Genomic DNA, 288,358 nt, shown 5'->3' with positions numbered 1-288,358 from the left:
TGGAAAGCCCAAGCCCCGTTATCATGTCACGTGTGACATCACTTTGACATGTCAGACTCGTCACTGAGGACAACCTTAGTTAACTGTTAACAAAGATATACAAGCACACAATTGCACTGTTTAAATCGAACACACACCATATGCCAAGGCGAACGGTTAGTACCAGGCGACTCTCCGGCAAGCTATTCTTCTCAACGTGCACTGCGTGGCGAGAAAAGCCGTAAAACCACGCGTCGAGTCGGAGCGCAAAATCTTTGGGCCGCACACACTCCAGTAATACCATGCGCCGTGAGCATGCGCACCAGGTAAGGGCCAATCTCCAGATTGCTGTAACCGGAACCGACAGATCACACAGTGAACCCTGCTGCCTCGACGCTGCAGACTTAAATAGCCGAATCCGCGGTGACCGACCGACTCGCGGCCGGCCAAAGCAAAATCGATGGCAAAGATGACGCTACAAGAAAAGGGATACTGGCGCCAACCGCGAGACCTATCAGTACCCAGCGGCAGATATAGACTCAGATCACAATTTGGTAATGATGAAGAGCAGCATTAGTTTAAGAGACTAGTCACGAAGAATCAATGCGCAAGAAAGTGGGAGACAGAAATACTAAGGAATGAAGATACCATTGAAGCTTGTGACGCTATAGATACTGCGATAATGAATAGTTCATGCGGAATGGATATCTCTAAATGTCACAGAAGTTGGAGAGAAAACGTAGGTACAAAGAAGGGAACTGCGAAGAAACCATGGGTAACAGAAGAAATACTTCAGTTGATGGACGGAAGAACGAATTGGTTTGGTTCAAATGGCTCAGAGCACTATGGGACTTAACATCTGTGGTCATCAGTCCGCTAGAACTTAGAACTACTTAAACCTAACTAACCTAAGGACATCACACACATCCATGCCCGAGGCAGGATTCGAACCTGCAATCGTAGTGGTCTCGCGGTTCGAGACTGAAGCGCCTAGAACCACACGGCGACATCAGCCGGCAAGAACGAATTCCAAAAATATTCAGGGAAATTCAGGAATACAGAAACACAAGTCACTTAGGAATGAAGTACTTTTTGGCTCAAAAGCGGGCTGTTCGAGCTATATGTGGTGTAAGTTCGAGAACCTCTTGTCGACCCCTATTCAATAGCCTGGGAATTCTGACGTTGTCCTCACAGTATATATTTTCTTTAATGTCGTTTGTTGTTAGCAATATTAGCTTATTCCCAAGAGTTAGCAGCTTTCACTCAGTTAATACTAGACAGAAATCAAATCTGCATGTGAAATGCACTTCCTTGACTCTTGTGCAGAAAGGAGTGCACTATTCTGCTGCATCCATTTTCAATAAGCTACCACAAGAACTCAAAAATCTTAGTAATAGCCCAAACGCTTTTAAGTCAAAACTGAAGAGTTTCCTCATGGCTCACTCCTTCTATTCTGTCGAGGAGCTTCTGGAAGAGCTGAAAAATTAAGCAAATTCCAGTGTTACATTGTTGATTTTCTTTATTTAAACTTACCAATTGTCGCCTGAATACGTTTCTTCTATTTCATTTTATGTGTTTTTACTATCGTGTTATAATTTCATGTATTGACTCGTTCCATGACCATGGAGACTTCTCCTTAATTTGGTCCCACGGAACAATAAATAAATTTTTAAAAATAAATAAGTAAAAGGAAGGGCAGGGAAGCTAAGGCGAAATGGCTGCATGAAAAATGACAAGAAACCGGAAAAGAAGTTATTGTAGGAAGGACTCGGCATAGAGAAAAGTCAAAACAAGCGTTGTTGAAATTAAAAGCAGTTGTGGTAACATTAAGAGTGCAATAGCAGTTGCAATGTTAAATCTAGAGGAGAGAACTGGCAGGCGGAAAAAAACACTGAAACGACGGAAGACTTGTTGGAAGACGTGATAGAAGAAGAAGAAGCAGCAGTCGATATAGAAGATATAGGGGATCCAGTATTAGAATGACGATTTAAATCTGCTTTGGAAGACTTAACATCAAATAAGACAGAAGGATAGATAACATTCCATCAGAATTTCTAAACCCATTGCGGGAAGTGGTAGCAAACCGACTATTCACGTTGGTTTGTAGAATGCGTGAGTATGGCGATATACTATCTCACTTCTTAAAAACATTATCCACACAATTCCGAAGATTGCAAGAGCTTCAAATGGTTCAAATGGCTCTGAGCGGTATGGGACTCAACTTCTGAGATCATTAGTCCCCTAGAACTTAGAACTAGTTAAACCTAACTAACCTAAGGACATCACACACATCCATGCCCGAGGCAGGATTCGAACCTGCGACAGTAGCGGTCTCGCGGTTCCAGACTGCAGAGCCTAGAACCGCAAGGCCACTTCGGCCGACGATTGCAAGAGCTGACACATGCGAAAATTGTCACACAGTCAGCTTAACAACTGATGCCCCGTAATTGCTCATAAGAATACTACTCAGAAAAATGTGAAAAAATTGAGGATCAGCTTGGCTTCAGGAAGGGTAAAGGAACCGTAGAGGCAGTTCTGACGTTGCAATTGATAATGGAAGCAAGACTTAAGAAAAATCAAGACATCTTCATAGGATTTGTCGACCTGGAAAAAGCCTTTGATAATGTGAAATGATGCAAGATGTTTGGAATACTGAGGAAAATATAGGTAAGTTACAGGGAAAGACGGGAATATACAATTTGTACAGGAACGAAGAGGCAACGATAGCATTGGAAGTCAACGGACGAAGTGCTCGAATTAAAAAGGATGTAAGACACAGGTGTAGCCTTTCGCCCCTACTGTTAAATTTATACACCAAAGAAGCAATGATGGAAATAAAAGAAAGGATCAAGACTGGGATTAAAATTCAAGGTCAAAGGATATCAATGTTAAGATTCACTGATGACAATGCTATCCTGAGTGAAAATGAAGAAGAACTGCAGTACGTGCTGAACAGAATGAGCAATCTAACAAGTACAGAATATGGATTGAGAGTAAATCGAAGAACGACGAAAGTAATGAGAAGTAGCAGAAATGAGAACAGGGAGAAACTTAATATCAGGATTGATGATCGCAAGTAGATGAAGTGAAGGAATTCTGCTACCTAGGAAGCAAAATAACACATGAAGTACGGAGCAATGAGAGCATCAAAAGCAGACTAGAACCGGCAAAAAGAGCAATCCGGAAAAACAGCAATCCTGACAAAGAAAAATCTACTAGTATCAAACAGGTCTTAGTTTGAGACAGAAATTTGTGAGAATGTACGTTTGGAACACAGCATTGCAGCCGGCCGCAGTGGCCGAGCGGTTCTAGGCACTTCAGTGCGTGACCGCGCGACTGCTACGGTCGCAGGTTCGAATCCTGCCTCGGGCATGGATGTGTGTGATGTCCTTAGGTTAATTAGGTTTAAGTAGTTCTAAGTTCTATGGGACTGATGACCTCAGAGCCATTTGAACCATTTTTTGAACAGCATTTTATGATAGTGAAACATGGACTGTGGGGAAATCTGAACAGAAGACAGTCGAACCATTTGAGATGCTGTGCTACGGAAGAATATTGAAAATTAGATGAACTGATGAGGTAAGGAATGAGGAGGTTCTCTCCAGAATCGGCGATGAAAGGAATATATGGAAAACACTGGCAAAAAGAAGGGACAGGATGGTTATCAATTACAATTAGCGGAGCTCTGAGAACGTATCATTTTCACAATTTATTGCTATTGTAAAATTAAAACGTGTAGTTTTGGGATTTTGGCCGTTTTGCAAGAGTCTGAAATCGTACCACCATATGATACAATGCACCATTTTTTGTCATTACTGTCCGCGTCGTGGTCGTCAGCCTACAGGTGTGCAAATTCACATACTTTCTCGTTGAATAGAACGTTATCAGCTATGTCAAATAACAGAAATAAATAAGCACTGGACATGTTATGTTAAATTAAGAAAAGCAGTTTTACTATTTCGCTAACAGTATATAAAATTTCTCTTATGGTTGAACGAGAGAAGTGGATCATTATAACAATAAAGTTATTTATTGTCTTTTAAGTGTAGCTATTTTTGTATGAGATCTATGTATAAGATAAAGTTCACAACCTTAAATGTCATAACCTTCATATTGCCTAATACTCGACTCTATCCGCTACGACTTTAACTGGGATAGTGACCGTCCACCGTTTCCCGGCCATAATCTGAGAAACCCAAAACCGATGGGTGATTATATAAAAAATTCTTCTACGACACAAAGAAAGTGTGTCATTTATTCCTATTCCTCTCTGCCAAGCACAGGCGAAATTTCAATTAATGCTTTTTTCATGAACATATTATTAATAGTGTTTGATCTGATGGGGATGTTTGATCTGATGGGGACCGATGGGTGAGGTACATATTTGCATTTTACAGATACGCGGATATTCCACACTGAAATTTTGTTACTAAATACGTCCTCCTTGGACGAGGTAACTAACCTATGCTATCTTCATTGTTGTCTAAATGATAGGGTTACACTTTGAGAATGATAACGAAAGGATAGCGTATCCTTCTTCATGGTAACGCAACATGTATTTTTGTAGCTACGTTGTTCATAAATCGCAGAAAAGATCACAAAAACAGCCATTACCCAGCAAAACACGAAAACTGAATATGTTGTTATCATAATTGTGCCTCATTTAACTATCGCTTTCAAGCTATTGGTTCTGCAATCTGCTTGTGTCATCTGCAAGAAATGTACAACAGCATTTTAGAGATTAGGACGAGAATTATCTGGTACTGTGAGGAAATGTAACTGGGTAAGTCATTTTGATTGCATGACGACAGGGTGTTACTTATCAGTTCTGCTGCAGTTGAGGGCCTTTTGACAGATTGAGTAATAGTGAGCTAATTTAATAGCTTAGGATGACGATCGATTTTTATGTAACTGGTAATGTCGCCCTCTGAAAGAAGTCCACTAACATCAAACGTAGGCCATAATTCGAGGAAGAAATTTCTTGGTGTGTGCTTCAGGTGCACAGCATTGGATTGTGATAAATCCACAAAAGTAGAGAATTGAAGCGTTTGGTATGTGATGTTACAGAAGGGTACTAAAAATTAAGTGGACAGACAAGAAATGAGGAGGTTCTCCTCGGAGTAAGTGATGAAAGCAATAAGTCCAACAGTGGGACAGGAAGAAGGGACAGGATAATGGGTCACGTATTAAGACATCAACAAATAACTTTCATGATTCAGGATGGAGCTACAGAGGGTCCATACTGTAGAGGAAGAAGGAGATTATCCAATAAATAATCGAATACGTTGGATTTGAATGCTACTCTGACGACGGGGGTACGTCCCTCGCCGTCACCGATTTCGTCCATATTTGTTGTATATGCAGAGTTCGCCTACAAATGAAAGTGTCAGAAGTGGGAGTTCGATATGACCAATCGCTTAGAAAAAAAAAAAAAAAGCATTTTTGGCGCGGTTCGTGCGAGACATGAGCCATTTATGTTAGTGTTGTGTACAGGCAGCAGTTGGTGCAGCACCCAGACAGAGGGTCGTGTGGTCGAGTCCCAGTGTGGAAGCTTTTTCTATTTAAAGTTTCCAAGTTACTTACTCTGCAAATAAACTGAAATAGTGCTCAATAATCGTAAGCATTTTCGTAAAAGGCATGAAAAGGAAAGACAAAGGAAAATCTGGAACTACAAATAAATTTCGTAAAAACGATTGTACTTACAGCGTCCACTAGAACCCTGAAAATAATTTTCCAAGAAGGGATTGTAATTAAAGATTTCAGAACTTCGTATTCCGTTAGTTTCGTTTTGGTCTTCGAGCAGCCCTCGGCATGTAATGCGATTATCCGATGTGATTCTTGAGTTTCTCCCGGCGTATTTGATAATCAAAATATCCACGGGTATGCTGCCGGTCTATAGTGTCCAACGGGCACAATATTTCGGCGATCATACATGTCGCCATCATCAGGTGAACTGACGGACTGAGTCTGCTAAATGACGATTCCTACCAGAAGATCAGCGTTGACCCTACAAAGAAGGTGGAGAACAAGACGAGGGCGCTTCTCAAGGACGCAGATTTACCGGAGGGTGACGCTAAGAAATTGTTACCGCAAGGTCCGGTACCGCCTAGACTATATGGACTCCCGAAGGTTCACAAAGAAGGGGTACCATTACGCCCCATTGTCAGCAACATCATGGCACCTACATATTTGTTGGCCAAATACCTGACGGGAATATTAAGTCCTTATGTGGGTAAATGCCCTCATCACATCCGTAATTCCGTGGATTTTGTTAAACGCCTTGATAGCTTCAGTTTGGATGAGTCAGATATCATGGTGAGTTTTGACGTCGTTTCCTTGTTTACGAGGGTACCCCTGCGAGAGTCACTAGAATTGATTAGTCAGAAGTTTGACGAGAAGACCACTGAACTTTTTAGGCATGTCTTGACTTCCACGTATTTTCTTTTTAATGGAGAATACTACGAACAAACGGAGGGAGTCGCCATGGGTAGCCCACTCTCACCGGTGGTAGCGAATTTGTACATGGAGAACTTCGAAGAGGAATCCCTGTCGTCATCCGTATGGAAACCTACTTGCTTTTTCCGTTACGTGGACGACACGTTCGTCATCTGGCCACATGGTACGGATAAACTCCTTGACTTCCTTACACATCTAAACTCCATACACCCTAACATCAAATTCACTATGGAGACTGAAACGGAGGGTAAATTACCTTTCCTTGACGTCTTGGTCAAGAGAAGGGCTGACGGCACCCTAGGTCACGGGGTGTATCGAAAGACTACGCACACTGATCTGTATTTGCACGCAGACAGCTGCCACCACCCTTCACAGAGGAATGGGGTACTTAAAACTCTAGTACATTGGGCGCGCACTATCTCTGACGCAGAGAGTCTACCCCAGGAATTGGAACATCTGAGAACTGTATTTCGAAAAAAATGGGTAATCAGAGTGGCAGATTCAACGTGCTCTCCGCCCAACCACTGCAGCACAACCTGTTGAGATGGATGAAGTCACGAGGGAGGATGTAGGCACTGCATTTATTCCATACACAGGCGCACTCTCGGGGAAAATCGCCCGCATTCTGAAGAAACACCGGGTCGGAACTGTGTTTTGTCCTCCAAGTCCTCCAAATAAAACTCGTGCACTGGTAGGGAGCGCCAAAGATGACCTGGGTTTGAGGAAGGCCGGCGTGTACCAGATTCCGTGTCAATGTGGCAAGTCGTATATTGGTCAGACGATGCGTACCGTCGAGGATCGATGCCGTGAACACAAGAGGCACACTCGATTGATGTATCCGAGCAAGTCGGCGGTCGCTGAACATTGTTTGTCGGAAAATCACGCCATGGTGTATGACCGCACGAGGATTCTGGTACAGACGTCGAGATACTGGGACAGCGTTGTTAGAGAGGCCATCGAAATTCGCACCAATGACGACCTCATAAACCGTGACTGTGGCTATAATCTTAGCAAGGCTTGGGAACCAGCGATCGGATTAATCAAGAGTAAATCGAGCAAACGTATAGTTGTGACGACCACGGCGGACAGAGCCATCACACCGACGTCACCTCAAACGCCGTCGCAATCTGTTCCACCACGCGACCGTGGCGCGGGGCGCGGACGGCGGAGGGAGCGCGCCGCGGGCGGAGGGTATTTAAATCGGTCGCCGCCGCGACCGAACCCAGTTCCCTCTGAGCAGCCATAGCGTACGGATCTCCGTGCCGGTACGTTCACAGGAGCTCAGTCCGTCAGTTCACCTGATGATGGCGACATGTATGATCGCCGAAATATTGTGCCCGTTGGACACTATAGACCGGCAGCATACCCGTGGATATTTTGATTATCGATTCTCCGATGTCTATTTCTATCCCCAGGTAAAGAAATTGATCAAAAAGCTTCAAAACTGCTCCTATCTCTTGGACAAACAAAAAGAAATCACCTTATCTAAAGACTGCCTCAAAATATATTCCATTGTGCATCACCAGCTACCCTCGCCAGCTGTGCTATGAGAGAGAATATTTTATGGATGTAAACCAAGTTTATTTTTCTGTACAAACTTACAACCAAGCATGTAATTGTAAAAATGTGACGTTTATAACGTATGCGAGATGCCGAGAAAATTATTGCTTCCCCTATTTTTATAATGAATAGCACTCCGGCACGTGTAAATCATCGACTGTGAAATAATAAAGTATCTGATTTGACATACAGAGTTCTCGTGTCTGCCTTACAATCGCAGCTAGGAAATTTATTTGCAATCCGAAATATTGTGTATCGTTCCTTCTCACGCCTTTCATTAAAAATATTAGTAAATACAATATATTGGACAATATTTCTACATCTACAACAACAGGACCTCTCTGCATATTCACACTTAAATGCCTGACAGACGGCTCTTCGAGCCATCTTCAGACCACAATCTACCGTCCCACACTCTAACAGCGCGTGGGAAAAATAAACACTTAAAATCTTTCTATATGAGCTCAAGTTTCTCACGTATTTTGTTGTGATGATTATTTCTCCCTTAGTAGGTTGACGATAGTGAAATATTTTCACACTCAGAGGGGAAAGCTGGTGACTGAAATTTCGTGAAAAGACCTCATCCCAACGAAAAAGGCCTTTCTCTCCGTGGTTGGTATCCCAACTAGCTTGTCATATCCGTGACACTCTCTCGCGATAATGCAAAACAAGCTTCCCTTCGATGTCCTCCATCAGTCCGAACTGCGCAGCAATATTCCCGAAGCAGTCACTGTAGTAGACCTACTGCATGTTATAGGGGTTCTTCCAATAAAACGTAGTCTTTGGTGTTACCTTCCCCACCGCATTACCTATGTGATCGTTCCAATTTAAGTTGTCCGTCATTGTAATTCTTAGGTATTAAGTCGAATTTACATCCTTTAAATTCGAGTGATTTATCTTGTAATCGAAATTTAACGGATGACTTCACACTTTTCCTGAATGAGAGACAACTGCCACTTTCCGCACCATACAGATGTCTTGCCTTTATCATTTTGTAATTGGTTTTCATCTTCTGATGACTTTGCTACATGATAAATGGCAGCATCATCCGCAAAAGTCTGATCAAATTGCCTTCTAAGTTTCGGTTTATTTGCTGTGTAAGTAACGTAAAAATCGAAAATAAAAAAGTTTCCACTTAGGGATTTGTCCCCCGACGTTCGGATTACCGTACTGTACTATAATTCTGCTGCGCCAGCCACTGCCTGCAAAATGTTACAACCTAAATGGCTCATGCCTCGCCCTGACCGACGGGCGCCAAAAATGACTTCTTATTTTCCTTTTTTCCTAAACGCTTGGCCATCTGGAGCTCCTAATTCTGACTCTTTCATTTCTGGCCATGCCCTGCATAAACCATAAATCTGGACGAAACCAGTGATAACGAGCACGCACTGTCCCTTTTGTGAGACGAAGAGGCAGTCATGAGGCGCCGCAGAAAACTAGTCAAAGGACTGATAAAACAAAAAATTAAAGTTTGAAAATTTTGCAGTCGTATTTACTTTATGATAAAAACTTTCTTTTCACTTTTAGCTTCCTTCTCACTTGAACAGGGTGGACTGTTTCAAATCAAATGGTTCAAATGGCTCTGAGCACTATGGGACTTAACTTCTGAGGTCATCAGTCCCCTAGAACTTAGAACTACTTAAACCTAACTAACCTAAGGACATCATGCACATCCATGCCCGAGGCAGGATTCGAACCTGCGACCGTAGCGGTCGCGCGGTTCCAGACTGTAGCGCCTAGAACGGCTCGACCACCGCGGCCGGCTGGACTGTTTCATATCCGGTTCGCTGTAGAGCTCAGATATTTTCAGTCATATCCCAGGTAGCTAGATATCTGGGGTGTAGCGCAAGCGGATCAAGAGCGGGAATAATTAATTGGAAGGGGATTTCCAGTTGTGGTATTTTCCTCGTAAGTAAGGAACACATTCGGAGAACATCAGTGGAGACTGGGGGATTGTAACTATTTTAAAATTATTCCTAAGATAATACTGTTACACTCAGAAATATTTAAGGCAGTAAACAGACGAGGGTGGTTTTATGAATCTTGTAAAAAGCAAGAAAAAACGTTTTGCTCGTAAAAATCTCGCCTTACTTCTCGGCATAGTTTCCTTTGAAGGATATACACTTGGACGAGCGATCCTCTACCTTCTTCATTCCGTAGGAAAAATAGGATCTGTTAAACTCTGCAAAATACTTGTTGACTGCAACTATCGCTTCCTCATTTGATGAAGAATTCTTCCCAGCAAGCCAGTTTCAATTTAGGGACCAGCAAGAAATCACTTGGGGCTAAATCTAATAAACAAGGTGGAACCAATACAAAGCCAAATTCATGCACTTTCCCCACTTCGGAATAGTGCATCACCCTGATTAAAGAGCACTAAAAATCTTGCCCAATGCAAGTCTCAAACGATCCAGAAATGAAGTATAGTAGGATCCAGTTATGGTTCTGCTTTTTTCCAAGTAATCTATGAGGATTACTCTTTGGAAAACCCAAAAAAGTAGTGGTCATCACCTTACCAGCTGGTAAAATGGCCTTTACTTCCTTCAGTACGCTTTTGCAGGCCTTTGTTGTTTTGACTGCTATTTTCAGTCTGGTGTGTAACAATGAATCCAGATTTCATCAACATCCACAAACTGGCACAATAAGTCTGGCGGGTTGTGATTAAACGTCCCCCGACATTGTGATTAAATGTTGTACCAAATGCGCTTTTGGTCGACTGTGAGCAATCGCAACACCCACCTCGTACACAGTTTTTTCATAGTTCAAAGGGTTCAAATGGCTCTGAGCACTATCGGACTTAACTTCTGAAGTCATCAGCCCCCTAGAACTTCGAACTACGTAAACCTAACTAACCAAAGGACATCACACGCATCCATGCCCGAGGCAGGATTCGAACCTGCGATTGTAGCGGTCGCGCTGTTCCGGACTGTAGCGCCTAGAACCGCTTTGCCACCACGGCCGGCGCTTCTTCATAGTCAGTTATTCGTGCAGGATATTAAGCACGTGCTTCAGGTGCACAGCATTGGATTGTGATAAATCCACAAAAGTAGAGAATTGAAGCGTTTGGTATGTGATGTTACAGAAGGGTACTAAAAATTAAGTGGACAGACAAGAAATGAGGAGGTTCTCCTCGGAGTAAGTGATGAAAGCAATAAGTCCAACAGTGGGACAGGAAGAAGGGACAGGATAATGGGTCACGTATTAAGACATCAACAAATAACTTTCATGATTCAGGATGGAGCTACAGAGGGTCCATACTGTAGAGGAAGAAGGAGATTATCCAATAAATAATCGAATACGTTGGATTTGAATGCTACTCTGACGACGGGGGTACGTCCCTCGCCGTCACCGATTTCGTCCATATTTGTTGTATATGCAGAGTTCGCCTACAAATGAAAGTGTCAGAAGTGGGAGTTCGATATGACCAATCGCTTAGAAAAAAAAAAAAAAAGCATTTTTGGCGCGGTTCGTGCGAGACATGAGCCATTTATGTTAGTGTTGTGTACAGGCAGCAGTTGGTGCAGCACCCAGACAGAGGGTCGTGTGGTCGAGTCCCAGTGTGGAAGCTTTTTCTATTTAAAGTTTCCAAGTTACTTACTCTGCAAATAAACTGAAATAGTGCTCAATAATCGTAAGCATTTTCGTAAAAGGCATGAAAAGGAAAGACAAAGGAAAATCTGGAACTACAAATAAATTTCGTAAAAACGATTGTACTTACAGCGTCCACTAGAACCCTGAAAATAATTTTCCAAGAAGGGATTGTAATTAAAGATTTCAGAACTTCGTATTCCGTTAGTTTCGTTTTGGTCTTCGAGCAGCCCTCGGCATGTAATGCGATTATCCGATGTGATTCTTGAGTTTCTCCCGGCGTATTTGATAATCAAAATATCCACGGGTATGCTGCCGGTCTATAGTGTCCAACGGGCACAATATTTCGGCGATCATACATGTCGCCATCATCAGGTGAACTGACGGACTGAGTCTGCTAAATGACGATTCCTACCAGAAGATCAGCGTTGACCCTACAAAGAAGGTGGAGAACAAGACGAGGGCGCTTCTCAAGGACGCAGATTTACCGGAGGGTGACGCTAAGAAATTGTTACCGCAAGGTCCGGTACCGCCTAGACTATATGGACTCCCGAAGGTTCACAAAGAAGGGGTACCATTACGCCCCATTGTCAGCAACATCATGGCACCTACATATTTGTTGGCCAAATACCTGACGGGAATATTAAGTCCTTATGTGGGTAAATGCCCTCATCACATCCGTAATTCCGTGGATTTTGTTAAACGCCTTGATAGCTTCAGTTTGGATGAGTCAGATATCATGGTGAGTTTTGACGTCGTTTCCTTGTTTACGAGGGTACCCCTGCGAGAGTCACTAGAATTGATTAGTCAGAAGTTTGACGAGAAGACCACTGAACTTTTTAGGCATGTCTTGACTTCCACGTATTTTCTTTTTAATGGAGAATACTACGAACAAACGGAGGGAGTCGCCATGGGTAGCCCACTCTCACCGGTGGTAGCGAATTTGTACATGGAGAACTTCGAAGAGGAATCCCTGTCGTCATCCGTATGGAAACCTACTTGCTTTTTCCGTTACGTGGACGACACGTTCGTCATCTGGCCACATGGTACGGATAAACTCCTTGACTTCCTTACACATCTAAACTCCATACACCCTAACATCAAATTCACTATGGAGACTGAAACGGAGGGTAAATTACCTTTCCTTGACGTCTTGGTCAAGAGAAGGGCTGACGGCACCCTAGGTCACGGGGTGTATCGAAAGACTACGCACACTGATCTGTATTTGCACGCAGACAGCTGCCACCACCCTTCACAGAGGAATGGGGTACTTAAAACTCTAGTACATTGGGCGCGCACTATCTCTGACGCAGAGAGTCTACCCCAGGAATTGGAACATCTGAGAACTGTATTTCGAAAAAAATGGGTAATCAGAGTGGCAGATTCAACGTGCTCTCCGCCCAACCACTGCAGCACAACCTGTTGAGATGGATGAAGTCACGAGGGAGGATGTAGGCACTGCATTTATTCCATACACAGGCGCACTCTCGGGGAAAATCGCCCGCATTCTGAAGAAACACCGGGTCGGAACTGTGTTTTGTCCTCCAAGTCCTCCAAATAAAACTCGTGCACTGGTAGGGAGCGCCAAAGATGACCTGGGTTTGAGGAAGGCCGGCGTGTACCAGATTCCGTGTCAATGTGGCAAGTCGTATATTGGTCAGACGATGCGTACCGTCGAGGATCGATGCCGTGAACACAAGAGGCACACTCGATTGATGTATCCGAGCAAGTCGGCGGTCGCTGAACATTGTTTGTCGGAAAATCACGCCATGGTGTATGACCGCACGAGGATTCTGGTACAGACGTCGAGATACTGGGACAGCGTTGTTAGAGAGGCCATCGAAATTCGCACCAATGACGACCTCATAAACCGTGACTGTGGCTATAATCTTAGCAAGGCTTGGGAACCAGCGATCGGATTAATCAAGAGTAAATCGAGCAAACGTATAGTTGTGACGACCACGGCGGACAGAGCCATCACACCGACGTCACCTCAAACGCCGTCGCAATCTGTTCCACCACGCGACCGTGGCGCGGGGCGCGGACGGCGGAGGGAGCGCGCCGCGGGCGGAGGGTATTTAAATCGGTCGCCGCCGCGACCGAACCCAGTTCCCTCTGAGCAGCCATAGCGTACGGATCTCCGTGCCGGTACGTTCACAGGAGCTCAGTCCGTCAGTTCACCTGATGATGGCGACATGTATGATCGCCGAAATATTGTGCCCGTTGGACACTATAGACCGGCAGCATACCCGTGGATATTTTGATTATCGATTCTCCGATGTCTATTTCTATCCCCAGGTAAAGAAATTGATCAAAAAGCTTCAAAACTGCTCCTATCTCTTGGACAAACAAAAAGAAATCACCTTATCTAAAGACTGCCTCAAAATATATTCCATTGTGCATCACCAGCTACCCTCGCCAGCTGTGCTATGAGAGAGAATATTTTATGGATGTAAACCAAGTTTATTTTTCTGTACAAACTTACAACCAAGCATGTAATTGTAAAAATGTGACGTTTATAACGTATGCGAGATGCCGAGAAAATTATTGCTTCCCCTATTTTTATAATGAATAGCACTCCGGCACGTGTAAATCATCGACTGTGAAATAATAAAGTATCTGATTTGACATACAGAGTTCTCGTGTCTGCCTTACAATCGCAGCTAGGAAATTTATTTGCAATCCGAAATATTGTGTATCGTTCCTTCTCACGCCTTTCATTAAAAATATTAGTAAATACAATATATTGGACAATATTTCTACATCTACAACAACAGGACCTCTCTGCATATTCACACTTAAATGCCTGACAGACGGCTCTTCGAGCCATCTTCAGACCACAATCTACCGTCCCACACTCTAACAGCGCGTGGGAAAAATAAACACTTAAAATCTTTCTATATGAGCTCAAGTTTCTCACGTATTTTGTTGTGATGATTATTTCTCCCTTAGTAGGTTGACGATAGTGAAATATTTTCACACTCAGAGGGGAAAGCTGGTGACTGAAATTTCGTGAAAAGACCTCATCCCAACGAAAAAGGCCTTTCTCTCCGTGGTTGGTATCCCAACTAGCTTGTCATATCCGTGACACTCTCTCGCGATAATGCAAAACAAGCTTCCCTTCGATGTCCTCCATCAGTCCGAACTGCGCAGCAATATTCCCGAAGCAGTCACTGTAGTAGACCTACTGCATGTTATAGGGGTTCTTCCAATAAAACGTAGTCTTTGGTGTTACCTTCCCCACCGCATTACCTATGTGATCGTTCCAATTTAAGTTGTCCGTCATTGTAATTCTTAGGTATTAAGTCGAATTTACATCCTTTAAATTCGAGTGATTTATCTTGTAATCGAAATTTAACGGATGACTTCACACTTTTCCTGAATGAGAGACAACTGCCACTTTCCGCACCATACAGATGTCTTGCCTTTATCATTTTGTAATTGGTTTTCATCTTCTGATGACTTTGCTACATGATAAATGGCAGCATCATCCGCAAAAGTCTGATCAAATTGCCTTCTAAGTTTCGGTTTATTTGCTGTGTAAGTAACGTAAAAATCGAAAATAAAAAAGTTTCCACTTAGGGATTTGTCCCCCGACGTTCGGATTACCGTACTGTACTATAATTCTGCTGCGCCAGCCACTGCCTGCAAAATGTTACAACCTAAATGGCTCATGCCTCGCCCTGACCGACGGGCGCCAAAAATGACTTCTTATTTTCCTTTTTTCCTAAACGCTTGGCCATCTGGAGCTCCTAATTCTGACTCTTTCATTTCTGGCCATGCCCTGCATAAACCATAAATCTGGACGAAACCAGTGATAACGAGCACGCACTGTCCCTTTTGTGAGACGAAGAGGCAGTCATGAGGCGCCGCAGAAAACTAGTCAAAGGACTGATAAAACAAAAAATTAAAGTTTGAAAATTTTGCAGTCGTATTTACTTTATGATAAAAACTTTCTTTTCACTTTTAGCTTCCTTCTCACTTGAACAGGGTGGACTGTTTCAAATCAAATGGTTCAAATGGCTCTGAGCACTATGGGACTTAACTTCTGAGGTCATCAGTCCCCTAGAACTTAGAACTACTTAAACCTAACTAACCTAAGGACATCATGCACATCCATGCCCGAGGCAGGATTCGAACCTGCGACCGTAGCGGTCGCGCGGTTCCAGACTGTAGCGCCTAGAACGGCTCGACCACCGCGGCCGGCTGGACTGTTTCATATCCGGTTCGCTGTAGAGCTCAGATATTTTCAGTCATATCCCAGGTAGCTAGATATCTGGGGTGTAGCGCAAGCGGATCAAGAGCGGGAATAATTAATTGGAAGGGGATTTCCAGTTGTGGTATTTTCCTCGTAAGTAAGGAACACATTCGGAGAACATCAGTGGAGACTGGGGGATTGTAACTATTTTAAAATTATTCCTAAGATAATACTGTTACACTCAGAAATATTTAAGGCAGTAAACAGACGAGGGTGGTTTTATGAATCTTGTAAAAAGCAAGAAAAAACGTTTTGCTCGTAAAAATCTCGCCTTACTTCTCGGCATAGTTTCCTTTGAAGGATATACACTTGGACGAGCGATCCTCTACCTTCTTCATTCCGTAGGAAAAATAGGATCTGTTAAACTCTGCAAAATACTTGTTGACTGCAACTATCGCTTCCTCATTTGATGAAGAATTCTTCCCAGCAAGCCAGTTTCAATTTAGGGACCAGCAAGAAATCACTTGGGGCTAAATCTAATAAACAAGGTGGAACCAATACAAAGCCAAATTCATGCACTTTCCCCACTTCGGAATAGTGCATCACCCTGATTAAAGAGCACTAAAAATCTTGCCCAATGCAAGTCTCAAACGATCCAGAAATGAAGTATAGTAGGATCCAGTTATGGTTCTGCTTTTTTCCAAGTAATCTATGAGGATTACTCTTTGGAAAACCCAAAAAAGTAGTGGTCATCACCTTACCAGCTGGTAAAATGGCCTTTACTTCCTTCAGTACGCTTTTGCAGGCCTTTGTTGTTTTGACTGCTATTTTCAGTCTGGTGTGTAACAATGAATCCAGATTTCATCAACATCCACAAACTGGCACAATAAGTCTGGCGGGTTGTGATTAAACGTCCCCCGACATTGTGATTAAATGTTGTACCAAATGCGCTTTTGGTCGACTGTGAGCAATCGCAACACCCACCTCGTACACAGTTTTTTCATAGTTCAAAGGGTTCAAATGGCTCTGAGCACTATCGGACTTAACTTCTGAAGTCATCAGCCCCCTAGAACTTCGAACTACGTAAACCTAACTAACCAAAGGACATCACACGCATCCATGCCCGAGGCAGGATTCGAACCTGCGATTGTAGCGGTCGCGCTGTTCCGGACTGTAGCGCCTAGAACCGCTTTGCCACCACGGCCGGCGCTTCTTCATAGTCAGTTATTCGTGCAGGATATTAAGCACTTGCTCAACTGAGATGTCTGAAATCTCAGCAATCTCACGAATTGTTATTCAGCGGTCTTGCATTACCATATCTTGAATTTTGTCAATCGTCTCTGTGCTTCTCCGACCACGTTTTATTCGTTAATCCGAAAATAAATGGTCTTCAATGATGTTGCGTGAACTTCATCCAATTCTATTTTGATTTGTGCAGCAGTCCAACCCTTCAAATGAAAGTGTTTGATAACAGCACGAAACTGGATTTTCTACGTTTTAAGTTGTACATTGTTGAATTTCTTTATACGATCCTTGGAATAATCAAGCTTATTACCAACCATGGACGCGCAACAAAAATGTTCCATTCTTCCATGGAAATGTACCAGACTTACCAAACCACACTCGAATATTATGTGACTGTTAGCGTTTGTCGAACTATAATGTCGATTACTTGCTCAATACGTAATACCTCCATTTTTAACACTAACTGTCGAACCAGTAACTCGCATTCACCTCAAGCTGGAAAACTGTTTTTCATTGTGTGTATTACTATTGTTACCTGAGCTTTTTTTCGCTTTTTAATACAGCTTTAATGCTGTGTTACTGACAGCTAACGGCGAAGAATAAATCAGTCATCTCCTCCCCTCGCCTTGTAGCTATGAAGCGATGCTAGCCATATTGTTGGCAGAATTAGCTCGATGACACGCGAATATCTCTCTGAAATGGCTAGCTTCTAGCCGAAATCTAGATCTGCACAATAAAATTTAAAAAGGACGACTGATCGCTGGAATCTATAATTTACAAGACACTTGAAATTAGTTGTGGAAGTCGTTCTCATGTCTTTTAGGGAGTGCAAGTATGCAAAATATGCTTACTAGTGTTTAACAATAACGGTATCTAGATAGCGTTTGTATTCTCTTTTATTGCAATGTTCGGTTGCTACTACATCACATCAAAACTTAGAACTCGAAGAACGAAGTTCAGTGTCACTTACAATGAAACGTGTGCCTAAGCCTTTTAGGAATAGTATCGTCTAGATCGCCTAATTTATTTTCGTTTATAACGGCATTTCAGCTGCTGCCATCACCAGATCAAAATCTCATGAAAGACTGTTGCGACTAACAATGAACTTTGTTTCATGACTTGTAAAGTTTGATCTGTCGATGGCCGTAGCCGAAACTCTGTAACAGGCGAAAATTCATTGAGCTGGCGACACAGTGTTACTCGTAAAACTGCATAATGGCTGCAGACCCATTCAAAGAATTTATTGTGTTCATGAATAAAAGCTATGCTTGATTTTTATCTGAAGACCAAAGCAGACTTGCAGCTACACCTGATCTGCACAAGTCACCGAACAATGTGCAGCGGAGGAAGAGTAAAGAAGCTTTGATCAGGTTATCAATGTGATTAACGTCATTTTGACTTGTCGTTCATCTGGATATTAAGGATTTTGGTGCTGTACGTTAAGCCAGTCATAAAATAAGAAACAGCTTTTTAATATTTAATAACAAACGTGAAACATGGTCCTTAGTAGCGCCTAGGGTACAGACTATACGTAAAAACAGCAACTAACAAGTAATTAAAAAATAAGGATATCAATAAATTTTACATTTTACTCTATATAGTTCGCGATTAGAAATAGCTGTTTATGGGTGCAATAAATTACTGTCATCAGTCTGAAATTGCGTAAGATGTGATCTCGTATGATCTGAGTTACTGTGTTTGCTGCGAACTACTTTTAAGCTCGTGCAGCTGTTTTTTTATGGGTATGACTAAGCTCTCTGTCTTTGCCCGATTATTTTGTAAACATCAGCTCTTTCGTACACACGCCACTGATTACGACGCAGGGACATCGTATCGTTGTACACAAATGGCGAGCGGGCTATGCGCATGCGCAGCTGCAACGCAGACAGCCCACGCTTGCCGGCTGCAGGCGCACAGAAGCACAGCTCCCCACTTTGATACCTCCTGCAGGTTTCTGCTAGCCTGTGCTGCCGCCCGCCACTAGTGGCTCGGGTCGGAACTGCTCTCGCCTCCGACTCATTCCGCCAGCCATGGCAGTCGACCTCTTCGGTGGTTCTGTTTCCCTGTTCACAAGCCGGCCGTTCTGACGATGAGTGACGGCCATCGAGTTCCGAAGAAGGACGCTCTGGCTAGCTCTTGACCAGTTGTCGTCACGTCGCCGCATGAGAACGGGAGCGGAGGCATCTTTGCTTACAAATCTTACAGCGGCTGACGAAGAGGCAGGTGAAAGAGACCGCTTAGCTATCTGGCACACCCTCCCAATAAGCGTAGGGGCCGCACCCAAGGATACGATCATCAAACCCCGCCCCACAACCCCCTAGTATCGAACGGTACTGTGCTCTTTTACGGTTGGTGCCGCCTGGACGCATTGGCGCGGCGCAGTTTGCAGCTAGCACACCATCTAGCGGCGGACTCTAAAACTACTGTGGAAACAGGGCCATCTGTGAGGTAACGCGCCAACGACTTGCATATTCGGGCTTCCTCAGCGTATATACCTCCTCGCCTGCGATACTTCCCTGTTACCTGTGACAGCACAGCGCCTTTGGTTAGCAATAAACAAAAGACACAGAACAAACCGATAGATGCTGTATAGCTTCAATGAAGCGCAGAATCGATACATCGAAATCTCTACCAGTCTCACCGGTACAAAATTAGCACTGCAGTAATTTGTTTGAAGTGGCGCTAAACGAGAACTACGCTCGTAAATAACATGCCTTGCCTGTCCTGTGGTGTGAAAATTCAGTAATGTACAAAATAACGTAGCACGTAAAATAAAATGATTGCTCTCATTCTGCAGCTATTCGTCTTTGGAGACGCTTGGCGGTCTGAGCAAAGAAACTCCTTGCTAGATCTCAGATGTTTGGCTAAATAAATATTTTTATGCAAATACATATTTTAAACATTTATTTATAGTTACATAAATTAGTACAGAAATTTCACATTTCTTATGAATATGCTGGAACTTTCAGTTTATTTTAGTTCTGTTACATGTTTCTTAAGCGGCTAAGAACTTGTGAGCTGTTTCATCTTAATAGAAACACACGTTGTTCAAAGTGCAGTGTGTGTATGTTATTCTATATCTTATCAGCTACCAGTTGCGCGTTTATCACTTTATCTGTCGCACTCACCATAGAAGCTGGGGTTTTCCCATCCACATACCAGGGTTCTCACCTTCTTCCCAACTCACTCACATATAGTTCATTTCCGATGGTATGCAGTAAGTACTACAGTGCCTAAAGTATAAGCAAACCAATATATCGTCTGCAGCAGTATGTTGTAGAATTTAAAGATAATTTTAGTTCTGAAAGACACGCACTGTTCTGTTAACCGTACGGGAAAGCAGCAATAGCTGAACAGGGATCTCAAGTTACACTGCACCGAGAGGGCAAGAATTATCGCTCCAGCTCGGCGCCAAATGAAAAAAAACAATCGCTAACTAGTAACGAAGTTCCAGGTTCTTCTGCAGGACCTGTTACATTTACAGTTTATTGTGAAGATTTATGTAGATCTTTTATGTAGGCTGGCGTATACAGGTATCTCCCTAAAGGTGTGTATGTGCACTAATGTCTCTTGACTCCAAAGGAAGCAAGTTTTATTTTTCTTTCTTTAAGTTTAAAGAGAGTTGCGGACGAAGAAAAAAGTCGTGTAGAATACTTCTTCTGAAGATTATTGGAATAAAAATTTGAGATGTGTTGCCATGACGTCACGTATTAGATAAAATGTCTCCGACCATATTTCTTCAAAGAATAAGATACCGTCAGATTAGAAGTAGGAAAACTGAGATGAATAAGCCAAAAATTTATGAAAAGCGTACATATATGAAAACTGTGAACGAATATTCATGATATGGCGACTTAAATGCGCAACTGAGGAGCCTTCGTACTAGTGGATTCTCACGTTATGAAGTTCCTAAATTTTTCAAGTCTGAGGATGTTAATATACAAATCAGGTTTCATGATTAAAAACATATGACGCATTGAAAGTAAATTAACCTTCACTTAACGACTAAGACCATCCATTACCTACTTCCCAGTTTCAGGAACAATCTGTTTTATTTTTATTTATTTATTCGTGTTCCGTTGATCCACGTAAGAGAATTGCATGGTTATGGAATGAGTCGTAATTATACTAAAGAACAATACTCATAGATGTTAATAGATACAATAATAAATGCTCATGCCCCAACAAATGAAAAAAATTGTCTAACAAAAACACAGGAAGAGGTAGATAAATTTTGGGACCTTCTAGTACAAACTGTGAACAGAGTAAATAAAAAGAATGTAAAAACCTTATTGGGAGATTTCAATGCTCAGTTGGGAAAAGGAAGGAAACATAAAGATATAATTGGAAAATGGAGTCCACATAAATTTACGAACAAAAACGGTCAAAGACTTGTAGAACTCTGCAGAGAATACAACCTAATATCTAAATCAACATACTTTAAGAGGAAGCCAAGTAAACTTAAAACATGGAAACATCCAGACTGGAGGAAGGGGGAGTGGCAGCTAGTCCATGTCTGTATGGACAAAATTTTCATAAGGAGATCCACAATGCTAAAGTACTGAGAAGAGTAGACACAGGCTCAGACCATTATATAGTTAAAATTAAAATCAAATTCACTCTGTTAAAGAAGAGGACCGGAAAAGCTAATAAAATAAAAAGGAGGTTTGACCCACATCAGCTAATTAAAAATTATAAATACCAACAAATAACACAAACCATCAAATTAACAGATGGTCTAGAACAACTAGTACCTAATCTTAAAAAAGAAGCAGAGAATCTAGCTCCCTTGAACCCCCGAAGGAAACATGCCTGGTGGACATCAGAATGTGACAAATTCCATGAAGATAGACACCAAGCATGGTTAAAGTTTCAAACACATGAAACTGAAGATCATGCCATCAACCTAAAAAATGAAAGAAAAAAATTCACACAAAATATTAGAAGAATCAAGAGAGGATTCCATAAAGATGTTATAAACTCTATAGAAGGTAATTATCATAAAAACAACTCCAGGAACTACTATAAAATCTTTGGGAAACAACTACAACAATATGAGGCCCCTACACTAATACTGAAAAATGAAGATGGAAGAATGACACAGTAGCAAGGAAAATGCAGAAATTATGGCAAAAGCATTTAACAAACTTCTGAATTGCGAGGAACCCAAAGAACTCTTACAAATCAACATAAATACCCCAACTTTCCAAGAAGTAGAAAAAATTCTTAAAGAACAAAAAATTATAAGGCATGTGGAGAAGATCAGGTTTTTGTTGAATTGTGGAAATATGCAAGTGACACAGTCAAGACCTCCTTACACATGGCTCTAACAAAAATTTGGGTAACAGAACGATTCCCCGAACATTGGACCACAGCTATCATCCACCCACTACACAAAAAGGGAGATAAGAGCAACCCAGACAACTACAGAGGAATCTCTCTCCTAGACTGCACATACAAAATTCTATCCAAGATCCTATATGAAAGAATCAAGGAGCAATTAGAACAGTAGTTAGGGGAATATCAGGGTGGTTTCAGACCATGGAGAAGCTGTGCAGACCAGATAATTAGTTTAAAATTGATTATGGCATACTACAAGAAACGGAACAAACCTCTGGCAATAACATTTGAAGATTTTAAGAAGGCACATGACTGTCTCTACAGACCTTCAGTACTAAAAATTTTAAGAAATCTAGGACTCCTTCCAAAACTAATTAAAATAATACAACTCACTCTAACCAACACCAAATCAAAAGTGAAGTTTAGAGGAGAAATTTCGGAACCATTCCTCATAAAAACAGGCTTAAGACAAGGTGACTGCCTATCACCATTATTGTTCAACTGTGCACTGGAATACATAATGAGAGAATGGTACAAGGACAATGCAAAGATGATAAGAATTGGAAGTGCAAAAGATGATATTACCTTAAACTGCTTGGGATTCGCTGATGATCTTGCTCTCCTAGCCAACACCGCTCAAGAAGCCAGGCAACATGTGAAATCACTACAAGAAATAGCAGAGAAAGTAGGCCTTAGAATATCATTCGAAAAAACGGAGATTATGCTGATCCACCACTTGCAAACAAAATTGCAATAGGAGAACAGGAAATCAAAATTGTCGATAAATTTAAATATTTAGCCGAAATAATAACATACAATCTAAATGAGAAGCCATCATGGCAGAATAGAATAAAAAAACTGAACTACGCAAATTACATTACCAAAACTACATACAACAAAAAAGCCTATCTATAGATGCAAAATTAAAGCACTATAAAACAGTTACACATCCAGAAATAACGTATGCAGCTGAAACTATCTTCAAAACAACTAATACAGCAGAAATTGACAGAATACTAAAAATAGAAAGAAGAATAATTAGGACATGTATAAATAAACAGTATAACATAAATGGACATTGGAGAATAGCATCAAATGAAACAGTGTATAAGAAAATAAAACCAGTCATGAGCACAATCAGGAAGAAACGCATCTCATTCTTTGGACATCTGATGAGAACTCCAGAAAACAGAATTAGTAAAAAAATAATACAAAAATTGTGGAATAGCAAGAGCGACATTAAATGGATCACAGAAATTAAGGGAGATATAAAAGAACTACAAATTGCAGTAGATGACCCAAAAAACAGAGAAAACCAGAATAGTGTAAGACCCGCAAACCAGACAACAAATGAAAATCAATAAAAGGAGTACAGGAAGAGTGGTCTCAAATGAAGAAAGAAAGAAAATATCTGAAATAATGAAGAAATATTGGGCAGACAGAAGAGCAAAACACCTTTCGTACAAGAATAAACGCTAACAATTATAGTATTTTAAACATAGCTGCACAACAGCAACAGTTCCACGTAATAAAATTATAAACAGCCGACCAGTTGCAAAGGATAAAGAATTCTTAACCTAGGTGACAAACCCTATTTTCAGGGCTATATTTTAATTTTGACAAATGGATCTATGCAGACATTTGTACAAATGGCGATGATACATCAGTCCATACTAATGTAAAATTGCCACCTTCTGAAGAAGACAATTTAAATTTGTTGCAACCTAGGTAAAGAATTCTTTATCCTTTGCAACTGGTCAGCTGTTTATAATTTTATTGCTAATAATTATGTTACTTAAATATCATATTAAGTTATTGTTGACCCAAATTGTATCCCTGTGTAACAACTTGTTTATAACTTTGTATTTTTGACTAGAGTGGTCCAATGAAGGCCATAAAATAAATAATGACAATAAAAAAGATACACATTGTAGTACTGTATAGGAACAACATATGCTGATAATTACAAATTTAGGCCTTTCCTACGGTAAAAAGAGGTGTAAAACAAATAATAAATTACAATTACAAGCTACAAATCTGATGAATTGAGATACCCTTTTTAAAAATGAGGAATAAATAATTCAAACGAGTATATAGTTACTAGCTAACAAAATTTTATTGCCAGCCTTATTGCTGTAGTTTCCCAAGCAGAAAATCTAAAAATCTCGATGTGACCTCTTTCTGAAATTTGCAGAGAAAACTGTTGCATCACTTTGTATTTCTCATACCTCTGTTATTTATACACTTCTCTACTGGCAGTCGCTTTTGCGTTTTCTTCTTCAATCGTCTTTTCATCACAATATACTTAACACAAGCTTCAAAGCAAAGAAGGGCATTCAAAGCAGACTGCTAGTGCAATGGGGCAACATGTGGACAAGAGAACGCCCATGCGTCATGCGTTCCTTCTACAAACCTTTGTGCATGCCCATTTATTCCTGCGCGTCTGCGATTACGCACAACGAAGGAGACATCGTGTGGACATACCTAAAGGTAAATAATCCACTGTTAAGGAAGTTTCCCTCCAGACATTCAAATGTTGACACTCCTGAACAGACAACGTTGAGAAGATAGTATTACCAACAAACACTACAACAAATTCGTTCCACGTGTGGATATGAGGAAATCGTCGTTACGTCGGACGAATCTTCACACTCTGTTGGCAGGAAAGTTGGGAATGTAATTGTTGGGCATTAAAAATCGATGAATTAATTTCGAAGAAGTGCTTTCTGCTAACAAGCCAAGAAATGACTACGCTGAATCCTGTGACGGTTGCAAGATTACTTAACTAAGCAATGCAAACCTGGTGGCCAGGTGGAGTGAAGTTTGACAAAATTTCATTGTTGATATCAGACGCTACAGCATATGATATGAAAAAGACAGCGGCTGGTCTTATTTGTTACCGAAAAATGATCCATGTTACATGCAAAGCACATCGTTTCCACAGAGCAGTATATTCTAATGTGGCTAAATTTCAAATGAGAAAAGTGTGATCTGTAAGTCGTGGAGAAGACAATACGTACTCAAGACAAGAAATACCAACATAGGAGCGCCGCCCACCCTACTAATATTGTTCGTAATTTAATGTAAAGTCGCTTATGAGGAACGATGTCAAAAGCCTTGGGGAAATCTAAAAATACAGAATGAAAATGACATTTCCTGCGGTAGCACTCATTACTTCGCGAGGATAAAGTGATAGTTGTATTTCACAAGAAAGACACTTCTTGAATCCGAATGCTGTACATGTTGCAAAATCCTACAGGCAAATCGACGTTAGTGATGTTGTTATTGTTGTGGTCTTCAGTCCAAAGACTGGTATGAAGCAGTTCTCCCTGCCACTCTGCCTTCTCATCTCCGAGTAACTGCTGCAACCTACATCTTTCTGAATCTGCTTGCTTTATTCATCTCTTGACCTCTCTCTACGATATTCCCCCCTCCATTTCCTCCCCATACTTCCCTTCAGTGCTAAATTGGTGATCCCTTGATGTTCCAGAATATGTTTTGCCAACTGATCTCTGCTTCTACTCGGGTTGAGCCACAAATCTCTTTGCTCCCCTGTTCTATTCAGTACTTCCTCGTTAGTTACGTGATCTAGCCATCTAATTTTCAGCATTATTCTTTAGCACCACATTTGAAAAGCTTCGATTCTCTCCTTCTCTAAATTGTTTATCCTTCATGTTTCGCTTCCATACGTGGATACACTCCATAGCAATGGTCTCAGAAATGACTTCCTGACACTTAAATCGAAACTTTATGTTAACAAATTTCTCTTCTTCAGGAAATCTTTTCTTCCCATTGCCAGTCTACATTTTATATCTTCTCTACTTGGCTATCATCAGTTATTTTACTGCCCAAATAGCAAAACTCATCTACTACTTTTAAGGGTCTGGTTCCTAACCTAATTCCCTCGGCATCATCTGATTTAATTCGACTACATTCTATTATCCTTGTTTTGATTTTGTTGATGTTCATCTTATATCCTCCATTTAAGATCCTGTCCATTCCGTTCACCTGTTCTTCCATTTCCACTGCTAAGAGAATTACAGTGTCATTGGCTAACCTTTGCTTCCTTTACTACTTACTCAATATCCGCATTGCATAACATCGGGGATAAGCTACAAACCTGTCTCACTCTCTTCTCAACCAAGTTTCTATACATCCATCTTTTTAGAGATGGTTGCGTGACTCGTCTCTTTGATACAGGAAGTCAAATGAAACACCTTTCAGCCATCTAGTTTCCAACTTTATTTTATTTGACAACCAGTTTCAGTTGATGGTGATTGAAGTTGTAAGTAGGCACAATGGAACAAAATCAGAGACAAACACAGCAAAAGCTTCAAAAGTTAGACACAATGAAACAAAATCTTCGGAAGTTAGACACCACACTTGAACAAAAACGTGAAGATTTAACTACTGAGTTACATAAAATCGAAGCGAAATGTAAAAAAAAAAACTGTAATGACGTAAAAACACAAATTTGTGAGCATTTCCGACCTATTTTTTCGCGTCATGAAAATGCATTACAGAATCACGAAGCAGCCATAAAGGAACTGCAAACTATTGTTCATGAAAATCACGGCACCTTGCAAGCTAAAATTGACTCAGTTACATCTACCGATTCGGTTACGCAACTTGCAAAAACTCAAGAAAACTTAAAGGACACAGTAGATACTCTGAAAATTGGTTCAGAAAGACACATGGAGGAAATCAGTTCATTATCAGAGAAAGTAGTAGAACTTTCGGATCAGCTAAATAATTTATCTACGAAGGTAGATGATAATCTGAATGACACAAAACCGGTAGTCTTTAATGACACAGAAGAGTGCGAACAAATAGGAAGTTCAAACAAAATCAGAATCAAATTAATACGCAACACCAAAGAGAAATCCGGGAAGTACAAGATCAGTTGACACAGGTAATACAAGAATTACATATTTTACAGGGCACTCGCGCTCCAATACGGGAAGAGGGACATAGAAATACGGAACAGCCACTAAATAATAATACAGCGCACTTCGGAAATTATGAAAAAAATTGGCAAGGTGCACCGAATTTTGAAATGGAACCGCCGAAACGACGTAACAATGACCGACATGCGACTCGCCGACACGATGATTTTGACTATAAGCTGTTCATTACTACACGCAAATTCAAAACATTTAAGAATTCTGGCAACAACATTCATCCACAAGCGTGGCTTCATCAATTCTCTCATTGTTTCGCCCCCCAACTGGTCATTAGAGCACAGATTAAAATTTATGTGTGGCTATTTAGAGAATGAACCAGCTGTAAGAATGCGATCGGTCATTCACGACTGCCACAGTGAAGGAGAATTTTATCATGCCTTCCTCTGAGCATATTGGTCTCAAGCTCCACAAGACTGAGTAAAACATAGCCTCATAATGATGAAACATTTCGAACAATCTGAATTTTACAGTCTTGTGAAATATTTTGAAGACATGTTGCACAAGAATCACTACCTGTCAAACCCATACAGCCCCTCAGAAGTCATCCGCATTTGCTTAATCAAATTACCTGAACATTTACGACATATTATTTTGGCATGACGTTGCAAAGACGACATTGAAGCTTTTCAGGGACTCTTACAAGAATTAGAAATTGACACTGACAATCGCGGAACGCGAAAACAGGAACACAACAATTACAGGTCACATCCATCGCAATTACTGGACACGACAAGGCTATTCTCACAACACAAATCAAAGAGACAGGCAATGACTCGCACCGCAGGCAGCCACGTGCGCCGGCTGGCTCAGCGAAAAATAACATAGACGCTAACCTTGACAAAAATTTTAGCATTCCTTACCAATGTATACAACATGACAATTGCTTTGAAGTTTAAACTCTGTCCACTAGGACGAGTAAAGGATTGCACCACATTTCACATGTAAAACCATTTATTGAGAGATAATCTGCCTTTTAACTTAGTCTTTCCTATAAAATTTTCACTTCATGTTACTAGTACTCTTTGTCACACTTAGAAACTGTTAACATGTAACTATGTTTTAAAGTTAACTATCCAGTCTAGAACCTAGGGAACATATTTAAACAGAAATTACGAATGCATTGTTATAGTGAACAGACGACAGAGGGTTGTTATTTGTACAGTCTTGCTTGTTAGCTGCACGATTACGTAACGAATATAATGCTCACATACTTAGAATATTTACTGATACTGCTAGTGAGATTTTAATGCAACATTTTGGTTTACTTAAAAAGACATTCTATATTTGAAGTACTTTCTGTAAGGTTAAAGATGACTTAGTATTTGGTTTCTTTGACAGCTACACGATTATATCACGATGCTACTAATGTGTGATACAATTTACATTGTTGCTTTTGCGGTGTATCTGTTTTATATCTGCACAGTTTATCTGTATTATTCTGGAAAGTAAAACATGTTTCAGTAGTAACTTTTGTGGTATAGCTACAATGAGACAGTCTTTTTCGTAGCACAACAATACGTTACATTATAGTACTTTCTTGATCATGGTAAGGTATGTAATAACTACGATATCTATACGCAAAGCTTTTCACTTTCGTTTATGATGAGGTAAGTACATTGACTTTAGCAGAACTTTGCTTACAGAGGACGAAAACTACGAGAGTTCCACAGAATTATCTTACAGCAAGACGCACATTTAGTGCTACAGGACACGCATTTGAGGGATTAATTTTGTACTTAAACCATTTATTTTTCAAGATTTTTGAATTACAAAGAAAGTTTTCCGTGATACATTTCATTCCATTGCTGTAATCTGTAACACCTGATAGCATAATTACATTAATCCTCAGGGGGCACACGCCCACATTGTGTACTATGTGTCTGGCAAGCACAAGGAGCCCTAGCTAATATGGTATTTGCTTATACAACATTACACATCGGTACCATATTTCTCTAACGCAGCTATCTGGTCATTTAACTGAGAGAGACAAACATTTTTTTTTACGTCAGTGACAGATGTTTACGCAATTACACAGTTGGATAACTTCACACTTATGAAATTGTATTTTGTCTGTACTTTGTGAACTCTTCATATTTTTTTGGAACCATTGTGATACTATGAGAGCTTTGAATGATATATTTGGTATGGGATCATGATTTTTAAACTACGTTTGAGGTAGATGACACTATTGAAGTGGCAGAGATTTTTTTTAGGTTTTGAAATTATTGCAGAAAGCTACGACGTTTTTGAGATTTGGCTGAGGTGTTATGGTGTTATTATTACGACGACGATGTGTATTATGCTTTTGAGGTATGTTTATGATCAATAAGCTGATGCTATATGAGGAATTTGATTATGCTATGTATTTATTATGACGAAATATTGAAGTGCCGCCGCAAGATTGACGTGTCCACGAATGTGTAATAAGGTTTTTTTGGACACTGTTATATTTACAGGATTGTGTTTCTACACATTTGTAACGCAAATTTTCGACCTGTGAAATTTTTATATGAGACTGTCACTGTAGCGGAAATTGCTGTCGTAAATATTTCGGTAAGAAAGGTAAGTGACTGTGACGTAATGCGTTGTGAGCGGCCAGGTGTGCCAGCCGCCTTGAGAAAAAGCCATTAGATGGAGAAGAAAGAGGCCATTATCCTCGCTATTGACATTTCTTTGTAGAAAGCATCACAAATATGACACACTCAAACTTGAAAACATGATTACACTGTAGAGTTCTTAATTTATGATATTTACTGAAATGAAATGATGAGAAACATTTTACATCTATTGTATTTCTAGTTGAAAGATTTTTTTTGCCTTTGGGGATGCCATTTGCCTAGTGAATGACGTTTCATATGTTGCTTTCTATATATATTTGCTCATTTCGTTTAATATCTAGTTTCTAGCTGCAATGCAGCATTGGTTAAAATAAAATTTAATAGATGTACTAATATAGATATTCTATGCCTGCAGATCCAGTAAATAATCATTTTATGATCTACTTAAAAAAAAAACGAGGGAGCACAAAAAGACATTTCCCTTCACAGGTATCGCATACATAATTTTTGTCAATGACTGGGTAACTTGTTTCGTAGATAAATCAAGGTGATGCATCACTCTAGTGTTAAGATGTGACATAGTTGCTAAACGTGGCCATTTTTACTGTAATATTTTTTCTGCTTGAGCTTTGTCATATTTAGGTATAAGTTATTGCATTTGCTGCTGCTGCTTGCCATTGACTTTGTATTACTCTGTTAAGCCAGTTTCACTAATGATTTATTTTTATTGTTTGCTGCACATTGCCTTATATTAGTTGTAATATTGCAATTGCTTTGCTAATTTCTATAATGCTGCTTGCTTTGCAAATCTGCATTTTTTGTCATTGCTGTTTGTGTTAATTGTTTTGTGCTGCTGCATTACCTCATCCCTTAGTTTAGCATCTGAGCTCAGTAGATTTAAGTTAGCTTAAGATGGCGCAGGATAAGAGAACGAGTTGTGATGAATGGAAAGAAATGCATTGAGAAGCTATAAGAAAATGGTTTGGCCAAAAAAGTATTTTGAAAGAGGATATGAACAAAAAAGTAGGGTTTAGGGACAACGGGTTTAGGTAGGATTTTCTTGGAAATAAATGATGAGGTAAGATAATGGAAAGTAAATAATGAGGTAAGAAATATGTGAACATATAAATACAGAAAGCATGCTTGGATAGGATTTTTTTGGTGGAAACAAATGTTGAAATAAGACGAAAGATCTATGGAATGACGTTTTGGGTTGGACTGCAGTAGCAAATGTTACACTGAAAACAAACCCTGTCCTGTATTTTTGTGTTATTACACTATGTGAATTTGTGTTTTTCCTGTCTGTATGTGTTTAGCTAATAAGATTTATGCTGTAGAGTTTTTCTAATGATATGTTATTTACTTGGTCAAGATGTTTAGACATTATTTATTCTGTTTTGTTTTAATGCTCATGTGTGAAGTGATGTTTCGAAAGTTATTCTGATCTTTTATGTGTGTACTTATGTCATAATTCCTGTAACACTGATGTATATGTTATTTCGATTCTTTTGTAAAGCCTGTACTACTACAAATGGTATCTGTATTATTATGTTTTTAATGATGTTTTCTGTACCTTTGTAATTGTATTCTTATGTTGTAAATTTACAATTGTATAGACACCAGTTCTTCAAATTAAGTTACGTTTCACTGCACGCGTTTCTGTTGGTCATAGTATATGCATAACATGTGAAAAAAAAGAGGACTGTTAGTGCTCCCATGTATGTTGATAATTCAGCAAGGGACTGGTTAACAGCATTGCTGGTTCTAAGGACAATTCCAGAAACTTTGTGAGTGCACAAGTGGTGGTTTATGGACTTGCTATATTCTCTGCAAGACTCTTCGATGGTGATTGTGCACCTGCACAGTCACAACAGATGGCTGCTGGCCATCTCTACGAGGACTACGGTGGGTCTGCATCTTTGATGGCCCACCAATACCATTATTCTCTACAAGGACTACAGTGGGTCTGCACCTTTGGTGGCCCACCAATACCATAATCTCTACCAGGACTACAGTGGGTCTGCTCTGTGATGATCTACCTACCAATATTCTTCAAAACTTCGACTGACTCTGCAGTGGGTTTGCTCTGTTGTGGCCCATTACCTGTCTGCATGTCAAGAGTCAGCACTGTCTTTCCCTTTGAAGGACAACACTACTTCTTCCAGACAGCATGGAAATCCACTACTTCCGTGTGCATTTTCTTTTACTGCTCAGACTTTAAGAAAAAAATCTGCAATTGTACTATGATGGATGATCAGGACTGTCTTTATGGACTGTGAGAAAATTTTAGCTTTTGACCAACATTGTATCAATAAGTGTGTGCATTTGATTTCTTTGTTATTGTAACTGTGAAAAAATTTTAACAAATATGTATTGGCCAGTGCCCAAAACAATTTGTAAAATCTTTTGTGGGGAGCATGGCGGCTATGTGAGTAAGTTGTTCAGGTTTTTATGTTGGTAACGCCATGTAGCGCTCTATATGAAAATCACTGACTGTGCTGTGTGAAGGCTGTGGTTGGTTTGCATTGTTGGAGTAATATTCGCCATCGTAGTGTTGGGCTGTTGGCTGTTAACAGCGCATAGCGTTGCGCAGTTGGAGGTGAGCCGCCAGCGGTGGTGGATGTGGGGAAGTGAGATGGCGCATTTTTGAGAGCGGATGATCTGGACGTGCGGCCATCAGAAACAGTACATTTGTAAGAATGGATGTCATGAACTACTATATATATATTATCATTTTTGAACACTATTAAGGTAAATACATTGTTTTTTCTCTATCAAAACCTTTCATTTGCTAACTATGCCTATCAGTAGTTAGTGCCTTCAGTAGTTTGAATCTTTTATTTAGCTGGCAGTAGTGGCTCTCGCTGTATTGCGGTAGTTCGAGTAACGAAGATTTTTGTCAGGTAAGTGATTTGTGAAACTTCTAGGTTAATGTTAGTCAGGGCCATTCTTTTGTAGGGATTACTGAAAGTCAGATTGCATTGCGCCAAAAATATTGTGTGTCAGTTTAAGCACAGTCATTTATAATTTTTCTAAGGGGACGTTTCAAAGTGATCGCTATAGCAAAAATCTACTAATACCAGTATTGCTGCCCTCTGGTTTGATCACAACCGAGGTAGAATCTTCCTAGACGTCGGGCAGGGGACTGAAGATGCCGTAGCAAAACGCTGAAACTTGTTGACAAATAAAATAAGGTTGCAAACTAGACGGGTGAAAGGTGTTTCATTTGACATCCTCTTCTCAACCACTTCTTACCTTTCAGTCCCCGCAACTCATATAACTAGGCCTACCGTCTGGTTTCTATACAAGCTGTACACAGTCTTTCGCTCCATGTATCTTACCCCTGCTACCGTCAGAATTTCAAAGAGAGTATTCCACTCAACATCGTCAAAAACTTTTTCTAAGTCTACGCATGCTATATATGTAGTTTTGTCTTTTTATCTTCTATGAGCTCTTGATATTCATGCAAGTAGTTCTCGTTTCTCCAAAGGTCTCTTTAATTTTCCTGTAGGCAGTATCTATCTTACCCCTAGTGAGAAAAGTCTCTACATCCTTACATTTGTCCCCTAGCCATCCCTGTTTAGCCATTCTGCACTTCCTGTCGATCTCATTTTTGAGACGTTTGTATTCCTTTTTGCCTGCTTCACTTATTGCATTTTTGTATTTTCTCCTTTCATCAATTAAATTCGGTATCTCTTTTGTTACCCAAGGATTTCTACTGTCCCTCGTGTTTTTACCTACTTGATCCTCTGCTGCCTTCACTATTTCATTCCTCAAAGGTACCCAATCTTCTTCTACTGTGTTTCTTTCCCCAATTCCTGTCAATTGTTCCCTTATGCTCTCCCTGAAACTCTGTACAACCTCCGGTTCTTTGAGTTTATCCAGGTCCCATCTCCTTAAATTCCCACCTTTTTGCAGTTTATTCAGTTTTAATCTACAGTGACATTGTTATTCTGTTAGAGACAGCAAAGGACTTGGAAGAGCAGTTGAACGGAATGGACAGTGCCTTGAAAGGAGGGTATAAGATGGACATCAACAAAAGCAAAACGAGGATAATGGAATGTAGTCGAATTAAATTGGGTGATGCTGAGGGAATTAGATTAGGAAATGAGACACTTAAAGTAGTAAAGGAGTTTTACTATTTGGGGAGCAAAATAACTGATTATGGTCGAAGAAGAGAGGATATGAAATGTAGACTGGATATGGCAAGGAAAGCGTTTCTGAAGAAGAGAAATTTGTTAACATCGAGTATTGATTTAAGTGTCAGGAAGTCGTTTCTGAAAGTATTAGTATGGAGTGTAACCATGTGTGGAAGTGAAACATGGACGATTAATAGTTTAGACAAGAAGAGAATAGAAGCTTTTGAAATGTGGTGCTACAGAAGAATGCTGAAGATTAGATAGGCAGATCACATAACTAATGAGGAGGTATTGAATAGAATTGGGGAGAAGAGGAATTTGTGGCACAACTTGACTAGAAGAAGGGATCGGTTGGTATGACATGTTCTGAAGCATGAAGGGATCACCAATTTAGTACTGGAGGGCAGCGTGGAGGGTAAAAATCGTAGAGGGAGACCAAGAGATGAGTACACTAAGCAGATTCAGAAGGATGTAGGCTGCAGTAGGTACTGGGAGATGAAGAAGCTTGCACAGGATAGAGTAGCATGGAGAGCTGCATCAAATCAGTCTCAGGACTGAAGACCACAACAACAACAACATCTTCTATGAAAAGTCGTAGAGTCAGTAAGGCCTTTCGTGTTCCTACATTTCTCCGGATTGCAAACTAATCTTCCCTGTGGTCGGCTTCTACCAATTTTTCCATTCTTCTTGAAAAGATTTCGTGTTAGTATTTTCCAACCATGAATTATTAAACTAATATTTCGGTAAATTCACACCTGTCAGCACCTGATTTCTTCGGGATCGGAATTACTATATTGTTCTTGAAATTTATTGTATTGTTCTTGGAATTTCGGCTATTTCATACATCTTACTCACGAGATAGAGTTTTGTCATGGCTGTGTCTCCCGAGGTTATCAGTAGTTCAACCGGTATGTCGTCGGCTCCCTGGGTCTTGTTTCGAATTAGGTCTTTCAGCAGTTCGTCAAATTCTTCTCGCAGTATCATATTTCCCATCTCATCTTCATCTACGTCTTCTTCCATTTCTATAATACTGCCCTCAAGTACATCTCCTTTGCACAGACCTTCTATGTACTTCATCCATCTTTCAGCTTTCCCTTCTTTGTTTAGGACTGATTTTCATTTTCCTGTGGGCTGTGAATGTCTTTCACCGAGTGAATTGTGCTTCTTAAGCCTTACATCAATTGTCCTCTAGCCATTCCTGCTTAGCCATTTAGCACTTCCTGTCAAACTCATTTTTTAGACATTTGTGTTGCCTTTCGAGTGCTTCATTTACTGCATTTTTATATTTTCTCCTTTCATCGATTAAATTTAATATCTGTTGTATTACCCAAGGATTTCTACTAGGCCTCGTCTTTTTACCTATTTGATCCTCTGCTACCTTTATATTTCATCTCTCAGAACAACTGATTCTTCTTTTGCTGTATTCCTTTCCCCTATTCTTGTCAATCGTTCCCTAGTGCTCCCTCTGAAACTCCCAACAACCTCTGATTCTTTCAATTTATACAGGTCCATCTCCGTAATTTCCTACCTTTTTGGAGTTTCTTCAGTTTTAATCGACAGTTCATAACCAGTTAATTGCGGTCAGAGTCGACATCTGCCCCTAGAAATGTCTTACAATTTAAAATCTGGTTCCGAAATCTCTGTCTTACCATTATATAATCAGTCTGAAACCTTCCGGTGTCTTCACGTCTGTTCCAGCTGTACAACCGTCTTTCATGGTTCTTAAACCACTAATTAGCGATAGTTAAATTATGCTTTGTGGAAAATTCTACCAGGCGGTTTCCTCTTTCATTCCTTTCCCTCAGTACGTATTCACCTACTATTTTTCCTTATCTTCCATTTCCTACTATCGAAATCCAGTTCCCCATCACTATTCAGTTTTCATGTCCCTTAATTATATGAATAAGTTTTTGTTAGTGATATAGGTCTATAATTCAGCGGATTACTCCTATTTCCTTCCTTGTGCTTTGATGTGACCTGTGCAACTTTCCAGTCATTAGGACGGATGTTTCGAAGAGCGAGCGGTTGTATATGATTGCTGTCTGTGAAAGGAACTTGAGTGGTATACAATCTTGGACCGCCTTGCCTTTCGGAAGTGTTTTAAATTGCTGCGCTATGCCGAGGTTATCTACTAGTCATATTGACAGTTGTTCTTGTCTTGAATTCTAGAACATTTACTTCCGTCTTCTTTTGCGTAGGAATTTCGGAAAACATTGTTTAACAACTCTGCTTTAGTGGCACTGTCAACAATAACATCGACATTGTTATCGCGCAGCGAAGCTATTGACTGCGTCTTGCCACTGGTGTACTTTATATACAACCAGAATCTCTTTGGGTATTCTGCCAGATTTAGAGACAGAGTTTCATTGTGGTATTAAAAGCATCTCGCATAGAGGTACGCGATAAATTTCGGGCTTCGCCGATGTTGAGGATTTTACATTCTTTAAAATCTGGCATGCTTATTTCGCTGCTTCTGCAATAGTGTTCCGACCTGTCTTGTGTGCCATGGGGATCAGTATTATATCTTATTAATTTATATATATTGCCGTCGATAATATTTCTTTGATTTTAAAGCACATCTGGTCAACGCTACGCTTATGTAATCGGATAGGAAGGAAGGTGCAAGCGAATTTTTATCTGCTTTTTTTAAGTAGACGTATTTTGCGTTTATTTTTGACCGGTTTGGATGTCACGGTATACATTCTAGTTATAACAAACTTGTGATCACTAATTCCTGTATCTGTCATGATGCTTCCTATTTGGTCAGGATTATTTGTTGCTAAGAGGTCAAGTACGTTTTCACAACTATTTGCACTACGAGTGGGATCCTAAAAGAATTGTTCAAAATACATTTCTGTGAAGGCATTCAGTACGACTTCGGATGACGTTTTATGCGTTTCACCCACTTTAAACAAGTATTTTCACCAACATATCGAAGGTAGATTGAAGTTACCACCAGCTATAATTGTATTAGTAGGGTACCTATTTCAAATGTCAGTCAAGTATTCCTTGAACTGTTCAGCATCTGTACCATCTGGCGGGGGGATTGGTAATAAAAGGAGCCAGTTATTAATATATTGTGGTTGTCAAATATAACCTCTACCTATAGTAACTCACAGGGACTTTCTTTTTCAATTTCACTACAAAGTAAACTACTCCTAACGGCAATAAACACTTCAAAGTCAGTTGCTTCTAATCTGTCTTTTCTGAACACAGTTAGGTCCTTTGTAAAATATTTCTGTACTTGACGTGTGCTATGGAGCTTGTACTACAGAAGAAATGGTGCTATGTGAGCTTCTTTAAGTTTGAATATGAGTTAACAGAGTCTTTTAGCCTTTTACCACGTCTCCACCAACTGGAGACAATGCGTTAGATGTAAAAATAAGACTTAGACTATGGTCTAATGCACTTGTAACAAGGATCATCAAGGACGTAAATACCAGAGGTGAAAGTCCACTTTGTTTAATTATAAGCTGCTCAGTAATTGTTTCCGCCAGTACCATGATTTGCGTAATATTATATCCTACAACTGTGACACCGATTCGGATGAGATGTCAGGGACGCTATTATTCTCAAACACTTAGAGATGCTCTCACGCGGAACACTCTTAACGAATTCAGAAGGCGGGTCCGCAGCTCGTGGTCGTGCGGTAGCGTTCTCGCTTCCCGAGCCCGGGTTCCCCGGTTCGATTCCCGGCGGGGTCAGGGATTTTCTCTGCCTCGTGATGACTGGGTGTTGTGTGATGTCCTTAGGTTAGGTTGAAGTAGTTCTAAGTTCTAGGGGACTGATGACCATCGATGTTAAGTCCCATAGTGCTCAGAGCCATTTGAACCTTTTTTCAAAAGGCGGGGCTTGTGATGCGCTGGAAACAATAAGCCTTTTCTGCGACACTCACTTGCCCCTCCTTGGATTCTCGAATTCGCTTGCGACTATTTGAATCCTATTTTGGGTAAAATATGGTTCTGGATTCACTTTGTGAATGTTTCACTAGTAACTAGCACCGCCCTTTTTCTCTGAAACACATTGTGCAGCTCCCCTATCACTTCAGTGTTGCTGAACATTCACTGCTCCGCCGTATCGAGTTGTACAGTAAATGTATATCCTCCAACATCCGATATAGAACATCATTATAGAAACAGCAGGGAGCGGGATGGAGAAAACAATTATTCTACATTCGCTATGTTGCAGCACTCGATGATAAAAACTATGATATGATTAGGAAAAACATACAAGAATACATCAAGAGTACATCTGCAAATGTTGGTTGATTAATTCAATCATTACTTCCCGGAATATGACAAAACTGCAGCTAAAGTCGCACCGAACTGAATGGCAACCCTTTCAACACTAATACTGAAGTTGCAGAAGAAACCTATGAACGGCTTATAGAATTCGAAAATAATTGTAACTTTAAGGAAACATTTAAATCTGATTCTCTTGAACAGTTTTGGTAAAAGAAGCAATTTCATACCTACAAAAAACAAAATCGAGAACCCGCCTCGTACTATCTTATGCCTTTCTCCACAACTTATTTATGCGAAGAATGGTTTTCTGCGATAGTAATTGAAAACAAGTCCAGGAAACGATCGAAAGTAAGTGATGATCTGCGTTTAGCTTTTCAACAATAATATTGGACCTAGGCTTACCGAGCTTGCACAGAAGATGCAATATCAAAAATCACATACAAACCGAATTTAATTTGCCACTAAAAGTTTTATGTTTTCTGTTACGATAGTACTATTAATGCACGTTACTTTTGAGTTTAAGGAATATCTAAATGTTTTCATTAAAATTTAGTTTCATATTGTCACAGTTTATTTTTCTTGAAGCTTGTGGTCGCCGCTAAAAACACAGAAATCAAAATGGTCGTTGGTCAAAAACAGGTGGGAACGACAGCTCTACACTAAACCACGATATATTCAATGTGATATTTAAATTTTCTTCAATAATATTTTTGATAGCTTTTGTGTAACGCAGAAGACTTTCAGGTCAGCCACAGCGTGGATATACCATTTTGACGATAAAACCGCTTCAGCTGTAAGTCATGTTCTCATCAAAAAAAGAATGGGTTGACCCACTGATTTTATTGCAGCTTAAAACGCTGCGAAACCGGTCGTACTTATGAATAATGTACTTAGAGCTGAAGCAGCTTTATCTTCAAAATAATATTCTGTGAAGGTTTGTACTAAGCAAGCCTACACTACACTACGTCGGAAGTTGAATGTGCGACACATTCTGTTATTAATTGTGGCCGGTAAGAACCGTAATGAAATATTCTTGTTCTGAATTATACCACCTCGTAAAATACGAGGGTGGTGTGCCACAAGGCAGAAAATTCCACTGGTACACTTGAATTTGAAATAAAGTAATACAGTTAACTCCACCAAAAAAAGAACACAGCCTGAATTTACGTCAGTGGCCAGGATAGGTACCAAGAACACTAATGGCCACAAGGCAGAAAATTCCGCTGCTGCACTCGAATTGTAGTCAACCAATATAGTTAATTCCACCGCACAGCGGCTCGATTTCACCACTGCAACCACTCGGTGTTGCTCACGGGAAAAGCTTCTCAATAGCGAACCACCAAAACGAACGACACAACATGAACGGATGTGGCTTAGGTACTTAAGACACCTCTCAACTTTGACGTCCTTTATCGGTGAGCCACAAAGCTCGTAGCGGTCGGACAGCACTACACACGCTCCACCACTGTGCAGGGATTGCCAGCAGACCCAGCTGAAAGTGCCACATGGAGATATCCTTCCTGGTCCGCACCAACCGACCGACTCAAAAATGGTTCAAATGGCTCTGAGCACTATGCGACTTAACTTCTGAGGTCATTAGTCGCCTAGAACTTAGAACTAATTAAACCTAACTAACCTAAGGACACTACCCACATCCATGCCCGAGGCAGGATTCGAACCTGCGACCGGAGCGGTCGCTCGGCTCCAGACTGTAGCGCCTAGAGTCGCACGGCCACTCCGGCCGGCGACCGACTCACCTCCGAATGCCGACGACATCTAGAATAGTCGTCAATGGAAATAACGCCAACTACACACACAATATGACCAATACTTGCATGAAGACCTAAACGATACATAACAGTAACTAAGAATGCACAAAGGCAAATCGGGAGTCGATGCACACACACACACACACACACAGCCGACTCATGAACGATCGGCGAGCCAAAACGCGTCGTCCGGTAGGACGACCGACCGATGATCCACCAACACCGTGGCCTGGTTTAAGTGATGCATAGCGGCAGTGGTCGGATGAGCCATGTCGACGCAGACCTCACTGCTCCAACCTGACTGCACTAGTGCCGCATTGCAACTCCGCAACTCCCCGACTGGCAGGTCCGGACTGCATTCCAGACGCGTTCCAATTGACTGGCAGCCGGAACTCGCGACCCGAACTGGCTTATGACAGACAACGACTGGGAAGTAATAACAGTCAAGCAAAGATACTACGAGAGGGGATATATTGATACTCGCTGCTAGCGCCACTCACAGTCAGGCGGAGCAGCAACTCAGTGACACCAACGTAGAGAGGTGGAAGTACATTAAAACCAGGATGTAAAATATGTGATGACGGGAACATGAGCCACGCATCGCTCAGTATGTTTTGTATCAGAGTAATAAATGAACTATGTGAAATCGATCCGTAAATATATAACTCGAAAATAAATAAAGTACGCTCCTTCCTCTCTCCAGCAACCCAGCACAGGCTGAGTCATTTTCCCGCCATTTGCCGCTTGCTGCGTGTAGTGGACTCCTGACCTATCCAGCGGAACCCGAAACCCCACCACCCTATGGCGCAAGTCGAGGAATCTGCAGCCCACACGGTCGCAGAACCGTCTCAGCCTCTGATTCAGATCCTCCACTCGGCTCTGCACCAAAGGTCCGCAGTCAGTCCTGTCGACGATGCTGCAGATGGTGAGCTCTGCTTTCATCCCGCTAGCGAGACTGGCAGTCTTCACCAAATCAGATAGCCGCTGGAAGCCAGAGAGGATTTCCTCCGATCCATAGCGACACACATCATTGGTGCCGACATGAGCGACCACCTGCAGATGGGTGCACCCTGTACCCCTAATGGCATCCGGAAGGACCCTTTCCACATCTGGAATGACTCCCCCCGGTATGCACACGGAGTGCACATTGGTTTTCTTCCCCTCTCTTGCTGCCATTTTCCTAAGGGGCCCCATTACGCGCCTGACGTTGGAGCTCCCAACTACCAGTAAGCCCACCCTCTGTGACTGCCCGGATCTTGCAGACTGAGGGGCAACCTCTGGAACAGGACAAGCAGCCATGTCAGGCCGAAGATCAGTATCAGCCTGAGACAGAGCCTGAAACCGGTTCGTCAGACAAACTGGAGAGGCCTTCCGTTCAGCCCTCCGGAATGTCTTTCGCCCCCTGCCACACCTTGAGACGATCTCCCACTCTACCACAAGTGAGGGATCAGCCTCAATGCGGGCAGTATCCCAGGCAACCACAGCTGTAGTCCAATCGGGGGATGCGTGGGACGAGCTGGCCGTCCCCGACAAACCCCCATCCGGACCCCCACAGTGATGCCCATTGTCAACAGCCTCAAGCTGTGTGACCGAAGCCAACACTGCCTGAAGCTGGGCGCGAAGGGATGCCAACTCAGCCTGCATCCGAACACAGCAGTTGCAGTCCCTATCCATGCGAAAAACTGTTGTGCAAAGAACGTCTGAACTAATCTACAGAGAGCGCAAACAAATCGACACAAAATTTAAACGGTTATTAAAATACAAGATTGCCTAGTAAATCCAGTAATGCTGCTACTTGCGCGCTGCTGACACACTGCTCGGCGGCGGAAGGAGGCTACGCGATTTTACACTATTCAGGTACTAAAACGCGATGCTACAACTCTCAAATACTATAATACGCCCGAAATTTATGAATTAAACAATGCAAGTACCAAAAACACGCAAAGAAATTAAGAATTAAACTATGTAACAAATGAGCGAGCTAGGAGTATACGACTTGCTGCTGCAGCTGCTTATCCAACGGCGGCAGGGAGCACACTGACTGTGACCAACCGACACTGGCCGTTCAAAACAAAAACAGAAGACAGACAACTACGCGAATTTACACTATTCAGGTACTAAAACGCGATGCTACAACTCTCAAATACTATAATACGCCCGAAATTTATGAATTAAACAATGCAAGTACCAAAAACACGCAAATAAATTAAGAATTAAACTATGTAACAAATGAGTGAGCTAGGAGTATACGACTTGCTGCTGCAGCTGCTTATCCAACGGCGGCAGGGAGCACTACGTCAGTTGGACTCCATACCCCATGGTGAACATACTGGATGGAGGTACTGCCTCACATTGTTTAACTAAATACATATGTCCAGCACAGGCTGAGTCCTTTTTCCTCCATTTTCTCCCACCCCAGACCGCCATCTTGGATTACATTATGGGAGGGGCGATGGCGCCCTTTGCTGGCAGTACTGTGTACTGGGTCAGTTGGACTCTGGAATCCATGGTGAACACACTTGATGGTGGTACTGCCTCTAATTGTTTAAATATAGACTGCATGCAAAAACGACCATCCTATCCAGCACAGGCCGAGTCCTTTCCCCCCCAGTTGCTAGGAAGAGATGGCGGTCGGATGACTTAGGTTAGTGGTGGTAGCCCATGTGACCTATTTTCCCACCATTTTCTTAGGTTAGTGGAGGTAGCCATGGTGTGTTGCATTGTCCTGATGGAGGTTGAAGCCGGCCGCGGTGGTCTCGCGGTTCTAGGCGCGCAGTCCGGAACCGTGCGACTGCTACGTTCGCAGGTTCGAATCCTGCCTCAGGCATGGATGTGTGTGATGTCCTTAGGTTAGTTAGGTTTAAGTAGTTCTAAGTTCTAGGGGACTGATGACCACAGCAGTTGAGTCCCATAGAGCTCAGAGCCACTCAGAGCCGAGCCATGGAGGTTGAACTTCCCACCAAGGGGGCGTGGCAGCAGGCGTGGCATTTTCACGCCATCTTGGATAATGGTACCCACGTCATCAGCTGCCACCGCCGCCGTCTTGGATGACGTGATACGTTGCTGCCAAGTCTACAGGCCGCCATCTTGGACGACGTCATCGCTGCTGTCTTGGATAACGGTACTTTGGAGTGACCCTAACTTTGCCCTACTACTCAGAAATAGATTTCATGATCTCAAAAGGTTGACTGCCAATGTTATACATCAAAAAGATTGAATGTTAGAATATCAGCAATATATATTCCTTCTGTTCGGCTGGTGAAATGGTTCACTATGTGTATACGCCCAGGGTGGTCAGTCTGTACACTCTCTAAGCGTCAACATGACATAGTTGGCAGACGAGGAAGTGAAGTTCTTGGTATGTGGAGAAATGTAGGTATTGATCTGTACACTTGAGAACACATTTGAAGTCTCTGCCCATGATGAGATGATCATGTCTGTCGAGAAATAAAGGCGGCATTTCTTCTGTGTAGAACTGTGATTCCTCCATTTTTCTGTGCCCGATGAGGCGAAGGGATTTTGATTCTGGTTCCTTCACCCATCAGGACCACACACACCTCGTGTTGCTTGAAGGTATGTGAAATTGGAAACTGCAATCCCTTCTCGGTGGACGATGGCTGCACCTGTGTGTTTCATATCTGTTGAAGCAGCATGTATCTCATTAAAAGGCGGGGGAATTTTGCCTCCTTACACGAGCAATTAACGTAATTAAGTTGGTCGATTAGATTAACATTTTTACATCATTCGAGATTAATCTACTGGTTGATACTAGACAACTTCACACTAATACTGCATGCTTTACAAAAGTAAATATCGTGCTGACTAGAATAACGAGGAAGGCTGAGGAAACGATGGCCTTCAGGCAGGTCAAGGGTGAGCTGGGAGTCTTTTTCTCAGTGGCTGAAGGGAAGAATTTTTACAGCCCGTCGCAAAGCTGCCTTTAGGAGCAGCCCAGAGAGTCAAGGGTGTGGGCAAAAATTGAAAGAAGACAGTAAAGAGCTATTTAACAAGAATCGCTTGCAGTTTACATTCAGCCCTTCAGAATGCATCTTCTATCGCCACACAGGCATCTGAAGTCAACGGCTAAAAATTCCCGCCGCTGTTTCCAGGAGGCGTTGTGATTGGCTAAGTCCTTCTGACAGATGTTACTTTAAATATTCGAGAAGGTTATATAACGTTTTTGTATGAACTGCTTAAAGATTGGCCATCGGTTTCACGTCTAGAAAGTGTAGGAGGAAATCAAGTTGTAGTGAAGGCAGTGATTGGCTGAGTGGAGAGTCCACATTAGTAAATTCAGGTTTGCTGATATCAAGGTAGCAGATGTCGATGACTCTCTACTGGGTGACCAGTGATTGAGAAATTATTAGCAAAGCGTCCACTGATCGCTCTGAAACCTAATTCTGAGAAAGAGCCAAGTGCTACTAAGGACCGCGGACTTGAGTCAAGTGTCTGTTCCTGACAAGTGTAGAAGATGATGGTCTTGACTCTTGAACGGACTCTGTGCTTGAGCAATTTCAAACATAGGTGTTTGCGGAGGCAACCACACGTCCTCTTTGTAGTTAAATTCACATCTGCGCATGACACTTCGTCTCCACGACGACTGTATCCTTCCTCAGGTCGACGTGATGGGCATGCTGTCCACTCGATTATTTGTAGTGATATAGACCACGGTTTGAGAAATAGGGAACCGTATTCATAAATGTTTTCAGTTCCACCAAACTGTCCTCAGAGCTCTCTGTTGTCAGCTCCAGTGAGGGCGAGGGTTTTTACTAACAAAGAGTCTAGACAGTATCAACCACTTAAGTGTTCCTGTCGTGAAACTGGAGTGCGCGATTTTTACATCGAAGGTAGGTGGTGTGCCAATTTTAAACTTACAAGGGGAGGCCGCCAATTGTGAAATTCAGATTCGATTCATACTGCGCATAATAAAAGCTCATGGCCAGAGTTGTAATGTGGAAAAGCACCAAGATGCACATCTAAGCCGTGTTTTTTTTTTCCAAGAAAATCGACAGTTAAAAGAAACCGTTGCGGTGAAATACTCTCTACGATTACTAGTTTTCTATAGCGTCGTGGCGCAGCGGTAAGCGCTCGGGTTAGAAATCCGAAGGTCGCCGGATTGAATCTCGCGCCACGCAATTTTTTTTTATTATTAGTTTTTTGTAATTCATATATATATATATATATATATATATATATATATATATATATATACAAAAGTTGTACAAGAGATACTGCCTCCGCTAGGCTTATATATATATATATATATATATATATATATATATATATATATACTCTATTAGTGAATTGCTTATGCATGTTGGTGAAGGCGGATCGCTCTCCAATTGTACCGCCTCCATTTTTCCGTTTTTTTAACAGGGTGTACCAAAGCTCTCCCGTCCGCACTGATTTTCGACGATGTTATAAGTTGCGCTAGGGACCGCATCTACCTTCTTTCGAAGTTAGCAGGCAACTACGCTGTTATGCGGCGGCTCGTTGCGGCCCATTCAACATCTGTCCTTCAAGTGTAACGAGCGAGTAACGGAGTTTATATTTCATACCTGCCGCAGCAAATTTGTGTTCGTGGGGTCTCTCTTCTAATTCGAACGTTTGTCTTACGCTATACGTATTCGTTTCGGGATACCGTTTCTACGTCTTCCGTTAACTATACGTGGTTAACATTATGAAGACAATTAATAACATTTGTGAAATACAACTTTGTTTGCGGAAAACATAATGATGTTCGAAGTCGCCAGTTTTTCCACGACAAACGACTTTCAACAACTTATTATATGCATAATTGTTGCAACTGATTGCTGGGAATTATATATATATATGAATTACAAAAAACAAATACTAAAAAAAAATTGGGTGCATGGCGCGATATTCGATCCGGCGACCTTCGCATTACGAACCCGAGCGCTTACCGCTGCGCCACGTCGCTGTGGATAACTGTCGATTTTCTCGACAACGGCTGAGAAGTGCATCTTGGTGCTTTGCCACATTACACCTCTGGCCACGAGCTTTTATTATGCGCAGTATGAATCGAATCTGAATTTCACAATTGGCGGCCTCCCCTTGTTAGTCTTATCCGTAACGTCTGAGGTAGATCAACCATAACGGGGTTAGTCAGTTCACAACATCACCTTGCCGGCTGGTGTGGCCGTGCGGTTCTAGGCGCTTCAGTCTGGAACCGCGTGACTGCTACGGTCGCAGGTTCGAATCCTGCCTCAGGCATGGATGTATGTGCTGTCCTTAGGTTAGTTAGGTTTAATTAGTTCTAAGTTCTAGGCGACTGATTACCTCAGAAGTTAAGTCGCATAGTGCTCAGAGCCATTTGAACCATTTTTGAATATCACCTTAACAAAATCAAGACCCAACCTGCCAGGATATTGTAAAGAGAAGAATCTCTTGATCGAGTTTAGGTCCTAATACTATCAAGCCAATTTTGTAGATTATTTTCACATATGTATGTGTGAACAATAGACTACAGTGTTCACGTTAACTCGTAGTAAAGATAGTGATCAGCGTAGCACAGTACACAGAATAGAATAGGAAAATATAGTGGAAGATATAGACAGTGAATGGCATGATCCTGACAACACAGATAGTGATCAGATAATTGACTGTCCATCAGATAGTGAGGAAAAAACGCGAAAGAATGTAGGAGTAGTTACTGTGAGGAACTATCCACAAAGTGAGTGCGATGGTCCGAAAGTGCAGAGAAGGTGTTCAGTAGGCCTTTATCATGTGAGTCCTTAGTCCGATGGACATATACCGACGGCAAACTTTTAACAGAGAAAGATCGTGTTCGCGAGAAGGAAGACACTCACCAGTCACTTTGGGTGCAGGGAGAGACACACGAGGGACAAAGCAAGGTAAGCAGATGTCAAGCACATTCGATTATTTAGAAAAAGTAGGTAAAGCGGGAGGAAAAATGCCCGAGTATATTAAGAAGTAGAAGAGGAGACAGGAAGATAAACAGAGCAGCTCGAAAACCAGATGTTGGTTTTCCGATCAGAATAGAAACAAAATGTTTCAGATATACAAAAGCAAGCAAAGGAAGCGACAATCATAGCAAGAGGCCAAGAAAGTCGACAAAAAACAAGGACGAGCAAAGGCGAGCAAAACTGTTCTCAGTAAGATCCACAGCAGGATAAATAAACGTGAACAAGAAAAAGCGCAGTCTTCAGACCCGATAACGGCTGAAGATCATGAAGCAAAATACCGAGACTTGTGAAGGGGTTAGAGCAGAGGATACTCCAATTTCTAGAAAAGACAGAATCGTCTATCGGTTCAGGTACGCATAAGCAGGACTCGGACACATGCAGGTGCGATGTTACGGATACCGAGACAACGAGCGTCACATGGCGACAGAGCGATGGTGCGAAAAACACTGAAAATAATGTACCGGCGGTGCCTGAAAACCGGACCGTGAGGCCGTCAGCGGCATAGCCGTGGCCAGAGACAAATATTCAAAGTGGAGTTCCAATTGGAATCTGTAGACAAGAAACGGAACCAACGCGTGAATACACCAACAGTCAGGAATCACAACAAGTATCAAATTAAAATTTGACACTCTTGTCTCTAATGTGAACACGTCACAACAACCAGTAGAAACGGCATGAAAGGAAAACACACGTTCGTGTGAGAGAAATATAGTACTAGAGTGAAACAGGAGAGAATCTGAAGTGGCATTCGACCATGAAAAATATTTCTCGATACGTAAGTTTCGGCGTTATAAAGACGATGGCAACACGCTGCATCCCCGTACCTTTTTTGACAATTTGCCGAAGCAATACCGCCATATTAGCTGGAGCAAAAGAAAATTGATTTCGTATGAGCTCATATCGAAGACGTGGTCGCAGAGACGATGAGAAAGACAACATAGTCTAGCAGGAGTTAAGAAGAGTTCAGAAACGTGTTTCTTAGTCGTTACTGGTCATAAACGATGCAAGAGAGAACCAAACACGAACTGATGATGCATCGAGACTTGGAGTCACCTGGTTTCGAAATTGCTGTAAAATTCTTGAACCAAATGACTAAGAAAAACCAGTTTCAGGACACTCCGTACAGTGACAGTGAAATTATACGGCAATGTTTTATGAAACTGTCGCTTTAATACCAACAAGGGCTGACAGGAAAGTGCGGTGATAACATAAAAACATTCCCAGGAATTTTAGGAGAGGTCGAGTTCGTTTAGAACGAAGAACAAGCAAAAATAAGCGACAACAGCACGAGGCTACATCCGAAAGCCACACAACAATAATAATAATAATCATAACCACAACGAAGGAAACTTCAAGAAACAAAATAATTGGAAGGGAAACGGAAGCAGGTCACAGTACAACGGTCAGAAATTCCGCAACCAGAATAATCAAAGTAGAAACTGGAATGGCGACACAACGGAACCCATTTACAGCGAAATGGGAACATACAAGGCAACGAGATCCAATGTAGGAGTTCGTCTACTGAACCCGGGACGAAGAAGGGAAGAAGAAAACCCACAAAACTGACTAGGTTCCACAGCGGGAAAGACTGTACATAAACTCGCACGTAAAATCTGAAACAGTCGCTCGAAATTGCTCGTTTATGACGATTTAGGGGACCTGTTGATAGAAGAATTGGACACAAAACAGAAATATAACTTGTATCCTATAGTAGAAATTGTAATAGGCAAAGTAAAGATAGGTTCTACCTTAGATAGTGGAAGCCAGATATCGGTCATTCAGCCGTTTCTGAACAGTTATACAAAATAAGAATGAAGTGCGTAAATGCACCAATGTTCAAGATACAAAAAACAAAGATACGGGATGGAGTCTTGCTCAAAAGTACCGAAATAAATAAACAAATCAGGCTGTAATTTGTGTGTCAAGGACACAAACTTGCTGTAAATCTGTTCGTGTTGCCTAACTTAGCAATTGGGATCATTCTTGGACGGATTTCCTAAGCAAAAAGAGGCCATAATGGAAGTGGGATATGGCTTAAAAAAGCTGGGTGAAAACAGGGAAATTGATATCAGGTTTGATGAGGAAGCTATTAAGGGGCAGATATCTTCTAGCTGCCTAAGGCTACAGGTGGAAAATGTGGGTGATGGTTCCATAGAGCAGCACCCATGGTGGAATGGAGAGAACAACAGTAATGTGAGGGACACAGCGGCAATGGCCAAAATCCACAAGGCTATTGACGTGAAATTAGCGGCATGAACAGAAATTGATGATGTAGATAAAGCAGAACTGGAAGGGTACTGAGGCGCAATGCTGAAGTGCTCCTGCCGAAACATTGATCAGTAAAAGGATTTCCAAATCAAACCACACAAGCCATAACATGTTCCATCCTACACCATCCCTCTTTCTTATAGAAAGAAAGTCAATCTTGAACTGCAAAGGATAATGGAAGGTGGGGTGATTGAATTAGTATCCACCACTTACAACAGTCCATTGTGAACTGTAGACAAGTCAGACAGGAGTATCCACCTAGTACTTAACACTTGGCAGATCAACACCATCATTGTAGAAGAGACAGACCATCCTGAGAAATTTGAAGATCTATTACAGAAATTCCATGGAGTTTCTCTGTTTATATTCATAGATGTCCGGTAGAGTTTCTGGCAAATTGAACTGGTGCCTGAGTGGGTTACCTTTCAACGTCAGGGTGTCCTCTGTGGCATTCAATCCCAGTTTAAGAAACATTATCGATGAGAACCTGAGGGGCAGAATTATGCACTACATTGATGACATATTGATAGGAGAAAGTAAATGGGGACAGCACAGCGACAGGATGAATGCACATGGAATAACTGTTGATATTAACGAGTCCTGTGTTGGGACCAGACAAGTCCATTTTCTAGGGCACATAATTACAGGAGAATGAATAGTGCCAGACTCAGAGAAACTGGAGTCAATAGCCAGATTTGACATACCTTAAAGAAGAAAACAGCTTCGAGGGTTTCTAGGGGAGGTAAATTTTTATAAAAGATTTGTGTATCATAAGGGATTATCCACTCCTAGGCTGTGCGCCATGACAGGGAAAAGACGCCATTCATGTGAGACAAGACTGCAGACAGGGTTACGTAGTTTGAAGGCTGCTCTGCTTGTGATACAATCCTATCATATCTAGACTTGAGGAAGGACTTTTGCATGGCCAGAGATAGTTCTAAAACAGGACTTGGCGTGGTAATCTTCCAGGAGTATGAATAAAATAGGGAGATGACAAACGGTTCCTTTCAGAAGCTGTGTGCTCATAAAATGCTAGTGCAACTATCCGATTACTAAACTGAAGGCTGTAGCAATCGTCTGGGGATTTCAGAAACTCTGATATTTTCTCTATGAAAAAAAAACCAGTCTTTATACTTTCACAAGGCATTAGAATTCCTAATGACTGCAAAACTCACGACTGGGAGACTGGAGCATTGGATTTCAATACTCCAGGAGTATGATTTTATGGCAATTTACATCCCAGGCCCGACAAATGTTATTGCAGATGCTCTGTCTTGGTCACCTAAAGGAGCCGCAAATCAAAGGGGGAAAGTTATTCAAGATGAGCCTCTCTCGATTTATTACATCAAAAACGCGCCATTCGAAAAATTCATCACAAGATCGATGAAGAACATACACCCTGAACAGGATAAAGAACTGCATCTCCTCAGTATAAAGACAAAGTATAAAGATGAGACTTAGACCCAAATCAGGCAGCATTATTTGTTACATAGAGGCATACAATTCTTCAGGCACAGGGTCGACATCACCCTCTGAGAAGTGCATGTGCCACATCTGGTACATTGTTGTTGTTGTTGTTGTGGTCTTCAGTCCTGAGACTGGTTTGATGCAGCTCTCCATGCTACCCTATCCTGTGCAAGCTTCTTCATCTCCCAGTACTTACTGCAACCCACATCCTTCTGAATCTGCTAAGTGCATTCATCTCTTGGTCTCCCTCTACGATTTTTACCCTCCACGCTGCCCTCCATTGCTAAATTTGTGATCCCTTGATGCCTCAGAACATGTCCTACTAACCGGTCCCTTCTTTTTGTCAAGTTGTGCCACATACTTCTCTTCTCCCCAATTCTATTCAATACTTCATCATTAGTTATGTGATCTACCCATCTAATCTTCAGCATTCTTCTGTAGCACCACATTTCGAAAGCTTCTATTCTCTTCTTGTCCAAACTATTTATCGTCCATGTTTCACTTCCATACATGGCTACACTCCATACAAATACTTTCAGAAACGACTTCCTGACACTTAAATCTATACTCGATGTTAACAAATTTCTCTTCTTCAGAAACGCTTTCCTTGCCATTGCCAGTCTACATTTTATATCTTCTCTACTTCGACCATCATCAGTTATTTTGCTCCCCAAATAGCAAAAGTCCTTTACTACTTTAAGTGTCTCATTTCCTAATCTAATTCCCTCAGCATCACCCGACTTTATTCGACTACATTCCATTATCCTCGTTTTGCTTTTGTTGATGTTCATCTTATATCCTCCTTTCAAGACACTGTCCATTCCGTTCAACTGCTCTTCCAAGTCCTTTGCTGTCTCTGATAGAATTATAATGTCATCGGCGAACCTCAAAGTTTTTATTTCTTCTCTATGGATTTTAATACCTACTCCGAATTTTTCTTTTGTTTCCTTTACTGCTTGCACAATATACAGATTGAATAACATCGGGGAGAGGCTACAACCCTGTCTCACTCCCTTCCCAACCACTGCTTCCCTTTCATGCCCCTCGACTCTTATAACTGCCATCTGGTTTCTGTACAAATTGTAAATAGTCTTTCGTTCCCTTTATTTTACCCCTGCCACCTTTAGAATTTGAAAGAGAGTATTCCAGTCAACATTGTCAAAATTGGTACATACATTTCAGTAATGCACACTTTGGAGCCAAGAAGTGTCTCCTTAAACTAAAACATCTGTGTCATTTTAATAATATGGAGAGGCTAATACGGAAGGAGCTGGCAACAGACAAATGTCAGAAGGCTAAAACAATAACAGCCCACAAGCAGGCACCAGTGCATTTCATTGTGCCCCACAGATTAAGGAAAACAGCAGCATCCGATCTCATGGGCCTCCTACCCTGCATGTCATGTGGGTTTACTTAAATTATGATGTTAATCACATTACAGTTAAAAAGAAGCTGACGCTCACGCCATTCACAAAGGCAACTGGTTCTGCCATAAGCGAGGCCTTATTCAAGGAGTTCCTTAGGCAAGTGGAACGTATATATTGTATCCTGTCAGACAATGGTCCACAACATCGATCATAACAGTGGCAGGGCACTTTGAGGAAACATAACATAAAGCCTGTATACATTAGTAGACACCACCCAAGCTCCAACCCTTGCGAACGCATTACGAAGAACTTAGAAAACCTTTGCAGGATGTACTGAACCAAGAAGCACGTGACTTGGGACGTGTACTTGCGAAGTTTTCAGGGCGCCATAAATGAGCTGCTCCACAGAACCATACTTTTCCCACCATTGACAGTATCAAAGAGTAAACATCCACCTGAACTAATACGAGAGTTTGTAGACTTGCCTCTGAGATTAGGAGTACGACGTGCTGAAATCGTAAAAGAGGCGCTCCACAACAAACATAATGAGATCAGGGGGGTAGGGGGAGGGACAATTTAACATAGGCTAAGAGGTCCTGGAAAAATCGCACCATTTGTCGAACAGACAGAAGAGAGATGCCACAAAATCTTTTCTGCTTACTATGTTCCAGTGCAGGTGCGAAACATAGCCCATACTAACTCATTGGAGTTAGAAAGTATCAAATCAAGAAAGTCCTTAGGGATACACCATGTAAGCCACTTAAAGGCTTTCATAGAATATTGTACGTAGGGGTAAAAAACTGTAAACGTAGTATAGAATTTGTAAATATTAGAGTAGAATGTAAGAAAAAAGTAATTTGTAGCAACATCACAAAGAAACAAGAAAAGGAAAGGTTATTATCAACGTAATTGCTCAACCAATATTTTTGAAGATAGCGTTGGAATGAGCAAAATGTTCGTTTGTAGGAAAACATGTCTGACAATGAAACCGAAATGTCATGTACAAGAACAGCAAGTAGAACCCAAGAATTATCAAGTAGTAATGTTTCAAATGTTATGATGATCAAGATCGTAACTTACACTGTCAACAAAACGTTTTGTGGATTAAGTGGAGGAAAGTGTGAACAATTAGAAATTCGCTAGGATGGTGTGTAACAGCACCACGTGTTGAAGAGAAAGATCTGTAATAAACTTTCAATGTGATGAAGTCTTCAAAGAGAGGCGTCAGGACAAATTGTGTGCCTGAAAATTTTGTGTTTGCAACAGAGGAAAACGTTTGTCCAAATTAATGGCTATCAAATTACGCGTTTGGTGCTCCTTGGCCAAGTCACTGCAACTTGTTTATTTTTCTGGTTCCTACCAATTATCAGACCGACACAGAAGACCAATTTATGTAGAAGGAGGAGGGCTCAACGCAGGTGCGACAGCGATATTTTGAGTTGTTTGTAGAGGGGCTCGACGATTTGTTCATGAATAGAGGTTATTCAAGGAACGGAGGACAATCGACTAATGGGGTTGGAGAATATTTATCGAAGTTGCAAACTGAAAAGGTGTACTGTGCGCAGAAGTTCATGCCGGGCTTTGTGCCAATTGTATTATAATAAAAAAGGGTGTTCTACCACTAATGAACTTTTTTTTTCAACAGGCAAATACCATCAAATATGCGAAAGTAGAATAGATGATGGAAAACAGTTGGTAGCGACAGCTGATTGGGGACATCGAGCGCAGCAACATCCTTGAAGTGGCCGGCGGACGTCAATAAAATGGAGTTAGATAACGCATTTTAGTAATCTCAACTAAATGTAGTGGTGTGGATAGTAGAATTCATATAGAACTAAACTAGTAAAACATGTACTAACCGTACAATAGCATGCTTATTAACTGAGTAATATAAACCCTAAACCACACTAATCTAATCTGTTTGAAAGTCATGACGCAAAAAAATATTTAGTCTAAGATTTTTAATGATTGTGATTGAAACATTTTTAGAATATTAAAGTATTTCTTTTTTAGTGCTGCAAATTATTTTAATTCAAATTGGTAAAACAGAAACATGTATTCTTCTCTTCTTCTTCTGTAGTGGTCAATCCAAGGATTGGTTTGCAACAGCTACAATGGCAGCTTGTCTCCATTCTGTGCGTCTTTCAGCTATTCTCTTCAGTTCTTTATAGGTGTTACATCCCACATCTTTTACCATTTGATCCATGTACCTCAGCCGTGGTCTTCCTCTTGGTCTTTTTCCCTCGACATATCGCTCTATGATTGTGTTCAGGAGTCCTTTATGTCTTAATAAATGGCGTGTAAGTTGCACTCTTCTTTTAACAATGAAACTCCAGAAGCTTCTCTTTTCACCTGCTCTTTCCAGAACCACTTCGTTTGTGACATTGTCGATACATTTTATTTTGAGCATGTGTCTATAGCACCACATTTCAAAAGAATTTAGCTTCTGGTCTTCCTCTGTCCCGAGAGTCCATGTTTCATACCCACAGCATGCCACACTCCACACATATGATTTCAAAAATCTTTTCCTGATTTCAAGGCTGATACTCTAAGATGTTAAGATGTTTTTCTTCTTGTTAAAAGCAGCCTTTGCCTGAGCAATTCTACTTCTCACTTCTGCCTCGCTCCTTCCATCCCTGATAATATTACTACCCAGATAAGTAAATTTATCAATTTGTTCAAGCAGTTCATTGCCTACATGAACTTGCACTTTCACTTGATCTTTTTTGTCGCATGCCATTACTTTTGTTTTTGCTTTATTAATTCTCATATTTTATTCTTCCCCATAGCTTTATCCATTCTATTCAGTAGGACTACAAGATCTTCTTCACTTTCAGTTGGGACAGCTACATCATCGGCATATCTTATCATATCTATTCGTTGGCCATGAATTACTACACTTATCTGTGAGTCTTCCCTTACTTTTTTCAGCGCCTCTTCAATGTATAGGTTAAAGATAACAGGGGATAGTGCGCAACCTTGTCGAACACCTTTCCGTATCTGCACCTCTTCTTGTTTAGTCCGTCCACAGATAACTGCTGTCTCGTTTTTGTACAGGTTCCTTATCATTTTTCTATCTTTATAGTCTATTCCCAAAAAAGTAGGAATAGACTATAAAGATAGAAAAATGATATGGAACCTGTACAAAAACGAGACAGCAGTTATCCGTGGACGGACAAAACAAGAAGAGGTGCATGTGTAATGTATTATTTTAAAGAATTTTTAAATTCAAATTGATAAACCACATACAATATTAACGTCAAAATTTACGCCGTTTCTCTTCATTGTAACGAATATTACCTTAAATTCAAAATTAGAATTTATTTTTTCAATTGCAAATGTCATTCACGTAAATGTAGAGAACATGTAAGATTAGTCATAAACTGTAGATTAAGAATCGATGTACAATTGTGCAAATATCTGTCGTGCAGACAGCGTTGATAGGTCACAGCAGAGCAGAGAAGGGTTCACCACACAGAGGACTCTGGAAGAGGCAATGACGTGGGCTGATGGCATACTGTCGCTCAGAGGAACTCAAACTAAAGTGGAGAAGGGGGAGGCGGCTGAGGAGCACCATGGGACCGGCTGAAAGCAGTGGCGGTGTGGCACATGCCACGGGACAGAGGTGAAGAAGCAGGTGCCTAAGGGAAGTCGTCAAATCGGCCGAGGGAGACGCCTCGCCTACGTAGACGACCGACCCTGGGGACTGTAGAGGGAGACACGTGCTGTTCTGAGTGCCACACGAAGCGTGGTACAACAGATGCGAGAGTCTTCCTTCTCCTCCCTTCTGCCCTGGGCAGCAACCCACTAGTCGTCTGTATCGGCCACAAGTGCTAACAGCAGCCTCGAGTGTCCAGTGTACTTGCACCGCACAGTGCACCATCTCCACACGAGGTTGAGCAACTGCCACACCCGCACCAGTCACAACCACAATCAGTAGCATCGTGTGTCCAGTGTACATGTGCCACTCAGTGCACCAGCTGCACAAGTAGTTAAGCAACCGCTACTCCTGCAGCAGCCAGTAGTGTCCAGCATCTGTGCAGTAGACCAGCTCCACCTGCGGTTGATCAACCGACACCCCTGCACTACCGCTAAGCAGCTTGTCCTCTCCGGTAGTGTAGAAGCTCCTCATAGAGTCGAGCCAATGCACGGACTTCTACTGCAGAGTCAGCTGTACAATGCGTCCCCTGTTTGAAATACAGTACGTGCCCCGTTCAAAATACAGTGTCTCCCACTTTCAAAATACAGTGTTTCCACAGTTCAAATACGGCGCTCTCCCTGTGAAATATGGTTTTCCTCTGTAAAAAAGTAATGTCAGATCTTTTAAAACAATCATGGTTTAAACTTTCCTGACAGATTAAAACTGTGTGCCGGACCGAGACTCGAACTCCGGACCTTTGCCTTTCGCGAGAAAGTGAGTCGTGCTTGGGTAGCTCAGATGGTAGAGCACTTGCCCGCGAAATGCAAAGGTCCCCAGTTCGAGTCTCGGTCCGGCACACAGTTTTAATCTGCCAGGAAAGTTTCATAACAGCGCACACTCCACTGCAGAGTGAAAATCTCAATTATGGTTTACATGAACAAAAAATTAATTTCTGTACAACTTTTAATAATGTTTTGCATTCTCAATACGTTTTATGTTCGCAGGTTCGAATCCTACCTCGGGCATGGATGTGTGTGTCGTCCTTAGGTTAGTTGGGTTTAAGTAGTTCTAAGTTCTAGGGGACTGATGACCTCAGATGTTAAATCCCATAGTGCTCAGAGCCATTTGAACCATTTGAACGTTTTATGTTCACGTATTTGTCTTCTTGTAATTTTCTAACTACTGCATAACTTTCAGCAACTTTTGCATTTTAATGTGTTTTATGTTCATGCTTTCATATTCATGTAGTATTTATTGTTTTTATCATCATGTGATGTCTGTGTTCGTCAAAGCCACTGGACACAATTTCTTTGTACGTCCTGTAGTATTTCGATGTTAAGGTAATTTACGTTTACTGTTAATTTACTATACACATATCTTTCTTATATTCAATTCGTGATCTTGGTTGACTTGCAATTTTAAGCATTCAGTTAATGTAAAGAGAAACGCAGATCACTGTTAGGTTCTACATTAACATTTATTCACAGTAGTTCAAAATGGTTCAAATGGCTCTGAGCACTATGGGACTTAACATCTGTGGTCATCAGTCCCCTAGAACTTAGAACTACTTAAACCTAACTAACCTATGGACATCACACACATCCATGCCCGAGGCAGGATTCGAACCTGCGACCGTGGCAATCGCGCGGTTCCGGACTGAGCGCCTAGAACCGCTAGATCACCGCGGCCGGCTATTCACAGTAGTGATCCTGCTTTATTCTTGTTTTTCTTTTTTAAGTTCAAGGTAAAGTAAAATAAAATAAATGTGGACCACAGTCATTCTAGGTGTATTACCAGATTCAGGAGGCGATAGTGCCAGCTTTTGCAGCTAAGAACAGATTTTTCTGATAATTGTTTTATATGTCAGCTGCACATTGATAATCAAAAGACTTATGAGGGTGGCTGAGCAGAGACACTAGGTTTTTCATATTTTTTTTCATTTTGGTTTATAGTATGTTTGAGGACAGATACAATTTGGATGCATCGGCACGCTGAAAGGTAAATTGGAGACTGCCTTTGTCTAGCAGTCAGTCTAAGGAATTGTCCTCATCGAGGCTGATCTGCTTTTGAGCCTTGGTCATTTTGCAACTCGAAATGTAACCACTGAGTCACAGAACCAAGAGATCTCCATCAAATGGTGCCGGTGAGGGAGTAAATAATCATCACAGTGTAAATTCAGTAATGCATGGAGACTCCCAACGAATCTGTGTGTGTGTGTGTGTGTGTGTGTGTGTGTGTGTGTGTGTGTGTGTGTGTGTGCAGGCTGGCACAACAGAGGCTAGGTTTGGACTGATGAAAATATATGTTCCTTAGAGTAAATTGTTTTCGTAATGAGGGTACATCTCAGCTGTTCCCTGATGATAACAGGAAACTGATCGCTAAGGGTTGTGTTATGTAAGGTGGTGATATTGTGCCTCGTTTCATTATCAGTTAACATCATTTGATTGATAGATTAACATGTTTATATGATTTGCGATCGAATGTTAGGTGGAGTTATCAGTTTATTAATTGCACTGGTTAATACTGGACAGCTTCACACTAACAACTGTACTACAGAATGTTTCACAAAAGTAATTTTTGTCCTAGCTAGGATAACGAGAGAGGCTGCAGATGCGATAGCCTTTGGGCAGATAGGGGCGATCTGGGAGCTTTTTGCTCAGTGGCTGAAGGGCAGAATTTTTACAGCCAGTGCAAAGTCTTCCTGTGGAGCAGCGCAGTGAGTGCTGCCTCCCATCGTCAGGGATGCAGGCAGAAGTTGAAAGGAAGCAATAAAGAATCATCTAACAAGAATCACCTGAACTTTTCATCCCCTTTGGAATGCATCTTCTGTCACCATACAGGTGGCCGGAAGTCAACAGCTAAGAAGTCTTCCCATGTGGAATGCTGTTTCCAGGAGACCCAGTGATTGGCTAAGTGGAGACGGCCTTCAGTCAGTGGAAAAGCAGATAGTAGCAGAATGTTACAGGAGTCAAGTGGAGACTGGGACTTATTTGAGTCAAGAAGATTCTGGGCGCCTACGCGAATTCTGGAAGGAGGCAGACCTGTCTGTGTTAATGAGTGTCTTCCATTAAGGATGTGTTTGATTCTGGGTGGTGAACAGCCCACAACCATACTTTAACTACTGAAAGGCCTTTATATTTCGGGACGTGTGAATGTGATCCAGTGTTGGACTCCAGATTTCTCTGGTTGTATTAAAGAACTGAGAATGGAGAGAATATGAATTACTAATTTGTAAAACATCGTGTTTAAGTCTGAACTGTTTTGAGCTGGTGAATATTTAGTGTACTGTAATCACGAAATGGACTGAGTTTTCACGTATCTTTGATTACAGTTTCGTTTGGGGATTTTGCTACCATTCTCATCCCGCTATCAACATAACTTCACTGCTTTTCAATGTCAATAAACTTCACCAACAGCCGTATACTTTAAGATATTTTATTTTATTGTGAAAGCAACCAGTTTCGGCAGTTCATTTTGTCATCTTCAGGCACCATACGCTTTTATCTAGATAAACGAACTTATCATATAGCGCCATCAAACACTGGATATCGTGAATTCCAATCGTTATATAAATGCTTCATACGAAGACGTGACAGCAGCTTTACTGCGTTTGATAAGGGTATTTTGTGTCTGTATTTTAATAGAATATCACAGGCCCACTTCCCTTTTATTTGTGATGTCCTTTCTTGAATAAATATTATTCAACATAATTCCCTGTAGTCTACCTCAGTTACAGACGTGAGAATAGAACTCTTGGCATTAAAATATTCATTTAACTTTCTTTTGTATTTCTGCGTATTTTATTAACTTGCATATATAGCCACTTCATAGAGTATTTGACTGCAGGATCATAGGTACAGGTTATTATTTGCAGCATATTAGCTGCGGGACATGAAAGCAGACGTGCACGGCTCCACCCTATGCCTACATCGAGCTATTCGTTTTAAACAGAGCCTTGCACAGCCTATGTATCTAAAGTATGAGAAGTATGAGCAGCCACAGGTAAAGACGCAACTGATTTGCTTGTATGACATGCTGTTTAGAAGAGCAACTCACCAGCAGAAAACCATTAGGTACCACTGAAACGAGCTGTTTTTGGACGTTGATAACCACTACGCACTCAGCGCAACTCACGCAGAAGCGTCATTCAACAGTTGGACAGTTTGAATAAGCGCTGGGTTGATGATCTCGTCGATGGTATCCCATGACGGATTCAGGCCTGCATCCCCGCAAGGGGACGTTCCAGGACGTACTGACTTTGCTCCAGATTGCTGTGAAACACCCCACATCACAGGAAACAGACGATTTCATCGTTACACAAAAGTTTCTTTTCTTTTTTTTCGAGTTAGTGATTTGGACACACTGTAGATAGATATATATGAATGCCAACAGTCAGTTTTTGTTTTCTGTGCAATGAAATTCGAAATAGATGGGCGATGCAAAAGTTTTGTTGATCTGTGTACTTTCATTCTGCAAAACACTGTGAAATGCACGAAAGAGTGCACTTCCTATTGCAGAACATACATAGGTATTTCAGAAAGTAACATGTCGTCCTATGCTAAGACCAATGCGCAACGAGGTGCCGCATTGTCAGAATAGACTACAACTCCTGAAGATGAACAGAACATGTTCGAAACGTGTTGTACTATGTTAGATTAAACATAAAACAAAAAATAAAAAAGTGACTGCTAGCAGAAATTACAAATAAATAATTATCCCACACAGCCACGGTTCACAGACGTAGCCATTATGGCCGGAGAGAACTACATTTCTGGGTTCCCTGCAGACACAGTTTGTAACGCCGGAAATGCATGTCCTCCTATTTCCATCTACTGTACTATAAATTTTTTCCTTATTTTGTTACCTGAAGATATGACATTTCTGTGTCTTTATATATTGTCATTGTTTTACAATTTGTGTGTATATATATATATATATGCATTTATGTCGATGTATAATTAGTTTGTTTTGTAAATATTATTTGTATTTTTACGCTGGGTCTTGCCTAGGGAAAACTATGCTATCTAACGATTACATCGATAGGTCGTGTGGAGAACCAAAGTGTTTAGGATCTTTGGTAGTGTTAACCCTGCCGCGTGGAGCGCGGGCAGAACAGAGTCTGGCTGGAGTAGGGCGGTGGAGCAGGTGTGTTGAGTGACGCTCCCGCGAGTTGCCGCACTTTCGGGGTTTGGCACCATATAGTTGCGCTCGACTTGGTGGCACGGTGTCGCGGACGGGAAACATTAGCTGGCACACATCAAGAGCCCGTTTCTCTTGGTGACCGTGTCGAGAAGAAGGCGCGCCAACATCCAGCTTCTGCAACAGCGACGGCCGACAATAAGTGATTGTCACCACCTCCTCGATCGACGACTTCAAACCCTCAATCAACCAACAAGGAAGACTGAAAGCACGTTAAGTTTTAGAACTATATGGCAGACCTCAGCTTTTCAAACTGTTCCATTTGCATCACTAAAATACAGCAACTTAGCATGAACCTTTGTTGCTCATTGTCCCAATTGCATTACCAAGCAGGGTCCCTTCCTTTTCCGAAATGAACCCGTGTGTCGTTGATATTCAAACGCCAGCATTACAGTAATATCATACCATTTCACTGCTTTAATTTCAAAGTTCAGTTAAAGTATTCATAGCTGGCTAGAATATTTAGATTACACAAGCACAAATTAAGAGTGCGAGTTTTCTTACCATATTTTAGCTTACCTGTGACTGCATCTCAGATTGGTATGTACTAAATTTTACTATTGTTAATTGTTCAAAATCATTTAAGTCAAGTTCAAAGTTAAATCTCTTATTTCCAAATTACGTAGATTCAAGTTGCTTTTGAGATGATTGTTGAGGTAGCCCTAGACTAACCTTATTTTATTGAATTCCGTAGTGCTTCAGAAACAAAGATCACTATTAATTTCAATCACTAAATTAACTTTCAATTTTCCGGTTTTATTAATTCTTTTGCTAAATTAATTCAGAGTGTAGCGAAATTTATTACTTCTGACAAACATTCAGTTTTCACACCACACGTGTCAACCTTCAGTTGCCACGCTTTTAGTGCTAATTATATGTGGATTAACCTTTGCTTTTCAGTTATTATAGTAGTTGTCCATAGGACTGGCGACCGTAATTTTCCCCAAATCCCAGATATCTGATTAACGCCAGTTAACTGTTAACGTAACGACTGCACATTTACTTTCTTTATTAACTTTATCATTTTTCAAAATTAATTTCCACCAATTTCATTTGCATCTTTCCTTTCATTTAGATGTAACCCTTTCCTCCCTCTTTACCGACAGATTAACTTCGGTGACGATTGCTTTTCCCAAATTTCCATTAAGTACACGCGGTTTAATTTTTCACTGTCATTAAGGTCGATAAGTGAGGGGGAGGTTACAAGTTCCGCTGCAGTATGAACAACACGTGCATCACAGAGTGGCAGTGAAATGGCGCGGCGGCTAGTAACGTACTCCAAAGTTGAAGTACGAGGGACAGTACGATGCTTGTGGACAAAACGTCTAAATTTAACACAGATTCAGTGTGAAATTCTGCCGGTACGTGGACCGCATGCAATGTCGCGTCCAATGTTAGTGAAATGCTGCCAACAATCTGATCACGACCGCTGACTCGGAAGGAAGGCCAACGACATCGATCACAGGCGAAAAAGTCCACACAGTCGAGGAAGAAAAGAGAGTTTCCTACTTTGAGGACGTTATCCAGCAGTTCTCGAATGGCTCTGTGACCATGGGGAGGATTTCTGTCGTCGGGGTATTGAAGGATGGGTAAAATGTTTACAGACGTGACTATGTTGAAGATTAGTGTCACGTATTTGAATCACTCTGAAGTGTAGTGCACCATTCAATTAAAGATAGGTGGCCTGCAATACAAACGTGTAACTTACTTTCTGAATTTAGGGTGCCTTCCCCTTTAATTCGCGTATTAATCCGAAGAATATTTACTTAAATGCAGCTGACAACGCTGTAATTAGTCTGATCGTGTCTGCGTGCTCCCATAGGGAGCCGATAGTATGGGATTGTAGCAAAATTCTATATACCTCACATGATACTGGTTCTCGAAACGTTGTAAGCAGTCTTTCCGAGACAGTTGGCGCCTGTCTCAAGCCTCTGCAGATTTTTCTTTCAACATCTCTGTGACGCTCTCCCAGCTGTCAAACAAATACATGGCCATTCGTCTTGCCCTTCTTCAATGTATTTGCACTGTAGAAGTGCAAAGGAATGTTCCTAGAAGGTTACGTGCCCATAAGATGCATAGCAAACACTGTGTCATAATGTGATATGGTTGTCAACAATTCGGAGCCTGCAATCAAATCACAGTGTTGCTGATTATTGGCGTACGGCCGCGGTATGATAATGGAGGGCCACAGCCAGTCCGACGAAGGAAATAAAAAATATTTTCGTTTTGAGTGTCTGCCGCATCCTGTATACAGGGTGTCTCACAATTCATGTTATACACTTCTAGAGGTTGTAGAGGGGACTTTGTAGATCAAGTTTTATGTAGCAGCCCATGCCTGGAAACGTTATCCAATGACGCTACAGAGCGTCAAAGTTATAGGCACTGGCACCTGTAGATCTATGTATATATAGGGTGATTCCTCGTTGATTTTACAAACTTTCAATGAAGATAGAGAAGGATAAATGTATCAGTTTAAGATACGGGCATCTGTACTGGAAACGAACGAGTCGAAAGCTACAACAGGAAATCACTCTGATACCTCTGACAGTGGAACACATATGCCGGTACTGCTGTAGCTAAGAGTGTAGGGTATGCAACTTTCAGACGCGGTAATATGGACCGAAAGAAATAAAATTGTATAGTAACAATGGGATCTAAAATGCATACCTCAGGAGCTATCAGCACTTGTTCTTCTTCGCTAGAGTGAAATACATTTCCTCTATTGAACAAGTGCTCATAGCTCGTAAAGTATCCTTTTTAGAACCCATGTTTACTAGATTACTTTTTTCTTTTGGTCCTCTGAAAGTTGCGTACCCTGCATTCTTAGCAACAACAGTACCGGTACATACATTACACTATCAGAGGTAACAGAATGATTTTCGATTGTAACTTTCGACTCGTTCGTTTCCGAACCACGGACGCTTAACTCACATTGATAAACTTATCCTTCTCCATCATCCACCACGGAATCAATCCGTATACACATACACTTACAGGCGCCGACGCCTGTAACTTTGACAATCTGTAGCGTCGTTGTATGACGTCTCCGGACTTGGGTTTATAGGTAAGGCTTGATCTACTAAGTCTCGTCTACAACCTCTAGAAGTGTGTGACATGACTTGCGAAACACTCTGTATTTGTCTCAAACAGTTGCATCTTCATCTACATTCACACCTACATCCTTTCTCTACGAGTCACTATCAACTGCATGGCAGAAGTCACTTTGTATTGTACGAATGCTTGCGTTTCCTCTCGTTCTATAACGGGTGGAAAGTAGAAACAATGGCTTCTTGTCTGAGCTGTTACGTACCAAGTTTCACCTGCTGTACGATCTGTCGACGTCAGCGGGATAGATCATAGGCGTCCGCAAGGGGGCGGGGGTCAAGAGAGTCACTTGCCCTTCCTGGAACCTGTGGTAGACTTTTATTAATTTCAAAATTCTTACGGTATTTTTAGAATTGGTTGTCTCTGATTCTACTCAACCGCATGCAAGGGGAATAGTGGCTTTAGCTGAAACTGCCAACATCAGTAACTTCGAAGTAAATATCCTCGGTGTGGCAATGCAGCGTAAATCACTTAATAAAGGCGAGGTCTCCGGTTCAGATTGAATGTCAGTCAGGCTTCTTTCAGAATATGCTGATACAATAGATCCATACTAAACAATCATATAAAGCTGCTCGCTCTTCGGAAGATCCGTATCTAAAGACTAGAAAGTTACACAAGTCACACCAATACCCAAGAAGGGCAATAGGAGTAATCCGCTGAATTACAAATCCATATGCTATCGTCGATTTGCTGTAGGACTGGAGAACATATACTGTGTTCGAACATATCTAACTCTTTATTCTCACGAACTAATGATTGCTATCTACAGGGGATGTCAAATTGATTCCATGTTTTAAGATTTCCAGAACTCTTTTGACACCGTTCCTCACAAGCGACTTCAAATCAAATTGAGTGCCTATGGTGTATTGCTTCAGTTGTGTGACCGGATTTGTGATTTCCTGTAAGAAATGTCGCAGTTCGTAGCAATTGTCTGAGCAGCTGTCTTAGAGTGTTTGCAGATGACGCAGTCATTTATCGTCTTGTAAAGTCATCAGATGATGATAACCAATTGTAAAATGATTTAAACAAAATATCTGTATGGTGCGAAAGTGGCAGTTCACTCCAAATAATGAAAAGTGTGGAGTCATCCACACGAGTACTACAGAAATCTGCTAAATTTCGCTTACACGATAAATCACACAAATATAAAATCTGTAAATTCAACTAAATACTTTGGGACTATAATTACTGTCTTGAGGCATTGCTATCTTAGGGCATGCGACTCTTTACAGAACATTGCCGAAGTGCAATACTCAATCTTTTCTCCGTCACGTCGTTGCACAGACCCTAATGTGCTGCAGAAAGACGCATTTCAGACACCTAATACGGTACAAAAGTGGCTACATATAATTGCATGACAGTCGTCACCAATTCTCTCGAAAACAGCTCCTTCGATTGTGCACGTCTTAATCTGAACAGTAAGTTTGTATTTGACTCATCAAGGCTTACGGAAACTTCACACGGTAGGATGATTATAGTAGAGTGTGTAGAACAGGGTCATGCTGTAGTGTAGATGGATTTACCTATACTTCAGGTGCCGACCCAAACATAGAAAAAATACAAATTTCCGCGCTCATCGACGAGAAAATGCTGAAATATCAAGGTTGAAAAGGTGTTTTGTCCATTTTAAACTATATGGGGTGCAACCCTACGGAAGGCCCGCCCCTTTAGCCGAGCGGTCTAACGCACGGCTTTCCGGGCGGGAAGGAGCGCCTGGTCCCCGGCACGAATCCTCCCGGCGGACTTGTGTCGAGGTCCGGTGAGCCAGCCAGTCTGTGGATGGTTTTTAGGCGGTTTTCCATCTGCTTGGCGAATGCGGGCTGGTTCCCCTTATTCCGCCTCAGCTACACTATGTAGGCGATTGCTGCGCAAACAAGTTCTCCACATACGCGTACACCACCATTACTCTACCACGCAAACATCGGGATTACACTCGTCTGGTGTGAGACGTTCCCTGGGGTGGGGGGGGGTGGGGGGGGGGGGGAGGTCATCCGGGGGGCCGAACCGCACAATGACCCTGGGTTCGGTTTGGGCGGCAGAGGCGTGAAGTGGACTGCAGTAGTTGTCGTGGGGTTATGGACTACTGCGACTGAGGCGGGGATGGAGCCTCTCCGTCGTTTCTAGGTCCCCGGTTAGCATACAATACAATAAAATACAACCCTACGGAACAGCCAGCCATAGAGTTATGAATTCTGTATTCCACCTTCAATATCTACACGACTTTTTGAATTATTTTGTTTGAGTCCTAGGCTGCTAAGAGTTGGTTCTCTCGACCAATTTGTTGCCTTTTTTCCAAGGTTTCCTGTATCCATATTCGTATTAATAACATAGAAAGATGTACTTCAGATATGCTAAAGAAATATGCTTGCCTTTGAAGTACAGCAGTAATCTACTTTTAAAAAAGTGTTGACTAGATAACTAACTATCAAACGTAAGGATACAATAAGCTTTGTGTTCTTCCTGCCAAATTTGTTTCTTGGGATGCGGCACGTTCTCAAACTCAAATAGAAACACCGAGAGGCAAGAAGTTTCGGAGCCATGATAAACTGAAAAAAACGGGGCTGTTTTCTTCTTCACTTGAAAGTTAGCCATTTCACTAACTGCCACTTGCATTGTTCTAACGGTTCCAAAGCGATAACACGTTTGCCGGCCGAAGTGGGCGTGCGGTTAAAGGCGCTGCAGTCTGGAACCGCAAGACCGGTACGGTCGCAGGTTCGAATCCTGCCTCGGGCATGGATGTTTGTGATGTCCTTAGGTTAGTTAGGTTTAACTAGTTCTAAGTTCTAGGGGACTAATGACCTCAGCAGTTGAGTCCCATAGTGCTCAGAGCCATTTGAACCATTTTTTGATAACACGTTTTCAATCCACTTTAGCGTATTGCATGAATCTGACAAATAAAATTGATGTTGTACTTATTGTTCCTCGTAACTATGAATTTTGTGTTACTCGGTGGTAAACAAAATTACCTAAGCTGCTAGGAGGTCCGACAAGATCTTAATAAATCTTGGGGAATATTTTGTCTGCGGGAATGCAGCTACCCGGTACCACTACGGGAAAAAGGAAAAAGTCGTTACTTCAACGGCACACATGACTGATAAGTGTGGCGCTCTAGAACTTTTTCAACTCAAGTAATCATTGTCGATGTTGTGTCCACGTCGATACGAGTAAAACTGGTGTATTGTCTCAACTAAGTGCATTTCCATAACCGTGGCGTGGTGACGAGCTGTTGGCGGATAGAAACTGGTTCGTAACAGCAGGAGGCAGAATAAGGAAGTGGTCTACCACAAACGGCATTTTCACAACTGCTTGCAGAGTTTCAACCAACTAACTACTGGACGATCAAGTCTAGGTCGCTTGCGAATTAATGAAGGCGGAAGATAGTTACCCTTGCAGACAGACATCTGAGGAGGAGGTTCACAATCACCGATGAACCAAAACATTACAGTCAGTGCCCACCGCGAGACTGGATACCCACCTGGTGGCGTTGCGGGCACGTGAAGTGGTAAAAAATGTATGTAAACGGAGCAAAGAGGATCGGGAAAACATTCTGACGACGATACGGGCTGCAAATGCGTAAATACACTGACATAAGCGACTTTGAGAAAGGGCTAGTTATTACACTACTGGTCATTAAAATTGCTACACCACGAAGATGACGTGCTACAGACGCGAAATTTAGCCGACAGGAAGAAGATGTTGTGACATGCAAATGATTAGCAAACAGCAGTTGACCGGCGTTGCATTGTGAAACGTTGTTGTTGTGATGCCTCCTGTAAGGAGGAGAAATGCGTACCATCACGTTTCCGACTTCGATAAAGGTCGGGTTGTAGCCTATCGCGATTGCGGTTTATTGTATCGTGACATTGCTGCTCGCGTTGGTCGAGATCCAATGACTGTTAGCAGAATATGGAATTGGTGGGTTTAGGAGGGTAATACAGAACGCCGTGCAGGATCCCAACGGCCTCGTATCACCAGCAGTCGAGATGACAGGCATCTTATCCGCATGGCTGCAACAGATCGTGCAGCCACGTCTCGATCCCTGAGTCAACAGATGGGGACGTTTGCAAGACAACAACCATCTGCACGAACAGTCCGACGACGTTTGCAGCAGCATGGACTATCAACTCGGAGACCATGACTGCAGTTACCCTTGACGCTACATCCCAGACAGAAGAGCCAGCGATGGTGTACTCAACGACGAACCTGGGTGCACGAATGGCAAAACCTCATTTTATCGGATGAATCCAGGGTCTATTTACAGCATCATGATGGTCGCATCCGTGTTTGGCGACATCGCGGTGAACGCACATTGCAAGCGTGTATTCGCCATCGCCATACTGGCGTATCATCCGGCGTGATGGTATGGGGTGCCATTGGTTACACGTCTCGGTCACCTCTGGTTCTCATTGACCGCACTTTGAACAGTGGACGTTACATTTCAGATGTGTTACGACCCGTGACTCTACCGTTCATTCGATCCCTGCGAAACCCTACATTTCAGCAGGATAATGCACGACCGCATGTTGCAGGTCTTGTACGGGCCTTTCTGGATACAGAAAATGTTCGACTGCTGCCCTGGCCACACATTCTCCAGATCTCTCACTAATTGAAAACGTCTGGTCAATGGTGGCCGAGCAACTGGCTCGTCACAATACGCTAATCACTACTCTTGATGAACTGTGGTATCGTGTTGAAGCTACATGGGTAGCTGTACCTGTACACGCCATCCAAGCTCTGTTTGACTCAATGCCCAGGCGTATCAAGGCCGTTATTACGGTCAGAGGTGGTTGTTCTGGGTAGTGATTTCTCAGGATCTATGCACCCAAATTGCGTGAAAATGTAATCACATGTCAGTTCTAGTATAATATATTTGTCTAATGAATATCCGTTTATCATGTGCATTTCTTCTTGGTGTAGCAATTTTAATGGCCAGTAGTTTATTTCTCGGAGCCTGTGAACGAGTATCTCGGAAACGGCGTATCAGGTTTTAACCTTCCCGTATAAATAAAAAATATATATAAAATAATGATGTGTAACCTCTCCGAGCAGAAAACAAAAATAATTAGATTTGGATAATTCTGACGTACGAAAACTGATAAATCTTAACTCACGAAAAACTGTTAATTTTGACGTAAGCAGCGCTACGCCGTGACCCTGTGAAATCAATCTGAATCTGTCCGTGAGAAATAAACTGAAAAATTATTACCCCGTGATGGTGTCGCCGGATAACGCTAATACTGGACAACATTTGTCTGAGATCTGAATTACTAGAAAAACTGACTTTACTTAGTGACACAGCCGCACAGCTGGTCGTCTGATTACTAAAGAGCACGTAACTATGATCTGACAAAAATTCTGAAATATTTTAATTTAGATAAATGACTGGATATGGACTGGCAATGACTTAATGGGAAATTATAGTTTTATAGTTGACTGGTAAAAACTATTATATTCTGAAAATTTTTTTACGTTATTGATAAAGATCTACAATCCGTTACACGGGACAATTGAATATATTACAAATCTGGGTCAGCTGGTGCTAACGAATCACAAAAGAAAAGAGTGAAACAAATTCACATTAACATTTCAGACAAGTGACTTAACTACGAGTATGCCAATAAAAATAATCAAATTTACCTTACAATAGATGGTTGACTTAATTACACTGTTGGTTTTTCATTATATCAACAATTGTTCATTTGTTCATCATCACATTCCACGGTATCATTTAGCTCTGCGGCTGATCACAATTATTATTCAGTTCCATATGATAAAATTTTACAATTTGTTCTGCCCTGTGACTTTAACAACTACTAACTATAAACCGCGCTGTCCCAGCGAAAGAGTACAACTACACTGTAGCAGAGAGCGACTGCAACTGCCGCAGAGACTGCTCTGGCCTGCGACTGTATTGCAGGTCTCTTTTAACAGGGACAAAGATATTTTATGTCTCAGGTAGCGCCTGTGAATTGTCGTTCTAGCAAGTGAGCAATACATCGAGATTACATTTGCTCCAGCAGGGTGGTGAACCCCTTACAAGGTTGAATGTTCACTGTCGTGAGCATCTACGAAAAGTGGTGGAAGAGCAGTGAAACAACCACTAGGCCCTAAATGATTGGACTCCACGACTCTTCACAGAACATGAGGTTTCGAAGCTTGTCTGCAAAGCTTTCTAGCAAAAATACTCTCCAGCCTTCTGGACTGATTTATTGACTTTGATACCATGATCGCTAATCCCTGTCTCCATAATGACACCGTCGATAAGGTCAGTCCTGTTTATAGCTACAAGGTCTAAAATATTTCCATTGCGTTTGAGCTCTCGTACTAGCTGCCAAGACAGTTTTCGGAAAACTTATTCAAAAATACTTCACAAGACGTCCTTCCGTACCCGTGCAATGAATCCATAGACATCCTAGTCTACAGTCGATAGGTTAAAGTCGCCTCCAATAAACATTGTGTGATGTGGATTCTTGCGCGCTGCCGGTGGTTCTCTATCCTTCAGTAACTCTAGAACTGTCACCGTGGATTCGGGTGGCCGGTAGAATCATCCAAAAATCAACTTCGTTTCACCTTGACTAGTTATACGCGACCACACAGACCATCACACGTCCACGTTTACATACAACACAACTTGCGAAAGACGAAACCATATTTCGGAAGTAGATTTTCGCTTTCTTGTTCACATGTTAGATGAGGAGCTAGATTACGAGCGCAGTCAAAAATCAACAGCTACGTCTATACTCCACAGGCAACCTTACGGTGTGTGGCGGAGAGCACTTTGTATACCACAATCACTTCCCCCATTCCGGCGTATATTTGATGGGAGAAATGATTGATCGTAAGCACCCCTGAGAGCTCGAATCTCTCTAATTTTATCTTCATGGTCCTATATCGAGATATACGTAGGGGAAGGAATAAATTAGATACCTCTTTCAGAATTATCCTGGAATTTTAACAGTAAATCACACTGTGGCACTAAACGCTCCTCTTGCAGCCTCTGCCGCTGGAGTTGGCTGAGCATCTCCGAACCTGTAACGAAACGCGCTGCTCTTCTTTGGATCTTTTCTATTTCCTCTATCATCTCCTATTTAGTATGGATCCCAGACTGCCGAACAAAATTGGTCGAATAAGGGTATTGTAAGCTACCTCCGTTGAGGGTCGAAAACATTTACTGAGAATTCTTTCATTGAATGTGTTTGGCATTTGCCTTATCTGCGATTAGTTTCATACGGTAATTCCACCTTACACTGCTCCGTATGCATGTTGCAGCTATTTTATGGATATGACGGCATCCAATGATTGTTCTGCAAATCGTGTAATCATACAACAGTGAGGTTTTCTGCCTCTTTATGCGCAATACGTTACATGTTCCTAACAAGAGAACTAGTAGCTGAGGAAATAAAACATAATTAAAGAGACAAAACCACCACAGAAGAAAACGTAAACACAATTAAGAAAAACCTACAGAAGACTACAGAAAAAATTAATGCAAGAAAATTTCATTAGGACAAGTGCAATTCAGTTGTACTCATAATAGGGAAGGAATACTTTCACGAAACATTAGAATTCACCACAGCAGCAATATCACAGAACTAATAAGTGAGCCAACAAACTGATACCAAAGAAACTTACAAGAAGCTCTGAAAAATATGGAAACGGTTTTCACAGGTACACAATTTAAAAAAAATGATACAGGAAAATCCCAAGGCCCCCACTCTGAAATCATTGCCTGCAACTGACAAATCAAATACCCCTGTAAGACAATTGATAAACTTAACCAATGAACCTATCTACTACTTAGCTAAACAGACACTCACATTAAAACAGATAATATACAATCACTTGGGAAACACAAGCTTAAGAAACTCAAGTGACCTAATAGAAAAATAAAAGAAATGGAAACATACCAAATATAGCGACATTAATTTCATTATCACATATACGCAAATTCCAACAGAAAAAAATACCAACATCAGAGAGAGAAATCAGCAACAACAAAGAAACATACCTGTAACAAACGCGCAAGAAATATCAGCCATACTCAGGCTCATCACAGAACAAAACTACTTTTTTCTTAAATTTTAGTTTATTTGCCTTCAGTTTGTGCCCATTCAGCCATCTCAGCAATGGAAAGACGATACAACAGTGTATTGGAGACGATTTTCGTGTCAGTATCGATACGAACGTAAGAACAACACAACACACTGTCCCCAGGCAGAGAAAATATACGACCCGGCCGGGAATTGAACCCGGGCACAATCAGTTAACCAAATTGCCGTGCTAACCCCGCAGTTACTGAGGTGTACGAAACTGCTTTACATTCAACAAGTTTTACTAGCAACAAGAAAAATTATCTATAGGATTCCCTAGCTGACATTTTCATGAATCACATAAAAATTCAAATCTTCGACAAAACTATAAAATAAAAGCAATTAAAAATAAAATATTGCTACCAATGAGTAGTCTATATAATTTGCCTAACAGATGAGGTACACACTCGTATAAAAGAACTTCATAATGACATAAATGCCATCTATGCACAAATACAATTCGCCGTTGAAACACACAGATGAAAGACAATTTCTTAGACCTCACAGTACGCAAGAGAAACAACAAAAATGAATTCACAATTTATAGGAAATCTACAAATACCAGCACAACCATTCACAACCAATTCAATCACCCCATAACTTAAAAACATGTCTGTTTTAGATATTTTTTACACAGACTGAATAGAACTCCTGTGAACAAATACGACTACACAGAAGACCTAAACGCAGTTAAACAAACTGCACAGGAGAAATGGTACGATGCAAAGACAGTAGATAAAATAAATAATAATATACAGAAACAGGCAACACGGAGCTAGGAAATATATGCACACACATAAACAACACAATCCACAACAAACCAGTAGACAGTAAGCAGCAAATAGGACATAACGACTTACAACAACGAACTTACACGTCACGTAGACAACATTCTATAGAGAGAAGGACTCAACGTAAATCAATGACACAATTCGTAACAATTTTAAAGAGATACTACCAACATCTACAAATATGGTCAATCTGATTTACACCTATCAATTTGCAACTACTGAATATCTGCGGATGTGAGTCAAACATGCAAGAATTCTAGAACTCGATACGCAGAACATCTGAGCATTGAAAAGTAATAGCTTCCACTGAACATTTGCTGATCATCTAATACCACAGAAGCACCAACTAACGAACATAGAATCTGATTTAAAAATTAAAAAAAAAAAACTAGTAACAGCCTCTACCAAAGAATAACAAGAGAGGAAAGTTGTCACATCCAAGATCAGTAAGTCAAGGAAAGTAAATACTAAATTAATACACATCAGTGTGCAATAAATGATCCCTCTTTGCCACAATAGGTGAACTATAACAGAGTCAAAATTAACAAAACCGACAAACTGCAGGAACGGATTTCTGACTGTAAATGGAGGAAATAAGGTCCTATGAACGTGTGTCCTTTTGAATGGGGCAGAGTAGCCATTGAACCCGCAAATCGGGAAATACCAGGGACGTTTTAGAAAGGGTAGGTGATGCTCGGAACAAATAGTACACCTCGAAAATCAAGGGCAAAGACATATGTAATCTCTTTTATTGATTTAAAACACACATATGATTCGATTGATAGGGAATCTCTATTAATAGTCCTGGAAGAAATGAGTTTGGATAAGAAAACAACTAATATCTTAAAAGCGACACTTACAAATGCATTTTCTAAATTTAAGTTCATGAGTGAACTATCAGAAAAATAAAAACGGTGGTACGACAGGGGGATGGGCTCTCACCGTTGCTGTTCAATTGTGTGCTTCAGAAAGTAACCACAGAATGGAACACAAATATAAAGCGTTGTATAAGATTGGGTTGCAGGGTAGTCCCACATCCACAATTGCTGTGTACACAGTCACAGGCGATGCGGTGTGGCACAGAGAAGACGCCTACCAGAATCTCTGCTGTGGAGGGCCATAGGAAGAATGGGAGCAGGACAGTCGCAAGGTGAATCGTTCTGTTGTTTCTCGGATGAAGCGACATTTTATAGAGACCGAAAGTGTATCCCGTAGATCAGGACAGGGCCGACCACGAGAGACATCAGAAAGAGAGGACCGTTATTTGGCTATAAGGGTACGATGGTAACGCCTTAGCACTGCGCATCAACTGGTATCTGACCTCGCAGCATCCACTGGACGCGTTGTATCGAGGCAAACGGTGTACAGAAAGCTTCAGCAGAGTGGTCTTTATGGTTGTAGAGCTGCTCTCTGTTTACCTCTGGCGTATCTTCACAAAACGGAACGTCTAGAGTGGAGCGATCAAAATGCCACATGGACGATCGAACGGTAGGCCAATGTTCTTTTCACAGATGAGTCCTGATTCGGTCTGGAGAGTGATTCTCGACAGATTCGCATCCGGAGGGCATGTGGAACACGATTTCGAAACCCAAACATTGTGGAAAGAGACCGATATCGAGGAGGAGTCCTAATGGTGTGGGCAGGGACTATGTTGACCCCTCGAACAGCTCATCATGAAATTGTACAGGTGAATCAGCAAGGTTTAACTGCTGTCAGGTGCCATGAGGACATCTTGGGATCTCATGTACGGTTGTTGCGAGGCCCATTATATTGATCGACGATAATTCTCGACCTCATAGAGCACGGGTGGTTGATGTTCTTTTGGAAAGGGAAGATACTACACACACGGCGTGGCCGGCCCGCTATCCCTATTTGAATCCAATAGAGCATATCTGGGATGCACTAGGGAGACGGGTTGCATCACGTCAGCATCCACCAACCATTCTTCAAGACTTGTGAGCAGCTCTGCAGGAATAATGGGCGTTATTCCCTCAACATGAGATTGATGAAATCATTCACAGCATGTCCCGTCGTTGTCAGACCAGTATTGGTGCCAGAGGTAGTCACACCCCATACTGAGCTCACTAACCAGTTGTCAGAATGTGTATGCTATTCCGTTAAGTTGGGAAAAAACGAAAAACATTTTTGTCTACCGTTATGCATGTTGCAGTTGACTACGTTCTGCATTCTTTACATTGTTTCTTCTTTAACATCACGTGTTTATACTATTGAAAGGAGTATACTGGGGCACATTTGTACGTGGCACCAGAATAAGATAAGAATATTAATAAATTAAAATGAATCTAGTATACTATAAACGATGAATGTCTCTGATAGGCTCGATAATGTAGATCCTTGCCAGTGCGCAACCGAAGAGCCAAAGATAATGTACTGCTTTGTTGGAGTAAGAGAGCGCTTGGCGCACAGTTGTAGGTAGCTGTCTGTGAGGGAAAGGGGACGGAATAGGCAGTCTTTGGGGTGTGCCGTGTGAAGCCACCAAGAGTTACATTTAGGTATGTCAGTATTGTTGAAAATGAAAACAAGGTAAAAATATTAAATGATGATTTCTGTTTTTGCCAGTACGTTAGTATAGATGAGTTGTAAGAGTTAACAATTTGTAATTGTTGAGTAACCCCAGAATGTACATAAACGGTTTTGATAAAAAGGCTAGTTAGATATTTCAATTTTGTAATGCTTTTAAGATTTGTTAACAGAGCTATGTGTAATTTGATGATTTCTATTTATGTTGGATTAATGAAGTTAGATAATACTTGCTGTTTAAATCTTATTGTTTGTGAATCAGTCATGAGTAATGTAACTTGAATTGTCAGATGTTTTTTGAAAAGCCAAACTTAACTTGCAGCATAATTTTGCTAAGAAAAATCAGTGTTAGTAATTCACTATAATCAGTACCACCTCCCAGTCCAGCAGTCCAGCCAAATAAATTTCAAGCATTGTGGCCAGCATTGCACACTGCTGAGGCCGTAGTTAGCATATGTATATTTCTTTGTAAGAGACCAGATTATATCGCGTTCCACAGTTGCTGCTTCAGAGGTAAGACAATTTAATTTATTTGATATGTGCACAGAAACCAGAGTTATCTGTTCCGAACAGGGCCAGATGATTCAGTGCATAAGGGGCTGACTGTATTTTGCAGTGACTGTATTCCTTTATTGGTATTGGGAGTTGCATTGTCCAATCAATTCGTGTAAAGTTTAGCTAACAATAACACAGGGTAAGCACACCAACTGCACTTGCAACACGCAACACGACAATTCGAGATCTGTATCCATTCCACGGTTCGGACATTCATTCAACGTAATTTGAAGTTTATTATTTTATTTTTTTAAAGAACTTTACACTATTTTGTGGCAAAATAAACGCAACCTTGCAAAATTTCCGTTTGTTGCTTTAATTTTAGTCACCAGTGCAGCAAAAGAATTTAAACATCTTGGAGAATGGATTATTTCGAATGCTGGAGAAAGAAAAGCAATGGAATGCAGAAAAAATAAACTTGAACTAGCCTTTCAACTAACAAAAGATACATACAGTAAAAAATTTCTTTTATGGGATTAGAAGACAGTGTTTAAGCCCGAAGCTCGGCATGCAGCAGAAACACTAAATATTAATTTCAAAACCCAAAATGAGAAACCTGACATAACGGAAAGAAAAATTTTAAGGAAAATTATAGGATCAAAATTCCAAGATAATAAGATAGTATACATCAAAACTGAAACTCTCTAGAAAAAAATCGAAAAACTTTCGGATACACTGCGAAAAAGAAGGATAAATTTTTATGGGCATCTTCTCAGAATGAACTACAACAGATTAACCAAACAAATGTTTGACTTTTTTCGTAACCGCAAAACAAAACCCAACTGATTTAAAGAAACTGAGAAAGACCTAGTAGAACTAAAAATCTCAGAAGATATCGATCAGCTAAATAAGTTACTAAAGATCAAAATATAAGGTTCCAAGACAAATCTACTCAAAGACCCAACATGTCATCTCGCGAGAAGAGAGGAAAAGAAGACCACAAAGAATGAAGAAATACTGGGTACTGCGAGAAGAACATTACACACAAAAAATGATTGAGCCAACGACCCAAAAGAGGATGAAACTAAATAAGAAGAAGAAGAAACAAAAATCCTACTTAAGACAGCACATAAAGTGCTGAAACATGTCTGGGTAAAAACAAAATTATAAAACGGTGTCTTGCATAAGGCGGAATTCTTCTCCTGTGTTTCTTAGCAAGCACGGAAATAAGAAGAGCTACAACACCAAAAAGATGATTATGTTACATTTATGTTGAGGGTCAACTGACAATCACTGCACCAAACGTCGATCCTCTGCAGGTCATTTTTGCCTTTCAGTACAATTTCCCAACGTTATGACTTATCTGTACACAAAATATCACCCACGAAAATCCGCACAGAACTTCTGAATTATCCAGCCTTTTTAAAGTACTAGGTAGGTTCTAAAATGGTTCAAATGGCTCTGACCACTATGGGACTTAACTTCTGAGGTCATCAGTCCCCTAGAACTTAGAACTACTTAAACCTAACTAACCTAAGGACATCACACACAGCCATGCCCGAGGCAGGATTCGAACCTGCGACCGGAGCGGTCGCGCGGTCCCAGACTGTAGAGCCTAGAACCTCTCGGCCACCTCGGCCGGCAGTAAGTTCTAATAACCTCACTTCATCGTCCTGGTGAAACAGGAAAAGCTGATTTAAAGGAGTCGGTCGAGTAAAACAACTGGTAGTGGGAACACATACGTAAAGCAGAAGTAGCCCTTAATAAAACTGCAAGCCTAATTACTGGATACCTGAAACCAAGGAAATGCCAAAAATGAGTTACTCCCACTGCACGGACATACTCCACCAAGATGTAGGTTGAAGTCTAGGAAGAGCTTCCTACAGGCAATATCTGCACTAAGAACATCAACCAAAAACTCCAGGGAAAAACGGTGGGCAGCCAAAATAATTTTTATCCACGCAGGGGCAAAGCCAGCGGAATGTTTATCATCCGGACATAACCTGGACCAGACCACATGGAGATCACTGCTCAGGTTACGAACGGGTGTAGGCAAATCTAAGGACAACCTAATGAAATGGGCCAACACTGTTTGAATGTTGAGAAGTACAGACAACGAAACATCTGTGTAAGTGTTTATGTTGCCCTTATTCTTGCGGCGAGGAGATTTGTTCAAGGCACAAGAAAATGCTGTAGCAGTGGATTTCAATTTTGTATGTTTGTATAAGTATAAATTCCTTCTATTTCCTTACCTGAAACTGTAAATTTATAGAACTCCATGCGTATGCTCCTGACACGAGTAAATAAATAACTATATAAATGAGCAATGGATAATGTCAGAAGTTTTGTGCAGCTTTTCGTCGATGATGTTTTTGTAAGCTTGTCTTATAGATGTCACTGAAATTTTATGGAGGAAGAGCAGGAGACTCTCAAGAAAGATGTTTAAAAAATCTAGAACAGAAAATGTTTGAAAATCATCTCCACACCACTTTGTGCGAGTGAAACTATTTTATTACACCCACCTAGATCACGCGAATTGTGAAAAAAGTGGGAAGCAATAACTACTGGAACCTGATTCTATTACACTCGAAAGTTTTGGAGACTTGGAATGGCTGGAAATTAGGGCTTCTTATGAACACGACTCGAGCTGTTCGAATAATTTACGATCTTTAGATTGGTCTGCGATCTAGTAACTTTTGTTGGTACTGTCACAACGACCTCTCTTACAACGGAAACTCCCTATCGCTCCCCCTCACATTCAGTGGTCATTTGGCCCACTGGATAGCCCGTCAAAATTGAACACAGATCAAACATGAAAACAGGAAGAAGGTGTAATGAACTGTGAAAGAAAAAGGAAAATAGAAACAGTGGACGGTTGAAGCAAACGGAGAATAGAGCAGTTAGAAACAACGACAAAACCTGGTAATCAAGGGAAGGCAGGATTCGGTTACGATTGCGGACGGGGCCTTTTACAGTTACACACAATTTGTTTTAAACTAGTAATTCCAGACTCAACAATAAACAAAAATGAAGGAATAAACAACAATGTAAATAATAGAGTTTTCAGTGAGCTACAATTTAGCAGGTCACCATTAAATACAGATACAACAGATAATGTTTTAAAAACAAGCCACTGTGATCTGGGCAGAAAAACTCGCTGCAACTTACAAATTACAGGTATTAAAATATTGAAGGCAAGTCGCCACAAACAGCAGAAGGCATCAGACGCCAGGAATGGCAGTAAATAAGATTTTAAAGGCTTACTGCTTAAATACAAATATCAAATTATAATTTTAAGGCAAGAGACCACAATCATGGCTGGAGTCCTTACACGCCAGGAACGGCAATAATATAAAAAATTTAGAAACCTGCTGTAAAACAGCAAATACAATAGCAAAGGTTAATTAAAAAAACAAGCAACTGATCACCAAATGGGGGAAATAAGATGACGGTAAACTTTGTAACACAAGGGGCCACAGACGGTGCTGCAGGAATCGACCTCTGAGAAGGCCCGGCAACAAATACTTTCGCGAGCGATGAGATAGGCAGCCAAGAGTTGCATTCACTTCACAATATAGTAACTCAGATTAGTGGCAGTCTAACAAACGACTAATGATAATCTTGGTGAAGCTACCTGATGTCTGATAAACCAAATGCAACGATGGAACAATACGCCAAAACCGGAACCGGCCGTCTGCACTACGTCCCCAGAATACCGTGTTTAGAGCGCCCGGAACAAGAAAGCTACCACTACCATCAGAGTAGGAAGCACTCCACTCGTTGTTCTTCACCTTGGTGACACTACGAGCAGCAACACGAACACAAGTCACTGGAGACGCGCGAGATATCACAATGGTGGAGGTTTCTCTACTTGGATTGAAATGCACTCATCTTAAGGTTTGCTGGATCAGGTTTACAACGAGATCGTGCACCCTCTTAACCACAGCCCTTCCATCCGGCAGTTCATGGGTGCCGCCAGCGGTCCCAGCGTGTTCTCGCACGCTTGCGAAACCGAGTGGCGCCAGTCAACACAAGAAGAAGGTTAACAACAGCAATCATACCGTCTGGCCTCCAACAGAGGGCGGAAACCTACAAACAGCATCAATGCGAGCCGCAGCACAGCTTAACGACGGCGTCGTGGATAAGTGATCACTGTGTTGAACTGCCGTGCGGATGAGCTGTGTACAAACCTCCCTCGTAAAAATTTCATTTTTTTTCCCCGCTGTTCGCTGTATTCAAATTTGTGTCTGTGTCGTGGCGTAACGTCCATGTGCAACAGCGGGGTGTCAGGAAGGCACTTACAATGACAGTTGATTCTGCACGACTACTCCATTAGCAGCCGAAAGGAAGTGGCTTTCTAATGTGAAACGTTTGATGACAACGAGACAAGACAACCGCATCCTCCACCGAAAAACACGGAAAAGACGTCTGGTGCGCCATATACCGCATTAGTGACAGTACGTGCATCATATGATAAGAATCTCTTGCCGAAGCACCTAATTTGTACGCCTGGTAAGTGTGTGAGATATAGTTTGTCACATTTCAGTGACCGGACGAACAGTTCATAGTGTCGTGGAAAAAAAAAAAAGAGCACGAGACAGATTTGAATATAGCTCGCCTGCAGGGTAGTTCAACCTCGTCACCACTAAGCGACGACACCGCTGTTGTCTGAGGCTACTCTACAGGGTGATTCAAAAAGAATACCGCAACTTTAAAAATGTGTATTTAATGAAAGAAAAATAATATAACCTTCTGTTATACATCATTACAAAGAGTATTTAAAAAGGTTTTTTTTCACTCAAAAACAAGTTCAGAGATGTTCAATATGGCCCCCTCCAGACACTCGAGCGATATCAACCCGATACTCCAACTCGTTCCACACTCTCTGTAGCATATCAGGCGTAACAGTTTGGATAGCTGCTGTTATTTCTCGTTTCAAATCATCAATGGTGGCTGGGAGAGGTGGCTGAAACACCATATCCTTAACATACCCCCATAAGAAAAAATCGCAGGGGGTAAGATCAGGGCTTCTTGGAGGCCAGTGATGAAGTGCTCTGTCACGGGCTGCCTGGCGGCCGATCCATCGCCTCGGGTAGTTGACGATAAGGTTTCATAACTAACCTTTTTCGTAGGACTCTCCATACAGTTGATTGTGGAATTTGCAGCTCTCTGCTAGCTCTGCGAGTCGATTTTCCTGGGCTGCGAACAAATGTTTGCTGGATGCGTGCTACATTTTCATCACTCGTTCTCGGCCGTCCAGAACTTTTCCCTTTGCACAAACACCCATTCTCTGTAAACTGTTTATACCAACGTTTAATACACCACCTATCAGGAGGTTTAACACCATACTTCGTTCGAAATGCACGCTGAACAACTGTCGTCGATTCACTTCTGCCCTACTCAATAACACAAAAAGCTTTTTGTTGAGCTGTCGCCATCTTAGCATCAACTGACGCTGACGCCTAGTCAACAGCGCCTCAAGCGAACAAATGTACAACTAAATGAAACTTTATAGCTCCCTTAATTCGCCGACAGATAGTGCTTAGCTCTGCCTTTTGTCGTTGCAGAGTTTTAAATTCCTAAAGTTGTGGTATTCTTTTTGAATCACCCTGTATATTGCACTTCTTGTCCTTCGGCCTTTGACTGTTTCTATTTTTTTTCACAGTTCGGTTCACCTTCTTCCTGTTTTCATGTCTGTTATGTGTTCAGTCTGTGACGGGCTATCCACTGAGCCACCTTACCACTAAATCTGAGGGGGATGTGATTGGGAGTTTCTCTTGTTAGCTTTTCAATGCACTGTGGATTTTGACAGTCGAAATTACAACGGTAACTAATAAATAAGTAAAAAAAGATTACAATCATTACTGTGTATATTTCTCGAGGTTTCGCTCGTCCCGCGATCTAGTGAGGTCTGATTGTACTATTTCCAAGACATGTCATTCCGTTGCAATTTATTCTCGCGATAAACATTACAGTCACTTTATTACGATACATTTCGTTTGCTCCGCATTTAAGGCTTGATTAGTCGTCTTGAGTGGTTCATTTGAATGTTGCCGTCTTGCTTTCAAACTGATTCAAATTTGGTAAAATTTTCATCTGTTATTCTAATATATGAACAGGGATTGAATTGCTCATTTCCAACTTACTTGGTTAATAATTACCGCCTCTCATAATGAAATAAAATATTATGCTGAGTTCACTCAAGCATTTTTTTTCTTTGGAGGACAACATTTTCGACTTTTAAATGTTTATATGTGCATACATGCTGTATGAGACATCGTATTGTAATGGCCAATTAAAAGTTTTACAACACTGACGTCAGACATCGATAGTCTGTAATAAATAGAAGCACCTATCCCCATGCAAAACCAGTCGGGCCGTGAGGATGGCCGTTGCAATTCGGCCGAAACGTCGGTTATAGTTTATTATTGTTGTTAGTTTTTAGCAAAGACGCGGCATAATACCCAGGAGAATTTTAATCACCATGACACCGGCCGCGGAAGCCTACGTTCTTATATTGTAAATTTGTTTAAACACATAGGAGTTTGTGCAGCGGAAATCATGTGTCCTACTGAAAATGGTACAATTACCAAAGTAAAAGGGCATTAAATTTTGTATCAAATGACATATTTAAATATCAAAATCGGTGCAGCCGTTCGGCCGCAATCAGTTATCACAGTTTGGGTCACTTTTATCATCTTGGCCAAAAAGTCTGCCCCAATGCCTGCAACTCAAAAGCAGCTACTCCAAATGAAAAATGTCAGGTTATCAGAGTTGTAGAGCATGACATTTATTGTTACAAAATCATCATCAACGTCAAATCTTCGGTCATCCAAGAAGGTGTTTCAGTTTAATAAACACTGTTTTTACTGTTTCGAGGAAATTGATGCTAATTGGGAGAAACATAGCAGACATCCTCCGCAAAGCGAAATATTGTTCATAAAGTGATGAAACTTGCGTAAAGAGACACTGTTATTCGGGTAACTGAAAGGCAAGGTCATGGATGGACGCACGAAGTATTGGAACGCACACCCGCCAGGGTAGCCGAGAGCACTAACGTGCTTCTTCCTGCACTCGGGTTGGCGCGCTATCCCCGCATCGAATTCGCCTGGTGGACTAACGATGAGGGCCAGTGTGCCGGCCAGCCTGGATGTGGTTTTTAGGCAGTTTTCCACATCCTGCTATGTGAATACCAGGCTGGTCCCCACGTTCCACCTCAGTTACATGACTCGCAGACATTTGTAACACGTTTGCACTCTTCCATGGATTACACTAGATGCAGACGGTTGGGGTACACACATTCCGTCCTGGGGGGGGGGGGGGGGGGGTACGGGGTGCGACAGGAAGGGCATCTGGCCACCCCTTGCAATTGACATGACAAATCCGGTTAACCATTGCAGTAGACCCCGCCAGTCAGGATAAATGCTTGGAAAGAGAGAGACGAAGTATTGGAACGCATCTGTGATGAGGACCTTTGTGCTAAAGATACTCAGTGTGAAAGTTTTTGTCAGAGGTATTTTTACCGGCCAATCAGAGATGGAGGAAAACAATCAAGTCCTGGATGCACACAGACAAGTGAAGCAATGGGAATGATTTCTTCCCACATCGAACAGACAGAGGAGAGCCAATTTACTTTGCAGGAGTTCAAGGACTAAATCACGAATGAGTGTGAGGCAGATGTAAGGACCATAAATACCCGACTCTTCCGGAAGTATGTTGAAGAAATAGTGCTAGTTGAGAGACATAAAGAAAGCACAGGAGTGTGTTTCAAAAGTAAAGGCTGTAAGATACTGTCAGATAGTTTCTACCTCAGCAAGCTATCAGGTCCACGAGAGAGCGTTTTGAGAATTGTACTCGCTGCTCAGATATACTTCATGTGGACATCAGTACACACGTCTATTGATACATTGCAATTACGTCCCCTCCCCCCCTCTCAAACACACACACACACACACCTGATGATGTTTTATCAGACGTCCATTCAGTGATCAATCATTGCTTCATTTCTTTGAGTCGTTGATTTTGAAAACCAAACGAGGAACTCTAAATATATGAAAAAATGTGTTGTTTTGTCACACGCAGTGATTTCTGCAGTAAGGCCACGTTCATTTCTATCTTCACTATTGACTGAGCTCATTACATTCATGTACAAAACATTCGACTTATTGGCGACACTCTTAATGCAATTGGATTCACAGCTCCATATATTGAAGCTTACCTATTTGAGAGATCCTCGATTGGACGACCTGAGCCTCTTAACATAATCACTGAAGGTTTCATCCAGTTCATCTTTGATAAAGCCGATTTTAACATCTGCACGTCTGACGCGTTGAATGCTTCCCATTGCATGGGAGGAATTACGGCAGTTACTCCCTACACAGGTATGGAGTATAACAAAAACATAGATCGAGAAAGAAAATGTTTAGTTTCTGAATTTTTGTCTTCAGTTGGGGTACCTCAGCTGATCACCTATCAAAAAGCAAATGATGTTGGCTTAAACAGCATTATTATAAGGGATCTCAGTTTCGCCTGCCCTGAGTGGTCAAAGGTATCGCTCTCCGGATATGAGATTCTGTGGCTTTATGGAAAGTGGAAGAAATTCATTGCCGTGCCAAAGTGGAATGGATTCATGGAAGCAGCCGCTAAACACCTACAGTTGTTTCATTCGAAAATAATGTGCCTCTCATTCTTAAATTATCGTCCAACTTTGTACGACACAGAAAATACATCTCTTCTAGCAGCATTGAAAAAATGCATAAAACGTGGTCAAAGGTGGTGTTTTGTCACTTTCGATCAGCCACTTTATCTGATGGCGATGGGTATTATAAGAAGCGATGCAGTGACTTAGAACGTGTCATTGTATGTGTAGGTGGGTTTCACGTTCTAATGTCCTTTTTGGGGTGTATTGGTATAATGATGGCAGGAAGTGCCTTGAGAGACTTACTGTCCACAGTATTTGCTGTAAACAGTTTGAGGGGGCATGTGTACACTCGAGTCCTAAGAGCTCGTACACTGAATCACGTGGTATTATCATATTATATCTTTCTGATACTTAAATGGTGTTTTTTTAAAATATTGCCATGCTCTTTTATTTGTTCATTTCTACAAACATTTACATTACTTTTCCGTAAAGACATATTGGCCATTACTATTTACTTGATTTTCATTTTAGAAACCCACTCTTATCATTTAAGGAAAGGATAAAAATGAATAGAAATAATGAATAAAAATACACGTGAATGATGAAAATTAAAAAGATATACAGAGAAAATACGTTATGTGCTAACTAGAGAGTCGTCTTCCAACTGGAAATTTCATTTCACTGAATAACAGTGACTTAAAAAGAAGGATTTACTTTGGCTTTCAGGTGTAGTAACGCATAATAGTGCCTAAAACTACAAAACTTCATGCTCTTGTAACATGAAATTTCATGGTCTACAATTTTGATAACTTGACATTTTTCATTTCTAGTAGCCGCTTTTGAGTTACAGGCGTTGGAGCCAACTTATTGGCCAAGTTGATAAAAATGAACGAACTCTGAGAACTGACTGCGGACAAACTGCTGCACAGATTTTGACATTTCAGTAGGTCATTCGACGCAAAATTCTCTTTCTTTTTGGTACTACTAAATTTTCAGTATGATGCATAATTTCCGAATAACAGACGAAACCCTGAAAAAACTGCAAAAATTTCTTGGTTATTTTGGCCACAAAAAGTTGTCCCGATGGTCTTGGAGGTAGAAAGCTTGGATTCAACATATTCTCAACTATATGCACAAGATAAAGAAATATAATCTTCTCCCTCGTTTTTTGTAAGCAAAAAGTACTCTGTTACTTGACTAATATGGGACCAGAAAACAACACAACGTCGTACTGCATCAAGACATGGATGAATAAACAATGCAGCAGAGGAAGATGGAACTGTATTTTGTTCTCTGACAATAAACTATTTAACGTCGTTCTGAAACGACGACGCTTTTGTATTTGGATAGAGCGTGCAAGAACACACCTGCAGTAACCTGCTTTCCCTCTTTACCGCATTCATCAACTTCGAATTAATTACTCATAGCGTAAGGACAAAGTTCAAGGCGAAAAACAGTGGCGCACTAATACGGCGCGATAAACAGTTCATCAATTGCACAATTAGTCTCGTTTCTTTTGTTTTGAGGAAATATACTCAATGACAACAACTTAATTTCTGTATTACATAATGAGATATATTGTAAAGTCTCTAGTAAAAGAACAACAATATTTTATAACCACCAATTTGCTGTAAAATTTCTGCATGGAAAAATGATCACAAATGTTATGGTTTTTTATAGTCTTTGAAATGCGTTATTTGTAACGCAGCTCATATTTAATGAACATTCGTCAAAACTAACAGAAATAAATGGTGGAGACCAGTTCTATAGATGTATGAAGAAGTACATGTGTGGCTTGAAACCAGTAACAGCTCCACTTCGAAAATCGAACGATGTAGCACAATGGTAATACAATGGACGCCAGTTTGGAAGGACATCGGTTCAAATCCCCGTGCAGTCATACAGATTTAGTTTTTCCGTGTCTTCCCTAATCACTTTAAGGCAAACACGGGTATGGTTCTACTGTAGAGGACACACCCCATTTCCTGCCCAAAGACGAACTTGAGCTCCATTTATACACTCCTGGAAATTGAAATAAGAACACCGTGAATTCATTGTCCCAGGAAGGGGAAACTTTATTGACACATTCCTGGGGTCAGATACATCACATGATCACACTGACAGAACCACAGGCACATAGACACAGGCAACAGAGCATGCACAATGTCGGCACTAGTACAGTGTATATCCACCTTTCGCAGCAATGCAGGCTGCAATTCTCCCATGGAGACGATCGTAGAGATGCTGGATGTAGTCCTGTGGAACGGCTTGCCATGCCATTTCCACGTGGCGCCTCAGTTGGACCAGCGTTCGTGCTGGACGTGCAGACCGCGTGGGACGACGCTTCATCCAGTCCCAAACATGCTCAATGGGGGACAGATCCGGAGATCTTGCTGGCCAGGGTAGTTGACTTACACCTTCTAGAGCACGTTGGGTGGCACGGGATACATGCGGACGTGCATTGCCCTGCTGGAACAGCAAGTTCCCTTGCCGGTCTAGGAATGGTAGAACGATGGGTTCGATGACGGTTTGGATGTACCGTGCACTATTCAGTGTCCCCTCGACGATCACCAGTAGTGTACGGCCAGTGTAGGAGATCGCTCCCCACACCATGATGCCGGGTGTTGGCCCTGTGTGCCTCGGTCCTATGCAGTCCTGATTGTGGCGCTCACCTGCACGCACCAAACACGCATACGACCATCATTGGCACAAAGGCAGAAGCGACTCTCATCGCTGAAGACGACACGTCTCCATTCGTCCCTCCATTCACGCCTGTCGCGACACCACTGGAGGCGGGCTGCACGATGTTGGGGCGTGAGCGGAAGACAGCCTAACGGTGTGCGGGACCGTAGCCCAGCTTCATGGAGACGGTTGCGAATGGTCCTCGCCGATACCCCAGGAGCAACAGTGTCCCTAATTTGCTGGGAAGTGGCGGTGCGGTCCCCTAAGGCACTGCGTAGGATCCTACGGTCTTGGCGTGCATCCGTGCGTCGCTGCGCTCCGGTCCCAGGTCGACGGGCACGTGCACCTTCCGCCGACCACTGGCGACAACATCGATGTACTGTGGAGACCTCACGCCCCAGGTGTTGAGCAATTCGGCGGTACGTCCACCCGGCCTCCCGCATGCCCACTATACGCCCTCGCTCAAAGTCCGTCAACTGCACATACGGTTCACGTCCACGCTGTCGCGGCATGCTACCAGTGTTAAAGACTGCGATGGCGCTCCGTATGCCACGGCAAATTGGCTGACACTGACGGCGGCGGTGCACAAATGCTGCGCAGCTAGCGCCATTCGACGACCAACACCGCGGTTCCTGGTGTGTCCGCTGTGCCGTGCGTGTGATCATTGCTTGTACAGCCCTCTCGCAGTGTCCGGAGCAAGTATGGTGGGTCTGACACACCGGTGTCAATGTGTTCTTTTTTCCATTTCCAGGAGTGTAATAAACGTTCCGTCGACGGGACCCTAATCTTCTTTTTCTTTTCGAATAAAGACGTAAACCTAAAGTAAGGTAGCCGGTTTGTGTTTCAATTTGAGGAAAGAATAACCGGTCTTCCCACAAGGGCTTGTTCTTGTTACGTTTGTTTCCGAGATGACAACGTCTGGTGAATTTATTATCTAGTGAACCATTGCACAGGGCAGTCAACAAACTCATCATTGTGAATATGACTTCGAACGAAGTGGTCAGCGGAAGAACGTGCTAAACCACGAAGGCGTAGTTTTGAGTCTTACGAGTCGGGGCTCGAAATGTCAGACGTTTGAACGTGGTAGTGAAGCTACAAAATCTGAAATGGTAAAAGCTAAGACCCACTCTAGATACAGTGGCGATCAGAGAAGTGAAACGAAAAGAAGACAGGAATTTCTGATCAGAGGAGTATAGTGCAATATCAGCAGCAGCAGAAAAAGACACTGCTAGAGTAGGATTCGTTATGAATATGAAAGTAGGGCAGAGAGTGAGTTACTGTGAAAAATTCAGTGATAGGGCCATTTTCATCAGATTCGAGAGCGAACCAACACAGACAACGATAGGTCAGGTATACATGCCGACGTCGCATGCGGAATATGAAGACATAGAGAGAGTATGTGAGATATTGAGCGGATAATTAAATGTGGAAGACGAAAATTTAATAGTCACGGGGAATGGAATGCAGTTTTAGGTGAAGGAGTAGAATCAAGGGTTCTGGGACAATATGGGCTTGGTACCATGAATGAGAGAGTAGAATGACTAACTGCGTTCTGCAATGAATTTCAGCTAGTTAATAAGTCACAGATGCAAAATACTAACGCGAATTCATTACAGACGAATGGAAAAACTAGTAGAAGCCGACCTCGGGGAAGATCAGTTTGCATTCCGTAGAAATGTTGGAACACGTGAGGCAATACTGACCCTACGACTTATCTTAGAAGCTAGATTAAGGAAGGGCAAACCTACGTTTCTAGCATTTTTAGACTTAGAGAAAGCTTTTGACAATGTTGACTAGAATACTCTCTTCCAAATTCTGAAGGTGGCAGGGGTAAAATACAGGGAGAGAAAGGCTATTTACAATTTGTACAGAAACCAGATGGCAGTTATAAGAGTCGAGGGGTATGAAAGGGAAGCAGTGGTTGGGAAGGAAGTGAGACAGAGTTGTAGCCCTTCCCCTATGTTATTCAATCTGTATATTGAGCAAGCAATAAAGGAAACAAAAGAAAAATTCGGAGTAGGTATTAAAATCCATGGAGAAGAAATAAAAACTTTGAGGTTCGCCGATGACATCGTAATTCTGTCAGAGACAGCAAAGGACTTGGAAGAGCAGTTGAAAGGAATGGACAGTGTCTTGAAAGGAGGATATAAGATGAACATCAAGAAAAGCAAAACGAGGATAATGGAATGTAGTCGAATTAAGTCAGGTGATGCTGAGGGAATTAGATTAGGAAATGGGACACTTCAAGTAGTAAAGGAGTTTTGCTATTTGGGGAGCAAAATAACTGATGATGGTCGAAGTAGAGAGGATATAAAATGTAGATTGGCAATGGGAAGGAAAGCGTTTCTGAAGAAGAGAAATTTGTTAACATGGAGTATAGATTTAAGTGTCAGGAAGTCATTTCTGAAAGTATTTGTATGGAGTGTAGCCATGTATGGAAGTGAAACATGGACGATAAATAGTTTGGACAAGAAGAGAATAGAAGCTTTCGAAATGTGGTGCTACAGAAGAATGCTGAAGATTAGATGGGTAGATCACATAACTAATGAGGAAGTATTGAATAGGATTGGGGAGAAGAGAAGTTTGTGGCACAACTTGACCAGAAGAAGAGATCGGTTGGTAGGACACGTTCTGAGGCATCAAGGGATCACCAATTTAGTATTGGAGGGCAGCGTGGACGGTCAAAATCGTAGAGGGAGGGCAAGAGATGAGTACACTAAGCAGATTCAGAAGGATGTAGGTTGGAGTAGGTACTGGGAGATGAAGAAGCTTGCACAGGATAGAGTAGCATGGAGAGCTGCATCAAACCAGTCTCAGGACTGAAGACCACAACAACAACAACAATAGCGAGTAATATGTTCAAGAGTCGCAAGAGCAGGAGGTATACTTGGAAATGGCTAGGAGATTCTGGAAGATTTCAGTTACATTATATCATGGTCAGGCAGAGATTCCAAAATCAGATATTGGATCGTGGGGCGTACGCAGGAGCAAATATAGACTCAGATCACAATCTAATTGAGATGAAGAGTAGGCTGAAGTTTAAGAGACTAGTCAGGAAGAATCAACGTACATAGATGTGGGATATGGAATATTAAGGAATAAAGAGATACGCTGGAAGTTCTCTAAGGCTATAGACACTGCGGTAATAATAACTCAACAGACATTTCAGTTGAAGAGGAATGGACATCACTAAAAAGGGCAATCACATGAGTTGGAAAGAAAAACATAGCTACTAGGAAGGTAACTCCCAAGAAACCATGAGTAACAAAAGAAATACTTCAGTTGACTGATGAAAGAAGGAAGTACAAAAATGTTCAGGGAACTTCAGTAATATAGAAATACTAATCACCTAGGAACGAAATAAATAGGAAGTGTAGGGAAGCTAAGGCGAAATGGTTACGTGAAAAATATGAAGAAACAGAAAAAGATATGATTGTCAGAAGAGCCGACTCAGCATATAGCAAAGCCAAAACAAGTTGCTGTGAATTTAAAAGCAATGATGGTAACATTAAGAGTGCAATGAAAATTCCTCTGTTAAATGGATAGGTGGAAAGAGTACATTGAAGGCCTCTACGAGGGGAAAGACTTGTCTGAAGACGTGATAGAAGAAGAAACAGGAGGAGATATAGAAGAGATAGGAGATGCAGTATTAGAATCAGAATTTAAAAGAGCTTTGGAAGACTTAAGATCAAATAAGCCGGAAGTGACAGTTAACATACCATCAGGATTTCAAAAATCATTGCTGGAAGTGACAACAAAACGACTATTCACGTTGGTGTGTAGAGTGATGAGCCTGGCGATATACAATCTGACTTTCGGAAAAGCATCATCCACGCAGTTCCGAAGATTGCAAGAGCCGACATGTGTGAGAATTATCGCACAGTCAGCTTAACAGCTCTTGCATCCAATTTTCTGACAAGAATAATATACAAAAGAACGGAGAAGAAAACTGAGGATGTATTAGATGAAAATCAGGTTGGCTTTAGGAAAGGTGAGGGCACCAGAAAGGCTAGTCAGGCGATAATGGAAGCAAGACTAAAGACGGATCAAGACACGTTCATAGGATTTGTCGACCTGAAAAAAGCGTTCGACAGCGTCAAATGGTGCAAGGTGTTCGAAATTCTGAGAAAAATAGGGACAAGCTTTAAGGAAAGACGGGTAATATACAGTATGTATAAGAACCAAGAGGGAAGATCGAAAACGAAATGCTCGGGTAAAAAAAAAAAAAGGTTGTAAGACAGGAATGTAGTCTCTCGCCCCTACTGTATAATCTATACATCGAAGAAGCAAGACGAAAATAAAAGTAAGATTCAAGGGTGGAATTAAAATACAAGGTGAAAGGATATCAATGATAAGGTTCACTGATGTCACAGCTGTCCTTAGTGATGAAGAATTATAGGATCTGTTGTATGGAGTGAACAGTCTAATGAGTACTGAATATGGACTCAGAATAAATCGAAGAAAGACAAAAGTATTGAGAAGTAGCAGAAATGATAACAGTGATAAATTTAACGTCGGAAATGGGGCTCACGAAGTATACGAAGAAGTTCTGCAACTAAACAGCAAGATAACGCATAACGGGCGGAACAAAGAGAACATAAAAAGCAGACTAGTACCGGCAAAAAGTGCATTCCTGGCCAAGAAAAGTCTACTAGTATCAAATATTGGCCGTAATTCGAGGAAGAAGGTCCTGAGAATGTATGTTTGGAGCTAAGCACTGTTTGGCCGTGAAACATGGACCGTGGGAAATTCGGAAAGAAGAGAATCGAAGCGTTTGAGATGTGGTGCTACAGAAGACTGTTGAAAATTGAGTGGACTGATAAGATAAGGAATGAGGAGGTTCTCCGGAGAATCTGCGAAGAAAGGGAGAAGGGCAGGATAGTAGGACATCTGTTAAGACGTCACGGAATAACATCAATGGTACTAGAGGGAGCTGTAGAGGGTAAAAACTGTAGAGGAAAATAGAAATCGGAATACATGCAGCAAATAATTGAGGACGAGGACTACGCGTGCTACTCTGTGAGATGAAGAGGTTGGCACGGGAGAGGAATTCAAGGCGGGCCGCAACAAACCAATCAGAAGACTAATGACTTTAAAAAATTAGAAAAAGTGAAAATTAAAAATTTTTGGTTAAGTCTGTAAATAGTAAATCACAGTGGACTTACTTGTAATTTTCTCTAAGAATTGTTACGTCACTTTTTTAGGTATGTACTCTCCCACATAAGTAAAGAAATTGTTATTAAGTCACATAAAATTGTTTTATTGCAACGTTGTTCCTAATATTGTAGGTTAACACTGTCTTCATTAAAAAGTACCCGCAAAAGTTTTGAGGGTAAATATCTGGCTCATTACTATCTTACATAAGAAATGAATATACCAGACCCGCTAAACATAAGGAAAAGCGCTACTAAAGTAACATTCCAGAAGTAACAGTGCCAGTTGTTTTGTAGTGACTGAATTAATACACCAAGTGTTTCCGAACTTACGTGTTTGTTTTCTTTTACATTGAAAACAGAATACTAGGGAATGAAGACTTCACACATACAGTTCTGTATGTTTAAAACACTGAAGAAGAAGCTACATGAGTTTGTGTTAAAGTTGTCAAACATTAATAAAGCAATTTTGGATCCTACTTATTCACTTGATGGCATTCACAATAGTGATGATTTGTAGGAGGTACGTAGCGCGTAAATATTTTGTTGTTGTTGTTGACAAGATGTAGCCCATCTCATTTTCTTGCTGAGATGGTAGGATTTGCCTCTCTACCTTTTTATCGTAATGAAACATTTAAAAAGTATGCATTCACATCATGTTTGACCTTCACTGTCACTGTGATCTGCCTCCCGCTTCTCTTTCAGTGGAAGTTGATTCAGTTCCTTTCTAAATATAAATACACACCATAATTTTTTAGGGAAAAACGGTAAAAATGATGCTAACCCAGAATTTTTAACGTTAGATGCTATGCCTCAAACACTTTTATTACGGGTTTTTCTACTGTTGCAAGGTAAAACTAGCCAGTGACTGTAATAACATTGCAGGCGTTCATTAATATATAACACATTCAATATATACTCCTAACATTAAAGAATTCCCCACAATTTTAACAACTATCATGTCTAAGCTTTTTGAGATTAGACTTGTGAGAATATAATGCTAAACTACGCTTACGGTATTTTCAACATCTGATGAATTTCCTGGTGCAATATTGGGATCAGCTAGGTTGTTATAAAAAAATGATTCTCTATTGTAATTAAGATCCTCGTTAAACATCCATCTCTTTACTCGTTTATAAGACGTGGGCGTCAATGACGTGTTGACACTGTGGCATAGCACTGTTTTCATCCAAAGGCGAGAACATAAATATGATGGGGCAAAACATGTACACAGCCGACAAATACTTTCTAGCATTTCAAATGGAACTACTTGTTGCCAGCATGTAGTACATTTGAAACCATGACAGATAACGTAATCAGACTAATTATCACTAAACTGAGGGTTAGCGCTTTCTTCCCCCGGCTCCTTCAAATATTCTCAGGTCGTGTTGTGCCTGGAATACGAACTGCAGGTGGAGTCTCCTCTCTGCTGGACACCTGCAAAGTTGTCGAAGGCTCGAGACAATTTAGCGCCCCTGTAGAAGAAGAAAGTTGCTGTGAGGTGGAGGGGGGGGGGGGCGTATTCCCGCAGGTAGACCACCCTAGGCCTCTGACGTCACTGTGTCGTGTTCGCCCGCCTGGGACCCGGAAAGTCCGCAGTCTTCTATGGTGAGCTTTGGGCGGAAGTTGGAAATGGCAAGAGCGAGGAGCGGTGCATTGGTGACCCCGCTTGCGTCGCATCTGTCGGTACTGCTGCTGTTGATGACGATGACGATGACGATGGCGTGGACTGCTGCACGTCACCCCGCCCCGTGGTGAGTCCTGCGACTCTAGAGCGACCTCTGTACTCTTTATTACATGATCTTCTATCATTGTCATTTTCGCTGGAGAGTTGGTCCACGCAACTTATGCAACATTTTCTTCATCGTGGACATGTGTGTTTTGGGTAATTTATCGCAAGAGTAATCCTTCTGCAGCCACAAAGAGTGGGAGCGATAAGTTTTTTTTTTACGATGCGTCATCTATTTTCAATTGAGTCCTTTATTTCAAGAAAGCACTCTGCGAGAAACCGGCAATACTGTTCACTAATGAAAGGATCAAATAAGGCAGAAGTGACAGATAAAGTTCCATTAGGCTTTCTAAAATCATGGCGGGAAATGACAATAAAACGACTATTCACGTTGGTATGTAAAATGTATGAGCCTGGCGATATACCACCCGACTTTCTGAAAAACATCATCCACACAATACCGGATATTGCAAGAGCCAGGAAGTGCGAGTATTATGGCACAGTCAGCTTAACAGGTCATGCAACCAAGTCGCTGACGACAACAATATACAACAAAATTGAGGGTGTATTGTGTGGAAATCCCAGATTCATCATTTTAACTTTGTAAATAGGCCTTTTTGGGATAGTGCACCTCTGTCTTCAAGTGTCTGTTTGTTCAGTTTCTTCATAATCTCTGTGACACTCTTACGTGGGTCAAACAAACCTGTGACCAATCGCGCTGCCTTTCTCTATATACGTTCAATATCTCCTGTTAGTTCTATTTGGTATGGGTCCAAACACTTGAGCGAAGAGCATGGGTGAATTGTAAGTCGTCTCCTTTCTAGACTGACTCCATTTCTTAGTATTCCACCAATAAATCTGCTTCCTGCTTTAACTACGACTGAGCTTTTGTGATCGTCCCGTTTCACATCCCTTCAAAGTGTTTTATGAGCAGACCGCCCCAACAGTGCTACGTTGATACTGTATTCATAGGGCACTACGCTTTTGTCGTTTTGTGAAGTTCACAGTTTTATGTTTCTGAACATTTAAAGCAAGTCGATAATCTTTACACCACTTTGAAAACTTATCAAGATCCTATTGAACATTTGAGTAGCTATTTTCAGACAGTACTTCATTACAGATAACTGCATTATCTGCGAACAATCTGACGTTACTATTAATGCGTCGTTAGTATACAACATGAACGGCAAGGGTTCCAACACACATTCCTGGGGTCCCGCACGAAGTTAAATTTTTCAAATGGCTCTGAGCACTATGGGACTTAACATCTGAGGTCATCAGTCCCCTAGAACTTAGAACTACTTAAACCTATCTAATCTAAGGACATTACAGACAGTCATGCCCGAGGCAGGATTCGAACCTGCGATCGTAGCAGTCGCGCGGTTCCAGACTTCGCGCCTAGAACCGCTTAGCCACCGCGGCCGGCCGCACGAAGTTACTTTTGTATCTTCTCTCCACTCAAGATAATACGCTGCGTCCTTCCTATCAAAAAAATCCTCAGCCCAGTCACAAATTTCGCTTGATCCCGAATATGATTGTACTTTAGATAATAAGCGTAGATGTGTTTCTGAGTCAAATGCTTTTCGGAAATCAAAAGAATGTTGCATTTACCTGACTACCTTGATCCAAAGCTTTCAGTATGTCATGTGAGGAAAGTGTGAGCTGAGTTTCACTTGATCGATGTTATGGGAATCCACGCATGGAGGAGGTCATTCTATTCCAGATACTTAATTACGTTTGAAATCTCAGAATGTGTTTCCAGATCCTATAACAAATGGATGTCCAAAATATTGGGGGTACTTTTGCGGATCGCTTCTGCTGTTGGGGTGATTGTGGTTTCTTCGAACTACAGGGACCAGTTCTTTGTCCGAGGGATGATGGTTAAATGACGGGCTAACTCAGCGGCAAATTCGGTATAGAATCTGATAGGGATTCCAATGAGGTGTAGAGTTTTCTTCAGTTACAGTGATTTCAGTTGTTTCTCAACACCACTGACAAATTTGTGTCACTCGTATTTGCAGTGGTGGAAGAATTAAATTGGGACAATATTCTGGAGCTTCACTTTGTGAAGGAACGTTTGAAAACGGTGTTCATCTTTTCTGCTTTTGTTTTGCCACAAGTGTCTGGCCACCAAAAGCGTCACAGGTTTTGGGATCCTAAGGCCGCAATATCGGATGTAACATTGACTATACATGGTCAGAGTGATGAGTTACGATGCAGTCAGTGTGCCAACGACATCCTTACATTGAAATCAAAGTACCACTTAATAAAGAAAAATTTCGTAACATTGTCTTCCTTAGCATTACGAGTGTGTCGTGTAAGCAAACACTCTATAGAGTGGATGAAAGTCAAGACTTTATTGTTAACTAGACGTAATGCTATAGAAACCACAATTACAGAATTAAATATCGTACGAGTTTACTTAGCGCTACTTTCCATTCAGTATGTGTGCCGTTATCGCAATGATTGTATTACGTTTGATCATCACTATCCACTCTCGCCAGATGACCTGTAGTTTATGTCGCGTTTTGATAACAGTATCCTGTGATGCCGTTCAGTTTGCTATACAGCGTGAAACAAATTGCACACAAAATTACTGAAGACATATCATGAATCAGAATCAAGAAACGTGGAGTGAAAACTTATTACTGTGGTTCCTAGTGACTGCCGATATATCAGAGCTATATCACAGATAGGTTCATCCTTTCCTTGAGTGATTGGTTTACTTAAACCGATCAATGTTCTATGTTGATGCGCACAGGTTATTCGTCGTATTCATACATGTAAAATATATTTCACAAACAAGAAAAAATATCGAAAAATGACTTAGCTTCCACAAGTAACAATAGGCGAAGTAGCGAATAATTTGCCATACTGTTAATGCTCAAAATAAGATTTAAAAGCACTCGAAGAATGCAATACAGTGATGTGATACTTTATATAGTACGCAGTGCACTGCTCATACAAAATGTGGTAAATCTGAAAATAGAGGCCAACGACAAGTGCAGTTTTTCATCTCATTTTTCGATTTAGTACAGGAGAAACTGCACTTCCATGGAAGTATTGCTTTGTAGAGGAAGACCAAGACTTCAATACAGAAAGCAGATTCGAATTGTTTATGTTTGCGGTAGCTGTGCAGAGATGAAGAAGCTTACACAGGATATCTTCGCATGGGGATCTGCGTCAGACCAGTTTTTTTACTGAAAACCACAACAACGACATTACTTTTAACGTTTACCGTATTCCATAGTACATTTTGCGAAATATTTCACTGAATACTGTATTCCGTATAATATACACCTTCGTTAATAGTGTATACGGTGGTCAGAATCAGACTGGAAAACTTGTAAAGGTGCTACATTGTAGGTCGTGCTAAGAAATAATCGTTAAGAAAAAATTCCATACGTTGCGACGTTTTGGAGTCATTTAGTATTGAACTTAGCCTATAACGTCACCGCGCGCGCCCAATTCAAGCAGCAATCCACAGGCCAAACGTTCTTCGTTTGGTTTACTTGAACCGATCAAACGTAGCTTCTAGTTACCTACCTTGACTTTCGAAAAATGCACATTTTAACTGGTAATGAGCATTTGAGTAAGTGATAACTTAAGATCCACAGATGTCTGTGCGTTACCTCATTTTAGCTCGTGCAAGTGGAATTCGTGGCGATCCGCATCAAAGCAGTCGGAAGACTGCTGACTCAAAAAAAAAAGTTCTTGGATTTGCGCTAGGGCGACTTGATTGGCTAACTTCAATGCTAAATGACTCGGAAACGGCGCAACATACCGAAATTTTTATTTAACAATTATTTCACAGCATAGCCTCCCCTGCAATAACCTTACAAGCTTTTCAGACTACATTTTCTGAGCACCCCGTTTAAGCGATCATTGTGTGTATTTGCTTCGTCTGCTATTCATGTTTAAGAACGCTTCATGCAGCATCGTTTCTTGCGTAACGCCATGTTATTGTAGTGTATGTTGTCCAACTCAACTCGGGCCTGCAGCACTGTTCTGGTTGAAGTGTTTTCCTTGTGTTCACTTTTTAGAGATAAATAGTTTTTGCTTTTAGTCACAAAATGCATTTTTACTCAAACATATTAGGTTTCAAATCCTGCCGGTGTTTCCCGTAAAGTCTCGATCTGCATTGTGCACCAATAACAAAAAGGCAATTTAGTGAGATAGCGGTTTATAATTATCAATTTACTCCCGGAGATAGTCATTGTCATGTCTATTAAGGAAAGATGAAGAGTGCATTTCTGTCGTACGTTGATCGAAGTGCGTACCAGAAAGCTGTATGCACAGTGCTCGAGATTTATATGTGCATGAAAACTTCATTTCATTTGTGAACACTATTGCCAGTTTCTCGCAGAGTGCATTCTTGAAGTAGAGGACTCAATTGCAAGCAGATCACGCGCCGCAAAAAGAAAATACCACACGACGTTCATACCCGATTTTATTTTTTCGCATGGTCTGGGGTGGAGGATCACGGTTGAGTTCCCCGGCCGCCTCTCCTACTTTAGGTTTATCGCGACTTTTGCTAAATAGCTTGAAGTAAATGGTGCGACGTTTCGTTGAGCAAGGCCATGTGGCGTTTACCTTCTCTCGTCTTCAATGACGCAAATGTCACTGGAAGGCACGACGCTAACCCTCCATCCTTTTTCGTTACTAAATCGCGGGAAGACAGAATCTTTTATCTGTTGCGTCTTTTTAACTGAATCACTTTCTTTTTCTCATGTTAAAGAATTTTCTCCACTTCTTTTTTTCACCGATCAACTTCTCTGACCCCTTAAATGGGCAGTGTTCACGCAAATTCGCAAGTTTCTCATCAGTTTCCTCCAAGAACGAAGTATATACATTGAACTTTCAACTGTTTCAAACTGAACTCTATAAAATACTTTGCATTTAAATGTCTAGAGACATAATAAAGCACATTTGAATCGAGGCTAACCGATTATAGGACGCAATGTTATATCAAAAAATTCGTCTCGGTGTAGCACTTCCGTCTCCTAAAGTTCTTCGAAAACGTTTCTCTCTCTCTCTCTCTCTCTCTCTCTCTCTCTCTCTCTCTCTCTCTCTCAGCGGTGGCAATTACAGGCAGAACCATCCAGATCATTGACAGTTCTGAATCTTATTCGATGCTGTTTCGAAGCTGAGGGAGATACGGTGCAAGAAGTACCGAGCAGTGTGGCGCAGTATTTGGCGGACTGTACAAGAATTTGACGGCTATTCATTGCACAAATATATTATACTAGAACTGACATGTGATTACATTTTCACGCAATTTGGGTGCATAGATCCTGAGAAATCAGTACCCACAACAACCACCTCTGGCCGTAATTATGGCCTTGATACGCCTGGGCATTGAGTCAAACAGAGCTTGGATGGCGTGTACAGGTACAGCTGCCCATGCAGCTTCAACACGATACCACAGTTCATCAAGAGTAGTGACTGGCGTATTGTGACGAGCCAGTTGCTCGGCCACCATTGACCAGACGGTTTCAATTGTTGAGAGTTCTGGAGAATGTGCTGGCCAGGGCTGCAGACGAACATTTCCTGTATCCAGAAAGGCCCGTACAGGACCTGCAACATGCGGTCGTGCATTATCCTGCTGAAATGTAGAGTTTCGCAGGGATCGAATCAAGGGTAGAGGCACAGGTTGTAACACATCTGAAATGTAACGTCCACTGTTCAAACTGCCGTCAATGCGATCAAGAGGCGACAGAGACGTGTAACCAATGGCACCCCATACCATCACGCCGGGTGATACGCCAGTATGGCGATGACGAATACACGCTTCCAATGTGCGTTCACCGCGATGTAGCCAAACACTGATGCGGCCATCGTGATGCTGTAAACAGAACCTGGATTCAACACAAAAAATGACGTTTTGCCGTTCGTGCAACCAGGTTCGTTGTTGAGTACACCATTGCAGGCGCTCCTGTCTCTGATGCAGCGTCAAGGCTAATTGCAGCCACAGTCTCCGAGCTGATAGTCCATGCTGCTGCAAACGTCGTCGAACTGTTCGTGCAGACGGTTGCTGTCTTGCAAACGTCCCCATCTGTTGACTCAGGGATCGAGAAGTGGCTGCACGATCCGTTACAGCCATGCGGATAAGACGCCTGTCATCTCGACTGCTAGTGATACGAGGCTGTTGGGATCCAGCACGGCGTTCCGTATTACCCTCCTGAACCCACTGATTCCACATCCCGCTAACAGTCACTGGATCTCGACCAACGCGAGCAGCAATGTCGCGATACGATAAACTGCAATCGCGATAGGCTACAATCCGACCTTTAGCAAAGTCGGAAACGTGATGGTACGCATTTCTCCTCCTTACACGAGGCATCACAACAACGTTTAACCAGGCAACGCCGGTCAACTGCTGTTTGTGTATGAGAAATGGGTTGGAAACTTTCCTCTTGTCAGCACGTTGTAGGTGTCGCCAGCGGCGCCAACCTTGTGTGAATGGTCTGAAAAGCTAATCATTTGCGTATCATAGTATCTTCTTCTTGTCGGATAAATTTCGCGTTGTAGCACGTCATCTTCGCGGTGTAGCAATTCTAATGGCCAATAGTGTAGTTATTGTGGGTAGGAAGCTAAAAAGAATCGGAGACAATGGTCGAGCAGCTCCTTACAAGCCCCACGTTTCTGGTGGTGGTGGTGGTTAGTGTTTAACGTCCCGTCGACAACGAGGTCATTAGAGACGGAGCGCAAGCTCGGGTTAGGGAATGAAATCGGCCGTGCCCTTTCAAAGGAACCATCCCGTCATTTGCCTGAAACGATTTAGGGAAATCACGGAAAACCTAAATCAAGATGGCCAGAGACGGGATTGAACCGTCGGCCTCCCGAATGCGAGTCCAGTGTGCTACCAATGCGCCACCGCGCTCGGTGCACGTTTCTGTTCTCAATGCTAAGCGACAGTTGAGGTGGTGTAAAGACTGGTGCCACTGGAATGTTGATGACTTGAAAGGACTGATTTGGAGTGATGAATCACGCTATACCCTGTGGCAATTCGATGGAAGGTTTTTGGTTTGACGAATGTCTGATGTATGTACCTGTCTTTGTGTATAGTGGCAAAGGTTAAGTACGGAGATGGTGTTACGACATGGTGGTATTTTTCGTGTTGAGAGTGAGATCCCCTTCTTGCGCTTAAGAAAATGCTAAATGTGGAAGGATATGAAACCAGTCCACATCATTGTGTGCTGCGTACAGTAGAGGAACAGTTAGGAGATGGTACATCTATCAGCCTGGCAATGGACCCTGTCATAAAGAAGGATCTGTGGGGGCAATGATTAGTGGACAATAACATTCCTGAAAAGAAATCGCCTGTCCAGAATCCCAACATGTATTCCACGGAACACCTGTGGGATGAGTTAGAACGTCGACTTCGTTCCAAATTCCAGTATCCAACATTACCTTCTCTGGTTCCAGCACTTGAGGAAGAATGTGGTGGCACTGTCCGACTTGATGTAATACATTTTACGTAACCAACCATTAGGTGACATCGCATTTTGACCAAATGACAGTGTTTTATATGCATCATCTCTCGGAGAACTATTGTTGCTTTGCATTTTCGCATTGCTAATTCTTACCCTTCAGTCTATTGTTGTTTCATTACGCAAATACGTTTTGCATGTACATATTTTTCTCTTTCGCGCTTTCTTGATGATGATTAGTGTTTTAGGGCGCACAACAACAAGGTTATCAGCGCCCGCCGCTTTCTTGAAATAACACACTTGTTTATTTTGGTTGCTCTTCGGTATACTGGCACATCATTGACAAAAGCAAATATTTACAAATCTTTTTTGATGTTTGATGTTGTTGCGTTTCTTTAAACGTTTCTTTGTTCCTTCCGGCAACAAGTATTTGAAGTACTATATTTTTAATGTGTATTTTCTTTCTGACCTTGGTGACTTTCATTTACATGCTCTTCAGACAACTGAGTGGAATGGAGATTAAATGTAGACGTACATATTTGTAAAAAAACTGAGATCATGTTGGGATTTTTTTTTCTTTCTTGGAAAAGAAATAATTACAAAGACTTCTTTTTACAAAACTTATGAAACTACTGTATTATTTTAGCTTCCTGTCCTTTACGTGTTGCTACACATCGGTGGTTGCAAGCCGCTTCCTCTCGGGTACCGGTTGGCGATTGTTACCTTCTTGCCAGTTTACGGGCTCCAAACAAGTTTCTTTGGAGCATTCCTGTAACCTGGAAAGTTGGCTCGCGCTACTTGTTTGTAGCTGTTTACTTTGGATTTTCCTGGCAAAGCATTCCTTCTTCAATAACACTTGATTACTTGGCTTATGAAACAAGCTTGTATGTGACCATTATTATGCATAACCTTCCACATTTCCTCTTATTTGCACTGTGTGTGTACCCGGATGTAAAATATAACTTTTTCATTTCATCGCTTATAAGGCACACTGATTTTACAGTGTGTTATCCGTTTTATTCCTCGCTGCTTGCATTTATTTTCATATCATCCTTTGCGAATTATTTGCAGTATTCATGTCAGAGATGAGTCCCTATGTTTTTACCGTGAATGAGCTGCATCCTTACCTTCTTCTAGAATCTAGACGAAAGGGATGGCAAAGTGCCTAAAATGATGGAAAGAAGCTAAGTTCACGTCCCAGTGCGTCCTACCTCGGTTTCTTTTACCCAAGAAAAATCACCAAACCGCCGTGTGTTTTCAGAAGTTATTTTATTTACCATAGGCGACCGGTTTCGGCATCTCATTAATGCCATCTTCAGGCCTCTATTCACTTCATTTATAGATGCAAAGATGACATTAACGAGGCGCGAAAGTGATATCTAAATAAAATTACATCTGAAAGCATACGACAGTTTGACGATTTTTCTTTGGTAAATATTTGACCGCTCGCTATCCCGTATTCACGATGGATCAGCAGAGGTTGGGTTTCTTATTGTGGACCGAGTAAATTCAAAGGATTATCTGAACGATATTTTGAAAAAGATATAAACGATGCTTTCCTTTGTTCATAAAAAGGGTAAACTTGTCCGCAAACCGAAGATTGGTTTGATCACCATAGTGCTTTATCCTGCTGGAGGTAATGTGTCCTTGCCGTTCTCCGACGTGTGAAATCACTTTTCCAGCAAGCAACTGTTCTACATGTACTCCGAATCATACCCAACCTTCTAGTTTGCACATACAGCAATCACTGGCAGAGATGACAGAATTGGTAACTGACAAAAAAAAATGTCCTAGGACTGACTGGGAATCGACACCGACCTATTTTTTTTTTGTTGCCAAAATTACCTCTTTCATTGATTACATGGAAGAGTCAAAACACTACTTTGTAGAAACGGAACACATCACAATATTCACTAGAAGAAAGACAAATCATACAAAAATTTAGGACTGTCTCTATTTTCATAATCAGTTCACCTTCGATCTATTCAAATCTTTTATTTTGTCCTTATTTATTTTTTACCAAAGGTAAAAATTTTGCTTTTGCGCTCCTGTACTACATCACAGTGAACTGATACGGTAACCCTACTATCGGGCGAAGTTTTTTTGTATTTATTAATCTACCTTTATTCATCGAAGGATCATCTCACAACAGTGTAGGATTTTTCAAGGCAATATATTGGAAATCAATAAGCCAAAATATACAGCAGATAGCATACGTAACACGCTTTGTGAAGATACGACAGGTAGCCTGTAGGAATATGACGGTCAAAAAGATTTATCCTTCTCGAATACCTTACAAAGAATAAGACAGTAAATGGGGAATATTTTTAAAGTCACCTGGACCAACCGGATGAAAAAATACGTGCTTCTTTGACAACAGAAAATTGATGGATTTGAAATACAAGAAACAGATATAACATATTATCAATACCGCAATTTCCAAATATGAAGAAAAACTGTGTGTGATAAGCGTTTTCAGTCGATTGAAGAAAGCGAGCGAAGTTGTGCAGTGAATTGCACAGATCCTCGCTTTCGAGAAGACAGCGGTTCATGATGCTATTCAGCCATCTTGAGTTAAGTTATTTGTATTATCCGTAAATCACTAAAGGCAAATGCTTGGATGGGTCCATTGAACATGACACGGCCAATTTTCGTCCCCTTCATTTCGTAATACGGGACTGTTCTTCGCCGCTACTGATCTCAACGTCATCGGTACTTTATCACCTCACTTTTTTCTTCCAATGGCGAATTTACGGCAATTATGGGTGACTGTCTTGCAGACCTTCCAGTCACGTACCTGTAGTGTAGAATTAAGTCACTGGATAAACTTTAGGCAATGTTGGAAAATAATTATAATTTTCTACAGCCAAAGCGAGAAAATTTCACTCTGTGTTCGAAATTTGTTTTTACCTAGTTGCTTGTATTTACGTTGCGAAAGCTTTTTATTTTGTGCCCTAGGGTTAGTTTTTCGTCTGCTCCGTGTCGTGTTTTCCTTTGTTAAAAGTGCTGCAAATAACTCGGTTTGAATTTAGTTTCGCCGTTTACGAGATGCTGGTCCTCACTACGAAGGCCATCCCAGAGTCTGTTATTGGCCGCCGAGAAGAGTCGGGACCCACTCCCGTTATTCCTGCGACCGCCCGTAACAGATGTGTTGTTTCTCAACAGTTTGCAGTCCCTAGGCCTCCTCTTGTCCCGTGTCCTTTTGTTGCTGCTGGATCCCAGGTGTTGTTATCTAAACAAGGTCCCCGGCGCAGAATACAAAGCTCTCAGTTGATGCCTGTCGAGGCGGGAGTCAGAAGACTCGAGCGCTATCTGCTCAGTCGCCGCTGGGTGGCTTCCGAAACCTGCCAGGTAGGGCTAAGCGTTCTTCTAAATGGTTGTCCCTGTTGCTAAATGCAGGGAATTCCGTTCTAGCACTTGAGACAAGCTTAAACCTGCTGCTCGGCTCTAAGGTTTGCTGCGGCGATCCTTCCAAATCTTCATGCGTAATTCCACTTATCCTGATATCGAAGGACTGCTCATCTGCAGATATAAGTTCCTCTCTTACTGGGTCCATCCAATTGCCAGCAATCATCGCCGAAATATTTCTTCTCAAGGCAGTGACGTTTGTTCCTTATTTAATCAAGAACAAGAAAACCTTATTTGAAACAATACAGCAACCAACAACTTTTTATACAGCTTAATCAATGCGAAGACGCCTTTCTCGTTTCCACCTATATTCACGTGGTGTAATAGATCTGTATCTTCGCTAGTATCACCTTTACGTTGACCGCATTTTGAACCCTGCAGCTGACTTTTTTCTATTACTTGTGGCTCCTTGTTTCACATTTATATGCATAACTTACTGTAATGGGCTCTATCGGTATATCAGTAACTCTAAAATACACACACACACACACACACTCACACACACACATTGTTGTGGTCTTCAGTCAAGAGACTGGTTTGATGCCAGTCTTAAGGCACATGAAATACACAAAAAAAAGACGCACCTCGAAGAAAATATTCTATTGGGACGGAAATCGGCAGGTGTGACCTACATGTACAGAAAAACAAGTCTTCTTGAGGGATATAGTGCCAAACTCTGTAGGGTTTGGCAAGCACCAAGACAAGCCGTAGAAACTCTTGCGTTTTGCGGCCGGGCGTTATCTTGCTGAAACGTAGCCCAGAATGGCTTGCGATGAAGGGAAAGAAAACGGGGCGTAAAATATCGTCCACGTACTGCTGTGCTGTAAGGCTGCCACGGATGGCAACTAAAGGGGTCCCTACTATGAAAAGAAACCGGAACGCCAGACGATTACTTCTGCTTGTCAGGCTGTATGGCAGGCGACTGTCAGGTTGGTTTCTCACCGCTGTGCGGGGCTACTCCAGACACGTCTTCGTTGGTCACCGGGGCTCAGTTCGAAGGCGGACTCACCACTGAAGACAATTCTACTCCAGTCAATGAGATTTCAGACCGAATGTGCCCGTCACCATTGCAAACTGGCTTGTTGGTGTACAGAGTTCAAGGGTAGTGGGCCCAAGGAGCGCCGTCAGCTCAGCCCTCTTTCTGTTAGCCGCCTTCTAATGGTCCTTATGGTCACTGAAGCACCAGTTGCACATCGGATCGATGATAATGATGAATCCGGGGCTCTGAGTGACTCTGTGACGACTGCACGCTCCTCACGATCTATCGTCTCTCTAGGTTGACCGCTGTGTCCGGCCATGGTTCACCCATTCCTGTCAACATTATCGAATAGCAGCATCGCTCCTATGTCGAGCGATTCGCCGATTACTCCAGTCGGCTTCTTGAACCCAACTACACGTCCTCTCTCAAATGCTGACATCTGCATATATTGTTCACGAGCCTGTCTACAAGGCGTAGCTACTGTCCAGCCGAGTACAAGGAATGACTGGTATCGACATGTCCCCTCTTTACTAGTGAAATTGAGCTGCAGCGTCACGGATTCATCCATCGACCGCCAAGATTGACAGTTTTGGGTTTTACGTCAATTTGCATCCAGTTTGCATAACTCCTTTGTGGTGAGCCGTTTTTGTGTGTGTGTGTCTCAGAGCGTATTTTCTGAGCCAGTTTTATTTGCCCGCCACATACATTATTGCAGCTTAGCTGAGTGGTAACGTACTTGCCTTCCACGTTGCAGGCCCGGGTTCGATTCCCTACCGTGTTGGAGATTTTCTCCGCTCGTGGACTGGGTGCTATGTTGTTCTCATCTCATTCTCATCACCTGCACACAAGTCGCCCGATGTGGTGTCGACTGAAATAAGACGTGCACTCGGCGACCGAACTTCTCCGGATGGCGCCTCCTGGCCAACAATGCTATAAGCTCATTTCATTTTTTTTTTCAAAGCAGAAAGCTCTCTCTAAATCTACTGCATGCTGGTAAAGTGGTTCTTCAGCTCATTGTTCTATTATATAATTTCATTCGTCGTTTGAGAATGGTTTGTTCTGCTGTATCCGCATGAAAGCTAGCTTGTTCTTTTGACCTGTTGATGATAATTTTAGAGTAAGTCTTGCACATTAATGAAAGGAGGCTGATAGGTCCGCAGTTTTGGGTCTTGTCTGACTCCTTCGTTGTGAAGTAGAGCACGTTGTTCTTATTTGCAATGTTATTGGCAGAGGGCATCGGTGAACACATTACTTTTAACTACAAAACTTATTTTAATAAAATGCTTACGTAAACTGCTTAATGCCTAAACTGATTTCGGCCGACTACGCATTATCAATAGTTCATAAATGCTTCTTGTCCGATTGCTGCGTCAGAGCATGCTAGGAATCAGCATATCAATGAAGTTCCGTCTGGAAGACTGAAGTAGATGTGATACGAGGGGGAAGCAAAGAACCCGTCAACGTGAACAATAGGGGAAGTGGTCCAGAAAACTGCCGTTCATTCTCACTGACGTCCATCTGTTGTAGAATGCTGGGAGATATTTTGGCCTCAAACATAATGAGGTACCACGAATGGAATTACCTCATCCATGCCAAACAACGTGGATTCCGAAAATAACGATTATCCGAAATTCAACTTGCGTTTTCCTCACTTGCCATCCTGAAAGTCAAGGATCAAAGTAATTGGATGGAAGCAGTACTACTGTTCCAGAAAGCATTTAACTCGGTATCACAGCAACATTAAGTAACATCATATGGGGTATCAAAGAAGATAGGTGACTCGACTCAGGATTTCTTGGTAGGTGATGATGATGATGATGATGATGATGATGTGTGGTTTGCGGGGAGCTCAACTGCGCGGTCATCAGCGCCTGTACAAAGTCCCATTTTTCCACAGTCGAATTTTTTTCACAGCCCAATCTAGCCACTGTTACGAATGATGATGAAATGATATGCACAATACAAACACCCAGTCCCCGCGCAGTGAAAATCACCAACCCGACCAGGAATCGAAGCCGGGACCTCGTGATCCATAGGTAGCAGTGCTAGCCACTAGACCACGTGCTGTGGACTTTCTTGGTAGGGAAGACGTAGAATGTTATCTTGCACGGAGAGTCATCGACAGAAATAGAACTAACTTCATGCATGCTCCAGGGAAATGTATTACAACCCGTGCTGTTTATGTTGTATATTAATGATTTGGAAGATAATATTAATAATAGCTTCAAACTGTTAGCAGATGATGCAATTACCTATAGCGAAATACCACAGTACTAAATGAATAAAAGTTGCACAAACATCAAGTGACATGTTTGTTTCACTCCCGCCGGAGGTTCAAGTCCTCCCTGGCGCATGGGTTATGTGCTGTTCTTAGCATAAGTTAGTTTAAGTAGTGTGTAAGTCTAGGGACCGATGACCTCAGCAGTTTGGTCCCTTAGAACTTCACACACACATTTTGACATGTTTATTTTCTTATTTCACGTACTCAGTTACAATGTAACATTACATTTTACTCAGAGATATCACATGTTGCAGAGACAGCCAACTTGCTTTAAATGTTCAGAAACGTGAAATACTGCGCTTCATAAAACGCAATAAATTGTATGCTTGACTACAACATCAGTGCGTCACCAGGAGACTCAGTCAGCTCGTACAGACACCCGGGTGTAACAGTTTGTGGGGACATTAAATGGGATAACCAAATAGGCTGAGTCGTAGGCAGAGCAGGTGGAAGAGGTCGCCTTATAGTCAAGATACTGCAAAAATGCAGCCAGTTTGCAAAGGAGGCTGCAAACAGACCAATTGTACGCCTCAAGTTTGTGGAACCCTTACCAAATAGGACTAACACGGTATCTTGTAACTAAATACAGAAGGATGACACGAATGGTCACACGTTGTTTGGCAGACGCTTGAGGATGCATCTACATCTATGTGGCTACTCCGCAATTTACGCTTAAGTGCTTGGCGGTGAGTTCATCGAATCGCTTTCAGACTACTCCTCTGTCATTCCACTCTCTAACAGCAAGTGGAAAAAACGAAACTTAAATCTTTCTGTGAGGGCTCTGATTTCTATTATTTTATTAGGATGTCATTTGTCTCTATGTAGGTGGGAGTCAACATTGTTGAATATTTCCGCTTTCGGTGGAGAAAGTCGGTGATCCAAATTTCGTAAAAAGATCTCGCCACAACCATAAACGCCTTTGTTTTAATGATTGCCACCCCGACTCGCGTTTCATATCTGTCGCACTCTCTCACCTTCTTCACGATAATACAGAACGGTTTGCTCCTTTTTGGTCTTTTTCGGTAATCTCTGTGAATGCTATCTGGTAAGGAACTCATACAGCACAGAAGTAGTGAAGAAGGGGACGGACATGTGTAGAGTAAGCAGTTTCTCTAGTAGATTTGTTGCATCTTTTAAGTGTTCCATCAATTAAAGGCAGCCTTTGGTTCGCCTTCCGCAGAATATTTTCCAAGCAACTATCCCAATTCAAGTAATTGTAATCCATAGATGTTTAGTAGGATTTACAGCCTTTAAATGTGCGTGATTTATCGTATGATCAAAATCTGCCGGCCGTTTATCCCGTGAAAGCCTAGTTATAAAGTTCCAAGAATCAGTATTAAGTGGAGAATCTAGAGGTGTTATTCTGTTCTGTACCTATAGTTCATATAAGGACCGGGAAGGTAAAATTAGACTAACCACAGTATTTGCAGCGACATTTAAATAGTCATCAGTCCCGCGTTCCGAACGCGAAGGGAAAGAAACAGTAACGTGTGGTACCATGCTAACAAGCGTCTGACATGCACTCCACAGTGGTTTGCGGAGTGTGTACCCAGATGTAGATATAGATGGGTTGTTGTTGTGGTCTTCAGTCCAGAGACTGGTTTAATGCAGCTCTCCATGCTACTCTGTCCTGTGGAAGCTTCTTCGTTTCCCAGTACCTACTGCAACCTACATCCTTCTGAATCTTCTTAGTGTATTCATCTCTTGGTCTCCCCCTATGATTTTTACCTTCCACGCTGCCCTCCAATACTAAATTGGTGATCCCTTGATGCCTCAGAACATGTCCTACCAACCGATCCCTTCTTCTAGTCAAGTTGGGCCAAAAACTCCTCTCCAATTCTATTCAATACCTCCTCATTAGTTATGTGGTCCACCCATCTATGTTCAGCATTCTTCTGTAGCACCACATTTCGAAAGCTTCTATTCGCTTCTTGTCTACACTGTTTATCGTCCATGTTTCACTTCTGTACAGATACCTTCATAAACGACTTCCTGTCGCTTAAATCTGTACTCGATGTTAACAAATTTCTCTTCTTCAGGAATGCTTTCCTTGCCATTGCCAGTCTACATTTTATATCCTCTCTACTTCGACAAACAACAGTTATTTTGCTCCCCAAAATAGCAAAACTCATCTATACTTTAAGTATCTCATTTCCTAATCTAATTCCCTCAGCATCACCTGAGTTAATTCGACTACATTTCATTATCCTCGTTTTGCTTTTGTTGATGTTCATCTTATATCCTCCTTTCAAGACGCTGTCCATTCTGTTCAACTGCTCTTCCAGGTCGTTTCCTGTCTCTGCTTGCTCAATATACAGATTGAATAACATCGGAGATAGGTTACAACCCTGTCTCACTCCCCTTCCCAAGCACCGCTTCCCTTTCATGCCCCTCGACTCTTATAACTGCCATCTGGTTTCTGTACAAATTGTAAATAGCCTTTCGCTCCCTGTACTTAACCCCTGCCATCTTCAGAATTTTAAAGAGAGTATTCCAGTGAACATTGTTAAAAGCTTTCTCTAAGACTACAAATGCTAGAAACGTAGGTTTGCCTTTCCTTAATCTAAGATAAGTCGTAGGGTCAGTATTGCCTCACGTGTTCCAACATTCCTATGGAATCCAAACTGATATTTCCCGAGGTAGCATTCTACCAGTTTTTCCATTCGTCTGTAAAGAATCCGTATTAGTATTTTTAGCTGTGACTTATTAAACTGATAGTTCGGTAATTTTCAGATCTGTCAACACCTGCTTTCTTTGGGATTGGAATTATTATATTCTCCTCGAGGTCTGAGGGTATTTCGCCCATCTTATACATCTTGTTCACCAGATGGTAGAGTCTTGTCAGGGCTGGCTCTCCCAAGGCCATCAGTAGTTCTAATGGAATGTTGTCTACTCCCGGGTATTCCACTGAAATTAAATTACTTAGGAGTAAAGATCTGTACACACATGTGTTGTAGCAAACGTCAGATTTAAAACGTGCACGTGGCAGACATGCGTAGTAGGGCCAGGCTGTAAACAGGCAGAGGATGTTAGGTATCGCTGCTCGAGTGCGCGGCCTGAAGAGTCCACTGGGGAGCTTGTCGGCCTGGTCATCAAAGGCGGGGGTGCGTGGCGTGCCGGTGAGACCGCCAGGGCCTTCACGTTTATGGCGGGCAATGGGACGGCGCCGCAACTGCCCCGGCTCCCTGCTCTTCCCGGAAGTCGCGGTTTACAGCTCTCCTGCAGGAAGGGCGCTCGGGACGGGCGCTGCGGGCAGTCCGGACAAAGGTAGACTCCACAGGGGTAAAGAGTGACGCAAGTCTTCACGCCTGTTGCGACAAATGACAAAAACCAGCAGAAAGTACTTGTTGTGGTGTTCAGATCGAAGACTAGATTTGATGCTGCTCTTCACGCTACTCTATCCCGAGCAAGTATCTTCATCTCTGCATAACTACTGCACCTCACGTACATTTCAACTTGCTCACCGTATTTAAGCCAAGCCATGACCCCCCTCCACACTTTATACACCCCCACCCCCCTGCACACACACACACACACACACACACACACACACACACACACACACACTTCCTTCCTTCCATTACCTCAGCATTTGTTGTGAACCGACCCGTTGTCTTAATCAATTTGTGCCATAAATTTCGTTCTTCTCCAGTTTGATTCAGTACCTTCTCATCTGTTATTCGATCCACCTTCGTAATCTCCTGCATTCTTCTACAGCACCACATTTCAAAAGCTTCTATTTACCCATTGTCTGAACTGCTTTTCGTCCACGATTCACTTCCACACAAGCCGGTCTCTAGGGCCGAGCGGTTCTAGGCGCTTCAATCCGGAACCGCGCTGCTGCTACGGTCGCAGGTTCGAATCCTGCCTCGGGCATGGATGTGTATGATGTCCTTAGGTGAATTAGGTTTAAGTATTTCTACGTTCTAGGGGACTGATGACATCAGAGCCATTTGAACCATTTTTGATAACCAAACTTGGTTTTTTCAATTTTATCCACATTTTACAGGTTAAAACTTGACTGCATTAAAAACATTGGAAGTATGAATTAAACAACGCCCTCAGTCACAACTTTTTCGTGTTTTATTAACTACACGATGCATTTCGGACTCTGTGGGTCCATCGTCAGGTGCAATTTGTTTTAAAACATGTTTTATTTCTTGTCCTGAATGAGGTGAAATGCATATTCCTGTCACGAAAATGTTTAATGTTAGGTTATGAATTTCGTAAGTCGAACGCGGAAAATATGAGGAAAATAGTGGAAAATGAAAAGTGTAAACTTACCACATCTTCCAAGGAAAGCATTTTTAACGTTTTAGTACCAGCAAACATTCTTTCCTCCGTCGTTTTAGTATATATCACTTCATTCAAGATGTACATTTGCACATTATGGGGAAATAGGAGAGAGAGTGCCACGGATGTGATAAGCGAATAGGGGTAGCAATCATTAAAACAAAGGTGTTTTTCGTTGCAACAGGATCTTCTCGTGAAATTTCAACCATCAATTTTCTGCTCAGAGTGCGAAGATATTTTGTTGGCGGCCACCTACATACAGAGGAATGATCGTTATAAAACGTAAGAGAAATCAGAGTTGGCATGGAAAGATTAAAAGTGTTCGTTTTTTCCTCGCGCTATTCGAGAGTGAAATGGTAGAGAAACAGCTTGAAGGTCATTCGATGAACTTTCTGCCAGGCACTTAATGGTGAAATGCAGACTAATCACGTATATGTATACATAATATAATCATGCAGTTAACATCTGCATCAATACCAACTTCGCCGATTTTGAAAAGACCAGCCACATATTGTTTTGATTCTCTGTCGCTGTGAAGTTGTATGCACATATTTGTTGTTAAACTAAATTTTTTATCACGCTGCCATAAGGTTGACTTCTTTAAACATGCATTTACTTTAACTGCCGGTGTGTCATTATTTATTATGGGTAGAGTCTGTCTAAAACCGTCGGCCAATAATTGCACAACCAAAAAATATTTGTAGCGAAAAGAATCACAAAGAAAACACGTCAAAAAATGCTTCAAATGACTCGAAGCACTATGGGACTTAACATCTGAGGTCATCAGTCCCTTAGACTTAGAACTACTTAAACCTAACTAACTTAAGGACTTCACACACATGCATGTCCGAGGCAGGATTCGAACCTGCGACCGTAGCAGCAGCGAGGTTCCGGACTGAAGCGCCTAGAACCGCTCTGCTACAGCGGCCGGCTTATAAACACTTCACAGATGTTTTTGTACATGGTGTTGTCAAAGATGAATTTATTCGTAGTGCTAAACGTATATCTATTAAACAATTGACATATTCAAGAAATAACTTTAGAATAGGTCTTTAAAATTACTAAAATAACTATGGCTTGCGAAATCTGTTTGTTCGCTTAACATAGATTCTGGTTCTTTTGATTTTGTGGAGGTATCCATAACCTAATATTAAACCTTTTCGTGAGAGGAGAAGAAATAAAACATGTGTTAAGACAAATTACATCTGACGATGGACCCACAGGATCCGAAATGCATAGTGTAGTTAATAAAACACGAAAAGTTGTGACTGAAGGCGTTGTTTAATTCATACCTGCAACAATCATAATACTTTGCCTCTCGATTTTACATCATGTGTGCAACTGTTTGCTCAAGAATCTATACCCGAAGTGCACGTCTAACTGTAGGTTTGCCTGTAACTGGCTGGTTACCTCAGTTCACAGGTCGAAGAAAGCCAGGAGGAAAAAAACTCGAAATGGACGACGCTAAGTGAAGCACGATAGTTCTCACACAAACCTTCGAGTTGAGGACGGCTTTACTTTTTTCATTTTTGGTGTCTTACTAATAATGGTGTCTCTATATCGTTTGAGATCATTCTATTAATCGTTGTTAATTGTCGGCGAAGAGATGTTCAAACGTCTTTTGTGCTTCAGTTTCTTTGTTCTGATGGATCTTGGACAATTTTTCATTTCTACATCTACATCTACATCTATACTCCGCGAGCCACCTTACGGTGTGTGGCGGAGGGTACTTATTGTACCACTATCTGATCCCCCCTTCCCTGTTCCATTCACGAATTGCGCGTGGGAAGAACGACTGCTTGTAAGTCTCCATATTTGCTCTAATTTCTCGGATCTTTTCGTTGTGATCATTACGCGAGATATATGTGGGCGGTAGTAATATGTTGCCCATCTCTTCCCGGAATGTGCTCTCTCGTAATTTCGATAATAAACCTCTCCGTATTGCGTAACGCCTTTCTTGAAGTGTCCGCCACTGGAGCTTGTTCAGCATCTCCGTAACGCTCTCGCGCTGACTAAATGTCCCCATGACGAATCGCGCTGCTTTTCGCTGGATCATGTCTATCTCTTCTATTAATCCAACCTGGTAAGGGTCCCATACTTATGAGCAATACTCAAGAATCGGACGAACAAGCGTTTTGTAAGCTACTTCTTTCGTCGATGAGTCACATTTTCTTAGAATTCTTCCTATGACTCTCAACCTGGCGCCTGCTTTTCCCACTATTTGTTTTATGTGATCATTCCACTTCAGATCGCTCCGGATAGTAACTCCTAAGTATTTTACGGTCGTTACCGCTTCCAATGATTTACCACCTATGGCATAATCGTACTGAAATGGATTTCTGCCCCTATGTATGCGCATTATATTACATTTATCTACGTTTAGGGAAAGCTGCCAGCTGTCGCACCATGCATTAATCCTCTGCAGGTCCTCCTGGAGTACGTACGAGTCTTCTGATGTTGCTACTTTCTTGTAGACAACCGTGTCATCTGCAAATAGCCTCACGGAGCTACCGATGTTGTCAACTAAGTCATTTATGTATATTGTAAACAATAAAGGTCCTATCACGCTTCCCTGCGGTACTCCCGAAATTACCTCTACATCTGCAGATTTTGAACCGTTAAGAATGACATGTTGTGTTCTTTCTTCTAGGAAATCCTGAATCCAATCACAAACCTGGTCCGATATTCCGTAAGCTCGTATTTTTTTCACTAAACGTAAGTGCGGAACCGTATCAAATGCCTTCCTGAAGTCCAGGAATACGGCATCAATCTGCTCGCCAGTGTCTACGGCACTGTGAATTTCTTGGGCAAATAGGGCGAGCTGAGTTTCACATGATCTCTGTTTGCGGAATCCATGTTGGTTATGATGAAGGAGATTTGTATTATCTAAGAACGTCATAATACGAGAACACAAAACATGTTCCATTATTCTACAACAGATTGACGTAAGCGAAATAGGCCTATAATTATTCGCATCTGATTTATGACCCTTCTTGAAAATGGGAACGACCTGCGCTTTCTTCCAGTCGCTAGGTACTTTACGTTCTTCCAGCGATCTACGAAAAATTGCTGATAGAAAGGGGGCAAGTTCTTTAGCATAATCACTGTAGAATCTTAAGGGTATCTCGTCTGGTCCGGTAATTTTTCGGTGAACGCGATAGGCCATTAAGATTTGACAGAAGATGCTACAATGACGTTTTTAAAGCTTCCCTAGATCGTGTTCTACTTGAATCTCGGATATTTCTTTTCGGTGTAATTACTTCCAGCGTTTTCAGTCAAAATATTGTAAATTCCGCTTTTTGTGACCTTCCTCATTAGGTCCATCGTTAATAGGAGAACCCTTGTTAAAATGCCTGATATGCCTGATACCCCTGTTTATCAGCGATGTAATAGATCCTGGGGCTTATGCCAGATATTAGATTTTTTTGTTGTTGTTGTTGGCCTTAGCGTTCTAAAATCTTTTCTTATGCGGTTTCGGAGCAGTATTCAAGATTCCATATTGTTGAGGTACAGTTAGCTATTTGCCAGCTGTTCAGAAATGTGCAAGACCACCCATATTACATACCACACTTGCGACTGACATCTCTATTGTAATTAGTTTGAACACTAATTTCAGTTTTCTGTACGCAGCGATTTTCAAAGAGGCCCTTAGTTGTTTTGGTATTTCTTTCCATTTGCAAGTTATTATCTAATCTAGAAAGGCGTTAAGGTATACACAGAGTAATTCTTACTCCAATCCATGATGTAGACTTTATCAATATCTTCTCTACTGAGTGAGATGTCGAAACGGATCTCACGACTCGCATTCACACCATTATTCCGCTCTTGTGTCTCTCCTACATTCCAAACTTTTCCTGCTCACCTTGGTGGACTACACATCTTTATTCCTGTGTCGCTTTTGAGCTATTATTTATCCTGGAAGTAACAGCATCCATGCTTGATTCGGCAAGAAGTCGTCTTGTAAACATCCATCGAACGCCGTGAATGGTATGCTTTCGGACGAGGTAATGTCTACATGTGAGGCGTGGAGTATGTTCATGTGGATGTAAAAGCTTCATATCTACCCATATGGAACTTTGGCAATGCTGAACTATAGAGAATGAGATCCTCGACACTTATGCTCGGCTTTACACCAATGAAGCTCAAGATCATTTCACTCTACGCAAAGATATATTTCACCCGTACTGGGCTCATCTGCCGGACGAATGTATTTAACGCGAACAATTTAGCGCATTGAATAATCAGTTCCTGAATGAAACAGAACATTTTTTAAATACTCATGGGAGGCGCCCGCTACTCTCAATCCTTGACTCTTCCCCACCTGCGGGCAGATTTGCAGCAATAATAACATTAAATTTGTATGAAGTTTGGAAACAGTCTAAGTAAAAGAAATCATTTCGCTTGTATGCTGAATTATTTATCAGCTTTATCAGCTCCTTAATGACATTACTCATGCTATGCCTGGCTGATATGTCCGCTTAATGCACATCTAGGCCAAATTTTTTGTGTAGGAGACTGTTTCCTTGTTTTTCTTGCAAGCAGTCGTTTCTTTTTGACGATTATTCTTTGATTTTCAAAATCTTTATATGAGGTGACTTATACAGTGTCCTTAATATTATCAACACGATATTTCCTTCTACTTGTCACATAATTTTTTTCATTTATCTGTCCTACAAGTTCATTAGTCGGCACCGGAATTGCCCTTTCGGACAACTAATATTTATTTCCCATATTCACTTGTAGTTCAGGAAAAACTTATATCACCAATTCTTCTTCAATGTGAACGACGTTAGAGAATTCACGTAACTTGTGCCATTACTCAGTAACTTAAGCTGCTCCGTTGTAGCGAAGCAGCTTAAATCACTTAATAATGGCAGGGCCTACGGTCCAGATTGCGTAGCAGTCAGGTTCTTTTCAGAGTATGCTGGCACAATAGCTCCATACTTAGCAATCAATACAACCGCTCGTTGTAATAAGATGCGTGCCCGAAGACGGGAAAGTTGCACAAGTCGCATCAATACCCTTAGAAAGGAAATAGGAGTAATCCGCTGAATTACAGACGCATATCGCTAAAGTCGATTTGCAGTAGGATTTTGGAACGTATACTGTGTTCGAACATTGTGAGTTACATCGAAGAAAACGGTTTATTGACAAACAACCAACACGGATTGTAAAAGTATCGTTCTTGTGAAACACAAATAATTCTTTACTCTCACGACGTTGTGAGTGCTGTCGTTAGGGGATGTTGGACTGATCCCATATTTTTAGATTTCCAGAAGGGTTCTAACATCGTTCCTCACAATCGACTTCTAATCAAACTGCATGCGTCTCAGTTGTGCGACTGGACTCGTGATTTCCGGTCAGAAAGGTCACAGTACGTAGTAATCGACGGTAAATCATCGAGTAAACCAGAAGCGATATGCGGCGTTCTCCAAGGCGGTGTTACAGCCCCTCTGCTGTTCTTGATCTACATAAATGATTAGGAGACAATCTGAGCAGCCCTCTTAGGTTGTCTGCAGATGATGCCGTCTTTTTCCGCCTTGTAAAGTCATCAGATGATCAAAAACAATATCAAAATCATTTAGACAAAATGGTGCGAAAAGTGGCAGTTGACTTTAAATAGTGAAAAGTGTGAAGTCATCCACATGAGTACTAAAAGGAATCCTCTAAATTTCGGTTACACGATAAATCACACGAATAACTTAAATTGGAAAGATCACGAAGATAATGTTGTGAGTAGAGCAAACTAAAGACTGCGATTTATTGGCGGAAAAACAGTGCGTCAGGTCTACTAGAGAGGCTGCTTGCACCAAGCTTGTCCGTCCTGTTCTGGAGTATGCCGGCCAGAGTGGCCGAGCGGTTAAAGGCGCTACAGTCTGGAACCGCACGGCCGCTACGGTCGCAGGTTCGAATCCTGCCTCGGGCATGGATGTGTGTGATGTCCTTAGGTTAGTTAGGTTTAAGTAGTTCTACGTTCTAGGGGACTTATGACCACAGCAGTTGAGTCCCATAGTGCTCAGAGCCATTTGAACCATTTGTTCTGGAGTATTGCTGTGCAGTGTAGAATCCGCATCAGACAGGATTGACGTAGGACGTCGGAAAAGTTCAAGGAAGGGCAGCTCGTTTGGTATTATGGGGAAATAGGAGAGAGAGTGCCACGGGTGTGATACGCGAATAGGGGTAGCAATCATTAAAACAAAGGTGTTTTTCGTTGCAACAGGATCTTCTCGTGAAATTTCAACCATCAATTTTCTGCTCAGAGTGCGAAGATATTTTGTTGGCGGCCACCTACATACAGAGGAATGATCGTTATAAAACGTAAGAGAAATCAGAGCACGCATGGAAAGATTAAAAGTGTTCGTTTTTTCCTCGCGCTATTCGAGAGTGGAATGGTAGAGAAACAGCTTGAAGGTCATTCGATGAACCTTCTGCCAGGCACTTAATGGTGAAATGCAGACTAATCACGTATATGTATACATAATATAATCATGCAGTTAACATCTGTATCAATACCAACTTCGCCGATTTTGAAAAGACCAGCCACATATTGTTTTGATTCTCTGTCGCTGTGGAGTTGTATGCACATATTTGTTGTTAAACTAAATTTTTCAACACGCTGTCATAAGGTTGACTTCTTTAAACATGCATTTACTTTAACTGCCGGTGTGTCATTATTTATTATGGGTGGAGTCTGTCTTAAACCGTCGGCCAATAATTGCACAACCAAAAAATATTTGTAGCGAAAAGAATCAAAAAGAAAACACAACAAACTGCTAAATAACTGCTTAGTTTGTGACTATATTATCAAAAATCAATTAAATAGGAGGCAGAAAATTACAAAATATCTACTATCTACTACAAAAAGGATGTCTGTTTGAAGAAATTAATTTGGACACTAAAATAAAATGTAGACTTTCTGAAAAATCAAAGTAACAAGTTTCAGATAGCATTTTTATATTTCTTGGCGTGTTTTGAATTCCATGTATTCTAATAAATGATTGAATTAGCCACAGAGATATCTTTTACTTTATTTCTGAAAATTTTTGAATTTACAGTTTCCTGTGAGAAGTCCACCAGCGACCTTTTACAGACTTTGCCACCAGAATATAACACCCTTTTTCGGACTGTCTCTGATCACCTTGTACATGAAAAGTTTTTCTTTCAGTAATATGGCAGTGAACTGTACAGTTTGCCTTGAATTCACTCTTGTTGTGAATCACATATTCTATTAGGAAGTAAATGTATTACCAGACAAGTATGAGAATCCCTACATCCCCGAAGACATTGCTGCAAGATATTCCTTTTCAGCTTAAAGTACACTATCAAAAAAGACTATGTCGCAGTACAATATTATTCAGGTTAAAATGACAGATTTCTAAGCACAAAGAGGCAGAACTAATGATTTTGGTTTAAGCCGGCAACTACTTTTTTTACATATTTTATAAATATGGGCAGCTACAGCCGTTGAAATTCATGGTAAATTGAACTTGAATAAAACCGCGAACAGCTGTTAACTGATGATTTATTCAGGACCAGTTTCACTGCGTGAAAGCAGCATCTTCAGGTGGTTCTACACTGAAAGGAAAGCGTCCTTGTAATCTATGTATTTAAAAAATTATCTATAACAGCCAATAAAGTATACCTAAATAAAAATACTTAGAGTAGTGTAATATAGCTTAGTAGCTGCAGAAGCCAGCAACGGTCGTTAGCCACAAAATCCAACCCCATGAAGAGAGAAAGTAATCAATAAATAATAATCGGCAGAGCATTGGAGCGAATAGTGCAGGGGATGAGGCAGTATGGCAAAAATAACCGCAGCTACTGTAATAAATATAATTCGTATGTAATACGAGAAGCATAAGAAGATAGCATTAGTGGTGCGTCTGTATGAGAAACGTAACCCATTAACCAGCCCCATTACTACAAAGATAACCCCCACCCCATCCCGAGAAGGAAAAACCTATATAAGACTAAGAATCGGGAAGAGAGAAGTCAGTTAAGCTGACGGGCCTATATGTGTATCCATGTGCAAATTGAATGCAGATGAAGGACTGAAGGTATTAAATACCTTACAAAGTTTAAAACCTAGTTTTTCCAATAACGAAGTTGTCCGAACCATCAGGTAATCGGGGACCGCATTCGTAATGGCAGACCTAGGAACCAGAAGAACAGGTTAATGAACCGTCTAACATAACAAGAATGTTCAAACAGACAAGCATACAAAATTTACATACCCTGAATTTTTTTTAGAATTATAGTTTCCCTGTTTGTTCTAAGTTCAACTGCTCCTGTTTTCTCCATAAGAGAACTATAAGCAGCTGTCTTCGTATCTCTATTGCTGTAATCTACATCTACACCTGCATCTACATGGATACTCTGCAAATCACATGTAAGTGCCTGGCAGAGGGTCTTAAGTTTCTATAAGCAAGTGTGACTCCTATATGTATCAATAAATTCAGTAATGAACTCCCACAAGCACTGCCCGGTATGAAACATTTTAGAATTTAAGGAGTACACAAAAATGAGAAACATTATAGTGAACAAACAGCCGACTCAGACACATTTCACTCGCCAGCTTTCTGGCGATCTCGCGTCCACACGCAATGTTTTGTCTGCCACAGACATGATTTGCGCCCCCAAATTTGAGCAGTTTTGCTCAAACCTCCAACTGCCAGGTTTGCGCAGTCCCATATCTGCTCATATCTTCTGTCCACACACTACTATCTATGTGCGTAGATATGATGTGCATAGGCAGATTGTTGTGTGTGGGCTTCTCTTTTGGGGGAAAGACGTACTGGTCTTTTGATTTTTTTGGTGTCACGTGCACTCAAAACTAGTGACTAAGAGGCTAAACTATTTTCTGTCCTGGCACAGGTCGCCTGTGATGAACCGCTTCCGCAGCGCTTTCGAGCACGCACACCCACACTCGCGAAGTGCCGACACATCATCTCGGGAGGTAAGTACTGTCACCACCGCAGCAACAGGCTCTCTGCCAGCCTGTTTAATTTGTTTCTAACCAGCAGCAACACTCACATTATTAAGACACATTTAAGTTTTTATAAAGTGCAGTAATCTGAAAGAATGACCCAAATAACCGTAAACCTATACAGCAGTAAGTTGCGCGGTGCCGGGGCTAGCAGTGCCTAAACGCCCCCCCCCCCCCCCGCCCCCCCTTTTCTAACTCCTACTTTTGTGTTGCACATGGATTAAGAAGAAACGCGAACTGACTGTAATCGACCCTGCAAGTGGAGTGGAAAAGAGTTTGGCACCTGCAATAATTTAATTGGATAGAAATTAAGGAAAGTTTCATTAACGTAGTGAGAAATGAAAGGGTTGCTCTACCGATTAACAGAATGAAAGTTCCGTCCAAAATAACAATTTGATTTATTATGACTAAACTCAAAATAATAAACAAAACACAGGAAACATTTACAGTACATCAAATTAGATACTCAAATAAAAGCTGTGAAGGTGAAGTTGTCCATAAACTGGATTGTGACATTTATGATCAAGTGGTATGTGGAGCCAATTCCTTGCAACTCAAATCTTACGTGAAACACCCAGCCAACCTAACATTAATTGTTGCTACAGTAGTGATAACTCAGACAATGAACACCCAAGACAGAACAAAGTTAGAAAAGACGAACAGGCGCGCTCTGCTGAGCTCTGATTATCACTTAGCAAAATTGCCTGCTTTGCCGGTGCTGCGGAGACACATTACCAAGCTGTCTTCTTAACTGCAAGGACACGATCTGGCGTACCGGAGGCAATGGCTGGTTGCTTCGTCGTCCCATCATGGTGATGATAATGTCGTGAGTGTAGCCCGAAACAAATTCTCCTGGTCTGGTTGTTCCAGACTAAAGACTTCCTAGCAACAGAAATACGCCACTGAGGGAGACGAAGAAGGCCCGCTATACAATCACTGACGGTACAGTGATTGATTTTAACAAGCGAAGTCACACAGTAACTCCGATACAGTCAACTTTAGCCAAAACTGCCCAAGACAGACAACATAGGCCGCTTGTACGCAGAACGCTCAATTGCCAACTGTACTCGGAAAGTTACACTGAAGCCGAAACTTCAGCAATTTCGTCAAACAGTTACAATCAAATAAAATTATATTAGACAGCCAACGGAAGGCAGGCTGTCCAGAGCAGCGAGAGCTCATTCTTGTAACCTACTCCCACCGAAAGACGAGAGCCAACTCTCCTCAAGAGTACCCGTACACCCGTACAAGCCGAACCCAGAATATTCCCGCCTCCACGACAGTGGTCGTGGTTAAACGTTGCAATCAGCAACTGGAAAACCGGCGGAAAATTCCCCTCTATTGCCGACGCAGTACTATTCCACCAATGGAGATACTTGGCGCCAATTTCTGCGCCGATTTTGCTACGTCACGGAGCTATTCCCTGAGCAAGCCAATCACAGTTCTGATTTTGCAGAAAACGCGGGAATTTGCCCGCCAAGACTGCCTGGGAACACAAGTCTTTCCCACGCCTCGCTGGTAGCCCGCCAGAAACGGTTTTCACTAAGTTTCTGCGAAGTAACGGAATCTCTAGCCCAGCCGCTCCTTCTGGCCCCTCTGGGCGTGTCGCCGCCGCTCTTATGACAATGTAGGCGTCTGGAAAGCATCCACTCGACTCCCTCACGCCCGTCGGCTTAACCCTTTCAAGAAACAGCAGAACCCGCCTGTTACCGGACCATCCAGGTGACGAGACGCTCCGTGGGAAGTCCGCGTGTGAAGGAATAGCGACTTTTCACCGCATGCAATTAGAGAGGAAAATCGAATTACTCAGAGTAAGATAGAAATATGAGAGGGGCTCATGCCACCTCTCAAAGTGATATAGATAACAGAAGACGCTGGACGCGCCGACTTGTGGGTTTTGTGGCTACAACATGGGGCATTCACCACCTTATCGGCATACTCGTGTCAGAATTACAGTTGCTACGAAATTGGGATACTGCAGCAGTTGTACACCAGACTGCGTTGGCAGCTCAAGGCTGCTTGAGCAAGGATGGAATAGTGGCCTACATGTAATTCCCACACATTGAACTCAATATGGGACCTTCCAGAGCTCAAGATACTGACCACAGGGAGGGAGAATGGGGCGTGACGTCCTATTACTGATCTGCATACTTGTTTTCAAAACTTGAGGGTGAAAGTAACTTTCGAATGATATGTCGCCGCCAACTAAACCCGACGAAACTTGAAATATACGTAGAAAGAACTGCTTCAGTATAGTACATAAGGTAACTAAAAGAAATACGCAATGGGACGAACAGAAATGACACTTTTATTCAAAGATAATAATTATGCTGAACTAACTGCGATTTATGGTGGTCCCCTGGGCATTAAAAGAGGCGAGTAATCGTTCTTAATGGGATGTGTGAACACCACGGGTAGCAGTGCATGCTCTGTAACGTGCTCCCATGCTGAGCACAAGGTTGATAAGAAGTTCTTGTGGCAGGGCGTTCCATTCCTTCACCTGCGCTGTTGACAACTGCCGGAAGGTCGTTGGAGCATGTGGACGTGCTGCAATACTTTTGCCCAACATATTCCACATGTGCTCGATTGGATTTAAGTCGAGGGAATGGACAGGCCAGTCCGTTCGACGAATATCCTCTCGATCCAAGAGTTAGTTACTCCACCTGTGCTGTTCGAAGCGGACGCACATTCCCAACCATAAAGTAGGACTCGCGCACCGAGGGTTCTGTACAAATTAAATTATGTATGCACGGTGAATATTAATAACACCGACAAACTGTAGGCACGGATTCTTGACTAGAAATGAAGGAAAAAAGTTCCCACGAAAATGTGTCTGGAAATGCATCGTTGCCACAGTAGATGGCGCTGACGAATGAAAGATCCTCTGACCACGTGCCACGTGTTTCTTGTGTCTTCCAGGATGTGTGATTGACGCAGCCTATTGTAAGCAGCAGAATGATCCGGTATTCATGTTGGGAACAAGCTGAGACGGTGTTTGTGTACGATCAAGCAGACAGAAACGGTCGAGATGCAGCACGGCTATACCCAAAATAAGTACCCTCACAGACACCAATCACCTCACACGACATTTCAAGCTCTTTTTGGGCATTTGTGTCAACATGGGTCCTTTCAGACAGACGAACGTGCTAGGAGTCGGTGGACTGTGCGTTCACCAGATATGGACGATCGGGTTCTGTGGGATATTGAAAAATGGCTCTGAGCACTATGGGACTTAACATCTTAGGTCATCAGTCCCCTAGAACTTAGAACTACTTAAACCTAACTAACCTAAGGACATCACACACATCCATGCCCGAGGCAGGATTCGAACCTGCGACCGTAGCAGTCCCGCGGTTCCGGACTGCAGCGCCCAGAACCGCACGGCCACCGCGGCCGGCCTGGGATATTGAGACGAACCTTAGTACAAGCTCTAGGCAAGTAACCCGCCAACAAGCTATAAGTCAAAGTACTGTTACGTGTATTACGTACAACAACCGCTACTATCGCTATCGCCAACATCCTATGGACGCCACCTTGGACATATGTTGTGACGTTGATGCGATGCAGCTCTGTACTGTGTTCCGGGACGATCTGTTGTCGTTGCACACACATCGTCCATTTCGGACACATGTTCAGAGGACCTTTTTTTCTCCATTTTCAGTCATGTATCGAACCATGTGGTGTTATTAATGTTCACCGTGTGTAGATACTTCATCCATCCCGGTAATCAAGAAACTCGACGATTTTTGCCTATCATCGATACCTATATTTTCAGGATATCGAGCCGCGCGGGGTATCCGCAAGCTCTTGGGCGCCTTGTCACTGTCCGTGCGGCTCCCCCCGTCGGAGGTTCGAGTCCTCCCTCGGGCATGGGAGTGTGTCTTGTCCATAGCGTAAGTTGATTTCAGTTAGATTAAGTAGTGTGTAGACTTGGGGACCGATGACCTCAGCAGTTTGTCCCATAAGACCTTACCACAAATTTCTATAATTTTCCAGGATATCGGACCGGGGAACTCCAAGACTTTCAAGAATGACAAAAAGTTTTTCGTTTGATATGATTACAAAATAACACTTTTCGGATTTTTTTCCCTTTACTTTTGCTGTGAAACATAGTTTCTTGCCAAATTTCATGATTCTAGGCCAACGGGAAGTACCCTATGAGTTTTGATGTGTGTGTTTGCGAGGATAAAAACGTGTGAGATAACTGGCTGTATCTTTTGATTGCATTGACATAGAAGTTTACGTTTATATACCGCCAAGAAAACATAGTTCCTAGATATGATATAAATTTCAACATGATACGTCCATCCGGTCCCGAGAAAAATTGGTCTTACCAGACGCTCGGACAGACAGACAGTCGGATAACAAATGACGAAAGAAATTTTTTTCGTATGATTTAATTTCAGATCTACAGAAGAATGCTGAAGATTACATGGGTGTATCACATAACTAATGAGGAGGTATTGAATAGAATTGAGGAGAAGAGGATTTTGTGGGAGGTATTGAATAGAATTGAGGAGAAGAGGATTTTGTGGCACAACTTGACTAGAAGAAGGGATCGGTTGGTAGGACATGTTCTGAGGCATCAAGGGATTACCAATTTAGAACTGGAGGGCAGCGTGGAGGGTAAAAATCGTAGAGGGAGACCAAGAGATGAATACACTAAGCAGATTCAGAAGGATGTAAGCTGCAGTAGGTACGGGGAGATGATGAATCTTGCACAGGGTAGAGTGGCATGGAGAGCTGCATCAAACCAGTCTCAGGACTGAAGACCACAACAACAACAACATAATTTCAGATTGACCATTTACGGATTTTTTCCTTTAGTTCTACTATAAAACCTTGCTTCTTGCCGAATTTAGTGATTATAGGTCAACTAGAAGTACTCTATAGGTTTTGATGAGTGTGTTTGTGAATATTAAAATATGTGACCTAAATGGCGGTGGCTTTTGACTGCGTTGGCATAGAAGTTTCAATATTTTACAGCGCCAAAGGACCGTAGGCCTTACTAATACAACTTGATACCTCAACCGCATATTACAGTTGTGAGCATTAAAATATGTGACCTAAATGGCCGTACTTTTTGACCGCGTTGGCTTAGAAGTTTCAATATTCTACAGCGCCAAAGGACCGTAGACCTTAGTGATATAAAACTTGATACCTCAACCGGCTCTTGAGGAAAAAGATTTTTAACAGTCTGACAGACAGACAGACGGACGACGAAGTATTTATAAGTTTTTATCGATTGAGGTACGGAATCCTAAAAATGCCGTCAGGGCCGAATGGAACCTGGAAAGACGCACATGGGAAAGAAGTACAGTGCCACAGTGCCACAATAACATTGGCGGCGGGTGTGCCGCGTTCAAAGATTTGAAGGGCAGTACGCCCATGAAACATTATGCCTCCCCACACCATAACACATGGACAACCAAAACGATCATGTTCGACAATGGTGGACTTACCTTCATATGGCGAGAGGTGGAAACACGTAATGTACCCAGGAAGATTGTCGAACATGGCTGTTTTGGTGGTCCAGGAGTAGACATAATGTTGCATGGGCTCACTGGTCTCCAACTCTTCGAGCACAAATGCAAAGGAAAAGATATATGGTCGATAGAAATTTGACGAAGCACTCAAAGATCCTACTGGGAACCTGAGAAAGACGATAAGTTCATTGGATGCTTGCATCAGACGCGAAATGAGTGAATTAGAACAAATAAATCCACTAAGTTTCCTAAGTGTTATCTTTCTAGCTGCAGAGACGCGAAACAATCGCTAACGTAAATCTGTCCTGTAACCAGCGTATAGCCCACCTTCAGCTTATGTTGGTCGCAGGTAATTAGGGTTCTGCTTTTAAATTCCCTCCTCAGTTGCAATGAGAAGCCAGCAAAAGCGTCAGCCGACATATGTGCAAAATTTTGGACTTATGCAAAGGAAAGTTGGAGCTGCAGTTCAATGTTTAGTGTACTAACTCCACACATTTGACGTTTACGTACAAATTGAGACACCAAAATTCTTCCTTTCTTATGCCATTACTTGGTCAAAAATAGTGAGCTCGTCTTGCATAATAATCCTCTCCGAAAATCAGAGTTTTTCATCGTGTCTCTGTGTAGTTGTATCCTGTGTGCCATTTATTAGCTGTGAAAAAAACAACTATAGGCCATGTTCCTTTTCTCGTATTCTCACCCGATACGTCTAGTGTCAAAGCTTGTTTGTTGCAAAGATTAAAATGTGCAACTGTCAAACCACTTTATAAGATAGGTGACAAGAAACACTTAAATAATTATCATTGAATTTCCTTACTGACATCTCTTCCCAATATGTTCGAAAATGGAATGTAGTTTCACATTTTAGTAGAAACAATTTACTTAGCATATCACAGTTTGATTTCTAGAAGGGTTGCTTGACTGAGAGTGCTATTTATACACTCCTGGAAATTGAAATAAGAACACCGTGAATTCATTGTCCCAGGAAGGGGAAACTTTATTGACACATTCCTGGGGTCAGATACATCACATGATCACACTGACAGAACCACAGGCACATAGACACAGGCAACAGAGCATGCACAATGTCGGCACTAGTACAGTGTATATCCACCTTTCGCAGCAATGCAGGCTGCTATTCTCCCATGGAGACGATCGTAGAGATGCTGGATGTAGTCCTGTGGAACGGCTTGCCATGCCATTTCCACCTGGCGCCTCAGTTGGACCAGCGTTCGTGCTGGACGTGCAGACCGCGTGAGACGACGCTTCATCCAGTCCCAAACATGCTCAATGGGGGACAGATCCGGAGATCTTGCTGGCCAGGGTAGTTGACTTACACCTTCTAGAGCACGTTGGGTGGCACGGGATACATGCGGACGTGCATTGTCCTGTTGGAACAGCAAGTTCCCTTGCCGGTCTAGGAATGGTAGAACGATGGGTTCGATGACGGTTTGGATGTACCGTGCACTATTCAGTGTCCCCTCGACGATCTCCAGTGGTGTACGGCCAGTGTAGGAGATCGCTCCCCACACCATGATGCCGGGTGTTGGCCCTGTGTGCCTCGGTCGTATGCAGTCCTAATCGTGGCGCCCATCTGCACGGCGCCAAACACGCATACGACCATCATTGGCACCAAGGCAGAAGCGACTCTCATCGCTGAAGACGACACGTCTCCATTCGTCCCTCCATTCACGCCTGTCGCGACACCACTGGAGGCGGGCTGCACGATGTTGGGGCGTGAGCGGAAGACGGCCTAACGGTGTGCGGGACCGTAGCCCAGATTCATGGAGACGGTTGCTAATGGTCCTCGCCGATACCCCAGGAGCAACAGTGTCCCTAATTTGCTGGGAAGTGGCGGTGCGGTCCCCTACGGCACTGCGTAGGATCCTACGGTCTTGACGTGCATCCGTGCGTCGCTGCGGTCCGGTCCCAGGTCGACGGGCACGTGCACCTTCCGCCGACCACTGGCGACAACATCGATGTACTGTGGAGACCTCACGCCCCACGTGTTGAGCAATTCGGCGGTACGTCCACCCGGCCTCCCGCATGCCCACTATACGCCCTCGCTCAAAGTCCGTCAACTGCACGTACGGTTCACGTCCACGCTGTCGCGGCATGCTACCAGTGTTAAAGACTGCGATGGAGCTCCGTATGCCACGGCAAACTGGCTGACACTGACGGCAGCGGTGCACAAATGCTGCGCAGCTAGCGCCATTCGACGGCCAACACCGCGGTTCCTGGTGTGTCCGCTGTGCCGTGCGTGTGATCATTGCTTGTACAGCCCTCTCGCAGTGTCCGGAGCAAGTATGGTGGGTCTGACACACCGGTGTCAATGTGTTCTTTTTTCCATTTCCAGGAGTGTACATTCATTTACCAGGTATTTCTAGCCTTAAATAATAAAATATAGCCAGCTGGTATTTCTTGTGACCTTTCCCGAAGTCTTTTGATTGCGTAGATCATATTATGCTCTTGGGAAACCTAAGTTTTATGAAATTGATGGCTTTAGACAAAGCTTGTTTGAATCACACCTATGAAACAAAATGCAAAGCATCGTGGTGAATAAGTCAAACAATATTGGAAAGGTAGAGGAGAAATCACATAAGGAGGTCCCAAAGGTTTCGATCTTGGGTCCACTCCTATTCCTTATATACGTGAAAGACCTTCCACTTCACATTCAATAAGCGGAATTGGTAATTTTTCCAGTCGATGCTAGTGTTATAATAAATCCCATTGGGGAGAAAGCAACAGAAGAGATTGTTAATGATCTTTTTGAAAGAATTATTAAGTGGGCTGTGGAAAATGGATTCTATCTCAATTCTGAGAAAACAGACTATACTCAGTTCTGTAAAACAAATAGTCATACCAAGAATTGATGTAGCACGTTAACAGAAGTCAGTAAATAGGTTACAATGCCCAAAATTGTTAAAATAATGAAAACTTAAATAGGAGGAACAATATTACTGAGCTTCTCAAACAATTAAATTCATCTACTTTTGTTAGTTGTGTAATCGCTAGTCTTGGGAACAAACGAATCAACCTCTTGACATATTTTGTTATACACTCCTGGAAATTGAAATAAGAACACCGTGAATTCATTGTCCCAGGAAGGGGAAACTTTATTGACACATTCCTGGGGTCAGATACATCACATGATCACACTGACAGAACCACAGGCACATAGACACAGGCAACAGAGCATGCACAATGTCGGCACTAGTACAGTGTATATCCACCTTTCGCAGCAATGCAGGCTGCTATTCTCCCATGGAGACGATCGTAGAGATGCTGGATGTAGTCCTGTGGAACGGCTTGCCATGCCATTTCCACCTGGCGCCTCAGTTGGACCAGCGTTCGTGCTGGACGTGCAGACCGCGTGAGACGACGCTTCATCCAGTCCCAAACATGCTCAATGGGGGACAGATCCGGAGATCTTGCTGGCCAGGGTAGTTGACTTACACCTTCTAGAGCACGTTGGGTGGCACGAGATACATGCGGACGTGCATTGTCCTGTTGGAACAGCAAGTTCCCTTGCCGGTCTAGGAATGGTAGAACGATGGGTTCGATGACGGTTTGGATGTACCGTGCACTATTCAGTGTCCCCTCGTCGATCACCAGTGGTGTACGGCCAGTGTAGGACATCGCTCCCCACACCATGATGCCGGGTGTTGGCCCTGTGTGCCTCGGTCGTATGCAGTCCTGATTGCGGCGCTCACCTGCACGGCGCCAAACACGCATACGACCATCATTGGCACCAAGGCAGAAGCGACTCTCATCGCTGAAGACGACACGTCTCCATTCGTCCCTCCATTCACGCCTGTCGCGACACGACTGGAGGCGGGCTGCACGATGTTGGGGCGTGAGCGGAAGACGGCCTAACGGTGTGCGGGACCGTAGCCCAGCTTCATGGAGACGGTTGCGAATGGTCCTCGCCGATACCCCAGGAGCAACAGTGTCCCTAATTTGCTGGGAAGTGGCGGTGCGGTCCCCTACGGCACTGCGTAGGATCCTACGGTCTTGGCGTGCATCCGTGCGTCGCTGCGGTCCGGTCCCAGGTCGACGGGCACGTGCACCTTCCGCCGACCACTGGCGACAACATCGATGTACTGTGGAGACCTCACGCCCCACGTGTTGAGCAATTCGGCGGTACGTCCACACGGCCTCCCGCATGCCCACTATACGCCCTCGCTCAAAGTCCGTCAACTGCACATACGGTTCACGTCCACGCTGTCGCGGCATGCTACCAGTGTTAAAGACTGCGATGGAGCTCCGTATGCCACGGCAAACTGGCTGACACTGACGGCGGCGGTGCACAAATGCTGCGCAGCTAGGGCCATTCGACGGCCAACACCGCGGTTCCTGGTGTGTCCGCTGTGCCGTGCGTGTGATCATTGCTTGTACAGCCCTCTCGCAGTGTCCGGAGCAAGTATGGTGGGTCTGACACACCGGTGTCAATGTGTTCTTTTTTCCATTTCCAGCAGTGTATTTACACTCAATAATGTCTTATGGAATAATCTTCTGGGATAACTCACAACGTAGAAAGCAAATATTTATTGCACAAATCCAAGCAGCAAGAATAATATATGGTGTTTACCCATTGTCGTGTTGTTGGTACCTCTTCAAGAAGTTAACTATTTTAGCTGCACAGTCAGAAGAGATACACTGTCTGGAAAAAACTGCAACACGAAGAAGGAGTTGTGCGACATAAAGGAGAATTGGTAGGCGTGTTTCCACATCTTAAAGATGATATGTATTCAAATTTCACGTCAGTCACATAAGTCTGGCCCTGATAGTGTCACTATGACGATTTAAATCAGGTTTGCTTTAAATACACGCTGTAACGGTCAGGAGTGTTAGTTACCTTTGAGATTGGGCGCGGTGAGCTGTAGTTAGTCAAGAATGCCTTTAAGATGACAAAGACACCTTTATCAACACTTCACTGAGTTAAAACGAGGTCGTGTAATAAGACTTAGAGAAGGAGGATGATCCTTCTGCGATTCTGAAGAAAGACTTGGCAGGAATATAGCCACTGTACATGACTGCTGGCAGCGGTGATCACGAGAATGTACGGTCACATGAAGACCAGGCCTCGGACGGGCACGTGGAACTACCGAGAGGGAAGACCATCGTTATCGGCATGTGGATCTGGAGCATCGTACTGCATCTGCAGCAACAATCCGAGCAGTAGCAGTTGACACCGAAGCTGAAATCGTTATAGGTACAGAAAGCTGGCTTAAGCCAAAGATAAATTCTGCCGAAATTTTTACAAAGGTACAGACGGTGTTTAGAAAGGATAGATTGCATGCAACCGGTGGTGGACTGTTCGTCGCTGTTAGTAGTAGTTTATCCTGTAGTGAAGTAGAAGTGGATAGTTCCTGTGAATTATTATGGGTGGAGGTTACACTAAACAACCGAACTAGGTTAATAATTGGCTCCTTTTACCGACCTCCCGACTCAGCAGCATTAGTGGCAGAACAACTGAGAGAAAATTTGGAATACATTTCACATAAATTTTCTCAGCATGTTATAGTCTTAGGTGGAGATTTCAATTTACCAGATATAGACTGGGACACTCAGATGTTTAGGACGGGTGGTAGGGACAGAGCATCGAGTGACATTATACTGAGTGCACTATCCGAAAATTACCTCGAGCAATTAAACAGAGAACCGACTCGTGGAGATAACATCTTGGACCTACTGATAACAAACAGACCCGAACTTTTCGACTCTGTATGTACAGAACAGGGAATCAGTGATCATAAGGCCGTTGCAGCATCCCTGAATATGGAAGTTAATAGGAATATAAAAAAAGGGAGGAAGGTTTATCTGTTTAGCAAGAGTAATAGAAGGCAGATTTCAGACTACCTAACAGATCAAAACGAAAATTTCTGTTCCGAAACTGAGAATGTTGAGTGTTTATGGAAAAAGTTCAAGGCAATCGTAAAATGCGTTTTAGACAGGTACGTGCCGAGTAAAACTGTGAGGGACGGGAAAAATCCACCGTGGTACAACAACAAAGTTAGGAAACTACTGCGAAAGCAAAGAGAGCTCCACTCCAAGTTTAAACGCAGCCAAAGCCTCTCAGACAAACAGAAGCTAAACGATGTCAAAGTTAGCGTAAGGAGGGCTATGCGTGAAGCGTTCATTGAATTCGAAAGTCAAATTCTATGTACCGACTTGACAGAAAATCCTAGGAAGTTCTGGTCTTACGTTAAATCAGTAAGTGGCTCGAAACAGCATATCCAGACACTACGGGATGATGATGGCATTGAAACAGAGGATGACACGCGTAAAGCTGAAATACTAAACACCTTTTTCCAAAGCTGTTTCACAGAGGAAGACCGCACTGCAGTTCCTTCTCTAAATCCTCGCACAAACGAAAAAATGGCTGACATCGAAATAAGTGTCCAAGGAATAGAAAAGCAACTGGAATCACTCAATAGAGGAAAGTCCACTGGACCTGACGGGATACCAATTCGATTCTACACAGAGTACGCGAAAGAACTTGCCCCCCTTCTAACAGCCGTGTACCGCAAGTCTCTAGAGGAACGGAGGGTTCCAAATGATTGGAAAAGAGCACAGATAGTCCCAGTCTTCAAGAAGGGTCGTCGAGCAGATGCGCAAAACTATAGACCTATATCTCTTACGTCGATCTCTTGTAGAATTTTAGAACATGTTTTTTGCTCGCGTATCATGTCATTTCTGGAAACCCAGAATCTACTATGTAGGAATCAACATGGATTCCGGAAACAGCGATCGTCTGAGACCCAACTGGCCTTATTTGTTCATGAGACCCAGAAAATATTAGATACAGGCTCCCAAGTAGATGCTATTTTTCTTGACTTCCGGAAGGCGTTCGATACAGTTCCGCACTGTCGCCTGATAAACAAAGTAAGAGCCTACGGAATATCAGACCAGCTGTGTGGCTGGATTGAAGAGTTTTTAGCAAACAGAACACAGCATGTTGTTATCAATGGAGAGACGTCTACAGACGTTAAAGTAACCTCTGGCGTGCCACAGGGGAGTGTTATGGGACCATTGCTTTTCACAATATATATAAATGACCTAGTAGATAGTGTCGGAAGTTCCATGCGGCTTTTCCCGGATGATGCTGTAGTATACAGAGAAGTTGCTGCATTAGAAAATTGTAGCGAAATGCAGGAAGATCTGCAGCGGATAGGCACTTGGTGCAGGGAGTGGCAACTGACCCTTAACATAGGCAAATGTAATGTATTGCGAATACATAGAAAGAAGGATCCTTTATTGTATGATTATATGATAGCGGGACAAACACTGGTAGCAGTTACTTCTGTAAAATATCTGGGAGTGTGCGTACGGAACGATTTGAAGTGGAATGATCATATAAAATTAATTGTTGGTAAGGCGGGTACCAGGTTGAGATTCATTGGGAGAGTGCTTAGAAAATGTAGTCCATCAACAAAGGAGGTGGCTTACAAAACACTCGTTCGACCTATACTTGAGTATTGCTCATCAGTGTGGGATCCGTACCAGGTCGGGTTGACGGAGGAGATAGAGAAGATCCAAAGAAGAGCGGCGCGTTTTGTCACCGGGTTATTTGGTAACCGTGATAGCGTTACGGAGATGTTTAATAAACTCAAGTGGCAGACTCTGCAAGAGAGGCGCTCTGCATCGCGGTGTAGCTTGCTCGCCAGGTTTCGAGAGGGTGCGTTTCTGGATGAGGTATCGAATATATTGCTTCCCCCTACTTATACCTCCCGAGGAGATCACGAATGTAAAATTAGAGAGATTAGAGCGCGCACGGAGGCTTTCAGACAGTCGTTCTTCCCGCGAACCATACGCGACTGGAACAGGAAAGGGAGGTAATGACAGTGGCACGTAAAGTGCCCTCCGCCACACACCGTTGGGTGGCTTGCGGAGTATCAGTGTAGATGTAGATGTAGATGTAGATGTAGACACCACAGTAACACAACGAAAGTGACACAACGAACTGTTACCAACCGGTTACTTCAAGGACAGCTCCTAGCCAGTCGCCCTGTAGCGCGCATGACGCCGACCCGAAACCACCGGCATTTGTGAATTCAGTGATGTCAGGCGAGGGTTCATTTGAGGACGAGGTGGAGGTCTGTTGCGTTTTCTCATGAAAGCCGGTTCTGTCTCGGTGCCAGTGATGGCTGTGTGTTGGTTAGAAGGAGGCAGGCCGGCCGGAGTGGCCGTGCGGTTCTAGGCGCTTCAGTCTGGGACCGCGCGACCGCTCCGGTCGCAGGTTCGAATCCTGCCTCGGGCGTGGATGTGTGTGATGTCCATGGGTTAGTTAGGTTTAAGTAGTTCTAAGTTCTAGGGGACTGATGACCTCAGATGTTAAGTCCCATAGTGCTCAGAGCCATTTGAACCATTTGATTTAGAAGGAGCAAATTTAGGGCCTGCAACCAACCTGTATTCATGCTAGACGCATTGGACCAACCCCTGGAGTTATGGTCTGGGGTGTGATGTCATATGACAGCAGGAGCACTCTCGTGGTTATCCCAGACACCCTGACTACAAATTTTAACGTCAGTCTGGTGACTCGACCTGTTGTGCTGCCATTCATGAACTGCCATTCATTCCAGGCAAACGCGTATGTTTTTCATTTATTATGAACATTTCCACAAAGACTGATAAACCATTTTATTCGACAATGAACTCAAGTGTTCACCAAGCAGAGATATAATGTCTTTACTTAGTAGTGCTGTATTTTGGCAAACCGCTAAGAAGTAATCACGCTCCAATCTCCCTTCACCCTCTAAGGTAATTTTACACACTTCTACTTTCAGTCTGAATTTGAGCTGAGGAAGTGATAAGGAGTGGACGAGCGCCAATTTTTTGGGATGCCATGATTATTACTGAAAGGGCTTTTGGAATAAATAGATCTCTTTTCAACAGAAAAACTAGAACAAGTTTTGCTGGCTAAAATGCAAAGCATGTGGAATTACTCAACACTACACTTTCCCAAATTTCCTCTTTTAAGTATGCATCTGTCACTTCTTGCATTGTAAGAAAGATCGTTTTCTGTATTGAAGAATGTCATGGCACCGAAATGCATATGCTTAAATGACGAGAATTTGGGTTGTTAATAATTTACCAAATGGTTTTTAGTGCCCGTAGTTTCCAGAGAGATGTTCGTCTCGTCTTCGATGCAGCTCTTTTCATTTAAGCAGAGGCGCTGCATCTTTAAGGGAAATGGAATCTGTCAGGAAAGTAAGGTATTCAGGATGAATGGGCTGTTGCTTATAGTAAGGGGCCAACCACGGCATTTGCCTAACTGAAAATAGGAAACTACAGAAAACCATTTTCAAGATTGCCGGCGAATGGATTAAATCTTCCACGCCTGCCGAATCCAGGGATTGCGAGTTCAGCGTCTTTATATGCAGAGCTACCCGAAGTCGATGGAGAATTAGGGAAACCTGGTTGTTGTACGTTGTTTTAAAGAAAAAAAACTGCATTACAACAGAAGATTGAATTCTGACATTTCATGTTTTTCCTTTAATTGTGCACGTTTAGTCATTTGATAGGGCATCGATGCATGCATATTTTAAGACTTACTTGTGCATGGAATTTCTGGCTTCAGTTATTATAGTATTACAAGAGCGTAAATAGATATTGGACGAAGGTGGGAGAGAAAGACGCAGAGCGCAGTTGGCTCGGACGAATTCAGGCAGCCCGTCGAAAAAATCTTTTAGACACGAACGAACTGTAGAATGTGCTTCCACTGCAGACCCCTTCCGTTATCCGCAATCCCTTCTGCACCATTCCATTTCGGAACTGATTTCATAACTGTCTACCGACCGGGTGACCAGATGGGGCAATATTTTGTCATTTGTGCTACTAACGGTAGAACATCGACCAATTTTTTTTTAATGCAACAATCGCCGTTTGGGCGATATTTTTGATCATTAACGCGATTTTTGGGCTACACAGATAAATCCAAGCGCATTTTTATGCACTAAGTTTAGTTTAATGTTATATGTAATGATATTTACCGCTTCGCTGCCTTGTGAAATACTGAAATATTGCATCCCCAAATCATGACTTACGTAACTAACGAGAAGGTACTGAACGGAATTGGGGAGAAGAGGTGTTTGTGGCACAACTTGGCTAGAAGAAGGGCTGGATTGGTAAGACATATTCTTAGGCATTAAGGAATCACCAATTTAGTATTGGAGGGCAGCGTGGAGAGTAAAAATCATAGAGGGAGACCAAGATATGAATACACTAAGCAGATTCAGAAGGATATAGGTTGCAGTAAGTACTTCGAGATGCGGTTCTAGGCGCTACAGTCTGGAACCGCGCTACTGCTACGGTCGCAGATTTGAATCCTGCCTCGGGCATGCATGTGAGTGATGTTCTTAGGTTAGTTAGGTTTAAGCAGTTCTAAGTTCTAGGGAACTGGTGACCTCAGAAGTTAAGTCCCATAGTGCTCAAAGCCATTTGAACCATTTGAATTTCGAGATGAAGAAGCTTGCACAGGATAGGATAGCATGGAGAGCTGCATCAAACCAGTCTCTGGACTGAAGACCACAACAACAGCAAAAACAACAACAACAGATAGTTAATTAGGCTGTTATAGTAGAATGTACATGTTTTTAACTTACCATGACGCTAGCTGAAGAATCAAAGTCAGTCTTTCTCTTATTCTTGGCACAAAGTTATCGAAAATTAAAATCTATCACAACAGTAAACAGCGCACAGCGCAAACACAATAAACGGTAGCACTCAAATTAATTTCAACAGCAAGTGAGAACTGATCTGATTAAGAAAAGAATAGCAGAACTCAAGCAAGGTCAACAATTGATCTTGGTTAAAACGCGGATGGGCGATAGCCAACAGTGCTGTGGATGTACAGATAGTAAGATCTATCGTTGGCCTTGCTTACTATCGATAGTGCGCAGCACTTTCTCGTTGTATGATTGAAAATCAAAATATCTTTCAATTTGACAACACTTCAATTAGGTCGCCCGTAATTTCATTTCGGTGATCAGATGGTTCGGACGCCCTGGATTTCCCCTCTCCCTCCCCTCCCCCCCGCCTACATTATTGTTCCAAGAAGTGTTTTCCAACAGGATAACGCTCGCTCACATACCGCTGTTGTAACCCAAACATGATCTGCAGAGTGTCGACATGTTGCTTTGGTGGCCTGCTCGATCACCAGATCTGTCTTCAATCGACGTCATCGGACGACAAGTCTCAACGTCATCCACAAACAGCCATGTATGTGGAAAACGGCATCCCATTTGAGTCAATTGATGTTTCAAAGTACTATACTGAAAAGGTGTTTGAATGTTGTGCAGGTGTGGTTAAATTTAACGGAGCTAAACTTCTAACTGTTGTTATTTATAGATCCCCAGACTCCGATTTCACAACATTTTTGTTAAAGCTAGAGGAGGTTCTTGGTTCACTTTATAGGAAATACAAAAAGTTAGTTATATGTGGTGACTTCAATATTAATTGTATAAGTGATTGTGCAAGGAAGAGGATGCTGGTTGACCTCTTTAATTCATATAATCTTATGCAAACCGTATTCTTTCCAACGAGAGTGCAGGGGAACAGTAGAACAACCATAGACAACATTTTTGTTCATTCCTCATTACTAGTTGGGCATTCTGTTAGCAAAAAAAGTGAATGGCCTTTCAGATCAAACTTTAACTTTAAAAGACTTTTGTGCTGCAACACGTGTTAAATATAATCATCAGCTGTTCAGGAAAGCTGATCCAGTTGCTGTAGAGACCTTTGTAAACCTCATAAAGGAACAAGAGTGGCAAGATGTTTATAGCGCTGATACAGTAGACGATAAATATAATGCTTTTCTCAAGACTTTTCTCATGCTCTTTGAAAGTTGCTTTCCGTTAGAACGTTTAAAACAGGGTACTAGCACAAACAGGCAGCCTGGGTGGCTGACTAGAGGGATAAGAATATCTTGTAGGATAAAGTGGCAATTATATCAAAACGTTAGAAACAGTCAAAATCTAAATGCAGCAGCCCATTACAAACAGTATTGTAAGGTGCTTAAAAATGTTATTAGGAATGCAAAAAGTATGTGGTATGCAGATAGAATAGCTAAGTCTCAGGATAAAATTAAAACCATATGGTCAGTCGTAAAGGAAGTTGCTGGTCTGCAGAGACAGGTCGAGGATATAGAATCAGTGCGTAGTGGGAATGTCCGTGTTACTGATAAGTCGCATATATGTACAGTATTTAATAACCACTTTCTGAATATAGCAGGTGAACTAAATAGAAACCTAGTCCCAACAGGGAATCATATAGCGCTCTTAGAAAAAAGTGTTCCGAGACTGTTACCTGAAATGCTCCTCCATGATACTGACAAGAGGGAGATTGAGTTAATAATTAAATCACTAAAGACCAAGAACTCTCATGGATATGACGGGGTATCTAGCAGAATACTGAAGTATTGTTCTATGTATGTTAGCCCAGTTCTCAGCCATATCTGTAACTTTTCCTTTAGGAGTGGTCGGTTTCCTGACCGATTAAAGTACTTGGTAGTGAAGCCACTTTATAAAAAGGGAGACATTGATAATGTTGACAATTTTAGACCTATTTCTACGCCATCGGTGTTTGCTAAAGTTATCGAGAAGGTTGTATATACAAGGTTACTGGAGCATTTAAATTCACATAATTTGCTGTCAAATGTTCGGTTTCGTTTTAGAAATGGCTTAACAACTGAAAATGCTATATTCTCTTTTCTCTGTGAGGTTTCGGACGGATTAAATAAAAGGTTGCGAGCGCTAGGTGTTTTCTTTGATTTAACGAAGGCTTTTGACTGTGTTGACCACAAAATATTACTGCAGAAGTTGGACCATTATGGAGTAAGGGGAGTAGCTTACAATTGGTTCGCCTCTTATTTTAAGAACAGAAAGCAGAGGGTAATTCTCCGCAATATTGAGAGTGGTAGTGGTGTTCAGTCCCAATGGGGCACTGTTAAGTGGGGCGTTCCCCAAGGGTCGGTGCTGGGGCCACTGCTGTTTCTTATTTATATAAATGATATGCCTTCTAGTATTACAGGTGATTCAAAAATATTTCTGTTTGGTGATGGCACCAGCTTGATAGTGAAGGATTTTGTGTGTAATATTGAAACAGTAACAAATAATGTAGTTCATGAAATAAGTTCGTGGCTTGTGGAAAATAATTTGATGCTAAATCACAGTAGGACTCAGTTTTTACAGTTTCTAACTCACAATTCAACAAGAACCGATATTCTGATCAGACAGAATAGGCATGTTATAAGCGAGACGGAACAGTTCAAGTTCCTAGGCGTTCGGATAGATAGTAAGCTGTTGGGGAAAGCCCATGTCCAGGATCTTGTTCAGAAGCTAAATGCTGCTTTATTTACCATTAGAACAGTATCTGAAATAAGTGACACTTCAACACGAAAAGTAGTCTACTTCGCATATTTTCATACGCTTATGTCGTATGGTATTATTTTTTGGGGTAATTCTTCTGATTCAAAAAGGGTATTTTTGGCTCAAAAACGGGCTGTTCGAGCTATATGTGGTGTAAGTTCAAGAACGTCTTGTCGACCCCTATTCAAAAATCTGGGAATTCTGACATTGCCCTCACAGTATATATTTTCTTTAATGTCGTTTGTTGTTAACAGTATTAGCCTATTCCCAAGAGTTAGCAGCTTTCACTCAGTTAATACTAGGCAGAAATCAAATCTGCATGTAGAATGCACTTCCTTGACTCTTGTGCAGAAAGGGGTGCAGTATTCTGCTGCATCCATTTGCAATAAGCTATCACAAGAACTCAAAAATCTTAGCAGTAGCCCAAACTCTTTTAAGTCTAAACTGCAGAGTTTCCTCATGGCTCACTCCTTCTATTCTGTCGAGGAGCTCCTGTAAGAGCTAAAAAATTAAACAAATTCCAGTGTTACATTGTTGATTTTCTTCATTTAAACTTACGACTTGTCACCTGAATATGTTTTTTTATATTTCATTTTATCTGTTTCTAATATCGTGTTATAATTTCATGTATTGACTCGTTCCATGACCATGGAGACTTCTCCTTAATTTGGTCCCACGGAACAATAAATAAATGAATGAATGAATGTATTGACCGACAAAGTGCAACAGGCGTTGAACTCCATCCCACAAACCGACCCCCGGCACCTATACAACAAAGTGCATGCTCATTTACATGCTTGCATTCAACATTCTGGCGGTTACACCAGTTATTAATGCACTAGCACTTCGCGTTTGCAATGGCTTACCTCGCGTTTACTTTAATCTGTGATCTTGCAGTGCTAATCATATAAATATGTTACGTAAACAGAAGTATACCCACGATTTCATTACTCTATTTAATTATTTTTTGATGATTCTGCATTTTTACAAATACACAGACAAATTCTGTGTATTTGTAAAAGTGCAGTATTTTCACGGTCGAAATTCTTTGACATGTTTTGAATTGTGTTCGAAAATATGCTACGTCAAACTCTTCCTGAAAATGTGTTTTTTGATAGAAAGTGTGTATTTGTACATAAACATTCTCCAGAATCTCACACTCAGTACTAGAAACAGTAAGTTACTTTTCGATTTATCGTAGTTTTATATACTTATGTTTCATGACATGGCATTTTGTAATATAACAATGTGATTTTGCCAGGCCCAGAATTTAACGAAATGTAAAGTTGATGTAGACCGTGAAAACACCTGAAGATGAGCCCGCAGGGCTCAAAGTGCATTATACATTTTAATAAAAACCGTTTTTCTTGCTTTTTTACGGGATTTATCAAACCACCTTCTCACTGTCTCGGCCTTCTGCAGTCACAATGAGTACGGATGTGAGCACGCTATTTTGCTTTTACAGCAGTGCGTGTGTTTTTGTGTGTGCAGGAGCGGCCGCCGCTGAGCCTGCAGCTGGCGGAGAGCGTGTCTCTGGGGGCGCGGCTCGCGCTCTCGCACTGCCAGCAGCTGTTCCGCTGGAGGCCCTGGAACTGCCCGGCCGCCGACTTCAGCCTGTGAGTAGCGCACGCCCACCACACCCTCTCACTCACTCTTGCTAACTGAAACGTCTCAATAGTATCTACGTAATCGGCATTTTAGAATATCGCAGTGAACTACATCAGCACCTGAAGAACTGAAACTTACGAACACAGAGACGGACGGGATTATTTTGAGGAAAGAGAAATAACGTCAGCCACATGACAGCACTGAAATAATTCGATGGTGACAAGTGAAAATTTGTTCTGGACTGGGGCTCGAACTCGGATGTCTCACTTTACGCGAGCGCTCGCCTTTACCATTTGGCTATCCTAGCATATTTTCCATCCATCTCATATTCCCAACGCCGTGAGGCGCCTGTCGTGAAGCGCCGGCGGCCAAATGTCGGATCCGCTCGAAACACGTTTGGGCCAAGAGGTCAGCGAGTAAACCATCAGAGAGCGACGCCAGTGGCCACTCCAAAATGACAATCGTTGTGTACAGCCAGCGTCGGCGTGCAACGATCAGGACTACGTTCTGCTTCCGCGACCTAGCCGAGCAGCCATTCAAAAACATGTAGTACTCCACATATCGAGGATTTAAGCTCGTGCTGGAGCAGCAGAAGGACCAGCCTTACCTTGGACTTCAGCAAGGTCCTGGAATCCATCCTTACCCGACGCATCCACCAGCATCTCCGCCAGCACCGCCTCCTTCCCGTTACCCAGTGTGGCTTTCGACTGTCCTTCTCTACCGATGACCTTCTCCTTCACCTCACTCGTCTCCTCTCCGAACAGCTCAACTCCAGTCGCTCCGCCATCTTCCTCTCTCTCGACCTTGAACGCGCTTACGACCGTGTATGGCATTCCGGTCTCCTCTTCAAGCTCCAAACTTTCGCCCTTCCTATCAACTACGTCCGTCTGATCGGGTCCTTTCTTTCCCAACGTCCTTTCCATGTCACCATCCATAACACGGATTCCTACACCTTCTACCAAAAAAACAGCAGAAGGAGTGACATCGCCAGCCCGCAACTGATGAACGTCACCAGAGACGCCGTCTCTGCCCCAAGGTTCCATCCTCTACCCTCTTCTATACCTTTTGTATACGGCGGACATGCCGCCGCCTTCAACCCCCATCCACCTTCTCCAGTACGCCGATGACACCGCCTTCCTTGCCCTCGCCCCCACACTGCAACGCTCCCAACACCTTCTCCAATACGATCTTGACCGGTTCACCACTTGGTGTAACCAGTGGTTGCTCAAGGTCAATTCTTCCAAGACCCTGGTGATCACTGTAGGCAAAACGACCTCTTCCTTCCGTCTCCTCGACTTCTATATCACCATTTATGGCCGTCCTATCACCCTCACTCCCACCCTTGACCATCGCCTCTCCTGGACCCCCGATCTCTGGACTATCCAAGCCAAGGCATGCTCCCGACTCCGTCTCCTCAAGCTCCTTTCTGGTCCCACATGGGGTCTGAAACCCTCCACCATCCTCCACACCTATAAATCCCTCATCCGCCCTATCCTCTGCTACGCTCATCCTGTCTGGATCTCCACCCCTCCTACCTTTTACAAATCCCTTCAAATTCTAGAACGCCATGCACTCCACCTCGCCTATCGCATCTGCCTCCCCTCACCCATACGGATCCTATATGACCTCATCCCGTTCCTGCACCTCCTCCTTTTCCTCGAACAGATACGGATCCTCTACACCTCCCGCAAACTTGATCCCCCTCACCCGCTTGTGTATCCCTTCCTCTCCCACCCCCTTCCATTGCCGTGCCTGCATTCCCACATCCCACCTGCTCTCCATCTCTCCACTCTCCATACCCTCGCCCAAGGTGGCTTCCACCAACTCCCCCTCCCTGATGATGCCCTCCTCCCCTCCATCTACCCCCCTACCAACTTTGATCCTCCCCTTCCACACCCTGCGTTTTTCCTTAGGGCACCCTCTCTCCCCTCTGTCCCTCCTCCCTTCCTCCCTCCCTCCTCTCCCCCAGACTTCCCCTACCCCCCTACATTCTTTCCTCCCCCTCCCATCTCGTCTGCCACTGGCATCTACACCCTCCCCTCTCTCTCCTCCCCCACCTTTCACCTTTTGGCAGGTCCCCATACTCATACAAGTAAAGTGAACATTCTCGCACTGGAGATCGTCGCCAGTGTTTTGTGTGTGCCATCGTGTTAGTGATTCAGTGTTTCGTCATTTGCGCTCCTTTGTTCACGTGTGCCGTTTCTGTCGTCTCTATTAGTGTCCCAGTGCTGCACGTAATTCTTTGGACGCTGCACCTGTGAACGACTTCATGTATTTTAAGTTTGTGTGTCTACTGTTGTCTATCCACCGTGTTGCTTCGTTTTTCGATGTCTCAACTTGTAATAAATGTTTAATCTGTGGCCGAAGAGCGGCGTAATATTGCCGCTGCCGGCCTACCTTTGTGTAAGGTGTCAAAATAACAATAAAGGAAAAAAAAGTAGCAGAAGGAGTGACATCGCCAGCTCACAACCGATGAACTTCACCAGAGACGCCGTCTCTGGTTGGTTGGTTGGTTTGTTCGTGGAGGTTGAAGGGACCAGACTACAAAGGCCATCGGTCCCTGACGCCGTCTCTGTCGCATCCAGTCCGCTATCCTCCTCTGCTCCTCAACCAAGACTCTACCAGCTCAGTGCGTCTGGACTTTGTCATCGATTCGGTGATTGTAGCAAGGAACATAAACTTTTTCATAACTCATGCTCTGCACAGAGCGTTCACGACGAGTGTGCTTCACAATGGCTTGTCGGAACTTTGACTTTGTTCTACCAGTTATATCATCCAGCAAGGGACTTGATTATTTGTTTTCCAATTATTGACATTTTGAAAGACTGTGTTGTGATGTGTTCAAGAATAGTTCTTCTTGCTACAGTAAATTTCTGAAAAAATGTTTAATTTCTATGGTGTTAGTTGATTAATTTCGGAAGACACTTAAAGAAGCATTTTTGAGGTGTTGTTAATATTTAACTAAAGACTCAGAACTGCGTGCATTTAGCGTAATTGATACCTCGCAACAAGAGTTGGGATAATTTTAAGGAAAAACACGTGGAAGGTGGACCCACATATTTCCTCATTTGTTGTTTCATGGAATACACTTTATTGCCTAACAACAATCATTATGATTACAAATTAAAAACCTTGTCAAAAGAATAACAGTGCTCACAATAATTTAAAGAACTTGAACAGGATCATTTCATTAATAACAGACTGTAACAATTTACACCAGTAAGAACAAGACTTGAAACCAGGAACATACATTCCCCAAATAAAAGTAAGAAGTCACACCAACTAGATGTGGCTGCAAATGCATTCCACAAGCTAAGTTTTACCAGTAAAATGAATTACAAATGACTGCCACTAAATATACTAATAATTCCCGAACATGGATAACACCTTAAATAGTCAACGTCCACCTAAAATACGGAAAGGATGACAAGTCACGCCACTGATTCTGGCTGTTGGAAAGCCCTTAACAATCTGTAAGCCTCAATAAAATCCCTTAAGCAATAAATACACAAACAAGTGAAATCACTGATTGTGGCTGTTGGAAAGCACTTAAGAATCTATAACTCTTAATAAAATCCCTTAAGCAATGAAATATACAATACCCAAAACACAAGATAAGCTGTGAAGGCATACAATTTAAAATGTGACTCCCAGCTGGTACACATCAGCAGAAACATTGACAATGACCCTTAAATAAATATACAATCCCCAAAAAGACAAGATAAACTGGCAAATACAGCAGGCGGCTATCACAGCCAACAGGCAATAAGCAGGCAAGTTTTACAATGAATGGCGTTAGCTAATGACTGTGGATAGAAGGGAAAAACTTAACAGTTCATACTTATAAGCAAAAGGCTTTAAAACCTAACAGGCTCCAGAACTAGAAATAAGGGTGCAAGATTTAAATGAGTAGATAAAAAGCAGGTAGAGTGTTGAGGAACTTCGGGCTTCAAAAAATGGCTCTGAGCACTATGGGACTTAACTACTGTGGTCCTCAGTCCCCTAGAACTTAGAACTACTTAAACCTAACTAACCTAAGGACATCAAACACATCAATGCCCGAGGCACGATTCGAACCTGCGACCGTAGCGGTCGCGCGGTTCCAGACTGTAGCGCCTAGAACCGCTCAGCCACTGCGACCGGCAACTTCGGGCTTGCAGGACACACTTCAAAGCTTATGTGCTTGCTGAATTCACAATATCGAATAGTTCAAGAGTTCCGGATTAACTGGCGACACTCCGCTATGGCACGCATCAAACCATCAAATGTACTTAACTTGAGCCAACACGAGGCAGCTGGTAGAGGTGCCAGATTGTGGGCCAACCTGGACGTTGTGCAGCGATGGAAGTGTCGCCGCAGCAGAAGGAAAACACGTATCTGCTCCAGGCTCAGTGAGCAGGAACGCGTCGTCCACTGCCAAAACTACCCTGCCAACACACATCAGAAGGGAACAGGAATCTTCCCAAATAATGCTACAGATGAGAATGTCTAGGATGTAGGCATTATTAACTTTCTCCATAACCGACTATACATACAAGTTGCAAGGTTAACAATCCTTAAAATTACTTCAAAATTAACCAACTGAATTATCAGCGCCTACAAGTCTGGTTACTAGGGCATACTCGTTTATAAAAGGGTGCCTTGCCTTCGACATAGACAATCTCATCAACTCAATTTGTAACAGAGAACACTCATACACTTGCGTGGAATATAGCCTGGTGCAACAAACTGTCATCAGTTACACTGACCAATGACCACGCACACAATCACTCGGGGACGCGTTAATAAGACAGGTCCAGTTCCACATTAACACAGACGTGGCCTTACGTTTCCAGGCAGGGTTGTTATTGCCTCCAGTCCGTCCAGGCGGTCCTCGGGGTGCCGTAAAATTTAAGCTTGGAGAACTGGCAGGGTACTTGCCAACCAGGTTGCACGTGGCCTCCACTGTTCTTGCCTTCAACCGATTTAACCACTCACAGATTCTCGGAACCCATACCGGACAGCCGGAGTCCCCCAAAACCAACAACTCGCCAGCCACGTGCCCTCCAGCTAACTGCCAGTCACAGGGCCCGCCAAAACCGCACAGCACACACCTTGACCAAAGATCCTAGCTCCCGACATATGATCAGGTTCGATATCGGCAGCACAAATAATCAATGGTGCGAGCAGAACTCCGTGCCCGCCAAGATTAAAGCCACCACAGCTCAATGATGGTGTCAGTAAACATTTTTTTCAGTTTTAGATCTTGAGTATCAGTTACGTCGCACATAATATCCGACTTGTCTCACACTACTTGCATAGCGCCCCCCCCCCCCCCCCCTCAAACCCCCATCCTCATTGTTCACATGTCCGCCTCCGGTAGTTGAGTGGAGTAGTTGGCCTTTGGCTGTGCTGCGGTGAGGACGCGCTGTTTGTGTTCCTGCCGCGGAGCGAGCGCTCGTGTTGTTTACATAGTACTCGGCCGTTTCGCGCGTGCCGTACTCAGCATATAGATCACTATGGCGCACCAATACAGAAAATCGACGCTCAAATTTACGTTCCGCAACGAATTTGCACGGCCCAAAGCACTCGAAGTCGAACGATTTCTACGAGAAGAAGTTAAAATCCCAGCGAGCGACATTCTCGGCATTCACTTGTCCATTGTGAGCAGTATCGTATATGTGAAGATCATCAACGACGCAACATGTGAACGGATCCTTCGGGACACGAAACAGGGCCTCCGTTTCTGCCATGCTGATGGCAATGTGGGGACTGTGCACGTCGATTATTCTGGCATGGGACTTCGCACGATCAGAATTTTCGAACTTCCTTTCGAACTACCGGCGGAGGACGTCGTGACAGCGCTGCGCCCCTACGGCACGGTCCATGATCATATTGCGGAAAAATGGACGCAATTCCAGACATATCCTGTGCTGAACGGCGTCCGCCAGGTCCGAATCGAACTTAAACGACATGTCCCTTCATATCTGACTATCGTCCGCCGCTCGTGGTCTCGCGGTAGCGTTCTCGCTTCCCGAGCACGGGGTCCCGGGTTCGATTCCCGGCGGGGTCAGGGATTTTCACCTGCCTCCAGATGACTGGGTGTTTGTGTTGTCCTCATCATTTCATCATCATCCAGGAAAGTGGCGAAATTGGACTGAGCAAAGATTGGATAATTGTACGGGCGCTGATAACCACGCCGTTGAGCGCCCCACAACCCCAACATCATCATCATCATCACATATCTGACTATCGGTGGCTGCCGTGCCATCGTCATCTACGATGGGCAACCGAAGACCTGCTCTGGTTGTGGGAAGGAGGGACACCTCAGATCAGAATGTATGCAACGTCGCATCACTCAACTGCCGCCGGCTGAAGCGGACCCGCCATCGCAGCCGACGCTGCTTCCTGTGACTTATGCAGCAGCCCTCACGACAGCTACCACTTCACCACGACAGCCGACATCCACTGCTGTGTCGCAGCTCCATGCTCCAATACAGGGCGATGATGCCACACCCGTTCCACAAGCTACGGATTCCACTCCGATGCCGCCGCCTCCGTCGACGGATAACAACATACAGGAAGATAGCATGGCCGTCGATTCGCTTATTGTGCCTACGGCTGCCTTTGTGCCGGAACGTCGTGAATCTTTGCCATCGTCTGACGCAGAAGAACACACCAGGAAGCAACGCTCTCCGAAGCGACGGAAGCGGAGGCGTAGAGCAACTTCCGAACGGGATGCGACACCGCCTCCAGAGGATGACGATTCCACCTTCAATGACGACGCTACCACAGAGGCAGCCGCCATTTGCTGCAGTGTGGCACCATCGAACGATACTGAGGACCAACCACATATATCTACAGTGGCACAATCGGATGCCGAGATGCAGGACAGATGCTGCCCACCACCTTCTGGAGTGCAAGCACCAATGCCGTGTCCTAAGGTCGCTAGGGAAGCCGATCTTGCTTTCAGTTCCCCGACGTGGGCGGATGACCAAGACGACGAAGGAACCATGCAAGTTACGCCAACAGGGCCCACGGCGTTGGCGCCGGCTCTCTAGAACAGCCTGCAGGTGAGGTTTGGGGGGATGCGGAGGTGTCAATACAGTCAGAAGCGTCATAGGTAATTCCAGTCTTAATGAATAACTTAACACCTGCGGTTCGTCAACAAGCTTATCGTATCGCCACGCTTAACCTCAACACGATACGAACGGCAGTGAAGATCCAGTTGCTGCGTGAGATGCTTCGTTCTTCGGATGTTGACATTGCCCTGTTGCAAGAAGTATATATAGCGGCCCTCCCCGTTTTCTACGGTTATGTGACATATGTGTCACCGGCGGACCGGAATGGCAGCGGTACGGCAATACTAGTGCGCGACGGCATTGCCATCGAAGAAGTGACTTACCTTCCGTCAGGAAGGGGGCTGGCGATCACAGCACTGGGCACGCGCATCATTAACATTTACGCTCCATCAGGAACTGACCAACGCCGCGAACGATCGCTGTTCTACTAGGAGGATATCGCCCCCCTCTTCATCAGCCGCGTCGATCAATATATCTTCGGCGGCGACTTTAACTGTGTGCTCCACCCCAAAGACCAAGTCCCACATTTCTCGACTTGTCAAGAACTTCGGCTCCTGGTTCGAGACCTGCTTCTCACCGACACGTGGGAGACAGTGCACTGTGGCACATCTTCAAGCCCCGGAATGCCGTCAGATTATCGCCAACACTTGGCTGGATTGCGAACGTCGTCTTCCCCGATACCCATCGACTCTAGCATGGTGGGTGGACTGTGCAAAACCAGCTTTTCGGCGTGTGCTAACACAATTCGGAAAAGATACCGCAGCTTGGCATCGTCACACATTGGACTTTTATTACACGATGCTTCGCGAACTCGACAGCCAACCACCATCTCCAAACCGACAAATGGAAATCCGCCGAATTAAAGGTAAAATATTGTGTCTTACGAGGAAACGTTTGGAGGGGGTCGTAGTGCGATCGCGACGTCAAGACCGAGTGGAAGGAGAAAACCCGTCTATGCATCACATCGTGCTCGACAGCCGCCGACGCCGACAGCAGCTGATCACGGACCTCGTATTGCCGGGTGGTAGGGTCGTAACAACTCAGGCGGCGGTTACAGAAGCCTTCGCAGATCACTATCGCCGGTTTTACGACGAGGTCAATACAGAGGACGAGGAAGCAGATGATCACGACATACTGCAGCACGTGTCGCACACCCTCGACAACGCAGCAGCGGCGACGCTTTTAGGTGGAATTACACGAGACGACATCGAGGACGCGCTTAACAAAGGAGCACTCAACAAATCTCCCGGGCCAGACGGACTGCCGCTCGAGTTTTATCGTACTTTCCGCGATCTCATGATGCCCCGATGGATCATCATGTACCAAGAACTGATGACCCCTGGTTCCCACGTGCCACCTGCATTCGTGGAAGGTCTCCTTATACCGATACACAAGCCTTCCAGAGGTCGGACGGTCGAGGACTACAGGCCCATTACAATGCTTAACTCGGACTATAAAATCTTCGCCCGATTACTCGCCAACCGCATAAAGAAGGTTCTGCCCCTGCTCCTCTCAATGGAGCAAACGACACAGGGCGGAGTGACCAACATGCAAACGGCAACCAGTGAATGCAGGGATTTAATAGCCATCGCCACATCCTGTCGCCTTCGAGCTGCTCTGATCTCTATTGATTTCGACCACGCCTTCGACAGAGTTCACCACAAGTTCCTTCTGTCCGTAATGGCCCGCATGGGCTTCCCGCCTGACTTTATCGACATCTTTCAGCGCCTTTTCCGTGGAGCTGCATCCCGTGTACTGGTGAATGGACGGATTGCGGGTCCCTTTCCGATCCGACGGTCAGTTCGCCAAGGATGCCCACTCTCCATGATTCTTTACGCGATCGCACTCGAACCACTTGTCGGAGGGTTGAAAAACAGGCTCTCGGGCATTTCATTGAGGGATCATACCTTTCAGTGCAGAATATACGCTGATGACCTTCTATTACTTGTCCGATCTGATGACGAGGTACGCTCGGTGATACAATGGGTCAATCGCTATGGTTTGGCAGCGGGCAGCCTCATGAATGTGGCCAAGTCGGCAGCGATGCCGATTGGGAGAGGTCTACAGGAGGACGCTTTAGCCCCACTCCCACTAGTTAACAAGATCCGGTTCTTGGGCATAACATTTACACAGGATGTGCGCCGCACGGCTGCCATGAACTATGCACGATTACTACAGGCAATACGCACAGAAGTTCGCCGGAACTTACTTCGACGGATGGACCTCCTACAGCGTGTGGAATACCTCAACCTTCACGTGGCGACTAAGATGATCCACATGGCCCAGGTCCTACCGATATCGACAGCGATGGCACACAGACTGCAAGCAGCGTTTGGATATTACCTTACCGCCGGACACCTATTCAAAGTCCGCTACGAAACACTCACCCTCCCTCCGCTTGATGGCGGACTGGGACTTATAAATGTACGAGCGAGGGCTACAGCATTATACTTGTGCACAATGATGAAATTGTGGACCCACCAAGATGCTTCCCTTACGGGTCGTTTGTTAGAGGAATTGCTGCCGGCGTCTCTTATGCCACCTGTCACGGTTGCACACATTACACCCTCACTCTCGCACCTCTCGGCATTTATTCTTGAGTATAGTTACGTGCACCCAGACCTTCCCAACACTCGCACTCCCAAGGCGAGAGACTTTTACAGACTGCTGCTAAGGTCCACACCTCGCAATGTGATTGAGAGGAAGAGCCCTACGACCCTATGGCCTGCAGTGTGGAGAGCGGTCCAGAAGTCGTTCCTCCCCACGCGGGTACAAGCCGCGTGGTACCAGGTGGTGAACGGGAAGGTTGTAACACGACAAAGGCTGCACGCTATTGGGATGGCGGATTCCCCCCTTTGCCCACGTTGCCACCTCGTGGATACTGACGAACACCGTTTAACATGTGGATCGGCGTTAGAGGTATGGCTGCTAGTGCAGAAGATCCTCGCCTGCTACCTCCGTATCGCGCCTCGCACAATTGAGCCACGGCTCCTCCTTTGTCCAGAGGATACTTATTTCCCACCTGCGAAGACTCACGCTCTCACATGGTTTAAAGGCATGTCCATATACTACCTCTTTCGAGATGATGAGAAGATGGTGCTTGATTACTGGCAATTTCTCCAGGACAGTCATAGCACACTTGAGTGTACACCCCGATACCGACAACTATTTGCGAACTATTTGCGCAGTGTCTTCGATAACCCCCCTCACAGTTGGGGAGTACCGGGCAGAGGATGACCGCCTTCATGGGGCTCCACACGCTGCGAAATGTTGTACCAATTTGGAACATGGAATCTGTACGCAGACGGGCCATGCACATGGAATGGCGTGCGGGATTTGGTTACTTTTTTCTTTCTTTATTATCTATCATCACAGTCTTGGTTTCAAATTCTATTTCATAGTATAGAAGGAACTCTTGTTCTGTTGTTGCTACGGATGTACATTCTAATTTTGTTTGTCAAAAAAGTCGGTAGAGCACTTGCCTGCGAAAGGCAAAATAAAATAAAAATTAGGTAGCGTTCAAGCCCCGTAATCACTGGATCGCTGGATCGAGTCCCGTTCGTCACTCTTTTTTTTCTAACACAATTTTCTTTACTAGTTACAATTGAAAATAAGAAAAAAAAAATAAAAATAAAAGGTTGGTAGAGCACTTGCCCGCGAAAGGCAATAAAAAAAAACAAAAAAAAAAAAACGGTTCAGGCGTTGGGTTAGGAAGCGAAAGGAAAAGCATTCAAACCTTGTGCGATGCTAAATATTTTCTCTTGCCCGCGAAATGCAAAGGTCCCGAGTTCGAGTCTCGGTCGGGAAATAAAAAAAATAAAAAAAAATAAAAAAAAAAAGTGGTCAGCGCGACAGGATGTCAATCCTAAGGGCCCGGGTTCGATTCCTGGCTGGGTCGGATATTTTGTCCGCTCAGGGACTGGGTGTTGTGTTGTCCTCATCATCATCATTTCATCCCCATCGACGCGCAAGTCGCCGAAATGGCGTCAAATCGAAAGACTTGCACCCGACGAACGGTCTACTCGACGGGAGGCCCTAGTCACACGACATTTTTTTTATTGTTCACATTACTTAACATGACTCTTGCAGTGAGGTGCCATTAAGATGTATGTGTGCTATGGAAGTGTAGTATGAACCACTTTGGATAGTCGCCTTTGAATTACTTCATTGCCCTCGTGCAGTGGGCGTCGGTATTTCCCTGCCATCATATATACATGATACGTGTATACTGTGTACACCCGCAGAATGTGTGGTATCTGTTCTTTCAGACACGTCCGAAAGAACACGCACCACACACATAACAGAGACTATTTTTTAACCCTGCTGTTGTCTTTGGGTCAGTATGACTTAGAAAGGAGTTTGTTCTTCCATAACGTTTTTATATGCAAACTCCTGCCCTCCAAAGTTGATAGCTATGTTTTTCTATACATTCTACATAGCTTGAGCATCAAATAGAAATACCCGTTCTTTTCCTCGTCATAACCTGAATTGTTATACTTGTGTCCCTTAGGTTTACATGACACGACTGTTTAGAATTTCACAGCATATACAAACATTGGTATAAAATTTTATATCTGTGTGTCTGAGATACATGCATAATGGTTTTATTGTAACGATGCTATTCTTTGCTTGCTTATTGTTGAAATGTATGACGTTACACAACAATGCAGGTCGCTTATTACGTTCGCATTGTCAAAGCAGTATCGCTACCAGTAATGCTTCTTCAACTGTTTGGTGCTGACGCAGTCCAGGTATCTAGCTTTCTAATTTCTATGCGGGTATCATGACAGAATGATTTCTTTCGAAGTATTAGTAAATGCATCTGGCTGTGAGGAAAATGTTTCTGGAGAAGAAAATCACACCAGCGACGACAGCACTACATCTGAATCAGAAGTCAGACATTGATACCTGATGTGGCAGCGTGCAAGCGGTGCAGGTGCCTCAGAAAAAAGACAAACATATTGTAGCATGCGGAACTCATAACCTCTTCCAGAAACTGGATCTACTGTAACTGATATAAAATTGTCTTTTCAAGCCCTATTGAGCGATAATATTCAGAATGCTGTGATGGAAATGACTAATATTGAGACTCAAAAAGTTTATATTGATAGCTGGGAAGATTTAAATCAAAGTATGCTTGTAGCCTGCATTTTTTTGTTATTACTGAGTCGTGCATGTGCACTGAAGCGCCAAAGAAACTGGTATAGGCATGCATATTCAAATACAGAGATATTTAAATAGACAGATACGTCACTGCGGTTGCGAACGCCTAGATAAGACAAAACGTGTCTGTCGCAGTTGTTACATTGATTAATGTTGCTACATTGGCAGGTTATGAAGATGTAAGTGAGTTTGAACGTGGTGTTACAGTCGGCGCACGAGCGATGGCACACAGTATCTCCGAGGTAGCAATGAGTTGGGGATTTTCCCACACGACCATTTCACGAGTGTTCCGTGAATATCAGGAATCCGGTAAAACATCAAATCTCCGACATCGCTGCAGTCTGAAACAGATTCTGCAAGAACAGGACCAACGACGACTGAAGAGAATCGTTCAACGTGACAGAAGTGCAACCCTTCAGCAAATTTCTGCAGATTTCAGTGCTGAGCCATCAGGAAGTGTCAGCGTGCGAACCATTCAACGAAATATAAAAGGTATGGGGTTTCGGAGCCGAAGGCCCACTCGTGTACCCTTGATGACTGCACGACACAAAGCTTTACGCCTCGCCTAGGCCAGTCAACACAGGTATTGGGCTGTTGATGACTGGAAGCATGTTACCTGGTCGGACATGGACTGACCAAAAAAGTGAAGCACCCAGAACACATGGTCGGATGTCAATGTGACTCTGTACATGTACATACCGTTGGTGAATACCGTATATAAATGATTAGAGTTGCAATTCTCTGTGAGAGGTAGAACAGCCACCATAGTGCATTTGTGTAGTTCGTGTTTAGTGTTGTTGCCAGGCCTGGTACGGTATATAAAGGCCATGTACAACGTCGTATATTGAGTGATCACTGTGTTACAGCCCCCCGAGCTCAGAGGTTGCAATAAGTCAGAACGACCAAGAGGTATAGTTTGGGAGAGAGCGATGAGTCTCGCTGAAGCGTACAGAGAAACACAGGCAAGTGTGTTGCTGACTTTATTGCATCGAAGGTACACAGCCGGCCTTGCATTGAACTCGGCGATGGGACTACGCAATGTACGTGCAGACTCTGCAGCGTCAGCATCCGGTTGTTCAGCCTTGCGGATGTAGAGTTCCTACTGTCGCCACGGCTTAAGTGGCCCGGAACATGGCTGACAGCTCCCTCAAGCCGACTCGTGGACCCCATGTAGAGCGTCAAAGGGAAGCAGCTGATCGCTGTCTTTGTGGTGAGCCTTAGCAGCGCACTTCGGTCAGTGCCCGCAGACAGCTCTGCACCCGGGAGGCCGCGAGTTCACGCTGCAACCCCGCCCCTGCGGACGGCAGCTTGCAGTCCACCGGACGATGCCACCCAAAGAGCGGAGGCCAGCAGCCCTCTCGCTCCTCGCGCCAGCGCAGCTCGAAGGTACGACGTGCCCAGCCACAGCAATGAAGAGTCCGTGCAGCGGAGGTTGGAGTTAGCTTCAATGGGCCAGTTGGCTGGTGATATCCATCACCAAAATGTCGTCGTGGTTGGCCTGCAACTTAAACAGTCGTCATTCTCTCTAGCTCTAGGCGTAGAAAAATGGCGATATGACTTCCTGCTTTGAGCCTCTGGGCTAGCTTATTTACACGTCTTTACCCTACGCCTCTGACGAAGTTCCTCTGGAGGGGACAAGTGGAGTGCTCTTTAATAATCCCAACGTCACCTTTCCTCAGGTCGCTTCGGCCCCTACTCAAAGACCACTAGGAGCCGTTGTAACCGCAACGTATAGGTTCTTCACAGCATGTCGGTATCATGCACTGCCCTGTTCACATCTGTATAAAATACCGCAGGTCCTTGCCTTCTACCCTGTGAGCGATGTCGTAAACCTGCTCGTAGAATCGTTCGCAAAATATCAACGTCTGCGATCCGATGTGTCAGCTATGGCTGAAAGCTAATACCTGTACGAAATTACCGAGCGAGGTGGCGCAGTGGTTAGCACACTGGACTCGCATTCGGGAGGACGACGGTTCAATCCCGCGTCCGACCATCCTGATTTAGGTTTTCCGTGATTTCCCTAAATCGCTCTAGGCAAAGGTCAGGATGGTTCCTTTGAAAGGGCACGGCCGACTTCCTTCCCCGTCCTTCCCTAATCCGATGAGACCGATGACCTCGCTGTTTGGTCTCTTTCCCCAAACCATCCATCCATCCTGTACGAAATTGACAAGAATTCCCCAAATCCACGCCTGTACTTATTCGTGGTGCAACAACTGTGAAGGAAATGGAGATGCCATGTACTCAAATGAGACAGTGTTATCAGCACTTGTCAGAATTTGATATGAGCCTTATTGTGGGTCTCCATTTAGATGCCTTGTCGAATTGTGCAACATCCAAATTTGTAGGGTGTTTGGATGCAGCAGTGGTCCGATGTTGGATGGCATGGGAATTTGAGGGCAGGCACACTCGTCGTCGAGGTTCTGGTCGACCACGCTTGACCACCGTACAAGACGATAGCCATACTGTACAACAAACACATCGTAACCTTGGCATCTGCCCCTGCCAGCCGAGAACAACTAATGGACTCCCCGGAGTAATTAGACTGTCGTTAACAGCAAACACAAATGGCTGCGTTTGGAATAATGCCATGACCAGGAAGTATGGACTGCTGATGAACAGCGTTAGATTGCGTTGGGCAATGAATCGTGTTTCTGCACTACCATGGTTTACCACCGTGGGGGAGTATGGTAGCGATATGGCTAGAAGTCGCATTCTTGCTGCGTTTTGGAGGGAGACAACGGTGTAACTGCAAACAGCATGGTCTGGAGAGCCATTGGGTGTGCCTTCATATGACAGTTCGTACTGATTAAGGGTACTTTGACAGCACCCGTGGTACATCATGGATATCCTGCCTCCTCATGTGTTATCTCTCATGCAACAGTATCGTGGCGAAATTTTTCAACAGGTCATTGCTCCTGTACATGTGGCACTTATCTCCACGAACTGCCTACGTGATACAACGGAAAAACAGCCAAAGCTGAACGTTTTACTTTTATTTACTTGATGAGTAGTTTTGGGTTGGTACTCATTTTCAAATTATCCACATAGTCAAAATGGTATTTTCCAATATATAAAAACCATGCCAAGGTAACAAACATGAAAGTGCGAATGGACAGTTACAGATATGTGATGTTGAAGTGCTCCCATGATCAGCAAGACCCCCAGATCTCTCCCCGATAGAACAAGTATGGCACAAACTGTTCCAGTGGCTGTGGCCAGGATATCAAGGACTAGTTGAGGCAGCTGTGGGCCAGTTTGCTTCAGGTGTGGATCCAATGGTTTTATGATACACCACACTTCCCAACTGAGTGAGTGCTTGCATCCAGGCGAAAGGGAGTGCAATGTCATACTGAGAAATGGACTCATACTGCCAAGTTCTTCGTAAATTTGACTCGATTTTGTAATAAGTAGAAAATGACGTCACATACTCCCTCAATCTGTTAAGTTTCGTTTCCTTCTGCCCTTTAGGAAGCTTCATTCTTTTTGCCAGGCGGTGTACTATGCTTGCTGTCATTCCTCTCTGGCTCTGTGTCCTACGGTTGTCCAGATGTTTTTTTTTCTGACGTTGCGTCATCAACAGTGATGGTCATACTGTTGTGTCGGCTACTGTGGGAGTCAGAACTGACACAAACGAGGAAGGAGAGAAGTTGCAATTGCTAGTGGCTGGAATCCAAAATAATCTGTGCATAATACTGCCTGTTTTTATTTCCAAAAAGGAAAGACACATCAGTTAATTTCTCGTTATAAGGTGACTAGATGCGCTTCCTGTGCCTCCTACATGCAAATACTTTTACACACCATTACTACTCACAGAACGCAGGCCAAGTATCGTCTTCCTATTACTCAGTACTGCTGCTCTGGAAGTCTGCGACCGAACTGGGCCCGACCAGCGATGGCCGGCTGGTTAAGTCAGTGTTGACAGGGGGTGCAGAACCCTGTCATCCTGGAGGTGTGGCGCTGCCCGCTCTTTCCATTGGCGCGTGGGTCAACGCCTCCCTGATGCCGTTTCGGGGCGCTGTGCTGGTCGGTGAGCAGTCGACGCTTCAGGGCCGCAAACGTAGTCCAATACTGATCCAACATTCCTGGCTGTGGACTTGGCAATGCCGTATAGTTGAGGAGCAGGAGTGAGGGTTTCTTTTTCCTTTCCGGTGTATTTGGCTGCTTGCTGTGAGCTGTGTGTGGTGTTCGGTTTCAGGAGAGCGCAGCGGCGCGTGACGCGGGAGGCGGCGCTGGTGTCGGCGCTGACGGCGGCCGGCGTGGTGCACAGCGTCACCAGGAACTGCTCGCGCGGCGACGTGCCGGGCTGCGGCTGCGACGACCGCCTGCCGCAAGGGCTCTTCTACCGCCGCGCAGGTACTTCTTTTCCCCCTTTATTGTTATTTTGAAACCTCATACGAGGAAGGCCGGCAGCGGCAAAAAACACGCCGCTCTTCGGCCACAGACAATACAATCAATACAAGTGGAGACTTCAAAAAACAAAACAACACCGTGGATAGACAAACGTAGGCACACAAATTAAAAAGACATGAAGTCGTTCACAGGTGCAGCGTTCAAATAAAAACGTTCAGCACTCGGACACTAACAGAGATGACAGAAATGGCACACGCGAACAAAGGAGCACAAATGACGAAACACTTGAAAGGGTACAGTACCGCCCAACATTGAAAATAGGTACGAAATTCTTGTCAGAACAACACATTTTTTGTGTAAAAGTAACTCAATTTCAATTAATACAGCGAAGCCGGATACCATTGTGGGAAAGAATGACAATTTATTTATTTAATTGATCACATGTGCACTCCCTCAAAATAAATCCCTACATCCAGTTTGGTGAGATCTGTGAAAGGAATGAATGTATGGTCGTCTGCTAACCACAGATAGTGAATCGGAATATATGATCATCTTTGAGTCGATCCTTTGGCTACCTTTGGTGAGACCAAAGAGATGGAAGTTACCAGAGCTTTGAGCGTCTGAAATGTGGCTGACCAATAAGGTAGCAAGGTGCTTCTCCCACTTCGAGAGAGGTGCGAGAGAATCAGAATACGGCCATGTTTCAGCACTCTGCCGCTGAACCTTCTGCTGTAAAGACCTGTTTTTTTGTTGTGCTCCGTAATGAAAGAGTGGAGGCATGGTATGGATGTGGAATATTTAAGAGTAGTTAGAATTAATAATTTCTCTTTCACAGGACCTTTTGTGGGGAAAATTACAAAGTGAGGCAGGTAATTTTAAGGGGATTGTAGTAAACCAACGGTCACAAAGAGCCCACGTGTAGTTATAAGTTGAGATACTTCCGTGAGCTTAAGCTGAAATATTTAAGAATTAATAGCGTGTGTACAATAAGCTGAAATATCTAAGAATTAATAGCGTGTGTACAATAAGCTGAAATATTTAAGAAATAGCGTGTGTATCATAAGTTGAAGTATTTAAGAAATATCATTCCGTGTGACGCTGAATTTAAACTCTGAGAGAGAATCAAGGTGAGTCGGCCGTTTTTCCAGCAACGCCACATGGCTTGCATTGCACAGGAAGACGTGCGTTTATCTCCAGAGTTCACAGTAGGAAAGTAGAATTACAAAGTGGGGCAGTGTCGTGTGAAACTGGGATAAATATTGATTGAAGTGGGAAAGCGGAAAGTGATGAAGTTGTAACCGTTCTTTGTGTAATATTTCATATTGTTGTGTTGTGTATGTCTTGTAATTTGGGTATGTGTGTTTTGCATGGGAGTAGCAAGGTAGTTTCGAAAGATTTGTGGGTATGCCTGTTCCTTCTGTATCGCTCGATCTGGAGGAAAGTTTCGTGAGGATTATTGTGAGAGGCGAAGTGTGAGGTATAATAAAAGATCCACCATCCGATCCAGGGAGTGCACTGTTGCGGTAAATAGATTACGAGACCATAGTATAGAGATTCACTAACGTAAAGCCATGCCCACTGGGCGGAATTTCTCATGTGATTTTGTTGTAGGTTGTAGAATTTGTGTGTTTAGGAATAAATCAAATAGTGAAAAGAAAGAGATTGGTGGCCTTTTTCATTAAATTGTATGTTATCGTAATGTCCCGAATTTATATAAAAGCCGTTAAATCAAAGACAAAAGGTAAATGTGGTATTGCCAGTGCGTAGTGTACAGTCAGAGTTCTATAAATCACTGATAGTAAGATGCGTGTTTCCGTTGCGTATTATTCATACAGGAGGATAATTTGTAACTAAATGGTAAGATACGAGAATTCATGTTGCTCGATAAATTAAGGAAGAATCCACTCGCTTGGCAAACCACTCATCTTGCAGGCCTGACTGCTTGATGCCACAGTATGAGAAAGGCAAGTGGGTGCCTCTCACACTGAATCACTAACACGATGGCACACACAAAACACTGGCGACGATCTCCGGCGCGCGAATGTTCACTTTGTGTGTAGGAGTCCGGGGACCTGCCAAAAGAGGAAAAGGTGAGGGAGGAGGGAGAGGGGAGGGTGTAGATGCCAGTGGCAGAAGAGATGGGAGGGGGAGGAAAGAAGGTAGGTGGGTAGGGGAAGCCCAGGGGGAGGGCCGGCCGAAGTGGCCGTGCGGTTAAAGGTGCTGCAGTCTGGAACCGCAAGACCGCTACGGTCGTAGGTTCGAATTCTGCCTCGGGCATGGATGTTTGTGATGTCCTTAGGTTAGTTAGGTTTAACTAGTTCTAAGTTCTAGGGGACTAATGACCTCAGCAGTTGAGTCCCATACTGCTCAGAGCCATTTGAACCATTTGAACCCATGGGGAGGAGGGGGGGAGGAAGGGAGGAGGGAGAGAAGGGAGAGACGGTGCCCTAAGGAAAAAACACAGGGTGTGGAAGGGCAGGATCAAAGTTGGTAGGAGGGGTAGATGGAGGGGATGAGGACATCATTCGGGAGGGATAGATTGTGAAGTTGCATTGGGAAAGGAGGCAGAGGGTGTGGAGATGGAGAGAGGGTGGGACACAACAGTAAAGGCGTGGCAACGGGATGGGGGTGGTGAGGAAGGGAGAAACCAGAGGATGAGGGGGGGTCAATGCGGCAGACAATATATAGTGTGCGGATGTGTTGAAGGAAAAGGAGAAGGTAGGGGAAGGGGATGAGCTTGTAGAGGATGTGCGTGGGGGACAGGAGGTGGATGCGGAAGGCGAGGCAGAGCGCCTGGAATTCGAGGATTTGGAGTGATTTATAGAACCTGGGAGGGGTGGAAATCCAAGGTACGCTGGCATAACAGAGGATGGAGTGGATCAAGGATTTGTAGGTTTGAAGGATGGTGGAAGGATGCAGACCCCACGTCCGGCCAGACAGGAGTTTCAGGAGGCGGAGTCTGTTGTGAGCTTTGTGTTGGATGGTAAGGAGATGGGCAGTCCAGGTGAGGTGGCTGTCGAAGATGAGGCCAAGGTATTTGAGGGTAGGAGTGAGGAGAGTCTGTTTCAAGAATGAGGTTAAATTGATAAACTTGTTGGAACGTGTACGAACTTGTTTGACAAATCCGTGGCTAGAAAAAGAGTGAAGCTAAGAGATAAGTTATATCTTGCTCGGTGGCCTATAGCGTGAGACGACACGGCAGGCTTTCAATAAGTAATGCAACACTTTTTTTTTCTCGGTCAGTCTTTGCTGAAAAAATATGGAGTTTGTTGTAGGACATCGTGGAATATTCCCACTTCAGCCCCTTCACTTTCATGAAGTTCCGATAGATGGCGGCACTGTAAGCAGTCTTCAAAATGGCTTCCGTAACGGAGGTGTCTTCCGAGCCGAGAGCTGTCACTGAATTTCTTTTGGCGGAAAACCAGAGCATCACAGATACTCATAGGTGCTTGCAGAATGTGTACAGAGGCCTGGCAGCGAACAAAAGCGTAGTGAGTCATTGGGCGAGGCGTCTGTAGTCATCGCAACAAGGACGCGCAAAACTCTCCGATCTCCCGCGTGCTGGCCGGCCGGACACAGCTGTGACTCCTGCAATATTCGAACGCGTGGACACTCTCAATGAAGGATGAAGGATGCACTCCGCGGGAAGCAGTGCGTGGATTCTGGGAATGTTATTGATGCAGCAAAACGTTGACTGCGGCGTCGACTAGTAGAATGGTACCATAAGGCCACACAGGTCCTTTCAGTAAGGTAGTGTAAGGGTGTCGCATTCAACGGAGGTTATGTCGAAAAATTGGGTTTTGTAGCCAAAAGAGTGGGGAATACACTACCGGCCATTAAAATTGCTACACCAAGAAGAAATGCAGATGATAAACGGGTGTTCATTGGACAAATATATTTTACTAGAACTGACATGTGATTACATTTTTACGCAATTTGGGTGCATAGATCCTGAGAAATCAGGACCCAGAACAACCACCTCTGGCCGTAATAACGGCCTTGACACGCCTGGGCAGTGAGTCAAAAAGAGCTTGGGTGGCGTGTACAGGTACAGCTGCCCATGCAGCTTCAACACGATACCACAGTTCATCAAGAGTTGTGACTGGCTTATTGTGACGAACCAGTTGCTCGGCCACTATTGACCGGTCGTTTTCAATTGGTGAGAGATCTGGAGAATGTGCTGGCCAGGGCAGCAGTCGAACATTTTCTGTATCTAGAAAGGCCCGTACAGCACCTGCCACATGCGGTCGTGCATTATCCTGCTGAAATGTAGGGTTTGAAGCGTAGAGCCACGGGTCGTAACACATCTGAAATGCAACGTCCACTGTTCAAAGTGCCGTCAGTGCGAACAAGAGGTGACAAGAGACGTGTAACCAATGGCACCCCATACCATCACGTCGGATGATACGCCAGTATGGCGATGACGAATACACGCTTCCAGTGTGCGTTCACCGAGATGTACCCAAACTCGGATGCGACCGTCATGATGCTGTAAACAGAACCTGGATTCATCGGAAAAAATGACGTTTTGCCATTCGTGCACCCAGGTTCGTCGTTGAGTACACCATGACAGGCGCTCCTGTCTGTGATGCAGCGTCAAGGGTAACCGCAGCCACGGTCTCCGAGCTGATAGTCCATGCTGCTACAAACGTCGTCGAACTGTTCGTGCAGATGGTGGTTGTCTTGCAAACGTCCCCATCTGTTGACTGACGGATCGAGACGTGGCTGCACGATCCGTTACAGCCATGCGGATAAGATGCCTGTCATCTCGACTGCTAGTGATACAAGGCCATTGGGATCCAGCACAGCGTTCCGTATTACACTCCTGAACCCACCGATTCCATATTCTGCTAACAGTCATTGGATCTCGACCAACGCGAGCAGCAATGTTGCGATACGATAAACCGCAATCGCGATAGGCTACAATCCGACCTTTATCAAAGTCACAAACGTCTTGGTACGCATTTCTCCTCCTTACACGAGGTATCACAACAACGTTTCACCAGGCAACGTCGGTCAACTGTTGTTTGTGTATGAGATATCGGTTGGAAACTTTCCTCATGTCAGCACGTTGTAGGTGTCGCCACCGGCGCCAACCTTGTGTGATTGCTCTGAAAAGCTAATCATTCGCATATCACAGCATCTTCTTCCTGTCGGTTAAATTTCGCGTCTGTAATACGTCATCTTCATGGTGTAGCAATTTTAATTGCCAGTAGTGTGATATGGTGTATTGGGAACCTGAATAAACGAACCCGCTTTCAAGAAATAATGTGTTGTGTCGCTTAGTGAACGAGCCTCGTACTTTCTGAAGTCCTTACGTATGTGATTAGTCTGAAATGCATCTGGACACTGGCGTGCTATTGCGACGGGCGGTGTTGGCAGGGAGCGGAGGCTTCGAGCAGGAGGAGCGTCAGCTGCCGGCCGGCGAGAGTGAACCTGAGGAGTACGCCTGGCAGTGGGGCGGCTGCAGCGAGGCGCCGCTGTACGGCCAGGCGGTGGCCAGCAGGTTCCTGGACGGCAGCGAGCAGCCCATGGACGCCACCGCCATCGCGCGCCGGCACAACCACCGCGTCGGCATCGAAGTGAGTGTCTACTTTCCGATTTGCTCTCAGCCATTTGTTTTGGCTGCCATTCGGAAGCTATATAGACCGCCACTTCCTATTATTCACACGATCTCCTATAGTTATTAAGTATCTAAGCTGCAGTGAATTTCTTTATTAATTTTCTGATCTTTAATTATTACATGTTTTAAATCAATACCATTTTACTTGTAAGCTATTTCCTAATAGTTTCTTAATATACTCTTAAGATAAAAGAAAAAAAAGAAGAAAAAACGACGCACTATGAAGGAGTTATCCGAGTAGGGCGGAAATCAGTAGATGTGATCTACATGTACAGAAAAATAAATGATTACAATTTCAGTAAAATTGGATGTCCAACCGAGAGAAAGAGCTTCACAAATAAAGCAGGACAGTAACGTGTTGTTCTATGTCCATCCCTCTGAATGGAGGTTTGAGGGACTTCGGCCGTTCACTTACATAATAAAATGGAACACCTACAGCAGTCCTTACGATGTTATTTATTATACGGCTACCAGTTTCGATGCTTTAGTGCACTGTCTTCAGGCCTTAACTGCAGTACTCCATCAGCATCAGTTAAGGCCTGAGGATGGTGCACTAAAGCACCGAAACTGGTGACTGTATAATAAGTAACATCGTAAACACGGCTGTAGGTGTTCCATTTTATTACATAATACCGCGTTGGTACACCTCTGGTCCTTATGCAAGTAGTTATTCGTTCTGAGATTGACTGACAAGAGTTTCTGGATATCCCCCTGAAGGATATCGCGCCAGATTCTGTCCAATTGGCACTTTAAATCGTCAAAATGCCGAGCTGGTTCTAGCACCCTGCCGTAATGCTCCAAAAGTTCTCAACTGGGGAGAGATCCGGCGATCTTGTCAGCCAACGTAGGATTTGGCAAGCACGAAGACAAGCAGTAGAAACACTCGCCGTATGCAGGCGGGAATTATGTACTTGAAATGCAAGCCCAGGATAGCTTGCCACGGAGTGCAGTGAAATGGGGCCTAGAACATTGTCGACGTGCCGCTACGCCGTGAGGGTGTCGCGAATGTCAACCAAAAGACACCCCACGCCAAAACTGCTAGTTGTCGGGCCGTGTGGCCGACAACAACAGTCAGGTTGGTATCCCACCGCTGAGCAGGGCGTGTCCGGACCCGTCATAGGTCTGGAATCTCTTTGACTGCAGTGGAATTGCCGGCCGCTGGGGACGAGCGGTTCTAGGCAATTCAGTCGGGAACCACACGGCTGCTACGGTCGCAGGTTCGAATCGTGCCTCGGGCATGGATGTGTGTGATGTCCTTAGGTTAGTTCGGTATAAGTAGTTCTAAGTTCTAGGGGACTGATGACCTCAGATGTTAAGTCTCATAGTGCTTACAAGGGGACGCCGCCAATTGTGAAATTCAGATTCGATTCATACTGCGCATAATAAAAGCTCATGGCCAGAGGTGTAATGTGGCAAAGCACCAAGATGCACTTCTCAGCCGTTGTCGAGAAAATCGACAGTTAAAAGAAACCGTTGCGGTGAAATACTCTCTATGGTTAATAATTTTTTACAGTGTAGTGGCGCAGCGGTAAGCGCTCGGGTTCGTAATCCGAAGGTCGCCGGATCGAATCCCGTGGCATGCAGCTTTTTTTTTTATTATTAGTTTTTTGTAATTAAAATATATATATATATATATATATATATATATTTGAATTTTTTATTATATATATTATATATATATTATTATATATATTATATATATATTATATATATTGTATATATATACTATATATATTATATATATTATTATATATTATATATATATATATATATATTTGAATTACAAAAAACTAATAATAAAAAAAGCTGCATATATATATATATATATATATATATATATATATATATTTGAATAACAAAAAACAAATAATAAAAAAGCTGCATATATATATATATATATATATATATATATATATATATATATATATACAGGGTGTTTCAAAAATGACCGGTATATTTGAAACGGCAATACAAACTAAACGAGCAGCGATAGAAATACACCGTTTGTTGCAATATGCTTGGGACAACAGTACATTTTCAGGCAGACAAACTTTCGAAATTACAGTAGTTACAATTGTCAACAACAGATGGCGCTGCGGTCTGGGAAACTCTATAGTACGATATTTTCCACATATCCACCATGCGTAGCAATAATATGGCGTAGTCTCTGAATGAAATTACCCCAAACCTTTGACAACGTGTCTGGCGGAATGGCTTCACATGGAGATGAGATGTACTGCTTCAACTGTTCAATTGTTTCTGGATTCTGGCGGTACACCTGGTCTTTCACGTGTCCCCACAGAAAGAAGTCACAGGGGTTCATGTCTGGCGAATAGGGAGGCCAATCCACGCAGCCTCCTGTATGTTTCGGATAGCCCAAAGCAATCACACGATCATCGAAATATTCATTCAGGAAATTAAAGACGTCGGCCGTGCGATGTGGCCGGGCACCATCTTGCATAAACCACGAGGTGTTCGCAGTGTCGTCTAAGGCAGTTTGTACCGCCACAAATTCACGAAGAATGTCCAGATAGCGAGATGCAGTAATCGTTTCGGATCTGAAATATGGGCCAATGATTCCTTTGGAAGAAATGGCGGCCCAGACCAGTACTTTTTGAGGATGCAGGGACGATGGGACTGCAACATGGGGCTTTTCGGTTCCCCATATGCGCCAGTTCTGTTTATTGATGAAGCCGTCCAGGTAAAAATAAGCTTCGTCAGTAAACCAAATGCTGCCCACATGCATATCGCCGTCATCAATCCTGTGCACTATATCGTTAGCGAATGTCTCTCGTGCAGCAATGGTAGCGGCGCTGAGGGGTTGCCGCATTTGAATTTTGTATGGATAGAGGTGTAAACTCTGCCGCATGAGACGATATGTGGATGTTGGCGTCATTTGGACCGCAGCTGCAACACGGCGAACGGAAACCCGAGGCCGCTGTTGGATCACCTGCTGCACTAGCTGCGCGTTGCCCTCTGTGGTTGCCGTACGCGGTCGCCCTACCTTTCCAGCACATTCATCCGACACGTTCCCAGTCCGTTGAAATTTTTCAAACAGATCCTTTATTGTATCGCTTTTCGGTCCTTTGGTTACATTAAACGTCCGTTGAAAACTTCGTCTTGTTGCAACAACACTGTGTTCTAGGTGGTGGAATTCCAACACCAGAAAAATCCTCTGTTCTAAGGAATAAACCATGTTGTCCACAGCACACTTGCACGTTGTGAACAGCACACGCTTACAGCAGAAAGACGACGTACAGAATGGCGCACCCACAGACTGCGTTGTCTTCTATATCTTTCACATCCCTTGCAGCGCCATCTGTTGTTGAAAATTGTAACTACTGTAATTTCGAAAGTTTGTCCGCCTGAAAATGTACTGTTGTCCCAAGCATATTGCAACAAACGGTGTATTTCTATCGCTGCTCGTTTAGTTTTTATTGCCGTTTCAAATATACCAGTCATTTTTGAAACACCCTGTATACACTCCTGGAAATTGAAATAAGAACACCGTGAATTCATTGTCCCAGGAAGGGGAAACTTTATTGACACACTCCTGGGGTCAGATACATCACAAGATCACACTGACAGAACCACAGGCACATAGACACAGGCAACAGAGCATGCACAATGTCGGCACTAGTACAGTGTATATCCACCTTTCGCAGCAATGCAGGCTGCTATTCTCCCATGGAGACGATCGTAGAGATGCTGGATGTAGTCCTGTGGAACGGCTTGCCATGCCATTTCCACCTGGCGCCTCAGTTGGACCAGCGTTCGTGCTGGACGTGCAGACCGCGTGAGACGACGCTTCATCCAGTCCCAAACATGCTCAATGGGGGACAGATCCGGAGATCTTGCTGGCCAGGGTAGTTGACTTACACCTTCTAGAGCACGTTGGGTGGCACGGGATACATGCGGACGTGCATTGTCCTGTTGGAACAGCAAGTTCCCTTGCCGGTCTAGGAATGGTAGAACGATGGGTTCGATGACGGTTTGGATGTACCGTGCACTATTCAGTGTCCCCTCGACGATCACCAGTGGTGTACGGCCAGTGTAGGAGATCGCTCCCCACACCATGATGCCGGGTGTTGGCCCTGTGTGCCTCGGTCGTATGCAGTCCTGATTGGGGCGCTCACCTGCACGGCGCCAAACACGCATACGACCATCATTGGCGCCAAGGCAGAAGCGACTCTCATCGCTGAAGACGACACGTCTCCATTCGTCCCTCCATTCACGCCTGTCGTGACACCACTGGAGGCGGGCTGCACGATGTTGGGGCGTGAGCGGAAGACGGCCTAACGGTGTGCGGGACCGTAGCCCAACTTCATGGAGACTGTTGCGAATGGTCCTCGCCGATACCCCAGGAGCAACAGTGTCCCTAATTTGCTGGGAAGTGGCGGTGCGGTCCCCTACGGCACTGCGTAGGATCCTACGGTCTTGGCGTGCATCCGTGCGTCGCTGCGGTTCGGTCCCAGGTCGACGGGCACGTGCACCTTCCGCCGACCACTGGCGACAACATCGATGTACTGTGGAGACCTCACGCCCCACGTGTTGAGCAATTCGGCGGTACGTCCACCCGGCCTCCCGCATGCCCACTATACGCCCTCGCTCAAAGTCCGTCATTTGCACATACGGTTCACGTCCACGCTGTCGCGGCATGCTACCAGTGTTAAAGACTGCGATGGATCTCCGTATGCCACGGCAAACTGGCTGACACTGACGGCGGCGGTGCACAAATGCTGCGCAGCTAGCGCCATTCGACGGCCAACACCGCGGTTCGTGGTGTGTCCGCTGTGCCGTGCGTGTGATCATTGCTTGTACAGCCCTCTCGCAGTGTCCGGAGCAAGTATGGTGGGTCTGACACACCGGTGTCAATGTGTTCTTTTTTTCATTTCCAGGCGTGTATATTTGAATTAGAAAAAACTAATAATAAAAAAAAGGTGCATGCCGCGGGATTCGATCCGGCGACCTTCGGATTACGAACCCGAGCGCTTAATAATAAAAAAAAGTTGCATGCCGCGGGATTCGATCCGGCGACCTTCGGATTACGAACCCATTGCTTATGCATGTTGGTGAAGGCGGATCGCTCTCCAATTGTACCGCCTCCATTTTTCCGTTTGTTTAGCAGGGTGTACCACAGCTCTCACGCCCGCACCCAATTTTCTGGAGTACCTTGAGAAGGGCTATAAAACTCCAATAGCTCACGGCGCAACTATAAATAAAGACAATCAATGAATTGGTGCCACGCACATAGAGCCAACGAAGGGGAAAATATATATATTTCCAGCTTCACGCTAATAGCAACCATGCCTGTGATGAGTTGTTCGTGTAGCTAAAGAGTACATTCACGTATACAAAAGACCAAAGACTTTAATACCACCCGGCCTATACCGTAACATTTTCTTCTGTTAATGTATAATAATCCTCCGGCAGAACTACCAGAATTCGAAGCTTAGACACAAAGACACAAATTGGTTCAAATGGCTCTGAGCACTATGGGACTTAACATCTGAGGTCATCAGTCCCCTGGATCATAGAACTACATAAACCTAACTAACCTAAGGACATCACACACATCCATGCCCGAGGCAGGATTCGAACCTGCGACCGTAAGAGTCGCGCGGTTCCGGACTGAAGCGCCTAGAACCGCTCGGCCAGTGCGGCCGGCCACAAAGATACATTCAGTAGATATTAACGTTATTGCAGAATAATAGTATGCTGTGCACTTCCTGGTTGAACCCAATGTAATAATCGTGTACTTATTCTGACAAAAATTATATTGTCATCATTCAGCACTACCCACAGGTTCTCATTATCAGTTCGTTAGACAGTGCCGGACAAAAAAAAGGGAGCACCCAGAAGGGAAGGAGGAAACTACATGAAACTTTGCGGGTTGAGAGGGTATGTGATGTCGTTTCGGTTATTACAAAATCGAGCCAAATTTACAAATACGTATGAACCCACTTATCAGTATGACGTTGCACCACCTTTGGCCTGTAAGTGTGCACTGATCCGTTTGGGGTGAGAGTCACAAAAAAGTCGTATTCTCTCCTGAGGCAAGCTGCCCCACAGCTGTTGTAACTGGTCCTTGGTACACATGAGACTGGCATTGGGACGAAGTTGACGTCGCAATTGGTCCCACACGTTATATCAGAAACAGATCTGGGGAACTTACTCATCACGGGAGAACCTCAACATCGCGGACATTTCATAGGGACGTGTGCTATGAGGCGAGGATTGTTCTGTTGAAAAATGGTACCGCGAAACTGTCACATGAGAAATAACACAGGACGCACATCCGTGACGTTCCGATTTGGCCTCAGAGTTTCTTCAGTCAGTACCAGCCGTGACCTCTCTAAAACATTGGAGGAATGAAATGTCTCCACAGGTCACTGCAATGCTCGCGACAGTGGTCTTCCGAGGTAGAGCAGAACGGCAGTTCGTGACTGAACACAATGCGACGCCATTCATCAGCAATCCATGCTCCCTGGTCATGGCGCCACTGCAAACGCAGCTGTTTATGTTATGGTGTAAACGGCAGACTAAGCATGAGACAGTAATTACAGAGGGCAGCTGCTGCTACTCTCTGACCAATGGTACGTCATGACACAGAACGTTGCAGGGAGTCCATTACTTTTTCCCGGATGGCAGGTTATGAAGTGCCTGGTGCACAATACGGCGATCCTCCTTTGGTCAGACGTGCTCCACCGGGACCTTGGCCCGAGTATGCTTGCCATCACGTTCCCATGCAGTGCAGCTTCGGACCACTGTCATCTACCAGTGCCCAACAACTCTCCGTGCTGCACGATGTGACCAATTGGCCAAATGGAGACACACAATGAGTTTCTTTTCTATGCATATTAGGTGGTGATAACAATGTCTCATACGAATAATCGGCATCCCCATGTGGTTCACTCAAAATCTGCACTGCTACTGCCCCTTATACAGGGTAATTCAGCTGCCCTTACCAAAGTCGTTTTAAGCAACCCGCATATGTTATATCTGACCTTCAAAAAATACGCGCGAGATTTTCATACTCTCTTGCTCGCTACGCGCCAGCTATTAGTCCTACAGCAAAAATTGACAATATCTTCTTTGTAGTAATTAATGTAGTTAAATTTGTACCGGAATAAGTTTTTGCTAGAGACCGCAGTTTTCGAGAAAAACATACAAAAGTGAACTTCAAACATACCCCCTTCCATACTCAGCCCTCAACAGTCAGTACAAAAATTGGCGACTTCACGAATTATTTTCCACATTCGACCTTTTTGGCCTTAATTGAATGGACTTAGTCGAGCACTTACAAACTGTAAAACTGACGGACTACATAAATTTTACCTAACAATTATGTGAATTTTATCAGCATAAAATGAACAATTACACCGTTGTATTTATCAGGCCTTCCGACTACGGAACTATTGTGCTTGTAAGGGTTAAATCTGGATTCAATAGTCAATGTAATTAGTCTACAGCGTAACGTTTACAAAAGTCGTTTTTCTTCATTGCCCTCAAAGGCACGTTTAAATCCATTATGTTTACGAAATAGCCGACTATGCTGATGGCATAATAACCCAAAAAATAGAGCCTAAAAAAGATCGAATATTGGGAATCGTGTAGTCGGAAAGTTTTATATAGTGGTGCAAGGGAGTGCCAAGTACAACATACTAGAAATCCTGATTGGTGAGTGATGAGTGTGGTTGTGGCAGTGCATTTGAAGGTGACTTTTGTACATTTTTCTTGAATAACTCGAATGCTGTGGCCACCAGCGGAAATGTATCCCAGTACAAAATTTAGCTACATCAAATTTCCTACAAAAATGTCCTGTTCATTTTTCTGTAGGACTAGTAGTTTGCGAGAAGTTAGTGGGAGAATACGAAAATCTCGGGCGCGGCTTTTGGAGACCTGATGTAACATTGCGGGTTGCATAAAATGACATCGGTAGGGGCAGATGAATCATGCTGTATACCGTACCAGGTCTGGTATAAACGCCACTAATTCCTTCTGCTGCCCGTTCTACATATCACACAGAACCGGAACTCCAGTATTTACATATGTGCCGAAGATGTGTACGTGCACGAAGTTACTTTGACATCTGACTGTGTCTTCTGGTGGCTTAATTTTTTTTTTTTGTCAGGCAGAGTAGGTTGTCTTTCCAGCAAAAACTATGTACAAGATGTGTTACAGTTCCAGTGCCTTACCTACTATGTAATTCCAACGGCCTTGCCGCAGTGGTCACCCGTTCCGTCAGATGACCGAAGTTAAGCGCTGCCGGGCTGGGCTAGCACTTTGTTGGGTGACCATCCGGTCTGCCGAGCGCTGTTGGCAAGCGGGATGCACTCAGCCCCTGTGAGGCAAACTGAGGAGCTACTTGATAGAGAAGTAGCGGCTCCGGTCCTGGAAACTGACATACAGCTGGCAGAGCAGTGTGCTGACCTCATGCTCCTCCTTATCGGCATCCAGTGACGTCTATGGTCTGAGGATGACACGGCGGCCGGTCGGTACCTCTGGGTCCGCCGGGGCTTGTGGACGGAGTTTACGTTTTACGATACATGCTATGTAATATATATATGTATATCTGTAAACAGCTATATGTCCACTGTGATAACAAAACGATTGTTCCAATTGTAATGGTGACCGCTAGATCCTATAGTGTAGGTGCCACCTGAATGTTACCATGATGATCGTGGCTGGCAGCAAATCGGAATGAAGAAGTTCTAAGTAGCATATGCGGTGGATTAAAAAAATTCGTTTCTTTGATAAACTGATGTGTTTTCCCGGTGAAGCAGTGGGCGGCAATCACCTGAGTGAGCGTCGTGTCGTGTTGCGGCAGGTGGTGCGAGGCAGCATGGAGACGCGGTGCAAGTGCCACGGCACGTCGGGTTCGTGCAGCGTGCAGACGTGCTGGCGGCTGCTGCGGCCCTTCCACCACGTGGCGGCCCGCCTAGAGCGCCTCTACCACGACGCCATCCGGTGAGTGCCTTTCTTCACCAGCCCTGACGCATAGCCAGGACAATCCACAACAAACCTTATGATCGGGTATCGTTACGCTGATTTCGCTGTAACGTGAAATGTGTGCTAATAAAATCTCTACATCTACATCTCCTCTGACTTTAAGCCGAGTAACACGGTTAAAGTCCAACTAGCCACTGGCTGAATAGTGCTCGGCCACTAGCTGCCTGAATCTCGGCAACTCGATGCGGAATATTGTTCCCTCGTTTTACGCTGGAGTACACGAAAATATATCTTTCTTCAAAACAAAATTTCGCTTATCATTTTGACTGTCCTTTCCTTTCTGTTTTGTGCTATAATAAACATATTAGCAACCACAGTCGTTATGATGACATCATGGTCACTAATTCGTGTCACTGTACTGACGTTGTTGATAAGGTCAAGCCTGTTTATAGGTACCAGGCCCAAAATATTTTAATTGTGGATGGGCTGTCAAAGTAACTGCTCAAGGCAGTTTTTGGAAACCGTGTCCAAAAGTACCCCGCAAGACTGCTCGTCTGTACCCTGCAATGAATCCATAGTCGTCCCAGTGTATACTCAGTTGGTTAAAGTTACTTTCTACTAATATTGCATGGGAGTGGATGGGCTGTCAAAGTAACTGCTCAAGGCAGTTTTTGGAAACCGTGTCCAAAAGTACCCCGCAAGACTGCTCGTCTGTACCCTGCAATGAATCCATAGTCGTCCCAGTGTATACTCGGTAGGTTAAAGTTACTTTCTACTAATATTGCATGGGAGCCTGCCCGGTTGGCCGTGCGGTCTAACTTTCCGGGCGGGAAGGAGCGCCTGGTCCCCGACACGAATCTGCGCGATGGATTTGTGTCGAGATCCGGTGAACCGGCCAGTCTGTGGATGGTTTTTAGGCGGTTTTCCATCTGCCTCGGCGAATGCGGGCTGGTTCCCAATATTCCGCCTCAGTTACACTACATAGGCGATTGCTGCGCAAACAAGTTCTCCACGTATGTGTACACCACCATTACTCTACCACGCAAACATCGGGATTACACTCGTCTGGTGTTAGAGGTTCCCTGGGGGGTCCACGGGGGCCGAACCGCACAATAACCCTTATGTTCGGTGTGGGGCAGCGGAGGGGTGAAGTGGACTGCGGTAGTCGTCGTGGGGTTGTGGACCACTGCGGCTGTGGCGGCGACGGAGCCTCTCCGTCGTTTCTAGATCCCTGGTTAACATACAATACATGCAATACAATATTGCATGGTCTTGGTATTTTCGCGCTACAGACTTCCTTTGAATAACTAAAACTCATAAATAATAAAATTCGCTACAGTTTGAAAGTTATTTATTTCTAAAAAGTGCAACCCAGTTTTAGAACGTACGTTCCATCTTCAGGTGTATATTAAAACGTGAGTCACAAAAGATCCATAGCTGAGGTTAAAATAGGTGATGATGAATAATAGTTGTGGATGTCCCGTCAAGAGAATCGTGACTCTAATACTATCGCAGCGGAAGCAGGAGCCCCATAAAAACATCCAACAATTGACCTGTAATACGTAACCACATAACTTCACACTCAAATTTGGTCTCAATATTTTTGTCAACAGCAATGAAGAGTCCCCTCCTATGGCGTCTAATCTCTCTTTTCGATATACGTTCCATGGATCTCAGAGGTTTTCACTTCGGGTAAAGGGCAGCTCTCGGTTCTGAGAATAATTTGAGCTCGAGAAATTTCCTGGAGGCCAGTAAAATCGGGAACTATGTTACGAATAATTTGCTGATAAAATATTGACAGTCGAAGTGTCATTGCATGCGGTTTGATTTCGCTACCTGCGTTTCATCTGGCGAGTGTTCATCAGAGTAGCTCAAATGTTTTCACGGGAACTGGGCGAGATCGAGTTTCGTTTGCTGACGGCAACAATTGCTGTCGGGTTTGAAACTGATTGTCGTTGTCACTGCATGACATTTTTGTCATGTCCCTGTCAGGATCCTTTCAGAACCACTGGTCTTACACTGTATAAGTAGGCTGTGAGTGCGACACCATTCCTAGTTGACACACTGGACAGTCTACATTAAAGAATCAAGAAATCGGACAGCCTCATTCACGGTGTGATCATGGGCACGTCGAAACATGATAGTCCTTTCTGTCACGTCTCCACATCCACCCATCTGACTGCGCTGATTCCATGCAACTGGCAGGAACACAAAATCTCACGATTACGTAAAAGGTTTACTCGGTACTAGTTCCACACAGTTTAGTTAACAATCCTGTCACATTAATGAAACTATCGCCTTTGTTCAGTGTCAACGTGCAATAACCATTTACAGACGGCAGATGCCAGCACTAGCAGTGGAGGATATATGAATTCTGTTGGGGGGACACGGAAGACAGTCATTGTCTTAATGGGGAAATGGAGTTGTTTATCTAAGGTCCAAAAGGGCATGATTATTGGCTGGGAGCATTTCTGAAATGGCTAAGTTTGTAATCTCTTCATGTGTTGCCATGGTTAAACTATACTGCACATGGAAAAATGGCAGTATCCAAAATTGGTACTGATGTCACTGTGGTACTGATCATAGAAAAAGGGATGAATGACAGCTGTGGCGACGTGTAGGGACGAACAGACGTGCAATTGTTGAGCAATTGACTTTCAAGATGAACCAAGGGGCTATCAACAATGTCTCCTCAACGACCATTCAGTGAAAGTTGCTGCGTATGGGCCTCTGTAGCTGGTGCCTGGTTCAAGCACCCAATGCTGACAGCTATTCATTGGTACCAAAGACTGGAATTTGCAAGCCAATACCAAAACTGAACGTCCACTGAGTGGTGACAGGTTTCCTTTTCAGATGAATCACGTTAGTGCTGCATCGGAGAAATGGCCATTGGCGAAACACCCTGAAAGCAAACACCCTGCACGTGTTATGGCCTTGGGAATGTTTTTGTGCAGTCCCTGGGTGATCTCATCATCGAGGAAGGAACAGTGGATCAATACAAATATGCCTCTATCCTTGGGGACCATGTACAGCCCTATAAGCAGTTTGTTTCTCCTCAGCACGATGGCACTTACCAGGAGGACAATGCAGTGTGTCACACAGCTCTCAGAGTGCATGTGTTGTTTGAAGAGCACCAGAACGAGTTTCCATACTCCCATGGCCACCAAACTTCCCAGATTGAAGAGGCTCCAGAAGTCCTATCTATCCAATGGTTATAAATTACACATTTTCTCAGAAAGTATTTGATCTAGAAAGTTGAAATTTTTACAAGTTATTTATTGGAGTATTGGCTACAACTTAACACAGGGATTTTTAAAATTTTGAATTCAGTTATTAGAGATTCATTTCTTCTAATGTAATGAAAATTAAATGAAATGAGCATATGGCATTGTTGGCCAGGAGGTCCCATCCGGGGAAGTTCGGCCACCAAGTGCAAGTCTTATTTAAGTTGACACCACATTAGCCGACTTGCATGTCAGTGATGAGGATGAAATGATTATGAGGACAACACAACACCCAGTCTCTGAGTGGAGAAAATCTCCAACCCAACTAGGAATTGAATCCGGGCCTGCTTGCATGGGAGGTGAGCACGTTACCACCCAGCTAAGCAAGCGGTCTTTCTATTCTAATGAAAAGTCATTAATTTTTGTGCCATTTTTTGTTTATAAATTCAACAATATACAGGTTTTTAGGAAAAGACTGTGTTATGTTATGCAGAAGGGACTATATCACATTTTCTGAAAATTTGAAGCAGGTTCGTTTGGTAGATCCTGGGAAAATGTGTAATTTGTATGAAAAAATAAAACTTGTGGGACTCAACAAAATTTGGATTAGCTTTTTAGTATAGTCCAGGTCCATAGGATCATCATCATCTTCTGCAAACTCCTCCTCCAGCTTCCTCTTTGTCCTCCTCCTGTTTACTCTGGCTTGTGTTTCTAGGCTATTTACAGCCCTGTCAGCAGACCGAAGATGTTCCGAGACTAAAGAAAGCATCATTCGTACAATGTCAAAACCTATCTTCATTCCCATATTTTGAAATACTTTGCACCTTGCAACACTGCCATCATTGAAAGTAGCAACAACATCATACACACCAAAGTGAAGTGTTTCTATTCCAGTTACCACAGTCTTGGGTGTTCTTGATCATATAACACTATTTACACTTTCATTGGGGTTTTGAGCGTTTCCATCAACACAATTTTTGAGCAATTCAGATGCTGCTAAGTCTCTTAAAGTAGATTTTGCCACCTCCATTACCACATCAGGCAGACGATATTTATGAGTGTACAGTTCACCATTTAGCAATCCCGTGATGCATTTACACCAACTGTTTTCTCTTTTGGGGCACAAGTAATGATTGGAGACTTTCACTAGTTGAAAAAGTATGAAAAAAAGGAGCCCAAACTGCCTTCTTCATTTCATCGACACTTTGTGTGTTTTGCAGAATAGTCATTCCATAATAGTTTTGTATTTTCTCAATTGCACTATCAGTTAACCTTCCCTTCCCATCCAACCCTTTATCACCACTGTGTTTTTTTTTTTTTTTTTTTTACAAAACTTTCAGTCACTGACATTTTGATCCCATTTGTTTCTGTACATGTCCAATACACTCAAATTACTGCATTACAACCAACACCATAGGGCTTCAGTTCTTGAATATGTTTGAAACTTTTGAATCACCGGCACCAAGGTAATTCTCATATCACACTTTATCATATGCAACAGAACACTGAAATATACTAGGAACACCAGCCACCTCCATTCCTCCACTAATGCCACTGTAGCTAGCTGTGCGATTATTTTCATGCGTACCTTTATTTTTTTGTGGACACCTACAACATTTAGATATTACTGCTACACCTAAACCTTGCCCTATACATATACCGGTGGCAGATACTACACCATGAAGAGATGTGTGTCCCTTTATGCCAGGTACCATCAAATGTTGCAGTCAAGTCTCTGTTACCACTGATTTCTATTCCTCCCTCTTCTACAGATTTTGTCATAGATTATATACAGACATCTTCCACTTTAGACCCCATAAATCTATTGTAGTTCATAATCTGCACCTGCACTACCATCCTTACCAATTATATACAAGGCATAAACAAATCTAATGTGGTGTTGGTGTTCATAGATTTTGTTACTACTTTCTTCATTTGGAGTTCTGCAACCCTGTTCCAAAAGATGGTCATGTCAGAACACTTACCAGAATTCAGTTCCATTTCACTGGCAAATCTAAGTGATTTTTTTATATAGAGTTCCAGACTGACTTCACTACACTGAATACATCTTACACAGTTTGCAAAAATTCCGTTGAGAACAGACATATCAAATATTTCACTCACATCTTGTTTACCCATAAAACATTCACACTTTCTACTAATGGAACCAAGCTTCCTATGCGAAGTACTTTCTTTTTCACTTTCATTGCAATGGGCAGGTGTACCAGCAATGTTAGGTTCAGCACTTGGTTATCTTCTTTATTATTATGGTAATAACACCTCCCTTTAGCTTTCCAAGATGTTCCCTTTTCTTAAAACCCTTCAGAGGATTTCTAGTCACTTTACACTTACCCATGATTATCCATCAATAAAACAGAGATTTCAATGAACAAAACTCACTATGAATATTTTCAGGATTATAAGAGAGCAAATAAACATGAAACACACAACAATTGAGCAAGCGATATATATCAAACTATCACATATTAAACACAACACTTATTTTGTAACACTTATTTTCTCTCACATCACTAAAATGTATATGATGAGCATGTAGATTCATGATCACAACATTTGACAGCAGTTTAATAATGTCACCTTGGGTCACAACCATGCAGAACATATTTCAAATGTATTTTAAAAATGATCGTATTCTTCTGAACTGAATAAAATATATATCAGATGGAAGTAGAAAGTCTGTAGATTTTTAAAATGCAAAAAAGTAAAAATTGAACATTTCATGATATTGAACCTTTCCGGAGTCCCATAAACTCAATGAAAAATCTGCGGGACCAACTTGACTAGTGTGGTCACACAGTGGATCCTCAACTGTGGAACCTCGTGCAGCTGGCCGCAGCACTGGGGCCAGCATGGCTCCACATCCCTGTCGGTAAATTCCAGAAGCTCATTCTCTCTTTCTGCATGTCTCACATTGGTTTGGCATAGCAAAACGTGGTTAATCATGTTTTTGACAGGTAGTCACTTTAAAATCGCTGGACAGTGTATATGCACTGTAATGCACGTGGTTTCTGTACTTAATCACTGTCCTGTCAGTTTTTCCTAAATCTAAATACAGAAAAATGAATAAAGTGACATTTTACATATAACAAGTCAGCACAGTTTGTAGCAATATTTTGATGTTTCTTATTACCTCCTCGTTTTCTTGGGCTTCTGTCCTGCATCAGCACAGCACTGACATGTTTATTAACTGATTTAGCATGGTTAGTTTAAGGGGTGGCTAGATGCCCTTCCTCTTGCCATCCAGTTCTGAATCTGAAGACAGATTTAATGGTGTATATCTTCAGGAGGGAAGAATGAGACAGTAGGACTAAGAATGAAGTGCTCTGATTAAAAAGGGTGTTTCACAGTGATGTAGTCTTTTGTCCCTACTGTTCAAACTATATGTCAAAGAAGCAATGATGAAAATAAAAGAAACGTTCAAGAGAGTGATTAAAATTCAAGGTGAAAGGATGACAGTAATAAAATTCGCTGATGGTATTGCTATTCTCAGTAAAAGTGAAGAAGAATTATAGGATTTGTTGAATGGAATGAACAGTCTAATGAGAACAGAGTATGGACTGAGAGTATATCAAAGAAAGGTGAAAGTAATGAGAAGTAGCAGAAATGAGAACAGTGAGAAACTTAATATCAGAATTGGTGATCACAAAGGCAATAAAGTTAAGGAATTCTGGTACCTAGGCAGCAAAATAACAGATGATGGATGGAGCAAGGGGGACATAAAAAGGAGAGTAGCACTGGCAAATAGGGCATTCCTCACAAAGAGATATCTATTAGTATCAAACACAGCCCTTAATTTGGGGAAGAAATTTCTGAGACTCTGCATTTGGAGTGCAGCATTGAATGGCAGTAAACATGGCTATGGGAAACCAGAGCAGAAGAGAAATTAAGCAATTGAGATGTGGTGCTATAGACATATGTTGAAAATTAGGTGGACTGACAGGATAAGGAATGAGGAGGTCGTAGAGTCAGTGAGGAAAGCAGTATATAGAAAACATTGACAAGACAGAGGGACAGGATGATATATAGGGTGTCCAAAAAGTCTTTCCCTGATTACATAAATTTATAACTCAGGCTAGAAGTAAGATACAAATATGAAATTGGTGTCTAATTGTTTACAAACTATCAAAGTTTTTTTCACACATCAGTAAACTTCCACATGAGCACCCTTGGTAGCATGTAGCACATCCAGGCGATATTCAATTTCCGTCCATACATTAGTCAACATCACTGGAGGGATCGATTCAACGACTATGGTTATCCGTTGCCGCAGGGTTTCAAGGTCTGGTACACGTGTTCGGTAGACCTCGTCCTTGACATAAACCCGTAAAAAGAATTCTAATGGGGTTATGTTCCATCGCCCAGGAAAGGTCATATCGAGATAGGCATGGACGTCAAAACCCCAATGAGGCCGTGCACCATCTTGCTGAAAAAAGACATCGAGGTGATACTGAAGCAGCTGAGAAACAGCATACAGTTTCAACATGTCCAGATACACTGCAGATGTGATTGTAGCCTCAGCAAAGAAGAGTGGCCCGATAATTCGATTGTGCAATAGCACACACCAAATATTCACCTTTGGACTGCCTCTGGTGCACTCCATGACCTCACCAGGGGGTTGTGAACCCCAAATGTGCAAATTATGGCGATTCACTACTCCACTGACAAAAATGGTCACTTCGTCAGAAAAGGCAATTCATCTGAGATAACCATCATCGTCCTCAATACATGATAGCATTTCGACCGCAAAGTCATATCGACGTGTACTGTCATTGTATGCACGAAACAATAAACGTTTGTGTAAAATGTCATGGAAAGAGCTTTTTGGCATCTGTAATTCACATGAAGCCTTGCGCACCGATTTCTTTGGACTTCACAGAAAAGACTGCCTTACAGCTTCCACGCTGTCTGCTGAGGTTCTTGGTTGACCAGACCTCGGAAGGTCAGCAACTGATCCTGTGTTCTTGAACTTCTCATACCAGGCTTTAATGCTCTTGACATCATGTAGATTCCTTCCAAATGTTGTCTGGAAGTGTCTCTGCACTGTGGTTGGTGATCATGTCTCATGGTACCACAGGACACACTGTGCCTTCTCCTGATTGGTTAACATGGCTTCTTGGGCACTGCACCTCATCCACTACTTATGTACTGTGAACCTAAAACAGAAAAAAAACTTTGATAGTTGTAAACAATTCGACACAAGTTTCATATTTGTATCTTACTTCTAGCCTGAGTTATCAATTTATGTAATCAGGGAAAGTCTTTTCGGACACCCTGTATATCTGTTAAGACATCAGGGATTAACTTCCATGGTACTTGAGGAAGCTGTAGAGTGTAAAAAATGTAGAGGAAGACAGAGGTTGGAATACATCCAGGTTGAGGATTTAAGCTGCAATTGTTATTCAGAGATGAAAAAGTTGGCACCCTTTGTGGAAAATTTCTGGCATTGGAAGTGCTTTTTGCTTGGTGCCCATGGGACTTAGGGACTCTGTGTTATTCTGTAGTTGATGAAGATGGCTGAGAGCGAGCAAATAGCAGTGCATATATATGGTTTCACACACTGTGTCTCAGTCAGCCATTGGTTTTACAGTGGACATCAAGGAAGAGCAATGAATTGTCTATCTCAACCTCCACCATGCAAACTCGGTATGGCTGTGAATGATCTCAGGTGTTCCAAGAATTTCTCAGGTTTTTATGTCAATAAACAACTGCAAAACTGCGAGGATATGAAGGCAAAACCAAGCTTTAAGAAAGGTTAGGATTGAGACAAACCTTCAATTTGAGAAAGAAACCAAAAAACATACTTCTAGCTTATTAGATCAGCATAAACAGCTGTTGGTTAAGAATTTTCAACAATCGGCAGAAATTTCACCTCTACCCAATTTTAACTCAGTCAATGTGAAATGTCAGCTATCTATTGCATCAAAATATTCAAGGGCTGAGAAATAAAATTAATGAATCAATTATCTGTGTAGCTGAATTAGAGTACTCAAACACAGGTGACATAATCTGCCTCTTTGAACATCATTTGACTACTGGTATAGAGCTTTTAAGTGTCACAGGATTTAAGTAAGCATCTAACTTTTGTAGAGCAGAAATGGAGAAAGGAGGAGTTGCCACATTCATCAGGAACTGTCATAAATTTAAGAACATAGACATTCATAAGTTTTACCTAGAACTGTATATGGAAGCAAGTGCAACAGAAGTAGAATTTCATAAAAAATCCTTCATAACATTAAGTGTGACTTTAATCTGTTCATAAACCATCTTGAAGCTGTATTGGCTCAATTAAAAACCAAATACAAAGAAATAGTGGTTGCTGGTGACTTCAATGTAGATCTCCTTTAAGACTCTCCCAATAAGAGCTTATTTGAGTTAGTAACACTATCATTCAACTTCATTTTCACTGTAAAGTTCCCAACTAGGGTAGCCAATTGCTCACAAACAGCCATTGATAATATCTTTATAGAAAAGTCCAATGAACAAAATTATATTAAAAAACCAATAGTCAATGGCCTCTCACACCATGACATGCAGTTCCTTCCGTTAAATGTTAATACTGAACAGGATATAAAATCTGTTAAATCTGAACTCAAGAGGGTAATCAATAAGCCAAAAATTGATTATTTTAGGACACTCCTCAGAGACATTCAATCGAGTGATGTTTACTGTGCTCATGGCATGAATGAAAAATATAATACTTTTGCTAATAAAGTGCTTACCTTATTTGAAGGCTATTTTCCCCCAAAACTAACTAAGGTTGGAGCAGAGTCTACAAAGAAGCCATGGATTACTCAAGGAATAGAGATATCTCGTAAAACAAAAAGAAAACTGTATCTGTCAAACCGAAAAAGTTCTGATGTTGGTGCTATAGCACATTACAAGAAATGCTGCAAAATATTAAAGACTTAATATGGACATTAAAGCAAATAAATTACAAGGTAAAGATAGTCATATCAGATAAACAAAATAAAGACAATATGGGATATAGTGAAGGAGGAGACGAGTAGAACCAGACATGAAGAGGGGCAAATAGCATTACGAGTAGATGATACATTGCTGACAGATGTGTGTAGTGTTGCAGAACTTTTTAACAAACATTTTATAACTGTTACTGAAAAGATGGGGTTGTCAGGTTCTGTAGATGCTGCCATGGTATATCTCAGACCAGACATTTCCAGTAACTTCCATAATATGAATTTGACCCTCACTGCCCCAGCAGAAGTAATGGCCATCATAAAATCTTTAAAATCTAAAACATCTAGTGAGTATGATGAAATATAAACAAAGTTAATTAAAGAATGTGATTCTGAGTTAAGTAACATATTAAGCTATCTGTGTAACCAGTTGTTTATCAGTGGAATATTCTCTGAATGGTTGAAATATGCTGAAGTTAAGCCACTGATTAAGAAGGGAGATAAAGAAATGGTATCAAATTTCTGTCCAATTTCACTTTTGCCAGCATTCTCAAAAATTTTAGAAAAGTTAATGTACAATCAACTTTATAACCATCTTGTCACAAATAACATACTGTCAAAGTTGCAGTTCAGATTTCTAAAGGATACTGATACTGAGAAGGCTATCTATACTTACAGTGAAAATGTACTTAAATCATTAGACAAAAAATTGCAGACAACTGGTATATTTTGTGATCTGTCAAAGGCATTTGACTGTGTAAATCACAATATCCTTTTAAGTAAACTAGAATATTATGGTGTAACAGGAAATGCTGCAAAATGGTTCAAATCTTATATCTCTGGCAGGAAACAAAGGGTGTTATTAGGAAAGAGACATGTATTAAGTTATCAGGTATCATCCCATGGGAACTACCGTATTTACTCGAATCTAAGCCGCACCTGAAAAATGAGATTCGAAATAAAGGAAAAAAAAATCCCGAATCTAAGCCGCACCTGAAATTTCAGACTCAAAATTCAAGGGGAGAGAAAAGTTTTAGGCCGCACCTCCAAATCGAAACAAAGTTGGTCCATTGTAATATGAGACACAATTTAGGTCGAATGAAAGACGGTACAGCTACAGTAGTTTTGTTCGAGTCGTAAGATTAGCAGTTAAGCTTTACCAGATAGCCATTGCTATGCGTCAGGCGCTCCGTCCGTATTTATACGGGTACCCTTCCTTTTTCACGTGCTTCTTCTGGTTTGAATCGATTGCTTATTTTGCTTTGATCTGATAAGTGCCGTTTTCTTTGTTTAGGTGTTTACGTCACTCTAAGCTGAAAAGACCAGAAGAAGGGATCGGTTGGTGGGACATGTTCTGAGGCATCAAGGGGTCACTAATTTAGTATTGGAGGGCAGCGTGGAGGGTAAAAATCGTAGAGGAAGACCAAGAGATGAATACACTAAGCAGATTCAGAAGGATGTAGGTTGCAGTAAGTACTGGGAGATGAAGAAGCTTGCACAGGATAGAGTAGCATGGAGAGCTGCATCAAACCAGTCTCAGGACTGAAGACCACAACAACAACAAGCTGAAAATGCATTCTGTGCTGCGTCATGCATTGTTTGTCACATAATTCTGCACAGAAATTAGTCATCTTAGATTTAAAAATCTAGTCAGTTGCCGTGCTTCATTTCTGACTGTATCACTATTAGGCATAAGAATAATACGAATATAAACATGACATGATTCATATATTCTTCCGCATTTGCTGTTGTCTCACTCTAGTTTCGTGGTTTATTAGGCAGACAGGATTTAAATGAGATAGCAGCAAACATGAAAGAATACATGGCAAAATGTTTATATTCGTATTATTCTTATGGTGAAGAGAATACTGCATGTGATTCACATTTCATCAGGCTCCTATTAGCAACAGTCTTGCCAGTCGGATTTTCATAGTACATTGAAATTCTGCTAAATTTGAAGATGAACAATATGGAATTTGTATTTACTTCGTTGGATAATGTATGAAAATGCAGTGGTCGAAACTCGGGGCGGAGAAAAAAAAGCTCGTCTTCCACCTTTTTTTTTTAAATTTATTTACTGACGCAGAGGTTTTGTCGCCAGTATTTATCTCTGTGCCTACAAAACATGCCTGTGTAGCGCTGCATCTTCATATATTCGACGGCAGAAGTTAGTTGTGGCGGCACCTACCAACATTTTTCAGAACTTCTGCTTGCTTTGCACTCGATTCTAAGCCACAGGCGGTTTTTTGGATTACAAAAACTGGAAAAAAAATGCGGCTTAGATTCGAGTAAATACGGTAATTACATGTGAGGTCTCACAAAGTTCCATCTTAGGACCCTTACTTTTTCTTGTGTATATCAATGACCTTTCATCAGTAACATGACCAGATGCCAAATTTGTTTTGTTTGCTGATGATACAAACATAGCAATAAACAGAAAATAAATAGCAATCTTAGAAAGATTGGCTAGTAAAATATTTGTGAATATTAATCACTGGTTCCTAGCCAATTCTTTGTCACTAAACTTTGAAAAAACACACTACATGCAGTTCAGAACTTGTAAGCAGTGTCCCACAAGTATATGCCTAACATATGATGACTAGCAGATAGAGGAAATGGACAGTATTAAGTTCTTGAGTATTACAGCTTGATAATAAATTCAACTGGGAGGAGCACACCAGAGAACTGCTGAAGCATCTAAACAAATCACTATTTGCAATGCGAATTCTGTCAGACATAGGGGATATAAAATTGAAAAACCTTTCACTATGTAATGTCATATGGGATTATTTTTTGGGGTGATTCATCAAGCTAAGCTGAAGTTTTCTGGGCACAAAAACATGCAATAAGAGTTATAAGTGGTGTGAACTGTTTAGGGGACTAGGGGAACTAACTACTGCTTCCCAATATATTTATTCATTAATGAAATTTGCCATTAAAAATATATCACTTTTTCAGACCAACAGTTCAGTAGCCATAAAAAGCTTAATAACCAATGAAATTCAGTTTAAGAGAAGCATAAAGAATTTATTGGTGGCCAACTACTTCTACTCCATTGATGAATTTCTCAGTAGAACCAACTGATTTTGTGTGTTCATTGTAAATAAGTATTGTAGTAGTACTATTATATGTTTATTACCTTATAAATACAAAAAAATTTTTTTTTAATTTTAAATTCAGTGCATTAATGCAATCTTACTAAATGAGTGTTGTAAAATGATACTTTCATATAGCGTTCATAAAAAAAAAGACAATCATTCCACTTGGGATCTGTGGAAGGTACATTAGCTTATTTCTTTTAGTTGTAAATATTTGTCATGTATTATTGTTTGTCTGACATGTTCTTCTTCCTGGAGGACCACCTCACTATGAATCAATTGGAATGAAATTAACTCTAATCTAATCTAATGAATTTCCACTTGCCCATGGTCGAATAGTACTACGTGGGATCTCATAGAATCTTAACTACATTAAATGGATTTCATTAATTTGATAATTTCAGTAATTCATGAGCTCATGAAACCATGCATAGTTTCTTGAATCATGTCCTCTTCGCTTTGCTGACTAAGTTCTATGTAGCGCTAGTGTTCATATTATATTCCTTTACTCATCGCTACCACCCAATCACCTGATGTGCTTTAGCTAGTTATTCTGTCCCAGACTGTTCTCTCTCTGTTAAATGTATGCAAAACTAGGTGTCTACTGTCACTCTCAAATTCTTGTAAGCCCTATTCATTGGCAATTGGTTTCAATATAGCTTCTATTGCCATCAGCAGTCCCACTAGTACCACTGGTTGTAATGCTGTATAGTCAGTCCACAATGAAGCAAATCACTCGTGAGTTTGGTGCTGGGCAACACCAACAGATGAGAGGTCATACCACCCAGAAGTAACCCCTTTCTTTGGGGCAGGGAAGCCACTCATATACACATGTACCTGTGCTCACTGCATGTCACAGAACACAGAGATTAGCATGGTTGCAGGAATATCACCATTACACATTTGAAGAGTTGAAAAAAGATAGCCTAGTACACAGAAAGTACAGATGGATGGCAAGTTACGAATATGTCAAAAACTTCAACAGGAGATGCATCCTATTTCCCAGTAAGGCATCGTTGAAGCAAGTGGTGGAGATTTTCTCATTCCAGTGTGTTTCCACCAACTGAAATGAGTCTCTTGTTTTGTATATCATTGTCTCTCATAGGTGAACACTACAGGAGACTATTTGCAGATGATTTAGAGCTGTTTAGTTGCTACAACATATTTTAGGACACCTACACATCGATGTCAATGCTCAACCAAATTTTTCCCAAATTTTGTCAGTTTGATAAAAGCTTAACAGGCATGAGGGTTCTTGTGACTCCTCACTCTTCCTGAATCTGCTAATCTTGATACTACTGAGCACTTCCTGTATTCCAACTCTGTAAACTATGTGCCCTGGGCACAACTTCAAACAACCTCTATGAGTTTTGATCATTGGTCAAGTGGTCATGGATCAGAATAGCTACCCAACTTTTTGGAGTCTGGAGTCCAAACAACAACGCAACAGCCCTGTCACTGGGGCAAAAATATGCTAGTACACTCTGCTAGGTAGAAGCCTTAAGTTCAACAGGTTATGAATGTATTCCTACCTTATCTATGGGCCCTGAAAGCTACCACATTTTCTTGTTGGGCATGGAAGCTATCCTGAGAGCATGCCGTTTACAAGAAGGTATGTGCACAGCATAACAATTTGCAAGATAATGGTATATCGTGGTAACCTAGATATCGGACCACAACACAGAATTACAGTTGCAGTCAGATTTAATGTGATATCATTAAAGAACCTCACCTGATTCCCAAGGATTTTATGCACCCCAGTGGAATTTAAAATGACTGAATAAATTTATCTGAAGAATACTGCATTTTGTGATGGAGTCTGGTATTGAATTTACTTATACAAGTGATTTCAGTTGTTCATGAGAATATTTCCCAATTACAGGCAACCACAGACCATCAAATATCATATTCACCAAGCTAGTTCCGACTGCTGTTGTGGAATATCACCACAGACACTTTTCTAGTTGTTATGAATTATGAAGATTGCCATAAAGTTTGTGGTGCATGGTTGAGATACCCCTTTCATCTTTGCATGCAGCTCTCATGCACAAAACATATACAAGGACCAAATGAGATGATTAAAAGATCTATTTATGAATAAATAAGGCTGTCAATTAATATTGGTTACTTACTACTTCATATATTAATTCATTTATATTTGTCCCTTATTACATGAAATATATTTGGCTACTTGCCCTTTGTGACATCTTCAGTTTTTCATGGCTTCATGAATTTTGGTGGAGCTATCACAATACAATGACCGTAAGATGATAGCTCCTAAAAATAGTTTTCTGCAGATGGCGCCTCAGTGATGCACAAAACCTAAAACGTGTATCTGAAAACATTTAATACAACAATTAACTTTGCACAAGTGTTCATACAGAATGTATTTCATTCTTACCATAATTGTCCATTAATAACTTTTGCTATTTTTATTGTAATTTGTGTTCTTATAGTAAAGCATTGGGGTACCTCATAACAAAGTATAAGCATAAGACCGAAATGAAAAGTATTCGAACTGTGGCAGTATATTAGACAGACTCTTCAGGGACATGATCTGATGATAATTTACAATGTGGAAAGTGATATCAGTTAATCTGATAATCCAGCTGCACTTCTGTATTGCTGCCTTGTCAACCAAGAGGCTGATTTATGTGCCACTCAGACTGTCATTCTGACATTTGAGATATGAAAGGAAGGCTATAAATTGTTAATGCCTGAAGTATTAAATATATAACCAAGCATTATCTCTTATTATTTACTGCAGTTTTTTTTAATTTTGTGTTAGTTGAATCACACACCTGAATCACACAGCAAATTTACTCATGTATTTGAATATGTCACAGCGATTTTAAGATGGTGATAGCTGTTTGTTTCAGAGACACTAAAAATCTGTGGTTTGGTTTTAGTAAATCTGAATGTGCTGAAACAGTGTTACAGATCACAGAAAAATTAAGTGGTAACATAATATATGCAAAACACTGTTAGGTTAGTTTATTAACTCATCGCAAGAGGATTAAAGTTTAAAATTTACACAGTGTAAGATATTTCACAGCCATTTTATGTTGATACAATGTTAATACTTTCACGAGTTTGATAATATTGTGGTACAGTTTAATGCAATATTGCTCTCTCTATATCGCAAGCTATAAAATTATGAGCATTAATCAAAAATTAGAAAATATTATGTCGCTAAAATCCTGGCACTGAAGTTTCTCAGTTTTGCTCAATGACAAATAGAATGACTGTGCATCCGAGTATTGCAACCCAGACAGTAATTACATTATTACATTAAATCATAGATACCATTTATATATATCTTTACAAGAAGAAGCCATGCTGTCACATCAGTTTTTACTTAATTTCATACTGGTTCTCTTCTGTAACATCACATTACTAATCTGTACCTAAAAGTCAGATAACACAATTATCTACATTACGCAGTTATATATGAAGCACAAATATGTTTCTAATGATTACAAGTCAGTTCTTTCACTGTATTTTATAGTCTGGCAGTCAGTAGCCAAGATAAAAGACATCACTTAGTGGCAACATGAAAAGTGTGGAATCATGACCAAATCATAACCTGTTTCTCAAAACTATTTCACATTTTCATGTCCCTACCTTACATTTTAAAAAAATGTTCTTCTAAAGTTAGTCTCTCTATTCATAATGTCCCTGTTTGGATCTATTTCTAGAAGTTATTAAATAAAAATGTTAATTACTTTACATAACCAAAAGATTCAATATGTATGCACATTTTGTACATTCTTGATTAGTAATTATCTACAAATATGTACAATTGGGTTCAAAACATAATTATAAAGAAGGCATACTGTTCACTCACAATTTTTTAATTGGTTTAGAAAGTAATTTTCTACTCTGTTCGATTCATGTGGCAATATGGGCAACAGTCTTTGTCAGTATGTGTTTATTATTTTTTTTCAAAGGCTTTCTTTTGTTTTTGCAGGATTAATTATGACGAGCAGCTGGGAAGCATTGCATTGGGAAATTCTGCCACCATGGACCATCCTGATGTGTCACCAGAACAGCTCATTTACATTGAACAGTCACCAAATTACTGTCTTCCAAACAGAACATCAGGTACATTTCTACATTTATAAATCAGGCCATCAGTTAGCACTAGTAAGCATCACCTAAATGCTAATGATGTGCCTTAGAACAGCCTTGAAGTATCCAGTCACCAGGCACAATGTACTTACAGTTTACATGGAAATATAATATGAAAAAGTTTCGGCAATTAGATACTACATAGAACTTTGTGCAAATATAAGACTTTAGATATAGAAAAAAAAAATCATAGTTGTCAAAATATTGCACCAAGCGAGGTGTCACAGTGGTCAGCACACTGGACTCAATTTTGTGAGGATGGCAGTTCAAACCTGCATCCAGCCATCCTGATTTAGGTTTTACACGATTTCTGTAAATCACTTCAGACAAGTGCTGGGATGGTTCCTTAGAAAGGGCACGGTCGATTTCCTTCCCCATCCTTCCCTAATCAATGAGACTGTAGACCTTGCTGTTTGGTCCCCTTCTCCAAAATTGACCAACCAACCAAAATATTGCAGTCTACAGAGAGAATGGTTGCAAAGCTCTAGCTGTAGTATCTCTGTACGCTGCCAGTACTCCATATTCTGAACAAGGAATCAACAGGTACTTGACAGAAGTAGTGGAGTATGTGCTGATTTGGAAGTTATTGGCAGATTAAACCTCTGCACTGTACTGGGATTTGAACCCAGAACCTTTGTCTTTTACAGGTAAATTACCAGCTGAACTATTGAGGCACAGCTCACAATCTGCTCTCACAGCACCACTTTCGCCAGTACTTCTCTTCTGCTTTGCAAACTGCACACAAGTTGTCTCAAAGAACTTGTCAGACTAGCACTCCTTTTGTATTTCTAGGTTCAGCACACAGTTTTAATCTGCCAGGAACTTCTAATAGCTGCTATGCATTCATAGTAATGTCTACTGTTGAGCATGTCTAACATTAAGTGGGAAAATTACTGCACAACTGGAATGTTATAACTACATTCAATTGCACATTTGTTCATATTTTGCATAGAATCAGTGACCTGGTACATAAGCAGAGGTGTATGACAACAGATGACAATGTTCAGGTCACTTACTTCCATTTTGTCCCAAAGAGATGGTTTGTGATTCTCAGTTGGTGCTCAATGGTATGTAAACCAAGTTTGACTAGATTGATAAATGGTGAATTATGGTAATGGATGGGGCAGAAAATTGACTGTAAATCAACATCATGCTGCTCAAACAACTGTAGCATGATTTTGATCTTCTGATATGTACAACTGAGCAGAAGGAAAATGTTTCATCTGACATTGGAAGAGTAATCCAGGATGATATGCAAATAGTCATCACTAATAATTAGCATAGTCCATGACTTTAATGGTGCATTGTACAACAGCCATAGACTGCAGAGAAAGTTAAAAAAACAGTTTTGCACCACCATAATGAGTTACATAGTGCACTTTTTTTCTATTGGAAACATGTTTCTCAATCTTCTTTTGACCACAGAAAATTCCATTTACTATATACTACCTGTGCATTGGAGGCAAAAGTAAACCTGCTTTCTCATTGCAATTCAGTAGAAACCACCATGTCTCTGATCACAAATAGGTCACTCCAGTTTCTATGCATTGTTCAGTGTTGCTACCTTCCTCATAGGATCACTTTATGCTTAGCCCATGGAAATATTGTCACTTAAAACTAAGACGAGGTACTGGCAGAAGTAAAGCTGTGAGGACGTGGCGTGAGTCATGCTTGGGTAGCTCAGTTGGTAGAGCACTTGCCCGCAAAAGGCAAAGGCCCCGAGTTCGGGTCTCGGTCAGGCACACAGTTTTAATCTGCCAGGAAGTTCCATATCAGCACACACTCCGCTGCAGAGTGAAAATCTCATTCTGGAAACATCCCCCAGGCTGTGGCTAAGTCATGTCTTCGCAATATCCTTTCTTTCAGGAGTTTTAGTTCTGCAAGGTTCGCAGGAGAGCTTCTGTTAAGTTTGGAAGGTAGGAGACGAGGTACTGGCAGAAGTAAAGCTGTGAGGACGGCACATGAGTCGTTCTTGGGTAGCTCAGTTGGTAGAGCACTTGCCCGCGAAAGGCAAAGGCCCCGAGTTCAAGTCTCGGTCCGGCACATAGTTTTAATCTGCCAGGAAGTTTCATATCAGCGCACACTCCGCTGCAGAGTGAAAATCTCATTCTGGTAAGATGAGTAGTCTGTATGGAAGTTGCATGCCAAAGTGGTGTCCACCACACTGGTGTCACTTGAACATTCCACATCTAAAGGCACAAAATGGCAAAAATTTCCCTCATAGTGGTAACTTGCAGTAAAAACATTAACTGAGGGAACCGGGTGGGTTGTATCATTTCAGACAATACACACCTGTCTCCTGAAGATCTGTTTTGCCATTAGTTGTCCCTTCCAAACACAATGCTAACTCCCCCACTCTGTGGTGCACAAAGAATGTGAGCACAAGTTCACCTGGAATGGATGCTGGATCATGGCATGATGCTCTTTTCACCAATGAATACATGATTTGTCTCATGCCTGACAATCTCTACAGAAAGTGTCCTTGGATGTCTCTGGCATGATTTCCCATGGTTTCATCAAGGAGATTGGTGAGTCACATTTTGGGCCAATATTATGTACAAATACTGGATGGCTCTCTTCACTACTGAGAGTAATTTGAGGACCGTGCAGTACCAGGACAGGACCTACAGTCAGTATTGTGGTAACTAGTTTATCTTTTAAGATAATAATGGTAGAGCTCACCACACTCATCTTGTGCACAGTTCCTCCAGGAGGCAAGAATCAACAACTCATAAATGAAATGGTTTACAGCATCTTCTGACAGAAAATTGATTGCACATGCTCAGAAGTAGTTGAACTATGCAGTGCATCATTGCACTGAAGATTCACCATTGCATAATGGAACAGGTTTGAGCAGTAACATCTCAACCACCTTATGGACAGAATGCGAAGGAGAATTCAAGTATATTATAGTGCAGAGCAAGGAGCAGCAGTGTACTGAATATTGCCCAGCAACAGAATATAGGCACACTCAGTATGACAATAAGGATGATTATAATGCTCAGTGTATTGTCAAATGTCCAATATTACTATAAAAGTACTTATTTATAATAAAAGAAAAACAGAGCAAAGTTGGACCATTTATCAGCATATAAACTACAGGCAAAAGAGTCAAATATTTACACACTACTGCCACACTTGAGAAACACTATTTTTACCCTTTTTTCAACTGAATCATTTCTGGGAATGTTCCATACTTCAAAGGAATTTTCTCATCAGGAAGAAAGACAAGTGTAGTGTTAATTGTAAGGACAACGTTTTCAGTACTAAAATGTAAAAAAAAGAGAAAAATAGTATTAATTCTGTAGGACTGCTAAAACAATCATTTTTGGATCTTCAATACCTCAAGAATACATACCTCCAGACAGTTACAGAACCAGGTAACATGTCTGTCACATAAACTACATTATATAAAAATATCTGAGAGATTAAATGTAACATTTGTATAACAGCTGTTTCTTAATTGATGAGTACCATTCGTGGTGCACTGTTAAAAGAAAATCATTTAATCTCTATGTTGTTCTGAAAGCTGCATGTGACAACAAAACATCACTGGTGCCAAAAAGTATTTCTTCTGTCTTGGTTCAAGCATGTCAGAATACTGAAGATGCAGATGATTGTGAATACCAGAATCCAAGAATCTACAAGTTGTTTGTATGCTTGAAGATGAAACAGTGCATTTGTATTTTAATTGATTAAATATTTATCTTGTGTGCTATACAACTACATGCAAGCATGTCTCTGTTTTCATTACAGGATGGCATGGAGTGAGGGGAAGATCATGTCCAAAAGAAGTTTTGGACTCTGGAGAGGTCAAAGACCATTGCCGAGACCTCTGTGCAGCATGTGGTTTTGCAGTGTCACAGGATGCCAGGATACAGACTGTACCTTGTCACTGTGATTTTCAATGGTGTTGCCGAATATCCTGCCAGACATGTACGAGCAATGTCAAATACCATCACTGCAAATGACATCATGGACTAAATAACATCATACACCAGTAAATGGCTCACTGTTCCAGTATGGATATCTCATCTTCATCCCATATTTCATACAGATCCTGTAACTCAATAAATTATTGTGACTCGTACCACTATACATAAGAACCACGGACACTAAGTGATTGTTCTGTTGCAGTGGAAATTTGTATATACTAAGAGTACAGTTCTCATTTTAAACTATTATTGCACTTTTATCATCTGCATTGCAAATGCAGTGTACTATTGTTACTGTGTAGGAAGACTGTGTGCATTAGATTCAGCAATGACAGCCATTTTGTTGATGTCATGCTTGAGAGCTTAGAAAATCAGGCATTTCCTATACTGTTGCTGTGATACAAAGACTAATTTGTCAGCTTCATTAGTACATGTGCTGTTACTGTCATCAAATATTGTTTGTGCTGACAACATGAGTGCATTATTATTATTTTTGACAGTATCTGTCATATCTATATGTTACTGAGATGATTGTTGCATTCAAACACATCAATATTTGTAAAAATATATTCTACTGTTAATGTAGTATAGGCCAAAAGAGTAAGTATTACTGTAAGTGAATTCCAATATTTGTATGTAAAGTTAATGGATGAATGTCGTTAAATTGTGTCTGCATTACAAATAAGGTCTTGCATTCTCAGTGCAACAGCTAAACTGGAGGCAAGATACACAGAAACATTTAGTTATTGTAGATAAATGAAGTAAGTTCTTTATTTCAAGATATAAGAAAAGACAAAGATGATGACCTAATTGTAAGTGGGTAGAAAACATGTGACAACATGCAGGAGTAACACTGATGCATATAGCTTGAGCCAATAAATCATAATGCTTGGATCCTAAAGGAGGCCTTTATTCAGCAGTGGATGCTATATGACTGATGACGATGATTTAGTTATGAGCACAGTCTTTGACAATAACAGTTTCATAAGTGCAGCAGACATTCAGACTGAGTAAAAATTGACTTCTGAGTTTTCATACATTAAAAACTTTCACGAGAAAGTGCAGCAGAAGACAGAAGATGAAGTAAAAATTAATGTATAAATGAAGAAAAACAGTCATCTACATCTAAAATCTGCAATTTAAAGTGAGTGGCAAAGGGCACATTCTGTTGTATAATATATCAGTGTTTTCCCATCCCATAGACATATGGAACATGGTAGGAAGGATTGCATGTACACAGTATGAACTGTTGCTAGTCTAATTTTATCTATGTGGTCTCTGTGGGATGAATATGGATAAAGAATGCTTGCAGTTCTCACTTCGAAAGACAAATCATCAGGTTTTACGATCAAATTTTCATGAGCTATAAGATATGGTATCCTTCTTCAATTGTTTGGTAGCTTTGATTTTTCAGAATCTATTTATAATCTCTTCTAGCCAGAAAGGTCTGTGACTATTTGTGTCTCACTTCTTTCATGCATTCATTGTCTCCCATTAGTCTGACCTGATAATGACTGCGTGCACTGATCTGCTGTGTACAACTGTTTTGTAAGGTAATTCTTTTACAGACAAACTGCAGTTTACCACAATTAAGTTTATATGCCTGTCCCTCCTCATAACCTTAAATATTGTTAACCCTAGGTATTTGTATGTAGTGACTGGTTGTAATTATGACTCATTAGTCATGTTTACAAAGACTACAACTTTTTTACATTTTATAAAGTGCAAAACTTTACATTTCCTTTCATTCAGAGCTAACTGTAACTCTTTGTACCAGTGTGTCAAAAATCTAACTCCATAGTATTTATGCTTCTACATTGGTGGAGAGTATGTCTGGGATCACTATTATTTCGTTTTTCCCTGTTTCATTTTATGAATGGTATGTGACAGGAACAAAAATTGGTAAACCTATGCGTGAACTCTAATTTCTCTTTTTATCCATTTGTCATCCTCAAGATGTATCTAAGAAGAAGTAATATGTTGCCTTCCTCTTCTGGGATTGTACACTCATGTATGTCGTGCAGTTCACAGTAGTTTGTACACAATATAATAAATGTCAATGGATGTTCTAACACCAAACCTGCCACAATGCACAACATCTCTCATGTATTTTCTGCCACTGGAATTTGATGAGTATCCCCATAATGCTCTCCTAGCTTACTAAATCAATCCATAATGAAACAGGCTGCTCTTCTTTGGATCTGGTCTCTCTCTTCTGTTAATCCTATGTGCTGAGGGTTGCAAGCTGTTCAGCAGTTCTCAATAGGAAATATATTATGTAAACTGCTCCTGTCTGGAAAGAATTATATTCCCTTAGGATGCTTTCAATGAATTTCAGCCTGGTACCTGATTTTACCAGTAACCAGCTTTATGAGACTGCTACGCTTAAGTCTCTCTAGAAGGTAACTCCATCTCTTCTATGAAAACCTGACATCACAACTATTACTACCTATTAAATCATCAGTTACGACATGAAGAGTAATTTGAAGCTACAGATTGACAAGTCACACTCTGCATCTGGACAAATGTTTGTATATCTACTTTTTTTTTAGTCATGAACTTGAACACCTATGAGTTTTGACATCGCAGTAGAGTTGTGAGGACAGAGAGTGAGTCATGCTTGGGTAGCTCAGATGCTAGAGCACTTGTCCACGAAAGGCAAAGGTCCCGATTTTGAGTCTCGGTCCAGCACACAGTTTTAATCTGCCAGGTAGTTTCATACCAGCGCACACTCCGCTGCTGAGTGAAAATTTCATTCTGCAAACAAAAATTGCTTAAAAACTATAAGTAAATACAATACATTGCTCTATTCATCATTGAAACTCATGAGCAAGCATTTCACAGTTGCTGTAATCTAAGCTAGTGACTTTGTGATGGCTGTTATATAAAAGTGTTACCAGGTGTCACTAGCCCAGGGACCACGGCAAAGTCACTAGCTCAGGTAACATTTCAAACTCCCCTAAGCAAACAATGACAACAATAGGCCTAACAATATGAGAAGATGGTGTTACTCTAAAATGACTCAAATTACAGGAGCCGGGACACACACAACATTCATACTCATAGCAAACCAACATTGCACCCACTTACTTACTGCCAAGCAAATCACAAAGCTAAAGACCATGACTTGATCCTCACCAGCCTCCTTAAACACGTTCTCCTATGTTCCACAACCTACCTGACATGTATATTCAGCACATTGGAAGGTGACTAAGTTTTCTATAAGCATAAATCATTAACATTCTTATACCTAATAAAAACCATTGTCTCCCAAAAACTCCCATCAACTTTCCATAATAACACACCCTAGCAAAATAATAATCCTTGAATGACTTCCCAAATTACTGAATGATAACTGCACTTAAGCGCCAAAGAAGCTTGTATAGGTATGTGTATTCAAATACAAATATCTGTAAACAGGCAAAATATGGTGCTATGGTTGGCAATAAGCGTCTGACAGAGTTGTTAGATTGGCTACTGCTGCTGCAATGGTAGGTTATCAAGATTTAAGTGAGTCTGAATGTGGTGTTATAGTTGGTGCATGAGTGATGGGATACAGCATCTCCAAGGTAGTGATGAAGTGGGGAGTTTCCCAAAGGACAACTTCACGAGTGTACTGTGAATATCAGGAATGTGATAAAACATCAAATCTCTGACATCGCTGTGGCCGGAAAAAGACCCTGCAAGAACAAGACCAATGACGACTGAAGAGAATTGCTCAATGTGACAGAAGTGCAATCCTTTCACAAATTGCTGCAGATTTCAATGCTGGGCCATCAACAAGTGTCAGCATGTGGATCATTCCGTGAAACATCATCAATATGGACTTCTGGAGTGGAAGGCCCACTCATGTAACCTCAATGACTGCATGACACAAAGCTTCATACCTAGCCTGGGGCCATCAACACTGACACTGGACTGTTGATGACTGGAGACATGTTGCCTGGTTGGTCAAGTCTTGTTTCAAAATTGTATTGAGCAGATGAACGTGTACGGCTATGGAGACAACCTCATGAACACATAGACCCTGCATGTCAGCAGGGGACTGTTCAAGCTGGTGGAGGTTCTGTAATGGCGTGGGGCATGTGCAGTTGGAGTGATATGGGACCCCTGATATATCTAGATATGACTCTGACAGGTGACACGTACGTAAGCATCCTGTCTGATGACTTGCATCCATTCATGTCCATTGTGCATTCCGACGGACTTGGGCAATTCCCGTAGGACAATGCGACAGCCCACACCTCCAGAATTGCTACAGAGTGGCTCCAGGAACAATCTTGTGAGTTTAAACACTTCCACTGGCTATCAACTGGCCAGACATGAACATTATTGAGCATATTTGGGATGCCTCGCAAAGTGCTGTTCAGAAGAGATCCCCACCCCCTTGTACTCTTAGGGCTTTATGAACAGTCCTGGAGGATTCATGGTGTCAGTTCCCTCAAGCACTACTTCGGACATTAGTGGAGTCCATGCCACATTATGTTGCAGCACTTCTGCATGTTTCAGGGAGTGCTACACGATATTAGGTGTGTGTACCAGTTTCTTTGGCTCTTCAGTGTATATGCTGCTGTCAAAACAATTTGGTTTCCACTTCAAACATTGTACAATCCAAAAATCTTTGCCCTTGGTAGACCGAATTGACAAAGCCAGTGTGAGAAGAGAAAGTACTGGAGCAGTGTTCTTTGTCATCACAAATGCATTTGATGGTGACTTTTCTGTTATGATGTTATATACAATTTACATCAGCATGAGTGCCCTGGGCATATCATCTGGATTGTGAGATCTTTCTTTCTGAGTGGTGGTTCTTTGTCAAAAGGAGAATTCAGTTGAGCCAGTCATAACTAATTATGAGTACATCTTTCTTGCAAGAGCATTCTGCTTCCCAAACTTGAAATATCAAAGATTAGTAACAGGTTAATGACAACAGTGTAAATGCAGTGGCTACATGCAACTATATCACTAATGATTTAAAACTCCTCTTTTCCTGATCTCCAAGCAGATCTGTCATACTCTCTCCCTCAGTACATGTCAGTGTTAATGATGAAAGCATTGCCCATTGTCTCACAAACACAACACAGCAGATGAACAAGCTACAACATTGTGGAATTTTGGTCAACCCTATCTGGGTTCCAGTGTACTAAGACATTCAATGAAATGAGTATGTGTACCTCCTTGCAATGGACACAAAGCACAATGAATATTTCCTTAATCCTGACTTCCGTGTGTCTGACACTATCCCTACTGAAATCATGCAATATGTGGAAAGAAGAGTGGGGAGAAACATCATGGCACAGAGGCAGCCAGAATTGTAAGTTGTAATCTGTTCCCCAGAAAAACATGCCTTACAATTTGGGGAAGCTGTAGGCATCACCCAACAGCTAACATGAACATTACCCCAGAACAGTCATGCCCAGTGACTACCGCAGATGTCATCCCCAGTGATCTAGTGGTTGGTTGGTTTGTGGGATTAAAGGGACCAGAAGTGATCTAGTGGAAAAAATTCATGACTACAAACGGATACATTGCAGGATCAAAGTCCAGCTGGACCATGCAAATTTTGTTCAGTCTTTAATCTAATTTTCATGTCTCAATGGTGTGGAGAGTCACTATGAATGGCAAATGTTCTGGATTCCACTTTAAACTGTAGATCCTCTTTCCCTTGTTGGATAACTGTTGCAGACTGAGGAGAAAGAAGTTGCCCAAGTGGCATCCAATCAAAAGACTTGCACACAGCCATTGAGCCACTCAAAATTATCATTACCACACAACAGGCATCACAGATTTCCCTACTTGTTCACATGATTTGATACGAGAAGCACATTTAAATCAACCCACTTCTCATGAAAGCATTATCATGGTGAGCAAGTGACATTGGGCAATAGACTAAGAAAGTTGAAACGTTAGTTCCTCACTAGCATTAACTTTCTTTTTGCATTAGAAAATAGCTACAACTTACAGGATCAGTGTAGAATTTTTTAAAAAATTGCCAGTACAAGCTATGAGTGTCTATTTTAACAGTGTGCACTATATTATAGCTACATATCATTTAATTGTTATCTATCATCATATAATCAGAAGAACAGGCAGCAATTTGTGATTAGTTTATTTGTACCTTTATTTAACTTTTTCTCTCTCAATAATTAAAGTCTCCTTCTTGTACCTCCTCCATGAAACTTCTCACAATCACAGGCTATATGAACTAGGACTCTGGTACCACTATGGACAGTATCTGATCAAAAGTAACTGGCCCCTAGATGTATAAATGGAAGTGGTGAATGTTGTATTGTGAGTAGAGAACATGAGGGTTTACATATAGGGACTCCTGGTATCTCGATCTTGGTTTACAGCCAGGACATATGGAGTGCTGCATGTTTACCATGCCATCAGATCATTTTTTTATTGTGTAATGCAAAGTCTTCATACTTTTTTCATTTTTCTATGGACAGAAGCTGGTGTCGTCGCATTGTGCTTCTGTATACAAGTTTTCGGATGTATTGCACTCTCTGAATTTCATTGTAAATATGTTGCTCGTATTCTGCTTCATATTTGCTCATATCTGTTACATTAGTTGGAATAAATGATTCCATATTTGTTTATGTTCATATAAAACTGAATCTGGTCTTGCTGCGAGGTGTTCTGTAAACTTAGGTATATTTTTACCTTCATACAATTCCAAGTGTGAACTGCCAAATTTAAAAGTATTTGCTCATATTCTACTTTATTTTGTTCACACCTGTTTTTTGCTCTTTCTCACATTTAATTGACAGCCCCACGTTACCTGCTTTTGCTCATCTTTATTACATCTTGTGATGCAGTCAGGATATAACTCTACTTTGAATGGTGTTTCTTCTTGCCAATGAATATGCTTTCTTCTTGAAAAGTTAACCAATTGACTGCGATTCAAGGTTTCCTCCGAACGGAATGGTGAATTCCACCACATGACAAGCACTTTGTGCAGTCGTTTTTTTACTTCCTCATCTAGAGTTCTCATTCTTTTTGTTGACTTGGGGGAAAAAGTAACGAGATCATTCAAAGAGAGGAAAGAAATTGCACTCTAGCTCTTTGACATAGAAAAGCTATTTGTCACTCTTCATTGTACTCCATTCATACGACCATCCAATTGAAGCTCCATCGTAACTCTAACATGTTCATGAGTTTTTCTAAGGTTTCCATGGGCGTGAGTAATAGCTGTGACATAGCAAAGTATTGAGCAGACCTGCAAGAAAGTACATTACATTACCTGCTTCATCCATAATACCTGAGATAAAATTCGATTCACTTTTTTTCCTCTGTTGTTTCATTCATAGGTGTATGTCAAGCAGAGGCAGTCAAGTCATTCTGTGTTAGATTTGACACTCCTGTAAACACAGAAGAACGTGCTAAATTATGATTCATCTTTTCATCATATTCACTGAGAAGCACGAGTTCGATAGCCTATAACTGCGTTTGTTCAGATTTTGCTTATAAGGGCCTCCTGAGAGCCACTTGTTGCTTTTGCGAAGTTGCGGACTGAAAAGCCTGTTGTCATGTCATTTGCAATCCTGCCGGAGAAAGGGGGCGTAAAATATAACGTAGACTTCAAACCACGTATCATTCTGGCGAATCTTTACATCGTTGATAAAATTGCCCCAAAATATGTGTCTACTTGGATTTTCATCGTCATCAAATGGTAAATCTGTAACATTCTTATTTTTACCTCTAATTGTCGATTGAGTCGTTTACGGGCCGCCGACCTGGCTCAGTTGCAACGGTTGCAGCTGAGGCGGTGCTGGATCGGAACCAGTTGTGAAATACGGTCAAGGTCGCGTCGCGTAATGAGAGGTCGTGTAGAGGAGCCGCGATGAGCTCGTCATTTCCAGCGCACACCCCACCGTGGACTACTTGTCACAAAGAGCTAGACCAGACGGCGTCAGAATTATCGTAATTAACCTTTCAAACTTCATCATCGCCAGCCATTTGAAGTACGCAGCAGGATAAAGGGAAATTCACGTTAGATTTCACGGAACGGGAATACGTGCAGATCCAAGAGACGTTGACAAGGGCGCGAGGAGGGGGGAAGGGATAGGTTGTATTGGAAGTCACTACCCCACCCTTACGGAAAAAAAGTTTTTACTGAAAGCCTTAATATTTTTACGTATATAAACTTCCATATTTCTCAGCCAAGTTTTGGAGAACACAGCAGCATCAAATCTAAGAGTCTCTAAAATAAAAGGGATCAATAGAAAGTAAATTATGTTTAACACAACATAGAGGTGAAACAGAAACCCACTGACAAAATTTCGGAGGATGTTCACGGACATATTCAGAGTATTTTGCTACAAACTGAGGTGACAAAAGTCATGGAATACCTCTTAATATCGTGTTGGACCTTCTTTTGTCCAGCAAAGTGCAGCAGCTCGACATGGCATCGACTCAACAACTTGAGCCATGCTCCCTCTTTATCCATCCATAGGTGCAAAAGTGTTGCCAGTGCACAATTTTGAAAGTATATGTATTTGTGGTGATATCTATGTTAAGGTCTAAAAAGTTCATGGATTTTTCACCTAGCTCCATGACAAGTTGTATGTTTTTTTGTTGTGAATTTAGATGTTCTTGGAAAGTTGTACAGTTGTCTGTTGGTACCTGTCCACATACATAGTACATCATCTGCATATCTGTACCAGTATTTAATATTATTACTGTTATCTGAAGATGGCCTAATAAGCCGAAAACTAGTTCATACAAATAAAAATCAGTAGAACAAAAAACCGCCTAAGCGTTATTCAACCCTCAAAATGAAGATCGGCTGAATGATGCACCAGTAGCATGACGCTTGCAAAGAAAAGCAGAAAATATTTAATTTTGATTTGTCTTAACATGGAAAACGTAATGTACAATAAACGCTTTCAATTCCATGCTGAGAAAGTCTGCTATTTAAAAAGGAGAGAGAGAGAAAAAGAGAGAGAGAGAGAGAAGCTTTCAATAGTAAGTACATACTGGTAGCGGTACACAGTTATTTAACTTACGTTTACTTCAAACTATACAGGGTAAATGATTCATTTTTACTGACGTAGCAACTGTAACAAATACAAACAGCTCCGGTCACAGAAATTAAAAAACATGAAAAATAATTCCAATACCATGCTGCAAGTTTAAAAGCTAAATACATGTGTATGGAATAAAATTTATTTATATCCAGATAAAATGAAGCTTACCTACATACAATAATCAACCTTTATTCAAGGCTTATTGGCTGTTGAAAATGTGTAGCTATGTAAAAAACATTTCTCTGTGAGGCGCTGACCAGGTACATGAGTGTATCTCCAGTCATTCTCGTGTATTCACGTACTTTTCTAGGTGATTTCCTCAACTGAGGAAATAAATGGTGAAATTCTCCGTGAAGGAGTCTCTGCTGGTAAATTCTGCTCGTAGCACTTCTCTTTCCCCTAGTTTTTCGTAGCCAAGGTCAATTTTGACAGCAAACTACCCAGCAACAACTTTCTGCAGTTTGTTCGCGCCATTTTGAAAGTCTGCTGACTGGCTTTGCTTGCCAGCCGAGGTTTCTGCTCGAATCTGTCTCTCGCTTGCAGGACACCTCAGGCGGGCCGACGGCAATCGCTGTTGTAGCTGGGTGTAGTGCGTCCAGATGCTGCGTGATGTTCGCCTATGTAGGACTCCGTCCAAGTCCCAGACGGCAGTCGCGCGACCTCTGCCCAAGACAACTGGCCTTGTTCAGAGCTGAGTCGTGCCGAGCTGCAAGCACTAGCCAACTCACGGTAAGTCTATCATCCACCGGTGACAGCTCCATGCACATGCACGGGGACTGCGTGCCTACTGCCAGTTCAGCTACTTAATGCGAAGCGCATGATAGTAGTTCCAGTTTCCACCACTGTTGTGCTGTTGTGATAGCGCTGCAGCCACCCTCTCTAAAGCTCACTTGACCAAAGTTAAAAAGACAGGAAACATGAAAAGTGCAAGCAGCATGCGCATACTTTAGCTCATATTGAAAAACCCTGTTAAGTGCAAAATGACCAATAACCCTCACTCCATGGAGCACTGTGTTATTTCAAACAAACGTGTCGTAGAGAAATTAAAAATTAGGTGATGCACACTTGTCCTCTCAGAGAGCTCATGTACATGGTATTGAAGCAGAAAGAAACAGGTTCAGATACTATGGTTTCAAAAACCTCCACAAATTTTTTTTCCCTTTATTGTCGTTTCATTCTCCTGGACCCATGTGGGCTGTCAATGGATACAATTCCCCGCCCTTTAGCCAAATGATTGTAAAATTTTTTAGAACATATTATAAAACTGTACTCGGTGATACAAAAACAAATGGTTTAGACCAGGGGTCTCCAAACTGTAGCCGACGGACCAGACCCAGCCAGCAATGTCAGTCATCTGGCCTCCCAACTGTACTTCAAATTGCTTCAAAAAACGTGTGGAACATGAGATATTGTGAAACTGTAGTGGATGGAGTCAGAATGTGGCGTATTAAAACTCGTCCGAGCTTTTCAAATGATTTATTTTTTCCACTACAGAGCATCGTTGACCTCGGTCTGCGTAACAGGCCCCGCATTGCTGAGGTAGTACCCCCAGTGGCCTGTACAACACACTGTGTCGAGATGGCCTTGTACGCCAGCTGCAGACTTGCAATTACGTCAGGATGGCTGCACTAGCAGCCTACTCAGTGGCCACTGTCCCAGTTCGCACTGCTCCGCCAGGAGCCGTAGCCAGCCATGCTGATGCTTCTTCTTCAGCTGGCGTAGCTGGGAATGCGGCGGCAATGGCCGCTCCCGTTCCAGCGTCCAAACCTGCGGCCCTTGCCTTGTAAGTCTCTGGCGTGTGTCGGGAGCCGAAATGATTGTCCGCAGTAGTGACCCGAAGAGTGGCTCGCCCTGGCTGGCTACGCGCCCCACGTCGGCCTCAGAGGGTCGAACCAACAACCCACTGTGGACTGGGATGTTGTCGCCCCATCTGTTGCTGGGTGTACCCCGGCAGTGTGACACGCGCCGCTGTCCAGGAGAGCTGCCACACTTGAATCCCCCGCATTGGCCTTAGAGGGTCGAACCAGTGACCCTCCATGAACTGGGATGCTGGCACCCCATCTGCTGCCATGTGTCACCAGTAGTGTGACACACCCCGCCGTCCTGGAGATCTGCCACACTTGGATGAATCTCGCTAGAAAACCACACCTATTTATACTCGGCTTCGCGGCTCTGTTCGCTAACGTATCGCTCTGACAAGGGGAGGCCGCCAATTGCGAAATTCAGATTCGATTCATACTGCGCATAATAAAAGCTCATGGCCAGAGGTGTAATGTGGCAAAGCACCAAGATGCACTTCTCAGCCGTTGTCGAGAAAATCTACAGTTAAAAGAAACCGATACTCTGTACGATTAATAATTCTGTACAGCGTCGTGGCGCAGCGGTAAGCGCTCTGGTTCGTAATCCGATGGTCGCCGGATCGAATCTCGCGCTATGCAACTTTTTTTTTTAGTATTTGTTTTTTATAATTCAAATATATATATATATATATATATATATATATATATATATATATATATATATATATTCCCAGCAATCAGTTGCAACAATTATGCATATAATAAGTTGTTGAAAGTCGTTTGTCGTGGAAAAACTGGCGACTTCGAACATCATTATGTTTTCCGCAAACAAAGTTGTATTTCACAAATGTTATTAATTGTCTTCATAATGTTAACCACGTATAGTTAACGGAAGACGTAGAAACGGTATCCCGAAACGAATACGTATAGCGTAAGACAAACGTTCGAATTAGAAGAGAGACCCCACGAACACAAATTTGCTGCGGCAGGTATGAAATATAAACTCCGTTACTCGCTCGCTACACTTGAAGGACAGATGTTGAATGGGCCGAAACGAGCCGCCGCATAACAGCGTAGTTGCCTGCTAACTTGGAAAGAAGGTAGATGCGGCCCCTAGCGCAACTTATAACATCGTCGAAAATCAGTGCGGACGGGAGAGCTTTGGTACACCCTGTTAAAAAAAAAACGGAAAAATGGAGGCGGTACAATTGGAGAGCGATCCGCTTTCACCAACATGCATAAGCAATTCATTAATACTTTATATATATATATATATATATATATATATATATATATATATATATATATATATATATATATTTGAATTACAAAAAACTATTGTTGTTGTTGTGGTCTTCAGTCCTGAGACTGGTTTGATGCAGCTCTCCATGCTACTCTATCCTGTGCAAGCTTTTTCATCTCCCAGTACCTACTGCAACCTACATCCTTCTGAATCTGCTTAGTGTATTCATCTCTTGGTCTCCCTCTACGATTTTTACCCTCCACGCTGCCCTCCAATACTAAATTGGTGATCCCTTGATGCCTCAGAACATGTCCTACCAACCGATCCCTTCTTCTGGTCAAGTTGTGCCACAAACTTCTCTTCTCCCCAATCCTATTCAATACTTCCTCATTAGTTATGTGATCTACCCATCTAATTTTCAGCATTCTTCTGTAGCACCACATTTCGAAAGCTTCTATTCTCTTCTTGTCCAAACTATTTATCGTCCATGTTTCACTTCCATACATGGCTACACTCCATACGAATACTTTCAGAAATGACTTCCTGACACTTAAATCAATACTCGATGTTAACAAATTTCTCTTCTTCAGAAACGCTTTCCTTGCCATTGCCAGCCTACATTTTATATCCTCTCTACTTCGACCATCATCAGTTATTTTGCTCCCCAAATAGCAAAACTCCTTTACTACTTTAAGTGCCTCATTTCCTACTCTAATGCCCTCAGCATCACCCGACTTAATTAGACTACATTCCATTATCCTTGTTTTGCTTTTGTTGATGTTCATCTTATATCCTCCTTTCAAGACACTGTCCATTCCATTCAACTGCTCTTCCAAGTCCTTTGCTGTCTCTGACAGAATTACAATGTCATCAGCGAACCTCAAAGTTTTTATTTCTTCTCCATGGATTTTAATACCTACTCCGAATTTTTCTTTTGTTTCCTTTACTGCTTGCTCAATATACAGATTGAACAACATCGGGGAGAGGCTACAACCCTGTCTTACTCCCTTCCCAACCACTGCTTCCCTTTCATGCCCCTCTACTCTTGTAACTGCCATCTGGTTTCTGTACAAATTGTAAAGAGCCTTTCGCTCCCTGTATTTTACCCCTGCCACCTTTAGAATTTGAAAGAGAGTATTCCAGTCAACATTGTCAAAAGCTTTCTCTAAGTCTACAAATGCTAGAAACGTAGGTTTGCCTTTCCTTAATCTTTCTTCTAAGATAAGTCGTAAGGTCAGTATTGCCTCACGTGTTCCAGTGTTTCTACGGAATCCAAACTGATCTTCCCCGAGGTTGGCTTCTACTAGTTTTTCCATTCGTCTGTAAAGAATTCGTGTTAGTATTTTGCAGCTGTGACTTATTAAGCTGATAGTTCGGTAATTTTCACATCTGTCAACACCTGCTTTCTTTGGGATTGGAATTATTATATTCTTCTTGAAGTCTGAGGGTATTTCGCCTGTTTCATACATCTTGCTCACCAGATGGTAGAGTTTTGTCAGGACTGGCTCTCCCACTGCCGTCAGTAGTTCCAATGGAATATTGTCTACTCCGGGGGCCTTGTTTCGACTCAGGTCTTTCAGTGCTCTGTCAAACTCTTCACGCAGTATCACATCTCCCATTTCATCTTCATCTACATCCTCTTCCATTTCCATAATATTGTCCTCAAGTACATCGCCCTTGTATAGACCCTCTATATACTCCTTCCACCTTTCTGCTTTCCCTTCTTTGCTTAGAACTGGGTTTCCATCTGAGCTCTTGATATTCATACAAGTCGTTCTCTTATCTCCAAAGGTCTCTTTAATTTTCCTGTAGGCGGTATCTATCTTACCCCTAGTGAGATAGGCCTCTACATCCTTACATTTGTCCTCTAGCCATCCCTGCTTAGCCATTTTGCACTTCCTGTCGATCTCATTTTTGAGACGTTTGTATTCCTTTTTGCCTGTTTCACTTACTGCATTTTTATATTTTCTCCTTTCATCAATTAAATTCAATATTTCTTCTGTTACCCAAGGATTTCTACTAGCCCTCGTCTTTTTACCTACTTGATCCTCTGCTGCCTTCACTACTTCATCCCTCAAAGCTACCCATTCTTCTTCTATTGTATTTATTTCCCCCTAAACAAAAAACTAATAATTAAAAAAAAAATTGCATGGCGCGGGATTCGATCCGGCGACCTTCGGATTACGAACCCGAGCGCTTAGCGCTGCGCCACGACGCTGTAGAAAATTACTAATCGTCGAGAGTATTTCACCGCAACGGTTTCTTTTAACTGTCGATTTTCTCGACAACGGCTGAGAAGTGCATCTTGGTGCTTTGCCACATTACAACTCTGGCCATGAGCTTTTATTATGCGCAGTATGAATCGACTCTGAATTTCACAATTGGCGGCCTCCCCTTGTGAGTCATGTATGCCCCACACCATGGTTGTGTAAGTGGGCCCCTTCTTCGTGTGGTGTCACCGTCAGACACCACACTTGCTAGGTGGTAGCCTTTAAATCGGCAGCGGTCCATTAGTATACGTCGGACCCGCGTGTCGCCACTGTCAGTGATTGCAGACCGAGCGCCACCACACGGCAGGTCTAGAGAGACGTCCTAGCACTCGCCCCAGTTGTACAGCAGACTTTTCAGAGATGGATCACTGACAAATTACGCTCTCATTTGCCGAGACGATAGTTAGCATAGCCTTCAGCTACGTCATTTGCTACGACCTAGCAAGGCGCCATTACCAGTTATATTGAGATTGTAATTATGTACCATCAAGAGCGATGTTCTCCAATTATGGATTAAAGTTAAGTATTCCAGAAGCTATGTACTATTTTTGGCTACTATAATTCCTTGTCAATTTCCAGACCTCACGCCAGCCTGCGTGAGCTTAAACGCGTGCCTTTCGGCTTCCTCCAAACTCCGTGAATTGGCTCCTGCCAATTCACAACACTTCCTATAGCTTGCGACATGCGAACCGCTGCGTTTACGCTTTTCAGCTGTTCGATGGCACCTGTGGCCTCCATTCCACTTCGCAACCTCTGGTCAGCGTAACTTACTGCAATCAAGCTCGCACCTGGTTGTAACTTGTGCTCAGAATATCGCACAAAACTAACTTTCCCTGTCCTAAACGGTGGTGCCGCTACAATACAATTTAAATTTAAGTACTATGTCTACAGTACTAGGAGATCTTCAGACATGCAGAGTCCTCCTCGCATTTGTTAAGTTCAATGGTCAGGACTCAGATGGAAGATGCTCAAACTCCAGACGCTCTGTTCACACACTGCATCATACATCAGTAAGTTCTCTGTGAGAAAACCTGAGGTATTTATTGTGTGTGAAAACAGGTCTTTTCTACTGTGAATTTAGTTTGGGGACATGCACTCAGTCAACCCATTTCCATCCTTTTCGGGAAGAAACTGATTCCGAATTCTGTGACTTGCCTTATTACTCAGCAGTGAGGTGATTCAGCTGCGGTAAAGTGCTGTTTCATTTTCACAAGCTCTGAAACGGAACTGGTGTTTGTGTCACTGAAATAGATACCAGTAGAGTTGATCGACAGCTGTTAAAGTTGTAATATTTGGTCGACATCACAATCAACATGAATGATCAGAACTTAAACCATTAAGGAAAGGAATAACATTGTGAACTCTACAGAATCATCAAAGAATTTTGGAGGAAACTGGAAGCAGAAACCTGTTCTCATTTTCCCTGTGTCGAAAACTTTTTTGCTACAGTACCTGAAGACGTCAGTCTTAATTTTTCGAAATATTCGTGACTTGAGGAAACGGTTTAGAGATATTTTCTAATCTGAGAGTGGAATTCTTTTGTTCCTCAATCAATTTGAATTGTAACTTGGAAGATGCTCCAGTTGAACTACATTTGGTACTCACTGATTGCAATGTCTTGTTAAAAAGAAGCACAGAGGAGGAAAACGTGCTGAATTTGATGTCTAGTTTCCGAAACTGAAGAAATTTGCCGCTGGTGTTAATGTCTGGAATAGCTTCTGTGAGCAGACATTTTTCAATAGGCAGCACATCGAACAAGATTGACTCATGAACATACGAAAGCAACACTCTTGATGAATGCAGCAATACCAAACACTGACGTTATTTTGAAAGACAAACGTCAGTTTCACAAACCTCATTAACGTGTTTTGCTGCTTGGTTTATGAGACTTGGATGTGTGCACACTGGGTCTGATGTAACCATCTTTTCCCTAACGGCGCTTCCTTTGACAACTTTTTTTTAGTCCTTGTTTTCATACGGAATGCTTAACTTACTTTTTCCTCTTTTTTTCACAGAGTTGTCGTCCTGGGTTACAACTACTTTGCAGAATGATGATGCGACCCGCGCTCGTCATTTTGTCAGCCGGCCCGCTGTGCAAAAAGTTTGGCGACCTGTAGCTTAGATAATAGAAAGAGAGTAGGACAGTTGAATAAATTAAAAGGCTGAGTGTTTGATTAATTAAAATATATACACAGACGAACGGAAAATCAATATTTCACACAATATAAAAGACAGGTGGCCAAGAGCAGAAATTAAAAGAAAAAAACGTCGATGTATTGCTTGATTAAAACAGGTACATAGAAGAGTGAACGTGATGAGTGGCTGTAGAGTGCGATGGATAAGGCTATAGGGAATTATAACACACAGTGTATTATGTAATAGGGATTTGTGTGGTGGATGTCTGGAGGAGTGATTTGAGGTATTCTAGAGGGATGCGCTTCCGAATCAAGCCGTAAGATGCGAGTGAGGGGCGGGAGGGGGGGGGGAGGGGGGAGGGAAGAATGGTGAAGTGAAAGCTCTGACAAGGGGAGGAGGGGTGGGTTCTCCCAGATCTGGTAGAATGACTATATTTCATGGCGGATTCCATAGTCGCAAAGGGAGGCGATTAAAGTTTCGGAGGTGTAGTGTTGAGGGAGTGTGGTGGTAGGGACACGGCAGAGTATTAGGATCAGAGAGCAGGGCGGTAACTACTGGGTGACTAGTGTCGAGACGGCGGGTAACGTAGGGTTCTTATAGGTGTTCAAGATGTAAGAATAGGATGGGGAATTTTATCGGTTGGTAGAGGATTCGCGTAGCGGAAGGTAAGCGGATACCAAAGGCTAGGTGGGTTGTGTGGCGTTCGAGGATCTGTAGGCCGTGATAAAAAGAGGGAGGAGTGGAAGTCCTCGCCACATTTGCGTAGCAAAGGATGCGTCGGATTAGGGATTTATAGGTTTGATAGATCGTGGAACACAAGGCTGTTAAATATGTGAATTTATTTGCACCAGGAATACATCAAATACGTATATTTGAGAATTAAGAAGACGTTTATGTGAGGCGACAAGTCGAATAGTAACCATAAAAAATGAGGTAAATACACTATGTGGTCAAAAGTATCTGGACACCTGGTTGAAAATGACTTACAAGTTCGTGGGGCCCTCCACCGGTGACGCTGGAATTCAATATGGTGTTGGTCCACCCTTAGCCTTGACGACAGCCTCCACTCTCGCAAGCATACGTTCAATTAGGTACTTGGGGAATGGCAGCCCATTCTTCACGGAGTGTTCCACAGAGAAGAGATATCGATATCGGTCGGTGAGGCCTGGCACGAAGTCGGCGTCCCAAAACATCCCAAAAGTGTTCTATAGGATCAGGTCAGGACTTTGTGCAGGCCAGTCCATTACATGGATGTTATTGTCGTGTAACCACCGCGCCACAGGCCATGCTTGTGAACAGGTGCTCGATCGTGTTGAAAGATGCAAACGCCATCCCCGCATTGCTCGTCAACAGCAAGAAGGTGCTTAAAACATAACTGTAGGCCTGTGCTGTGATAGTGCCACGCAAAACAACAAGGGGTGCAAGCCCCCTCCAAGAAAAACACAACCACGCTATAACACCACCGCCTCCGAATTTTACTGTTGGCAAATGACGTTCACCGTGCATTCGCCATACGCTTCAGTCCGGAACCGCGTGACCGCTACGGTCGCAGGTTCGAATCCTGCCTCGGGCATGGATGTGTGTGATGTCCTTAGGTTAGTTAGGTTTAAGTAGTTCTAAGTTCTAGGGGCCTTATGACCTCAGCAGTCGAGTCCCATAGTGCTCAGAGCCCTTTGAACCATTCGCCTTACCCACACCCTGCCATCGGATCGCCACATTGTGTACCGCGATTCGTCACTCCACACAACGTTTTTCCACTGTTCAATCGTCTAATGTTTACGTTCCTTACACCAAGCGAGGCGTCGTTTGGCATTTACCGGCGTGATGCGTGGCTTATGAGCAGCTGCTCGACCATGAAATCCAAGCTTTCCCACCTCCCGCGCCCGCATCTCGTGGTTGTGCGGTAGCGTTCTCGCTTCCCACGCCCGGGTTCCCGGGTTCGATTCCCGGCGGGGTCAGGGATTTTCTCTGCCTCGTGATGGCTGGGTGTTGTGTGCTGTCCTTAGGTTAGTTAGGTTTAAGTAGTTCTAAGTTCTAGGGAACTGATGACCATAGATGTTAAGTCCCATAGTGCTCAGAGCCATTTGAACCACTTGAACCACCTCCCGCCTAACTGTCATAGTACTTGCAGTTCATCCTGATGCAGTTTGGAATTTCTGTGTGATGGTGTGGATAGATGTCTGCCTATTACACATTACGACCCTCTACAACTGTCAGCGATCTCTGTCAGTCAACAGACGAGGTCGGCCTGTAGGCCTTCTTTGCTGTACGTGTCCCTTCACGTTTCCACTTCACTATCACATCGGAAACAGTGGACCTAGCGATGTTTAGGAGTGTGGAAATCTCGCGTACACACGTGTGATACAAGTGACATCCAATCACCTGACCACGTTCGAAGTCCGTGAGTTCTGCCGAGCGCCCCATGCTGCTCTCTCACGACGTCTAATGACTAGTGAGGTCGCTGATACGGAGTACCTGTCAGTAGGTGGCAGCACAATGCACCTAATATGAAAAACGTATGGTTTTGGGAGTGTCCGGATACTTTTGATGACATAATGTACGTATGTGGGGAAGAACGGTATATTTACGAGAGCAGCGGTCTGTAACCATTTTGCGTCAACCGATGACAGATGACCAATAGCCATCACTAGAAATTAAGGGAGAAACACTTAATAGTACTTAAAAAGCATTGCTTACAATGTCTTCCGTTGCTGTCTCTCTGGCAGGATTAAATATTTAATTACAGCGCTTGGGGCATAATTACCTGTTGAACTATGTTGCATTTCCACATTAATGCGCGACTCTCAGACTGACACAACATGAAACAGAGTTGCAGCAGAGAACTGTGTATCATTTCAGGGAATGCACTATCGGTCCTCCTTGAAGCTTAACAACTAGCCGAAGAACAGCTTTCTAAAAACCTCTGTTACACTTAACGGAGCTCAGACTGTAAAGTCATTCCGATAGCAAGGCAGCGGACGTATTTACGACGGCGTTTATTTACAGGTGAACAGCTCATATATAACGGCTGGTTTTTTACGCCGCCTGGCCGCCGAAACTTTCTCACGAGTATTCCGCTGTCAATTCTGCCACTACGATGTCATCTGCATTATCATTGGACGATGATCACATGGGCGTTACCACAGTGCCCATCCGGCAGCAGGTGACTTCACCTCCCAAGTGTTTGTGAAGTGGCCTCGAAGTCCGCTAAAGGAAGCCCACTGCCTTACTGCGTCTCTACCCTCATACTGTTTACAATGCTGTCCGCACACAAATGACGTACATGTTATTGTTCCTACCTTTAGCCATCATTCTCTTGAGACACTTGACACTATTAAATGCTATTTTACCTTACGTCGACCTTCTCTTTTCTACATACTTGACACACCTCAATAGACCATTTTATAGTATCCGTATTTATCGTCTGCGATAGTTTTACCATTCTCCATTGCCACAATAACTAGTTTTGAATGTATGACTAATAGTTCTTCATTTCGTACGTTTGTTTGTCCAACAGATTTTTTCACATCTTTTTGAACCAACAAAGTACAAATGTTACTAATGCGCCTAATTTTAACACTGTCTCTGTTTCATAACTGAATAGTGCTGCACGTCAGACGGGAAGCTTTTATTTTCAATGCCAACACCTGACACCAATGTCGGCGATTTTTGAAAACGAGCGTTCTTCGCTTATGCCACTACTTTAGAGATCTCACTCACTTCCGCAGTTGTGTATGAACTCGCTTTTTTTTTAAATAGAAGAATGTTTTCACGGCTTGTAACGTGTCCCCTACAAATTCTCCCTTCAGTGTTTCCCACAATTATATTTATATTAGTATATTTACTCCTTCATCCGAGTTTCTTTTGAAACTTTTAATCATACTGCATTTAATATTCCTTCTGCGAGTTCTCTTGTTTTTCTTCCATAACGCCAGCAGCATCTGTGAAGCTTAATATTGTAGCCTGACCCCTCCATCACTTTTACGAGCTTGTATTTTAATTATTTATTTTGTCTCCTTAGAACCTTATTAATCTGAAATATCAAGAATTACAATATCTTATTTCAGTCTGGGCTATTCAAAATTTTCTCTAAATCAAGGAACGCTATGAAACTATACTGATATCCCTTGCTTCCTATTACGTTACCAATCCAAACCACAGGGACGCACGATTTGCCTATTTCCGGAGATGTTTAAGCTTTAACAGTTTCGGAATAACTATTCGCCATCAGTTACTTTAATGGCACTTGGCGATGTTAATGCAGCAGTCGGTAGTGCAGAGCACCATCCTCACTCTGGATGGAAAGAAACGGTTCAGTATTTGGAAATACCTTCCGCTACTTTCTGGAACCGATTTGCTGACGTACGACTGTGCATCAGTTAAACGTTGTGTGACATGGTTGGCGTCTTTGAGTGAACTTGTTCTGGTATAGAAGTGCTGCCCCTCGACCGATTCCATCTACTTGGCGGTGCGCAGGCGTTAACTAGGCTTGTTGCCAACGTGTATACGGGACCATTCTGCTGCTAACAGTAACCTGCGTCAATCACACATGCTGCAACACACAAGGAAAACACGGCATATGGTTAGAGGAACTTTCCTTCGTCAGCGCCATCTACCGTGGCAACGATGCATTTGAGGACACATGCTCATAGAACCTTTTTTCCTCCATTTCCAGTCAGGAATCCGCCCCTGCAGTTTGTCGGTTTTATTAATGCTCACCCTTTTTACAAGACCCCCTACGAATGTGGCCATTCATACACTGGAGAGACGATTCCTGCAGTCCACGAAAGATGTGTGGAACACCGCAGGTACACCCGGCTATTACAGCCCAATAAATCGGCTGTGGCAGCGCGCTGCGTCTATATTGGTCACTCTAAGGTGCACGAAAACGTCGAAATTTAGGCGTCTAATTCATCTGCCTGGGACTCAGTAGTGAGAGAAGTAACTGGAATACGTCTGGCGACGAATTTTTTTAAAAGAGATAGTGGTTTCGGCTCGGATAACTCATGGAATAGGCCTTTTTCTGTAATAAATTAACAGCTCACAGTGATACATAGAGTTCCCAGCATGATCGAACGCGTAGCCGCAGATCTAATTCATGCATATGTGTACTTCTCTGACGCTGATTAACGTGTCTGGTGCCTTCTGTACCTGTGGCTGCATGCCAGTGGAGCGGTCCTCGAGGGCAAAAGGATGGTGCGATTGCTGGAGTGTCAGTCTTTCGGTTTACTCTGAAGGTGGCTGAACGGTGTACAACCGAAATTTTAGAAGAAGAAGCATAATTTATCCGTCTGCAAGCCCGAAATTTAATGGAGCATGTTGAGTTCTATCAATCACTTTTTTCACTCGTAATATCATCCAGTGCTGCAAGTTACAAATTGGACAGGTCAGCCTGATGCCTCACAACTGGGGTTGGGATAGCTTTAAGGAAAATGCATGGAAGGTGGACATCAGTTGTTTCATGTAATACACTTTGTTACTTAACAACAATATTATCATTACAATTTAAAAACCTATTAAAAGGGTCAGACTTCTCACAATCAAAACTAGAACAGGCTCAATTCATTCAAAACCAATTTTAACGATTGTACCATTAAGAGTAGGGCATGAAATCGGAAGCACACAGTTCTCAAAAACAGCAAAAGGTCACGCCAACTGGGCGTGGCTGCAAGCAGGTTCAACAAACAATTTTATCCAGCAAATTAATTACAATAACGGCCATTAAGTGTACTAATAACTTGCAAGGGGTAACCGTTACACAATTGGGTAACACTATTTACCGCACATGTAAGCAGGCCACCTTTAAAAAAGGTATCGAATATATTGCTTCCCCCTACTTATACCTCGCGAGGAGATCACGATTGTAAAATTAGAGAGATTCGAGCGCGCACGGAGGCTTTCAGACAGTCGTTCTTCCCGCGAACCATACGCGACTGGAACGGAAAAGGGAGGGAATGACAGTGGCACGTAAAGTGCCCTCCGCCACACACCGTTGGGTGGCTTGCGGAGTATAAATGTAGATGTAGATGTAAAATGGCTAAAACGATATCCACACGTCAAAATGGATTTTTGAGGAACGCAAAAACTGTTCAAGCATTTCGTAGTACAACTTATTGTGAAATGCATTTTAAGTCATATTATTGAGCAGTTTCTAAAATTCCAGAGCATAACATTCACATTCCTCTCATATACCAAACTCATATTATTGTGCACGAAATCATTAGATCTTAAGTTTTATTGTGCTAACACTACGCAAGTCAATGGCAACCGTTTTCTGCCACGAATCGCCGTGTCTTACGGAGGTCATACCCTTCCTTCATAGCCCTAAAAGAAAATAACATTGACATAGGTGACCTACTGGAACATTAGTGTTGTGGGAAAAATTTAAACTGCTAGTTTTCAAATTAAAATAAAATACAAAATTGTTGAGAAATTCGTGGGCACTTTTTGACGTACAGCTTGTTGGTTTTCTTCTCGGGATGCAGTATCACAAAAGAGGCTGAATCTCTGATAATGCCAGCTATTCGTGTCGGACAAAGTCAGGAACATTATCCCAGACGAAAGTGAACAGGCAACACGGCAAAAATAAAATATGCTACTAACTCACCGTCTTATCAAGATACTCTTGCGTGGACTGGTGCCCGTGTAATGGTTTCGCGCATACAGAACGTTCGTTTTCACCCTTTTCCTAAGGTCGTACGTGGCGATGAATAATGGATAATAGAGCTTCAGCCGCCACTCTGGGGGACCTACTGAGATAATTCGTATATCAGTATCAAAAGTGTTCTGAAACTCAGTGTGGTGAAACTGTTTGCAGGAGGTAGTCGGTAAGTTCTCCGGGCCACTCGAAACACAGGAACATGACTGCCCAGGTCCACTCAGCTATTGGGACTCCACCTGCGGAGAAGCGTACTGCGTGATACCTTGCTCAACAATTAACACTGCTGCAACACGCGAAGCACCTGACCCTTCGGATATCATGAAAGAAATTCATCTACTGTTAGCTATCCCTCCTTCTTGGCACACTATTCAGGCATCCTCTTCGTCTTCAGTAGACTCCAGGGAAAGTGACATTTAAATCAGAAGAAATTGTTGCTGCGCGTGACGTTCAGTCGGAAAAAAAAACAAAAAAAAAACAGGTAGATCTTGTGGTTCCGTAATAAGTTGTAATGAGTAGTAAGCTGTACGGGTGCTGAGGAGGAAGGCTTCAAGACCACATAAATATCTACATTCGATTGCATCAAATGAATATCAACATTTATCGATGTTATTGGCTTAAAGATGCCCAATGGCTCCTGTTTAAAAAGACGGGTAAAATTATAGATGATGATGATGATTTGTGGTTTGTGGGGCGCTCAACTGCGCGGTCATCAGCGCCCGTACACGATCCCAATCTGTACACAGTCCAAACTAGCGACTTTCATGAATGATGCGGACAACAAAAAAAATGGTTCAAATGGCTCTGAGCACTATGCGACTTAACTTCTGAGGTCATCAGTCGCCTAGAACTTAGAAATAATTAAACCTATCTAACCTACGGACATCACACACATCCATGCCCGAGGCAGGATTCGAACCTGCGACCTTAGCGGTCGCTCGGTTCCAGACTGTAGCGCCTAGAACCGCACAGCCACTCCGGCCGGCTGAGGACAACACAAACACCCAGTCCCCGAGCAGAGAAAATCCACAATCCGGCCGGGAATCGAAACCGGGACCCTGGTAAAATTATAGATGCTGTAAATTAGAAGTTCAGAACAGCTTAGACGAAATGATCGCTTGAAGTACTTACTGGCAGCTTAACTTTACCATAGATAAATGAAGATACTATTTTTGAGAAGAAGATTAAATAGACAGTCATGCCGATTAAATTTGTAGGTGTAACGTTGTGGAGCGACATCAAGTGCAACGAGCACATAACGTCAATTGCAGGAAGTGTAAACCTTCGACGACCTGTTTTATTTGTCGATCTGCACCACAAACAGAAAAAGAGCTGGGCTGCGTTTCTCACCGAAACATTACAGAAAAGATTATTTTTTATTTCAATAACCAGTACCATAGAGGGTCAAAAATATCTGCCGCCAGTGGAATCTTAATCATGGAATTACTGTACGTTGGCTAGTGGTCTTGCGTTTAGCTTTGCTGACTCTCGATCACTGGGCATCGGGTTCGATTCCGGTCGGGTCGGGGTCTTCCCCGCTCGAGACTGGGTGTGTGTGTTGTCTTCATCATCCATGGATCGTCATCGACGCGCAGGTGGTTGAAATAACGTCATATAAAAAGCCTACACCAGGCCGCTGAACTATCCAGAAGATGTTCCCGGCGAAATGTGCCACACGTACATTTCATTTCATCGTACTGTTTCCCAATAGACCACCGGTATTTTCCAGTCCGCGGAACAGAAACGAACCGGCAGATATGGGGCTTGTCGGAATTCTTTAACCCCCACTAAGTCCCGACGATATTGTATCGATGAAGGAATTAAGCTGTTGGTTCAAAATAATCGATGAATATCACAAGGCGGAAATATACGCATGTACACTTTGATCGTCTGCAAAGTAACCGAAGAAGAAGAGTTGGTTTAACAGTAAGCGCGTCATACGGCATCTTGTTCATGTTTTACAATGTTGGCTTAACAGTACAGCGTAGAATTTACTACATATTGCGCTATCTACAAAGCACTACAGTATAACGTATAAAGGGTTTCAAAGGACTACTGCTCCACAACGAACGTGTTTAGAGGGAAGTTAATGTAAATCTGTTGTTGTTGTTGTTGTTGTTGTGGTCTTCAGAGCAGAGACTGGTTTGATGCAGCACTCCGTACTACTCTATCCTGTGCAAGCTTCTTCATCTCCCAGTACCTACTGCAACCTACATCCTTCTGAATCTCTTTAGTGTTTTCATCTCTTGGTCTCCTACGATTTTTACCCTCCACGCTGCCCTCCAATACTAAATTGGTGATTCCTTAATGCCTCAGAATATGTCCTACCAAGCGATCCCTTCTTCTAGTCAAGTTGTGCCACAAACTCCTCTTCTCCCCAATTCTATTCAATACCTCCTAATTAGTTATGTAATCTACCCATCCAATCTTCAGCATTTTTCTGTGGCACCACATTTCGAAAGCTTCTATTTTCTTCTAATCTAAACTATTTATCGTCCACGTTTCACTTCCATACATGGCTACACGCCATACTAATACTTTCAGAAAAGACTTCCTGACACTTAAATCAATACTCGATATTAACAAATTTCTTTTCTTCACAAACGCATTCCTTGCCATTGCCAGTCTACATTTTATATCCTCTCTACTTCGACCATCATCAGTTATTGCTCCCCAAATAGAAAACTCATTTTCTACATTACGCGTTTCATTTCCTAATCTAATTCCCTCAGCATCACCCAATTTAAGTCAACTACATTCCATTATCCTCGTTTTGCTTTTGTTGATGTTCATCTTATATCCTCCTTTCAAGACACTGTCCATTCCGTTCAGCTGCTCTTCCAGGTCCTTTGCTGTCTCTAACAGAATTACAATGTTATCGGCGAACCTCAAAGTTTTTATTTCTTCTCCATGAATTTTAATTCCTACTCCGAATTTTTCTTTTGTTTCCTTTACTGCTTGCTCAATATACAGACTGAATAACATCGGGGATAGGCTACAACCCTGTCTCACTCCCTTCCCAATCACTGCTTCCCTTTCATGTCCCTCGACTCTTATAACTGCCATCTGGTTTCTGTACAATTTGTAAATAGCCTTTCGCTCCCTGTATTTTACCCCTGCCACCTTCAGAATTTCAAAGAGAGTATTCCAGTCAACATTGTCAAAAGCTTTCTCTAAGGCTACAAATGCTAAAAACGTAGGTTTGCCTTTCCTTAATCTATTTTCTAAGATAAGTCGTAGAGTCAGTATTGCCTCACGTGTTCCAATATTTCTACGGAATCCAAACTAATCTACCCCAAGGTCAGTTTCTACCAGTTTTTCCATTCGTCTGTAAAGAATTCGTGTTAGTATTTTGCAGCCATGGCTTATTAAACTGATAGTTCGGTAATTTTCACATCTGTCACCACCTGCTTTCTTTGGGATTGGAATTTTTATATTCTTCTGAAGTCTGAGGGTATTTCGCCTGTCTCATACATCTTGCTCACCAATAGTAGAGTTTTGTCAGGACTGGCTCTCCCAAGGCTGTCAGTAGTTCTAATGGAATGTGTTCTACTCCCGGGGCCTTGTTTCTTTCAGTGCTCTGTCAAACTCTTCACGCAGTGTCATATCTCCCATTTCATCTTCATCTGCCTCCTCTTCCATTTCCATAATATTGTCCTCAAGAACATCGCCCTTGAATAGGCCCTCTATAAACTCCTTCCACCTTTCTGGTTTCCCTTCTTTGCTTAGAACTGGGTTTCCATCTGAGCTCTTGATGTTCATGCAAGTGGTTCTCTTTTCTCCAAAGGTCTCTTTAATTTTCCTGTAGGCAGTATCTATCTTGCCCCTACATCCTTACATTTGTCCTCTAGCCATCCCTGCTTAGCCATTTTGCACTTCCTGTCGATCTCATTTTTGAGACGTTTGTATTCCTTTTTGCCTGCTTCATTTACTGCATTTTTGTATTTTCACCTTTCATCAGTTAAATTCAATATCTCTTCTGTTACCCAAGGATTTCTACTAGCCCTCGTCTTTTTACCTACTTTATCCCCTGCTACCTTCACTATTTCATCTCTCAAAGCTACCCATTCTTCTTCTACTGTATTTCTTTCCCCCATTATTGTCAATTGTTCCCTAATGCTCACCCTGAAGCTCTCTACAACCTCTGGTTCTTTCAGTTTATCCAGGTCCCATCTCCTCAAATTCCCACCTTTTTGTAGTTTCTTCAGTTTTAATCTGCAGTTCATAACCAATAGATTTTGGTCAGAGTCCACATCTGCCCCTGGAAATGTCCTACAATTTACAACCTGGGCCCTATATCTCTGCCTTACCATTATATAATCTATCTGAAACCTTCTAGTATCTCCAGGCCTCTTCCATGTATACAACCTTCTTTCATGACTCTTGAACCAAGTGTTACATATGATTAAATTATGATCTGTGCAAAATTCTACCAGGCGGCTCCCTCCTTCATTCGTTACCCCCATTCCATATTCACCTACTACGTTTCCTTCTCTTCCTTTTCCTACTATCGAATTCCAGTCACCCATGACTAAAAAATTTTCGTCTCCCTTCACTATCTGAATAATTTCTTTTATCTCATCATACATTTCATCAATCTCTTCGTCATCTGCGTAGCTAGTTGGTATATAAACTTGTACTACTGTGGTAGGCGTGGGCTTCTTATCTATCTTGGCCACAATAATGCGTTCGCTATGCTGTTTGTAGTAGCTTACCCGCATTCCTACTTTTTATTCATTATTAAACGTACTCCAGCATTACCCCTATTTGATTTTGTATTTATAACCCTGTATTCACCTGACCAGAAGTCTTGTTCTTCCTGCCACCGAACTTCACCAATTCCCACTATATCTAACTTTAACCTATCCATTTCCCTTTTTAAATTTTCTAACCTACCTGCCGGATTAAGGGATCTGACATTCCACGCTCCGACCCGTAGAACGCCAGTTTTATTTCTCCTGATAACAACGTCCTCCTCTGTAGTCCCTGCCCGGAAATCCGAATGGGGGACTATTTTATCTCCGGAATATTTTTACCCAAGAGGACGCCATCATCATTTAACCATACAGTAAAGCTGCATGCCCTCGGGAAAAATTACGTCTGTAGTTTCCCCTTGCTTTCAGTCGTTCGCAGTACCAACACAGCAAGACCGTTTTGGTTAATGTTAGAAGCCCAGAACAATCATTCATCCAGACTGGTGCCCCTGCAACTACTGAGAAGGTTGTTGCCCCTCTTCAGGAACCACACGTTTGTCTGGCCTCTCAACAGATAACCCTCCGTTGTGGTTCCACCTACGGTACGGCTATCTGTATCGCTGAGGCACGCAAGCCTCCCCACCAACAGCAAGGCCACGGTTCATAGGGAGGGGGGACTAAATCTGTATGGTGCGAAAAAAGTTAGAAATATCAGCTGAATTTCGGTTACAGGATAAATCAAACAAATTTAAAAGTTGTCGATTCATCTAAATACCCACAAAGAAAATGTGCGGAGGAAGCTGGCCAAAGACTACGTTTTGTTGACAGAATACTTAGAAAATGCACCATTTCTACTTGAGAATTTGCTTACACTATGCTTGTTCGCTTCCTTCTGAAGTGCTGCTACTCGGTATGGGATCCCTATCAGAAAGTATTGACGGAGGACATCTAAAAGTTCAAAGAAGGGCAGTGCGTTTTGCACTGTTGCGATACAAGCGAGAGATTGCCGTGGATGTGATACACGAGTTGTGGTAACAATCATTGAAGGAAAGGCATTCTTCGTTGCGGCGGGATCGTTTCACGAAATTTGAACCCCCCTTCTCCCCCAAATGAGAAAATATATTCCTGACTGTCAGTTAGAAATGACCCTCGTAATCAGAGAAATAATAGCCTGTACGAAAGGGTTAAGTTGTTCACTTTTCCAACGCATTACTCGAGAGTGGAACGGTCAAGAAATAGTTTGAAGGTATTTCTATGAATCGTCCGTCAAAGTCTTCAGTGCGAACTGTGGACCAGTCATCTAGATGTAGATGAATGTTTTCTCGTCCACAGTTCTGGATGAAAAGATTTTCTTCCATCTGTTAGGTCAATAAGCACCCATTACGCCGACGTCCTAGTAACGTGAAGCTGTTATCGTCCCTAAGATCAGTTTAATCATCGCAGCATTTTAGTAGGCGTGGTGCTAGTGGAGGTGGTAGGTTCTATCCCAACTTTTCAACTAATCTACCCAAGGCAGTTATGGGGCCTCTGAACTACATTGCAACTTGCCATTCTCATATTAACAAGTAATAGCTAGAAATGAAAAAGCTGATAACTTACAGACAAAAGTTAATGTGTTGGCTGTGGCGCTCTTCGTTGGCCTATTTCCAATACAGAGACATGGCTTAAGAAAGGTGACGGCAGAGTAATGGGTATGGCTTAGGACTGAGGAGAGGAATGGTGGAATGGAGTAGGGAAAGAGGGAGGGAAGGATGGGGGAGCGAAGGAAAGTGCGGAAGGGAGAATGCGAGAGGAGGATCAAGCTCAAGGTAAGATCAGAGGTCGAGGGAAAAATTTGGTCTAGAATGCCTGTTGCTCCCATCAGATGGTCCCAAATGCCTAGAAGTTCATGGCGGTAGAGAAATGTCCCTTGCCTGTCTACGTAACAGACGCGGTGCTTAGTAATCTCAGTAGCGGGGCTGTCACTTCAGTGCTTTTGAAGCAGCAAATTCTGTGGTTCTGCACACAATTAATGCAACTTGAACTACAACCTCTCATGACGCATACCCATTTTCATGTATACTTCAAGTGGGTATTGTTCTGGCGTAACTACAAGCGCCGCAACGAAGATGAAGAGCCGGCCGGAGTGACCGAGCGGTTCTGGGCGCTTCAGTCTGGAACCGCGCGACACTTACGGTCGCAGGTTCGAGTCCTGCCTTGGGCATGGCTGTGTGTGATGTCCTTAGGTTAGTTAGGTTTAAGTAGTTCTAAGTCTAGGGGACTGATGACCTCAGATGTTAAGTCCCAAAGTGCTCAGAGCCATTTGAACCATTTTTGAGAACCGAGCCGCGCCAAAAGCGCCCCCTACTAGAAATGAATATAAGGGCTCCTCCTGCGAGCCTCGGCCGCTCAGATCGGCTCCGTATACGGATATTAGTGGACAGGATTCGCAGAGCAGTATTAGTGACGTGTGTCAACTTCCAGGAACATTACACATAGCCAAGGACTCTAAATTATATTGCATGTCGGCCCTCGTTTGCGACAACTACTTGTAAATCTGAAACTTAAGTATTGTCAATCTGCTTATTACAAATAATACTACTAATGTTATTTGTTTGAATTGTTGTGTAGCATTCCGAGATCATGGCATCCTTTAGGCACCCTATAAGCGACGAGTGGGCAAGATCCAACAGTTATGATGCTCACTTCCTTCTTGAGCCCTTGACCGAATTCGGTCTGGGCAAAAATTAGATTAGCATACTACCTGACAGCACACAGAAATATATTTCGTTTTTGGAAAGGATTACCAGGAGTGTTACACTGTGCTTCCTGGATTCACTAAGAATCCTGCAAGCACCACTAAAGAAACTTTCTGAAACCATGTGTCAGAAGGACTTGCATCTCATTCGAATTGCACTTCCTAAGTTTCACCTAAGAAACATTCAAATGCCAAGCTTGTATAAATGTTTCTTTATTTAAAAACAGCCGGTTTCAACAGACTCTGTTGTCGTCTTTAGGTCTTAAAAAAATCTTTTCACAAATCGGAGATCGACTGTGAGTAACTGATCTATTCCGAATGGATTGTTTCCGATGAAAACTGCTTTGTTCGTCACAAACTAAATTCTTAGTAATAAAAGTTGGTTCTGGTGCAACATAGTAGCCACCTTCGGCCAGAACATTAAGTTGCTTGAAATTCTTCGCCCAGTCATCTATCTTTTTACTTATACTGAGTGGTTACCGTCAGCTACCCACAGAGGTCCAGAGTGGACTGCAATTATCGCATGGCAGCGAAACTTGGTTGATATTATAATGTGTTGATGTGGAACCGACTTACGGTGCAAAATTGGTTCACATTTTGGCCACCACGTGCAAGTCTGGCGCTATGAATGCAAGAAAAAAGTGTGGATATGTTTCTTTATGTAATGCATTAGGAACAGGACGTGGGCAGAAAAGGTCAAACAAGTGAGAAAGGCCTAACAATATTATGGAAAGGATAGTTGCTGCTCACCATATAGCGAAGATGCTGAGTCGCACCTTGGTAGTCTGGCGTCAGCTGCCAGAGGCTGTGCTCGTGATAGTCTGGCTTCAGTTGCCTGTGTGTGTGTGTGTGTGTGTGTGTGTGTGTGTGTGTGTGTGTGTGTGTGTGTGTGTGTGTGTGTCTATCTGTCTGTCGTCTATATTTGACAAAGGCCTTGTTAGCCGAAAGCTTATTTTGTGACAGTCTCTTTGTTGTGCTTATCTGCGACTCAGCATCTCCGCTATATGGTGAGTAGCAACTATTCTTTTCATAATACTGTTACGTTACATCCTGGATTTTCCAATGTTTGAGAAATGTCTGAAATTGATTTTGTTATTAACCACCATATTTTGTTCAGAGACGTCGACAAGCCGCTGTACAGCGCCAGATTTGCACAGCTTAAGTCGGTTCTGCATTAGCACATAGGCATAGCTATCAAGTTTTGTTGCCATGCGATAGTTATAGTCCAGACTGGACCTCCATGAATGGCTGCACTTTAATCATAACCACCTGTAGGCTTGCCTATCTTCTATGTACCGTAGGCTGGGGGTCTAGGCTTAAGAGGTTTTCCAAGGTTTCCCTGCTTAAGAAAGTTCCTGAATTGGTAGACCCTGATAATAGTTTCATGAAAGATCATCTTCCTTGGTTGTGCACAGCAGACATAACACCTTGATGCACGTAAAAGCAATACAGCCGCGGTATCTGTCTCTTCATTTCTTCTGTTTTCAATGTTTCTTTTCTTCGTCTGTCTTATACGGAGGACTGACACTCATCACTTCCGGGTTACCCACACTAATAGATAGCTCGCGAAGTGTGTTCGGTAAATCAAAATTAGGCTCACAAACTTCGCTCGCTGCGAGGGGCATTGTAATGTCCCCACAGAAAATACCCTCTACCACGCACCAATTAATCATTTTCAATCAAACCATCCACATTCATTCACTTTGGAAAAGTTATCTGATCTGATTTTCTCGTAATATATGCGGCGACAGCTCGTCAACGCCAAAGTATTTTCTAGTGCATTTATTCTTTGAAATAACAGAGATGCATATATGCATTCTCCATGGTTGTTGGAGTGGTAACTAGGACAGCTTCTTGAGTATCTGTTGAGGGATCGACGTGTTTCTGAGAGGTACATATTCTGCTTTTCTTCTCGCAAAAGCGAGCCAATTAACATTTGTGCCGCTAGCGGTTTGTTTTGAAGAGGAAGAGATTGTAAAAGGAAAATAATTAAGGCGTGGAATCACCGGAGATCTGGACATGTAATGGGGATGGATTTAATACACGATTTCCTCCATAAATAAGGTTTGTGACTTTTTTGTGCTGGAGTGAATGAACGAATGAATTTTTTCTTAATCATTTGTTGATCACATTGGCCCTGTAATTAGTGGGGAAGTTTCAGCTGTGTCGAAGACAGCCTGCAATCACTGAGTCTGTGTTAAATCGTCCAAAAAGGCTTCGTACACATCTGGAATTCGCAATCTTTCGTAAAAGGAACAAATTGTCCAAACGATTGATTCTCCCGACTGACTGCAGTGTTTAACAATAATAATAAATGTAAAGATCTCTTACAGCAAGCCAGCCACTGATTACCAAGACGAAGGACTCCACCAAAGATTCTATTTGGCTGATTTTTTTAATCACTATATCACGTAATGAAATCTTGTATTAAAAACTACACATAGATAAAGGAGAGAAAGAGAGAGAGAGCGAATGAAAATAGAGATAATATTAATAATCCTCCATTAGTCTAATTTTTCGCCTGTCTTATCACGGATCAGCCAAGAACTGGAAGGGCCTTACTTTACTGTATAGACTTATGTGTGAAGGTGAAGGGATCTTAAAGACGACAGAGACACGTCTATACGGACAAGACATTACACAGAGATAGCGGCTAGTTGCATTGATCATCTATTCTTAGATAAAGAGACGGCAACTTATTATCCGAACATTAAAATGTTAAACCCTGCCCATAATGCTCCAAACGTTCTCAATTGGGGAAAGATCCGGCGATCTCGCTGCCCAAGACAGGGTTTGGTGAGCACGAAAAGAAGCAACAGGAACTCGCGCCGTGTGCAAGCGGGCAGTTTATTGCTGAAATGTACGCTCAGGATGGCTTGCCATGAAGGGCAATAAAATGGGACCTAGAATACAGGGTGAATCAAAAAGAATACCACAACTTTAAAAATGTGTATTTAATGAAAGAAACATAATATAACCTTCTGTTATACATCATTACAAAGAGTATTTAAAAAGGTTTTTTTTCACTCAAAAACAAGTTCAGAGATGTTCAATATGGCCCCCTCCAGACACTCGAGCAATATCAACCCGATACTCCAACTCGTTCCACACTCTCTGTAGCATATCAGGTGTAACAGTTTGGATAGCTGCTGTTATTTCTCGTTTCAAATCATCAATGGTGGCTGGGAGAGGTGGCCGAAACACCATATCCTTAACATACCCCCATAAGAAAAAATCGCAGGGGGTAAGATCAGGGCTTCTTGGAGGCCAGTGATGAAGTGCTCTGTCACGGGCTGCCTGGCGGCCGATCCATCGCCTCGGGTAGTTGACGTTCAGACGATAACCTTTTTCGTAGGACTCTCCATACAGTTGATTGTGGAATTTGCAGCTCTCTGCTAGCTCTGCGAGTCGATTTTCCTGGGCTGCGAACAAATGCTTGCTGGATGCGTGCTACATTTTCATCATTCGTTCTCGGCCGTCCAGAACTTTTCCCTTTGCACAAACACCCATTCTCTGTAAACTGTTTATACCAACGTTTAATACACCACCTATCAGGAGGTTTAACACCATACTTCGTTCGAAATGCACGCTGAACAACTGTCGTCGATTCACTTCTGCCGTACTCAATAACACATAAAGCTTTCTGTTGAGTGGTCGCCATCTTAGCATCAACTGACGCTGACGCCTAGTCAACAGCGCCTCAAGCGAACAAATGTACAACTAAATGAAACTTTATAGCTCCCTTAATTCGCCGACAGATAGTGCTTAGCTCTGCCTTTTGCCGTTGCAGAGTTTTAAATTCCTAAAGTTGTGGTATTCTTTTTGAATCACCCTGTATTGTCGACCTACCGTTCTGCTCTGAGAGTGCCGCAGATGACTACCGAAGGGGTCCTGCTGTGAAAGAAATGGCAGCGCAGACCATCATTCCTGGTATGGCGGGCTACAGTCCCACTGCCCACTGGGGCGTCTCCTCATTATCTTCGCAGGTCATAGGGACTCATTTCGAAGTGGGACTCATCAGTGAAGACACTTCTACTATTTAATGAGAGTAAAGGCCTAATACGCCCGACACCATTATAAACGGCCTTGTTAGTGTACAGTTGTCACTGGGAGACGGTGCGAGGGCGCTGTCAGCTCAGCCCCTTTTCTGTGAGCTACCTATTAAGAGTCCTTGTGCTCACTGGAGCACCAGTTGCATGCCGGATCGATGATAGTGATGAATCTGGGGCTGTGAGTGCCTCTCTGACAATTGGTCGGTCCTCACGTCCTGTCGTCTCTCTAGGTCGACCGCTTCCTTCTCGGCTCTGTCTTCGACCATGGATCACCCATTCCTGCCAGCACCATCGAATAGTGACATGGCTCCTATTCAAACGTCGAGGGATTCGTCGATTATTCCCGCCGCCTTCTCTGAACCGAGCTAGATGTCCCCTGTTTATATCCTTGCCAGCTCTTCGGTGAAACTGTGTTGCAGCGTCACACATTTATCAATCGACCGCCAAAGCTTACAGTTTTCTATTTTCGTCGATACTTGTATGAATATCAGTTTGTGGCCAATTTGCATAACTCCGTTGTGGTGCGTCTTTTTTTTGTCTTAGAATATGTACTGAACTTAATTTGACTCACATGACACATCGTAATTCTGAAATTTGTTTCACGCCAAGGGGATAAACGCAGAACGCACCGAAATAAGAGGTAGTTGTGTGGGCAGTTGTGGTGAGAGTACTGACACGATGTGACAAGTAGATGCTTTGAAAGCTACAGATGCACATGTTTTTAAGGTGACGCTGTAGTGGTTTGCCCAGTGTGAAAGTGACAACACTGATGTAACGTGATACTTCAGTGTCCATCGCACTCGTGTTATTGTTTTTGTAGTGAACACAAAGAAACAATCCTTAATCAAAGAGTTTGTTTGTTAGTTGTTAAGCCAAGATCACGCCAATGATATAACAGCTGGAACCCAGGAAACGCATAAGTAGTAGGGCAAAGATGGCATCATTCCAGGAAAAGCGTCATCCCAAGTAGAGCCGTCACCCAATGTAGAGCGTCACCCCCGGGGCGGCGTCACCCCAAGTACTATCATCCTAGATGGAGGCCGTTACGTCAGCTGATGACGCGACTGACGTTATTCAAGATGGCTGCTTTTGGTGAGAAGATAGCTCATTGGGCTACCTCTACTAACCTAAGAAATTGCCACGCCTCCCTGGCGAGAAGTTTGAATTTTGGAGGGAATATCAGTCAGTTGGGCTACCTCTACTAACTTAAGAAAATGGTGGAAAAGAAAAGGCACTTGGGCTACCTCCACTAACCTAAGTCACCTCCTCCTAGGAACTGTACATATGTCTTTATTTAAACAATTACAAGCAGTACTACCATCAAATGTGTTCGCCATCATCTTGGAAAACGGGCATGAATTTTGCTCAAAGAGCTTACTCCTGCAGCTGAGGTGAGTTAGTGTGGCGTCGCCCCCACTAGAAGCGGCTCATTCAATTCGAATATAATTTTTATGAATTTGTTTAAATTCGCTAAAATTTCTTTAAATTTCTATAAATTTGTTTCAATTTCATTAAATTTCTTTAAATTTATTATCTTCCTACAGTATTAGTATCGTCTTACTGCCACAAGAGGCTGAGATATAGCTGGTCCGTGTTTTAATAGCTGTATTAAATGCACTCATTCAACTCTACACATAAGCCTTTATTTAAACCATTAGAGGAGATACCACCATCAAGTGTGTTCGCCATCCTCTTGGAAAATTGACCTTAATTTTGCACTAAGAGCTTACTCCTGCAGTAAGTTAGTATTGTGTTGCCCCCACTATGGGTTGCTCATGTAATTCGCGTATCATTTGTTTAAATTTATTATCTACCTACAGAAACCGTCACTTAGTTTGATGTTACCACAAGAGGCTAAGGCATCAGTGCTTATTGAGCTGTTGGTGTTCATATAGGTAAGAAAAGGGGTCCACTAAGCTTTCAATTCAACTACTTTTCAAGATCATCCAACCACATTTCCTACATACATGGGGCGGGGGGGGGGGGGGAGAGGGGGATGTGGGGATGTCACCTAGCTTATTTATCAAGCTGATACAAAACATTCACCCTGCCAGCGGTCTGGAGGGCGAAAAATTGATGTGAAAAAGGAATCAGCCTGTTCTGGGCTGTTAGGGAGAGGAAGGAGTGTACTTTATTTATTTTTTAACAGTTTATTTAGTCATGGATTTCACCAAGTTTATTTATTTATTCTGCTGATGCAAACCACACACATTGGCATGCTTAGAGTGACAATATACAATTAACATACTTGGACACTTCTCCTTTGTGACAATATACAGTTAACATACTTGGACACTTCTCCTAAATTATGCATTATTTTGATGTGCAGAGACAAAAACATTTCATAAATTACTCAAATATTACAGTACACACCACGCAGATGTGCAAACTACTTGTAGATCACCGAAATAATGCACGCAAACTCGCCCACAACGCTTAAATACTCGAAAATAATTCAATCCACAAACAGTCAGTGCAAGATAAAAACGCAACTTATCAGCTACTCGAAGCCTCATTCTACTGGATGTAAAGCCTAAGTCTACCCCCTAACACATGGAAACTGTCCACATACGGTAGAGGAAGGTTAAGTTAGTGTACTTTATTTATTTTTCTCGGGAAGCTGACTCAATTATCCATTCTAATTACATAATTAATCACTAACATTGCTCCTAATTTCACAACTATATGCATAGGGCTGCACAAGAATGGCTTAAAATCGCAAAAACTAATTATACCATACAACTGGCCTTATCTTGCTTGTAAAAAAAATCCCAATACCACTCGAAACTGACGCTAATATCCATCCTAACTACATAATTAATCACAAAGATCGGTCCTAATGACACAACTATATGCATAGCGCTGCACAAGGATGGCTTAAAATCGCAAAAACTAACTGTACCATACAACTCATGTTATCCTGCTGGGGGAAAAAAAAATTCGTTGTACCACATCAAACTTACGCAAATATCTATACTAATTACGTAATTAATCACAAAGATCAGTTGTAATTACATAACTACACGCATAGCACCGCACAAGAATGGCAATACTCCGCAGAAACTGACAACTAATCTTATCCTTTTGGGGAAAAAAAATTATACCACTCGAAACCAGCGACAGAAACACTCAAACACTGCCCTACACCTACAAGCTAGGGGGGAAAACGTTCAACCGACTACATCCTGATGCTGGACAGAGATGAGATCTAAAACATGTATATTACCTGCAAGCATACAGCATCCATCCCTTTTTGGCATCAGAGTTCACTACACACGCCTACTAAAAAAAATCGACCTAACCAAAGCCAATACATGCCATCACAGCTGATGGAAAAAAACAGCATCACAGTACTAGGGGAAATCGTCGTCCTAAAAGACTGCGTTCTCATCCATATACAATCACAAACTACGAGATGGAGCTACTACGCCAACAGTCTTGCAGCCCGTGTGGCCCCCAGCTGAAAGCCTCGGTGAAATGCCTCGCGGCGCCAAGGCGAAAGCCCCGCTTTCCCCACAAATGCATCCTGTTCATCTAAAAGTATACTGATGCAGCTGTCCCTAATGGCTACGAAGTACAGCTGTCACAGGCACCCAACACCTCTTCTGACCATAATAATTGTCCTCTTTCCACGAAAATAGACGAAGTCCAGTTTGATTAAATTTTATGAGCAAAATCGGTAAAATTTTTCCACATTCGACTAAGAAACTTGTCACGTCTGCGAAGACAATTACGGGGAAACCGATATTTCCACTCGCGAATACAGATGTCAGTGATTTAGCACATTCCAAATCACCCTCTATAATTACAAAGTCAAATAAGGTCTTTCTCATATCCAGAGAAACGTCAAATGTGTCTTCCACCTGCTAGATGCACACACCACAATCGATCTCCACTCAACTAAATAAAGAAGTCAAATGCGAAGAAACAGTCAACCAAACAATTTACATGATAGCCGAATAATGGCCGAGTGCAAACACAAGTCCATATTGAATCTTGTCAAATTTCCACTTGATCACCAAAGCTGTTCAACACATACTAAGTATTAGTTCGTTATTCGGTCGTCTAGAGGACTACACGGTTAAGTCGACTACATTCCTGCATTGCAACAGCCCTCTCCATTCAGATGGTTCCCGCCATTAGCGGAAAGCGTGAATCATCAATATTGAAGTACAATACTTAGTAGTAGTAGGGAATGCATGATATGTTCACATTTGAACATCAGGTTTATAAACTAAGTGTTTGTATAAAGGAAATGACTATGTCCAGTTGTAAGGAGGGTATGGATTTGACTTGGAGTACTGTGATAGCAATGGGAAGAGTGTATTGAGTCATAAGAAAGGTAGTGATATTTATATTTCCAGAGCCACTGCCGCCAGCATGGTGTATTTCCTATACTTCACTCATAGTCAAATGACGTTCAATTGAGACCGCGATCGTAAGATGGGCGGCTTTCGTGATCAAGTGGAAATTTGAGAAGATTGTGTATGGAGGTGTGTTTGCGGTGGACCTTTATTCCCTCCCATGTAAATTGTTCAGTTGACTGCCTCTGCATATTTCAGACCTTTATTTAGTTGAGAGAAGATAGATTATGGTGTGTGCATCTGGCATGTGGAAGATACGATTGCCTGTTCTCTAGACAAGGGAAAGACCTTAGTTGGCTTGTAAATTATAGGGATGGTTTGGAGTATGTTACATCAGCGAGATCGGTATTTGTGGGTGGAAATATCATTTTTATCTGTTTGTTTCTAGTTACTCAGTGGTCTAGAGCAGGCTCCACGTAGCAAAAGTTTCGGGTTTGTAGAGAAATAATTCACAGTCTATATCTTGGGCATTATGTTGCGTGAGTGATTGGGAGGCTACTGCTATGTGCTTGATATCGAGAACAACCGCGAAAATGATATAATATGATGGCAGACTATGTGGAAATATGAATGTTCTTGTAATCCCCGAGCCTGGAGATGTGTGTAGAAATGCAAGCAAGCAGGCAGGTCCCGACCAGAAACAGTAGCGTGTTTGTACCAATGGGGAAACGAGCCTGATTTTGCACATCAGTTCTGAGAGTGACTTCGATTCACTGAGGCGGTCTGATGTAGAAGGGGTGATTTTGTATGGCATAGGATAGGAATTGTATGTTTAGTACATCGACAAAGTACGCATTGGTATATTGGTGAGTTGGAGATCGGTTTCACGCACTAATATTCAAGCTCCTGGCCCCAGTATGATGAGAGTGTAAATGAGTAGGTGTCTTCATCTATTTAACGATATGTATGGCACTTTTCAAGGATTATTTGTCGGTGCAATATGGCAATCAGTGTAAAATAGTTTATTGTGGCTGAATGTCACATCTGTAGAAAGAAAGAAGAGCTGGATGGTGCTTCCCTAGGACTGAGCAGCATCGTGATATAAAGTAGGGGTGAGTGTAGGCATATGATAATTTTTTTTGGGTGCTGTACAGATATAAAAGGTAACTGTACTGTTTGTGTAAAACGTGTATATATTGAATTGTAAAGTTATTGTGGCTTATGTGGTGTAAAATGTGTATATATTGCATTGTAAAGTTAGTGTGGTTTATGTTGTGTCATGACTAGAGAGGATGACTATGCATCCTACCGTGATGGACGTATAGAATGAGCACATCAATAATGGCGAGAGATTTTTTATGTTAAAAATTACGTGCGCTATAGATAGTGAGATTGGTCCCAGAAGCACAGCTGTCAAGAAGAGGAGACATTAACTGTACAACGATCAGTGTCAGACTGTAGCAGAAATGGTAATATTTAATTGTAGTGGCACTGGTGGATATGTTCCTGGCTTCCAATATGCTTGTGAGCCTGGTAAGTATTTGATGGTCAATAGACAAGTTTAAGAGGTTAACTGTCAATGCACTTTAGCGATCTGTGTAAAATAATTTTACCACTGAAAGTCCCAGAAAGAAGAGGTGGATGGTGCTTGGATATCGGCGACACCAGTAATTCGGCGAGTAAATTCCATAAGAGTCAATCATAATACTCCATCCATTCACATCCTTTGTGTTGGGATATAGGAACCTCTACATAGCTATGAGAACACTTGTGTATGTTGAGAGCAGGAAGGGTAGCACGTGACGGATTGGGTACCACATTAGGTCCGCGAGAAATACTGCATTCGAAGTTATTGTGCGTTATTTTCGTAAAGAGGTTCTGTTAGGGCAAGAATTTCCGTGCATACAAACTGAGACAACACGGAAACTCCTACAAAAGTGCACGTTAAGTATTTCTGGGAGACTATGCAGTTTACTAGAGTTCGACTTGCACCAATGTGGCTTCAGTATAACATTGAGAACGTTGCTAGATGCACTTGCGATGGTAAGTAGTCCGGCGAAGTGTCCATCAATCGTCACGCATGGTCCATTAGAATTGCTAAGGAGAAAGCAGCTTGTGCTATTCTGTCACCAGCGATAAAGACATCTGCTGCTCGGAGGTGTCACGTGTGAGTGGGCGTTGGAATTCTGTGACATCAGTATGAGCGGGGCTGTATACATGTAAATAGAGGCAGGCAACTTTCACCTGTGTTTGGTGGTGGCTCGCAGCTGCGCACACCCCCTGGGGCATTGCGCTCCCACGCATTCACGTCGGCCGCGGTGTCTAGGTGAATATGTATTTAGATAGGAATTTCTCAGGTGCCAAGTATGAATGAGATGTAGCCGCCTCATGCTAGTGGGACCCGAGCGTGGGCTTGTGCGTGGTCTGACAGCTGACGGCCGCAAAACTTCGCGCTCTAGTTGACAAAGTGTGTGTGTGGGGGGGGGGGGGGGGGGTAGGTGGAGGGGGCCGTGCTTGCGCGCATTGATTGAATTATTCTGCGAGCGACCCTAAATGCTGTGCCATGCGCTATTTGGACAGTTTACGAGTATTGAGCATCTCTACACATCACTGTGATGCATTATTTAGGAGCAATTTGCAGGTCTGTACTGAAATTATTTTATAAAATTAGGAGTTGTTTGCGTGTCTGCAGACTGTGTATTGTGAATCAAGCACATGAGTGTGAGTGTTTTGTGTCAGTGTGATAAATATTCTCCAACCCTAAATAAGATGCTCCAAACTAAATAGAGTGCACTCCATCCTTACTCTCCGCAGCAGCCCAGTGCAGCCTGAATCATTATCGCGCCATTTTCCCCCTACAGACCACCATCTTGGCTTACATCTCATGATGGAAGACAGCACCATCTGGTGGCAGTCCTGTGCACTAGGTCAGTTGGAGTCTAGATCTCGTGGTGGTGAAAGTGCCTGCAAAATAAAGACGTGTCGTTTGCCCATCATTCCCCCCCCCCCCCCCCCCCCCCCACCATCTTGGATTACATATGCACTGTGCACGTTGGTCATGTTAGTGCATGTTAGCCTGCCAACATGGGTTGGTAAGGGGAGATGGTGGTCGGTTGAGGATCGAGGTGGAGACTTTAACTATCTTCTTCCAAGTCCAAATGTGTGTTGCATTCGCAAAAATTCATTCCAAGTCCACAGTAGCGCAATCTGGTGGTGTCAATATGTACTAGGCCTTGTGGTGAACACATTGTATGCCACCATCTTGAATAATGATACTTGCGTCATCACCTCATGTCACGACAGCACCCTCTGGCAGTGGTGATGTGTACTAAGTCAGTTGGAGTCTGGGGTTCTTGGTGAATACACAGGGTGTCGCCATCTTGGATTACGGTACTTGCGTCATCATCTGACGTCATGAGAGCGCCCTCTGGTGATGGGGATGTGTACTAAGTCAGTTGGAGTCCTGACCTTGTGGTGAACACACCTGCATGGAATTGGTTAAATAATAAAAACTTATCTCAAAGTCCTTTTTTCCCACGAATACTTAGGAGAAGGTGGCGGTCTGACGACTGGGGTTAGTACAAGTGTCCTTTCTTTCGCGCCATTATCTTAGCTTAGTAGAGGTATGCGAATTGAGTTATGTTTACTGCCAAAATTCAAACTTGGTGCGAGTTCATAGGAAGAGATGGCGGTCTGGTGACTTAGGTTAGTGGAGGTAGGCCAAGTGAGCTATTTTCCCGCGACTTTCGTAGCTTGGCAGAGATAACAGCGGTGTGATTCATTATCCTGTTGGAATTCAAACTTGGCGCCAGTTAGTAGAAGGATGTGGCGACCGGGCAACTGAGTTTAGTACAAGTATCCCTTTCTTTCGCGCCATTTTTTCTTATTTAGCAGCGAAACCCCAAATGAGCTGTGTTTACCACCAATATTCAAACTTGGCGCCAGTTCGTAGGAGGAAGCGGCTGTTGGGTGACTTAGGTTAGTGGAGGCAGCCCTAGTGAGCTATCTTCCAGCGATTTTCTTGCTTAGAAGAGATAACTGGGGTGTGATGAATTGTCGTGTTGGAATTCAAACTTGGAGCCAGTTCATAGGAGGCAGTGGCGGTCGGGTGACGTATATTAGTGGATGTAGGCCAAGTGAGCTATGTTCCTGCGATTTTCTTTGCCTAGTAGAGATAACCGTGGCGTGGTGCATTATCCTGTTGGAGTTTGAACTTCCTGCCATTTTTTCTGGGGGAGAGGGGGCTTGGCACTTTCCCGCCAGAATTCAGTCTTCCCGCCAAAATCCGCCATCTTGAATGACCTCACAGCTGCCATCTTGGATGACATCACCGCAGCCATCTTTGGTGATGTCATCGCCGCCATCTTGGATAACGGTATTTGGGGTAGAAGTTCCCTAAAGTACTACTTAATGAGATAGTGAATACAACCATAGACAGTTAACAGAAGAGGAAAGGACGTCTCTAAATAGAGCAGTCACAGATGTTGGACAGAAAAACATTGGGATAAGGAAGATATCTCTAAAGAAACCTTCAGTAACAGGAGAAATATTTAAACTCATCGGCGGAAGAAGGCAGTACAAAAATGTTAATAGAAAAACAGGAATACAGAAATACAAATTGCTTAGAATGAAGTGAATAGGAAGCACAAGAAAGTCAGGGTGAAATGTTAAGAAATCGGAAAAGAAATGGTCGTCAAAAGGACTGGTTAAGCACATAGAAAAGTCAAAATCAGACTTCAGTAAAATTAAAGTTAACGAGTTCAGATTAAGGGTGGAATGGGAATTGAACTAATAAACGGAGAGGAGAGAGCTGATAGGTGAGAAGAGTACGCTGAATGCCTCTACGAGAGGAAGAAACAGTATGATGATGACGTTATAGAAAAATAAATGATAATCGAGATCGAAGACATAAGGACCAGTATTAGAGTGAGAGTTTATCAGAGCGCTGGAACACTTCCACCAAATGAGGCAGAAGGGGTGGATAACCTCTCTTCGGAATTTCTGAAATCCATGGGGAAGTGTCCACAATCTTAGTAGGTGTGTTACGTTTATGAGACCGAAAATATATCCTTTGACTTCCCGAAAAGTACACTGAAAAGCAAAAGAAACTGGTACACCTGCCTAATATCGTGTAGGGCCGCTGCAAGCAAGCGCAAACGCCGCATCATGACGTGGCGTGGACTCGATTAATGTCTGAAGTAGTGCTGGAGGGAATTGTTAACATGAATCCTGCAGAGTTGTCCATAAATCCGTAAGAGTAGAGGGGTGGAGATTTCTTCTGAATAGCACTTTGCAATGCATCCCAGATATGCTCAGTAATGTTTATGTCTCCGGAGTTTGGTGGCCAGCAGAAGTGTTTAAACTCAGAATAGTGTTCCTGGAGCCACTCTGTTAATACTGACAGCCCCGCTATTGAGCTTTACTATGCACCGCACGTCTGTTACATAGCCAGGTGAGGGACATTTAACTACCACTAAAAATGATACAAATGAGCAACACTGCATAAGACAAGTGTAGTTAAACGAACTGGTATACGAGTTGAACCAGTGAGTATTAAAAGTTTACGTGGGCCAGGAACTACTAAGAGAGCAATGTCAGAAAAAGAGAGGCACAAACTTGATGTGATTGAATTACAAGGTGTGGTGGAATGCTAAAGGCGTACTAAGAGAGGCGTTCTCGATAATACTTCATGGAGGTTGTGGAAAAATCAAATGGTTCAAATGGCTCTGAGCACTATGGGGCTTAACATCTGTGGTCATCAGTCCCCGTGAACTTAGAACTACTTAAACCTAACTAACCTAAGGACGTCATACACATCCATGCCCGAGACAGGATTCGAACCTGCGACCGTAGCGGTCACGCAGTTCCAGACTGAAGCGCCTAGAACCGCACGGACACAACGGCCAGCCAGGAGGTTGTAGAGAAAATGACAAACATGAGTAACGAATAATGTTTGTAATAGCTGGACATTTTATAACACAAGTGAACAGATTTGTGGCAGTTAATAAACGATTGTCACGTCCACTACTAAACACATATATGGGGACACAACATTTGCAAATGCACATGCCCCAACAGAATTGAGTCAAATAGAGCATAAAGACAAAGCTTAGATTAGAGCTCGAACGATAGTGGGTTAAGGCTGATTAATTTTGCGATTGCCAGAGCAAATAATCAGCTTAATAACGTTCTCTCATGAGAAAGAAGACTCATGGAAATCACGAGATGGGAAAATTATAAACCAAACTGATCACCTGTTGGTAGACATGAAGCATAGAAAGAGCGTAGAAGATGTAAGGTCATCAGGAGTAGCAGATGGAACACAGATAACGTTCTACAATTTGGAAAAATAAAACTACAAATGCAATTACGGAAAAAACAATGACCGAGATACCTCGAAAGTAACATCCAACTTTGAACAATAAGTTTGAGACACTTATGCCAAAGGTACAGAATGATGACGAGGTGGATGTTCATGTAATGTGGACCAGAATAAAGGAAGGGGTGACAGGTGGAGCAAAGGAGGCGATAGTTGAAAGATCAAACCAAATTGTTTTAATCAAACACATGTAAAAGGAGTAAATGCAAGGAGAAAAACAAGAGAAATATGGATAAACAACATGAAGAATGAAAAGTCATGAAGAATACACGAAAGTGAAACGAGAGACAACAAGATTACTGAGGACAGAATAATTTGGGGTGGTAGGTCAAAAAACAAAAAATAAAACAAAAACAGGAGATAAATGTTCCAAAATGTCAAGCAACTGTGAAATGAAAGAAGTGGCGAGTCTCTAGTCATTAACGATAAAGATAAGAAGATGATAGTTGACAAAGAAATGATCCTAGAGAGTTGGGAAGAATATTTTGCAAGTCTTTAAATGCAGAAAAATCCAGAGGAGATGTTGCAACAAACAGAATAGAACTATCAAGCATTTGATGTTACTGAAGAGGATGTGACAAACGCAGTAAATAGTTTGAAGAAGAAGAAAGCGTTAGGAGAAGACCAAATAACTTGGGAGATAATCAAGAAGAAGAGGCGAAGACCTCATTAAAGAAGTAACCAGACTAATCAAAAGCGATTTGAAAGAAGGAAGAGATACCAACAGAACGGAAGCTAACTGTCACTATACCAAATCACAAGAAGAAAATCAACAGAGACTGTAATAACTGTAGCGGAATCTCACTGCTGATTATGAGCTACGAGGTCTTCGCCTTTATAATATTGGAAAATCGTAAGCCATACGTCGAGGAAATAGTACGGAATTACCAAGCAGGCTCTGAGCATTATGGGACTCAACTGCTGTGGTCATCAGTCCCCTAGAACTTAGAACTACGTAAACCTAACCAACCTAAGGACATCACACACATCCATGCCCGAGGCAGGATTCTAACCTACGACCGTAACGGTCGCGCGGTTCCAGACTGTAGCGCCTAGAAGCGCTTGGCCACTCCGGCCGGCTACCAAGCAGGTTTCAGGTCGGTGAAATCTACGGTTGACTACATTTTTACTATGAGACCGGTGTGGGAAAAGTATTGGGAGTTTAACATACCAGTATCTGCCACTTCCGTAGATTTTTCGGAGGCATACTCTAGTATCCATACAACATCAGTATGGAGTTTAGACCATCTGCAGAATTAGTCAACCTGGTAATAGCGTGTACAACAGAGACGAAAAGAATGTCAAAGGGAGTGGGGGCAGAATTAGGCTGCTCATTGTACCCTGTATTACTTCACCTTGTCCTTGGAACAGTGCCGGCCGGATTGGCCGAGCGGCTCTAGGCGCTACAGTCTGGAACCGCACGACCGCTAAGGTCGCAGGTTCGAATCCTGCCTCGGGCATGGTTGTGTGTGATGTCCTTAGGTTAGTTAGGTTTAAGTAGTTCTAAGTTCTAGGGGACTGATGACCTCAGAAGTTAAGTCCCATAGTGCTCAGAGCCATTTGAACCGTTTTGAACCATGGAACAGTTGTACATGGGATGGAAAGAGCAGGAAGGGGCATAAATCAATGTAAATTTGCAGATGGTAGCATATTAGTGTAAAGAGAAGAAATGATAAAAACAGTGGAGAACCGTAACAGTAATGCAAGGAAGGTGGTCTTAATAAACGCAGAAAAGACAGAAGTAATGGAACGAAGCACAAGGAGGAACCGCAATGCACGACTCATAGGTAGGAGAGATAAAGTTGAATATAGTTGAGAACTTTAAATATTTCGGAACATACTTCACCCAAAGGAGAAATGTCCAGCCCGAAATAAATCAACAAACTGTTAATGCTTCCAGAACATATAAAAGCCTAAAAGCAATCATGAAATCAAAGGTAATGCCAACAAAAGTTAAAATGAAGGTATATAATACAATAATTGCCCTATTGTTATTATACGGCATAGATACGCTGAGTATCACCAAAAGCGAAAGAGAAAAACTAATGGTAATTGCGTAGACTTAAGCGGCAAGAGTCAGTTGACATTTGAAAGTTTTCTGAGTATCGTACCGCGTCATAACGTAAAAAAAAAAAAAGTTCAAATGGCTCTCAGCACTATGGGACTTAACTTCTGAGGTCATCAGTCCCCTAGAACGTAGAACTACTTAAACCTATCTAACCTAAGGACATTACACACATCCATGCCCGAGGCAGGATTCGAACCTGCGGCCGTAGCGGTCGCTCGGTTCCAGACTTTAGCGCCTAGAATCGCTCGGCCACCCTGGACGGCATAATGTAAAAACTTTACTAGAGAAACCTACGTTTCGGCCACTATTACAATGACCTTCATCTGGGTCTACTGATGTGCTTCGAGGAGTCTTTCACATTCTGTCATTGCCGCTCACTGAGCATGTAACGTCATAATTTTGAAAGGTAGAACTTGTGATTGGTCACTTCTGGGGAAAAAAGGGGAACTTTGTTGTAACAGGTTTCTACAGGAACGGAATGGAGACCTGTTGTCTATTGCTTCCTGCACTGTTTGTTGAGACGTGGGCTTCTGTTTACCTCTTGCTGGACACAGGCCGTGCGGCGGCACTCACTCGCCGGCAGCGCTGGCCTAACGTGTTGTTGGTACGGCCTGTTTGGACTCCTCCTCAAGCGACCAGTCACAACCACGACCTTTCACAGTCATGACGTAACATCATGCTCAATGAGCGTCAATGACAAAACATAAGCGACTCATCACAGCCAAAGCACATCAGTAGAGCCAAAGGGAGGCTACTGTAATCATCGCCGAAACGTTGCTTTCTCCAATAAAGTTTTTTACATTATGACGCTGTACGATACTCAGAAAACTTTTATACAGCAAACTAATGGTGTTTTGAGCGAAAAATCATTACAAGGAGTTTTGGGCCAGAGAAGGAAGAAAAAAAAATGGAGGAGGTTGAAAACTGAAGAAATATACGCTGTGATGAACCAGCCTAACACTTTACAGAAGGTTAAGGGCTACATTGGGATGGACATGTTGCGAGGGTGACAGATGATGCTGTTTCAAAACTACAGTAGTACTGGTAGGAAGGCCACAGGGAAAGCGTCCCTCCTCCCCCAGGGAGGAGCACGAACAAGATAGAAGGGTGGGCTTCAGGAAGACCTGGAACAGCTAGTTTTGACAGGAAATAGGTAGTAAGCTACGCAGGACGGGATCTGGTGGAGGCAGTTTGCAACATCGGCAGATGGTCTGCAAGATCCCTGATCACCGGTTAAGTAAGTAATACCACAGTACGGCTACATCTACATCTACATCTACAAGGATACTCTGCAAATCACATTTAAGTGCCTGGCAGAGGGTTCATCGAGCCACCTACACAATTCTCTATTATTCCAATCTCGTGTGGCGCGCGGAAAGAATGAACACCTATATCTTTCCGTACGAGCTCTGCTTTCCCTTATTTTATCGTGGTGATCGTTCCGCCCTATGTAGGTCGGTGTCAACAAAATATTTTCGCATTCGCAGGAGAAAGTTGGTGATTGGAATTTCGTGAGAAGTTTCCGTCGCAGCGAAAAACGGCTTTCTTTTAATGATTTCCAGCCCAAATCCTGTATAATTTCTGTGACACTCTCTCCCATAATAAATAATAATAAAAAACGTGCTGCCTTTCTTTGAACTTTTTCGATGTACCCCGTCAGTCCTATCTGGTAAGGATCCTACACCACGCAGGAGTATTCTAAAAGAGGACGGACAAGCGTAGTGTAGGCAGTCTCCTTAGTAGGTCTGTTACATTTTCTAAGTGTCCTTCCAATAAAACGCAGCCTTTGGTTAGCCTTCCCCACAACATTTTCTATGTGTTCTTTCCAATTTAAGGTGTTCGTAATTGTAATACCCAGGTATTTAGTTGAATTTACGGCTTTTGGATTAGACTGATTTATCGTTTAAACTAAGTTTAAAGAGTTGCTTTTAGCACTCATGTGGATGAGCTCACACTTTTCGTTATTTAGGGTCAATTGCCACTTTTCGCACCATTGAGATATTTTTTCTAAATCGTTTTTCAGTTTGTTTTGATCTTCTGATGACTTTATTAGTCGATAAACGACAGCGTCATCTGCAAACAATCGAAGACGGCTGCTCATATTGTCTCCCAAATCGTTTATGTAGATAAGAAACAGCAAAAGCACCTATAACACTACCTTGGGGAATGCCTGAAATCACTTCTGTTTCACTCGATGACTTTCCGTCAGTTACTATGAACTGTGACCTCCCTGCCAGGAAATCGTAAATCCAGTCACGTAACTAGGACGATATTCCTTGAGCACGCAATTTTACTACGAGCCGCTTGTGTGGTACAGTGTCAAAAGCTTTCCGGAAATCCAGGAATACGGAATCGATCAGCACTTCATGTGAATAAAGAGCTAGTTGTGTTTCACAGGAACGATGTTTTCTAAACCCATGTTGACTGTGTGTCAATAGACTGTTTCCTTCGAGGTAATTCATAATGTTCGAACACAATATATGTTCTAAAATCCTGCTGCATATCGACGTTAACGATATGGACCTGTAATTTAGTGGATTACTCCTACTATCTTTGTCCGCAGCTCGTGGTCGTGCGATAGCGTTCTCGCTTCCCACGCACGGGTTCCCGGGTTCGATTCCCGGCGGTGTCAGGGATTTTCTCTGCGTCGTGATGACTGGGTGTTGTGTGATGTCCTTAGGTTAGTTAGGTTTAAGTAGCTCTAAGTTCCAGGGGACTGATGACCATAGATGTTAAGTCCCATAGTGCTCAGAACCATTTGAGCCAATCCTACTACCTTTATTGAATATTGATGTGACCTGTGCAACTTTCCAGTCTTTGGGTACGGATCTTCCGTCGAGCGAACGGTTGTAAATGATTGTTAAGTATGGAGCTAATGCATCAGCATACTCCGAAAGGAACCTAATTGGTATACAGTCTGGACCAGAAGACTTGCTTTTATTAAGTAATTTAAGTTGCTTCACTACTCCGAGGATATTTACTTCTACGTTACTCATGTTGGCAGCTGTTCTCGATTCGAATTCTGGAATATTTACTTCGTCTTCTTTTGTGAAGGCTACTAAAAGTGCAAAAAGTGCTGTTGTTTGCTGTCCGATTAGGACATCCGGTCTAAGGAAACGATAATCGCAGTAAAGGTGGGCAAAGAAATAAATGAACGACACAGATGGAGGGAAGCAAATTTCATGTCTGTCACTACACATAGAAGTGAGGCTTACGACGTACGAGTATTGTATAAAAGCTCTGAGTGTAAATCGCTCTGCTTCAACTTAACGGCAAGAGTTCCCAAGGCTGTGTTTCGAAAAAGAGGAAGCAGGCATATTTATCCATTCGCAAACCAGATACATTTTTAGAGATGCTCACTTTGAATTAAGAAAATATGCAAGAGGAAAACGAAGTTACAATCCTTTACGGATGTTTGGAATGATTTGTAAGAAACAAAAAATTGCAAGGTGCTGCAGTCGTTTGATAACTGCAGTGTAGCACGTAACTGAAATTACACTTTTGCAATCACGTCTGTATTTCCTGCAGACATCATCTGGCGATGAGACGATGAAAATGGCGAGCACCTTAAGCAGAATACTTCACTTATGGAGCAAATGTACAAAGGGAAATAGAGTGCAGGCATATCTAGTGATTATTATTGCTGGGTGGTCAAAAGGAACGCTCCTGCAACACACTGCTAGAGATAGACCACGAACCGACGCTTTTAAGGAGGTTTTCTGGTGTATAAGTTTCAAAAATCGATTCTTATTGCATATTTCGATGCCTTATATTATGGAGAGCACGTGGGTAAAAGTATTGCATGAGGTCGAAATACGCGATCATCGAGCGCCTCCGGACGACACTCGGAGACAAGCAGCCCTGTGTAAGAGACCTATCGAATGACAATTACTGAAATGACGTGTTGGCGCGAACGCTCAAAACTCTAACGAGTCGATAAATTAGCTGATTTGGACGCTTTCCCAAAATACATATGTTCCGGTAAAGAAGTAGCCGAAATTGCAAACTCGGTCGGGCACACAGTTTTAATCTGCCAGGAAGTTTCATATCAGCGCACACTCCGCTGCAGAGTGAAAAATCTCATTCTGGAATTTGGCTACAGTTATCTTCAACGACGGCTTCATGGGACCCGCACAGACAGTGAGTGTCACGGGCACTCAGCTTGGCAACACGGAGTTCGAATTCTCCAGAAGGCGCAACGCGGACCACCTTGTACGCTCAGAGGTGATCGAGGAAGGCATCGCAGACTGATGGTAAATCCCACAAAACCGACGAAAACCCTTCCCAAAACTTACAACGCGATTTTCTAAAAGTCAATTTTTTTGATGGGTGTTTGGATTTCCGAAAAATTACTCGGCCGATTATGACGCCACTTAGTTATTTTTGCAGAGAACTGAACTGGCTATGGTCGGAACCTGTAAAAGTTAAGCAGTTTTCAAAATATCGCTTTTTAATATACGTTTGAATGACCAAACAAAATCGGTTTTCCTTACTTTTTTCAAATAGCCGCCATTTTGTGAAAAAGACATTTTTTCACTTTTCAGAGGTTCTAACCAAACCTACGCTCACATATTTTAATAATTTTTTTGGTCTGGTCTATTTCAGACCACCCAGTTACCCAAACCAATCCACCTGCCTGCTGGTGCATGGCGTGCATTACGATCTTCGGCACAATTTTGTTTAATAACCCGTTAATATTTGTGGACAAAAAAATTTTTAATCAGGTAAAAGATAGATGAATAAAAGGATATAAGCATTGTTTAAATTATCTTTTGATTTCACCTAAAAAAAATGTTGAAAATAAGCTAAAAATCGCACCTCTGCACTAGAAAACGCCCCTTAATGTTGAAGATGACTTTTTTGTTAATATGAAGACGCCATGCAGCAAATTTCAAATATTCATGAAATGTACTACATGCTCGGATGTGAAAATGATCAGCATTTCAAGCCAGCCATACAAAGTAACGCTATCTACTTTCTTTCTTTTCCTACACCTTTATCCCGCATTGTGCACAGGGTCGGCAGGGTTAAGTACGGATTTGGCATGGTTAAGTTTAAGGGGTGGCCGGATGCCCTTCCTGCCGCCACCCCATACCCCCCGGGACGGAATGGGTGTACCCCAACTGTCTGCATCTAGTGTAAATCGTGAAATATTGTGAGTGTGTTTCAAATGTCTGGGAGTCGTGGAACTGAGGCGGGACGTGGGGATCAGCCCGGTATTCACCTAGAAGGATGTGGAAAACCGCCTAAAAACCACATCCAGGCTGGCCGGCACACCAGCCGTCGTCGGTAATCCGCCGTTCGGATTCGATCCGGGGCCGGCGCGTCTACCCGAGCTGAGGAAGCAGCGCGTTAGTACTCTCGGCTATCCTGGCGGGTCAAAGTATCACTATCTACATTCTTTACAAAAGGAAAGAGAGTAGATTTGCCTTTCAGAAACTGCATTTGAGTGTTGCTTGTTTGCGAGAATATCGTGCGTCGCTCGTGTGGGAAGGAGAAACGGCTAGCAGCAAATATCAGTACTCGAAAGCGGCGCGGGTTTATCGTTTGTCATTTATCGTTCCTCGATACGGCTGCTCGCGCTGTTTTGCATCCCACGACTGTCAAGCGAATACGGATTCGATTCGCTTAGAAGGGCCATATTCAACACCTCAACCGCCACGTGCGACTAACGCCCGAAAGGACATCGTACCCTATTGGCACGAAAAAGCCGCACTTTTTATGCAGATTTTGTCCTCAAAAACTTAGGGTGTGGTTTATATCCGCCTCCTTCTCTTTTTACACACCTGCAAAAAATATTACGCTCATATGGAACCATACGACTAGTGTCTGTAACTGAAACTGCCGCCAAGGCGTTTTATTGCGGAAAAATGCAAACTTTTACCGGTATTTTATAGGCGTGAGCATTTTGTAGGTCTTGCTTCGGGAGCTTATAACTCAGTTACAGTTGGATACTCGTAAGAAAGCCTGATTTAAGGCGATATGGACGTCCAGTTAGAGCGAAAAGCAACATCACGCCATGAAACTCGTCGCAGTTACGATGCAATTGTGCGGTATACAAAAACCATCTCGGAGGCGAGTAGTGCCGATTTGTAGCAGTCCATGAACAGCGTCACGGAGGGCGTTCACATTTCGATAGAAAAAAAAAAATAGTTCTGAGCACTATGGGACTTGACATTTGAAGCCATCAGTCCCCTAGAACTTAGAACTACTTAAACATAACTAACCTAAGGACATCACACACATCCATGCCCGAGGCAGGATTCGAACCTGTGACCATAGCGGTCTCGCGGTTCCAGACTGTAGCGCCCAGAACCACTCGGCCACTCCGGCCGGCATTTCGATAGAGCCGCCGCGCTTTGTCCCCTACAATAGACTTCTAAGGTAACATATCCGTTTCTTCATGGAGAGTGGCTATCCTAAGAGGAAGGGCTTGCAGGCCCCACCATAATGCGTTGTTGCGGAGGCGTTGGCGAGTCTGCATACTTGTAACGCTGATCGTGCCAAGACAGAGGGTCCGCAGGTGAGCTTCGTAACACCACAGTGTTATACTATACAGCTTGAATTTAGCATCCAAGGTTAAATCCCAACTGATGACAAACGCGTAAAGTGCCTTAGTTGATTTGAATCCCTTTTGAGTCACACATACTGCGTGTTGATGAAACAGATGTTTGCTGTGTACTTTAATTCCTGTTATATGGTGTCATGAAGCCACAGGTGCCGAACCCCTCCGTTGGTAGTGTTGCTGCAGAGAACTGGCCACTCTTTTCACTTTTTTGTGATTGGCGCCAGTGGTCTTGGCTGCATTGAGTGATTTTATTCGTTTCCTCCACCTGACACTGGAGTCGATTGATCAGTTGGTCACTGTTGCGTCCGGACGTTAAGAGCGCCGTGTGGTCGACATACTGCGCGAAGTGGCAGTGGGGATCGATGGGCGTATCATTTACATAGATGTTAAAAAGAACAGGCAGCAGCACAGACCTTTGAGGAATACCAGCCGACCTATGCTATAAGCCCGATCGATGTCCTCTCTGTGTGACCAGGAACGTTCTGTTTTGCAAGAAGTCGTCCACAGTTTAATATATACAGGGTGTAACGGGTATAAGCGCAAATATTTTTATACGAGGGTGAGTCAAATGTAAACCTTAAATATTTTTTTAAGTATTATTTATTTGCAGAAGTCGTACAAAGCTGTGCCACTTTTCAACATTATCTCCCCCACGCTCAATGCAAGTCCTCCAGCGCTTACAAAATGCATAAATTCCTTTAGAAAAAAATTCTTTAGGTAGCCCGAGCAACCACTCGTGAACCGCGTGGTGTAGATCTTCATCAGAACGGCACTTTTTTCCTCCCATTGCGTCTTTGAGTGATCCAGACATATAAATCACTTGGTGATGAGGAATGGCGCCATTCCATGCTCGCTCTCTTCTTTTCCGGTTGGTGGAAGTGAACCCAGGTTTCGTCCCCAGTAACGATTCTTGCAAGGAAGCCATCACCTTCTTGTTCAAAGTGCCGAAGAAGTTCTTCACAAGTATCAACACGTCGTTCTCTCATATCAGAAGTCAGCTGCCGTGGCACCCATCTTGCAGAGACTTTGTGAAACTGGAGCACATCATGCACAATGTGGTGTGCTGACCCATGACTAATCTGTAAATATGCTGCAATGTCATTCAGTGTCACTCTGCGGTTTTACCTGGACGAGGAGCATCTTCCACTGAAGTCACACCATTTGTGAACTTCCTACTCCATTCGTAGACTTGCTGCTGTGACAAACATGCATCACCGTACTGAACCTTTATTCATCGATGAATTTCAATAGGTTTCACACCTTCACTACGCAAAAACCGAATAACAGAACGCTGTTCTTCCTTGGTGCAAGTCGCAAGTGGGGCGGCCATCTTTATACCTACAATGCGACGGTATATGTGCATCTGCAATATGCTGCCACCAACAGGCCATTTTGCACGCTGTTTGTAGCACGCTTACCAACTTACAGGATAACGGCGCGAAATTTCGATTTGTTATTACAAGTTTAAGGTTTCCATTTGACTCACCCTCGTATGTTGTACCTACAATGAAGCGCCAAAGAAACTGCTATAGGCATGCGTGTTGAAATAGAACGATATGTAAACAGCCAGAATACGGCGCTGCGGTTGGCAACGCGTGCATAAGACAACAATGGTGCAGTGTTAGATCGGTTACTGCTGCTACAATGACAGGTTATCAAAATTTCAGTGAGTCTGAACGTGGTGTTACAGTCGGCGCACGAGCGATGGGACACAGCATCTCCGAAGTAGGGAAGAAGTCGGAATTTTCCTGTACGTCCATTTCACAAGTATACCGTGAATATCAGGAATCCGGTAAAGCATCAAATCTCCGACATCGCTGCGACCGGAAAAACATCCTGCAACAACGAGACCAACGACGACTGAAGACAATCATTCAACGTGACAGAAGTGCAACCCTTCCGCAAACTGCTGCATATTTCAATGCCGAGTCATCGACAAGTGTCAGCATGCGAACCGTTCAACGAACATCATCGATATCGGCTTTCGGAACTGAAGACCCACTCCTTACTCCTTGATGACTGCACGACACAAAGCTTTACGCTTCGCCTGGTTCCGTCAACGCCGACAATGGATACTGGAAGCATGTTGCCTGGTCGACGAGTCACGTTTCAAACTGCATCGAGTGGATGGACGTGTACGGGTATGGAGACACCCTCATGAATCCAAGGACCCTGCATGTCTGCAGGGGACTGTTCTAGCTGGTGGAAGCTCTGTAATGGTGTGGGTCGTGTGCAGTCGGAGTGATATGGAATCCCTGGTACGTCTAGATAAGAGTCTGACAGGTGACACGTACGTAAGCATCCTGTCTGATCACCTGCATCCATTCATGTCTAGTGTGCATTACACTGTACTTGAGCAATTCCAGCAGGACAATCCGACGCCTCACATGTCCAGAATTGCTATAGAGTGGCTCCAGAACACTCTTCTGAGTTTAAATACTTCCGCTGGTCACAAAACTCCCCAGACATGGACATTATTGAGCATATCTGGGGTACCTTGCAACGTGCTGTTCATAAGAAATCTCCAGCCCTACAGTACTCTTATGGATTTATGGACAGCCCTGATGCAGGATTGATGGTGTCAGTTCCCTCCAGCACTACTTCAGACATTAATCGAGCCCATGCCACGTCGTGTGGCGGCACTCCTGCATGCTCGCGGGGCTCTACGCGATATTAGGCAGGCGTACCAGTTTCTTTGGCTCCTCAGTGTAAATATATACACACATCAGTGTGTTCGTTGCTTTTTCTCTGCTTGAAGAGTCTTCCCACAAAAATGTCCCATAATTTACTACCTGATATTTTCAGCACGGTCGTAATTGCATCATTAGGTCGACTATGTCTGTCAGTATAGACGAGTGGATGTCAAACATTTTGCTCAAGAGCAAATGCTGGCCTTTTGGAATAACACGTCGGGAAACATTTGTTCCAACCTTTTTTATCAGTTGGTAACATAGATAAATTCTATGTTATGAGCCCCCAACAGTATAGCTATAGTAAGGGCGCGATACGTTGGCCTTCCGGCCCCATAGTACAGATCATTAAAGGTGGACGCTATTCGGAATACTTCGTGTCGACTACTCTCTGCTTCAGATTGCTGCGACCTCAGCGACCGCAAAGCTGTGACACTCTGTCTAGCTAAGTATCGTTATGTTGTCTGTGTGATCCGACCATTATTTGATTAATAAATTATATTTAAATGCATTATGCAATTTGAAATGCTGTCTAAATGTTTACTAAACATTTGACTGCCGTTTTTCTGCTACTCCTTCCATTGTATTACAAAACCCTAATTTTAATATCACGGAACGAAATGATGCAGCGATTAGCACACTGGACTCTCATTCGGGAGGACGACGGTTCAAATCTGCGTCCGGCCGTCAAGGTTTACAGTTTCCGTAATCTCCCTAAATAGCCCCAGGCAAATTCCGGGATGGTTCCTTTCAAAAGGCACGGACGACTTCCTTCCCCATCCTTGAAACATTCCGATCTTGCGCTTCGTCTCTAATGATCTTCATGTCGACGGGACGTTAAACCTTAATCTTCCTTGTTTCATTTAGTGTTCGTTGTTATGGGTATGTATCGCATTTGAAGATAACCATCTGCGTGACTGGAATTTATGAATCCACGTTACTTCCGTGTCTAAATTTATACAACAGCAGCTGATCAGTACGAGTCGTGCGCACGCCCGTGAGGTGTCAGTACTAAAAGACAAACAATAAAACATTGCCCCGCTCACATCCTCTAATCCCCCCCAGAGGCTGCGGTGCTTACCTCTCTGCCTCTGAAGTAAACGGCCAACGTTTTTAGTTCGACATCACAGTGCCTGTGTTATTCCCAATCACGATGGACTGTTCCACTGCGGTGACTACAGCCTTTATGAAATACATGAAATGAAATTCTCATTTGCGAATATGGACAACCATCAGCTGTATAATGGGATGACGGAAATTTGTGCCAGACTGGGACTCGAATCCGGATTTCTCGCTTATCGCGAGCGATTGCCTTACCATTTGGCTATCCATGCACGACTCACGGCCAAACCCAAACTTCCATGTGTCGTCAACTATGTCTCTACATCTTGTACTCGTACATCCATTATGTAAATTCCCGTAGATGCAAACAACTGTAAAGTGTCTCGCCTGTATGGGAATATACGCCAATAATAATATCTGCACTTGTACCTGTTGCACCCTGAGTGTCTGGAATGGTCGTCTACGTCAGCATCTTGTAGATTAAGTGCTGCTGCCACATTCAGGCCCACACGCGGGGTAGAGAGGGGGTGGGGGGGGGGGGGAGGGAGGGCCGGTGGCCGTAACACCTTCCCCCACCCCCCCACCCCCCGCCAAAATATTTGGACTTATACTACAGGGTGGCACACGAAATGTGTTACCATTTTATTCTTAAATATAAACTTTATTGTCAATACAATCTGAAAGCAACATATACTACAATGAAGAGCCGTCCATGGAGATTTGTTCTAACTCAGCACATGCTCAATATGTCCACCATTTCGTTTCCTAACTTCCTTCAAACGAACACTGAAGTTAGTGATTACCCTACGGCACATGTCTTCCGTAATTTCACTGCAAGCTTGAAGAATAAGCCTTCTGAGCGCCATTAAATCACGTGGACGTTTCGGGAAATTTTTTTCCTTTAGGTACCCCCAAAGAAAAAAGTCACATGGCTTGAGGTCTGGACTATTGGAGGGCCAATTTTGTCCGTCATTGAAGCGACCTGGAAACCTGAGTGAAATGATCCGCATATCGAAATGCTCGTGTAAAAACTCCAAAACAGTGTTTGCAGTATGTGGCCTTGCTCCATCTTGCATGAACCACTGCGTGTTGAAGGGCAAGGCAGTAGCAAGAAGCTATGGAATGAAGCTATTGCGAAGCATGCTCAAATAACGCTCGCTGTTGACAGTTTCTCCAAAGAAAAAGGGTCCAATAAGTCCGTGACTGGAAATTGCTGCCCACGCTGTAATCCTCGGAGCATAATGTTGTCGTTCATGAACCACTTGTGGGTTTTCAGTTGAAAGGCGTATGTATTCAGTACCAGCGATGGCGAGGCATGACAGAATCTCTGACCAGAGAGTTGTTTGTCGTTGCTAGTCTGCGCTTGAGTGCGCGAGAGTTCAGTTGTGAGTTGGACTCTGTCGGAAGTTGTGTGTGTGAGGAGTCGGCGGGCGTCGGCATGGGTCTCTGGTCACGGTTCGGGACGAGGTATATTGTTAAATAAGGTAATGAAGCAGCATTGCGCACATCTGATAATGTAATGTATGTTAATTGTAATTAATATGTTCAAGAAATGCCCCAATAATAATTCTGTTTTCAAAGCAATCGTTTAAAAAAAAAAATGGAATCACTCCAATTGAAACAATATTTCCTATGCTTTTCCTCCCTGAATCAATTTATCAGATTAATTATTGCACAGGGCCTTATAAAATTTATCAGGTTCACCTTAACGTTAATTTTGTGGGGACTTAACATTTTTGCACATTTTTATTATCATTGAGTTTTGTTACTGTGGGAAGCTAACATTTCGCACTATTTACAATTCTATTCAATTCATTTCATTTTCAAAATTTTGCTGGGAAGTCACACTTTGGGTCTATGCGCATTAACATTTAATTATTGTCTTTTCAAAATTCTGCGGGGAGGTTACACTTGGCGACATCCGGACCAGGATCGTATTTCTTTGAGAATCTTTTGAGAAGTAGTCAGATATCTGCTCTTATTTGCTTAAATATAATTAGGATTTGGCGCAACGCTTTTACTAATTTTGTCACTTTCTTCTACAGATCATCGGCAATTCGTTGCTCTTTGTTGTATTTGTATTTGTTGGACTTTGCATTGTCTTTGTCTCATATGTGAATAATTGTGACTAGTGTAAAAATGCCGCGAAAGACTATTAATAGTGCATCGCGAGGTATAATGAGTGAAATAACCGAATTAAACAACTTGACCGACAGTAATTGTGACACGCAATGTAATGATGACAATCCTCCATTTAGTGACAATCAGTCTGTACCGACCACCAATGTTGATTTTGATCTTATTGATGAACAGATAAATTCAATTGCGTCGTCTGTTAATTTGACGACAATTGATGACGCAGGGCGTTCTGCTGCAATGAGCGCTGCGCAGCATAACACAACCGGTTTGCAAAATTTAAGTAATGAACAGACAAATTTGTCTAATGAAAATGAACAGTGTAATCAGAGTACGACAGATTTATTTAATTCCGAGGTAGTGACCAACAGTGCACATCCGATTGGGAAACATTTTCAAGAATCACAGAATAACCAAATGGTTACACAAAGCGTGACAATTGCAAGTACGTCATCAAACAGCACAGAGAATAGAGCCGGTAATATTGACTTGGAACAAATTATGGCAAGATTGCTACAACAACAATTTAGTGAACAGAACAAAAAACTTAATGAAATTAGTGAAGATAACAAACAACTTAGGGAAGATTTCAAACAACAACTTAAGGAAAATTCCAAACAACAGAATGAAAATAACGAAAATCTCAAACAACACTTTAATGAAAAATTAGACAACAATTCCAGACAGTTAAATAAAAAATTAGACAACAATTCCCGACAGTTAAATGAAAAATTAGACAACAATTCTAGACAGCTTAGTGAACAAATTAGAGCCGTTGCCGCGTAGTGTCATGATACTAAGGAACAGTTACGCGAGGAAATTGAGGCTTGTGCTAGGAAAAGTAGCGAAGAAATTAGATCTGTTGCTCAAGAATTAAGGGATATGCAAACAGCTGCAACAGAATCACTCAGAGACGAAATTAGTACAGTCGGTAAACAATGCTCTGAAAAAGCTACACAATTACGCGACGAGTTTAAACTAATGACAGCAGAACTTTCGCACACAATGGATGCAAAGATAGACGCGAAATTCGACCAACAGAACACACAGATTGACGAACGTTTTAATCACCACATACAAAACAGTGATACGCGTTTCCGCAAATTTATACAGGATCAAAATAAAGTAAAACGTCAAGTCATGGACAATCACTGCTCAGAGACAAGAAGACAAACGTAAAATGTTTGCGAAGGCAAAAACATATGTAGATAACAATATTGCTACAGTATCGGACAAAATTAATACCATCGAACAGTTGAACACCGAATTACGTGATGAAATTTCTGATTTTAAATCAAAAACAGATACACACACAGTAGATATTCAAACAGTGACTGACAGACTCGAACAATTAGAACTAACACAGGATTCCGATGACATCAAAGCTGGCCTTAAAAAACTGAACGAAACCGCACGTAAAATGCAAAAACAAATTAATGCTTGTGACACTAAAACCGATGATCAGGTAAAAATACTGACTGAAAAATATGATGAATTGGCCAGTCGTATTGACGTTATTGAAAGTAATAATGACAGCAAATCAGACGATACTTCACCGGTTTCATTTAATCAGACACCTGAATTCCAAAATCTACAACAGACAATCAATGAGATCGATTCCTCTAATAACACATTACGTAGAAAATTGTCAAGTTTACAGCAAGAGGTAACAGAGATAAAAAATGTTTCAGCGTTTAACACATCACAGCAGACGCCACTGTGTGAACATTTATCAGACTCACGCAGCGCGTATAATTTGGGTAATCTACAGAGAGCACGGGACTTAGATTCCGGAAAGACACAGACAAATAGATTCTCTTACGATACTGAACCTGTTCCGTCATACAGAGACGATAATTTCGATTACAAACATTTTCTATCAGTGAAAAATTTTAAAGTATTTAAAAATGACAGAACACAGATTCACCCATTGGATTGGATACAACAATTTAGCTTTGCTTTTCCACCGACTTGGCCCGTAACACACAAACTTGAATTTATGTGCAGTTTTTTGGAAGGCGAACCGGCAACTCGTATGAGATCGATCGTGAGACAATGTTACTCGGTAGAAGAATTTCAGAATGCTTTTCTGTCAGCGTATTGGTCGAAGACGACACAGCGCGGAATTAAAGATCTGTTAATTAGTTTATCAAATTATGAGAGCTCAAATTTTCCCAGTGTGACGCAATTTTTTGAGCACATGGTCCAATAAAACCAGTACCTAAGTGAACCATACAGTGAATCTGCACTTATACAATTATGCATTTCTAAATTGCCACGATCATTAAGAGTGTCACTTTTAATGGGTCAGCAGAAGGAAAATATTTCGGCATTCAGGGATCTGTTGCAGCTTTTAGAAGTGCAGCAATCAGATTATTCCTTCGTGAACAAAAATTTTTTATATAACGACCAAGGCCAACAATCTTACAGTAATTACGATCAACCACGCAATTTCAATAGCAAAGCTAATAGACGCTTTAGGAACGACAACCACCAGAACTTTAATAGCAGACGAAATTTTGATTATCAGTATCGACAAAATTATCAGCAGGAACAGGAACCACATTTTAGCAACAATAGAGATTTTTCACAACAACAGCAACAAAACCAGCCGGTTAGCATATCTAACCAACAATGTAATGCACAAGGTCAACCTAACTTTAATGTCTTGCCGCGTGGACGTATAGCCCCTGGTACAACAAATAGTAACGCACGGCAGCAAAGGAACAACTACGTACAGAAAACACAGTATTTCAATTCCTATCGCAATGCACCGTATAGGAATGACTATTACGACAGACGTAAAAATAATGAGAACAATTTTCAGTGTACGTTTAATAACAGTCGGTCTTACGAGCAGCAAAATGATCAGCAGCAACATATTCTCATGAATGAACCCGACAGTAGGTATCATCCAGAGCGTAATACGTCTGGAAGAAATAATAGAACAGTACAAATAGTCGAAATGCCACAACATCCTGCAGAAAATAATAACACGTCAGATAGAATCTGACTAGATACTGTACAGGTCGCATCTTCCAGTAACACAAGCACTACTTTAGACACGCAGAATGTTGTTCACGAAAATGTTATTACTTTTGACGACATCAGAGACACTCTTTTGCAAGAAAGACCAATTGTGCAAAAATCCATTTCACATCCTGTCATCGAAATTAAAATAGGATCATCGAAATTTTCAGCAGTAATCGATTCCGGATCACCTATGTCTGCAATAAATGAAGAAATTTTCAACGAATGTAACAAAGAGAATACCTATCCTACATTACCATTAGGCAAAACGAAAGTAAAAAGAGCAGTATCGAGTAAAGGAGTAGACGTTAAATTACAGACACATTTATCATTTTGTATTGCAGGTCACACATTTCACTCAAATTTTTGGATTGTTCCTTTATTGACAACAGACGTTATTTTAGGTACGAATTTTCTGGTACAACACGACGCAGTTATCGATTTTCAGAATTCCTATTTAATGTTGAAGGATGAAAATATACAATTGGCTATAGAATTTCAGCACTCACTATCTGCGGAAGAACAGACAATTAATCGCACAGAGGTCATTTCCGCATCACGTAACATAGATTGTAATTCCACATTGTTCACAGATACGTACGTACATAACTATAATGCTCCAGACGAAGCTGACTACGATGTAATGCAGACGATTTCTGATAAAGTTAAGCAGAGCAGTGCAAATACAGACGACGAACGCACGCAACTACACAAAATTCTTTTACAGAAGCTCCAGTTTTCGACAACATCCCTGGTACTATGTCCGGTTTTATGTATGAATTTCAAGTCAAACAGCACGACACATTTAAAGCCAAGCAGATGGCTCACTTCGCCTCGTACTTGATTCGCGTCACATCAATGACATAATTGTTAATGAAACAGATCGACCACAGACATTAGAGGAACTTCTACAGAAATTTCACGGTACTGCTATTTATTCTACATTAGATCTAAAATCGGGATTTTGGCAAATTCAGCTCCATCCGAACTGCAGAAAGTACACAGCATTTCTCTGTTTTGGCGACTGTTATCAATTTTGCAAATTACCATTTGGTTTAACTATTTCTTCTGCAGCCTTTATTCGCGGTTTGAATACAGTACTTCCGACAGAACTTAAAGACAGAATTACAACGTACGTAGATGACATTCTTATTGCAGAAGCTAACTGGTCTGAACACAATCTGATTCTAGAACAACTGTTGCAAACTTTTCATGATCAAGGACTCACAGTTAATCTCAGTAAATCGCACTTTGGCAAAACTTCTATAAAATTTCTTGGACATGTAATTTCAGCAGAAGGCAATGCGCCTGATCCGGAAAAACTTCAAGCTTTACGTGACATTACCGTTCCTACGACGAAAAAACAACCACGCAGTTTTTTGGGTTTAATTAACTTTTTTCGTAAATTTATTCATCACTCTGCTTTAGACACACCTAGATTATGCCAATTGACAGGTAAAAACACTATTTGGTCCTGGGATAAGCAAGCACATTCTGAATTTATGAACCTGAAACATGCTTTGTTGAATGCACCACTTTTATCGCACCCAGATCTTACCAGAAATTTTTCCATTGCCACCGACAGTTCCAACACCGCTTTAGGCGTACATATTTTTCAGGAAATTGAAGAAGATGGCTCTACAATGATTAAAAACATCGCATTTGCAAGTCGCATTCTGTCACCTGCTGAACGAAATTATTCTGTTACAGAACTGGAAACGTTATGTGTTGTATGGGCTTTTACGAGATTTAGGCATTTTCTTTATGGAAGACATACCACAGATCACAGAGCGATACAATTTTTACTTTCAGCTAAATTTTCACACGACAGATTAAGCAGATGGAAGCTTTATTTACAGGAATTTAATTTCACAATTGTTCACATTCCCGGCACACTAGATGTTGTAGCAGACGCACTATCTCGTTCTCTCAGCAACAATCAGCAAGACATCGCAACCAACTTCTGTAAAGCAAATTTCAGCGTCATGTACATTCAACAAGTTGCATTCGAAAATTTTATTTCGTCATCATTACAGGACATAGCACAAGAGCAGAGTAAAGACAACGTATGGAAAGAGATTAAACACCTCTGGCAAAATAGGAATAATGTTACGATTAGAAACCATTACACTGTACGCAATGACATTCTATTTCGCCACTCTGATCCTGACAGCAACAATTGGTTATTATGCATTCCTGACGGGCTTGTTAACAAATTAATCTAGTATACTCATTTAAGTTACGCACATTACGGAGCTAGAAAATGTTTTCTTATACTGAGACAGAACTGTTATTTTGCCAACATGGAGAAACGTATACGACGAGTTTTAGCGTCATGTAAAATCTGCCAGAAAGCTAAGTCTGACACAACTTCACATATTCCTCCATTATATCCCATTGTACCTGTTAAATTAAGACATACGGCCGCTGTAGACATTTTTGGTCCGATTCCCAGAACTAATAGAGGTTTTTGCTACATGTTTGTCGCTGTTGAACTCCCTTCAAAATTTGTTACCTTCACTCCGTTACGCAAAGCTACTGCTAAAACCGTTTCGAAAGCATTTGTAAAGCATTTTCTATTTCATGTAGGGCATGTGTTGAAAGTAATTTCCGACAAGGGATCACAATTTCGTTCTGCTATATGGACACGCATGTTAGGAGCTAGAAACATTTCTCCGATCTATATATCCAGGTACCATGCTTCTTCGAACCCTTGTGAACGATTAATGAAAGAAATTGGTAAACTGTGTAGACTATACTGCCACAAAAGACATATTGATTGGGACACACACATATTCTCATTCCAGGATGTAATTAATTCCATACCAAATGAATCCACTATGCTATCTCCGTCTGTTATACTAAAAAAATGCTGAACCACCTAACAAAATTAAAGAATTAGTAACATTTCCTACATCTCGTCGACTACGACACCATGAAATAATTGACACTGCGCTGAACAACATCAAACGTGCCGCAGAGCGCCGGAGAAGACAGCAAAAACGGGTTTGTATACGCCGTGGCTTTCACATTGGACAGAAGATATTAGTACGTACACACCATTTATCCAACAAAGGAAAAGGTAGGTGCAGTAAATTTGAGCTTCTATACGCAGGTCCATATCGAATTCGCAGCATTCCTCACCCTAATGTTCTACACGTCGAAACTTTGAGAACCAGAAAATCGAAAGGAAACCACCACTGGTCAAACGTCAAACCTTTTATTGAATGAAGACACTTTATGATTTAACATGCTATAATGCCATTTTGCTAATTTTATGATCACTTATGCAATTATATTCACATGACTAATTACCAATGATTATCGTATTTTTTCTTGGCAAGTGCCCAGCAAGGTAAGGTTAGCAGGTCGCTTTTCTTGTCGTTACACATTAGACAGTGCACATTTTACAGATAAAATTACGTATGTTACGAATAATTATGCAATTCTATCTAGTGATATATTAATTTTATCAAATTTTTTCTCTATTAAAGTCTTCAATTCTCGCCTCTATTAACTACACAACATACAAGCTGAACACAAAGAAGGTCACATTTCTTGTGATCATTTTTTTTTATGTTTGTACGATTGTTTTCATATTTTGTTTGTATGCACTATGAAATAGTTAAAATATAGCAAACACCAGTTGACTTTGACATTTTGCCTTATGATATCTCAACATTGTGACTACTTTACTGCTACATTGTGATACACTGGGTACATTTTTGCCTCTGAACACTATCTATGTTTTTTCACATATTACGTTTTTTGTCATGTTATGCTGTATGCTTAATTATGTTACCATAAACCAGTCATTATTTAATGAGTATATGATTTAAATGCAAGACATTAATCTCTGTTCATCAATTTCAGAAAGAAATGATGCGTGAAAGAAATAAATTAAACAAAATGGGAATTTCACCTTCGGAATGAACGAAAGAGATTCATAGGAAGAATTCTAAGAAAATGTGACTCATCGACGAAAGAAGTAGCTTACAAAACGCTTGTTCGTCCGATTCTTGAGTATTGCTGATCAGTATGGGACCCTTACCAGGTTGGATTAATAGAAGAGATAGACATGATCCAGCGAAAAGCAGCGCGATTCGTCATGGGGACATTTAGTCAGCGCGAGAGCGTTACGGAGATGCTGAACAAGCTCCAGTGGCGGACACTTCAAGAAAGGCGTTACGCAATACGGAGAGGTTTATTATCGAAATTACGAGAGAGCACATTCCGGGAAGAGATGGGCAACATATTACTACCGCCCACATATATCTCGCGTAATGATCACAACGAAAAGATCCGAGAAATTAGAGCAAATACGGAGACTTACAAGCAGTCGTTCTTCCCACGCACAATTCGTGAATGGAACAGGGAAGGGGGGATCAGATAGTGGTACAATAAGTACCCTCCGCCATACACCGTAAGGTGGCTCGCGGAGTATAGATGTAGATGTAGATGTAGAGAATGCAATACTTCGTGATGAAGAGTAAATGGATCAGAATTAACAAGCATTAACAAGAATATACTATACACATCGTAGAATAGCAGTCTTAACTAATTTTTTCTTTCAGAATACGAGGCGATTGATGCAGGCTGTCAGACAGAACTACACATCTTAGTTTGAGTGATGAAATATGATAGAAATAAGGAATAGTTGTATAATGAGTAATGAAGTGATTTTTTGCAGATGATAATGAATGCTGATGAATAATGATGAAGAATATGCTACTATGGATAATGAAGTTTTTCTTTACAGGTGATGATAATAATGGAGTTATGATAATATAGATAATGAAGTTTTTCTGTACAGATGAGGATAATGTGGAAGTTATGTATTCATGCTATGTAGTTATTTAAGTATTTGTTGCCGTTCGCTTTGACAGCAGGTGTTATATTGCATAGTATAATGACTGAAGGTTTTGGAAAGGACAGCTATGGAACACATCTTTATACACATTTCACTACCTGTTAATTCGAAGTTCACTACTTTTCAGCATAAAATGCGTTTCTTCTTTCAGCTTAATAATCCATTTTTTATATATTTTTGCAGGAGAAATTATTTATGAAATTAATGTGCTATAAGCATTTGTTCATTAAATCTATGTCTTTTATGAATGTGATTACATATACTCTACTTGTTTCATAACCTTGCTACAGCTGACTCATGACGAATGACGTTACACATTTTCATTTACAGGAACAACCCAGAAGCAAATTTTTCTTTTTCTCTTCTTGCTTTCCCCTATAAACACCCAAAGCAATGCATTGCTAACAAAAAAATGTATTACCAGTCCCAAATAATGATACCAGTTTAAGAGAGTTCTGAGTAATTCTGATTAGCTCTGAATAGTATGTCACTTGAATAATGAATGCATAAATACTATGCACATAATTTCATTACTCTATTGGGATGACCAATGATTAATTAATAATACTTTGTAACTGGGAAATGAATGCCACTGATTACTGTATTGGGATGACCAATGATTAATTAATAATGCTTTGTAACTGGGAATGAATGCTACTGATTACTGTATTGAGATGACCAATGATTAATTAATAATGCTTTGTAACTGGGAAATGAATGTTACTGATTACTGTATTGGGATGACCAATGATTAATTATCAACATTATTCTGTAATACTATGTTATTGACTACCTCCTGTTTTAGGTAAATGACTTCTAATGATTTGTAATTAAGGAATGAATGCCAATGTTCTCTGTAAAACGAATGACTTCTATGATTTGTAATTAGAGAATGAGTGCCAATGTTCTCTGTAAAACAATTAATGAATATTTTTCTGTAATACTACATACATGGTACAGAAATGTTCAATAACTGGGCTATGAATGCCGCAAACTACTAATGTAATTCCCAATGAAGACTAGTATGTGACTTAATGTCCTTCACCTTCTGACCTAACTACCTTGAATTACTGCAATATCCATTTGTCCTGTATATCCTCTTGATCATGGAGCACTATATTTGGTTTTTGCACTAATTCTACGTTGGTGTGCCTTGTAAGAGCGTGGTGTTGACACGACATGCTGTCCACCACCGTGAGCGATGGAGACGCTATTATGGTCCCACTGTTTGGTGTACCTGATGTACTGCCAAAATGATAACATGGAATATTACTACGACATTTCAGTGTCTTGGCTACGCTGATAAACACTTCTGGGAAAAGAACTTCAGATTGTCTCACTTGGTGTTGTACTTCTGTGGAAAGATATGGACTTTCAGTGCAGCTGCGTGCAACCTAAAGTGCTACAACCATGATGCAATCCTTCCCTTTCCTATCCTAATTCTTGTAATATAGTGAAAATCATTTTTTTTTTGCTAACATCATTTGTATTCATGGCCTACACATTTTTTCGATATATTCTGAACTACAGTGCGTGTGCACTTTTATCATTTCTCTGACATGATTTCTACTTATTGTATATACATTTTGTGATTTGCTGATATATTCTGAACTACAGTGCATGTGCACTTATGTCACTTGTCAACATGATTTTTTTGCCATTATGTTTATTTGTTGTTAAAATGCTAAAGAGTTTTTCAGTGCGTGTGCACTTATGTCATTTGTTAATATGTTTTGTACTCACATTTTGTTATTGTCTAATATGTTTTGTACTCGGTGCATGTGCATCACATTTACTTCATGTTCTACATTTGTATATTCTGTGATTGTAAAGTTAATTAGTCAAGAAAAAATTTGTTGTTCATGGCAAGTCCAAATGACTCACCATCCATCGCTGCCAAATTTTTGTCCCCCCCAGTGGAGGGTTATGAAACGCGTATGTATTCAGTATCAGCAATGGCGAGGCATGACAGAATCTCTGACCAGAGAGTTGTTTATCGTTGCTAGTCTGCGCTTGAATGCGCGAGGGTTCAGTTGTGAGTTGGACTCTGTCGGAAGTTGTGTGTGTGAGGAGTCGGCGGGCGTCGACATGGGTCTCTGGTCACGGTTCGGGACGAGGTATATTGTTAAATAAGGTAATGAAGCAGCATTGCGCACATCTGATAATGTAATGTATGTTAATTGTAATTAATTTGTTCAAGAAATGCCCCAATAATAATTCTGTTTTCAAAGCAATGGTTTTTTTTTAAAAAAAAGGAATCATTCCAATTGAAACAATATTTCCTATGCTTTTCCTCCCCGAATCAATTTATCAGATTAATTATTGCACAGGGCCTAAGGTCAGCGCAGCTGCCCTTATAAAATTTATCAGGTTCACCTTAACGTTAATTTTGTGGGGACTTAACATTTTTGCACATTTTTATTATCATTGAGTTTTGTTACTGTGGGAAGCTAACATTTGGCACTATTTGCAATTCTATTCAATTCATTTCATTTTCAAAATTTTGCTGGGAAGTCACACTTTGGGTCTATGCCCATTAACATTTAAATATAAATCTCTTTTATTTCTGCGGGGAGGTTACACAGTGGCCCAAAAGCGTACATTTTGTTTGTTAACCACACCGTCTAAATGAAAATGCGCCTCGTCTGAAAACCAGACGTTGTTTCTTCCCTATCCTCCGCCCTCTGAGCAAACAGTAGTGTCTGCTGCTTGTGTTCTTCAGTGAGCTTCTGTGCACAGGTCATCTTGCATGGGTACATATGGAGGTCACTTTTAAGAATGCGTTGAACGTAGCGTCTGGATATTCCCAGTTGCACTGCTGCCTTCCTACACTATTTCCCGGGGCTTCTCTGTACAGCAACTCGTACCGCTTCAATATTATCCGACGAACAAACAGGTTTATGCCGAGGTCGCTTCGCTTCCAATACTGTTTCTTCCTGTACAAATGTATCGTACAACCTGTGATTGTCTTCTTGCAAGGGACCCATCGTGTGTTAAACTGTTGTCGAAAACGCCTCTGAGTCACAACAAGGCTTTTCGTTTCATGAAAAAGTAACACAATTGCCGATCGTTGCTGCGTCGTCAGTCTTCCATTGTCAGCAATTGCTGCTTACTACTGCCCTAGCGGCAATATCGTGAATTACACGTCATTTCGTAACTCATTCGTTTTTCCAAGCTCTGCTGATACTGCCGTAGAGATCCCAGCGCGATATCTAATGTGCGTTATAAATTGTGAAAGAAACAATTGGTAACACATTTCTTGCGCCACCCTGTAGATACAATGGAAACTGTTAAGCATCAAAATGCTTTCTTTGATTTTTTTCAAGGTATTTGTTGTTCTACTGCGTACTATATGAAACTGATACTTGAATAGTTGCTGTAAATTAAATAAATATCTGTCTAGTAATTTTGCGGAAGTTTGAGCTATTAACACGTTTATGGATCATTTAAAGCGAACAAAAACAGCAAATCAGTTCTTGTTCGCCTGTCTGCTCTGCACTCCTGGCCATTAAAATTGCTACACCAAGAAGAAATGCAGATGATAAGCGGGTATTCTTTGGACAAATACATTATACTAGAACTCACATGTGATTACATTTTCATGCAATTTGGGAGCATAGATCCTGAGAAATCAGTACCCAGAACAACCACCTATGGCCGTAATAACTGCCTTGATACGCCTGGGCATTGGGTCAAACAGAGCTTGGATGGCGTGTACAGGTACAGCTGCCCATGCAGTTTCAACACGATACCACAGTTCATCAAGAGTAGTTACTGGTGTATTGTGACGAGCCAGTTGCTCGGCTACCATTGAACAGACGTTTTCAATTGGTGAGAGATCTGGAGAATGTGCTGGCCAGGGCAGCAGTCGAACATTTTCTGTATCCAGAAAGGCGTGTACAGGACCTGAAACATGCGGTCGTGCATTATCCTGTTCAAATCTAGGGTTTCGCAGGATCGCATGAAGGGTAGAGCCAGAGGTCCTAACACATCTGAAATGTAACGTCCACTGTTCAAAGTGCCGTCAATGCGAGCAATAGGTGACCGAGACGTGTAACCAGTGGCACACCATACCAACACGCTGGATGATACGCCAGTATGGCGATGACGAATACACGCTTCCAATGTGCGTTCACCGCGATGTCTCCAAACACGGATGCGACCATCATGATGCTTTTAACAGAACCTGGATTCCGCCGAAAAAATGACGTTTTGCCATTCGTGCACCCAGGTTCGTCGTTGAGTACACCATCGCAGGCGCTCCTGTCTGTGATGCAGCGTCAAGGATAACCGCAGCCATGGTCTCCGAGCTGAGACTCCATTCTGCTGCAAACGCGGTCGAACAGTTCGTACAGATGGTTGTTGTCTTGCAAACGTCCCCATCTGTTGACTCAGGGATCGAGACGTGGCTGTACGATCTGTTACAGCCATGCGGATGAGATGCCTGTCATCTCGACTGCTAGTGATACGAGGCCGTTAGGATCCAGCACGGCGTTCCATATTACCCTCCTGTACCCACCGATTCCATATTCTGCTAACAGTCATTGGATATCGACCAACGCGAGCAGCAATGTCGCTATACGATAAACTGCAATCGCGATAGGCTACAATCCGACCTTTATCAAAGTCGGAAACGTGGTGGTACGCATTTCTCCTCCTTACACGAGGCATCACAACAACGTTTCACCAGGCAACGCCGGTCAACTGCTGTTTGTGTATGAGAAAACGGTTGGAAACTTTCCTCATGTCAGCACGCTGTAGGTGTCGCCACCGGCGCCAACTTTGTGTGAATGCTCTGAAAAGCTAATGATTTGCATATCACAGCATCTTCTTTCTGTCGGTTAAATTTCGTGTCATCGTCGTGGTGTATCAATTTTAATGGCCAGTAGTGTATTAAAAGGTTTGATTGAAACTGTGTTTATTTTATAACATAAAGAATCACATTAGACAAAATTATCTTGCCGATTTGCACACCCTCTCTCAAAAAAATAACCCTGTATTGGCATGGTCATTTCCTTCCTATACGTTTTCCAGGCAAGCAAAACAGCCGCCATTGACTTGGTGGGACTGGAGTCGTTACTTATGTGTTTGGTGATCCGGGGACCATGCGATTCTGCCGACAGGTGAAACGTAAACCCGAACTGCTCTCGTCTCATCGTGTCATCTGTTGCTAGAGGTTTCGAAATGTGATTAAGAACTGAAGATCTTAGAATCTTCGCTGTGGTGGTGTGGAGGCTAATTGGCCGATGAGAACTTCGCCATCCCGGCCTCTGAAATCCACGTCTCATGCCAGAAGAAATACTGACCGCTGTCACTAGGTACAACTGTGGCATCAGGGCAGGCGCAAACATGGACCGACCGCGGCACTGTCACGTGACTGGTGCAAGGCCGTCTCTACCACCGGGCGGGACTAGGCGTTCGCGCAGGGCGGCAAAATTTTAGGGGCGGTATCAAAGGGCGGAAAAAATTAATTTCAAATCAAACAGCGAAAAAATTGAGCAAACGAGGAGCAGAAATGAAAAAGAAGAATAATTGAAAAACAGAATTATTTTGAATAGCCTACGGGACAGTTACTTAAGGGGAGCCAGAACGATGAAAATGTCACAATTAAAGTTTTTTTTCATTATAAAATTATGTGGAGTTTTCTGAATAAAACAAATCAAGTTTCACCATTCTAAGTGAATTCTAAGTGTGTTTTCTATCGCTGCAAAGTTGACGCGCAGCGTAAACGGTTGTAGCGACTTCGTGTGTCACCTCTGACGGCGCCGCTCGCTGGCTGCAAGTAGGGTATTTTTGCGGAATTAGAGTTTTCTTTTCCAACGTTGTATAGCTAATGTTATCAGACGGGTTTACTCACCTACTAATTTGAGGATTAAATGGAGTAGCGTTTACCGATGTGAACAGTCACTTGTCACAGAGATAAACGCTATACCGTGTGTGTTGACTTGTGGAGTTTGCTTTGTGTTGTTTAGCTGTTCAATTTTGCGTATTTGATGAATTTTGCTCGTACCTGTAGCACTGATCATAAGAGGAGAGCAGTATGGGCGTAATTTTTTCATAATGCATCAACAAATGAGAACCCACAACGTGCACTGTGCGCCACAGGTGATGACTCATGGTGTAAGTACAAATCAGGAAAGGAATATGCCAATAAAAACAGTTGCCAAATGCTGTAATTGATGTAATTAAGCCCATATTCAGAGATTTATCAAAGCCAAGTTTATTGGAAAAGTGTTTACATGGGAAAACACAAAATCCAAATGAAAGTGTAAATAATTTAATTTGGATTAGGATTCCCAAAAGAGTTTTTGTACAGATAAAAACATTGCTTTTAGAGTGTATGATGCAGTGGCAATATACAATGAAGGAAACATTATCAAATGTGATGTGCTGAAACGTTTAGGTTTTCAACTAGGACACAACACCATTTCCACAATGCACCTAATTGATGAAGAAAGACTAAGATGTGCAGGAGGAAGAGACAAAAACCTACAACATGCAGCAAAAGGGAAGAAAAGACCAGTGAAAAGGAAACTAACACTGGAAAAAGAATAGAATGCTGATAATCCATCATATGGGGCAGGAATGTATTTAAAAACTTTGTGAGCCATTTCCCGTAACTTTAAAATTTGCATCTTTGGGGAACATTTTCGCAAAAATTGCTAATAGTATATCAATGAAATTTATACACAATATTGTTTACTTCTTTTCCTTTATTTTTATAACAAATTGTAAAAAAATATTGTATAATTCAAGGGTTATAGAAGAAAAAGTGCAAAATTTTAGAGAAAAAAAGCTGCTGTTTAAAAAAGTTGTAAAACAAAAACCAATAACTATTTCTTAACATGGCATTATAAATTTGTAGAGAAATATTCACTGAACATGTAGTCCAAATTTCAGAGCAACATGTTTAATGGTTTTAGAAAAAATGTTCCTTATATTTGCTAAAATTAACATGGAGGAGATGGATCGTTCCGGCTCCCCTTAATAAGTCTTTACTTACTTTGACGAAAGTAAACATATTGCCTCAATCTACCTAAAAACTAAAACAGCCACTACTGGGTACGAAACGGAAACAAACGTGACCTTTATTCATCTCTGTTGAGCGCTCGAGCACGGCACGTGCGCTAGCTTGCGACCATATTGCGACTTAATATTAGTCTCTGAGTCCCTTTTCTTGTTTTTTTTTCGCTAAAGATCATCTGCCAAGAGCCAGTTGTAGTACTGAGCGATTCTCTTAATGTTTATAGTTCTACTATTATTTCCTGTGAATAACCGATCACGCATTCACCAGCTAGGTCTCACACTTCTCTTACAACATATCTAGAAGTAGTAAAAGATAAGTGCAGTTTATCATACCGATACATAAACATGAGTTGGGTCTGTTTACAAGTTTGTCTCTGAGTGTCAGACTCGCAGCACGAGGAAAAACTACATTGTCTTTTCTCAAACAAATTTCTTAAAAGTTGACGAATACGCAATTAATACCGTTATCAGCCAGAACATTATGACCACCAAGCTGCTATCGATATAAACCCGTCCAGGCGATAGCAGCGTCACCTGGCGATGGATAACTGCTAGTCAGACACACCCGCGACGCATGTAGTATCATTGGGTGTGCTGTCGGTGTGTAGAATGGGCAAGGCGCACGATTTATCTGAGTTTGACCGAGGGCAGATTGAGATGGCCTGGAAACTCGGCACCAGCATTTCGAAACTGGACGACTTGTCGGGGGTTGAGGAGTGCTGCGGTGACTGTCTTCAACACCAGCCGGCCCTTTGTGGCCGAGCGGTTCTAGGCGCTTCAGTCCAGAAGCGCGCTGGTGCTACGGTCGCAGGTTCGAATCCTGCCTCGGGCATGTATGTGTGTGATGTCCTTAGGTTAGTTAGGTTTAAGTAGTTCTAAGTTCTAGGAGACTGATGACCTCAGATGTTAAGTCCCATAGTGCTCAGACCCATTTGAACCCTCTTCAACGCGTGGCGAAACCATGGTGAAACCACGCGCAGACGTCGTGGAATTGGGCGGCCACTCCTCGTTACAAATGTCGGACTTCGTAGGCTGGGCAGACTGGTAAAGCAGGAGAGGCGGCTAACTGTGGTGGAACCAACATCAGACTTTAATGCTGCGCAGAGTAAAAGTGTGTCTGAACACACACTGCGCCGATCACTCCGAACGCTGGGACTTCGCAACCGACAACGCATGCATGTATCAAAGTTAACACCACGACATCGGCAACTGGTTGGCGTAGTGGCAGTGCGTTGCATGGTCTGATGAATACCGATATCTTCTTCATCATGCCAATGGGAGGCAGCGAATCTGTCATCTTCCAGGGGAACAGGTCCTTCTTGACACCTGTACTGCAGGGCGGAGACAAACTTGCGGCGGCTCCATTACGCTCTAGGAAACATTCACGTTGGCATCCACGAGTCCAGTGGAGCTAGTACAAGGCACCATGAACGCCGAGGAGTATCGTACATTGGTTGCAAACCACGTACACCCCTTCATGACGATCATGACGATTATGGGAATTAGCTGACCTGCTACAACTTATTTAGCAATACACCGATAACGTTACTCCTAATGTAAATATCGTGTGACTAGGGCCTCCTGTCAGGTAGACAGTTCGCCGGGTGCAAGTCTTTCGATTTGACGCCACTTCGTCGACTTGCGCTTCGATGAGGATTTAATGATGATGATTAGGACAATATAACACCCAGTCCCCGAGCGGAGAAAATCTCCGACCCAGCCGCGAATCGAACCCGGGCCCTTAAGACGCGCTGACCACTCAGCTACCGGGGGCGGACGTTACTCCTAATGAAAGGATACTTACATGACCGCGGCCGCACGTTATGGAAAGATATCGTACTATTTTTGTTTCTCTAAAGATGTCTATAGAAAGGAAGCAGTAGCAGAAGAAACGAAAATCGAACCAAGGTTCTATCAGTAATCAAGAAAACTGTAATTACGTAAAAGGAAATGGTCGCGAGCCCAATTAGATTAAGTTGTACAAAGTAATAGCATGGTTCTTACAGAAATTTGACTATTGGGATTCATTTTACTTGATACTGAAATTCTGTTTTGCTGATAAGATACAAGATAGTGAAGCAATTTAGCAAGTAAAGTACCAGTGATTTGACATGAATTACACAGGAGGCGTATTAATATGTTTAGTCAAAAAGCGGTTCCCAGTAACAATTATGATCTGGACATTACAGTAAGAAACTAATGATAATTATAGGTAAATGATTACTAATGGTGTACCACTGCTAACCTGGACAAGGGTTTTTTGTAAGTTTAATTGTGGGAAATTACGAGTACTATATTTGAAATAGTTATGCACTAATTTTATCTTTTGTAGTGACTATTATTTGTTTTCTCAAGAAACATTCACTTCTTTACACTATTTAGCTCAGATTGGACATGTGATACCTGAATCTAGCATAGTTTGAATATTTCGTGCTATTTGCTTACTATTGTACACACAAGTTATGACAATGAAAGCTGTGCTTGAGTACTGTTATTGTAATCTTAAATTTAAATCTGGCTCAACTATTACCATGGAGACGCAGAAACTGGTCTATCATTAGACTCAGATCTAGGCTGAACATTTTAGTCACAACACAACATTAGAAACATTATTAAATATGTAGCACATGAAATAATAAACACTGTTATCAAAATAAGAAGAATCTTTAAACTGAATGCTTTAAATCTTCTCTTAGTAACTGTAATTTGATGAAACTTTAACTATCCTTCTAAGAAAATTATGCGGAGTATTTCAAAACTTATGCTCACCAATTAATTATGTGCTTTACAACTCCACAGAGCTCATTAACTGTTGTTAAGGAAGATAACTACTTTTCAGTTCAGTAAACTAGGATACTCGGAATTATGGTAGCACCTGGGAAAGGACTCTGTCTAGATAAATGACTAAGCATAAAATACGAGACCCAACACAACGTTTACAGAACACGAACTTATTATTGAAAAAGAAACCACCTAACTGATCCATGCAATTATACTGTACAGATCTGATAATTTGAGATGAAGATGGTGACACTGTCAGTCTCCTGTGTTGTTCAAAAAGGCGGCATAAGTATCTATGGCTCTATCAGCGTAACAAGCTCTAAAAATTCTCTTCTTAGCGTCGTATTTTCGTAGTGGAGCTAACCAAAGTATGCCAGGAATAAAAGCCAAATTACTTCCGCATTCGGCGCATATTATACAATCTTGAAGTTCTTCTCGAATCTTCACAAGACCTTCTCACTTCACCAGCTAGCCACCGACTGACTCATGCCACAGTTCGACCGCCAGACCCATCTTTTCTATTTTCGCCTAGCCAGATCCGTTGCAGAGGGACTTCCCTCCAACAAGTTACACATGGTTACAAACTTACTTTCCCTATGCATGAACTACACTGAAGAGCCGAACAAACTGGCACACCCGCCTAATATCGTGTAGGATCCTGCAAGCACGCAGAAGTGCCGCAACACGACGTGGCATGGACTCGACTAAAGTCTGAAGTAGTGCTGGAGGGAACTGACACCATGAATCCTGTAGGGCTGTCCATACATCCGTATGAGTATGAGGGAGCGAAGATCTCTTCTGAAATGGTTCAAATGGCTCTGAGCACTATGGGACTTAACTCCTGAGGTCATCAGTCCCCTAGAACTTAGAACTATTTAAACCTAACTAACCTAAGGACATCATACACACCCATGCCCGAGGCAGGATTCGAACCTGCGACCGTAGCGGTCGCTCGGTTCCAGGCCGTAGCGCCTAGAACCGCTCGTCCACCCCGGCCGGCTGTATCTTCTGAACAGCACGTTATGAGGTATCCCAGATATGCTCAATAATGTTCATGTCTGGGGAACTTGGTTGCCAGCGGAAGTGTTTAAACTCAGAAGAGTTTTCCTGGAGCCACTCTGTAGCAATTTTGGACGTGTGATGCCTCGGATTGTCCTGCTGGAATTGCTCAAATCCATCGGTACGCACAATGGAAATGAATGGATGCAGGTGATCAGACAGGATGCATACATACGTGTCACCTGTCAGATTCGTATCTAGACGTATCAGGGATTCTATGTCATACCAACTGCACACGACCCACACCATTACAGAGCACCCATCGGCTTGAACAGTCCCCTGCTGACATGCCGGGTCCTTGGATTAATAAGGGTGTCTTCATACCTGTACACGTCCATCCGTTCGAGACAATTTGAAGTGAGACTCGTCCGACCAGGCAACATGTTTTCATTCTCCAACTGTCCAATGTCGGTGTTGACGGGCCAAGGCGAGGAGTAAAGCTTTATGTCGTGCAGTCATCAAGAGTGGGCCTTCACCTTCGAAAGCCCATATGGATGATGTTTCGTTGAATAGTTCGCACTCTGGCACTTGTTAATGGCCCAGCATCGTAATCTGCAGCAGTTTGCGGAAGGGTTGCACTTCTGTATCGTTCAACGATTGTCTGCAGTCGTCGTTTGTCCCGTTGTTGAAGGATCTTTTTCCGGCGGCAGCGATGTCGGAGATCTGATTTTTTACCAGATTCCTGATATTCACGGTTCCCTCGTGAAATGGTCGTATGGGAAAATCCCCACTTCATCGCTACCTCTGAGATGCTGTGTCCCACCGCTCGTGCACCGACTGTAGCACCACGTTCAAACTCACTTAAATCTGTCATTGTAGCAGCAATAAACGATCTAACAACTACGCCACATACTTGTTGTCTCTACGGTCGCAGGCTAGAATCCTGCCTCGGGCATGGACGTGTGTGCTGTCCTTAGGTTAGTTAGGTTTAATTAGTTCTAATTTCTAGGCGACTGATGACCTCAGAAGTTAAGTCGCATATTGCTCAGAGCCATTTGAACCATTTTGAACTTGTTGTCTTTTATAGGCGTTGCCGACCGCAGCACTGTATTCTGCCCGTTTACATATATCTGTATTTGAATGCGCATGCCTATACCAGTTTCTCTATCGCTTCAGTGTAGTATTATAAGTTACGTTTTAGCATTTTCATTATTTACAGTATTTTATTTTTGAAATTATATCCATACATTAATTACAATTATGTAAATTATCTCCACATCTACATCTACATGATTACTGTGCTATTCACAATAAAGTGCCTGGCAGAGGGTTCAATGAACCACCTTCAAGCTGTCTCTCTACCGTTCCACTCTCGAACGGCACGCGGGTAAAGGAGCACTTAAATTTTTCTGTGCGAGCCCTGATTTCTCTTATTTTATCGTGATGATCATTTCTGCCTATAGAGGTGGGTGCCAATAGAATGTTTTTGCAATCAGAGGAGAAAACTGGTGATTGAAATTTCATGAGAAGATCCTCGTAGCAACGAAAAACGCCTTTGTTTTAATTATTGTCAGTCCAATTCACCTATCATGTCTGTGACACTATCTCCCCTATTTCGCTACAATACAAAACGAGCTGCCCTTCTTTGTACTTTTTCGATGTCATCCGTCAGTCCCACCTGATGCGTATCCCACACCGCAAAGCAATACTCCAGAATAAGACGGACAATCGTGGTGTAAGCAGTATCTTTAGTAGACCTGTTGCACCTTCTAAGTGTTCTGCCAAAGAATCGCAGTCTTTGGTTTGCTCTATCCACAATATTATCTATGTGATCGTTCCAATTTAGGTTATTTGTAATTGTAATCCCTAAGTATTTAGTTGAATTTACAGCCTTCAGATTTGTGTGACTTATCGCGTAATCGAAATTTAGCTAATTTCTTTTAGTACTCATGTGAATAGCTTAACCCTTTTCTTCATTCAGGATCAATTGCCACTTTTCGCACCATACATATACCTTATATAAATCATTTTGCAGCTCGTTTTGGTCATCTGATGATTTTACAAGACGGTAAATGACAGCATCATCTGCAAACAATCTAAGACGGCTACTCGGATTTTCTTCTATGTCGTTAATATACGAGGGTTATTCCAAAAGTAAGGTCCGGTTATAAAAAAAAAAATCAAAACTAAAATGTTTCAAAACAATTGTTTTATTTACATTCCTTACATCTTTATCTATTTTTCTACATAACTTCCATACTTATTTAAACATTTGTCACATCGTTCAACAAGCTTTTGAATGCCCATGTTATAGAAATCGGCCGCCTGTGACGATAACCAGTCCTTAACTGCTTCTTTCACTTCATCATCTGTGTCGAAGCGCTTGCCGCCGAGAAACTCCTTTAAGTAACGGAACAGGTGGAAATCACTTGGCGCCAGGTCCGGACTGTAATGAGGATGGTCCATCTGTTCCCATCCAAATTTCTTGATCAGAGCTTGCGTTTCATTTGCAGTGTGGGGTCTGGCATTGTCATGCAACAACAAGATTCCAGACGACAAAAGACCACGTCGCTTATTCTGGATTGCACGTCGAAGTTTAGTCAGGGTAGCGCAGTAGGCGGCTTTATTAATCGTTGTTCCTCTCTCCATAAAGTCGACTAACAATACTCCACGTCTATCCCAGAACACAGTCGCCATAACCTTACGTGTTGAGATTGTCTGCTTTGCCTTGACCTTGACTGGCGATGACGTGTGACGCCATTGCATTGACTGACGTTTAGACTCTGGAGTGATGTGAGAAACCCATGTCTCATCCCCTGTGACAACATTGTCTAAAAGACTGTCACCTTCCTTATGATATCGCTCCAAAAAATTAAGAGCAAAAGCCATTCTTTTCATTCGTTGGGGCTCAGTAAGCAGCCTGGGAACCCAACGGGCACACAATTTGTGAAACTTCAAATGTTCAGACACTATTCTGTACAAAGTTGTTCTACTCACATTCGGAAAATGCATGTCTACTTCTGTAATAGTGAATCGGCGATCTTCACGAATTTTTTTATCAACCGCATTGACCAAATCGTCTGAAATCACTGATGGTCGGCCACACCGTGGTTCATCGTGCACATTATCCCGTCCTTCATTAAAAGCTCGCACCCACTTGCGCACTTTACTGTCGCTCATTATGTTAGGACCGTACACTTCAGTAATCTGCCGATGGATTTCCGCCGCTGAATTGTTTCTTGCAGACAAAAACCGTATCACTGCCCTTACTTCACAATCGGCGGGCTGATCAATTGTCTTAAACATTGTAAAGTGACACTGTGAACTACACTCAGCAACAGTAACAAAGCGAATGGCGGCGTTTGACGCGCAAGGCTTGCCGGGAGTCGGCGCGCATGCGTGTTTTGTCATTGGCGCCAAATTTCAATAGTTACGGCGAATCGGACCTTACTTTTGGAATAACCCTCGTAGATCATGAACAATAGAGGGCCCATAACACTTCCTTGGGGAACGACGGATATTACTTCTGTTTTACTCGATGACTTTCCGTCTGTTACTACGAACTGTGACCTTTCTGACAGGAAATCACGAATACAGTCGCACAGCTGAGGCGATACTCCGTAGGCACGCAGTTTGGTTAGAAGACGCTTGTGAGGAACGGTGTTTGAAGGCTTCAAAAAAAAAAAATGGTTTAAATGGCTCTGAGCACTATGGGACTTAATACCTATGGTCATCAGTCCCCTAGAACTTAGAACTACTTAAACCTAACTAACCTAAGGACAGCACACAACACCCAGTCACCACGAGGCAGAGAAAATCCCTGACCCCGCCGGGAATCGAACCCGGGAACCCGGGCGCGGGAAGCGAGAACGTGTCGAAAGTCTACTGGAAATCTAAAAATATAGAATCAATTTGACATCCCCTGTCGATAGCACTCATTACCTCATGAGTATAAAGAGCTGGTTGTGTTTCACAAGGACGATATTTTCTGAAACCGTGCAGACTATGTGTCAATAAATCGTTTTCTTCGAGGTACTTTGTAATGTTCGAATGCAGTATACGTTCCAAAACCCTACTGCAAATCGACGTTAGCGATATAGGCCTGTAACTCAGCGGATTACTCCTACTTCCCTTTTTGGGTATTGGTGTGACTTGAGCAATTTTCCAGTCTTTAGGTACGGATCTTTCCGTGAGCGAGTGGTTGTATACAATTGCTAAATATGGAGCTATTTTATCAGCATACTCTGAGAGGAACCTGACTGGTATACAATCTGGACCGGAGGCCTTGCCTTTATTAAGTGAGTTAAGCTGCTTCGTTACTTCGAGGATATCTACTTCTATGTTTCTCATCTTGGCAGTTGTTCTTGATTGGAATTCAGGAATATTTATTTCGTCTTCTTTGGTGAAGCAGTTTCGGAAAACCGTGTTTAATAACTCTGCTTTTGTGGCACTGTAATGTAATGAATGTAATTTAATGAATAAAATATTTGCATGGATGTTACTTCAAACATCATGGATATACAGAAGTCACATTAAATAAAAACAGACAGATAAGTTAGATAAGGTCACCAGAGGTAATGTCGATAATAGTGTTACAACTTGTGTGTACAGATGTGGTACGAACCCGCTCCAGCGGCCTACCGAGGCCCCATTGCTTCCACGCCGCGTCGCTGCTGTTACCCGTGCCAAAGATCGACATAGCGCCTATTATGTAGGTGGTCATAATGTTGTGGCTTATCAGCGTAACTCTTATTGTCCTCAATCAGTTTTAAAGGAATCTCCAGAAAATGAGGATGTCTGCTCATCTCAGTTTAAAGATTAAAACTATAATAGGAGTTTTGATTTTATCCATACTGGATGATAGGTCGTGGTTGTGAATGTCAATGTTAAAAAATATATCGGTTCAACCACTTATTTATAGTGTAAAACACTAAGATTAAACTAAGAAATAATTTACAGCAGGAAAGCGATAAATATGAGAGAGCTGGGGTCTATAAAATTCAGTGTAACACGTGCAAGGCAAGCTATGTACGCCAAACTGGTAGGTCCTTTAAAGTACGTTACAAAGAACATAGCGATGCTTTCCGGCTTAATAATTTCGAAAAGTCTGCTGTAGCCACGCATATTTGGGAAACGGGACACCCCATGTTGGGAATAGATCAGGATCTCGTTATTTTGCATAGACAGGACAAAGGCAAAAAGCTGGAGCTACTAGAACAGCTGGAAATCGCGATACATAACACACTGAATGAACAGCTAACTGGTGATACAAATAACGTTTTCAGACATTTCTTTTAGTAACTACATTTTTAGCAATTGGCAGGATACCATCATTTCATGAGGTCCATGGAACATGTATACGTTATCTGTTTGTATAGACATCTCTGTGACTTCCTTGTTTACTTGCGCGTGACCTCACTCGCGTTTCAGTGTCGTGTTAGGGTACATGGTATGTGGTATCAACGAAGACGCACGGGCGGTTTACGACGATAGAGGAGAGAGACATATGGTTAGAAGTTGAACACCATAGGCGACACCATTTTAGAGTTTTTTTTTTTTTTTATATTTTGACGACAATGTGGAGATGCACCTTGGGAGACACCGCTGCAACAAGGGAAGTAGCCACGATGTTGTAATTTTATTATCAATTTGTTTGGTGCATGTTCCATTTTAACGAGTTTTAACAGGTTCTTTCACTTTTATTATTCTGATGATGGAAGCTTGACTTCCGAAACGCGTCAATCTTAGTGTTTTACACTATAAACAATTGGTTGAGCCGATATATTTTTTAACATATAATAGGAGATTGGCATTGTTACGCCGTCGGCTGTTGGTACTGGTGAAAAGGGGGGGGGGGCATATTGAAGAGACCGACAGCAATAAAAAAGAGGGGACGTTATTTTGCAATTCTCGCCTGGGCAGGCAAGACACCTAGCAACGGCCCTGGACTGGCAACTGCGTGATCCTCCTTTTGTTAAACGCCAGTTGAGTGCAGAAACGATGTACGGAGGAACTTAGAGTTAATTTATGCAGGAGTTTGATGCATTAGGTGGGCGCGGATAAGTACGTGAAGGGGCCGGCGCGATAAGAGGGCGCGTGGCGCAGCTGGCCGACACCTGTTGCCGGCTACATAAGGCCGCGGCGGGCGCGCGGCGCGCCAGTGCCGGCAGCCCACAGCCCGCGGCCGGACATGACGTGCTCCTCGTTCCTGCTGGGCCACTGGCCCTCGCTGCTGCTGGGGGTGGCCGCCGCCGCCCTCGCCGCCTCCACCGTCACGCTCGCCGTCAATCTGGCCGCCGCCAACGCCGAGGTCGACCGCCTCTCGCAAGCCGCCGCCGGTGGGGCGTCTTCTGCCACGACCACCACCACAACCACCACCACCACTACCACCACCATCGGTACCACCAGCTCCACATCAGCCTCCAGCGCCTCAGCCACCACCGCTTCAGAGAGTCAGCCGACAACTTCTCCGCAGCCAGACGTCACCACCGACGCACCAGTCAACGGCTGGGAAGGCACCTACAGGTAGGCTTACTCTCTTCTCCTTCACTTTTTATACGAACGGCTATTTTCTATCGATCTACTCCTCGTCTACTGTAGCTGTTAGAAGTAGTTTAACTTGTCGCGAAATTGAAGTAGATACTTCCTGTGAGTTAGTATGGGCAGAGGTCATTGTTGGCAACCGGAATAAAATAATAATAGCCGCGCGGCATTAGCCGAGCAGTCTGGGGCGCTGCAGTCATGGACTGTGCGTCTGGTCCCGGCGGAGGTTCGAATCTTCCCTCGGGCATGGGTGTGTGTGTTTGTCCTTAGGATAATTTAGGTTAAGTAGTGTGTAAGCTTAGGGACTGATGACCTTAGCAGTTAAGTCCCATAAGGTTTCACACACATTTGAACATTTTTTGAAAATAATAATAGGATCACCGGGCGGGGTGGCCGAACGGTTCTAGGCGCTACAGTCTGGAACCGCGCGACCGCTACGGTCGCAGGTTCGAATCCTGCCTCGGGCATGGATGTGTGTGATGTCCTTAGGTTAGTTAGCTTTAAGTAGTTCTAAGTTCTAGGGGACTGATGACCTCAGAAGTTAAGTCCCATAGTGGTCAGAGCCATTTGTTCGTTCTTTCCGAGCGCTGTACGAGATTGGAATAATAGAGAATTCTGGAGGTGGTTTGATGAATGCTCTGGCAGGCACTTAAATGTGATTTGCAGAGTATCCATGTAGATGTAGATGTCTGTGTAGTACCCCTGTCATATTGTTCCTACACTGAGGTGACAAAAGTCGTGTCAAAATATCGTGTTGGGCTTCCTTTTGCCTGGCGTAGTGCAGGAGCTAGACGGGACATGGACTCAACAAGTCGTTGGAAGTCCCCTGTAGAAATATTGAGCTATGGCCCTCTGTAGCTGTCGACAGCCGCGAAAGCGTTGCCGGTGCAGGCTTTTCTGCACGAACTCATCTCTCGATTATATCCAATAAATGTTCGATGGGATTCATGTCGGGCGATCTGGGTGGCCAAATCATTCTTTCGAATTCTCCATAATGTTCTCAAACCAATCGGAAACATGGTTCGATGACATGACGCATTGTCATCCTCAAAAATTGCATTGTTGTTTGGGAACTTGAAGCCCATAAATGGCTGCAAATGGTCTTCAGGTAGCCAAACACTGCCATTTCCAGTCACTAATCGGTTCAGTTGGACCAGATGGACCAGATGGACCAGTCAATTCAGTGTAAACACAGCTCACAACATGCACAGTGCTTTGTTGACAACTTAGGTCCATAGATTCGTGGGGTTTATGCCACACTTGAATCCTGCCGTCAGCCGCTACCAAGTCAAACCGGGACTCATAGGGCAGCCATCTAGGGTCCAACCGATGTGGTCTCGATCCCAGGAGAAGCGCTTCAAGCGATGTCGTGCTGTTAGCAAAGTCACTCGTATCGGTCGTCTGCATCCATAGCCCATTAACGCCGAATTTTGCAGCACTGCCCTAACATATACGTTCGAAGTATGTCCCACATTTATTTCCGAGGTTATTTCACACATTGTTGCTTGTCTGTTAGAACTGACACCTCTTTACTCACACCACATGTTGGGTGCTATTGACAAGGTGGTGTCATAGGATCTCTACTGTTCCTTATCTATATAAACGACTTTGGATACAATCTGAGCAGCCGTTTTAGGTTATTTACCGATGATACTGTCGTTACCGTCTAGTAAAGTCACTAGAAGGTCAAAACCAATTGCAACTGCAATTGCAATTTATAAAAGATATCTATATGGCGCGAAAATTGGCAGTTGACTCTAAATAATGGAAAGTGTGATGCCACCCACACGAGTGCTAAAAGGAATCCGTTAAACTTCGGTTACATTATAAATCAATCAAATCCGTCCGTCCTCTTTTGGAGTATTGCTGCGCGGTATGGGATCTTTACGAGGTAGGGTTAACGGAGTACATCGATAAAGTTCAAAGAAGAGCAGCACCTGAGTATAAATCACAGCTCCACCAAAGCATTGCTCTTTTAGACCTTGTGTGCACGTTAGTTGTATTCTCGCGAAACAGGGGAGAGAGTGTCACTGACATGCTAGAAGATTTGAGGTGGGCGTCATTAAAATAAAAGCGGTTTTTTTTTTTTAGCAGCGGAATTTCCCCACGAAATTTCAATAACCAATTTTCTCCTCAGAAAGTGGAAATATTTTGTTGATACCGATCTTCATAAGGAGAAACTATCATCATAATAAAACCAGAGCTCGCACGGGAGGATGTTGGTGTTCGTCTTTCCCGCGCGCTGTTCGAGATTGAAATAATAGAGAATTATTGCGAAGGCAGTTCGATGAACTGTTCGCCAGGCACTTAAGTATGATTTGCAGAGTATCCATGTAGATGTAGATGTAAGCAAACGCTGCTTCTCTCGGTCGTTAAGTGATGCCCGTTGGCCACTTAACACTGTGGATCTCGGAAAATTGAAATCCCCATCATTTCCTAAATGGAATGTCCTATGCGTCTAGCTCCAACTACCACTCCGCGTTCAAAGTCTGTCAATTCCTGTCGTGCTGCCATAATAGCGTCGCAAAACTTTTCGCTGGAATCACCTGAGTACAAGTGACACCTAGACCAAAGCAGTGCCCTTTTGTACGTTGCGTACGCGTTAAAGTCGCCATCTGCAGTTGTCCACATCATTATTCCATCAGTATATACTGAGACATCCTAGTCATGACTAGTGTTTTCTCCTCTTGCATACCGGCCGCTGTGGCCGAGCGGTTCTAGGCGCTTGAGTCCGGAACCGCGCGCCTGCTACGGTCGCAGCTTCGAATCCTTTCTCGGGCATGGATGTGTGTGATGTCCTTACGTTAGTTAGGTTTAAGTAGTTCTAATTCTAGGGGACTGATGACCTCAGATGTTAAGTCCCATAGTGCTCAGAACCATTTGAACCATTTGAACCATCCTCTTGCATGCGTGGATGAACAGACATAAATGACGATTGAAAGCCGTCCGAAATTAATTCTCAATAAATACGTCGAATGCGAATATGCAGGTACCAGCTGTGTTGTGTATAGAGGTTCTACCTAGTAATACAGAATGAAAATTTGTGCAGGACCGGCAACGGAACCCGGATTTCATGCTTATCGCAAGCGGTCCCCTTACTCCACTGGGCCCCATCAATATAAAATAAATTAATCATAAACTTTAGCACAAAATTGACTTTTATAGCAACGAGTGCAAAAATCAATTGGCAAAAAGTAAACAATCACTAATTTTAAGGAAGTGGTTTCACTTAGGAATATAATCTTAAAATTTTTCACAGAACTAACCTTTATTATCATAGTAAGCAACGAACACGAAAAGAATTTGGTAAAAAACAGTCAATTGTTTGAAAGTTGTGGTTTCATTTTGGAACCACTGGGAACATAGAATTTTTAGCCACCCATCATTTTATGATATACACGCCTGGAAATGGAAAAAAGAACACATTGACACCGGTGTGTCAGACCCACCATACTTGCTCCGGACACTGCGAGAGGGCTGTACAAGCAATGATCACACGCACGGCACAGCGGACACACCAGGAACCGCGGTGTTGGCCGTCGAATGGCGCTAGCTGCGCAGCATTTGTGCACCGCCGCCGTCAGTGTCAGCCAGTTTGCCGTGGCATACGGAGCTCCATCGCAGTCTTTAACACTGGTAGCATGCCGCGACAGCGTGGACGTGAACCGTATGTGCAGTTGACGGACTTTGAGCGAGGGCGTATAGTGGGCATGCGGGAGGCCGGGTGGACGTACCGCCGAATTGCTCAACACGTGGGGCGTGAGGTCTCCACAGTACATCGATGTTGTCGCCAGTGGTCGGCGGAAGGTGCACGTGCCCGTCGACCTGGGACTGGACCGCAGCGACGCACGGATGCACGCCAAGACCGTAGGATCCTACGCAGTGCCGTAGGGGACCGCACCGCCACTTCCCAGCAAATTAGGGACACTGTTGCTCCTGGGGTATCGGCGAGGACCATTCGCAACCGTCTCCATGAAGCTGGGCTACGGTCCCGCACACCGTTAGGCCGTCTTCCGCTCACGCCCCAACATCGTGCAGCCCGCCTCCAGTGGTGTCGCGACAGGCGTGAATGGAGGGACGAATGGAGACGTGTCGTCTTCAGCGATGAGAGTCGCTTCTGCCTTGGTGCCAATGATGGTCGTATGCGTGTTTGGCGCCGTGCAGGTGAGCGCCACAATCAGGACTGCATACGACCGAGGCACACAGGGCCAACACCCGGCATCATGGTGTGGGGAGCGATCTCCTACACTGGCCGTACACCACTGGTTATCGTCGAGGGGACACTGAATAGCGCACGGTACATCCAAACCGTCATCGAACCCATCGTTCTACCATTACTAGACCGGCAAGGGAACTTGCTGTTCCAACAGGACAATGCACGTCCGCATGTATCCCGTGCCACCCAACGTGCTCTAGAAGGTGTAAGTCAACTACCCTGGCCAGCAAGATCTCCGGATCTGTCCCCCATTGAGCATGTTTGGGACTGGATGAAGCGTCGTCTCACGCGGTCTGCACGTCCAGCACGAACGCTGGTCCATCTGAGGCGCCAGGTGGAAATGGCATGGCAAGCCGTTCCACAGGACTACATCCAGCATCTCTACGATCGTCTCCATGGGAGAATTGCAGCCTGCATTGCTGCGAAAGGTGTATATACACTGTACTAGTGCCGACATTGTGCATGCTCTGTTGCCTGTGTCTATGTGCCTGTGGTTCTGTCAGTGTGATCATGTGATGTATCTGACCCCAGGAATGTGTCAATAAAGTTTCCCCTTCCTGGGACAATGAATTCACGGTGTTCTTATTTCAATTTCCAGGAGTGTATATTTGAAAGCAGTTTCGCAGTATTCCTAGATACAACCCCATATCTCGAAACTTACGTGAACTAATATGCCTAAAACAAATTAAAGTCTTAAATAAGAACCAAAACTGGGCCTGAAATGTAATAAATGTATATCTTCAAGTGCATAATGCTCCAGTGCTTTCATTTCCAAACCGCTCACAGCAGCAATAGCACAAATTCAAATTTACTTTACAGTAACTTTAAAGGTACTTACTTTCACTGTCAATGATCTCCTCAGTATGACCACTATAAAAAAACTCGTGCCACAATCTCCTTCGGTCACGTAGCACAATCTCTGCAATGACTGTTGCTTTGACCGCTGTGACGCTTCAGTGCACTACATTCGTAGAAATACCTCAGTGTTCCACTAGATGCGTATGTCTTGCGAAAGGAGCTGGTACTCCAAAAACATCAATAAAGTGGTGGTTCCTGGCAGAAACCACTGGCACTCAAAGGGTTAACCACTACCCGTGTACGTACACCCCCCCTGGGCTGTGGTATAGGGATGTAGGCAATGTCACATTTGGAAGTTTGGGTCGGTCTCGGTAGTCTCAGATAGCCGAATGGTTAATGTGACTGTTCCCTATAAGCAGGAAATCCGCGTTCGAATCCCAGTTCAGCCTAAATATTCATACGTCACCAATATGTAGTACATGTGTACTTAACATATCTGATGCCTAGATATTCGCATTCAGGGAATTTATTCCGAATTAGTGTTTATTATGTTTACACGTCGGCACCAAAATTGGGTAAATCTTTGCGAAAGGCCGTCCATGTTGTAACCCGAAAGTATACGTGTAAGTTGATAACGCCTGTCCCAAACGGCCGTGGAAAGTTATGATGATGGAACAGCTGATGTAACTATGTTTTCGTTTCGATCTCGGGATAAATATTAAGTATTAAACGTAACTAAAATCCTTACTTACTAGGTCCTAAGAGTGTGACGAAACTGAATTTTCGGAGAAAAACTCTTCGTTGCAGAGTCAAATACACGCAAACGCGTTATAAATAATTTAACAGTGAGTTTTCATTAGCTTCTTTTGTCGCACGTTTGTGTTTCTGTCATTGATATATGGGGCGATTGTAAAATGGCTCTGAGCACTATGGGACTTAACATCTATGGTCATCAGTCCCCTAGAACTACTTAAACCTAACTAACCTAAGGACAGCACACAACACCCAGCCATCACGAGGCAGAGAAAATCCCTGGCCCCGGCGGGAATCGAACCCGGGAACCCGGGCGTGGGAAGCGAGAACGCTACCGCACGACCACGAGATGCGGGCGCGATTGTAAGTAAACTTCGATACTTGAGCCAGTATAGAAGTATATCTGGCTTTCAAAACAAAATTATTAATTATATTCCAGAATAGACAATGCAAGAAGTGCTGTATATATGAATAAAAGAAACTTTAATCGGCGGAAAAAGCTGAAACTGGAGGCAGGGCTTTCCAAACAACGCAGGTAATTCGTATCATTTAGTCACCACAACCAACATTCTTATTTGAAACGAAAGGTTATCAACATATCATCATAAGACGAGGAAATGTGCTATATACACTGATAAGCCAAAAAAAAATTATGACCACCTGCTTAAGAGCTTGTTTGTCCGTAAATTTAGAAATTGTCGTAAGGTCTTAAGGGACCAAACTGCTAAGGTCAACGGTCCCTAAGCTTACGCACTACTTAATCTAACTTAAACTAACTTACACTAAGGAAAAAACACACAGCCATGCCTGAGCGAGGACTCGAACCTCCGACGGGGGGAGTCGAGCGGACCGTGACAAGACGCCTCAGACTGCTCTCGGGTACCCCGCGCGGCTGTTTGTCCGTCTTTGGAAGGAAATACGTCACTGATTCTGCGTATCGGGGATCCAACAGTTTGTTGGTAGGTTTGCGGAGGTATGTGGCATTGTACGGACAGGTCATGTAATTCGCATCGCGTAAATAACGGGCCGCTGGTTTGCGTACGTGGCGACGGCGCCCGATAGCTATCGAGATAGTTTCCATAGGATTTGCATTAGGCAAATCTGGTACCCAAGAGATCAACTTGAGTTCACTATAATGCTCTTCACACCACCGTAGCATGGTTCTGGCTCCGAGATATGGACAATTATACTGCTGAAAGATGACATCAAGCGTGAACGGATGCAGGTGGTTCGCAGCTGTCAGCGTGTCCCATGCAAGCGCAGGATTACGTCTCCCATAGCTTAATACTGCTCCTTCATCCTTGGCGTGCTGCACGTTTCGAGCCGCCGTTCACCTCTATGACGGTGTTTGTAGAGACGACCATTGACCTACTGTAACAAAAGTGTGATTCACCGAACAGCCGACACTTTCCCATTGATCGACGATCTAATCCCGATGGTCCCGTGCCCAATGCAATCGTAACTGACTATGTCATTCGATCGGCAAGAGAACATGTAGGGGCGATGTGCTGCAGAGCTCAATGTACTGTACGGAAAGCGGTGTGCTCCGGACCACTTGTGCGCGCACCAGCACTGTGCTCTTCTATCCTGCTTTACATAACAGACAAGCCTCCGAACCCCCCATTCTGTGAGGAGTCGTGGACGTCAAACCATTTAGCGCCTACTGGTAGTTTCACCGCCTTTCTATCTCTTTCCGTAGATGCTCATCACAGTAGCACGTGACCATTCGATCAACTTCGCCGTTTTGGAGATATTCGTTCACAGGCTCCGCATGAGAATAATCTGCTCTTCGTCAAACTCGCTTATCTCAATATACACTACTGGCCATTAAAATTGCTACACCAAGAAGAAATGCACATGATAAACGGGTATTCATTGGATAAATATATTATACTAGAACTGACATGTGATTACATTTTCATGCAATTTGGGTGCATAGATCCTGAGAAATAACTACCCAGAACAACCACTTCTGGCCGTAATAACGGCCATGATACGCCTGGGCATTGAGTCAAACAGAGCTTGGATGGCGTGTACAGGCACAGCTGCCCATGCAGCTTCAACACGATACCACAGTTCATCAAGAGTAGTGACTGGCGTATTGTGACGAGCCAGGAGCTCGGCCACTATTGACCAGACGTTTTCAATTGGTGAGAGATCTGGAGAATGTGCTGGCCAGGGCAGCAGTCGAACATTTTCTGTATCCAGAAAGGCCCGTACAGCACCTGCTACATGCGGTCGTGCATTATCCTGCTGAAATGTAGAGTTTCGCAGGCATCAAATGAAGGGTAGAGCCGCGGGTCGCAACACATCTGAGTTGTAACGTCCACTGTTCGAAGTGCCGTCAATGCGAACCAGAGGTGACCGAGACGTGTAACCAATGGCACCCCATACCATCACGTCGGGTGATACGCCAGTATGGCGATGACGAATACACGCTTCCAATGTGCGTTCACCGCGATGTCGCGGATGCGACCATCGTGATGCTGTGAACAGAACCTGGATTCATCCGAAAAAACGACGTTTTGCCATTCGTGCACCCAAGTTCGTCGTTGAGTACACCATCGCAGGCGCTCCTGTCTGTGATGCAGCGTCAAGGGTAACCGCAGCCATGGTCTCCGAGCTGATAGTCCATTCTGCTGCAAATGTCGTCGAACTGTTCGTGCAGATGTTTGTTGTCTTGCAAATGTCTGTCCCCATCTGTTGACTCAAGGATCGAGACATGGCTGCACGTTCAGTTACAGTCATGCGGATAAGATGCCTGTCATCTCGACTGCTAGTCATACGAGGCCGTTGGGATCCAGCACGGCGTTCCGTATTACCCTCCTGAATCAACCGATTCCATATTCTGCTAACAGTCATTGGATCTCGACCAACGCGAGCAGCAACGTCGCGGTACGATAAACCGCAATCGCGATAGGCTACAATCCGACCTTTATCAAAGGAAACGTGATGGTACGCATTTCTCCTCCTTACACGTGCTATCACAACAACGTTTCACCAGGCAAAGCCGGTCAACTGCTGTTTGTGTATGAGAAATCGGTTG

General features: G+C 42.6%; 1 protein-coding gene across 1 annotated transcript; it reads left to right on the top strand.

Moving 5' to 3' along the window:
* The first annotated feature begins 104,636 nt into the window (after positions 1-104,636).
* Positions 104,637-246,091, top strand: LOC126456453 (protein Wnt-8b-like). The gene is made up of 8 exons (XM_050092202.1): positions 104,637-104,939; positions 141,883-142,007; positions 158,419-158,576; positions 163,956-164,155; positions 173,027-173,166; positions 190,376-190,509; positions 194,293-194,433; positions 245,943-246,091. The coding sequence occupies exons 1-8, from the start codon at positions 104,637-104,639 to the stop codon at positions 246,089-246,091; spliced, it is 1,350 nt and encodes a 449-aa protein (XP_049948159.1).
* The last annotated feature ends 42,267 nt before the right edge of the window (positions 246,092-288,358 follow it).

This window comes from Schistocerca serialis, chromosome 2 (assembly GCF_023864345.2).
Source record: "Schistocerca serialis cubense isolate TAMUIC-IGC-003099 chromosome 2, iqSchSeri2.2, whole genome shotgun sequence".
Classification (NCBI taxonomy): domain Eukaryota; kingdom Metazoa; phylum Arthropoda; class Insecta; order Orthoptera; family Acrididae; genus Schistocerca; species Schistocerca serialis.
Note: the sequence above shows the minus strand (reverse complement) of the source record. Positions and strands in the feature narration are given on the sequence as shown.

What these genes read in the sequence shown, in the direction of transcription:
- LOC126456453 (XM_050092202.1), top strand. Translation starts at nt 104,637, where the DNA reads ATGCTGGTCCTCACTACGAAGGCCATCCCAGAGTCTGTTATTGGCCGC. An exon ending in TGGCTTCCGAAACCTGCCAG is followed by an intron (nt 104,940 to 141,882) that starts GTAGGGCTAAGC and finishes TTGTGTGTGCAG; the next exon opens with GAGCGGCCGCCGCTGAGCCT. An exon ending in TCTTCCAAACAGAACATCAG is followed by an intron (nt 190,510 to 194,292) that starts GTACATTTCTAC and finishes TTTTCATTACAG; the next exon opens with GATGGCATGGAGTGAGGGGA.